The sequence below is a fragment of the Pelobates fuscus genome, chromosome 13, assembly GCF_036172605.1.
Source record: "Pelobates fuscus isolate aPelFus1 chromosome 13, aPelFus1.pri, whole genome shotgun sequence".
Lineage (NCBI taxonomy): Eukaryota > Metazoa > Chordata > Amphibia > Anura > Pelobatidae > Pelobates > Pelobates fuscus.
In genome coordinates, this window is record NC_086329.1 from 33,434,625 (window position 1) to 33,697,946 (window position 263,322).

At 40.2% G+C, this 263,322-nt stretch overlaps 1 protein-coding gene across 2 annotated transcripts; it reads right to left on the bottom strand.

Annotated features, from left to right (window-relative positions):
• Positions 1–97,827: 97,827 nt before the first annotated feature.
• Positions 97,828–238,783, bottom strand: DLK1 (delta like non-canonical Notch ligand 1). Of its 2 annotated transcripts, none has more exons than XM_063439154.1 (6): positions 238,697–238,783; positions 110,381–110,471; positions 104,573–104,636; positions 103,991–104,121; positions 101,993–102,134; positions 97,828–98,913 (listed from the first exon to the last, which is right to left on the bottom strand). In XM_063439154.1, the coding sequence occupies exons 1-6, from the start codon at positions 238,766–238,768 to the stop codon at positions 98,199–98,201; spliced, it is 1,215 nt and encodes a 404-aa protein (XP_063295224.1). In that variant the 5' UTR covers positions 238,769–238,783; the 3' UTR covers positions 97,828–98,198. The 2 variants fall into 2 exon arrangements, with proteins under 2 accessions (XP_063295224.1, XP_063295225.1); XM_063439155.1 differs by lacking the exon at positions 238,697–238,783 and adding an exon at positions 110,685–111,058.
• Positions 238,784–263,322: the final 24,539 nt, after the last annotated feature.

The window sequence follows — 263,322 nt, forward strand, 5'->3', positions numbered from 1 at the left end:
TCAGGGTTTTTTTGGGCAAAGTTTATCATCTGAAATAGTTTCCAAGTCACAAAACATAAGTAGTTGTTAATCTATAAAACTCAAAGGTTTTAGTGTCACAGCTACAAACTGTGTAGAAAACATTCTGAGAAAATCGCATGGTAAATTCCTAGAAGTTAAACCTTTTTCCAGGAACCTAGGTTCTCAAGAGATTTCAAACTGTACTTTTACTTAAAATCTGTAGCCGGTCACTTAATGCAAAATCCTTGAAATCCATGATCGGATTTTTTTTATATAAGAATTATAGGTTCAGATATTTCAATATTCACATAAACACATCGATATGAAAAAGTTTGGGCACCCCTAACCAAATAACACATTTGGACAAAGTTCTTAGTGGAAAGAAGTTATAACCTTTGCAATGCAAAAATTTAAACACAACCTATTTCTATAAATTTTAGTACACAGTTATAATTTATTTGATAACTTTAATTCATTAAAAAATTCCAAACTAATAAACTAGTAAATGCGGCACGTGCAAATGTTTGGGTATCCTTCCAGTTGACCCATGAGTGATCTCTGTGTGAGATCTCCGAACATCAATGTCCATCAATTTTCTTGTTGGGCCTTGGTCTACTGTCCTAAAGGCATGTAGCTGCCTTACCGGGTGCCTTGGAGTGCAACTTTCAAACCCTTAGTTTCACTAACCAGACACCAAAAGCACATAACTCATAAAAAAAAAAAAAAAAAAAAAAAAATGATAAAGGAAAAACACTTGGGAAAGCAAAGAGTCTGAGATATTGCAAAACATTTCTGTCTTAGTTTTATGTGATGAGAAATGCAGATATAGTGTATTTTCTCCCAGTGACTCCCAGTGATTCAGTGGAAGATTTGATAATTCTTTTAGCTTACATTTCTGGAACACGAATGCCTATCAACTGAACAGTGATGTGGTGTGCGAGGGTTTATGCACTTAACTATGAAATGAGAAGTAAATTTGAAAACTGCACTTACTGTATTATCATTATACATGATAACTCACTAAAGTGAGAATTACCGCAATTACCGCAATTTCAAAAGGGGATTTCAAAATTTAGGACAAAATAGCTTATTTAAAAATATTCTCCAAGGCAATTCTGTATTCAGTATGCTTATCTTGGCTTTACATCTACAATTCAATTGAACTCCTAAAAATTCTCACTTTAGTAAATAACCCTGATAGTGTAATTTGCTGTATATGATAAATTATGCATGACTTGCCAGTTTTATGTAGCTAGTGTGAAATTGTTCATTAATAAATTAATATTGCTTATCAGTAAAGAAAATTCTGTAGGTCTCTTGTAGAGAATTGTAATAATGTACAATAAAGATGTTAGTTGGATACTGCACCTTCAAATGGACACGCTAAAGACCAAGACAACTTTAGCTGAATAAATCAGCTTTGATGTATATATAATTCCCCCGCAGTCTCACTGCTCAATTGTCTGCTATTTATGACTTTAAACACTTTATTTGCACAACCCTAGCCACACCTCCCCGTCTGTGCCTTACCCAGTCTCCATGAAAAAAAGTAAAATTTTTAAAGCACAGTGTGTTTAGTTTAGAAGTTCCAATTTTCTTCTATTAGTTGAACATTATCACACACAGTAGTCTCTCTCCTGTAGGCTTTAGCAACCAATTTACAGAGCAATAAGGGAGGCTAATTATTGTCATCTCTTTTCAGAAATGTCACATTTTAGGCAAAAATAAACAAATTGGAGAAATTCTACAGGTTTTCTATATTTTTAATTTAGCCTACATTTAAATTCATTTTCAATTAATTTTGAACTATATACAATTTTCACTTCAGTGTGTTTCTATTTTTATTAATAGCATATATCTCAAATATCTCTAAAACTCTCATGTTGTAATTAATGAAGTTCATCAAAAAGGAGAAGAAATGTGCTACCTCATTGGCCTGGGACACATTCAGTTTAATCTGACCGCACCAGACGAGGAGCGTGAACAGCGTCAGCGGAAATCCAACTGCGTTCCTCAGGCCCATAGCCATTCCAATGTACCGGATATTGGAGGCGACCCCGAAGAAAACGAGAGTCGAGTACAGCGGCCACTTCAAATTCCTCATGGCCCTCCACAGAAACTGGAGGGGGAGGAGGAATATGCCGGGTATAACGGTTGCACAGGAGGGGTTTTAACAAGGAGTTATGAAATACATTAGGAATGCGTAGATTCCTAGGAAGATCCAAGGCATACGAAACAGGATTAACCACATGCAAGATACGAAAAGGACCAATAAAACGAGGAGCCAACTTCATAGAAGGCACACGAAGGCGAATATTGCGAGTAGAAAGCCAAACCCGGTCCCCCACGGCATAGGATGGAGCCGCCCTGCGATGCTTGTCTGCCTGAACCTTCTGGCGAGCAGCGGAATCCACCAAAGAACACTGAACCTGCTCCCAAGTATTACGTAAACCAGCCAAATGTTCATCCAGAGCTGGCATGCCCTGTAAGGAGAATGCAGCTGGAAGAACCACGGGATGCCGGCCATAAATAACGTAAAAAGGGCTTTTACCGGAGGATTCATGAGCAGCGTTATTACGAGCAAACTCAGCCCAAGGAAGAAGGCCAGCCCAATTGTTCTGATGGTGGGATACGAAACAACGAAGATAGTGCTCTAGAGATTGGTTAGCACGTTCAGCCGCTCCATTAGACTGGGGGTGGTAAGCGGAAGAAAACGAGAGAGAAATACCCATCTCTGAACAAAATACTTTCCAGAATCTGGAAATAAACTGGCTACCCCTATCGGACACGATCGAAGTGGGAATACCATGCAACCGAAACACCTCCCTGGCGAAGATAGAGGCAAGTTCCTTGGATGATGGCAACTTGACAAGAGACACAAAATGAGCCATCCTAGAAAAACGATCCACTATCATCAGGATGACAGTTTTACCATTCAAAGGGGGCAATTCAACAATAAAATCCATGGATAGATTGGACCAAGGCCTCTCGGGTATGGGCAACGGATGCAACAACCCACAAGGAACTCTGTGGGAGGACTTCATACTGGCACAAGTAGTACAAGCATTTACGTAATCGGTGACGTCCTTGTGTAAGGAAGCCCACCAGAAATATCTAGAAACTGCTGATAACGTTTTAGAAATACCAGGGTGTCCAGCAGTTTTTGTGTCATGATACAATGACAGAATGTCCCGTCTCTCGGGGATATCAACGAACAGTTTATCAGCAGGCCTCTCTCCAGGTGCCATGTTTTGTTTAGCCTGTATAGCTTGTAAGAGGGAAGAAGAAATTGATAGAACAGTAGTAGCTATTATTCTGTCGGGAGGAATGACAGGGGTAACATCAATTTCTAGTTTGTCAGCAGTTTCGAATTGTCTGGACAGAGCGTCTGCTTTAATGTTACGATCACCTGGTCTGTATGTGATTATGTAATTGAAACGAGACAAAAACAGAGACCACCTGGCCTGCCTAGAAGACAATCTTTTTGCTTCACTAAGGTAGGAGAGGTTTTTGTGATCCGTAAAAATGAGGATGGGATCCCTAGTACCTTCTAGTAGATGTCTCCATTCCTTGAGTGCCAAAATGATAGCAAGGAGTTCGCGATTGCCTATATCATAATTCTTTTCTGCTTTGGACATCTGTCTGGAAAAGAAGCCACAAGGGTGCAACGGCTTTTCAGGTGAATCTCTTTGAGACAAGACAGCACCTACCCCAATATCAGAAGCATCAACTTCAAGAATAAAGGGTAGGGAAGGGACAGGATGCTGTAAAATAGGGGCAGAAGCGAATGAAGCTTTCAGGAATTCAAAGGCCTCAAGTGCTTCTGGTTTCCAGACATGAGTATTACCATCCTTTCTGGTCATTCCGGTTATAGGTGCTACAATGGCAGAAAACCCTTTAATAAAGCGCCTATAATAATTTGAAAAACCCAGAAAACGCTGAATGGCTTTCAAACCCTGAGGTAGAGGCCATTCCATGATGGCAGAAAGTTTCTTGGGATCCATACGAAAACCCTTTGCAGAGATTATATAACCCAAGAATTGGACTTCTGATTGATCAAATGAACATTTTTCGAGTTTAAAATATAGACCATTTACAAGAAGAGTCCTCCACACTAATTTAACATGCATGTGATGAGTCTGTAAATCAGTTGAATAAATTAATATGTCCAAGCATACTATTACGAATGTGTGTATGTACTGACGTAGGACATCATTAATAAATTCTTGAAAAACTGCTGGGGCGTTACAAAGACCAAAGGGCATCACAGTATATTCGTAATGACCACTCCTGGTATTGAATGCGGTCTTCCATTCGTGATCCTTTTTGATACGTATGAGATTGTAAGCACCCCTAAGGTCCAATTTAGTAAAAACCGTGGCATGTTTAAGCCTATCAAATAGTTCCAAGATCAAAGGTATGGGGTACGCATTTTTGACTGTGATTTTATTTAGGCCCCTATAGTCAATACAAGGCCTTAATTCACCATCTTTCTTGGATACAAAGAAGAAACCAGCCCCTGCCGGGGAAGAGGATCTTCTTATAAATCCCTTTTGTAAAGATTCCTTAATATATTCCTCCATAACAAGATTCTCCTGAGGAGACAAAGGATATATTCTCCCTTTGGGAGGCATAGTACAAGGTAGTAAATTAATAGCGCAGTCGTAAGGTCTGTGAGGTGGCAACTTTTCAGCCTCTCTTTTATCAAAAACAGATTTAAGAGACAAGTACTGAGGGGGTATAACAGTAGACACGGGAGGAATATTAGTAGAATTCAAAGGGGTGATTTTAATAATACAAGACTCTTGGCAAGCATCACTCCAAGATACTATTTGTCCTGACTCCCAGTCAATAGTGGGATTATGAGTACGCAACCAAGGATACGCTAACACAAGGTGAGAGGAAGGAGAAGTAATGATCTGAAACCGAATGGTTTCAGAGTGTAACACCCCTGTAGACATATGTAGTGGTACAGTTTCATGTGTGATAACTGGAGAGCATAATGGTCTACCATCTATGGCCTCAACGGCCAAGGGTGTCTTCTTCTCTCTAGTGGGTATGTTATTCTCCTTAACAAAACCGGAATCTATAAAGTTTGCGGCCGCTCCGAAATCAACCAGGGCTAGTATATTCCCTGCTATGCAGTTTCCACCAAGGTGCAGGGAAACAGGGAGAAGCAATTTATTAAGAGGCAAATGTGAGGACTCTGATGTCAAACCCAAGGCCTGTCCTCTATACGGTCTTAGGTGCGATAGTTTTCCGGGCGCACGGGACATTCTTGTCTCATATGGCCCCTCCTACCACAATAAAGACAAAGTCCCTCCTTTCTCCTATAAAGTTTTTCGGCGTCAGTAAGTTTAGCAACCCCTAACTGCATGGGTTCCTCCTCTGACCCTTTAGATCCCTTGGGAGTCTCAGCTCTAGGATAATTAACGGGGACAAAGCGTTTATTTCTGGACTTGGTATATAACCTGTCACGGATCCTGTTATCTATATCGATGAGATCGTCAATAAGGTCCTCTAGGGGTACAGGAAGGTCCTTAGCTGCTACCTCATCCAACATAGTTTCTGATAGGCCTTCCATGAACGCAGTAGTAAGCCCATTGTTAGTCCAATCTACCTGTGAAGCAAGGGTACGGAACTGAATAGCATAATCGGCTACAGATTTAGATCCTTGCTTAATTCCCATTAACGCCCTGGCGGCATTCTTTGACCTTTTAGTCGTTTCAAATGTTCTACGAAAAGCCGTGAGGAAGCTATTAAAATCATGTACCATAGGTCCATTAGCCTCCCAAATAGGATTTGCCCATTCAAGTGCCTTATCAGTAAGCTGGTGCATAAGAAAACCCACCTTAGATCTATCAGTGGGAAATGAACGTGCTGAAGCATTAGGCATATTAGCTGTGTCTGGTACAGGAGTTACAGGAGGCGCAGGTACAGGTACTGAAGCTGTTCTGGATAAAAGTGTCTGGATGGCTTGAGCCATTTGATCCATACGGTGATCCTGTTCTGCAAATCTAGCCTCATGAGTGGCCATCTGTTGTCCTAAACCTGCGGGGTCCAGGGCCCTATCGTAATGTCACGGTAATATACCCCAACACGCAGGAATAGTCCAGATAGTCAAGAGAGAAAAAAACAGGATTCGTCTTACCGGACCTTAGAATGGATGGACTTACGGCGGATAGACATCAAGGATAAAGAGAGAACGGAGTCAGGAACAAAGCCAAGGTCAAGCACCAAAAAAACAACTGAACGATACAAGCACTAAAGGGAACTGAACAGAAACCACGATAGGGCAAGGTACAAAGGAAACAGGTGAGTATAAATACCCTAGTGTTCACTTTGATTGGCCCCTGTCATATCCACGCCCCCAAAACGTGAGTGTATGGGGAACGTGGCATGACAGGGGCCAATGGGAGACTGATTCTAATTTTGTCTCCCACTGTCCCTTTAAGAGCGCGCCCGAGACACGCGGCGCGCTCTTAGTGTCAGGTTGGACACGTGACCGCTTCTCGCGGTCACTGCCCGCCTTCCTGATCACGTCGTCGGCCGAGCCGCGTGCGGCTCGTGCAGGAGCAGGACCGCGCGCGGCGAGAAGAGGGTAAGTACTGCTACAGACTACAGCCTGGTTTCAAGCAATTAAACAAAAACAAAGGTCCCCCCAGTGTCCACTCCTAGCCCCTTGCTTGATTGATTGCCAAAATGGACGTTCCACTATTGCATTAGCAGTGTCAGCTTTATTCAGATGTGGACAGCATTGATAGGGACACTTTGCTAATGACATCACTAATATTTGAAACAATATTTCTGATTTAACAGATCACATAACCACAAGAAAACATTGTAGAACTACATGACTGCATGTTCTGACAATAGAAAACGGCATACTTGCCAGTTTATAATTCTGAAAATAATGTCTTGAAAAATAATGTTATTATAAAATTAATATTCATAATAATAATTTGGAGAGAATTAAATAAAGATGCTTTCAAATATCAGGAAATGATTCAATGCCTCAATGTATACACCATGAAGAACATGAAAGTAAGTCAAAATGTATATATATATTTTTTCGGTGGTTCTTCATGTTTGTTTTACCTTCATTCCAGTACATTTAGGAGTTAAATACATTTTATGAAAGGAGATTTATCTTCTATGAATGAATCTGAGAGAATTAGTCATATGGTATTTAATTTGAGGTCTGTTGTCAAGTGATTTGTCATAATTAGGGCAAGATAACCAACCACGAAAAAAAAAACTTGATTGATAAATCGTGACTTGCTGTTTTGTAAGTTAACCTTATATCTTGCCGGTATCCTGAAATATAAATATAGATATTATTATACATTTGATTTTAATATTGGTTTATTTTTCTATATAATAGATTTGAAGACCATTAACATATTTAATATACATTATTGGAAAATGGAATCTTCGAATAGCTGTATCTACACTTTACTAAGTCTAACGAAAGATCTTGTTTTTATACAACGACCTTAACATTACCCACATTAATTCTATTTTCTAGAATTCCTGGAAAGACTAAAAGGTTGCTGACTTTGCACTTTCTCAGGATGTAGAGAATATTAAAAGCATATGGTAAGACAGCTGTGTTAAAAAAAAATATATATCTTAATGTTGCCTAATCTATAATGTTAGCGATAAATTGGAGGGCAGATATAAAATTGAAGCTTACAAAACATTTTCTCTGTGGGTTTTCATTCGTTATGACGTATAATTAATATATTTCTATATTACATTCTCTGCTTTTTATTTCTGATTTTTAAACAAAACCAAAGACACACATGTCTATCATGTAATTTAATTACAGCAAAGCAATCTTCACATAAGATATATGGTTTTTTTTTATGTTTATATTATTCCATACTACACGGTGAAAAAAATTGGTTCGTCCAAAACTACTTGTTAGGGAAAGAAACATATTTTTTTCGATCGGTTCAAAATTTGCCCATGTGTCCATGTGGCGTTTCAGTTCTAATGAATTTTATCCATGCAGTCATTTTAGGAAAAATAAGTTAGACACACCAAAAGGGATTGAAATATTAGGCACATTTTCAAATCCTTTGGAGGAGCAGTAAAAAGATCTATATTTATATATTGTATATTTTTAAAATATATAATACAGTATATAAATATATAAGTATATTTTCCCCTGTGTTGGTCACTTCCTGCTTGATCTGTGAGTACAATCAAAGGCTATCCCCTAACCATCAATCATCTTTCTTCCCATCAATTATCTTTTTTAATTTTTTGGAGCCGTGCACAGAACTCTGAATCATGAATCAAGCCAACCTGTTTATCCATGACCGCTTAATTTGTTTAGTGATTCGTCCATATGCTGTTTCAGAGTTTAGAATTTTCAGACGAATCACAATTTAGGAGAAACAAAATGCACAAGTCTACTTCCCAATATCAGGACTTGGTGTACAGACCTAAATGGTGTGGACCAGTGATGCAATTTGTGTCACTGGCACCACACAAAGTGGCACGAGCAGACCCACCAATTTCTGCAAGTGGCATTTCAGTCTGGAGTTAATGCATGGATTAACTGATGCAACAATCAGGATACAGCTGTATACCTAAAACAATACAATTAACATAATATAGTGTGATACTGTTAACAAGCATTCATATTGTTGCGAATTGATTGCACTCACAGACATGTATACTTTGAGCCTTTCAATATGACTCACCTGTCCAAGACAGGGACCTGGACCTCTTGCGTCCTTCTCTTCAAATTAAAATTTGAAAGCCAGCAGATCAGTAGGTAGTGAAAATGGTTTATTGCAATAATATTTCAAGATAAAATAGTAAAATACTAAGAAATCCCAGGTCCTACGCGTTTCGTTTCCTGTGGAGTTAACGCATGCCAAATTAATAACAGACACATTTTGTCTTCCTCCTCAGATCCTCTTGGTTTTTAGAATGCATTATTATAGTTTTTAATTCAAACTTGCTTACTGTATGATTGGAAGGAAGAAGGATCTGACATTTCTAGTTCCCTTGTATATATTTATATAGACAAAATGCAGGCTTGCTAGAGAAATTTGCTTCTCTAAACTGTGAACTTCAACTATTGATAAAAAATTAAAGTAGATGAGGTTACATTTGATTTTGCTATTTATTTTGCTTATGGACTTTGAAAGGATAAACATTAACTCTGCCAGCCATCTAACCTGGCACCGCGTTACCAAAAGAAACATATATGATAATATAGGCAATTGTGATACTTTTATTAAAGAACTAGTTAGATTTAGTGATGTCGCGAACATAAAATTTTCGGTTCGCGAACGGCGAACGCGAACTTCCGCAAACGTTGGCGAACCGGGCGAACCGCCATAGACTTCAATGGGCAGGCGAATTTTAAAACCCACAGGGACTCTTTCTGGCCACAATAGTGATGGAAAAGTTGTTTCAAGGGGAATAACACCTGGACTGTGGCATGCCGGAGGGGGATCCATGGCAAAACTCCCATGGAAAATTACACAGTTGATGCAGAGTCTGGTTTTAATCCATAAATGGCATAAATCACCTAACATTCCTAAATCACAATGGATATGGATTGACACCTGACATATGACATATTGACACCTTGACATATGGATTGACACCTGTCCTCAGAGACCCTGATACACACTGACACAGAGCAGAGTAGGGACTGTTCCCCCTACATAGGGTCACTTGGCAGATATGGATTGACACCTGTCCTCAGGGACCCTGATACACACTGACACAGAGCAGAATAGGGACTGTTCCCCCTACATAGGGTCACTTGGCAGATATGGATTGACACCTGTCCTCAGGAACCCTGATACACACTGACACAGAGCAGAATAGGGACTGTTCCTCCTACATAGGGTCACTTGGCAGATATGGATTGACACCTGTCCTCAGGGACCCTGATACACACTGACACAGAGCAGAATAGGGACTGTTCCCCCTACATAGGGTCACTTGGCAGATATAGATTGACACCTGTCTTCAGGGACCCTGATACACACTGACAAAGAGCAGAATAGGGACTGTTCCTCCTACATAGGGTCACCATTTTTAGCCCAAGGCAGCTCATCTCATCAGGCCTTTTTTAGTCGAATGTATTGCCCACTGTCAGTCACTTCGGGATCCATCCCTCATTCATCTTAATAAAGGTGAGGTAATCTAGACTTTTTTGACCTAGGCGACTTCTCTTCTCAGTGACAATACCTCCTGCTGCACTGAAGGTCCTTTCTGACAGGACACTTGAAGCGGGACAGGCCAGAAGTTCTATCGCAAATTGGGATAGCTCAGGCCACAGGTCAAGCCTGCACACCCAGTAGTCAAAGGGTTCATCGCTCCTCAGAGTGTCGATATCTGCAGTTAAGGCGAGGTAGTCTGCTTCCTGTCGGTCGAGTCGTTCTCTGAGGGTGGATCCCGAAGGGCTGTGGCGATGCGTAGGACTTAAAAAGCTCTGCATGTCCTCCATCAACAACACGTCTTTAAAGCGTCCTGTCCTTGCCAGCGTGGTCGTGGGAGGAGGCGGATTACTTTCACCTCTTCCCCTGTTAGATTCCCGTTGTGCTGTGACATCACCCTTATACGCTGTGTAAAGTATACTTTTTAATTTATTTTGCAAATGCTGCATCCTTTCCGACTTGTTGTAATTTGTTAACATTTCAGCCACTTTCTGCTTATACCGGGTGGACACCCAGTACAGGTCATTCTCCTTCAGCCTTTTTATACGAGGGTCCCTCAATAGGCACGACTGCATGAAAGACCCCATTTGCACAAGGTTGGATGCCGAGCTACTCATTTCCCGTTCCTCCTCCTCAGTGATCTCAATGAAGATATGTTCTTCCCCCCAGCCATGTACAACACCATGGGTACCAGATAGGTGACAACGAGCACCCTGGGATGCCTGTTGTAGTTGGTCTTCCTCCTCCTCCTCAAAGCCACATTCCTCCTCTGACTCCTCTTCCTCACAATTCTCTTCCAGCGTTGCCACAGGTCCAGCAAGTGATGCTGATAAGGCTGTTTCTGGTGGTGATGGTGACCACAACTCTTCCTCTTCCTTTTCACGCTCATCTACGGCCTGATCCAGCACTCTTCGCAGGGCACGCTCCAGGAAGAAAACAAATGGTATGATGTTGCTGATGGTGCCTTCGGTGCGACTGACTAGGTTTGTCACCTCCTCAAAAGGACGCATGAGCCTACAGGCATTGCGCATGAGCGTCCAGTAACGTTGCAAAGAATTTCCCAGCTCCCCAGAGGCTGTCCTAGCACCCCGGTCATACAAATATTCATTAAAGGCTTTTTCTTGTTGGAGCAGGCGATCGAACATTACGGGTGTTGAATTCCAATGTGTCGGGCTGTCGCAAATCAAGCGCCTCACTGGCATGTTGTTTCGCCGCTGGATATCTGCAAAGTGCGCCATGGCCGTGTAGGAACGCCTGAAATGGCCACACACCCTCCTGGCCTGCTTCAGAACATCCTGTAAGCCTGTGTACTTATGCACAAAGCGTTGTACGATCAGATTACACACATGTGCCATGCACGGCACATGTGTCAACTTGCCCAACTTCAATGCCGCCAACAAATTTTGTTCCCTTGTCACAAATCACTTTGCCGATATCCAGTTGCTGCGGAGTCAGCCACTTTTCCACCTGTGCGTTCAGGGCGGACAGGAGAGCTTGTCCGGTGTGACTCTCAGCTTTCGAGCAAGTCAAACCCAAGATGGCGTGACATTGCCGTATCCAGGATGTGGAATAGTACCTGGGGAGCTGGGGGGGGGGGTGCTGTTGATGTGGAGCAAGACGCAGCAGCAGAAGAGGACTCAGCCGAGGAGGTTATGGAAGAGGATGGAGTAGGAGGAGTAGAGGAGGTGGCAGCAGGCCTGCCTGCAAGTCGTGGCGGTGTCACCAACTCCTCTGCAGAGCCACGCATTCCATGCTTGGCAGCCATCAGCAGGTTTACCCAATGCGCAGTGTAGGTGATATACCTGCCCTGACCATGCTTTGCAGACCAGGTATCAGTTGTCATATGGACCCTTGCCCCAACACTGTGTGCCAGACATGCCATTACTTCCTTTTGCACAATCGAGTACAGGTTGGGGATTGCCTTTTGTGAAAATAAATTTCGTCCGGGTACCTTCCACTGCGGTGTCCCAATAGCCACAAATTTTTTGAACGCCTCAGACTCCACCAGCTTGTATGGTAAAAGCTGGCGGGCTAATAGTTCAGACAAGCCAGCTGTCAGACACTGGGCAAGGGGGTGACTTTCTGCTGACATTGGCTTCTTACGTTCAAACATGTCCTTGACAGACACCTGACTGTGGGCAGATGAGCGGGAACTGCTCAAGGCGAGAGACGGAGTGGCGGATGGTTGAGAGGGGGCAAGGAGGACAGCAGTGGTTGACGTGGCTGAAGATGCTGGACCAGGAGGAGGATGGCGGCTTTGAGTTTGTGTGCTGCTTGTACTCATGTGTTGATCCCATAGGTGTTTGTGATGTGCGATCATGTGCCTACGCAAAGCAGTTGTACCTAGGTGGGTGTTGGACTTCCCACGACTCAGTTTCTTTTGGCACAGGTTGCAAATGGCATCACTGTTGTCAGAGGCAGGCACACAAAAAAATGCCACACTGCTGAGCTCTGCAATGACGGCATTCTGGTGGTGGACACAGCATGCGTTGATTGGCGTGCTGTCGGGCTGACCCCGGGTGCCGATGCATGCTGTCTGACTGTGCCACTAGCTCCTTGCAACGACCTCCCCCTGCTTCCAACTCGTTTCCTCCTCCTCTCTGTCTCCCCATCTGAACTTTCGCCCTGTTCTTCTTCTTGCCGAGCGGGCACCCACGTGACATCCATGGACGCATCGTCATCATCAACCGCTTCACTTGTATCTGACAACTCAGCAAAGGAAGCAGCAGCGGGTACAACATCATCATCATCACACCGTACGTCCATGTGTGTAATGCTGCCTGACTGAGACATATCCCTGTTATCTACATCCTCTGGCAATAATGGTTGCGCATCACTCATTTCTTCAAACGGATGTGTAAATAACTCCTCTGACATATAAAGTGAAGCGGCTGTGGTGCTAGTGTTGGTGGTGGTGGCAGGCGGGTGAGTGGTATCTTGAGAGGTGCCCGAAGTTAAGCTGGAGGAGGATGGTGCGTCAAGGTTCCGAGCGTAAGCTGTAGAAGATTGGGTGTCCTGTGTTAGCCAGTCAACTATGTCCTCAGAACTTTTCAAGTTCAGGGTACGTGGCCTCTGAAAATTGGGCATTATTCTAGGGCAAAAGGGAATCACAGCACCACGACCACGACGGCCCCTGCAGGGTGGCCTGCCTCTGCCTGTCATTTTTTTTTTGGATTAGTGGTACTATGTGTGCAAGCTACTGTGAGACCAGATAGGAGTGGCAATGTGCACTTGCAGAGGTTGACAGAGTACACGCTGTAGGCCTGACACACCCGCTTGAAGACAAGTAACTGCTATTCAATCTATAACAGTGAAAAAAGTTTTTGGGTTTTAAATGCACGCTATTGTGACACCAGATATGAGTGGTACTGTGCACTGGCAGAGTACACGCTGTAGGCCTGACACACACGCTTGAAGACAACTAACTGCTATTCAATCTATAACAGTGAAAAAAGTTTTTGGGTTTTAAATGCACGCTATTGTGACACCAGATATGAGTGGCACTGTGCACTGGCAGAGGTTGGCAGAGTACACGCTGTTGGCCTGACACCCGCTTGCAGACAACTAACTGATATTCAATCTATAACAGTGAAAACATTTTTTTTGTTTTTAAATGCACGCTATTGTTACAGCAGATATGAGTGGCACTGTGCACTGGCAGAGGTTGGCAGAGTAGACGCTGTAGGCCTGACACACACGCTTGAAAACAACTGCTATTCAATCTATAACAGTGATTTTTTTTTTTTAAATGCACGCTATTGTGACACCAGATATGAGTGGCACTGTGCACTGGCAGAGGTTGGCAGAGTACACGCTGTAGGCCTGACACACAGACGCTTGCAGACAACTAACTGCTATTCAATCTATTACAGTGAAAAAAGTGTTTTTGTTTTTAAATGCAAGCTATTGTGACACCAGATATGAGTGGTGGCACTGGGCAAGTGGGCACAGTATACACTGTGAGCCTGACACAGAAGCTGGCAGACAACTAACTGCTATTCAATCTATATTAGTGAAAAAGTGCACGCTATTGTGACACCAGATATGAGTGGCAATGTGCACTTGCAGAGGTTGGCAGAGTACACGCTGTAGGCCTGACACCCGCTTGCAGACAAGTAACTGCTATTCAATCTATAACAGTGAAAAAAGTGTTTTGGTTTTAAATGCACGCTATTGTGACACCAGATATGAGTGGCATTGCGCACTTGCAGAGGTTGGCAGAGTACACGCTGTAGGCCTGACACCCGCTTGCAGACAAGTAACTGCTATTCAATCTATAACAGTGAAAAAAGTTTTTTGGTTTTAAATGCACGCTATTGTAACACCAGGTATGAGTGGCAATGTGCACTTGCAGAGGTTGGCAGAGTACACGCTGTAGGCCTGACACACCCGCTTGAAGACAACTAACTGCTATTCAATCTATAACAGTGAAAAAAGTTTTTTGTTTTAAATGCACGCTATTGTGACACCAGATATGAGTGGCAATGTGCACTTGCAGAGGTTGGCAGAGTACACTCTGTAGGCCTGACATACAGACGCTTGCAGACAAGTAACTGCTATTCAATCTATAACAGTGAAAAAAGTGTTTTGGTTTTAAATGCACGCTATTGTGACACCAGATATGAGTGGCATTGCGCACTTGCAGAGGTTGGCAGAGTACACGCTGTAGGCCTGACACCCGCTTGCAGACAAGTAACTGCTATTCAATCTATAACAGTGAAAAAAGTTTTTTGGTTTTAAATGCACGCTATTGTAACACCAGGTATGAGTGGCAATGTGCACTTGCAGAGGTTGGCAGAGTACACGCTGTAGGCCTGACACACCCGCTTGAAGACAACTAACTGCTATTCAATCTATAACAGTGAAAAAAAATTTTTGGTTTTTAAATGCACGCTATTGTGCCACCAGATATGAGTGGCACTGTGCACTGGCAGAGGTTGGCAGAGTACACGCTGTAGGCCTGACATACAGACGCTTGCAGACAACTAACTGCTATTCAATCTATTACAGTGAAAAAAATGTTTTTGTTTTTAAATGCAAGCTATTGTGACACCAGATATGAGTGGTGGCACTGGGCAAGTGGGCACAGTATCCACTGTGAGCTGACACAGAAGCTGGCAGGCAGGCAACTGCAATTAGATTACACACAAAAAAGCAGAGTTATGTTCTAGCCCTAAAAGGGCTTTTTGGGGTGCTGTCCTTACAGCAGAGATCAGATGAGTCCTTCAGGACTGTAGTGGACACTGAATACACTAGCCTAGCTAGATTCCCTATCAAATGAGCAGCAGCTACACTTTCTCTCCTCTATCTAAGAATGCAGCTTCATAATGAATCTAAAATGGATGCTGTACAGGAGGTGGGAGGGCCTGGAAGGGAGGGTCTGCTGCTGTTGGCTGGAATGTGTCTGCTGACTGTGAGGCACAGGGTCAAAGTTTAGGCAATGATGATGAATAGGGGCGGATCGAACCGCGCATGTGTTCGCCCGCCGTGGCGAACACGAACATGCTATGCTCGCCAGGAACTATTCGCCAGCGAACAGTTCGGTACATCACTAGTTAGATTATATTGCACACTTTAAAGAAGACTTGAAAAAAAAGGCATTACTCCTATTCTCACATACTAATCTGGTCTGTGTTTGAGTAAGTATTGCAGTAAGTGGATTAAGTACCTGAGCTGTCTCAACATCATGATTAGATTAAATTACAAGGGTCATTAAGTCGTTGTCAAATAATTGATTCTTATTGGGATGAAAATGCTGTAGGACCTTTTAGGACTGGTGCATTTCATCAAGGTTGTGTGATAAAGTAAATGTACTACAGACTTGGTGGGAGGTGGAGGTTAGAGTGTCTTGGAAAAGGTAAGGTAGCTTGGGCACTCCACATTTTGAAGTCTACATGTCCCTTGATGCTTTGCCAGGCTGTAAGAGTATTATGGGAGATATAATCCACAGCATTTGACTGTGGCATTTGACTTCTGCATACTACAAGGCAACATTGTTTAAGTTGGCAATCAATTTGTATAAATAATGTGTCCTGGAAAACATGGTGGCAATGGCATCCTACGACAAGACGCGCAGCACAGAGATTGTAAAAAAAATATTGGATCTTTATTAGAAATGCAAGTTTATTCAATAAACTTTGAATTTAAACGAAATAAATCTGAATTACGAAGACAAAAATTGCTTCCCTGAAAGAAAATCTCTAATCAAGCTCTTGTCAAAGCATTTTTATTTTAGATTAAAGTTTGCCATTCAGATTTCATTTGCTTTAATTTGGAGATTCGTGAATAACTTTGATCGTGGTGAACGTTGGTTGTGCCTGTTTTCTTTGCTTCCTATTCTGTCACTTTGATTGTGTAATACCGATAATGGGGTACTTTGAAAGTAGTGGTGGGCTTAACAACATATGGCCATATGGTGGAACCAAATCCCCATATTTATACTTAGTTAGGCATTTTAGTAGCCTTCTTTGTTTTTTGTATTTTTGTAGTCTGAGTGCGCTGCACTATTTTCTCATTCATGAAATTTTGGTCACAGCGGCAGCACCTTTCATGCAAAATTCAGGTCTCGGGAGTGCCCCCTATCCTTTCTCTGTTTGATTGTGTAATAGGCACAAATTGCATATAATAACTCCCTGTGGCATCTCAGAAGAAGACACACATTGTTTTCCGTTTTTGAGAGTAACATAGTAATGACATAAAAGTTGCAAATATAAAATATGGTTGGTCAGTTTGCAAAATATCTGCAAGTGGTACACCTAACCTTCAAAGGTGAACCGTGAAACTCTTAATCTGATATATAGGTAAAACGTTTGGTGGGGTAAAGATTTTGGCACAGGAATGAATGCAAGGCTACTCAGCTGTAGACCCCCTTGAGGTGATGGTTACTCGTGAGAAGGAGAAGGTTATTTAGGCTTTGGAACGTCTTACTTGAATCTTTCATTCTACATCAAACTTGCTGGGACACCACTTTATCTTTACCTGGGAGGAAATGCCTGTGGGGAGGCCAGACAATGCTATGAGGGATGCTTAATGGGTTAAATACTATGCCATTCGTCTGTTCTCTGCATATGTATTTCTTAAATGGGGAGAGGCTCAGCTCCCTCTTCATTTAGCAAAGTAAAGAATTTCACATTTTAATTTTGGGCCCATTTCCAACCAGACATATGAGGAGACAAGGGTCATGGTCCTCTCTTTAATTCCAGGGTAATTGTTTGAAGAAAAAAAAAAAAAAATAATAATAATAATAAATAAATAAATAATATAATAATATATTTAGGGATGTAGTAAGATTGCTGGGGCATAATCTGTACTTCAAAGTTATTAAGTTAAAGCTGTTTTGGTGCTCAGCGTATCCCTCTAAACCAAGTGCCATACACAAATTAAAAGCTATAAATGAATGAAAATATGGTGAATATAATTTTAATCACTTAAGTCAGTATTAATATGAAATTGATGTGTGCACACTACGAGTTAGGTAAAAGCCCATTATGAAAATGTATTTTAAAATATTTTTTATGGAAGATAATTATTATTTGAACATTTGTGATGGAAAACAAATACTTTTAGGGTTTGTAATGTGTTTAGGCATTAATCAAGGGTATAAGCATCCCTAAATCAATTTTAGTTTAGAATTACACATTGACACATTGTTTATAAGTGGAAATTTGTGAGTTTAATTCCTCAAAAATGGGCGAAAATTTGAGACACGTATGATCTTGGCCTAAAGCTAATGGGCAAGCTTTCAAGGGAATTGTTTGCCAAACCTTTGACACAATAAACACAAAACCTATTGGCAGTTATTGACGCACTCCCACTTGAAATTAATTTCATTCCAGACCAATATCCATCTATGCTGACATCTGGTTGGAATGTATTTAGCAACAATGTCACTGGCGCTACAAAACTGTAACAGGCACTGAGTCATATATGCTTAGCAACATTTCATGTGTTTTTTGTGGTACGAGAAATCTTATGCTTGAAGAGAATACTTAACATTTGAGACACAATTTGGACAAGCACCGAGAAAAGTGACAATGTGTTCATACCAATGTTTTAATCTGAATGTTAAAAGATATCCCCCCCTCCCCTAGTTTTTATGCCACTATGATATTCTTTAAAACCAATACTTTTTTTTTAAATTAATTCCATATGACCGTATTTTGAAAGTATTATTATTATTATTATTATTATTATTATTATTATTTTGCCAGAATCCTATTTTAATGTCTGCTGTCGCTGCTCCTGATTGTAAAGTAAATCACAATTTGTATTATCGGATTTTAAATCTGTGACATCTCTTATCATTATTGGAGCAGTTGGGGGGAGAGGGTGGAGGGAAGGTATTTGTGTAGAATTTGCATTCAGAGTGCTGACATTTAAACAAGAACTATTCTCCCGCAAGATTAAATGATAGTCGTAGAGTTTTGTGAAGCTTTTCTTTTCGTTGTACTGGCTTTGCAGATTCTGTCCTTAAATAACCTTAACATTTCGGCAGCAGATAGCAAATGGAAATGCATTTTTCACTATGTCTCTACGCTTTCATTGCAATAATGATTTGAACAATGCTACTTGCCTTTCATTTGACATTACAATGATTTTTGACAGGTGTTAAGCAGAAAATTAATTTAGCATTTCATTATTATAAATTTTTGTCTTTGATAATTGAACCAGACCAAGACACTAGATAATTTTTATTATGGCAAGTTTTAAAATATGTTGAAAAATAGTTATATAACGTCGATGACAGTTGCATATGATCTGTCAAGTTTTTTTTTCCTTTTCTTTCTCAATTCTATCGAGGCTTCTGCTGTACCCAAAATAAAATATGTTGAGATGCCTGATGGTTCCCGCTAATGCTGAATATTTTTATATATATCGAAGAGCTGAGGACAGGAGTAGATGCCTAGATTATTATGTAAAGCATTATTTAAATATTTTTATTTATTGTTTTGTTACAAAAACATTTCTGAAATTTACGTACTGAATTATACTGCAGTCGAATAAATTAACGACTGTCTAGAATTTTCTTTGCTTTAATCAAAATATTACCACAGTATTTAAAAAAAAACAAAAAAAAACTTGAAATGCATATCTTGCACCTAAATGTATGAACATTTTTCTTTATACATTTTGTATTCAGATGTACTTAAAATTAAAATTGTGTACGGTTACATCATTTTCATTTTTAATTCATCCTTCACAGAAAATAAATAAAAATAGTTAAAAATTCCTGCTTATGGTCAGTAGTACAGAACGGTTGTAATTATGTGACTTAGTAAACATAACCGTAGAATGTAAATATAATATCTGAATGGGAGTGTAATGTTGACATACCATGGTATACTTACACTAAATTACTGTACTTTATAGGTGCTTGCAAGATGAAATAACACCTTATAAATGTTCTGTACTGAATGTTATTAGGACCTTATACTCTGCACCCCACCCTTTTCCCTGATTGTTAAGAATGACAATAAATAAAAACACTTTATAATCAAAGTTGCTTATTGTGTTTGAGGAGGGAAGAGAACATGTCACTTCCAAAGCCCTTACAGCCATTTATTGGAACAGAATGAAGCTGTGCTAGAAAAATTAATTTATATAGTGTCTGATTCTTCAGTTAAAGTTGAAAAGAATGTGTTTCAATGTTTAAATAGGTAATGCTTTTGAAAGGGTTGATATACAATTGCAATACTGAACAAATTAATCTCAGAGCAAACACTTGTGGTGGCATCAAGTCATGGGGAAATTCGACTTAAGGGACAGGATCTAGGTTTACAAACTTCACATGGCACACTTCATGAATGTAACATGGGGGCATCAGTGTGGCCCAAATGTGCACGTCATGACCTTATCCACTTTGACCACATAATATAATTGTAGGTCCAAGTGAAAATAGGAGGGTCTCTAATTTTGCTCATGATTTCTTGAGAACATCTACCTTGATATTTGTGTATTTCTCCATGGTAATTTGCATGATCCCAACAAAAATACCATACCAAACAAAACAAACAGTAAAACGTATGTGTCTTCAATTCAGTAGGGTAGGGAAATCCTTTGCTTCATACTAGTGAATATACTGTACAACTATTTGATTCAAATGTATTTATTCGATACCTCATTGCTTTATTTATTATGTAAACTGTGGACAACTGTAGACATTTTCACAAACTAGTGCCCACCCCTTCCTTGCCCACCCTTTCCCATGCAGAATCATCCCACTTAAGTCCATGCACAATTGTATGATTATTCTGCAAAGAGCTATTAGCTAGGGATTTGCATGGGCAACAACATTTCTGAATGTGCAAACTGCCGAAATTAATCCGAATTTTCATTCGGAACGAAAACTAATTGCACATGTTAGGAAAGCACTGTGCGTGAATGCATGTTTCTTATGGAATTACTTTGAAATTGTAACACATTAAAGATATCACAATAGAAATTTGAGACTATTTTTTATTAACCAATTTTGGCAAAATGTATCAAAAGACTAAGATACAAACAGCTTCTGCCCAGCACTCTCCATCGCAACAGCGTATGGGAATATGTGTCTTCCCATGTAAAATAGTCCTATGACTTCTCATTTCATATGGTTGATGATATCTATGGAGGATCCCTAGTTATGATTTTTCCATAGACCCCCATTTGTACACTTTGTGCATGTGGAAAAAGTATACCAGTCATGTGGCTCGTGGTAGCTAAATCTGCTAGTGTTAAAAGCTGAGCAGGAAGATGATAGCATTGAGGTGGGAGAACTTTAGGTAAGAACATTTCCCGCCACTTATTTCCACCTGGAAATGTCAATAATAGAGAAGAAGTCCAGACACTCCAGTAGCTTCAGCCGCATTTATTAGGACACAAGGAACACTGCAACGTTTCAACCCACAATTGGGTCTTTGTCAAGCCTGGAGTCACCATTCAAGCAGGTATCTCACCTTTGGAGGGTATTTGCAAACAACGTGCAAATGTGCAAACAACATATAAATTACAGTGCCGCACTGGCACTTGTAGAATTACATCAAGTAACGAGTACACTTTTATAAATATTCAGGTGTAAAAAATTATTCCGAATACGAATGACTTCCAAAATCGGTTTCTAATTATGGTTAAATTTTTTAATGTGAGATATAAGTAAAGACGCACGCAAACTCCTTTGAACTTGCAACTCAACACTCCAAATACAGCATATTTATTCTAAAACTGGAACAAATTAGCACTAATGAAAAGAAAGGTGGATCCTATTTCTTCATCTGAAGCCTATGCCAATATCTGGACCAAATAAAACATTCGGACAAAAGAAGGGGTTGAATGAACAGTGAGCTCAGATGCGTGTAAGTTGTGTTTTTTTCCACCTGAAGAATAGGACAACATCATAATAAAATAAACAGCGTTTATAACAAAACAAAAGAACTTATCGGGCAGGAGGGGGCAACGAGAAGCAGCCTGGTAACTCAGTGACTGAATCCTTGCTCGGCAACAGTACAAAGCTTATGTTGATCGGATCATAGAATACAAGATTCCTGCTGCACAGAAACGAGCACGTAGCTTTAAATTCTCACAGGTATTTGACTGAATAATCCCTCGGGGCTGTGATACTTGGTAGTTTAACTCAACAGAAATGCTAATTATGTTTTAATACATTCCATGGGAAAAAGATATGGGTAGAGCTGAAATTTAAAAAATAAACATAAATAGTAGAAATAACCCAGCACAACAGACAGTTTTTAAGGATAGATATACATCATCCAAGGATGGAGCAACATTTAGGTTTAAAAACATTTATCTGAGTCTGGTTTTAACAATATGACTCTAACCATATATGGCTCACCTACAAAGGAATCATCTTGTCTGCAATCTGTTACACTAGAGCTTTCTTTTATGGCTGACTCTATAGGGCTCAGGAAGCTTTTCAGAGAAAGAGATAATAGACCTGAAACACGTTGTTACCTTAACCCCTTAAGGACACATGACATGTCTGACATTTCATGATTCCCTTTTATTCCAGAAGTTTGGTCCTTAAGGGGCTAAAGGAACACTATAGGGTCAGGAACAGAAACATGTATTCCTGACCCTATAGTGTTAAAACCACCATCTAGCAGCCCTAGCCCTTCCTAAATGTAGTACAATCTTACTTTTGTTCAAGTCTGCAGCTTGTGGCTCTGTCCCTGATCTGCCTGCTTGGCTGACATCATCAGATGTAATTCTCTGAGCCAATCACAATGCTTCCCCATAGGATTGGCTGAGACTGTCAAGGAGGCAGATCAGGGGCAGAGCCAGTACAAGCCAAACACAGCCCTGGCCATCAGCCATCAGCATTTCCTCATAGAGATGCATCAGATCAATGCATCTCTATGAGGAAAGTTCAGTGTCTCCAGGCAGAGGGTGGAGACACTGAATGTCAGTACTGCATAGTGTGCAGCATTGCCCCAGGAAGCACCTCTAGTAGGCATCTGAGGAGTGGCCAGGGGAGTTATCACTAGGCCAGGGGTAGACAACCTTTGGCACTCCAGATGCTGTGGCCCACATCTCTCACAATTATCTTACAGCCATAATGCTGGCAAAGCATTATGGGAGGTGTAGGCCAAAACATATGCAGTGCCGAACGTTGTCTACCCCTGAACTAGGCTGCAATGTAACCACTGCATTATCTTTCATACAACAGTGTTTATTGAAAAAAGCCTGAAAGGAAAGATTCTTCTCATCCAGAACGAATACAAACTGTAGTTGTTCTGGTGACTATAGTGTCCCTTTAAGAAGAAAGTAAAAAGTTACCCCACGGAATCTCTTCAAGAGAAGCGACAACAAATGCAATGTAAATTAACTGTGAAATCAAACTTCACACCAGCAATACATTAGCAATAATTCTACACGTGTCATGTTTTTGCTACACTGTATGGCGAGAACCTCGTTTAAGCAGGGACCTCATCAACCTATTGTTCCTGTAACATTTTGCAATTGTCTCATCTATTGTTAAATTTCCCTATTTTATAATATTGTAAAGTGCTATGGATTAAGATGGCACTATATAAATACCAATAATCATATAATAATAATAATAATAATATATGTGTCAAGTGTGGGGAAATTAAAAGCAGGGTATCACAAAAAACCCGAAGCAGAGACTTTGATCTCCTGCAGCCTCTTCTTTTGTGTTTGTTATTTTTTAAGTATAATAATATGTTTGCCAATGCCAACGGTCGGAACTCATATGTGTATATTACTCTTCGTTGGGTATTGAACCTGTGCTCTTAAATGCCAGCAAACACATTACTGCACAGTCAATGACAGAAAACTGAAACCGAGGCTGGGGGAATTAGCAGTCTCCATCCATCCCTGTCTGTTTTTAACTTGATATCACGTACTTAATATGTACTTAAACCCATAAAGAAACATGCAACGTACCTACAGGTCTTACAGGTAATTGTGTAGCAATGTTCTAAAAAAAAGAGCACTTACAACATTTTACGTGTAGTTTACCTTTAAATAAGTACGTGCAAGGAAGGTGCTAACTAAAGATGATCAAACCAGTTTGCGCACATCCGTATTTCAGACTTGTAGACCAAAGTATATTTCACAAACCATAAGGAAAGTGTTTATAGCTGTCAAACAGTTGAATTGCAGACATGGATACAAAATTAACTAAACACTAAGACACTCACTTTCTCCTTGGACTTTTAAAATGTGCTTCATTGGTAAGAAATTCCCATTCACCGTTCCATCTCAGACCGGAATATTTCTGTTTATTTTGGTACCCCTACTGAAACTGCACGTCTTTGGGGTAGCTCAGCAAACCATATTTGCCAAGATCAAACGTTTTTTCCTCTTTTCTTGTGGACTCGTGATTTTCTGTCATCTGAAACAGTAACTCTATCAGGTGCTTGGAAGATGGAGGAGACAGATGAGTTTTAGGAATGCCAAAAAAATAAGAGGGTGATGTCAGCCTAATAAATGTAGAAATTAGTGTACACTGGCGGGTTAGGTGTCATTTATATGTTATGAAATATGGGTGTGCTAACCTTGCATAACAAATACTTAAAAAGCACTTCCACAGTATACTTTTATTGATGTGCTTCTGAGAGGACATGAAGATATGCCCAGTAATTAAATCACCTCCATATCTAGTTAGTTATGCTGGGTATTTTTTTATTTTTTTTTATAATTGCCTTTTTTTTCTTTTAGTAATACTTTGAGTGTTATTTATTTAAGTGAGAATTCCAAGTGGTTTCAAAGTAAATTTCAAATTCAAGAATTATAGCTAACTAAGATAATTTTTTTACAGCTTAACCGTATTGACCTTAAATTTGAAATTTACTTGGAATTATTTAGTAAGTAACCCTGTTAGTCTTCGTACAATTCTTCCATGAGCCATCCATCAACTCCCCTAGCGTCATCCCTCCTTCCCGCTAGTGTTTCTCTTTTTTTTTTGAAAGACAACGTATAATGTCATGATGGATATTTGGCAAGTTCCAATTATACTATGATATTATTATTATTATTATTTTATTATGTTATTTATATAGCGCCATCAAATTCCGCAGAGCTTTACAATGGGTGGACGAACAGACATGTAGTTGTAACCAGACAAGTTGGACACACAGGAACAGAGGGGTTGAGGGCCCTGCTCAATGAGCTTACATGCTAGAGGGAGTGGGGGTAAAATGACACAAAAAGGTAAGGATAGTATTAGACTAAAGACAGTTGCAGAAGAGGAATCAGTCAGGAGCTATTAACAGTTTAATTGACACGCTTTTATGAAGAAGTGGGTTTCTAACGATTTTTTGAAGGAGTGGAGACTGGGTGAGCATCTAACGGAGGAGGGAAGTGAGTTCCACAGGAATAGTGCAGCCCTTGAGAAATCTTGAAGGCGAGCATCAGAGGTGGGAGTACAGACAGAAGATAGACGTAAGTCTTCAGCAGATCGTAAGGGCCTAGACAGGACATACTAGTGTATAAGGGAGGATAGATAGGTGGGAGCAGCATTATGTAGAGATTTGAAATGTGAGTATAAGATTTCTAAAAATACATATAAAAAACAAACAAAACAAAAAAAGCAATAAACAGCAGTGATACATTAATAGAGGCAATACAGGAAATATTAATTAAATTTTAGGCAAGAAGCCATACTGAAATACAGTTCTAGAAAATTACTATAGTTTTCCTTTACGATTTTCTTTTCAATTTGATTTGTGATTACGTAGTAGCACTGGTAACTTTTCTGGTTATTCACAAAATCTGTAATTGTACAGAATTTAGAAGGAAAATGCAACAGTCATGCCTAAAATACCCATTCTGGGAAAATGTCTGAGCTGAGTTGTTCCAGTTCAGTATTAGGGCAGCAAATGATCAATTTCTTTGTCAATTCTCCACAATTCACAATTCCTGCATGAACACAATCACAGAAAATAGTGTTTCTTTAAATAGTATATATATATATATATATTATATCTCAATGCTTCATGTGAAAGTCATAAAAAACAAATATTATTTTAAAAAACCTGGTGAGATATCTATCCACAATTTGTTTGTAATGGAATTTGATCTGTAACATCCTGTTCCCAAGAGAATTGTCTTTCAAATATATGATAACACAAAAAAAATGTATATACACATCTGTGTGGCTATATATTTTATATGTCATAAATTCTTTCAATACCCCTTTTAATTACAATTCATGATTTGTATGCAAGAGTTCAAAGGGAGACTTTTTTGGACGCAGCATGTAGCCAGATCCTTGTAAGATGGCATCTAATTAGAAAAAAAATATTTGGGTTCCTTCGGATTCTTGAATATTTAGGGTTAATACATCATCGTGTGAAGTTCTTAATCTCTTAGCTACCAAGTTCTTTATGTTAAAAAATAAATTAGCAGAAGATTAATATGAAAGCTAGGATGGGTTGCTAGAACAGCCATGTACGAAAAAACATTGCGTTTTAGTGTATCGATTGTTATTCAGAGATAGATAAGAATAATGTTTTCGCAAAGTATATGGTATATCTCATCTTAGTCCAAATATTTTTTTTCACGTACCAAATATATGAGCAGAACATCTGACCATTTCAAAGTTCGCAATGAACATCATGGCAAAAGCACATTATCCCATTGTAGATGACGTTTAAGTAATTTTTATTTGCTGGCTTGTGATGTTATATGCAGTTATAAAAAAAAAAAAAATCACTCATGAGTTGAAACCCTTTTGTTTTATTTTTAATACTCAGTGAAAAAAACATTATGACTAAAAATGCTGCTTTACCCCTCTGACCATCTAAATTATTTCTACAGTATAACGTGAGCTGCGATCACCCTTGCCCAACATGTTCTAGCCTGTTGAATCTCCAAAGATCACGTCAAAAAAAATAAAATGAGCAATTCGCGGCTTTCAATTGTCCAGAAAAGCAAAACATCTCAGGAGTACTTAACAACTATTGGAGCATAACTTATTATAAATAAATATTTTTTGATATTTTCTGGCCTGCTCTACATTACTTCTTGGCAGTTAACACTTTATGTGTATCAAATGTCCACCACCCCCTTACATTATTGGCTCTGCATAATGTTTAATGTGTTTCCGAATTTAATAGTATTGAGTAATGTGTCCTCAGCGGAGATTATATGAATAGGGTCTTTACATAGCTTATAAACAGTAGAGTGAAAATCAATATTGACTAATGCATTAATGTATTTAACTTGATGTCTCATTACAAAAATAGCTTGTAAAAACAGAAGGTTTAATATGTAACAATTTTGTACGGTACATATTCAATGCAGCAATAGAAACATATGCTTGGCTGGTATGAGAGGCATGCCCAGATTTTTTTTTGTAAAGTTAACTAACAGTTGTATTACAGTTAGTCTATACTTCGCAATGTATCAGGCTCAGTTTGACTATGTCCCTTAAAAAAGGAGATTTCCAGGTTCTATCTTTCCATGTTTTGTATTGTCTCAGTTTTCACACAGTCCACTAGACTTAGAGATATGTTTTGTTACGAGCTGCAATTTATCTGAATTTGGGCCGATCGGGTGATCATTGGAATTACTGAACTCTGAGTCGAAATGTTGCCGAATCACAAACCAGGTGAAGCATGCAAAATCAGGGCATGTTCACTTTGGTTCTGAATTCCGTCCTTGGTTGATTAGAGGATTAGTGGCTTAATAAGACAGATGGTTAAGGGACAGTCACTAAATGTTTATTTTATTCATAGGTCAAGGGAGAAGACCAATAGATGGAAAAGTAGGAACAGTAATAAAGAAAAATCTATATCTATATATTATATATGTAATAAAAAATATATAAATATAGATTTTTTACTGCTATCAGGGTACTGAAAAAATATATACATTATATTTTTGTAATGTTTATATTTTGCACTACACTGGTTGGTACATTGCCACCCCGTTTTGTGTGTGTGATTTTCCAAAATCTTTCTTTGCTTACGAAATTTGACCATGCCAAACCGCCATATGGTCGAAATTTGACCATCCCTAAATCTTTTGTATTTTCAGAAGAAGTGATTCTACCATCCACAATCAGTCAATGTCCAAACCAGAATAGACATCATGAATGTTAGGAAATGTTAGGAAAAGTTTGGATTAACTGAAATCTGACTATATTTCTCTTTGTTCCATGAATCTTAACAAACATGATTGGTGCCATGGTTAACACTGTGAAAAATACCTGATACCATATAATTGTTCATTCTCTTCTGAAGGAGGAGGAAGTTTAATGCTATTTGATGGTTGAGTCATACACGTGTATACAAAGAATCTTTATCACAACTTGTTTTTAGGTGAATGGTGTTAATAACTTTGCATCTGTTAAAATAAACAATTTAAAGAAGGGAAGGCAAAAAAAAAAAATCGAACTTACAAAAATAGGAGAGAACTTTCAGAGTAGTACCTTCCTGCATTAGACACATGTTCTTTACAAATTCCATCTGCCTTGAATAGAAATCGTCTTGTGCCTCTGCAGCAATACATTTGCTTGTGGTGTAGCCCACAAAGGCAGTGTTTGACTAAAATAACATTCGAGTGTCCTGGTCGTGGTGAAAAAAAAATGTACTGTGGAGCACATTCCAATGGTTGGAAAAGCTAAAGTACAAAAAAGAGAAATATTGACATGCCACAAAAGAAAAACATGTTTTTAAACAGGAGAATGTAATTTATTGGAAATTTATACTTGACTGTAAAGAATCATCTCAAAATGAAGGATAACAAAAAATACTTACTTTTATTGGACCACTAAAAAAACTGAGGTAATGCAGAGAGTCCCATTTATGTCATATGATGGATAATTAAATATCTGAAGGGCAATAGTGTATAATTATTTATATTTGTCTTGCATTCCTTGTGCTCTTTCTTAGTTACTCTGGTTCTCCCTCTTTAGCCTCCATTGAGTTCTTCAATGGCGATCATTCTCTTTACCCATGCGTTTAATTCTCACATCCAGTGGGTCTCTTAAAACATGCCACTGTATATATATTAATTCAGTGTAACTCAAGATTGCCCCTTCCTGTCTTATAAAAATGTTCGAGTCATAGATAATAGGGAAAAGGTTAAGAAAAATAGAATATAATCCAATTACAAGTAGTCAACAAATTGAATTATGATAGCACATAAAGAACATGTATGACAATTATATTAACATGGAAAAAAAAGGCTTGAAACACAAGATAAAATTAGTATATTGTGATTTAAATATTTGCACTTTAAGAAAGGTCAAAAACTGTAAATTATTTTATATTAATAGATGAAAGCGTGATGATATTGACATGAGCTCTAAAAATGGGCACATCAATGTTAAATCAAGAGAGGATCTCCATCTGTATGTGCGTATTTGCATCTACAGTAGTATATTTCCGTTGCTTGAAAAGTTTCTCCGACCCTAAACCCACTCAAACCCTTGGGAACATCTGCCTATATATAGAACTCTGTTCACCTGAAAGGCTTGGTGGAACACTTGAATAAGTAAACATTGCAGCATGCAGAATATGAAACTTTATGTGAATATAGATACTTGTGGTCTGTACAGGAAAACATAAGTGTACTTCCAAGTGCGCTCTGGAGCTTGGACTTTGCAAAAAATTAGGACACCATCTATGCATAGTCATAAACACTTAGGCCGCAATTTAAAATTTTTGGATAAGCTTTTAAAATGATTTCATATTTTTGGATACATTTTGAAGACAATTTAAGATTTTGAAACATATTTAAATATATATTTTTTAAATATTTGATAAACTGATATATATATATATATATATATATATATATATATATATATATTTATAGATTATACATTTTTTTTTACATTTTTATATATTAAAAAAAAATAATACTAAACTAAATCCCAAAAATATGTAATCGATTAAAAAGCTTATCCAAAGTTAATCGAGGCTTAAGTCAAGAATGTGTGCCAATATACAAAAGGAACAAAAGCTTGATATTAACTTTTTCCAAAACTTATATATTTTTGTGATAGCAAAATTTGTATTTCTCAGTGTTGTTTTTCCCAGGGCAGTCATAATACAACAGAATCCACCAATAGGCTGTGTAAGGGCTTGGGCAAAAATAAGGAGAGTACTGAATATAAAGGAATGTTCTAAATATTTTCCCAACATGCCACCAGCAACATTTTTGGATCCTTCGATGTTTCAATCTCTTGTTTTCATCTTTTCTTTTTTTTTTTAAGATACAAAAGATATGTCCATTAACTTTGGAACTCTGGATTCCAAACTTTATCTGTCATAAATGCATGAAGTATATTTGTATTTTATTCTAAAAATGAAAAACATTTTGTAGCCTATAATATTCCGAGAACTTATCCTCCATTCCAACGTCTGCTCATAGTACTTTTATTTCTACTCATCTATTATCAGATTATCGCAACAGCCCTTCCTTCTCGTATCTAATATACCACTTACAAATGCTCCTTAAAATAATGTTTGTTGACTTCCTTTCAGGCAATCCATTCCAACATTCTAAAATAGAACATGATGTCCAGCCAATAGGAGACAAACAGTTTCCGAGCTCTCATCTCCCAATCACGACACACACATTTGCCAGTTGTAAAAACCTTTACCTGACCCCACACATTGCGGTCACACAGAATCCTTCCCAGATCTTTTATCCTTTCTTTCCATGCTGCTAGAACCATGTACACCACAAGACACTGGCAGAAAACCTGTACTTTTGCTGGTTTAAAATAAGAGATTATTCATGTGTTATGACTAGGTCACTGTTAAAACCTTCAATATTATTCATGTTTTCATACATACAATGGACAGTACTGTCTTTCTATATTTGACTCCTATAGAAAAGAATAGACAAAAGATGACATTTGAAATGTGTGCTTAAATACTGTATAAATTACTTCTATTACTTTTTTCGTCTAACGTGCATACGTTTTAAAAGGTCTTGATAACTACCACAACTATTGTCTCAAAGAATGCACAAAATACATTTTAAAAGGTGGACTGGGAATTATTTTAAAAATATCGGGACTAATCGTCTAAGACTTCTCTTCCTAGTTGCAATCAAAATGTTAATCAGCTTTACCAGTTGTAAAACCTGATGGATTAAAGTGAGGGTCTGAAAAAAGGAGTTCTTCAGCAACATAACATTTTTAATACATGAGATGAGCTTTATTTAGTCTTCACGTGTGGCAAAATAGTGCTTACAAGAAACCCGTTGCAAAAAAGTTAAGTTTGAAAAAAAATATTATGAGAAAAAAAAAATATCAGGATACACTTTAAAGAGATTGTAATGAAATATACCCAAAAATAGCACTGATGAATGTAATTGGGATTGGCTCTGCATATTTGATGATTTTAAGGGGTTCCTTTTCTTAAGGGGTCCTATGTTTTGTATTTTACTGCTTTGTTGCTCATATTCTTTTTTGGGTTGTTAGCATTATAATGTTTGTATTTCCCACACCGTTTTGGATTAATTTAAACATACTCGTATGTAAATTTCAGGAACAAGACAAACCTCAACTTAATCCTCCACCTGGGTCAACAGCCAGGTAGGTATGAACCTAGGTCTAGTGCTGAGCATCATTGGGTCGTAGCTATTCCTACAGTCCTTCTTATTCCAGTGGGTCTTTCCTCGGTCATGACTGCAAATATGTCAGTGGTGAGATACAAAGACAGATTAATGATAATCCATGTAGGATTCTGGGACTCATTCTCATGTCTGCTGTCCCCCAATAAGGTGTAAAGAAGCATGCATGGATGTTAGTAAGGACGTACATACCTGCATGGCAGCTGCTTGATTTGGCTTTATCCACTGTGAAAAGCCATGTAGATCCTCTACATTGCCCTTGTAGAGCCATCCATGGTTAGCAAATGGTCACACAGGCCTGTCACTCTGTCCATGTTGCAGTAATCATCTTCTTGAGAATTCTTGCTCTCAAGTTATTCTATTGCCAGCTGCAGTGTCTCTGAATATGTATTAATACTTCTCATTGTGAAATGACATAATCCCAAAATGGCAAGGTGTGCAGAGTGCAAATATCTAGAATAGAAGGAAACAAAAAAAATTAAGCCCCTGACGAAGGTGCACATGCTAGTGCACCGAAACGCACGTCGGGTGTTATGTTCTGAGTGGGTGTTGAGTACCTATCACCTATGCACTTGGGATGTCTATTTAATATAGACATGCAGCGTTTTCATTAATTTAATTATTCTCTCACTCTTTTTATTCTGTCTCTACTAACTATCTAGCTAGCTTACCAGGGAGAGAGGCTTTTTATCTTACTGTCCTACAAACTTTCTAATTAACCTTTGTTAGGACTGTATATTACTCCTTAGATATTGTGTCTATTGGTCCTGGACACCTCCACCAATAAGGTATTTACTCTCACCCTCGTATATTTATGTTAATCTAGATTGGGGACAAGGCAATTCATATATTATAGGGTTAAGCCCTGCAGACACAGCTTGAGTGTCTTTACTGGTGCATAGATCCTAAGTGGTGTTCCCTTTGGTATCTGATTATTTGTTTGGCTTATCAAATATCTAGAATGCTTTGACTCCATGATGGCATCTGTTTAGGCTTCAGGGATCAGTCAGATTCTTAAGGTTGCAAATTAATTCACAACCATCGGTCTAGTTCTTTCTCTTCATGGTTCAAAATGTTGCAATTTTTTTTTCAATTCTTTCGTAAAGAAAATTGGTATGGGGTTAATCAGACTTGAAATTGTGCCTTGATCAGAGTCAATAGTATGGAACACAATGTAGCATGCTTGTTCACAGTGATGGTCATGTTCTGCCCTCCCCCATTTGAAAGCTTTAAGTGTAGCTAGTTAAATTTGGATCGAATGCATATTTGATTATTGCTTTATGACCTTAAAGGGATACTCCAGACACCCAGACCACTTCTGCCCATTGGAGTGGTCTGGGTGCCAACTCCCACTATCCTTAACCCTGCAAGTCTAAGTATTGCAGTTTTCATAAACTGCAATAATTACCTTGCAGGGTTAAGTCCTCCTCTAGTGACTGTCTATCAGACAGCCACTAGAGGGACTTCCGTGTTCTTAGAACATGAAAAGTGTGTCATAAGACGCTGGACGTCCATACGCTATGTGAGGACCTCCAGCGTCGCCGAAATCCCCATTGGAAAGCATTGAATAATGCTTTCCTATGGGGAGGTCTAATACGCATGTGGGGGAGGAGAGTAGATGGAGAGTAGGCAGAGCCTGACCAGTGCCGAGGGACATCGGCGCTGGACTCCAGTAAGTCACTGAAGGGGCTTTAACCCCTTCAGCAACTTGGGATGTGGGGTGGTTCAAAATGGGTCCTGCAGTGCCAGGAAAACTAATATGTTTTCCTTGCACTGGAGAATCCCTTTAACCCATTAAGGACACATGACATGTGTGACATGTCATGATTCCCTTTTTTTCCAGAAGTTTGGTCCTTAAGGGGTTAAAGGGACTCTAAAGTCACCAAAACAACTTTAGCTTAATGAAGCAGTTTTGGTATATAGATTATGCCCCTGCAGTCCAAGTGCTCAATTATCTGCCATTTAGGAGTTAAATCACTTTGTTTATGAACCCTAGTCACACCTCCCTGCATGTGACTTGCAGAGCCTTCCTAAACACTTCCTGTAAAGAGCCATCTAATGTTTATCCTTCCTTTGTTGCAAGTTCTGTTTAACTTAGATTTTCTTATCCCTTGCTATGTTAATAGCTTGCTAGACCATGCAAGAGCCTCCTGTATGTGATTAAAGTTATATTTACAGAGCAAGAGATAAAAATGTTAAGGTAAATTACATCTGATTGAAAGTGAAACCAGTTTTTGTAGTCCACGACATATGGAATGCTGAACGTTGCCTACTCATGGTTAATATATCTTAACACATTGTATGGTTGAAATTCAATTTATTTTACATGTACTTCAAACCTTGGGCCTTTCTCTTTGGATTTGCGCCTGGGGGTGTGGTGAAATCAATTCCCATCTGAAGGCACTGTTTGTTGAACAGTGAACGCCATCTGTAATTCCTTGGAAAATGACTGTGTATTATTGCAAAATATGTGATATTTCCTTTTTTTTTATTCTCTCAGTACAAAACTTGTGCAAAATTTTGAAACTTTCCCTCCATTTTCATTATTTGATTTATAACCTTGTGCTTCCTTTTTACAGAACCTTGCACGATATAAAGCAAATGAAAAACAGCTGGAGCTCAAATGTACAGCAAATTGCCAGATGACTTTTTATCCTGAGCTGCAAACTTGTAGTCATTTGGTCTGTTCATGTGTTGTTTTTGTTGGCTTTGAATCCTAAGGACTTTTTTACAGCAAGCAGTAGTAAAACAACAAATTATGCAATTCCTTTTTTTTCCATCAAAAGAGGAACATGCTGAAATTAAGGGCTTATTGAGGATCATTTTAGAGATTCCGAATTTAAACCTTTGTTACAAAGTATGGTAAAAGCTATTATTTGCTCCTGTTATTTGGCAGTATATTATTTAGGTTGGATAAAGTGTGAGTATACCCATCTATAAAACTACTTGTTTTTATAATTTATACTTCTCTCTTCTTGTTTTGATTTAGGCCTACAGGCAACGAAGGAGCATAAATAGAGATAAGGAAAATTAGCATTATACTAAAACAGGGGTGATGTGTAAGTCCGAGTTATTTGGCAAATTTCCAAAAGTACAGCAATCAGCAGCAGCAACATTCTATTGGGTTCCATGGTGGTACTTGTATTTTTAAAGAGCCACCAATATGAAAGTAGAATACCTGTGGGCCATACTACACAAAGACTAGAAAAGGTTGACATCCACCCGATCGTTTAGTAATCACGTAAATTAAGATAATACTTTTTGGTGAAAAAAATTGTTTTGGCCAAATCAGTTTTGCTGCAAAAAAAATAAATTAATAATTACAGAAATGGGTGAAAATGGCTATTTGGCTTGGCTGCATTTCAGTAACAAAAAAAGACAAATTAGACAAACCAAAAATGGAGCAATCAGTGTACTGCAGTAAGGCATTTTCCCACAATTTGGTTCACAGATCACGTTAGAAAAAGTAACCAATAGAGGAAAAATGAGGAGGAGCAGTAAGGAAATTTATCTTGAGTCATATATTATAGATTTTTTTTATATTCTTTATTTTTGTGTGCAAAAAGTTAGACATTTGTGTATCGTCACAACAGCGTTTGCAATCATCACATCGGTATATAGTTTCAGACTGTGTCATGGCAATTGTGAGTGTTGCACATTTTTATTTATGACATAGAACTATTAAGTGAACAGGTGTTGTTGGTAACATGTGGGTCGAGGTGTGCAGACCATTGTATCCGGGGCGATCTATGTATTATAGCAGTAGTAGCGTAGTGTGTAGCCTACGTGTATTAGTAGTTTGTTACTTATGGTGCTCTGGTTTTCTTGTGTAACCAAACCGGTTTTAGAATGGTCCACGTTGAGAAGGTGGAGATGCCCAATAGGCCTGTGCCTATATGGCTTCCTATGTACAGAGTGGGTTTTAGTTTTGGGGGGGTCTCTTATCTGTGGGTGACGTCAGACCCCTGTGGCCCTTTGTGCTAGATGTGGGAGTCGGAGTAGTGTGTGGTAATGCAGGGTTTAACCACGTGGTCTGGAGCCTGGTGTTTTTCATTTGTGCTATCGAGGCTTCCCTGAGCTACAGTATGTATGTGCGCATGTGAATGTGTTGTGGAATCTTGCTTATTTGTCGGATAAGAATACTTTGTCCTCATCATTTGGTAATATGACATCACATCGTGTATAATAGAACCTGTCTTAGATGAGAGATCTACGGGTAGGGGCACAGCTGCCGGTAAAGGAGGGCTCTGCTCTCATCTGTGTTACCGTGAACTCATACATGCATCCCGTCTTGTGCATTCATTCTCGTGAACACCGGTCACACACTCCTTCACCCTCTGCCAGTGGAAGCACTCAGTCTGCGTCAGCCCGTCTAGGTGCTCGGCCCAGACTCTAAAAACTAGTCGTTCCCTCATTAAGACTCGACTGGGCTGCTGCTTAGTCCCCGCCCTGTGCGGAAGAGACTACGCGCATAGTCTCCACCTTAGTCTGGGTCTCCTGTCCCGCTGCTCCTATGTCTTCTAAGTAACATACAGCCCCAGGCATCCGTGCCTCACACATCGACCCGCATGTGTCCATGCTCTCTGCCATCCTTCCCAGAGCGTGGGAGGAGAATTTGTCAGCGTGGGAGGAGAATTTGTCAGTGTGCTGTCACGTATTAACTAGCTAGCACTGGAATAAACATACAGTAAAGCGTAAAAGTATATAAACAGAAATTATAGTAACAGAAAAAAATATAGATTGTTCTTTGTGAAGATCTCAGTTCTCCCCCTGTGGGGCTCACTGTTTGTTGGCTTTCCTCCAGGCCTAGAGATATATTATAGATTTTTGAAGTATATAATATATAAATATAGAATTTTTAATGCTCTTTTTTACCCCTTACTTCTCACTTTTTCTGAGCATAAAATCAACTCCTAATGACTGTCTCCTAGTCATTAATCATCCTCATCCTCATCCGCCCTCCTCCCCCCCCCCCCCTCCCCTCCCCTTCAGTCATCTCTTTTTGTTTGGTGCCAAATGTGGAATTTAAAATCTCAAATCAAAACGAATAATGACCTAATCAGCCAAAAGTTGGATGAATTGCTGTTCATAACAAAGCAAATCTCCAAGTCTACTAAACAGTGTGGCAGCAGACGAGCTGTAGAATTCTGTGAACTCCTCATCTCTTCTTGTCACATAAAAATAATGGCCCACCTCAAGAATGAAACTCTCTCTTGGTGATGCCTAGATGTGGTACTACTTGGAGAAGAGTGATTCACAAAGAATAACTATGTGGGAAGTTTTGCCTTTGTACTGCAAATGTTTGATTTCTTTCTTGTCGATAATTACAGTGATACCTCCATATATCCAGTGAAGTGACTGTAATGGATGCCAAAAATACTCTTTGTTTGTGAGAAATGACTCACTTCATGTTTCGCTAAAATTTATGAGAGATGAAAGGTAAACATTATCATATGTATCCAAATACAGAAGATTACATTGATTTTGTTTTAACGAAAATAAGGAACTCAAGGGACCGGAAGATGGGGAGGGAAGAAAAAACACCCCCGTACCTCACTCCCGTGCCTCAAGAGGACAAAGGTCACCTAGACTGGGTTAGAGGGGATAACCCTAGAAATTGTAAATAAAGAAGGAAAAACCCCAAAAAGGATATCTTACGTAAAGACAGCCAAAAGGGTAAAATAACAAAACTTTATTGAACTCTATTTAAAAACCTGGGAGAAGCAGTGATAGACAGAATCACATAAGGAGGAACATGTATGGTAGAAAAACAGCTCATCATAAGCTCAATAGCAAAAGGAGCCCTCACAGGAGAAAGAGAGGGGAGGGGAGACAGTATATTGATTTTGTTTTGTTTTGTTTAGTTTTTTCTACTGTCTTTGGGTGAAAAATTTACAGACATAAAAATATGTCGGTGATGTTTTTTCTTTTTTTTTTTTGTACAGGCATTCCTATGGGAAAACAAAACATTAAACCTTTTTATTTGCTTCACCAGGGAGGGTGGAAAAGTTAGTCTTTCCTAAAAACCCTAACCCTTCCATTACTTAGGACTCACTTCCAATGTGTACCACAAAAAAAATAAAAAATACAGTATAAATGACAAAATAAAATATAATATAAAAATATATAGACAAGTGCAAAAGATGCAAATACTGCATACACTTAAAAAATACTTCTGCCAAGTAGAACAAACAGGATAGCAACACAAATGTAGTGCTAGTAAAATCGCCAAAAAGCAAGTGTTAAACTTGTGAAAAAACACATATGCTAAAAATATGAAAGAATATATATAAAGGACATAGAAAATTATCAATCCACAAGGCAACACTGTCATCATCACCACTACTCATCATAGAGGCTATGGAGCCATCCTCAATTTTTTGTAAAAGTGTTGGAGAAAATAAACATATTATCAGGTATCGAACTAATAAACATAAAACCACAATGGTTTACGATAAGATAATAAAGGTAAAATCCCTATTGTTCCCAGTTTGAGCGGCTTAGTGTTAGTCTGACTCCCTCTCCCCTGTGTGTTACAATAGGTACACCAGAACGTCTCTTCTCAATAAAAGTAAAATACCTGCTCGATGTTTAGCATATACTAGTAATATGTAGTGTGTACCACAATAATAGTGTGATAATTAAGTACTTATCATAAGTCTGGACACGTGTTTTTTTTTTTTTTTTGCATACCTCACAATTGAACAATTGAATAACTGGAAAAAGTAATATAATTTCCAAAATGGCAAAGCATCGAAACACGATACACTGAGGAGTGAGTATTACAAAACAAATGAGAAGCTTTTGGCACTGCTAAAAACATTACTGAAAACGTTGAGGCATATCCTTGACTCAAGATTTAACACAATTACACAATAAGAATTGTTGCAGCAACTCCAAATCAGACATTCTGGGAAATAGTTAAGAAAGGTCCAACAATATAAGCTGCGAAGTTTAGAGTTTCATTTCAGATTTATTTTGGCAACATTTCACCTACCTTAACCACTATAGTGCAAAATTAACCTAATAAATTATGCAAAAAAAGTGCCTCAATTCTAGTCGCACAACCCAATCATTGCGAGCAAGCCTGCATTTCCTGTTTATTGCCACATTATTTCAAATTGAGGTAGCCGAAAAAATGGTCAAAATAATGATGCATTTTAATGACGAACGTCAAGTTTTCTTTTTTTACTGAACCCTTTATTATATATAATCAAAAAACTATTTTCAGAAGGACTTGATTTCAATACAACTATAATTTGATAAAGTGATAATCTAAGAAAATTAAACTATAGTGATATTTTAAATATACAAGTGTATGTGAACGTAGGTCAATTGAAGTAGATTACCCATTAAATATAAGGCCTATCAATAAGTACAAACCACATACACCACTTAAACAAACATAGCATTTGTGAAGCAGATTAAAACACACAAACCCTCACATTCTTTATAGACTATTACAACACGTATAACAGACCACAAATTGACTGTAAAGCTAAGCCACGAACTGACAGCTCAATGCTACAAATGTGTATAACTAGAACTAACCATTATTTGGTGACTTTAAAAATGGATACTTTATACTGTAGCTAGTTAAATCGAGACAGAATTTTTTTTGTCTTCGGCATGTGGACAGTCGTAAAATGTGTTATTTGCTAAACGGAACATCAATGGGGGCTGACAGAAAAAGCAAGGAAAAATAAGAGGGAAGTGCTCATGCCATCATACAGAACACTGGTGAGACCTCACTTGGAGTATTGTACGCAGTACTGGAGACCGTATCTTCAGAAGGATATTGATACTTGAGAGAGAGTTCAGAGAAGGGCTACTAAACTGGTTCATGGATTGCAGGATAAAACTTACCAGGAAAGGTTAAAGGATCTTAATATGTATAGCTTGGAGGAAAGACGAGACAGGGGGGATATGATAGAAACATTTAAATACATAAAGGGAATCAACACAGTAAAGGAGGAGACTATATATAAAAGAAGAAAAACTACCACAACAAGAGGACATAGTCTTAAATTGGAGGGGCAAAGGCTTAAAAAAAATATCAGTAAGTATTACTTTACTGAGAGGGTAGTAGGTGCATGGAATAGCCTTCCAGCTGAAGTGGCAGAGGTTAACACAGTGAAGGAGTTTAAGCATTTGTGGGATACGCATTAGACTATCCCAACAATAAGATAAGGCCAGGGACTAATGAAAGTATTTAGAAAATTAGGCAGACTAGATGGGCCGAATGGTTCTTATCTGCCGTCCGACTCTATGTTTCTAAATACTTACTCCCACCTTCTCTTCCCTTCCATCCTACTGCTCCTGGCAGCTGGTGATGACTTGACAAACCTTGGTCCCTCCTCTACTAAGCCACCTGGTGCTAACACCAGAAACCACAACAATTTCATATCCATTCCATGTAACTCTCACTATACTTCCTCCTTTAAAGCTGCCCTCTGGAATGTACGCTCTGTGTCCAGCACTGTTAAATCAACTTCCACCCATGGCCTATTTATCTCACACTCCCTAAACCTACTTGCACTAACAGAAACATGTCTCTCTCCCTCTGATACTGCTACCTCTGCCTCACTATACTTTGGTGGTCTTCATTTTACACAACTCAAGACAAGCTGAGATTAAAGGTGGCAGTGTAGAATTTCTGCTTTCACCCCACTTCTCCTTTAAAACTCTGCCCATCCCCCCTTCCCTCTCTTTCCCATCATTTGATGCCTTTTTTGATGCCTTTTCAAACCATTCTCTGTTAACATTTCTGTTATTTATCGTCCCCCTGGTTCCCCTCTTCTCTTCCTTGACCACTTTGCTGCCTGGCTACCCAACTTCCTCTCTTCTAATATTCCATCAATAATTCTTAGGGACTTCAATATTTCCATTAACCCACCTTTGACCTCAGCAGCCTCTAAACTACTTTCAATTACTTCCTCCATTGGGCTATTGCAGTGGGCTAATTCTCCCATTCATATAGCTGGCAATACCCGCGACCTAATTTTCTCTTATGCATGTACAGTATCTAATATCTGCAACACTCCAAATCCTCTCTCCTATCACCACCTCTTATCATTTGCTCTCAAGTACCCCCTCATCCAACAACCTCAGCTTAACCCTCCTCAACTCAGGAGGAACCTTAATTCTATTGACCTCCAGCAGCTGTCAGCTGATATTGATTCACAACTGCTATCCATCCCATCTCCACATATAACACTACCCTCACCTTGGCCTTGAACGCTGCAGTCCTGCTCCAAACATGCACCTCGAAGAGGACACCCCGCCAACTGTGGCATACTAAATCAACACACTACCTGCAAAGTTGGACCAAGGCAGACTTTCTCCATTATAGATTCATATTGTGTTCAAACATGCCACTGTAGTACCTATCCTGAAAAAAACATTTTTTGACCCGTCCTCCCCCTCTAACTATCGTCCCATATCTCTGCTGTCTTTATCCTCAAAGCTTCTGGAAAGACTTTTCTTTACCCGTCTGTCTAATTTCCTCAATTCCAACGCTCTCCTTGACCCTCCTCAATCTGGCTTCCGCCCTCTCCACTCTACTGACACTGCTCTAATCAAAGTTACTACCGACCTAATCGCAGCTAAATCCACAGGCCACTACTCCATACTAATTCTTCTTGACCTCTCTGCTGCCTTTGACACCGTTGATCATGCTCTCCTTCTTCAAACTCTTCAATCATTCGGTCTCTGGGTCTCTGCCCTTTCGTGGTTTTCCTCTTATCTCTCCCAACGCTCATTCAGTGTCTCCTTTTTTAATGATACCTCATCCCTTCATCCTGTCGGTTGGAGTCCCCCAAGGCTCTGTCTTTGGTCCCCTTCTATTTTCTCTTTATACTGCCTCTCTTGGCAAACTTATTTCCTCTTTTAGATTCCACTGTACGCTGATGACACCCAGATATATCTCTCCTCCCCGGACCTCTCCTTTGCCATCCTTTAACGTGTCACTGTCCTGTAGATTCCATCTTAAAAACATAGCCCGCAACTGCCATTTGTTACGCAAGATGCTCTAGTAATTTCCTGCATGGATTATTGTAACCTTCTCCTGATTGGTCTTCCCAAAAGCCATTTGCCCATCTACAGTCTGTAATGAATGCTGCCGCCAGACTGATTTTCCTCTCTAGTCGGTCCTCTCACACGTCACACCTCTGTCAGTCCTTACAGATTCATAGGTATGCCCCTTCTCGGTCTCTCTGCTCTGACCGTGACCTTCTCCTGTCCGCTGCTCGCACCCATACGGCCAATTCAAGCTAGCAGGACTTCTCGCGGGCGGCTCCGTTCCTTTGGAATAGCCTGCCTACCGCCATCAGACTCTCCCCTAGTCTTCAATCCTTTAAGAAGTGCCTTAAAACCCATCTCTTTAGGAAAGCTTATGGCCTCCCAGAGTAACTTCTACCTCACATACCCATCTCTTGCTCTCTCCTAGAGGGCAGCACTCTACTATTGCTATTGCTATTTCCTGTCCTAATGTGTTTTATACCCCACCTCCTATAGACTGTAAGATTGTTTGAGCAGGGTCCTCTTCAACCTATTGTTCTTGTAAGTTTTCTTGTAATTGTTCTATTTATAGTTAAATCCCCCCTCTAATAATATTGTAAAGCGCTACGGAATCTGTTGGTGCTATATAAATGGCGATAATAATAATAATAATAATAATAATAATAATAATAATAATAATAAATAAGATGGCAAGGAATATAAAACAAAGTAAATAATCTAAACACGGTTGTTAGCAAGTTGGTTCTTATTTCCCATCTCAATCTATACTGAACATAACTTCTAAAATTAATAACTTAAGGTCAATATGTCATATTCACAGTTTGTGAGATCAACATGTGTAGTTTCCAATTCAGCATTCTATTTCATTCAATTGTGCAGCTCATTATCTGTACAAATGGATGCCATTATCGATTAATACTTGTTTCTACTTGCTAATATTAGAAAATAAATATTGAGTGACTTGCCAGTGGAAAAGAAAAATGTGACAAGAATCCTAGATATCATAAATGATTCAGAGGATCACACTGGAAATTCTATCTGTAGCATTGCCGATGTTAAACATACAGAAGCAATTTATTTTGAAGCTGAAAGAGAAGATCATTGACTTTGTGGGAGAAAAATAAGCAAAATAAGATAGCAAACATACAAGACACTAGTTTATACATTTTGCATGTTATAATTTAAATAAATAGGCATATTAGTGTTAATTAACAGTGGTATTTGCCTACAGGTTCTGCAAGGGTCAACATTTGTTTTTCGAGAGAACAAAAACCTGTGATTGACAATCGAACGTTGCAGATACATTAATGCATGATTTTGACATAGCAGGATATTCTGGCAAATGCTGTAGGGCTAAAATTAATAAATGTCCCACTGATGTACCTTGCTATAAAATATAATGTCTGGATGGAAAGAACAGATTTGGGATTTAATTTTATACAACGAGAGAGAAAAACTTTTCAAAAATTGAATTGTGTACTTTACGGTACTCTCGCTAGTCAATGTCACCGGATAGCAGATAGCAATACATGAAAAAAAAAACACTGGTAGCAAGTTTTCTTCCATCAAGCAATATGGTAGAGGTTAAAGAGTGTCTCAAGTGTGGTCAAAGGCCCCCAGTCAGCCAGTCCTGTACCCCATTGTGAATAACATGCTTGTTTATCTAATGGCCAACCCATCACTCCCTGTCATATAATCTGATTAACCAATTAATTCTGTCAATAAGCATTTGGAAGGGTGCAATCTAATAAAAAAAAAAAGTAACTTAAATAAAAATCATTTTACCTTACCTTTTGAATATTGAAGTCATCAGCTAATTAAAAAAGGTAGGAAAAAAAACAACAACAACCAACAAGTACATTGCAACTAATATAAAATATAAAAAATAATACAGCAAAAACTAATAGGTAAAAAAAATTGGATAACATAATAATTCTGACTATGGCTGTTCTAAAGTTCTAAAACTGAACAACATTCTAAAATTCTAACTAGGTCTCCTCATCAAAGCCAACAAATCAGAGTACATCCTCAGAGACTTGCCCGGTGACATCGACATAAGCGTAAATACCGATTTTCATAAACCAGAGACAATTCACCCATATCCTCCTAAAACCTTCACCACTGCAATAAGTTGTAGTGAAGATAGTGCTTAGCGTATCCCTTCAGTCAATTTGTACCAGATTTCATTAGAAATAAATTTTAAAAATGTTTTTTTTTAATTAAAAACAAAAATATATATTTTTTGTATCTTTAATTTAAAAAAAAAACCCTAAACATATTCACCTGTGTGTTAAGCAACCCTTAACTGCTTCCTACATTCAGAAATGTGTACTTTAAAGAATGCAGTAAATATAATACTTTGAAATAGATTAATAGGCGCTTTCAATAATGGATAGTATCTATAAACCTATTTTAGCATTCGTCCTTAAATAACACCGACTACTAGAATATCACTACTTCCCATTTTACATCAGGGGAATGATTATATCATGAGTCAGGAAAGTATTACTCAATGCACATATTAATATCAAATGGCAATCACATTTATAGCATAATGGATCAAAAATATTAAAATGTCCAGAAAGCATTTTAAGAACTAATCTGAGAACCTACAGTGAATCATGTCTGTGAATCAATAGAGGGAGGAAATGAAATCTGAGGACCCCAACAAAGCTATTATAGCTAACCTTCATTAGAACATTTCATTTAAATGTCTTAGAAACTGTAAAAAAATATTTTGCAACCACTCACTTTTGTATACTCTAATCCTAAGGTAATGTCAGAAAAATAAACCATAGCACAACCTAGTGTTGAAATGTAGAATCTTTTTCTTTATTTAAAATGATCAGATTTTTTAAAATGTTAAATGCTACAGAAAAAAGTTGTTGATAAAAAAAAAACAAAATTTAAAAAATGCACATTTTAATCATAGGTGTTATATTACATAATTTATAAAGTGAATAATAGCGTCATAAATCGCTATTCTTAAAATGATATCTCTTTGCGCGCAAAATGCCTTTCTGGGTACAGGCAACATTGTTTCTAATTTAGGATATGGACTCAGTTTAATTATGTTTAATGTTTGCTGTTTAAGTTTTGGAAAATAAACTGCTGCATTGACAGAGATACATGGGGGGGTACATAGAGTACCTACATTGAAGTAGTTTGAAAAAGCCATTCAAAAAAAGATAATGGATGTTCAATATATGCCTTGCAACTGGACTTTTCCACGAATGTGTTTCAGCTGGTTCAAACAAATCAAATGCATTTTATTCTACACCTGAACTAAAGGATCAGTCTGGGTTTTACCTGCGGAGTCTTATTCAATGGACAAGGCGCTACATATAAATCCCAGATGGATCTTTTTGTGGATAGGAAGTTACGGGTGTCTTCGTTTTGAAGCTTTTAACAGCATTCCCCTGGCCCTTTAGCCCACATTTACATGTGTCCATCAATCATTGCCTACAGCCATGAATCGTGGTTGGGTAATGGACGTGTCCATCACCCTAGTTAAAAGCAGGGATGGAGGGCACAGGTGGGATTCTATAATGCAGCCGCAGTGGGTAGTTTGATCTGTTTAGATAATATTTGTGTTGCTGCAACAGTTAAGAAAAACCTTTTCATTAGACTTGCGCATGAAACAACTAGTTTTGTCTGAACCACTTTATCTTTCGATGATATGGTGGTTCAGCTCACCTGAAATTCGTTAACAAAAAAAAAAGAGTCGGGAAAACTAATCAAGCGAAACAAAAGGGTGCAAAAATGGGCCATTCAGTGTACTGGAAAATATATACATAGTACAAATATTATGTATATATTGATAAGCGCAACTTCACACCATTTGGTTCACAGATCATGGGAGAAACAAAATTACCAATAGAGTGAAAAAGAAGGAGCAAGTAAATAAATATCTATATTTTAATCTGTACATATTATATATATTAAATATATTATAGATTTTGTTTTTACTGCTCCTCTTTTTTCCCCCTTTATTGGTAACTTTCACTTGATCTGTGAATAAAATCAACATTTAATGGCTGTCCTTCACCCATCAATCGTCTTTTTTTTCCCGTTCAATCATCTCCTTTTTTGGCATCACTGTTGAAATTTCCGAATCACAAATCAAAATTAACATGCGCAATTTGTATGGTTTGTGATTCGGCTACATTTTGGCTTGGAGTTTGGGAATTTGTGAGATCACCCAATTGGCAGAAATATGGATGAATTGCAGTACATTGTCAAATGAACTGCAATTCAAGTATACTTTTTATTTGTTTCTTAATTTCTGCATTTCTGTCTTAATTTGATGTAATTTGTTTCTTAACACGTTATACCCCTCCGTATTAATTTCCTTTTCTCCTATTCTTACCCTTTAACAGCTTTGCGAGACTCTCCCTTATTTGTCTTTTCTAATCTAATGTCTGTCGATATAAGCCTACCTTCTTAAGGTCCAACAAGGACTACCGTATATACTCGAGTATAAGCCGACCCGAATATAAGCCGAGGCCCCTAATTTTACCCCCAAAAATTGGGGAAACGTATTGACTCGAGTATAAGACTAGGGTGGGAAATGAAGCAGCTACTGGTAAATTTCTAAATAAAATTAGATCCTAAAAAAATTATATTAACTGAATATTTATTTACAGCGTGTGTATATAATGAATGCAGTGTGTATATGAATGCAGTGTGTGTGTATGCAGTGTGTATATAATGAATGGAGTGCAGTGTGTGTATAATGAATGCAGTGCAGTGTGTGTATGAGTGCAGTGTGTGTATGAATGCAGTGTGTGTATATGAGTGCAGTGTGTGTATATGAGTGCAGTGTGTGTGTGTGTATGAATGCAGTGTGTGTATGAATGCAGTGTGTATATAATGAATGCAGTGCAGTGTGTGTATGAGTGCAGTGTGTGTATGAGTGTAGTGTGTGTATATGAGTGCAGTGTGTATATGAGTGTGTATAATGAATGCAGTGCAGTGTGTGTATATGAGTGCAGTGTGTATATGAGTGCAGTGTGTATATGAGTGCAGTGTGTATATAATGAATGATGAATGCAGTGTCTATGTGTGAGTGCAGTGTGTGTGTATGAGTGCAGTGTGTATGCAGTGTGTGTATAATGAATGCAGTGCAGTGTGTGTGTATGAGTGCAGTGTGTATGAATGCAGTGTGTATATAATGAATGCAGTGCAGTGTGTGTATGAATGCAGTGTGTGTATGTGTGAGTGCAGTGTGTGTGTGTGTGTGTGTGTGTGTGTGTGTGTGCAGAGCATTGGTGGGGGTTGGGCATTTTATTAATTATTATTTAATTATTATCTTAATTTTTTTTTGTTATTTTTTTTTAGGTAATTTTTTTTATTTTATTATTAATTGTATTATTTTTTTTGTTATTATTATTTTAATATTTTTTTTATTATTATTTGTTTTATTAATATTTTTATTTTTTCGTCCCCCCTCCCTGCCTGTTAGCTGGCCAGGGAGGGGGGCTCTCACTCCCTGGTGGTCCAGTGGATGGGCTGTAGGAGGGGGGATGGCAGGAAGCTGTAACTTACCTTCACCGCAGCTCCTGTCAGCTCCCTTCTCTCTCCTCCGTCCGTGCAGCTCCCAGGTCAGCTTCCTCTGCAACTCTCGCGGCCGCGCGGAGCGTTGCCACGGTAACCCGTGGCAATGCTCTGACCCCGCGGCTCTCGCGAGAGATGCAGAGGAAGCCGACCTGGGAGCTGCACGGACGGAGGAGAGAGAAGGGAGCTGACAGGAGCTGCGGTGAAGGTAAGTTACAGCTTCCTGCCAGCCCCCCTCTCCCCCCAGTCTGTATTATGGCAATGAAAATTGCCATAATACAGACACTCACTCGAGTATAAGACGAGTGGGAGTTTTTCAGCACAAAAAATGTGCTGAAAAACTCGTCTTATACTCGAGTATATACGGTATATTATAATGGGATCTTTTCAGTAAACAGACGCATATTATATAGACATTGGTAACTTGAGAGACTACACGCTTTAATAGATTACTAGGATAATAAGCAATAGACTTTTTCTATGCTTTTATAAATGGCACTAGGCATGGGTAATACACTTTGGTAAAATCAATAAAGCCGGTTGGTTTACCCATCACATACATACCTACTACCCATTTCTAGTGTTTACATAGTTATCCTCCTCCTCGTCTATGGTTATATGTTGTAAGTTTAATTTTTCAACCAATTATCCTTTTATACCTAAAAGGGATTTCTCAAGAGAGATTTTCCCTACGTTTTGTTTCTTAATAGTTTATTAAATGTTGTCTTACCTCTTTTACTTATTATAATTTTAATTATAATTAAATACTAGGGGAGGGGGGCGGGGTTGTGCCTATAATACCAATCAATGCTTTTCAATACTTTAGGTCACAATCTCATTACAGTCACGAAGCCAGAAGTATAAAATATTGATACATTTGTGAGCTCAAAAAAAAAAAGTAATCGATAGAAATGATAATCTAGGAAGGCTGATTAAAATAAAACATGATAAAAAAATTTTTTACAAAAATTCTACAAAAGAGCAGCTATATAAAATGTAAGGCGTCTGTGATCTGATAATATGCTCAAAAAAATAATGCTAACTTTTTGAGTCCTGCTTTCGCAAGTGCATACGCAGGAAAAAGATGTAATTCGATTTCAAGAAGATCAATACTAACACAGATCTACAAAAATAGACATCAAGCGACCAAGTGTCGGTCTAAGGTGCAGTGCACAGCAAACAACAACAAGGTGCAAGTGTGACATAGCAATACTGAAAGAACACACATGGGACTCTGTATCCATCTTAGATTTCAGTTGAAGACACCTTGCCACAGTATTCTGTTTGATAAACATCAACTTTACTGCAAAATTAAAAAAAATATATAGCAATAAATATTTGTGTTATTTTTCTTTCTTTCTTTTTAAAAAAAAAATATTTAGTTAATATAAGCAGTCATATAGATTACAGTAATAAGACATTAAATATAATAAATAAATAGTACATCATGGACAAAGGAAACAAATTAAGATTCATGTAAACAATGAAATATGTATTATATATTTTGCATTTGAGTTTAGAGTAGCTGGGATATAAAGTAAATTCCCTCTCTTTATTATGTGCATTGGTGAAATAATACATTTTATATTACATAGAAACATATAGAAATATTGAATGTGACGGCATATAAGAACCATTCTGCCCAGTTTTCTAAATACTTTCATTAGTCCCCGGCCTTATCTTATAGTTAGGATAGCCTTATGCCTATCCCACGCATGCTTAAACTCCTTCACTGTGTTAACCTCTGCCACTTCAGCTGGAAGGCTATTCCATGCATCCACTACCCTCTCAGTAAAGTAATACTTCCTGATATTATTTTTAAACCTTTGCCCCTCTAATTTAAGACTATGTCCTCTTGTTGTGGTAATTTTTCTTCTTTTAAATATAGTCTCCTCCTTTACTGTGTTGATTCCCTTTATGTATTTAAATGTTTCTATCATATCCCCCCTGTCTCGTCTTTCCTCCAAGCTATACATGTTAAGATCCTTTAACCTTTCCTGGTAAGTTTTATCCTGCAATCCATGAACCAGTTTAGTAGCCCTTCTCTGAACTCTCTCTAAGGTATCAATATCCTTCTGAAGATACGGTGTCCAGTACTGTGTACAGTACTCCAAGTGAGGTCTCACCAGTGTTCTGTACAATGGCATGAGCACTTCCCTCTTTCTACTGCTTATACCTCTCCCTATACAACCAAGCATTCTGCTAGCATTTCCTGCTGCTCTATTACATTGTCTGTGTTCTGCTCTTATTATTTTAAAGAATAATTTTAAAGAATAATAACATAAATAATTAAAGAAAAAGAAAGGGAAGAAGAAGATGGTGGGGGGGATGAAGGGAGGGGGCAGAGAGGATATACCACTGTGCATTTCCCATCAAAATTGTCAGTCATAAAAAAAGTTAGACCTTTGGATGTAAACTATCTCCAGGTGTTTCAGACTTTTGAAAATGTATCCTGCGAATGTCTGACTTTAGAGGTCAATTCGTCCACAACTGCATTATCTTCAATTATTTTAATAACATTTTGTAATCTTGGGGGATCTATTTTAAGCCAACGTGCTGCAATGACTCTACGAGCTGCTAATGTGATTACATTGAAAAGTTGTTGATTATGTCTGGGAAGTCCCTCAATCATGCGAGATAAAAGGAAGGTCCGGGGAGACGAAACAATTGGTCTCTGCAAAAACATACTTAATATGTCCCTTATGCATATCCAAAAGTGATGTAGTTTTGGGCAATCCCATCACATGTGTATGTATCTACCTCTATGACTACATAGTCGCCGACAAAGGTCATTTGGATTTCTACCTATTTTATGTTACCAGACTGGGGTTACATGCCATCTGAATAACATTTTATACATTTGCTGCTGAGACAAGACACACCGAAATGTTTGCATCTGCCTCCCAAAACTTCCTCCCACTCGCCTCCCTCAAGAGTTTCACCCAAATCCGATTCCCATTCATTAATGTATCTTAGTTTTCCCCATATTGTGGATTCTTCACTCAGATGCAGAAGAAAGCGATTACATAATAATGTAAAAGATGTAAGAGATAAAATTACTATTTCTTTGATTCCTGCAGAAAGTGCTAAATCTTTTAATTGAAGGTAACAGAAGAAGTCATGAGTGTCCAAATGTGTGTCTCGCCTCCGGTCTTCAAAATCTAAAACCGTTCCCTCTGGCCAAAAGTGCAAATACCACAAGACACCTGCCTCCCTAATACCTCCAAAATCATGTGTTCTCATGCCCGGGGGTATAGCGTTTATTGCAGAAAATTGGAGTCACTGGAGATGGGGAATGTGCAGCTCAATTATAGTTCTTAATTTATCCCAAATATATAAAGAATTTAAAATTCATTGGCAGACTGTACGTAAAGACGTTCTTGTGGGTTTTTCTAACCCCATATAATAGGAAGGTAAATCAAATCAAAAAAGATCTACTTCCAGATCTACCCATCTTTTTGTTTTTTTTATTTTAGTTTTTTCCATGAAGCGTAGTCAAGAAAGGGGCTTGACATAAGTATTACATGTATAAACAATCAAGCAGAGTTATTTTTTTTTCATTAGATTATAAAATTATTTGTATAATACTGTTTATATTTTTGTAATGTGACCTATTTTCAGACTATTGGTTGCTATATGTAAGAACTACTAAATCTTATTGGGGTACTATTTACATAGGCACACACAAAAGGATAATTAGATTTTAGCACATTTACCCTCCCATTTTCAGTATTTTATTTTATCCAGGGTGACCCTAGCCTTTACGTTAAAAAGTAGGACCTGCTGGTCAGTTCCAAGGGTTAGGTGCTCACGTAATAGGAGGGAAGAGTCCGCTCTGGCAGGGATTGGAGGAGTTTAGGGGACTATGAGACCCATGAGTTCATAATTTGTACTCTTAAACCCATCTGACCCCACTGTAATACAGAGAGCCCACATGAGATATTTGTTTTATCACAGATCTGGCAGGGAAGATTCTTGGTATCTTTGGCAGGGCAAATAGACACCATAAATAAGAAAAATAACAGAACAATGACAAAGATGAACATTTGCATTCAGGCTCCAATGTTCCACCCTTCCTTTTCTGAGGATGTGACCCAGACACTTTCTATTGCTATTCCAGGGCAATATAAATATGGATATGAACTTCTATTGTGACTACAATGAACGACCGGTAAAATAAAGAAAGGATCTGCATTCTATTTAATTGTAGGAATGAGCTCATCCAGATCACGAAGCCCACCCGCAGTCCTCCCCCTGAAAGTGCCCAGCTGTGAACATGACAGGGTTATTGTATGACTGCCTACTGAAACAATACAAATGGCAGAAATGACCTAACGCAACTTCCCAAAATTAACCAAAGACTTACTTCCCATAATCTCTGGCACAGAGATGGAATATGCTATTGTGAAATATTCATTTAAATTCCTTCTCCTCATTAGTCACCAGCTATTCTTTGGTTTATTTATTTATTTGTCTTCTGGCATGATTTCTAAGTCTGATTATGCACCTTCTCACCAGTGAATGTGCATTCTGAGGTCACAGGGACAATCTAATTTTAGAAACCTATACTCGTTATAATCAAGAAATATATTCTAGATGTATAAAGTAGACCTTTTAAATTTATAACACATAATATTAAACACTGTTCTAAAGAGAATCTTTATTGAAGATGCACACCAAACATTGTCTCACAATTCGAAAGGCAACAGCAATGTATCTCAAAGAATATCTCTACTATACAATTGCATAGAATGCATAAAATTGCAATAGTGTGATAAAAAAATAAACTAAAAATCAACGAAACAGTCAAAACACTGTGTGTTATGAAACCTCTAGATAAGGACTGCATACCTTTAAAATAGCAATGCATTATGGAAGCTGTAGTTTTAAAACATCTTGGGATCTACCTTTTGTGCACCCCTGCTCTAGATTATGGTCATAAAAAGAAATTGAATAGGGTTAGAAGAAAGAAAAGGAGGGCGAAGGAGAGAGTGGGCAAGGACATATGTAAATGTAGGTTGGTTACATTAATTTGCCCCAATATATGATTACTCATGATGTAGTTTATATATTTTTCTCTCTCCCTTTTCTTTGTCTGTTTGATTGTCTATCGGATCCTTATGGGATCTTGGAAAAATATTCATAGCACTCATACAAAAGACTGACAATAGTGAATTCCATATGATATAACAGAGTACTTGTTTTGATCCTTTTAAATATAACTTTTTTTAAGGAACGAAAAAAAGAAAAATGTGCTTGCACAGGTAACCAAACTGTGCTATGGAGACCCAGTTAACACATAGGAAAGTAATTGCACTGTTAACTCGGTAAGTTGCTGACATATTGTCAGGATAAAATTGCTGAAGGATCATTAATAAGGCTGGTGCTCAGAAAGAAAATGTAAAGCCAAGATCATACTAGAATAAGAAAAGCTTAGCAATACCAATTCATATATTAGGTGCAATCGTGTTTGTATATATCAAGTGTCACGATTACTGCGTGACCCAACATGCAAAACTATATTAACACAAACAACGTATACCGGGCCTTAGAATGGCCAGACTTAACATAAAAGAGAGTGGTCAAATAACAAGCCAAGGTCGGGGATACAGAATGAGACAATACGAATAAACTACCAGATACCAGAAGTAGCGAAAGTCAAAAACATAAGCCAAAGTCAAAAACCAGAAAATATACCAAAAACACGCTCTCTGACAACCAGCAAGTGGAAATCATGACAGGGCACTGAGAAAAGGCATTACAGAGGTTTAAATATGCCTCTCAGTGCTGTTATCGGTTAGTACATGGTCTTTGAACCCAAAATGTACGTGTGTGTCAACATCGTAATGTCACACGCACGCCGGCGCCATCTTTAATGTGGGCATTGTGTCCTTTATCAGTAAGAACGGGACCGGAGTGGCCGGCATCCCTTAGAACCCCACACCAGCCTGGACCCGTCTTCTTCTTATTTCCCTGTTCTGCGAGACCGCCCTGCTCATGTGCGACTGCGCCGATCGGGGACTTAACAGTTTTGATAGTATCGTCGTGACCACACTGATCAGGCGCGGTCACGCCGATACCATCACCCTGCGCCGTGACACCAGCGACCCCAGCTGGATAAATGGATAAGGGGTAGATGCTGCATAATAGTCACCCAAACACTGTCAAAAACTATCTCTCAAAGCTATGGAACTTGGAGAAAAATTTTTGCGTAAGTGACAAAGAAGCCACCAATCAGTTTGTAGTGGTAGAGCAGTGGGGCACTGGTCCTAAATATAAAGATTTTTGGAGAATACTGAGGGATATGGAAGGACATTAAAAAAATATACTCTTATTCAAAATGTACTATCTGAAAGCAGTGGTCATGTTTCAAGATGCACAGTCCCCATAGTAAGGTATGAATGTATCCAAATTATATTGCGTGAGTGATTTTTATTAGAAGGAAATTGGCATACTGTTACCATTAAAGAAATAGTAGGTTGACGGATGGACAGATGAATAGACAGACAAGTAGGTAGATAAATGTGATGTGAGAAATTTTAAGGGAGAGGTTGGTTTGTTGTTAATACTGAATGGAGATTGAAGAAAAAAAATGTAAAAACAGATATAGAGATAAATGGATAGATAGACAGACAGACAAGATGGATGGATCGGCAGACATTTTAACCAACATAGAAATAGATAGATAGAGATAGATAGATAGATAGATAGATAGATACTATAAAATGCAAAGAATAATATATACTGAAGAACAAATGGACTAAAGTTCAGAGATGTGGATTTATGTCCCTCTACAATAAATAAAAAATGATTAACATGTCCACCGATTCACAAAGGCTTGCTTAATCAATCTGGCAAGTCTGTTGTACAAATTGAGATTATAAACTTGGGTTTTAGACAGCCTTAAAGGCTTACTTTAGAATCTTATTTAAAATTCTAAAAATAGAATTTTGACTCAATGTTATAAATAAGTCTCACAGCAGTTTCTATTGCCTACCTGTTGGTAGACTAAATCACGATTACCAAAAATACCCTCATGAATGGCGCTCAGAACAAAAAAATAAAAGTTCTTTGATAAGATTATCCTCGGTTCTTTTGTATCTAGGGGGCAATGGAGCTTAAAGTAGCTTTTTCCAAAATAGCTAATTAATTGTGGAATTTTTTTTTCTAAACAAGAACTTTTTTTTACATTTTTAACTGTCCCACTAATACAAGGTTTCAGTATTGTATAGCATTTTTCCTTTTCATGTTTAGGGCAGACAATTAGTCTGATTTAATGGCTATTTAGTTGAAGTTTTATGCTAATGTTTAAAGTAGATAAACAGTCTTGGGAACAGAACAGCTTGCTAGTTTAATTAAATCTGGCAACGTCACTAGTTCTTTTTCAACAACAGTAAAAAAAACAAGGTTAATAATTATGGACTTTTGACATGCAGGAGTCTGCATGAAAAAAGGAACCAGGAACCCTTACACATCAGCCGTCTTTAGAAATAATGAAATAAAATAGGTATTTATTGAGTATACTTTCTAGTTAATTATAACTGCTTTCAGAAGTTTCATGCATTATGTATCCCTTTTCAAAAGTTTAGTCATTGCATTAAAGGGACACTCCATGCACCATAAAAACTTGATCAAAATGACGTTATCATAGGGTGAGGAAGTTCCAGGCGCCGGCTTATCTTCAGGGGATAACACGTTATTGAATGGTTTAACCCCAAGGTCTTCAGTCCGCTGATTGGCTGAGAGTGTCAGCTTATACTCTTAGCCTATCATTTGCTTCTTATTTACAAAACAAGAGTGTCTTTTTACACTCCCAGTCTGAGATTTCATGATTGAAGCCATAGACTGAAAGGGGCAGAGTGAAGGGGTAGAGTGATCTGACTTTCGAGTTAAATGGTTTGTCAATGGCTTGACTTCTAAAGGTAAGCCAGCACCTGGGACCTCTTTAGACCATGGCAACTTAAATATGGTGAAGTTGTTATGGTGCCCCGAGTGTCATATTAAGGTAATATAATAATTTTGCCAAGAACAACTATTTGTGACCTATGAACTAACTCTACTGCCAACAAGGCCGTATCAAGGCTTTCCTGCTGTTTCTTTCTGACTTAAGGAGGAACTAAGAGTCTAGTTAAATTCAACACATACAAAATCATTCAGTAAAGTCAGAATTCAAAGTGAATTTCAACTTATAGACTAAGTAACTGAACTGGAAACATAGCTATTCAGCTATTTTACCCTTAAATTTGAAATTCAGTTTGAGTTAACTTCAAATTTCTGACAATTCACAGCTTAATAAATCATACTGCTAGATTATGTCTTTAAATCCCCAGTTTGATTTAGAGAATATAAAGTTTTATTCCAAAGGGGACAGCATTAAAATCTGCACTATTCATTTTCTCCAAGGACCGGTTTGATGAGCGCAGGTCTTGCCCTCCTTTTTTCCATGTTTATTTATTTTATTAGTCGCGATTTTAATTGAAATAAATATCGCAACAAGTATATGCTTGAACAGACTCCACTTTTCTTTTGTTTGACATACGTAGTTATAACTATATCAAGCAACACAAAAATAAACGTACATTCATTTGCTCAATCATTTACCAGGCAGCAAAGAATCACATTCCAAATTGTTTCAGTAGATATTTTTTTTTTGTTTCGTTTCCTCTGCTTGATAAATGTAATCCATTATGTAATAAGTCACTGTATTTTCTGTTTATACAAATATATCTTACTAGGCAATTAAAGCCATATTTGCCTACAATCATTTGAATGTGCCCTGAATTGCAGGATAATGAATGTGGGATATAATATATGAGTGTAATTCGAAAGAAAAGTAAGAGAGACATTTCCCAGAAACATGATTACAAAAGATTATGTAGGGTCACGCCAGTGTAATTCTTGGCACTGTATTAAAGAACATGCGGAAAGAGTTAAATGTGCGCAGTAGATAAGGAGTGTAGGATTTCGCCACACCAATAAAGGCATGTTTAAGGAAGTTGCTTTTGGCACCTTGGATCCAAACCTTCCAGAACATCTGTTTTAGGAAGAACTTTCGGCTATTTAATTAACGCAATATATATACAGTACTACGCAAGTACGTCAGCAGCAGAGAGGGCACATTTCTTATCCTTCGAAAAATGTACAGTTTCATCATAACAATCCACTGGAGAAAATTAAGTTTCTGTGTTTTTTACTCCGTGGAATTCACAACAGATTTTTGAAACTGGAAACATTTATTGTTTTTGCTGGAGTATATGATCAGGTATTATTAAATGTGACAAAAAAATGCATCAAAGTTGGATGTGAGCTGACTTAGGTGCAACATACTTCGCACCTTAGCTCCCAAGTCAGCCACCTATCACTGGCATTGAATGATGAGTACAGACCAGCAGTGGTTTTAGTTGAGCGCTTTCTGACTTTTTTTTTATTGCTGCTGCCCAGTGTTAATCAGCCAGGGAAATAAATGGCTTCTGTGAACTGGTAGGAAAGCACGCAACTGGTTTAACACACAGCCACTGTAGCAATTTCTCCCACCCTTTCATCTGTTTCTGATTGGCTTTTGAACCAGTGCGAAACCATGGAACCTCATAGTGAAGCCACTAACACTCTGGCTGTCATAATACTGCTGACGGAGAGAGCAAGCTACCATCATAATCTCTTTCCTATAATTTAAATGCCACAGATAGCCATTGTTTATACTCTCGATTCTGTTCCTGAATCAGTTTCCGGTACCGAAATTCTGCCGAGCCGAATAAACATATATCCAAAAATTAAAGCTTCACGAAAATAAAGTTCTGTTTTCTGGACAAATGGATTGGCAGAACCAAAATTTCTTGCTACACACAAGTCTACTTACTTGATAAATGTTTTTTTGTAGTTAAGATACATTTTTCTAAAGTTGAAAGTGGATCCAAAGGGAATTTAAAATTGTAATCCACAAGACAAATTGAAAACAATCTCAATAATAACACGCAGGAGTCCGGACATTTGAAATAAGAAAACAGTTAGCAAAAATATACAAAAAAGAGTGAAATGGTGAATGAAGTATGGTACCTTGCCCAGTGGTTAGAGGTCCTCTGACATAATAGCGACCTTGAACCGAAGTCCGAGAAGAATCATTGGGGAGAAACAGAATTGGCCTCATTTTAATAAGTTGATTCTTCAGCACAGACATTCCTTTATTAATTTAATTGCAATTTGTTGGGCATTCAAAATTTAAATTGTTAGTCCAGAAATAGCAAAATTAGAGAAATCGGCTACGTTTCCAGTTTAGACATTTCTGCTTAAAATTAGCAATTGAGTTTGAATTCCAAACAATTCAGACTTTTGTGCATAACCCCCCCCCAAACATATTTAGATGGATTGATGTAACATGGGTGAAGACCATGGGAAGTTAGAAAGGGATAGAGATGCCCTTCATAAAAAGAGGGTGTATAAGAATGTCATAAAGGATTAGAGACCTGGGAAAAAAATATGATGGGACAAGAAAGGACATTCAGCAAGAATGGGGGCAGTTCTAGATAAAACCTACAGTTAAGAGGAGGAAGCATGAGTTTCGGAGCTGAGAAGGAGGTTGTTAGAAGAATGAGGAGGCAGGGCTGGATATGCTAATTGAAGATATATAAATTGAGGTGCAGTTGTGAGAACTTTGACTAGAGCAAACTAATTGAGAGGTTGACAAAAGGACAATAAATGAGAAAAGCGGTAGGTCAAGAAGATGAGCTTGGAAGAAATATAGATTATATTTTTTTAAAAAAAACATGATCAGAAAATGGACAAGATTGTTGAGGAATGGGCTGGTATGAATCAAAACCACAAATAATTGAGTGAACAGTTGAGCCTGGGCTTTAAAAGGAGCACATTAATATGATGCTTCTACGACAAGTGGGGCTTCATTAGGAAAAGGTCAAAAAGTAGCAAAACTCTGCACTATACCGCACACACATTAACAAACCCTCTCCCAAATGTGAAAGAATAATTCGTCTGCCCTGGTATTCAAGTAAAATTACATACATATTATCTCTACATAATTTTCTCTTATAAAACATCAACAACCCAATGCAAGAATTGTTGCAATTGTTATTTCAGGCCATCGTGGCAGAATGTTATGAAAATGCCATATACATAATACATATAGATAGATAAGGGGTACTTACTGAAGAGAAGGTTGTTCTCATACAAAGATCTACATGACTGTGAAAATTACACTTTAAAAGTGAAAAGTACAGCAATCTGGGTTTCAAGCAAGCTAATAGTACAAATTAAAAAAATAAGGAAAGAAAACGTTTCATTAAAATGAGACCCTTGGCTTGTCTCACCACTCCTGAACCTTGCTGCCTAGATTTCTGACCTTTGGACAGTCTTGACCTTGCCTTTACATAGCCTCTTTCTAAACTGTTAAACTTGGACTTTATTCATGATTTATTAACCTCACCTCAGTGAATACTGCATTTCGGGTTTCATACATCAAGCCTGACACCTGATGTAAAAAGGTTAAGAACTGTTGCTATGAGGTATATAAACACATAGAGGGATATTTATCATTGTGTTCTGATCTGCTAAATGCAGTCATTAATTTTGTGGTATAGGCTAAAGTAATCTAAAACGTGACGGTTACCTTCATAGTAAATTCTGCCAGATTTTGCAGTAATTTTCATTTCAGAAGACCACCAAATTTAGAGTAGCCTTTCTGTTGGAAAAGTGGCGGAAAGATAGACAAATCTGTTGCACTGATAAAAAAAATAAAAAATGGTGGATATTAAAAAATTATGGTTAGCGTGCAAAATAAACAACCGATTAAATAACCTAACAGGTCTAATAAATTGCCCCAAAACTTTTCCAAAAATGAGATATAGAAGTGTCAGTGATACTTTGACAAATCTCCACTAGAAGTACATTAGGGTTAATTACCCACATAGTTACATCATGTTTATTGTCTTATTACTTGGTAAGATCGGTGGACAATCATAGTAAAGTAATCATGACATCATCAGAGTTGGAGACACCAACCCAGAACAAAAAAAAGAAAAAGAAAATACAAAAAACACCAAATCTGTCATACTAACCTTGTCAATGCATTTGACAAATACCATTATTATAGTGATTAAATCAGTTTTCTTAGCTTACAAGTCTTTGAACAATTCAGCAATCCTTACTAATGAGGATGATGTGAGCCCACACCTGAACATATAACGGATGCAGTCTCTGGACAGATGCTACCCTGCAAAAGCCCCTAAGACCGCTGCTTCAAGTCTGTGGAAAAAGTTATCCTTTTTACTCCAGACTATGAGCAGCAGGAAAACCGCAGAAGTAAGAAATGCAGGAATTAGCTTTAGCTCACTTACAAGGAAAACACATGTTTTCTTGTCTCAGAGCAATCACTTTAGCCAAGAGCAAAATTGAGACTCATTAGCTGTCAAAGGATATACTGCTTGATCACAAATGCATAACAATCTAGGCAAATATTAAGCTTGCAGAACAGATTGCTAGTAAATTCAGTCATTTTACTGATCGTGTCAGAGCTCTTAATGTATTTTTAAACTTTACCCACAGGTGAGATTCTGATCCCTGTTATTACCTAGGGACGTCACTTCCGTCCCTGGTCGTCAAACCCTATTAAATATAAGAAATTCACATGGAGAACCACTTTACATCATAGATAGAAATGTATGCATGCACTTTCCATGAGTATACACAAATGGGTGGCAGTAGGACAATACTAACCAACACAGATGATCCTCACTTACCGATTGGGTTCCGTTTCCACGATTCGGTTGTAACACGCATTGGTCGGTAAGTGAGGATGCGCTAGAATTCCCCTAAATCTATGTTTGGGGGAAATTATACAAACATAGACCAGCTCTCTAACGTGGGGAATCCCTTGAATACCCACGGTAGAGAGCTTGTCGTAAGTCCGAGCAGTTGTTGTGCAAGTAAGTCGCTAGGTGAGGACTACCTGTAGTAGAATTATTACCTAGCAGATCTAAATAAGGAAAACACTGAAGAAAAAAAAAAAAAAATACTTAATATATTTTTGCTTTTCTTTAATTAAATATCACATAGAATGACCTTTACAGGAGTACCTGTGGGATCTTGGAAGCTTATGTGACTCATGTGTTAGAGTAAAATATGAGTAATGAACAGCTCGGTCTGCCGATTATTCTGTCTGTTTAGATGCCACAAAGATGTTACTGTACTCATGCAGAGGTACTGTAAAAGGGATAGTTAGCCCCTCCATAGGGAAATGGATACATAAAAGTTGTAGCTTACAGTTCATCGTACATGATTCATGGAGGGGGGGAGATGTGTTGCACATAGTGTCCAGTTTTCCCATTGGAAACCAGATCTCCCTCTGGACTGAAAGAAAAATTACACATCTTTTAGTAGACATTTAACTGTTAGAGGTTTTGTTTCTTCTAATTTTTTGGAATAAGTAACTGTATTACTGTTATAGTAAACTGGCATCCGAGATTGTACTTTGCCTGATTTGTGTAATGAACTATTATTTTTTTCAGCTATTTGCTTATATGTAATGTTTTTATGTCCAAATGATTTTTGGATTATCTGGGTTTTTCTATTTATTTTTTTTAGGGTATGGTCCATCTGCATATGAACTATGACTTGTGAGTGTTCTAGGAGTGAGATGTTAGGATTCATTAGGTTTGAGTTTAAACATGATTGATGTCTGCATAAGCTGATCCGTACTTTATGAATTTATTTTATGAAGTACGGATCTGTCCATATTTGTTTTTAGATTGTGCCGTCTACAAATAATTTATATACCTTCATAATTAAGATCTGTCGAAACTGATTAAGTATTACATCAGTACCACTTTTGTATATAATTAAACTGAAAGGTTAAGTGTGATGGATGGTTTTTATTTACATTGGTATTGCAGGAGTTGCCCTAACTAAGGTACAGTGTTGGAATATTTGCATTTGATTTTCATAAAATATTCCTCTGAATATGAAACCCGTTGGTAGCATGTGACAAGGATGCTTGGACTGTAAACTACTGGGGAAACTCGTGGAGGGGATTTTGAAAGTTGGATATTAATGCTGTAGTAGGGCAATCAATTGTATTTAGTCAAGCATAGAAGCCAGCATTAATCATTTACGGTGGATTAGAAGTTAAAACCTTTAAATTTTGTTTTTCCAATGTGACCCATACTAAAAATATCAATATGGCTCTCATTTTGACCATCAACAGCAATGCTGGTAGTGTACACGCACATGGTGGCTTACTTTATCATGGAATTCAATCAACGCATAATGACCACTACTGCAAGCAAGATGGCAAAGAGTTATTCAGAATGGCTGACTTCAACAGAATACTTCACCATAAAAGCCTGCTTTAGCCTCAAAAAATTAAACTCTTGTGGTTTCTGATCCTATGATGTGTACCTTGAGACCAGTGTATTTAGTGGTTTCGGTATTTATTATTTCATTTTCCTCCTGGAAATGTATCCCCGAACTTGTCCGTTATATCCCCAATCTGGTTTGTCTTTCTGTTACAGTGTGTCTATGGCTTCCCCGACCCTGGTTAAGTCTGGCCACTCTAAGGCTCGGCAGTATGCTGTTTTGGTCCCTTGCCTTTTTTCATATTTCTGATATATTCTTAGTATCTGGAACTTTGCCTTGTCCTAACAGAAATGTAACCATGTAGAAATATTTGCTTTACTTAATGACACCATGACTCTTTTACATTTATAACCAGACTGCTGGGACTGGTTATTCCCACTCAATTAAAATGTTCTACTAAGGTGTTCCTCTGGTACCAGAACTAACCTCTTTCCTTTGCATAACCCATGAATGGTTTAAATGCTTCAGTTTTGCATTAATGTGTTTTTCAAATTTTTTTATGTCAGTGTATTCCAGTTAAACTTCAGATTCCATCTAGATTTTCTGTGAACGAGTAGGAGGAAACACAGGTTCAGTACAGAGAAACAGAAATAAAGCACTTTTGTAAAAATATCATAACCATGGGCGTCCACCCGCATTTTTCAGCTTGTTCTGCTAATTTTCGTGTGAGAATGAAAATACAATGCAATAACGGTGCTGGCCAGTAGGTGGCGCTGTGTATGGAGAGAGACAGGGATAAGAAGCTACAGCTTATCCCTGCTTCTCTCTGACTGAATCCGCAGGGGAGCAACACATGCAGCCAGAGACAGCCTACAGATCAGGTAAGTGAGGCATAGGGGGCAGAGATAGCCTACAGATCAGGTAAGTGAGGCATAGGGGGCAGAGATAGCCTACAGATCAGGTAAGTGAGGCATGGGGGGGGGCAGAGATAGCCTACAGATCAGTGAAGTGAGGCAGGGGGGGGGCAGAGATAGCCTACAGATCAGTGAAGTGAGGCATGGGGGGGGGCAGAGATAGCCTACAGATCAGTGAAGTGAGGCATGGGGGGGGGCAGAGATAGCCTACAAATCAGGGAAGTGAGGCATGGGGGGGAAGCAGAGATAGCCTACAAATCAGGGAAGTGAGGCATGGGGGGGAAGCAGAGATAGCCTACAAATCAGGGAAGTGAGGCATGGGGGGGAAGCAGAGATAGCCTACAAATCAGGGAAGTGAGGCATGGGGGGGAAGCAGAGATAGCCTACAAATCAGGGAAGTGAGGCATGGGGGGGAAGCAGAGATAGCCTACAAATCAGGGAAGTGAGGCATGGGGGGGAAGCAGAGATAGCCTACAAATCAGGGAAGTGAGGCATGGGGGGAAGCAGAGATAGCCTATAAATCAGGGAAGTGAGGCATGGGGGGAAGCAGAGATAGCCTACAAATCAGGGAAGTGAGGCATGGGGGGGAAGTAGAGATAGCCTACAAATCAGGGAAGTGAGGCATGGGGGGGAAGCAGCGATAGCCTACAAATCAGGGAAGTGAGGTAAAGTAGAAGGAGCAGAAAGGGTCCGCAAGGAGCTGAAAATGGCAGCAAGGAGCAGGAAGGGACAGAAGATCACAAAGGTGAAGTAGGAGAATTAACATAAATTTGCAGGAAGGGTCTGCAAGGAGCAGGAAGGGTCTGCAAAGAGCAGAAAGGGACAGAAGGAGCACAAAGGTGAAGGTGCAGAAAGAATCAGAAGGAGCCCAAAGGTAAAGTAGGAGAAGGAGCAGAAAAGGGTAGCAAGGAGCAGAAAGGGACCGCAAGGAGCACAAAGGTAAAATAGGAGAAGGAGCAGAAAGGGATCAGAAAGAGAAAGGAGCAGAAGGGGTGAGCACAATAAGCAGCAAGTAGCAGAAAGGTAAAGGAGCAGAAGGAGCCAAGGAGGAGAGAAGACAGTGTCAGAAGAAAAAGAAGACTGTGTCAAATGAAGGAGAAGAAAAGGAGATTGGAGCAGGAAGGACAAGTGAAGTGAACCCTCCACTTTATTCTGGACAACACATAATAAGGCGTTTGTACCTGGGCCTGGCAGGGAAACTTTAGACCTTCTCATCTCCCCAGGTAAAAAAAATATCAGTGTTAATGTGTTCACTTTTATTTACTGAGTGTCAGTAAGCACAGAGGGCCGCTGGGGAGGGGTGTCGCTGATTGGCTAGAGCGGTCAGCTGGCACTCTAAGCCAATTAGTAGCTCCCCATTCATAAAAAAGTAAAACATTTTTATGAACCAGGAACTAGCGATTGGCTTAGAGCGTCAACTGACCACTCTAGCCAATCTGTACAACCCATGCCTGATGTCAATCTGCACTTCCTGACACTCCATTTCAGAAGTCGAATACCACTGAGCGACCTGGAAATCTGGAGCTGGAGGAAGCCTTTGGGGTTAAACTATTTGAGAGCGATTTAACCCCTTAAAGGAAAGAGAGCACCCAGGGGCTTCCTGGCATCATAGCATTTTCATTTAGATGAAGTTGTTATGGTGACCAGAATGTTCCTTTAATTTGCTTACAAACATGTATTCCTGACACCATTGTTGTGAAAATGCTATTCACCCTGGCTTTATGTGATAATGACTATGCTCCTCCCCTTCGTGACACTGTCAAAAAGGGACCAAGCATGGCTGTCATTTCCCCTGGAAAGATTCCTGCGGACGCCCATGATCATAACCACAAATGTAGTTCTTCTCATCTCCATGGGAATAAAAATAGTCTCTTTCAGTCAAAGTTTTGGAAAACTGGCTAATGTCAACATTATCTGACTAATGTCAAACTAAAAAAAAAAACAGTATTAGGACATATTATCTGTACTATGAGGTTAATATGTATTAATATATAATATATATATATATATATATATATATATATATATTATACACCCGATCCAGCGCACTCACTCATTCTTTAACAGCATTTTCAAAGTTTACAGAATGTAATAGATGTTTTTTTTTTTTTTTTAAACACCTCACCTAGGCAAACATAATGGGGTTTAGTTACAGTATAAGATCATACATTGCGTAAGCCTGCCACATCGCCAATGTACCCCATTATTGGCAGATCCTATCCTAGCAACCTAATGCCTGCTTTTATGAGATTAATCCACTTATTTTGATGCTTCCTCTTGATACTATCTGCAGTGCAACGTTAAAGTTATATACTTTATATACATATTTTTTTAATTAGTTTTCTTGAGGCCTCTCCCAGAGGCCTGGGAGTCTGAGGGTTCTGTACAGTATTTTAGCTCCTCCGAGAACTGCTGAAGTCACTCCCTCAAATTGGGGATCACATGCCCGAGTGCCTCTATCCCAACTGGGACTACCACTGACTTCACTTTTCACATCCATTTTACCTTATCTTTCAGTCAACTGGCATTGGTCCACCTTCTCATTTTCCTTCTTTCTGGTGTTATAGGTAATGGGTATTGCCACATCTACCACCACTGCAGATTTCTGTTCCTTGTCTTCCAACACAATTTCAGGTTGGTTGGCCAGTACTTGCTTGTCTGTCTGGATCTGAAAGATTCACATCATCTAAGCCCCGTCATTCTCAACTACACTAAGTGGTATCTCCTATCTGGACTTAGGCAGGTACAGACAATATTCTGTCTCTCAGTATATGCTGTTCCTACTAACATCTTGCACCTGGCTTCTATGTGCTGAAATGTTTCAGAGTCTGTACTTTAAGTCCTATCTGGTGTGGTAGACCCCTGCTCTATTGCTCTGGTGCTGAATACTTGTTCCCAGGCTGCTAAGATTAGTGCCTCAGTCCTATCTTTTCCAACCACAGGTAGGATTTTGTAATATGTGAGCCACATCCACTGTCGTCTCCATGTGGTACTTACCATGGAAAGGTGTTTCTTACCATGGAACCTCCTCCTCTTCTGAATTCTCCCCCCCCCCTTCTTTCTCTCTCTCTAAATAAACAAGGTCTGTCCAGAAAAAGTCCAGCCATTATTAATATGAGAACGGTATGTGCGACATCAATGTAACCTGGCAGCCAAGGAGAGTGGACTGAAATGTGCATGCATGAACAATGACAACTTCACTGTACTTGTCAGCGGGGGCGCTTGACACCATTGAGTGAGCATGGGTACTGTGTGGTTGTTGCATTCGAAATGACTGAGCAAGTTGAGCAATGAATCTGCGTCAAATGTTCTGTTAAGCTTGAACATTCCTCCATGAAACTATTTAAATGATTCAGAAGTATTTCAAAATTTGGCTCCCTGCGACTTCTGGCTTTTCCCAAAACTAAAATCACTAAAATAAGAGATTTCAGACTATTAAAGAGATTCAGGTAAATACAACAAGGTAGCTGAGGGCTATTCCAACACAGTGGTAGAGATGCTGGGAGAACTGTGTGAGGTCCCAAGGTGCCTACTTTGAAGAGGACTGAGGCATCATTGTCCCATGTACAATGTTTGTTGTATCTTCTTCTATAAATGTCTATGTTTTTGCACATCATCATCAACTTGCACATCATCTGACCATTTTTGGTGTGGGTGGGCACACTGGGTCTCGCCTGTGTCAGAAAGAAATAAAAATTTACGTTTTTCAGCAAAAAGTTGCAGCTATGCATTTGCACGCAATTAGGCTAAAGCTCAATTACAGATAGAATCGTAATCATGTAATGCATGACTTGAAAGTTAATCATGTTTTAGTTAGAGACCAATGCGTTATTAAAGGGACACTGTAGGCACTATAATCATTTTGTCTCATTGAAGGGGTAAAAGTGCCCGGTGTCCCCTAAACACAAAAAAAGGGATCTATGGACACCCACAACCTAGCCCCAACTGGAGGTGTAATTAAGGCTAAAGCTACACACTTCCTTCTAGCGGTATCTCTTCATACCAGCAATGGGCACCGTGATAGGCTGAAAGCGGTCAGATTATACTCTTAGCCAATCACAGCCACCCATTGATACTCAGGCTAATGCTTCCTCATTAGCCCAAACAGTACATGGGGGATGGGTTTCTAAGTTCTCTTGTTTAGCATCAAAACATTTGAAACTGCTTCATGGTCGATGGAACGCCAGATACTACAACTACTTCAATTAGTTGAAGCAGTTATGGTGCTTATAGTGTCTCTTTAACTCACTGTAACTAACACTTCATTTTTGAACTGTTGCTGCAAATATATATATGAGGAATAAGAACTTACTTGTAAACTCTCTTCCCGTGTCCGGTCGATATGTAGGCTATACATTACAGCATTTGAAACACTCCCTGCAAGGTGCTAAGCTTGTAGGACTGATGGCCGGTGGGCATATTTCTCATACTACTACTTTAAACTCACTGTGCCTTACTCTATGGTCTCACGCCAATCCTGATGGCCTGAGGTCTTAGTCAATGCAGCCACTTCTACAAAAAGTTGCTGCTGGCCAATTCAAATTTTCAGCCCCATACATTGCACTCAGAGCTGTTTTTTACATACCCAATGCATAGTTCAAAAGTGATACAAACAACAAAAAGAAAGGCATTCAGCACTTAAAACAACTTCGGGAGTGTTTTATTGAAAACATTTACACCAATTCTTGAGGTTGATAGTCTTATTAGGACAGTGTTCTAAACATATGTCGATATTCGTAATTAGGCTTAGTATGATAAGAAATCTCTTGTTAATATTTTTATCCCTCAAACAAATTTGAGACAGGGTTATCACGAAAGTGAGCATTCAAGGTGAATTCAAGGTCAATTTAAAATTTAAGATCAAAATATCCAAACTGGAAACTTTGCTCTCAGCTATGCTTTCAGTTCGTCAACTCTGGCCTTAAATCTGAATGTCACTTTGAATTAATCTTGAATTCTCACCTTAAATAGTAAATAACCCTGTTAAAGTGACAGTCTCACAGCTATTGGAGTTGTGGTGTGTTGGCCAAAGCAATGAGTAATAACTGGTGTTCTCTCATCAGCTATATAATCAGTACATATGTCTTCAAGGGACTTTGTCTTCCTTTTGTTTTGACCCCATCAAAACAATGTAGTTTTTCTACTGAGTAATAATAATCAAGAAAAGTTATATAAAAACGTTAAAAAAAATCAAATATGCATTTAGTACACACACATCCCAAGTGATGTTCCTGTGGAACTCGCTTCTCTCCTCCGTTAGATGCTCACCCAATCTCCACTCCTTCAAAAAATCGTTACAAACCCAGTTCATAAAAGCGTATCACTTAAACTGTTAATAGCTCCCGACTGATTCCTCTTCTACAACTGTCACTAGTCTAATACTATCCTTACCTTTCGTGTCATTTTACCCCACTCCCTCTAGCATGTAAGCTCATTGAGCAGGGCCCTCACCCTCTCTGATCCTGTGTGTCCAACTTGTCTGGTTTCAACTACATGTCTGTTCGTCCACCCATTGTAAAGCGCTGCGGAATTTGATGGCGCTATATACATAACATAATAATAATAATAATAATAATAATAATAATGTTCCCTCTGTCCCTGCTCCATAGCAACAATTTTCTATTATACGAATTGGTAAGCAAATACATTTTAAATTCGGTAAATAAACAAACATGAAATAAATCGCAGCATGTAATACTAGGCTGCATCAAAAAAATAGATTTTTTTTAAGCCAAAACACCTAGTCTCTTACACCCAGAGCTGGCTGAAAAAATATGTTTACTGAATCTCCAGGAATGTAAAACTTAAATGAATGACTTTCTTTTCTAAACAATGCATTACGCAACAAGAGCATAATTTATATTACAACAATGTTAAAGTGGCAAATGATATTCCTTCCTGAAGGCTGTGGGAAAAATAAAACCTACTTGTGCCTCACAAGAGTCGCAAGAGCTGGATTCTCCAGAATGAAAATTGGCCTATCCAGAATGAAATAGTTTATGAATATTTTTGTAATTTTTCTATTTAATTATTTTTTTTACAGTTTGGTTTACATTTTCTTTTTTTTTTACTTATTTAACTTATTTACCCTCTAGAACTTGGCTTTCAGTGTGACTGCAAGAGAGACCTTTTTTGCTGTGCTATAGAAGATTCCATAGAGTCCTTTAACCTCAGTATTGCACTCTAATGCATGCGCGAGAGTTTAGCAGTAACAAAGAGAGAGATGATGGCAGCATATCCCTATGCTTCACCTCTGGGCCACAGCACACTGAGCGGGAATGCAAAATATACAAGGACTTTAAACAATGTCCTGTACATGCACACTGCCATTAAAAAGCAAGTGTACACATTACTTTCCAGAGTATACAGCTTGTGTTGCATTTATATATACAGGGAGTGCAGAATTATTAGGCAAATGAGTATTTTGACCACATCATCCTCTTTATGCATGTTGTCTTACTCCAAGCTGTATAGGCTCGAAAGCCTACTACCAATTAAGCATATTAGGTGATGTGCATCTCTGTAATGAGAAGGGGTGTGGTCTAATGACATCAACACCCTATATCAGGTGTGCATAATTATTAGGCAACTTCCTTTCCTTTGGCAAAATGGGTCAAAAGAAGGACTTGACAGGCTCAGAAAAGTCAAAAATAGGGAGATATCTTGCAGAGGGATGCAGCACTCTTAAAATTGCAAAGCTTCTGAAGCGTGATCATCGAACAATCAAGCGTTTCATTCAAAATAGTCAACAGGGTCGCAAGAAGCGTGTGGAGAAACCAAGGCGCAAAATAACTGCCCATGAACTGAGAAAAGTCAAGCGTGCAGCTGCCAAGATGCCATTTGCCACCAGTTTGGCCATATTTCAGAGCTGCAACATCACTGGAGTGCCCAAAAGCACAAGGTGTGCAATACTCAGAGACATGGCCAAGGTAAGAAAGGCTGAAAGACGACCACCACTGAACAAGACACACAAGCTGAAACGTCAAGACTGGGCTAAGAAATATCTCAAGACTGATTTTTCTAAGGTTTTATGGACTGATGAAATGAGAGTGAGTCTTGATGGGCCAGATGGATGGGCCCGTGGCTGGATTGGTAAAGGGCAGAGAGCTCCAGTCCGACTCAGACGCCAGCAAGGTGGAGGTGGAGTACTGGTTTGGGCTGGTATCATCAAAGATGAGCTTGTGGGGCCTTTTCGGGTTGAGGATGGAGTCAAGCTCAACTCCCAGTCCTACTGCCAGTTTCTGGAAGACACCTTCTTCAAGCAGTGGTACAGGAAGAAGTCTGCATCCTTCAAGAACAACATGATTTTCATGCAGGACAATGCTCCATCACACGCGTCCAAGTACTCCACAGCGTGGCTGGCAAGAAAGGGTATAAAAGAAGAAAATCTAATGACATGGCCTCCTTGTTCACCTGATCTGAACCCCATTGAGAACCTGTGGTCCATCATCAAATGTGAGATTTACAAGGAGGGAAAACAGTACACCTCTCTGAACAGTGTCTGGGAGGCTGTGGTTGCTGCTGCACGCAATGTTGATGGTGAACAGATCAAAACACTGACAGAATCCATGGATGGCAGGCTTTTGAGTGTCCTTGCAAAGAAAGGTGGCTATATTGGTCACTGATTTGTTTTGGTTTTGTTTTTGAATGTCAGCAATGTATATTTGTGAATGTTGAGATGTTATATTGGTTTCACTGGTAAAAATAAATAATTGAAATGGGTATATATTTGTTTTTTGTTAAGTTGCCTAATAATTATGCACAGTAATAGTCACCTGCACACATAGATATCCCCCTAAAATAGCTATAACTAAAAACAAACTAAAAACTACTTCCAAAAATATTCAGCTTTGATATTAATGAGTTTTTTGGGTTCATTGAGAACATGGTTGTTGTTCAATAATAAAATGTATCCTCAAAAATACAACTTGCCTAATAATTCTGCACTCCCTGTACATAATTTGGTATTGGAAGGGTTAAGCTCCTCTATGATATTTGCATTAACTATATATCAAAGTATCTTTATTTAATTTTTGTTTTACTAGTTTATAATGTTGTGTCTTTATTCTGGTATGTAAACTGTACATTCTGTAATTCGAAGAGTTTGAATTAGTAACAGACATCTGGTTTAGCGATAAGACCACCAATTCTGTCTGCTTTCACATGTACAGTAAATGAGCTGATTCATTCTGTGCCTGAGTCACTCTGGGATACCGTAAATTGAACTATTAAGGTTCAATTCCAATTAATTGTTCATGTGTGTATTTCTGGTTTTTTTTTTTTTTTGTCTTTTGATCATTTAATCCTGATATGTACCAGTAACATTTAGTTTCGGGAAACTAGGGATTTTTTTTTTTTACTGTAATAATAAAATCTTTGTACTTTAAACCCTGCTTTATTTCTTAGTTTTTACGTTTTCTAATATGTCTCAGTGGCTACAAAAAGTAGTTTATTTTTTTATTCTTCAAACACATTTGAGATTTAAAGGCACATCCTGACAATTGTTGCAGAAAAATGTCTTGTTTTGTTGCATGTGTAGCTTAATGAATGAAAGGACTCTCGTGGATCGAAGATCAAGCTATAATGCAGAGGTTAATACAAAATTTAGTATAAGAATGATTGTACCAGTGGTTGAAAATGTATTTCAGGTGTATGCTTTGAAAATGTAAAAAACAAAACAACACTTTTAGACTTGTTCACTAAATTGGGGACTGTCAAGAATCGACCCAGGAACTTTAAATTGCATGCCAAAATAGCAAAACTGGGAACACTCTCCAATTCTCCAGTCATTATTTGACTCCGTACTTCCAGCTCTCCCGCTTTTTTTTTTTATTGTGCAGGATGTTAAAGGGACACTATAGTCACCAAGTCTAGCTTAATGAAACAGTTTGGTGTATAGATCATGCCTCTGAATTTTTCGCTGCTCAATTCTCTGCCATTTAGGAGTTAAAACACTTTTGTTTCTTTTTAAGCAGCCCTATCAACACCTCCAATGGCTGTGACTGACACAGCCTGCATGAAAGCAAAATAGTTTCATTTTCAATCAGATGTTAACTTACTTTAAACGTTTTTATCTCCTGCTCTGTAAATTGAACTTGAATTACATAGGGGAGGCTCCTGCAGGGTTTAGCAAGCTATTACCAGAGCAGGAGATAAGATATTCTAAATTAAACATACTTTGCAATAAAGGAAGTATAAACATTAGATGACCCTTTACAGGAAGTGTTTAGGAAGGTTGTGTAAGTCATAGGGAGGTGTGACTAGGGCTGCACAAACAACATGATTTAACTCCTAAATGGCAGATGATTGAGCAGTAAGCCTGCAGGCGCATGATCTATACACCAAAACTGCTTCAGTAAGCCAAAGTTTATTTTGGTAACTATATTGTCCCTTAAATAACTGTTTTACCAGTTGGGTAATAATATTGTACCACCAGCAAATTGTTATATTGACAAAGACACAGAATTTAAAAAGGCTGGTACACAAATTGTGATGTCTACATAGAAAATGACACAGTTTAACAATATTCTGTTCAGGTTGCTAAAGGGTTCAGGACCTTTTGCAATGTACCACATGGCAGTTTGTGTTTACCTTGTTGTATAATAGATATTTGTGTTTGCATTTGTAGTAGATAACTTTACACTTGAATAAGTTATAGCATTGCATGTCACGCAATCGGTGAATAAAAGAAACAGCATATCAAGTGATGACAAGATTGTGGTTAATGTATTTGATAGTCAAGGTCAAATACAAATTTTCCACTGGTTCAGTTAGAGAAACCGGGGCACCTGTGTGGTCAGGGGTTTATTTACTAAACAGCAAATTGTTGTGAATCGACAAATTACATTCAACAATTTATAACACCAAAAGGTAGGAAAAATTTGTAATTTTGCAGATTTTATTTTATTTTTTAATTTGCACTGAAATTGCCTATACTAAAGTTATATGTATTCTTCCATATTATTATTTCTTATTCATGCAGAGGGTGATACATGTAAACTACATAGTATTGCTTCTAAAACAGAGGTTCCAGTTTCAAAAATATTGAACATTTATTGTAATGTTGGACTTTAAAGGGACCACTGGAGGCACTGTTACTACTTCATTTTACTGAAGTGGTTAAAGTGTCTGGAGTTTCCTGGTGCCTTCCTTCTGCTCAGTGTGAAACTAACTTTAAAATGTGGGACACTCTAGGCACCCAGACCACTTCTGCCCATTGGAGTGGTCTGGGTGGCAACTCCCACTGCCCTTAACCCTGCATGTGTAATTATTGCAGTTTTCATAAACTGCAATATTTACTTTGAGGGTTAACTCCTCCTCTAGTGGCTGTCTACTAGACAGCCACTAGAGGGCACTTCCTCATTTATTACACACGAAAAGTGTGCTATAGCGTCGCTGGGCATCCTCACGCTATGTTTTCATGGCACTGGAGAATCCCTTTAATGCTAAATGAGAGTCCTCAGTAGCCAATACCCACTGTGCTGCCGTGATTGGCTGAGAGTGCCAGCTAACTGCTTTCAGCCTATCAGGCCTGCAATTGCTGGTATGAATTGGTATGTCTAGAAAGAAGTGTGTAATCTCTGCCTTAGCCACACCACCAGAGGAAGCCACAGACCCTCATTCAGTGTAAAACAGCTCAAAAATGGTTTAACATTCAATTGAGGGATATCACCAAAGGACTCAAAGCACTATAGCTAACTCAATGTTCTAAGTCAAGGGGTTAGTAACAACCAGTCCAACACTTTGGGACTTGTTAAAACCTTATTAATATCATTCCTGATAAATCATTTTGTTCTTTCATAATTCTCTATGAAGAATGCTGACACGTTATATATTAACATTGCCATTGTTAGTGACTTGTTAATGTCACAGGTGAGTTAAGCTTAACAATAAACTATAATAAAAAATAATCGGTTGAATCACGACTCAATAGTAAACATAGAACTCAATGTATTTTTGCAATTTAATAGTTTAAGTTGTAAACAGTGTATCTTCTGACCTGTGATGGTATATGGTTGTAGTTGTGGATACATGTTTTAGCTGTGAATAAAGCAGTTGGTAAACATTTTATCGTCTAACCCATGATAGTATATTGATTGTAGTTGTGAACATGTGCTTTAGCTGTGAATAAGGCAGTTGGTAAATTCTGTCCTCATGGTCAGTGAATGAAGTTGTAAGTATGACAGTTGGTAAATACTGTGCCCTTATTACACAATGAAATATAGGTTATAGCTTTAAATAGTTGTTAAAATAATAAGCCCTGGCATGAGTCAAGGGTCAGTGACATGATGCCTCATGAAGGCTAAATTAGCCTCAGCCTCTCCACAATAACCCTTGCAATCAAAAGATGCATAAGTGTAGCCCCAGGTTTTAGGTAGCAGGGAAACCGATTACGGGGATCAGAGGGCAGTAAGGCTTGTTATTGAAGGAAACCCAGATTAGGGGTAATGGGAGTAACCCATAAATCATCAAATACAGTATTATAGAGTGTTTAAGCTCTCTGGATAATGAGTACAGGCCGGCACTGTGTGCAATGTGTGTGGTGGCTGCCACTAATGGTCCACTGGGGGTAAAATGGGATTGTTGGTTGTCCACCTAGTGAAAGATGAAAGATTATGGGTAGAGCTTGTTATCTGAACTTTCACTGGTCTTACAAACCCCACAAAAGCTCCTTTCAGTCCAATGTTTCCCAATGATTCATTAATTCACTCAGCACTGGAGCATAAAAGAACACCACTAGTGGCTCCGCAACACTGGAGATATGGCCTGGTCAAAAATGGTTTGATATTGAACAGTGGGACAGTGCCGGAAAACAATAGTCACCGTAACCACTTCAATGATTTGAAATGATTATGTTGACTAGAGTGCCCCCTTAGTACACAGGAAGCAGAGCAATTGGTAATTACGTACATACTGTTATTTGCAATTAGTTGTCAGTGATAGACTGAGAATGCCAGCGAATGAGGGAAAACAGAGGAGGCAGCGTTATGGGCACCCAAGGACACAATGCGGGGTTAAATTATTCATGAATGCTGGTTTAACTCCATAAGGTAAGAGGGTGCCCAGGGACTCCAGTCCTCATAACAACTTCATAACAAGTGTGGCCCTTTAACATGTAGGGATTGTATGAAACAAGTCATGGTAATGTCCAATTTGCAATCATTAACCAAAGACTGTAAGGAATGAAATATTGCAGCATATATTTAATTACTGCTCACATGTCCAGCACTGAAATAGTTAGTGTCTTGACTTTCTTCAACATACAAACTTGCCATAGGCTATTATTCCAAAACACAAAACTTAATTCTTTTTGCCAGCCGAAGCTTTGATTTGTGTTGAAATGGTGCCATCAAGTGGAATATTTATATTATGACAGTTTAAATGTTGTTAAATTTTGTTTCTCTATGGGTCAATTTTGTGCTATTTTTTTTTTTAAAAAGCAGACTTTGATATTTATGAGAGGCTGCAATAGTACAGACATTAGAGCTCAATACATTAGTATTTGTGTTAATATTTTGTGTTGAAAGTTAGAATGTGTACCTAATCATTTTTCCAACTATCATTAGTGAATGAAATGTCTGCTTGCTTAATAGAATATAGCTGGTTCATTAGTTAGTTCAGGGGTGGGCAATCTTCGGCCCTCCAGATGTTATGGACTACATCTCCCTTGATGCTTTGCTAGCATTATAATCCTAAGAGCATTATGGGAGATGTAGTCCAAAACATCTGGAGGGCCGCAGATTGCCCACCCTGAGTTAGTTTGATGGTTTTGTTTTTTTAACGATAATCTGTACCTACAATTCCTGCAATATTGTTTAGAGATAACTATTTACTAGTGTTGAAATCTTGAAAGAGGAACATTAGTAAATATTTGTCCTGATTTTAAAGAATTATGTAGCAGGTATTTTGTACAATATTGTTACGTTTATCTTTGTCGTACATTTTAGAATGCAGACAAACATTACATACACTGCTTGTATACTGTATTTATTTATATAACATTGTATGCGGGCACTTTAAATATAACAAATTTGTAAAATTATTTCACATTGTTATAGCACCCTTGTTCTGCGTGTGATAGCAATAATATGATCAATACTGAGTAATAACGTGATAAGTGAATGTGGATTCATAAAACACTGGAACATTATATAAATCATCAAATAAATTAGGATCAGGGGAGACAGACTTAATGTTATTATAATGTAATTGGCGAGCAATTTAAGTATGGAGCCATTAACTTAACTCCTTAAAGACCGCCGACGTACTAGATACATCTGACAAAAACGTACCTAGTCGATTGGTGTTGCTCCAGGACTGCCTGACAGTCAGGAAAGTCCCTCCCCCCCCACCCCCCCCCCCCCCTTGGCAAATTAGGCACCCTCAGGCCATGTGATTGCTCTGAAAGAGCGGTCACATGGCCGCAATAGGCATCCATAGTGCTGCCTGCAGGGGGACTGCCTGAACTGACAAGCAGTCTCTCTGTATCTGTAAAATAAAAAAAAAATAAAAAAAGTTATTAAATAAAAAATTAATAATATTATATGTTGATATATATATACAGGGGGTGCAGAATTATTAGGCAAGTTGTATTTTTGAGGATTAATTTTATTATTGAACAACAACCATGTTCTCAATGAACCCAAAAAACTAATTAATATCAAAGCTGAATATTTTTGCAAGTAGTTTTTAGTTTGTTTTTAGTTATAGCTATTTTAGGGGGATATCTGTGTGTGCAGGTGACTATTACTGTGCATAATTATTAGGCAACTTAACAAAAAACAAATATATACCCATTTCAATTATTTATTTTTACCAGTGAAACCAAAATAACATCTCAACATTCACAAATATACATTTCTGACATTCAAAAACATAACAAAAACAAATCAGTGACCAATATAGCCACCTTTCTTTGCAAGGACACTCAAAAGCCTGCCATCCATGGATTCTGTCAGTGTTTTGATCTGTTCACCATCAACATTGCGTGCAGCAGCAACCACAGCCTCCCAGACACTGTTCAGAGAGGTGTACTGTTTTCCCTCCTTGTAATTCTCACATTTGATGATGGACCACAGGTTCTCAATGGGGTTCAGATCAGGTGAACAAGGAGGCCATGTCATTCGATTTTCTTCTTTTATACCCTTTCTTGCCAGCCACGCTGTGGAGTACTTGGACGCGTGTGATGGAGCATTGTCCTGCACGCTGTGGAGTACTTGGACGCGTGTGATGGAGCATTGTCCTGCATGAAAATCATGTTTTTCTTGAAGGATGCAGACTTCTTCCTGTACCACTGCTTAAAGAAGGTGTCTTCCAGAAACTGGCAGTAGGACTGGGAGTTGAGCTTGACTCCATCCTCAACCCGAAAAGGCCCCACAAGCTCATCTTTGATGATACCAGCCCAAACCAGTACTCCACCTCCACCTTGCTGGTGTCTGAGTCGGACTGGAGCTCTCTGCCCTTTACCAATCCAGCCACGGGCCCATCCATCTGGCCCATCAAGACTCACTCTCATTTCATCAGTCCATAAAACCTTAGAAAAATCAGTCTTGAGATATTTCTTGGCCCAGTCTTGACGTTTCAGCTTGTGTGTCTTGTTCAGTGGTGGTCGTCTTTCAGCCTTTCTTACCTTGGCCATGTCTCTGAGTATTGCACACCTTGTGCTTTTGGGCACTCCAGTGATGTTGCAGCTCTGAAATATGGCCAAACTGGTGGCAAGTGGCATCTTGGCAGCTGCACGCTTGACTTTTCTCAGTTCATGGGCAGTTATTTTGCGCCTTGGTTTCTCCACACGCCTCTTGCGACCCTGTTGACTATTTTGAATGAAACGCTTGATTGTTCGATGATCATGCTTCAGAAGCTTTGCAATTTTAAGAGTGCTGCATCCCTCTGCAAGATATCTCACTATTTTTGACTTTTCTGGGCCTGTCAAGTCCTTCTTTTGACCCATTTTGCCAAAGGAAAGGAAGTTGACTAATAATTATGCACACCTGATATAGGGTGTTGATGTCATTAGACCACACCCCTTCTCATTACAGAGATGCATATCACCTAATATGCTTAATTGGTAGTAGGCTTTCGAGCCTATACAGCTTGGAGTAAGACAACATGCATAAAGAGGATGATGTGGTCAAAATACTCATTTGCCTAATAATTCTGCACTCCCTGTATATATATATATATATATATATATATATATATATATATCATACATTATTTTAAAAATAAATAATTAAAAATAAAAGAAAAAATTTAAAAATAAATATATATTTTGAAAAATTACATATATATGTAATTTTATTCTAACAATTTTTATATTAATATATACATATTTATATCAAAATACACTTAGAATTAAATTATATATATCTATGTATATATAACTAAACCCAGGACAAAATAATTTAATTTGCTAGCACTATATTGAACCCTGTAACTTTCCATGACACTCTAAAACCTGTACATGGAGGGTACTGTTTTTCTCGGGAGACTTAGCTGAACACAAATATAGTGCTTCATAACATTAAAACAGTAAAACATATCACAGCGATGATATTGTCAGTGAAAGTGAAGTTTTTTTGCATATTTCACAGACAAACGGCACTTTCACGGATTATATCATTGTTGTGATACATTTTACTGTTTTGAAACACTAATATTTGTGTTCAACAAAGTCCCCCATGTACAGTTTTTATAGTGTTTTTGAGAGTTACAGGGTGAAATGAAAGGCTTGATTGTTTACATTGAATTTTGCCAGATTGGTTATGTTACCTTTGGGAGCGTATAGTAGCCCAGGAATGAGAATTACCCCGATGATACCATTTGCAAAAAAAGACAACTCAAGGTATTGCAAATGGGATATGTTCAGTGTTTTTAGTATCCAATTAGTCACAAACACTGGCCAAAGTTAGCGTTCATAATTTTGCATTTTTAACACACAAACAAATATAAATGCTATCTTTGGCCAGTGTTTGTGACTAAGTGGCTACTAAAAAAGACTGGACATACCCCATATTGAATACCCTGGGTTGTCCATTTTAAAAAAAATATGTACATGTGAGGTGTGATTTAGAGATTTATGACAGATAACAGTGTTACAATGTCACATTTTAAAAATATATATTTTGGAACAGCAATGTCCTACTTGTACTTACAGCCCCTTAACTTGCAAAAAAAAAAAAAAAAGGTAAGAACATGTTAACATTGGGTATTTCTAAACTCAGGACAACATTTAGAAATTATTTAGCACGGGTGTTTTTTGGCAGTTGTAGATGTGTAACAGATTTGGGGGGGTCAAAGTTAGGAAAAGTTTGTTTTTGTAAAATGTTTTCATCATATTTCATAATTTTTTATAGTAAATCATATAATATGATGAAAATAATGGTATCTTTAGAAAGACCATTTAATGGCGAGAAAAACTGTATGTAATATGTGTGGGTACAGTAAATGAGTAAGAGGAAATTTACAGCTAAACACCGCAGAAATGTAAAAACAGCCCTGGTCCTTAACAGTAAGAAAATAAAAAAACAGTCTCGTCACTAAGGGGTTAAAAGGACATGCTAAGCACCATAACCACTACATATTATGGTAGTGGTTATGGTGCTTAGCATGTCCTTTTAACCCCTTAGTTGTCAGACCATATCAAGTTAATCTTATGAAAGTTGTTATGATGCAAAGATCCTGTACTTATGTTTTATTCTGGAGATAAATACTTTTTTGTGTGTGTGTGTGTGTTTGCGGACCGCCTCCTTGACTGTCAATCAGCCAGCTGGAATGCTGTCTTCCTGGGTGGCCGTATCAATTGTGTGTAGTTTGGCCTGGTATCAGTACTCACACCTCACAAACCCCAGACACCTTAAACAGGCTGCCTAAAGCTGGGTAAGTTTCGTGCACAATGTCGCAGCTACTTCAGCTCAGCTCTCAGAAAATATAACTCTCGTATCCCATAGTAAATTTAAAAAAAAACATAAATTGGTTCTGGAAATAAAAAAACACAAGGTACTCAACTGGGAATTGCTGTCCTGTCAAATTAAGTGCACAAAGTTGCCTGCACATGCTGGACTACAATTCTTTTTTTTTTTTAATTCTTTTTTTTTCGGTATGCAGGTGAGTACAACAGTGCCTGTGTCGCCACAACAGCGTTAGCAGGCTCATTTCGCATAATGATATTAGTACAAGAATGTGGCACATTAGTCATGCATACATTTTTATATTTCTGCGCTTTTCCATTTTGACATAGGTGGCATGTAATAAGTATGCTATTACGGCATACGCAAAGCCCAATATGTTACCTCATAGATGAATGTAGAGATACAGTTACCCAAACCATACACATAACTCCAGGCGCATCTAGTGTTAGAACTGAAAAAATAAACAACAGGCTGGAAAAACCAGACTAGTTGAATATGTTACTGGAAATAATGATAATCGCTATACAAACTGAAACAGTAGTAACGTAGAAAACAAATAGAGTAGATAGAATCACATCTAATTCAAAGTGCAGTCTTGCCTTAGTGGCTCACCTCCAAATGTGTCTCTCTAATGGATACCGCTATCCCACTAGACCCAACGCTAGCTACTGTCTAATGACTTTATTGAAAGCTAAGTGCAGTGTCAAGACTAGTGGCTTGTGGGTCTATTAGTAGGTCAAACGTCATGCAACTGACGTGGGTATTTAGCATAAGGTTACACTCGGTCCTATAAAACTTACTCCGAGCTATAGCTGGTTAGAGTATTGAATAATCTGTAAAAATTGCAGATTGAACCGTCCTAAGTTCAAGCTAGCGACTAAGTGGAACGGCATATACAGGATAGCTAGGATAAATGCATATATCCCTCTCAATTTGTCGCTGTGGAGGTTAATGATATGCTTATCAGAGCTAAAGCCAGACAGTTATAACTTAAGGCATAGAAATTGTGCCCATTTAGCGAGGGCAAAAAAGATATGCAAGTACGCTGGGTATCTTTATATACCCCCTAACAGATAAGTTGGGGATAATATATAGGTAATATCCAGAGTGAGGTATTTAGCCACTATAGAGGGCAAACAGGTACCTCTGGAAATATACCTCTCTCTATACTTGGACTTCCACAAAATATAGGGAATAAACTGCGAGTTAGCAGCTAATTTACATATATACAAAGTTATTCAAATAGGCATATCAAGTGTAACCAACAAGAGAGAAGGTGGAGGTGAAAAAATAAATAAATAAAGTTTAGAGTGCCTCTATGTGCAGAACCATACTTAGAATGTTGGTTGCCTGCACATAGTGATAGATAACCTAGTGAGGAAAGCACACAGTGAAAAGAAAAATGAGCCCAAAAGAGCCCGACGCGCGTTTCGGTGCTGGGATGCACCTTCGTCAGGGGCTAACTGGAGACTGCGTCTCGATCTCCTTTTAAGAGGGTTTAGGTCCCAGTGTCTCAAATTCTGTCCAATCAGAGGGTTGCTGTCATGCGCACTACGGGTCCCGGCCATCACGTGGTTATTATGCAAATAATGGTATTGAATGGGCTTGTATGAGCCGTTTTAACCGGCTCGGCGCTGGCAAACTTCGAGCACGTCCTTAAACCTCCGTAAACTAAGGGGGTAAGGACTGTTTGCGTACCGCCAGGGTACAAAGTATCGTGAGGATACGCCGTGGTAACGGCTTTAGTTAACTCATTACGTGCTGGGAAGAAGACTGAGCGGCTAATGTACACATTTTGGGGCTTAGCGTAGGTAGCGATCATGCCCTGTATTTGGCTCATGTCTATCCACAAATTGGGATATCCCTAGTTTGGTAGTAAGTTTAGGTATCCTGACCACGGAGAATTGGTAATTTAGGATAGTAGTAGGTTTGGGTATCCTGACCACGGAGAATTAATATTAGGGATGGAATCGAACATGGATGTTGGATAATAGGACAGAGGATCCATATACCCATAGAGACTTAATGTAGGAAAAAGGATCAATAAATAAATCGAAAAGGGAAAAAGAGAACTAAAAAAAGATACAGATTCTATATATACATATTAACATATTTACAAAAATGTACAGTTTGCATATAATGCTTAATGCAAAAATGAGGTAACGCTTGCTCGAATGTGTATGGCATTAATCAATTGTATTCTTGAGGGGAAAACCATCCCCAAATCATAATAATTGTGACTAGAGGGATGTGGTACACGCTATAAATCATAGAGACAGGTTATAGCTCTTTAATGAATAAAGAAACTAATGTTGTTTAGGTTGGTTTATATGAACGAAGTATAGGAGAATCCTTCATTAAGGCCAGAAGGGGAAAGGGTTTTTAATGTAAAAATCCAATAACTCTCTCTTTGGAGTAGTTTAGTATCTATATCACCCTTCCTCGGGCCTAATTTCATTTTTTCGATCCCATTAAACCTTATACCCTGGGCTGTGCCTCCATGTTTAAGTTTAAGATGTCTCGAAATGACAGTGTCTAAGTGTCTAGAGGGATTTACCGAATTTACGTGTTCAAGAATTCTTTTCTTGAACGGCCTAAAGGTCTTACCCACATACATGAGGCCACAGCTGCAGGTTAGGAGATAAATAAGACCTGTTGTTTGGCAATTAAAGAAGGTATTGACTTCATGTGTCTGTGTATTGGTGGAATTTGAAAATATTTTGGATTTCCTCCGAATATACCTGCATGCCTTACAGCGGCCACATTGAAATGTGCCTACTGCTGGTGTTCTTAGCCACGTGTTGTCTACTTTGGGTGATGAAAGATGACTAGGTACCAGTAGATCTTTTAGATTACGGCCTCTCCTGGCTGTGAGTGATACGCTTGGTGACAGGACTTCCCTAAGGTGCTGATCTTGGTAGATCAGTGGCCAGTATCTATTCAGAATGCCCTTGACTGGGTCCCAGCCTGCATCGAACGTGCCAATGCATCTAATCAGGTTTGGGGTCTTGTCCCTGAGAGGGTTGTCTTCTAGTAGGTCTTTACGCTCGGTCGTAAGTGCTCTTGAGTATGCCGCTTTAAGACATCTATTTGAGTATCCCTTGACCTTGAACTGCGATCTTAATAGCTTGGCTTTAATTTTAAATTCCTCAATGGTGGAACAATTTCTTCTAACGCGGAGATATTGTCCCACCGGGATTCCATATTTTAATGGTGTTGGATGGTGGCTTTGCCAGTTTAATAAATTGTTGGTCGCTGTGGGCTTCCTGAAAAGAGTGGTGGAGATATGTTTATTGTCACTTTCCATGATTTGTAAAGTCAAATCCAAAAAGTTAATTTTGTTATCTCCCACCTCATGAGTCAATTTCAGGTTTTGGTCATTCAAATTAAGAGCCTTGACGAAATCTTCAAACACCTCAGTTGGTCCTGTCCACACAATCAGTACGTCATCTATATAACGTTTCCAGAGACTGATATAGTCCTGATAGGCGGCAAATTTGGAACTAAATACTACATTCTGTTCCCACCACCCCAGGTGGAGGTTGGCGTATGATGGGGCACAAGTCGTCCCCATCGCAGTCCCTCTCACCTGGTGGTAGTGGGTGCCCTCAAAGAGGAAATAGTTATGTGTTAAAACGAATTGTAGTAATTGCAGCACAAACTGATTATGGTCATGGAGGGATATGTCCCGTGTTTGAAGGAACCATCTAATATTGTTGAGACCTATCTCGTGGGGTATAGAGCTGTATAAACCCTCTACGTCGAGACTACATAGTTTAGCCCCAATGGGTATTGTCAGGTCGTCCAGTATTTTCAAAATTTGCTTTGTATCCCTGACGTACGAGGGAAGTGCCCTAACCAGGCCATTCAAGATTTGTTCCACATACATACTGCAATTTTGGGTAAGATTGTTGTTCCCTGATACTATAGGCCTCCCTGTTAGTATTTTCTGTTGCTTATGTATCTTGGGCAGCGAGTAGAAGGTAGCGATGGTGGGTCTCTTGTTGAACATATACTTATATTCATCAATGCTAATCAGGTTGGTTTGGAATGCCTGATCCAGAATCTTTTTGAGCTCAAGTAGGAATCTGTTAGTGGGATCTGAGAGGAGTGCCACATAGGTGTCCTTATCTTCAAGTGTGATGTTCACCATTTGGACATACTTGTCCCTATCTAGTATTACTAGGTTCCCCCCTTTGTCCGAAGGCTTTATGATAATTGTCTCATTGGCCCTCAATTTAGACAGTGCTCTGTTCTCTTGTGCCTTCAAGTTATTTGGATGGAACCCAGGCTCTGAGTTAATATCCATTGCTTCAATTTCTTTGCACGATAATTCGACAAATAGGTCAATGTATTTGTATTCAGGTATGTGTGGAGTGAACTTGCTTTTAGGTTTTAACTTGGTGAATGGAGCTACTTGAGTGTTAGATGGATCATTACAGCCAAGTAGTTCCACCAAATTGTCAAGTAGATTCATGTCCCTGGCTTCTAGACCCAATCTAAGTGCTTGCTTAGTTTTTTGAATGCAATGGTATTTGTGCAGAGCCAGCTTCCTGGCGAATAGGTGAATGTCCTTTGTCCACCCAAACTTGTCAAATTTGGGTGTAGGGACAAAGGACAAGCCCCTCCTGAGAAGCTGAGTTTCTGAAGTGGTGAGTTGATAGGAGGAAAGATTAATAATTTGACTCTCTGTAGTTAGTATGCTTTCCTCCGTTGGAAACCTCTTGTGGATTTGCTCCTCGTATTTCTCTGGGGTCTTGCTTCTTGGTTCGCCTTGGCTAAAAAATTGATTCCCTTTTTTAAGATACTTCTGGGATTCGGTTCAGGTAGGGTGGAGGCGTTATCTGAACCAAGTTCTGGGTCAGAGCCACTCGTATCGTATTCCGATGTGGAGAACTGATCGAATTCTACCCTCCTGCTCTGTTTGGACCTCTGGTATATATTGCCTGTTTGGAAGTCCTTTGTGTCTCGTAGAAATTTAGAGTGTTTCCTAGATTTAATTGAGGATTGAAATCTCTCTAATTGACTTTTTAATTTTATTTCAAGTTGTGCGAAATTACTCTCTGTCTTGAAAACCTCAATTTTCTCTATTTCGTCATCGACTTCTTTATTAATTTTGTCGAGTCTCTGTTTCTCGGATCTAGTTAAGATGTTCATAAACTTCCGGGAACAAGTGCTTGCTGCCTCTTCCCACTCCTTTATGAATTCTGTTCCTTCAATGTGGGGACCCGGGATATTCTGAACTCTAAGGCCCCTTGGTATTAGTTCTTTGCTCAAATATTTTTCGAGTGAAGCAACTTCCCAACCTGCTTTAATCTGTTGTTTGAACAGGTATGTAAGGTGGTTAAATGCAGCGTTAATGTTAGTGTATGTTACGCTCTCATTGAGGTGACCCTCTGAGAACACTGAGTCAATGTCCGTATACCAAGCATCCCTAGTAGCTTTATCGGATAGAAAACCGGCCATATCCGAGCAATGTTTAAAGGTGATGGGTACTAAAACCCGGATTAGACAGACAAAACGGAAGAATTGCCACTTATGAAAATAGGCCCAAAAAGATGGGACTATCTCACTGGTGGAAATACACCTTAATGGACACTCCAGACGATGTCCTGGGGCTTAACCCCTAAATATTGAAAGAACTGAAAAAATAAACAACAGGCTGGAAAAACCAGACTAGTTGAATATGTTACTGGAAATAATGATAATCGCTATACAAACTGAAACAGTAGTAACGTAGAAAACAAATAGAGTAGATAGAATCACATCTAATTCAAAGTGCAGTCTTGCCTTAGTGGCTCACCTCCAAATGTGTCTCTCTAATGGATACCGCTATCCCACTAGACCCAACGCTAGCTACTGTCTAATGACTTTATTGAAAGCTAAGTGCAGTGTCAAGACTAGTGGCTTGTGGGTCTATTAGTAGGTCAAACGTCATGCAACTGACGTGGGTATTTAGCATAAGGTTACACTCGGTCCTATAAAACTTACTCCGAGCTATAGCTGGTTAGAGTATTGAATAATCTGTAAAAATTGCAGATTGAACCGTCCTAAGTTCAAGCTAGCGACTAAGTGGAACGGCATATACAGGATAGCTAGGATAAATGCATATATCCCTCTCAATTTGTCGCTGTGGAGGTTAATGATATGCTTATCAGAGCTAAAGCCAGACAGTTATAACTTAAGGCATAGAAATTGTGCCCATTTAGCGAGGGCAAAAAAGATATGCAAGTACGCTGGGTATCTTTATATACCCCCTAACAGATAAGTTGGGGATAATATATAGGTAATATCCAGAGTGAGGTATTTAGCCACTATAGAGGGCAAACAGGTACCTCTGGAAATATACCTCTCTCTATACTTGGACTTCCACAAAATATAGGGAATAAACTGCGAGTTAGCAGCTAATTTACATATATACAAAGTTATTCAAATAGGCATATCAAGTGTAACCAACAAGAGAGAAGGTGGAGGTGAAAAAATAAATAAATAAAGTTTAGAGTGCCTCTATGTGCAGAACCATACTTAGAATGTTGGTTGCCTGCACATAGTGATAGATAACCTAGTGAGGAAAGCACACAGTGAAAAGAAAAATGAGCCCAAAAGAGCCCGACGCGCGTTTCGGTGCTGGGATGCACCTTCGTCAGGGGCTAACTGGAGACTGCGTCTCGATCTCCTTTTAAGAGGGTTTAGGTCCCAGTGTCTCAAATTCTACGCAAATCCTACGCTAAGCCCCAAAATGTGTACATTAGCCGCTCAGTCTTCTTCCCAGCACGTAATGAGTTAACTAAAGCCGTTACCACGGCGTATCCTCACGATACTTTGTACCCTGGCGGTACGCAAACAGTCCTTACCCCCTTAGTTTACGGAGGTTTAAGGACGTGCTCGAAGTTTGCCAGCGCCGAGCCGGTTAAAACGGCTCATACAAGCCCATTCAATACCATTATTTGCATAATAACCACGTGATGGCCGGGACCCGTAGTGCGCATGACAGCAACCCTCTGATTGGACAGAATTTGAGACACTGGGACCTAAACCCTCTTAAAAGGAGATCGAGACGCAGTCTCCAGTTAGCCCCTGACGAAGGTGCATCCCAGCACCGAAACGCGCGTCGGGCTCTTTTGGGCTCATTTTTCTTTTCACTGTGTGCTTTCCTCACTAGGTTATCTATCACTATGTGCAGGCAACCAACATTCTAAGTATGGTTCTGCACATAGAGGCACTCTAAACTTTATTTATTTATTTTTTCACCTCCACCTTCTCTCTTGTTGGTTACACTTGATATGCCTATTTGAATAACTTTGTATATATGTAAATTAGCTGCTAACTCGCAGTTTATTCCCTATATTTTGTGGAAGTCCAAGTATAGAGAGAGGTATATTTCCAGAGGTACCTGTTTGCCCTCTATAGTGGCTAAATACCTCACTCTGGATATTACCTATATATTATCCCCAACTTATCTGTTAGGGGGTATATAAAGATACCCAGCGTACTTGCATATCTTTTTTGCCCTCGCTAAATGGGCACAATTTCTATGCCTTAAGTTATAACTGTCTGGCTTTAGCTCTGATAAGCATATCATTAACCTCCACAGCGACAAATTGAGAGGGATATATGCATTTATCCTAGCTATCCTGTATATGCCGTTCCACTTAGTCGCTAGCTTGAACTTAGGACGGTTCAATCTGCAATTTTTACAGATTATTCAATACTCTAACCAGCTATAGCTCGGAGTAAGTTTTATAGGACCGAGTGTAACCTTATGCTAAATACCCACGTCAGTTGCATGACGTTTGACCTACTAATAGACCCACAAGCCACTAGTCTTGACACTGCACTTAGCTTTCAATAAAGTCATTAGACAGTAGCTAGCGTTGGGTCTAGTGGGATAGCGGTATCCATTAGAGAGACACATTTGGAGGTGAGCCACTAAGGCAAGACTGCACTTTGAATTAGATGTGATTCTATCTACTCTATTTGTTTTCTACGTTACTACTGTTTCAGTTTGTATAGCGATTATCATTATTTCCAGTAACATATTCAACTAGTCTGGTTTTTCCAGCCTGTTGTTTATTTTTTCAGTTCTTTCAATATTTAGGGGTTAAGCCCCAGGACATCGTCTGGAGTGTCCATTAAGGTGTATTTCCACCAGTGAGATAGTCCCATCTTTTTGGGCCTATTTTCATAAGTGGCAATTCTTCCGTTTTGCATCTAGTGTTAGGCCTATTCAGCTATGCACCACTGATTTTTGTTACACGAAACTCGTGTTTTTCAGTGCGACCCAGACTGCGGAATCATTAGACCTAACATTATAGCAATCCAGATTAAGCAGAAGCCTGTGATAGAAGTCGGTCAATGAAACGTCTGCATATGGTGGGTGGGTTATTACCAAGCTATGTTTACGCGTCTCTTCTCTACAATCAACCAGAGGAGATACACGCTAAGTGGCAACGACCGTCTACCTATTCGCTATACCGTCATTGTGTCTCCCCTGATTCTCTATGTCGGCAGAGCTTTCGCCACACAGTCTCGTATCGTGTTGTGTGCTACACACGCTCGCTCCCATGTAAAGCATGAGGAGAGAATAAGAAGAAAAAGAAAAGGAAAATATAGACATATAAAAGGAAAAGAGGGGTCCCTGCGGTGCGCGGAGGGAGGCACGGGCGGCCCGGGCCGCATCATTAGTGGCCTTGTTGCCTTTCCACCGGCACTCTCTACAGCGACTGCAACTCCTGCCATTTAGCTTCCCGTAGGGCTCCTCTCAACCACCTCCCTGTCCCATTGGGCTGTTATCCCAGAGTTCCCAAATTTTTTGGAATGCTGTTGTAGTGCCATTCACCCTGGCTGTAAGATCATCCATTAATCTACTATCCCTGACCTTAGAACATACCTCAGTAAATCTTGGACCCTCAGGCGCCAGCCATGCTGTCGCTATCGTTCGACGTGCACTTAGGGTGATTTTGTGCAGTAATTTTTGCTCCCTCCTAGTCCACCCCTCCACCGATCTATTCAAGAGGTATACCCACAGGTCCATAGCCGGCGTTCTAGAGAAGACCTGTCGTACTAAGTTCTCAACCGATTTCCAAAATCCCTGCACGGTCGGGCATTCCCACCACATGTGGATGTACGTTCCTCTATTCCCGCACCCCCTCCAGCAGTCATCCATGGCGATTTTTCGCATCCTTAATAAGTGCACTGGGGTGGTATACCACCGGAGCATGGTTTTCCACGCCTGTTCCTGAAGCGTCACGCATATTGATGTATTTTTGGTGGCTTCCCAGATCTCCTGCCATTCTATCCCCTCCAGGGTCTCGCCCAGGTCCCTCTCCCATCGTTCAGTGTAAGTCAGTCTGCCCCACTCCGTATTTTCGGAGCAAAGGTGGGCATACAGCAGCGATATTAGACCCTTCGGTGCTCTCCCTGCTGCACACAGCCTCTCAAAGGAGGTCAGCCATCTACAGGCTGCCGTTTTTACGTGGGGGCGGTTAACAAAATCTCTAAGTTGAACGTATCTGAAAAAGTCGGACGGTGTTAAGTGATGATGTTGCTGAAGGTCTGTAAACTGCACTATTTCTCCCCCCTGGAACATGTTGCCAATTCTCTGTAGGCCAGCCCTTTCTATGTTCCGGAAGACCCTCGCTGCCATACCCGGGGGGAATGCTCTATTTCGGAGCAACGGCGTGAGTGGGGACGGGAACGACGCCAGACCGTATTTGACATTAGTCGCATCCCAGATACGTAATGCATTCAGGATTGCTGGGCACGTTGCTCTTATTATAGGTCTGTGTTCCTTCGGAACCCACATCGTGAACTGCGGAAGGTCCAATCCCGTCATGAGTCTATGTCAACCCATTTCCGTTCGTCCGGCGGGGAATGCCACATCACCTGCGTCAGTTGGGCCGCTAGGTAGTAAAAATAAAGGTTTGGCAAACCCAGTCCCCCTCTATCCTTTCTCCTGTATAAGACCTGCCTGGCGATCCTGTGTCTCCTGTTCTGCCAGACGAAATTGCAGATCGCGCGTTGCAGGGGAACGAGTTGTGTTTTTGCGATGCGTATGGGCAGCGTCTGAAACAAGAAGAGAATTTGTGGGATAATATTCATTTTAACAGAATGAATTCTACCTATCCACGAGATTGGCTTGTCCACCCACTTTTCCAAGTCCCCTATCAGAGTTCTGAGCATCGGCGTATAGTTTGCAGCATATAGCGTGCTAGGGTCCGCAGTCAGGTTAATTCCTAGATATTTTAGGGAGTCAGATTCCATTCGCACCTGATGTGATTCCCTCAGCCTGGCCACTGCGTCCGGGGACATCCCTAGTCAGTCACTGGACTTAGTGATGTTAGCCTTATACCCGGAAATCGACCCATATTCCTTTACCACTTCCCGTAGGCCCTCCATCGATTCCAATGGGTCCGTTAGGGTCAAGAGGACGTCGTCTGCGTAGGCGGAGACCTTAAACTTGCTACCGCCCAGCATCACACCCCGAATATTCGGTTGTCTACGTATCGCTTGCAGAAAGGGCTCCAAGGCCAGGACGAATAGCAGGGGGGAGAGCGGGCACCCCTGCCTGGTGCCATTGTGCAATTGAAAAGGGCGTAATCGAGCCCCCGTGATCCGTACCTGAGCCCTAACGTTGCTGTACATCGCCTTGGTAAGCGCAATATATTCTGCCGGGAATCCCAGGTGCGTAAGCAGGGTAAAAAGGTACGCCCACCTGACCCGATCAAAAGCCTTCTCGGCATCTATGGAAAAGACCAGTGTGGGTGTACTTGTGACTGTTTGCTTACAGATCAGATCTATATTCCTCCTGGTGTTTTCAAAAAGTTGTCTACCAGGTATGAATCCCACCTGATCTGCGTTGATGATCGAGTCCAGAATCGGGTTCGGCCTGTCTGCTTGTATTTTGGCTAGTATTTTCATGTCATGGTTGATGAGGGAGATCGGTCTGTAATTTTCTGGCTGAAGCGGGTCCTTGCCGGGTTTCGGGAACAGTACTATAGTGGCCAGCGACATTTCCCGTTCGGGTGCGGACGCCCCTCTCCACTCCGCGAACAGCTTCACCAATCTCGGCGTGAGGTCTTCCCGAAAAGCCTTGTAATAAGCTCCATCAAAGCCGTCAGGTCCGGGCGCCTTATTCCCACTCAAACCCGAGATGGCTCTATCCACATCTTCCTCCGTTATGTCTGCAGCGAGACTGTGCATAGCGTCTACCGACAGTTTAGTCAACTCCAGGCCTTCCAGGAATCTCAATATGTGTTCTTCTTCGCGTCCGTCCTGTGGATCATCTCCCGGGGTATGGTTATACAATCGTTTATAAAAGTCTTCGAACACAGCCGCGATATCCTGTGGGCTTGTTTTTATGGAGCCGTCCGGATGCTTTATGGCCATCACATGGGGTCTGTCCTGTCTAGGCCTGAGCGCTCTGGCCAGGAGAGTGTCCATTTTGTTGGCCTTCTCATAATATGTCCTCCTGCCCCAAAGCATTGATTTAGCCGTGTCGTCCAGCAGTGTCGTGCGAATGGACCGCCGCACAGATTCTAATTGGCGGTATGTATCACCTTCCAGAGTCATTTGGTGCCTCTGTTCAAGATGTCTGAGTCGGGTCATGAGAGCTTCTAGCTGCTGGAATTTCAATTTCTTTTTCCAGGTGGCAACTTTGATGAGGGCCCCCCTAATCACTGATTTATGGGCTGCCCATACTGTACTCATCGGCATGTCAGGGGTATCGTTGAACTTGAAATATTCTCGTATCTCTGCCCTTATTTGTTCCGCTATCCGTTCATCTCTAAGCAGTGAGTTGTTAAGTCTCCACGTCCAAGGGGTCGCCGCGCACAGGTTGCCCAGAGTGATGTATACCTCAGCGTGGTCAGACCATGAGATATTCCCCACCGCCGTCCCCGTTACCCGAGCCATGCTGATTGTATTTACAAGGAAAAGATCTAACCTAGAATACGTCCCATGGGGTGCGGAATAGTAAGTATAGTCCCTTTCCCCCGGGTGTTGAGCACGCCACACGTCTATTAGGCCTGTTGCTGCTATAAAGTCCCTGAGCAGCTTATCCTGCCCTCCCCTTCCCTGAGATCTAGGGCCTCCTCCCCTCCTGGTCCTGTCGACCGCCGGGCATGGCACCGCGTTGAAATCCCCTCCCGTTATCATTCCGTGTGGCAAAACCGCTATTTTGTCCCTCAGCCTGGTCCAGAACTCCGGGTCCGGCTGATTCGGCGCATAGACATTTACAAGATGAATAGTGTGGGAGAAGAGTGTGCCTGTCACTATAACGAACCTTCCATCTGGGTCGGCCTCCCAGGAGACCACCCCAAATGGGCAGCTGTGACGTATTAAAATGGCAGCACCGTTCCTTTTACGGTGCGATCTAGCCTCGAATGAGTCCCTGTACGTGCGGTCCCTCAAGCTAAACTTCGCTTGTTTTGGTAGATGAGTCTCCTGCACAAAAGCTATGTCTGAGTTCAACCTATTTAATTCTCTAAACATCATTCTACGTTTCCTAGGTGCGTTTAGGCCCTTAACATTTAACAAGATTATTTTTACCGCCATGAACTTTCACGAAGATCTACGCTTAAAACCACAGCTGTCCCCGCACCTGCTGCTCCCTTCTGGAGTCTCCAATCGCCGGCCCATCCACCATACCTCCCTGGCCACCCGCACCCCCGCACGCCCCCCTTGCCCCTCGAAAATACTGACATAGAAAAAAGAAGAAGAAGAAAGAAGGAAAAGAAAAAGCAAAAGGATGAAATAAGTAAGCCTGTGTACACCCTTACGGGCGTAAATAGTCTGGTCTTATCCATCGCCAGACTCTGTTGGGGTACATGGTCCTGCCCCTCCCCTGCGGTCAACGCCATGAGGAGTAGCGGGAGCATGATGCCTGACTCGCTCGCGCCGTATTGCATCACTGTGACCTATTACATAAAGCGTACAAAACTGGGGGCAACAGGAATCCAGGCAACAGCCCGGTAATGACCCTTAAAAAGGGGAGGGTGAGGCGTGCTTAATTGCGTTCATACACCCTGTGCTACTCCTGGGGCGGGTGTAAACGAAGTACAAATCCTTGATTATAGTTGTAATGGAATATTTGGAGTTTTTTTTTTTTTTTTAAACTCTTTATAATATGAATTGTCTGGGGTGGGGAGGCTCTCACGGATACCAGAGTGCCGTTATAGGCTCCTCCGCCATCTGGGACATGGCTAAACGTACAATACCCTGCACTGGTCCCTCCGCCGTCTAAAGTCTTGAGTAAACTGTAGTTTAAACAGGACCCGTGGCCACGAGACCATCGACCCTTCGTCACCCACTTCCCACGAGGCGTATGCAAGTTTAATCTCTATAATTCTCCTGTTTATCAATGTTGCATTAATTTGCACCCTGTCACGGGTTTCAAAAGGATATTGGGAGGTAAAGATCCAGACTACCTTCGTCACTCCTTCCACACCCCCGTCTCCTGTCGGCACTCCCCCTTCGGACAAAATCTCATAGCCTCCGTCATCCCCGGGCTGCACCAAAATAGGGCACCGGACCCACCCGGAGGGAAGAATTTCCCAAGAGCGCCCTCAATCTGTATCTTGACCGACAAAATCCGTCCGGGGGGTAACCCACCCTTCCTCCGTGGGTAAAATCAACAGTGCATAGAAGAACCTAGAAAACTTTTGCTCCACTGACTAATGCATTTCCTACAAATATACTGACACATATGTATGTCTATCCCCGAGGTGCCAGTGCAGTATACTATTCCCTTCCCCCCCCCTAGGTGCTCGGATAACACATGGAACAGCACATGCCTGTATAGACCTTTGTAATTTTCGAATTCTAAATATAAATTTTTATACACAATTTTCTAAATTTTATACAAACCATCACTCAACCATTACGTGACCTTTACCCCTAAGCTAACCCCCACCCACCCCCTAACAGCCCCCAAAGCTGGGACATCCACTGTGGCCATGAGCCGATCCCCGAAAAAAAAAAAAAAAGAAAAAAAAGGTGGGGCAGCGCCCAGCCCCCCCCCTCCACCCTCGCCCTCCATAATCCGGTCGGAGGATAGCCCCCCCTCCCCCCTGCGCGGGCCAAGAAAAATGTGGGGCCTACGTGGCAACTTATCAACAAAAAACATCAGGGGTACAGCCAATTAGACAGCCATACGCGCTACAGGGCTAATGGACCCATCTTTTTTTTTTTTTTTTTTTTTTCGTTGTTTTTGGGCTGGGGGATCTCAACTACTTACAATTGGGAATATCATGATCCTAAAATTGTACAATATATACTATCAGTTTTTATATTGCATATATTGTTATATACTCAATTAATAATTTTTATTTTTTAATTTATTTATTTATTTATTTATTAATTGTTGGTTTTTTTTGTTTTTTTTTTTGTTAAAGGGTTGGCCCAACGTTTTAAAAGTTCTTTTAAGCGACCCCCGGTAGAGCAAGTAATCAACAGTGTAACACGTCATGGCATTCAATATATAAGCACACTATTGTAATAGTAATATAAACAGCAGTTTAGGTTCGCGGTTGGATTTGCATGTGTTAGCCTAGTACTCGTGCCTTGGATAAGTTTAAAATAATAGTAGACTGAAACAAAACAGCAGACAGAAGCAAGTAGTAACAGCGATACCTACAGGTTGTGATCTAGGGCAGTGCCACATAGGATGGAGATAGCGACAATTTAACCTAATACATCTAATTACCATTTTGTAGTATCCTACCAGTATATGGCATCTATAAAGCCACCCTGGTTGACACTGGACCATAAAGGTGCCCCTGGACGCCTTCAACATGCATTGGTAAGTTATCACTGGTTAAACGAACACGTGGGAGATAAACCTGTTGCTAGGATTGTGCACGCAAAAACTGTCACTTTTAGCCAGCATGAAACCTAGGCAGGATACCATGGCATGATATGGTCCCAGTTCCCCGTGGCTGAAAGGCTGCGTTGCGGTGACATGTCATCCCTCCTCTCTTTGATATATGATTTTAACATTTTACTTTTTCCTTTTTTGTTTTTTTTAAATTATAATCAATTAATTATGTTTTGTCTTGGTGTCCATTACTATTATTTTTTTTGTTTTTTATTATATATTTTTTTTTTTTTTTTTTTTTTTTGGGGGGTTGCGTGCATAATCCCACTACTTGTAAACGATGCAATAAAACATAAATAACAAAATTCGACACACGGTGCAACTTGTTACCGGGGAAACTGGGGACCCGGCAACTCATACAATTAGCGCTTCACCTAACCCACTTGCCTATGAAGGCCAAGACTCGTGAGTCTGTCGTCCCCCATTGCCAGGGAACACTCCACTGCACCGGGTACTTGGAACAATGTCCTCCGAAGTATAGAATTCTGCGATGGGAACGGGCCTCTCGCACCCCTCTCCCCCCCCAAACCCTCGTTCCCTCCCTGCCACAGTAGCTGAAGAGGAGGCCCCGTTCGGCAAGCCCCCAAATCTTCGGCCTGCTTCTAAGCCTCCCAGGCCCCAGAAAACGCTCTGTCAACAGGAACTCACCCCCCATAAAGGACGGACCATACCCCTGTCCCCAGAAGGCCGATCCCCCCCAGACCCCGCCATCCCTGCCAATTAGGCCACCCTTACCCCACCCGCATCAAGACAAGGAAGACCCCGTACCATGGCAGGCCCGCGCACCCTCAGCTCCGTCAGCGCTGGCCTCTCGCTCCTACCTCCTGCCATTCCGTCTGCAGCCGCAGCAATACAGGTGGGCGCATCTCCACACTAGGAAGGTCGGGAGGGGGTTGGATACCGAGGTCCCAGAGAAGCCTCTGCGGGTCACCACCCGGCGTCAGGACGTGTGTCTGGTCCCCCTTGAACACTAGAAGCTTAAAGAGGAAGCCCCAAGCATACCGGACTCCGGCGTCTTTCAGAGCCGCTGTAATCGGCCTCCACTCCCTTCTCCTTTGCAGGGTGGAGGGGGCCAGATCTTGGTAGAGCGATATCAGCGCGCCCTCAAACCGGATGGGCCGTCTCTGCCTCTCCTCATGAGGGCTTCTTTAGTGCCGAAATGCAGGAATCTAATCACCACATCCCTGGGGGAATTTGCCTCTGCCCTCCGAGCTCGCAGGGCCCTATGGACCCTCTCGACGTGCCACTGGTCGTTGGGGATGTCCGGCAGGAGAGGCCGCAGTATCCTGAGCACCAGCTCCTGTAAATCTCTATCATCTCCTGCGGGCAGGCCCTGCAGCCGCATGTTATTACGCCTAGACCTGTTTGCCATGTCTTCGAGAGCGAGGTCGGTTTCAGCCATGTGAGCGGCCATCGAGTTTACTTGATCCACCAGGCCATTATGAGACTGGGCATGGGTCTCCACGCGCTCTTCCAGCCGCGCGGTCCGGGTCCCCAACGACTGGATTTCCGCCTGGAGCACCGTGGTAGCCCGTGCAATTTCGCCCGCCAGGTAGGACCGAAGCTCAGTCAGCCTAGACAGAACCTGTTCCTGGTCCTTTAGAGGGGTTTCCTTGGCAGGTGAAGCTCGTGGTGTCACAGCGCCGCCATCTTGACCCTCGGGCTGTCCGTGTTTCTGGGCCGACATGAGGTCCAGTACCGTGCTCCCGACCTCGGAACCCTTCTTGGGCAGCTTTTTGGATGTCCGTTTGTCCATTACGGCAAAAATCAGGCAATTAGGTCGCTTTTGTAGGCTGTTTATAGGCGCTTGGAGAGCGGAGCTCTAACAAGATGCGTCCAGCTCGTCCAGCGTTCAGGCCACACCCTTGGACTACAATTCTTATCATGCTCAGTAAGACCTTGGCTGAGACTGCTGGATCTGATTAATGGCAAATATACTTAAGATATAACAAAGAAGGAACTACTGGGCAAAAGCAGCTAGTGAAGATTAAGGGCTTAGGAAATATTTGTGTACATTTTAGTAAAAGCTTATTGTTTTGCAAATATTCATTTTTTGTATTGAAAAAATGCATGTGATTTTTAAACCGAGATTCCCTTTAACTTTATTTTTCAGTCCTCCAAAACAATTTTTTTTTTATTAGTGAACCATTTTAAATGATGTTACATAAAATGAATGCTAAAAGTATCGAGATTTGTTTGGCATCTTTTAAATGAGCTCAATTTGCCTCGCAAAGTCGGTCTCTATCGATTTCATTGTTCATAATATTGGTTAGTGTTTGAGGCTCTAATGCTTTAATTTCTGCATAGGTATTCTCCTTGAGCTGCTCAAGTGTATGCGGTTTGATTACGTACACCCACTCCTTTAGCTATCCCCACAGGAAGTAATTGTGGACTGAAAGGTCAAGCAAACATGGCGGACAATAATTCTGGGAGTCTCTTGACATTATTTGTTCACAGAACAGCTGTCTCAGTTTTTAAAATAAAATGTCACTATTTTTACTCATTATGAATCTCCTACGACTCAGTTATGATATGCACTTGCAACAAATAAGTGATTTACCTGTCAAATCCTATTTTTTGCCCAACCTATATATACACTGTGTGCAATATATACAGGCATGCACTCGGTGCAATTTAGCCATTATACTGCACTGCAACAGTTAACTAATCTAATAGTTTGCTGGGCATTATATAGTAAGTCCACATGTTACGTTCTGTGTCAATTACTGTCTGGTATTCCGGTTTACAATTAATTCTGGTATACTAGAATAATGTTTAAAACATGCAACATAATTTGTAGCATAAAACAATGAGTAGTAGAACAGAGACAAATGATTTTGGACCACTGTTTAATTAAAAATAAATGATCACACATTCACTTTATTACATTAAAACTTTTTTTTTGTTTCTACACAAAAAAGCAGCAGTTTGGCATATTTAGCTCTTTAAATACTTTGCTCCTCTGACATTTTAAAATGAACCTTCCATTCACGAACGATATAGTATTATAGCATTTTAAAATTAACCTTCCATTCACGAACGATATAGTATTATAGCATTTTAAAATTAACCTTCCATTCACGAACGATATAGTATTATAGCATTTTAAAATTAACCTTCCATTCACGAACGATATAGTATTATAGCATTTTAAAATGAGCCTTCCATTCACGAACGATATACGGTGCTGTAGACAATAAGATACATTTTATTATAAAATTGCTTCTGCAATACAATATAATACAACACAAACATGCAAAGGGTAATACACACAACATATATATTTTAAGAGATATCCTTGCAAACTATTTCAACATGATCCAGCCACAGAGGTCACTCTAGGTTTGGGGTGGGCAAACTGTTGTTCAGTTGTACCCTGCAAGTCAACGTCCTTACAACTGCTGTAAAGAAGGAGTCCACCCATGATAAAGACAAAATAAAGCAGCGGTGCTTCAAAATTAAAATAATTTATAAATATATATTCCGCTTTGCTCCCACCTTTTTGTTGCTGCAGTTGCCAATTCAACTTTTTGTTTCTTTAAAATTGTAAAAATATATACATATATATTAATTTCGACTCTTGGTTGATATGTTTTGACCACAGTATTTCATGTGCATATTGGTTCCAAATCCCTCCTTTTTATTTCAGTGGAAACAAATAGTATATTTTATGGATTGTTAATATAGTCTTCCTTAGCACAGATTGTATATTTAGACTGTATATATATATATATATATATATATATATATATATATATATATATCATAACCCACAGTTTAAAGCATAGTGTTTTCAATTTGTCTTTGTGTATGTGCTTTTGTATGCACTCACTTGTAATATGTCTATTATATTATTTGTGAAGTGACAATATAATATAAAATATTTGAAAAAAATATTCAAATCTGAACTTATTATTATTGAAAATTATTGAAATTATTAGAACAAAGTATAAGCATGCTTGGAACATGAAAACTGAACTAAAAGTTCTGAAATAAAAGTTGGGTTCTCCATGAAATTGTTAGAGCTATATGCCATTTCATTAGAAAAGAGAGCTGGACCCAGGGGCTTGGCGTATAGGATGCCATTTTTAAGTAAGCCTCAGGGTTGTGATGTTTTATAATTGACCTAAATGTTTTTTATAAGCGCATATGTTTTCTATATCTAGATATAGATATTTATCTATGTGCTGCCAATACATTTTTATAAAAGTGACATCATTGGCTGCCTTAGTCATACATTGCAAGCTGAAACTTGTCACACGTCACATTCTATGGAATTCGGTGGCATACGTAAGCAAAGTGAAAATACAAATTCTGTTTAGTCTTATGGTCCACCTGGTAATTACATCATATTTAAAAGCTGTATAGAAAATGTTCAAATGAAAGTGTAAACCCTGCTAGAATTTGCAATCTTGACTTTTTCTGGAAATATTATTTTGACATCATGGTCCCCGTCTCTGCTTGACTTCATGTAGAAATCTTTTTTCCTGCGTAGTAAATGTCTGTATTTAGCATTGGCAAACCATGTTTCACATCGGGAGAAGAATATGATCCCCGTGGTGATCAGAACTATGAGGCAAGTAAGTAAGCCCAGGACAATGAAACATATGACTTGACTTCTGTTGAGAAGCGGGTTGATGTTGTGGATGGTTTCTTTAACAGTGATCTTGAGTACTTCATGTCCCTGGTGTTTGAAGGACTTGTGATACGGAGACAAATTGTTTCTTTGTGTATCTACTTGCTTGAAGTTTTGACTTACATCGGCACATGTATATCCTACATACCCAGGAGGACATGCACATTGAAATCCTTCTAGCTTATTATAACAAGTTCCACCATTCGCACAAGGGTTGCTATTGCAGAGAGGAACAGGATCACTACAAGAAGGGCCAATGAACCCCATAGGGCAGTGGCACTGAAAACCTGACCCAATATTTGTGCAATTCCCTCCATTTAAGCATGGATTAGGATTGCAGTTGTCTGTAGCAACTTCACAGTAATTGCCTCGAAAGCTGGGGAGGCACTGGCAAGAGGCACGTGATGCAAAACCGTTGTTATCTATGCAGGTTCCACCATTTTGACAGGGAGACCTGGGGAAATATACAGATTGATAAATTAACAGAACATATGAGATAAAACCAAATTGAACTACTAAACTAAGTAGAAAAACAACATGAATTTCAGAGTTATCAGGTAGCGTAAACAATAAAGAGATCCATCTAATCAGCATCCATACCACCTGGACCCTGGCTTTCTGTTCTACTGGCTTTGCAGATCAGATCCTCTGCTCCCTCGGACTAGACCTCTCTAGTTCTACTCCCTCACTAATCCAAGCAACTAGAGATGGGGCATGGTGGGGAAATGTCCTGAGCCACTAATGCCACAGAGTTGATCCGATGACCCAAAGAATATAGTTCTGCATCAAAGAAACCACAAATCTCTCTGCATCCTTAAAGAATACAGAATGGTTGTGACTCCACCTAACCTCCTATTGATGAATGTTTGTGGTTCTATAATATTAATCGCATACCATACATGCAGGGCTGGTCTGAACTTTGACGTGTGTATAAACACGTATGTACCTCTCCTACACTGTCTGCAATAAGGATACATTTATACAGTCATCATAAATCAAAATAGGACCATAACCCAGCAATACTTCTATCCCTAACAAGGTATTTGTCATGTCTGGCTTGGCAAATACCCTGTCTTGGTTCGAAATGTTGCCTCTCTAACAAAAGGGAGTTCCAGTATCCTTAGTTTATGAGGCTGACCGGGTTTGCAATGAGGTTAAGTGAATATTCATTATATCAGATTAATCCTATACCAATGAGAAACATGTGTACTTCTTATAGAACATGGTTAGAAAACGTATAACAATGCAATTTACGAGCATCATGCTGCTTTTGAACTGAAGTCACGGAAATGATGGAGAAAAACATTCAGAAAGCCATTAGGCATCCAAACTAGATTTAACCGGCAAGGATAATAGAACCACCAAACAAGGTAATTTTAAATGTAAAGTGTATTAATATAACCACAATAATAATGCGTTTAAGCATGAAGAGTCGATTTAGCTTTTGTTAGTTTAAAACCCTCTCCTGGGTTCATGTTCATATTTCTGTTATTAATTGAGATATTAACCGTGAAAGTACTGGCAGGCGCAACGTGGTTATGGTTCCATTTTGACGACAGACTGGCTACTCCTGTGTTTAACATCTGCACACAACTCCTGGTCACTTGCAATCATACGGCATGCTGATTATTTTACCGGTTTGCGACTTGGACATACATCAAGGAAAACGCACGTTTTCTATTTCATCATGACAGCAGCTTTGCCAAGACACTATAAAATGTTCAACCATCACTTAGCTGTGATCGAGGCCTACAACTATAAGTGGAGCGCTCAAACACATATAAAGCTTACCAAGCGTGACTTGATTCAATAGTACAATATGAAGTACATGCCAAAAAAAATACAAAAAGACACAATATAGTGCAGATGGTATTTAAAATTACAATACAGAAATGATAATATCGTAGTGAACTGTACACTCACATTTCAAGGAGCCTGTATATAAAAAAAGTGGCTCCGTATTGAGGCTTGTGTGCTTTTTATCGTAGCACCACCCTTCCACTTCGGCTTGGAGTAGTTCTCATGAATAAAACATAAAAGTAGAACAAACCAATGTGTAGACTGTAGCGATAAAAACACGGATGTAGAATAATAAATGTGGTGCTCACCTGGTCCTGAGCCTATGGGTCCCGGCTCTAACAAATAATAAATCTATTGACATACAATAATAAAAAATAAATGGTAAAAAAGTCCTTAATATGTTTTATTCATGAGAACTACTCCAAGCCGAAGTGGAAGGGTGGTGCTACCATAAAAAGCACACAAGCCCCAATACGGAGCCAGTTTTTTTATATACAGGCTCCTTGAAATGTGAGTGTACAGTTCACTACGATATTATCATTTCTGTATTGTAATTTTAAATACCATCTGCACTATATTGTATCTTTTTGGCATGTACTTCATATTATACTATTGAATCAAGTCACACTTGGTAAGCTTTATATGTGTTTGAGCGCTCCACTTATAGGTGTAGATCTTTGTCACTTACACCGCACTGTATTTTATATGATTGTTTAGTGGAAAAGAGGATATTTCCACATAAGTTTATAGAGCTGCTTGCTAATCACTCTTATTTTTGTTTAAGCACTTTGTTACACACATTCCTCCATAAAAGGAGGTGAAATTGGATTGGTATACTTAGCTGTGATCATCTATGCAAGTTGCACGTTACTTTCACAAGTATTTATTGAAAACGTGTGTGTGTATATATATATATATATATATATATATATATATATACACACACACACACACATTTATATATATAAATATATATATATATATATATATATAGAGAGAGAGAGAGAGAGAGAGAGAGAGAGAGATGTACACCCGCACACTTACATACACACATGGTTTTTAACTACCATGTATATGAGTTTGCAGTCAAACTTGTTTCTTTATCGTTACACCTGCTGTCTATCGCAGTGGTAAGCAACATTTAGCACTCATGTTGTAGATTACATCTCCCTTAAGGCTTTCCCAGCACTATATCTGTAAGAGTATTGTGGGAGATGTGGTCCACAACATCTGCAGTGCCGAAGGGTGCTTATAGGGGTATGCTGCTTTCTGCAATGTAGCCCTGAGAGAAGAGAGCACACTGTATTTATAGTTATCTTTTTATTATTTTTGTAAACTGTGTAGTCTATTTATTTCAATAAATTAAAAAAAAAAAAAATATTTTATTTTGTGGTTCCCTCCACTTCTCTCCTTTAACTGGAGACATTGTTCTAAAATATACACAATACAGCATTTTATAGACCTCTCTGTCTCTTAACCCCTTAAGGACCAAACTTCTGGAATAAAAGGGAATCATGACGTGTCACACATGTCATGTGTCCTTAAGGGGTTAAATACAACATGTAGAATGGTCGAGGATAAATACAGGATGGGGAAAAAAAATCAGGGGTTTGAATAATTTGCCCAATTTATGCAGGATGGACAAATACTCAAATTACTTTGGATACTAGAGTATGAAATGATAGGAAGTCATCACGTTACAAAGTAAAGTCCCATTAAATAGGATTAGTTACCCATTTATAAGGCATGGTCCTTTTTTGAGAAGGCAGTTTCTCCCTGTATATCCAGGAGCACACAGGCAAATGTATCCTCCATCCCCAGTTTCAATACAAGTGGAGTTGGTGGAGCAAGGCTTAGCCGCACAAGGATGAATATCTGTAAATATATAAATGCATACACACAGTTTGTGTGAGAGGTAAATGTGAATAACTGTAGTTCATTCAATAGGTCTAAAATCTACAGTTTTTTTGAATAGTTCTCTCTCTCCGAGAATAAAAGTCAAGTGGTTTATTATCAATGTCTTTAATATTCCAAAATAGAATTATTATCCCTAGTACATTCTTAACTGTTATGTATCTTTCAGTATTTGCTTTTTGTTAGAGTTCCTTTAAACCTAGGACAGCACCTGGAGATACATTTCCTGGTCTGCCCAAACTGAGTGGTAGTTATACTCCTGCACCACTAATAGTCTCTGCAATCCAGAAACATAACTCCATAACTCATCAATTAATATACTGTATGGGTGCTGATGTAATCCGTGAAATGATGTAAAAAATGGGAAATTATGCAAGGTTCATCTCTGTGTGGTTCATCTGCCCGTAATCTGGAGCAGAACCAGCACCATCACATTCATGGCCTGGTCCGCCCAAGATTTGTTGAACATCAGAATGTTCAGCTGCTAACATTTTATTTCAGCTCTTCTCCAACAATAAATCCAACCCTAACACACTAACACAAACCTAAAAATTCGAAAAATATAAAAGATTCATAACCGCAAAGGAAAACAATGCCACCGCGGGGGTTCTGGAGACATTTATGAATACATGTCTCCAAAGCTCCTCGATGGTATCATTTTCTCACAATACATGGCTCATTGATGTATTTCCACTCTTTCTGTAAATATCTCATGATCTACCACTTATTTTCATTTCAGATCATGTTTCAGATCCCGTACGGCACAGTTTGACTTGATTCTGCCTTGCATGGAGTATAGCATGGTGTGACTAGATACTGTTCGGCATGACAACCATCAATCTTAAGGCTGCAGTGGAATATAAAAGAGACATATTCTTAAAGCCTATATTTTTTAGACATTCAGGTTTATAATGTCTCCAAGACTCCAAAAGTCCTTAATTGAATTGTTCTTGCGTTTTACACGGTTCCTTGTTAAGTCTAAAGTTAAACAATGTATCGTCGGTTATAAGTAATTACCTAAAAAGAAGTTGCAACATTTTAGGAATTTAAATTGCCTAGTGTCAGAATACTACTGCTTGTTAGTAGAGTATTTCCGTTGCGTACCTCTGGGTGGCGCTGTTACATTTCTTTCTCGCAGCCATTACACTATATAGAAGTTAAATTATATCACAAAGGTTACATTTTAATTATATTAAACAGAATTAAATGCATTATTTAGGGAATAATCCATACATTCATTTTAAACCCAGCAGCAGCAGGAATGTATAAAAGGATTACATTTGTACTTGAACCTAAATTATTACATTACCGTTCACGTATATATATATATTTTTATTTGCATGCATTAACGTTCTTTCCAGACCTATATATTAAGTATTTAATATTTCAAGGCATTCAAGTAAATGGGGACATGGTCTTTGTAGGAGACTTAGTTGAACAAAACACGGTTAGAGATATTCATTAAAGCAGATGTAGTTACTAATTGAAGGTTGCCTATCCCTGCACTACGCCTATCTGTGCAACAAAATGGAATTTGTTGGGATTTCAAAGTGAATTTAAGGCCAAGGTGACTGGACACATACTTGGAGAATTTTTCCATTTTGGATAATTTGGCTCTAAATTTGAAATTCACGCTGAATTCCTGACAATTCTCACTTTTAGTGAATGACTCTGATTATTTTTTACTGCTTGAGAAAACAGTTTATTGTCTGTGTTTTAGTTTGCGTGATCTATGGGTAGCTTTTTTTTAACACCACGCAGGTGAGCCATACAATTCCCTCTGGAACATCACATGTTCATAAAATGTATCCACATACCAATGTCGCATAGACTGCCGATCCATCCTTCTTCACAAACACATTGCCACGGTTTAGTGCAGCTGCCGCGTAGACAACCAGGAAATGGAACACACTGATTGCAAAGCTGCCCTTTCCAACCAGTATGACATCTGCAAAGACACAAAAAAGAAATCACAAACGAATATTATGCATCACGATATACTATGCAGCCTACAACACCAATGCGGTAGAGGTGTATCGGGGTTAGATACCACTTATTTGCAGAATACATTATATGTATCTGAAAATATATCCATGAAGACCAATAGTTATAGTAAGAGGTTTATACTATAAATTATTAGGAAATAAGACAAGAGGCAGAAAAAAAAAGTAAGACAATTAGAGGCAGGGTAGACGGAGCAAGGGGTATGTGGTGGTAGAAACCAATAGACAGGTTGAAGAAACAGGACAGAGATGTAAGAATAGAAGGGGGAGATTAATAGGGGAGATGGGTCGGAAATTAAAGGATAAATTAAGAACTGAAATAAAAAAAAATAATTAAAAAAAGCAGTGCATTGTGAAAATATATTTTATTACCAATGTTGACTTTTTACATTGTACCTGCATTCTCCAGGACTTTCACAAAACCCATTTTTTGGGTGACAGCCAGGTTTACACACCACACCTAAAATGAGGACATTGTATTCATTAGATACTATACGAAATTAATTTTGAATATTTATCATTGTACTTTTGAGAGAAGTAGTGACTGATTAAAAAATTATTACTTGTTTTATATGTTTTGTATATTTTTTTCCATTTAAATAAACTCTGAACAACCTGACCATAGTTTAATTTTCACCAATATGATATACGGACTATTTGCATCTGTCGTGGTATGCTGACCATTAACATGTTTATGAGGAATGTGTTCTGGATCTCCAAGATCTACAGTCTAACACTCTGCTCTTCGGGAACTGATTGCAGGAAACACAGATTGGGAGTATGGAGAGACGAGGAGTGGGTCAGAGTTGTAAGTAGACATTAGGAGTCTTAGTGGATGAGCAGAGGGTTCACATGTATGAGGGAAAACAGCTGAGTGTGAAGGTGGATACAATAATTATATACGTCCATCCAAAACTGACTTCATACCCACTTATAGTAGCTTATAAGCTTATGGTGGAATACAGACAAATGTCATTTTTTCTTGCCTGTCTATATCCCCAAGCTTAGGAGAGATAGAGAATAGATTGCTTTCACCACCATTTTCTCCTGTATAATCTACCAAGATATAACATCCTTCCACGTTCATTAATATGTCTTCACCCTGACACTAGTGGGTGAAAAAATGTAACAACAGTCGTAGTTCACAGAAACTGGAAGAAAATTCCATTCATTCTTTAATGATCAAACAATATTGTTGAGCTTGTTAAAATTACATCAACATATCCATATGGTATTTTACTTGGTACAATTGTAACTTTTTATGGAGGTGGGAAAAAAAGTGTCCTAAAATTCATTGATGCCACTACTAAGTTCATATGAAGTAGTAAAACACCAGAACTCATGTACTACAATATCGGATCCTTTTTAATGCACACACCGCATGGTTGTAAAAAAAAAAAAAATAGAAAAGAATCCCAATATTGCGATATCGGAATGCTGGTGTTTTTACTGTATAAGGACAGGATTTCAGTCGTCACCGAGCACTACTGAGTGCCGTTTTTCCTATTCTACTTATCTGGAATCTTTGAAATATGCCAGAGTTATGACATTTAAAGGGTAATTTTTTATAATATAATAATCCTTTAATAAAAAAATTCTAAGAAAACAGATTTTTGTTAACGGAAGTATAGGGAAAAAATAAAATGAGAAAAATTCATCCATACCTTAAGTATGTGACAGAATCCTTTAACACCTTGGGTCAGATACGATAGTTAGTGGGTCTAATGATGTCACTGCACTGTGCAGGAAAGACCAAAGAGCCTAACTGTCGGTTCTCAAACACTGTTTGACCCAAGTGCATGCATGGCTGAAGTATCCTGTCATACACAAAGGTAGGGATGAGTTGTCTCATTTTTTATATATTCTTCATTTAACATAAATTCCCTTTCAAAACTTGATAAAAGGATCATTATATTAAAAATAGTATAATAATAGCATTGAGGTAACAGTTGTAGTTTAAAAAAACTTTCAAGTACTATTGCTAAAAAACTTCCTCCAGAAGTTTAACACCTTATTTGCAAAATGTTTAAAGGACCACTATAGTGCCAGGAAAACAAACTTGTTTTTCTGGCACTATATAGTCCTTAGGTCCCCCCACCCTCAGGGTCCCAATCCCGCTGGGCTGAAGGGGGAGGAAGGGGGTTAAACACTCAGCTTTCTCCAGTGCCAGGCTCCCTCGGCGCTGGGGACTCTCCTCCTCCTTCCGACGTCATCGGCTGAATGCGCATGCGTGGCAAAAGCTGCGGGCGCATTCAGCCAGTCTCATAGGAAAGCATTCTCAATGCTTTCCTATGGACGCTGGTGTCTTCTCACTGTGAAAATCACAGTGAGAAGCGCGGAAGCGCCTCTAGCGGCTGTCAATGAGACAGCCACTAGAGGATGGATTAACCCATATGTAAACATAGCAGTTTCTCTGAAACTGCTATGTTTACAACAGGCAGGGTTAATCCTAGAGGGACCTGGCACCCAGACCACTTCATTGAGCTGAAGTGGTCTGGGTGCCTATAGTGGTCCTTTAAACTACCAGTGGCATCTGTTGATGCTTAATCACATGAGATTACAGATGCAGATATAATTGTGTCAGAGACGTGCTTATTTCTAACATACTCTTATCAGTAGTTCTTACAATGTCAATATTTTTTTTCTGATAAAAAAAGAAAAAAAAAAGAACTGAGGAGATTGCCACCATCTCCTACTGTGGTCCAACTTCCAGTGACGTGAACATCAACTTCATCTTAAACATCAAAAGCTTATGTTTGGGAATGCAACATGCATTTTTTTTTCTACCATGCAGTCATATGTAATAAGCCGAACTTGATTTTAGAAGGAAATATGTATATTTTAGGAGCAACACCTTTTGGTGTTGTTCGCCACCTATGTGATAACCAGGATCTACTGCCTCTAATATCATAACAACCTTGAGCATACTGACCTTATTTTACGACATGACTAAAAAAATATCAATAGCTCACGCAGCTACTCATTCATCTCTCGTTCCCTCTAATCATCTCATACACTTTGATTTTCCTTTCAATTTAAAGTGCTGAGAGGTTTCTAGTAAAATGAAATCCCACAGATGGATATAGCAATTAGCAAAATCCAATAAAATAACACAATTCCCCGACAACCACAATCTACTACCTTTTTTCCCCATCCGACTTTATGATTTAGTTAACTTAACTTGTGAATATTTATCACTTAATTTCTGTTTCTATTTTACAGGCTGATTTTTTTTTTTTTTTGTTCAATCAATTATATATATGTATGGAGTTTAAAAAACAGTTGTTTGTGTTTTCATGTAAATTTTTGTTTTTAAACTTCATATATGCATTAAATATTTCCAATGCTTTAAAATAACATTTTTATATATTGAATTACCGAGTAGAATAAAATGTGCAAGCTTAATTTTTTTTTTTTATGTACAAGAAAAAAATGATCGGAAATATATAATAAACATATATGTTTTAATCAGCATCTGTTGTTAAAAGATTACTCGGAGTACCATGACCACTTCAGTTTGAATAGTGGTACATAGAGAGACTAGTTCAATGTCATATTAGGTGTCTGAATGTATATTCCTTTATGCCACCTAAGTTCTCTTTTCAGCATGTTCTCTGAGAACCCCCACCCCCCATCTCTCCTTCTCCACTGAGGAAGCTAATTGGGCTGCATGGAGACCTTGACCTCAGCATGGGATAACAGTTCAGTTTTAGGTTCATTTCTTTAATTTTATTATCTTTTTTGGGGGTGAGGAGGTCATGCCGTTAAGGATCACTCTAACCAAAAACAGTATTTCATAAAAATACATTTTGTTTGGTTATAGTAGCCCTTTAAACAGTTGCACAAGCAATACAACCTATTTACAGCTATAGGAAGAGATTATAACCATTAAAGGAACACTCCAGACCCCTAAAGCACTTTAGCTTGCTGAAGAGCTTTATGTGTGAAGAGCGTGTCCTCTTTTTTTCATTAAGCAAATATGCAGATTTCAGTAGAAGTTGGCAGTGTTATAAATTCACCTGGTGACTCCCCCTTGGCTTTCAATAAAGAAACTGTTACTGTACTTCCTGGTTTTGTTCCCTCAATGGAACAAAGCACAAGAGACAGCATTTGCCCAGAGCACCTGGCTTGCAAAGTCTTCTCATTAAATTGTATTGGAAAGTCTGTGATTGGACAGCTACAGAAAGTCTGGGCGGGGTAAGAAGGGGAGGGTTTGCAAAGGCTGCAGACAAGAGACGTACAGGTTTTGCAAGATGTTTTTGGATAAACCCCAAGTCTGGCTTGTGACACATGTCTGGCTTGTGTTCCAGACTTAAAAGAAATATATAGATAAAAAATGTAAAAGATAAGAAAGTCATCTGGTACATATTTATCCTCGAAGGCTTAAAACATTGTCTTGTTTACAATGTGTTTAATACATTAGAATTTTCATTTTTTGATGGAGAGATACTTTTATTCTATAACGTGAGCGCAGCTTTTATTTATTCTGCAAAGATAATATTCCTTCTTCAAGATAGATTAGCAATATCCTGTAATCAGAATGATGTGCTCACACAGTGGGAATATGTTTTTACAAGTTCTGAATGAAACGCTTGCAGGTATACGATTCAAAGAAAAATGTGGTGTCATGTCTAATGTGATATGTTCATTATGCAGAGTTTTAGTGAGTGCCAACTTCTAAGACCAAAATAGCAGATTTAATTTTAAATCTATAACACATTCAATTTTAGTCACTTGGCCTGATTACTTAGTCACATCTGCAACTAATTACGTGACTTGCGCACCAGCAGAGGAGATGTATACACGAGTGACGTACACATTTAATGACATACTTCGTATTTATGGTGTACACAATTCTTTCATTTTCTTTAACACTGACTAAATTTGCAGCATCAAGGTACATTTTATTTTGTCAGGTACAAAAAGCACACATTTTCCTTCACTTTTTTTATTCTCGACACTGCAGGAAAATCTTTTAGGATTGCAGGAAAAATAAATACCTGTCGCCTGTACAAATAAGCCCTTATGGACCAGACTTGTTGAAATTATAACAATCTGTTCCAAGCATACCCTATGCCAGTGTGGAATGTCCTGCTTATCTTGCATTGGCAGCTTGCCTATCAAAAAGAACATTCTAGATAGATAGATAGATAAAAGCTAGACAGACAGACAGACAGATAGATAGATAGAGATCGAGATAGATAGATAGATAGATAGATAGACAGAGATCTAGACAGAGATCTAGATAGATAGATAGATAGATATACATAGATCTAGACAGATAGATAGATAGATAGACATAGATCTAGATCTAGATAGATAGATAGATATACATATATAGATCTAGATAGATATATAGATAGATAGACATATATAGATCTAGATAGATAGATAGATAGATAGACATAGATAGATAGATAGATAGATAGACATAGATAGATCTAGATAGACAGACAGACAGACAGACAGACAGACAGACAGACAGACAGACAGATAGACAGATAGACAGATAGATAGAAAATTGTTTAAACAACATGCACGTAAGATTCAGCAGAACAGTATTAATATTACAAGAGCTGGTTTATTAACCTGTGAGTGCTATGTAAGGGTTAAAAGAAGACTTTTTATACTCTGTCAATTGTCTCTGAAAATATTGAGAGCCTAACTAGGTAGAAAACAAAAACAAAAACAGACAAAAGAATAAAAAGGTAAAGTGCATAACATAAAGAAGCTTTATTTCTGTATATAATAAATACATAAGCAGATTTTGCCTAGTGCTTGAGCTTCTGTTATCTGATCAGGCATTACTCTTTACACTTCTTTTTGACTACCGTAAATCTCTCTCACCCTGGTTTTTGCTCTACCTTAGGGTTAATAATCTAGCTACTAGTAACAATGTGTTTTTTTCACTCCCAGAGTAAATTGCATTCATAATTTTTTTGTAAATGACAGAACAAAATTTATTTTTTCAAAAATGTAAAACTAAATAGCCCTTTCAATTGCTTTCCTTACAAACAGCTCTTGATTCTGAAAAGGATTGCACAACCTTTACCCTCCGACTGTTGTTACTGAAGGCTTTGAAGAGAATTCTGGGAGTCGTAGTCCAAACACAGCTAGAAGGTCAAAGGTTAGACACGCCAGAACATAAATCAGCCAGATTATTTTTTGATGATAGAATAGACCAGATCGTCTCCCAATGCTTACCTTGAGTCGCTGCAGCAATCAGACGACAGAAGATGAAACACACTATATATGCGGTTTGCAGATCCATCACTCGTTTTACCCTAGAGGGTGCCTAAACCAGAAAACACGTGTTACCATAATGCAATCAGACAAAAAATTGTCCAGTTCAAAATTTTAAGCTTCTGTGATATATACCATATACAAACAGTATCTAAGGCATGTCTTCCAGGTCTCCCCCTTCTTTGCACAATGAATTTCCACGCACAGGCTCTTCGTGCAGAATTATACCGTGCAGAGAATTAAGCAAGCACAGCGCTGTACTAACCTTTGGCTGCAGTTCCTACGGTGTTAAAAGATTTGTCAGTTTGCCATTATTTATCTTCTCGATGACAAATGATTGTGGTGGAAGTGACCAATATATCAGCCACGCAAGACAACATCCCCATTCAACTTGTACTTTTTTTTTTCTTCCAAAATAAATCACTTGCAAAATAAGATCACTTTAAAAGCTACAAGCGTTTCATTAAAATCTTTTGCAGAGGATCAATGGCTATGTTTTTGAAGTTTCCCGTCCAAGGGGGTTTATCACGCTGAGTATAAAGAGCCTGTGGTCCCACTGTACTGCAATATTAGTATCAACATGTCATTTACTGAAATACACAGCATCCAGCCCCCCACCCCAACACATAACTCGCCATCTCTACACTGCAACAACCGAACTCTCCTCGTTCAGAAATAAAAGCACGCCTACTAAAGCACAGTTAGTCATTCTGTAAGCATTACTGAAAACATGAAGTGGATTTCTAAATATTCTTTAAACATATACAGCTTTTGTAAATGATTGAACACCCATTGTACAGCGCTACGGAATCTGATGGCGCTATATAAATAATAAAATAATAATAAAACGTGTACAATGCTTTGTGGGTTTTTTTTTTATATATATAGGCATATTTTTTTTAAACTATCATTTTAATCAAAATATACATCATTATAGGCAGAAAGGTCACGGTAACATGATTCTCATTACATTTACATTATCCAAAGAACGAGCGTTAAAACGGCAACTTTGATAAGCTCAGTTTGAAATGGAGAATGTTATACCTGCAAAGTATATTTCAGCGATAGCACAGATTATATTAACTGATTCGACCCCGGGTATAATTGGACTGCAAGCTTGCATGATGTACTGCTGGAATGGTATTGCTTTTTTTTGCTATGGGAGTTGTAGTCCATTAAAATTGTGGTTTGCAGGTTAGGAGTTTGGAAACATACGATCGTGTTATTTACTAAGCTGGAAAATTGTGGATAATCGGCAAGTGTATTTTAACATTTTAGGCTCAGATAGCAGAATTGGAATGTTTTAAAGGGACACTATAGTCACCTGAACAACTTTAGCTTAATGAAGCAGTTTTGGTGTATAGAACATGCCCCTGCAGCCTCACTGCTCAGTCCTCTGCCATTTAGGAGTTAAATCCCTTTGTTTATGAACCCTAGTCACACCTCCCTGCATGTGACTTGCACAGCCTTCCATAAACACTTCCTGTAAAGAGAGCCCTATTGAGGCTTTATTTATTGCAAGTTCTGTTTAATTAAGATTTTATTATCCCCTGCTATGTTAATAGCTTGCTAGACCCTGCAAGAGCCTCCTGTATGTGATTAAAGTTCAATTTAGAGATTGAGATACAATTATTTAAGGTAAATTACATCTGTTTGAAAGTGAAACCAGTTTTTTTTTCATGCAGGCTCTGTCAATCATAGCCAGGGGAGGTGTGGCTAGGGCTGCATAAACAGAAACAAAGTGATTTAACTCCTAAATGACAGTGAATTAAGCAGTGAAATTGCAAGGGAATGATCTATACACTAAGACTGCTTCATTTAGCTAAAGTCATTTAGGTGACTATAGTGTTCCTTTAAAATAACATTTGCAGTTTTCTTGTTGATTCTTCATAGTTTAGGGAAAAGCATGGGGGTTCTTTACTAAGCACCTGTTTTCTGTGAATTGCAAACTTGAGGTTAAAAGAGCCAGTCAGCAACTATAACTGAGTTAGGAAAAGTAAATCATTAAGTGCAAAAATGACAAGAGGAATAACAGTCTTGCAGGCATGAATACAAAGATGATAGTTTTGTTTGTCTTTTTCAAACCTTCTTTAGATCCTCATGTAGTCAGTTTTTTTTATAAACAATTGGACAATATAAAGTGATTGTGGTTCTACTACCTAAACACACAGTAACAATCATCATACCTGGGGGGACTGCTTGCCCAGAAATCTTGCCAATTGGTGCTGACTGGTCCCTCCCACAAAGAAACCGGCAACAACCAAATATTGGATAAACCCACCTGCAAGAGGGAGGGAACATCTAAAAATGAGTAGCATTGTCCTATAGTCATCACCTCGAAGGGAGTAGGTAAGACTAATTACAACATTCTCTTTCTGATTCGTGCACTGGTCCAAGAGCCTACCGTTCATCTGTCTTACCTGTATGTAACTGTAGGATACTGTAACGGTGTAATTAATGAGTTGATTTTTTAATTAGTACAATTTAAAGCTGAATCCCATAATACAGGTTACTTTTATTTTTGAAATATTGAAAGCTTTTTTTTTTTCATCTGTGCTACATAAAACAGTCACATTTTCATTTTTGCTTTACGGCAAATAACCAATAAGCATAAAAAAGGGGCCAGGTGCCAAGGTTCCTACGTCTAAAACATATTAGGGCTAATAATAAGTGCTGATTTCATTACAAAATAAATGTATTATGATGAAATTAATGAAAAACAACCATTGAAAAGATACAAAACTGTATCGAAACTAGAACCATTATGGCTGTTGCTGTAGGATATGACAGAAAAATGACCACCAAACATCACTGAGTTTATATAGTCATTGCCTGATCGTGACAAGGCAATGTACATAATATAATAGTATTTTCTTCATTGGTTTTCACAACTAATAAAAAAGTATGCATACATATGGCTTACGCTAAACAGCGCGCTACAATGTTAAATAAAATAAAGAACGAAGGAAACAAAAAAGTAAAAGAATAGATCAAATGTATGAAATAGCAATATATCAAATCTAAGACATACAAAGATTGGTGAAAATACCCCCCCCCCCCTCCCTTGCCATATAGACCGTATATGACCCAAAGAATAGTGCAAGGACAGTGTGGCATTAATTACAGTCAGTGTTGATTAATTGTATAGTTACTGAATGTTAACAGGGAGATTTATCAAAGTGTTATTTTTTTTAAAATGTGATCTAAAATACTAAAAGTAGGGTGGTCACCATGGAAACCAGCGGGCACATTCCATTGGTGGCTCCTTGAACCACTTTTTAGAACAGAACATTTTGAAAAATCTCCCCCACTATCTCACCAAAAAAAAAAGCTATAAGATCATTGCAAACCAATGTATAAACACATAATCATAGTAATCTTGTACATAAAGATTGAATGTTGGAATCCAAAGCATAAATAATGACACAGCAACAAAAAAATTCTATAAATGCTACAGATGGCGTCTGGAAGCTAAACTCCCCCTCGAGGGTAGAATAGAATATATACTGTCATTTCGGTTTGCTCTGCGATTTACTGTATTATTACAACAGGTGGCTGATGTAAGGTTTTATATTTAAATTCCGATATGTAGTTATTACTGAGCAATCTCATATTAATATTTTCATTCGATAGCTGCAGCAAAAAAAATAATAATTAGAAATATTTGTTTCTCGAGATGCTTCAGCCTACTCATAATAATACAAATAAAATCATAATGAAGTTTAGGTTTGATTTTATAATGTTGCTAATGGAAACAAGTGAAGAATGTAATATTTCTAATTCATTATATAACTATTAACACGCAGTCCCATAAATGCTGAATTGCTGCGGTCTTAATATGTTAATGTCTACTTAAAAAAACACATTTATGTATTAATTCGCTTATTTATATCTTCTGTTCAAATCACTTGGGTAACCTTCAGATGATTATTATTATTATGATATTTATATAGCGCTATCAAATTCCGCAGCGCTTTACAATGGGTGGACGAACAGACATGGAGTTGTAACCAGACAAGTTTGACGCACCAGAACAGAGGGGTTGAGGGCCCTGCTCAATGAGCTTACATGCTAGAGGGAGTGACACAGAGGGTAAAGTGACACAGAGAGTCAGGATAGTATTAGACTAGTGACAGTTGCAGAAGAGGAATCAGTTGGGAGCTATTAACAGTTTAATTGAAACGCTTTTATGAAGAAGTGGGTTTTTAACAATTTTTTTAAGGAGTGGAGCCTGGGTGAGCATCTAACGGAGGAGATGATATGTAAAAGTGCCTATTGCCAAACAATACTTTTCAGTAATGCTAAGGATAACACCAAAACATCTGATCTTTTAGCAAGCTAACTTATAAATTGGGCATTCTTAAAGGAACACTATAGCTTTAGGAATACAAACCTGTATTCCTAACACTATAGTGTCCATATTACTCTAGGTACCTTTTAATATTTAATGCTTTCATCGGCCCTGGCTCGATCTCCTCCTCTCGCAACGTCACGGTGATGTGGGAACTTAACGTGCACGTGAGTTCGAGCTCCGCACACGCATTAGAGCTTCCTCATGGGAATTGATGCTCTTCTATGGGGAATTTGAAGATGTTAAATGTTTTCATGCAAAGCACGCGGACATCCAACGGTGTTTCGTGGAGGAAACCTCCGTTAAAATCCAGCCACTAGAGGTTGTCTTAACCCTGCTATGTTTTCACTTGCAGGGTTAAGGGGACATGGACAATGCACCCAGTCCACTTCAATGAGATGAAGTTGTCTGATTGTCAATTTAACCCCTTAAGGACCCATGACAAAGCCCTTTTATTCCATAAGTTTGGTCCTTAAGGAGTTAAAGGTTTATATAGTGTCCTTGAAGGTGATCGAGCAGGCAGCGCCAACTCTTCAAACTCTTCAATAAACCGTTAAAGATATATTCGCTTTAACAGTCCCCTTAGTACAAATAAATGGTTCTCCATTGGATCACATGGGGGTTATTTCAATCAGCGTATAGATAAATATTTAATGAGGCCAGACAGTGTTTCCAGAAACAATAAAAGTGTCTTTAGGTAATGAAAGTAGGATTAATTTCACCGGTCAATCTAAGATGGCATTTATACATTATTGTCCATTATCTGCTCTCCGACATGAAGTAAGCATGGTGTGGATTTTTAATAGGATTTGGTAAGTATAATTGGGTTCGATACATGTATAACCTTTAGATAATCAGATCAGATATATATATAACAATGTATCAATAGTAAATCTAGCATTTTGTTTTCCCATGTATAACTATTATTTAGAAATTGAATGCACAAACAAGATATAACATTAAGTGTGGAGTCTGGTGATGTTTTAACATGGTGGGGTGGTAGACTCCTCAACAGAATTTGACTCTGCCCCTTAACTATGTAACCTTGCTATGTGTTCATAGCTTGTTGGGTTTAAACGTCTCATGTTCTTAAGCCTTATTGGTAGTCACCCTACTTCAATGCCTATACAAAACTCACTAGGTTTCTAAATACTTTCATTAGTCCCTGGCCTTATCTTAGAACAAGGATAGCCTTATGCCTATCCCACGCATGCTTAAACTCCGTCACTGTGTTAACCTCTACCACTTCAGCTGGAAGGCTATTCCATGCATCCACTACCCTCTCAGAAAAGTAATATTTCCTGAAATTATTTTTAAACCTTTGCCCCTCTAATTTAAGACTATGTCCTCTTGTTGTGGTAGTTTTTCTTCTTTTAAATATGGTCCCCTCCTTTACTGTGTCGATTCCCTTTATGTATTTAAATGTTTCTATCATATCCCCCCTGTCTCGTCTTTCCTCCAAGCTATACATGTTAAGTTCCTTTAACCTTTCCTTCGAATTCTTACTTTAGTAATTAACTCTGTTAATAGTTTGACTTAAGTTACATTTTATTTTACTGATAAAACTCATGACTCAAAACTCTAGGGATCCAGAGCACCTCAATTAAGTTGATATTCTATCTTTCGGCCTCCTTGGGAGAGTTTTCAAGAAACTTGACCATTCTAAGGATCAGTAGTATTCCTTGCTATATCACTCCTCCTTTATTCTCGTTCTTTCATCTGTTAGATCTATGATCTTTACGTACACGTAGTGAAGAGGGTTATTATTATTATTATGTTATTTATATAGCGCCATCAAATTCTGCAGAGCTTTACAATGGGTGGACGAACAGACATGTAGTTGTAACCAGACAAGTTGGACACACAGGAACAGAGGGGTTGAGGGCCCTGCTTAATGAGCTTACATGCTAGAGGGAGTGGGGTAAAATAACACAAAAAGGTAAGGATAGTATTAGACTAGTGACAGTTGCAGAAGAGGAATCAGTTGGGAGCAATTTACAGTTTAATTGATACGCTTTTATGAAGAAGTGGGTTTTTAATGATTTTTTGAAGGAGTGGAGACTGGGTGAGCATCTAATAGAGGAGGGAAGCAAGTTCCACAGGAACGGTGCAGCCCTCGAGAAATCTTGAAGGCGAGCATCAGAGGTGGGAGCACGGACAAAAGATAGTCTATAAGTCAGCAGATCGTAAGGGCCTAGACGGGACATACTTGTGTATAAGGGAGGATAGATAGGTGGGAGCAGCATTATGTATAGATTTGAAAGCAAGAACCAGAATTTTAAAGTGCGCTCTATATTTTATAGGAAGCCAATGTAGGGACTGACAGAAGGGTGAGGCATGGGAGGTGCGGGCGGACAGGAAGATGAGCCTCGCCGCCGCATTCAATTTGACCTCACTCACCAAAAGAATACAACACAGTTACGAGGGTTTTTTTTTTTTTTTTTTTTTTAAATACACACAAGCCTTTTAATATTCAGTTTTTGGTTTTCGAATTATATATTAAGAGTAAATAATTATAATTATATATTAACAGCATACACCTACAAAACTCACTAGGTGTAATATAAAGATGCCCATACACCAGGCAGAGTTAAATACAGAGATGCAATACACCAAGCTGGGCACAATAAAAAAGATAGCAGAACTATCTCACACAGCCAGGATCACTGTGATGCATTAGATAGATCTGTAATACATAGATCCCCACATAGAACAAAGTCGGTGTATATTGCTGAAGCTCTCTCTAACTCCAGCTATGCAGCTCGCATTAGCACTCCTTTTTCTGATCTCATCTTCAGTAGTGCTAGTACTATGAAGGAGTTGGGTTTAACAATTTTAGCTGTTTAGTAAGTGTAGCTGCTGCTATGAAACAGCTACTCTTGACTCACCAATGCAGATTAACCCCTTAAGTTCTGAACCAAATCAAGACCTAGAATTTGAGCTATATGTCTGTTCAACTTTAATTTACCTCTTTAATATTAAAGGGACACAATAGGCGCCCAGCTCATTGACATGGTCTGGGTACAGTGTCCCTATTGCCATTAGTCCTGCTACGTAAAACATGGCAGTTTTTTGAGAAAGGGCAATGTTTAAATTGCAGCACTAAGACAGCCTCTACTGGCGCGTTCACAGGATTTCACTGGTCTTCAGGTCACCTAACGAATGCTGGACGTACTCACACTCTGCATAAGGACATCCCGCGTCGGTGGATGTAGATTTGTATTCCTAACACAATACCATCCCTTGAAGTGCACACCACACTCTCTATATATTATTTTGTTCAGGAAAAATAGGACTTTCATTTTACATCAAATATTCATATATGAAACATAATTTAAATATTGAATAAATTCTAAAATGTATTCTCTCTACTTATTCCTTGCCCTTAGATGTTTTTCTACAGCTGTTATCTTGTCACTCATATTGCTACGGGTATAAATACAGCATGTTTGACTACAGTAACTGTTAAGATAGTATCCTACTGGATGCAAAAGTGATTTTTTATTTAGTTTTTCACTCCCTCCGCCCTTTGTGTAGGTAAATACCTGCATTGGGATTTTTTTTTTCTTTTGCCATGTATTTCTACCACTTACGGGGTTATTTGCTAAAGTCAAAAATTCAAAGTAAATATTATATTTTAGGCCAGAGCTGACTTAGAGAATCTTTCTATTACTGCTATTTTAACTTTCAATGTGAAATTCACTTTGAAACATAGAAACATAGAATGTGACAGCAGATAAGAACCATTCGGCCCATCTAGTCTGCCCAATTTTCTGAATACTTTCATTAGTCCCCGGCCTTATCTTATAGTTAGGATAGACTTATGCCTATCCCATGCATGCTTAAACTCCTTTACTGTGTTAACCTCTACCACTTCAGCTGGAAGGCTATTCCATGCATCCACTACCCTCTCAGTAAAGTAATACTTCCTGATATTATTTTTAAACCTTTGTCCCTCTAATTTAAGACTATGTCCTCTTGTTGTGGCAGTTTTTCTTCTTTTAAATATAGTCTCCTCCTTTACTGTGTTGATTCCCTTTATGTATTTAAATGTTTCGATCATATCCCCCCTGTCTTGTCTTTCCTCCAAGCTATACATGTTAAGATCCTTTAACCGTTCCTTTAAATTCTTACTTTAGTAATTAACTCTGTTAATACTTTGATTAAAGTTAGATTTTATGTTACTGATAAAACTCATGAGTTCTCAGTGTCTCTAGGGATCCAGAGCACCTCAAATAGGTCGACAGTCTATATTTCAGCCTCCTTGGGAGAGTTTTCAAGAAACTTGTCTATTCTAAGGATCAGTAGTATGTCTTGTTATATCACTCCTCCTTTATTCTTGTCCTTTCATCTGTTAGATATATGATCTTTACGTACACGTAGTGAAGAGGGTTATTCTCGAGTCCTCACTCACCAAAAGAATAAAACACAGTTACCAGCGTTTGTTTTTTTTTTGTTTGTTTTTTTAAACACACACAACCCTTTTAATATTCAGTTTTTGGTTTTATAATTATATATTAACAGTTGATAGTTAAGGATGGGAACTAGGCAGTAATCATCGTGTCACATTAACAAGAAATGTAATTGCAAATGTGCAGAAAAGAAAAACTCTTTACAAATAATTTCCATAATAAATCAAGCATGAAATAAATATACGCAAGTCTATATTGAATAATATGTTTTGAAAAACATATAAAATGAGAGAAAAAAATACATCTGGAAATGCAATAAAAGATTTCTACCAGGGCTTTCCTAATTGAATTTCATAGCAATTAAGTCACAAATACAAGAAATTATCAGCTAAAAACAGCACGATTCTTGTTCAAAGTGTTAAATTTGTAGTAATCAACTATAGAAGTTTATTTGCATTTTATACAAACCAATCCATCACCAAAACAGTTTTTGAAGTGGGTTCCACAGGCTGATAAAAAGTAACAATGAGTTATAAACAACAATTTAACTAGTATTAGAACGTGGCTCTTGCATGTCTCCACTGCTGTTTAGTTTATATTTATTTTTATGTTATGCTGTTCAGCGTGATTAAATATGTTTGGACTACCAAATGGGTCATTATCCTGCATTTTATTGTGTGGATTCCAAAATGAAGAATGTCATAGGAATATGTCTGCCAGAATCGAAATGGTTTTCTATTCTGTGCTCGTAAAAAAATTGAGCGTCAGGGAAAATAAAATCACAATCCAGTCATATCTAACCTTTGCCAAATTGCCTTTCTGTTGATGTAAAGAAAGGTAAACAAGTAATCAGTTGGACCATTTTCAATTCTGCAAAGCAGAAAGGAACAAAAAATTCTTCCTTCAAAAGGTCAACTGATGTTTTTTTTTTCCTTTGGGAAAGTCCCTGGGGCGAGAGTAGGACAATGGTGACTGTTGTTAGTATCTCAGATGCCTGTGACTACATTGCCCACCAGAAAGAAAATGAACTTGTTTTTATAATTTAGGTTGATGAAGTACCATAGGAAACGTATACATTTTAAGCTTTCGTTTCAAAACATATTGACAAGTTGATGACTGTCAATGAGAAATTAATTATATCAACACAATCACAATCTCACTGGTCAGGTACTTTTTTAACCGTACTTTTAGAATATTTGGTTCAGTAAAAACCAAAAGGCTCTATCTATTACATTAAACAGTAATGCTTAAAGGGAAACTCCAGTGCCAGGAAAATAATCCATTTTCCTGGCACTGCAGGTACCCTCCCACCTCCCATCCCAGGTAGCTGAAGGGGTGAAAACCCCTTCATGTCACTTACCTGAGACCCCTCGGCAGTGGTTTCTAGTAGACAGCCACTAGAGGTGGAGTTAACCCTGCAATTTAATTATTGCAGTTTATAGAAAAATGCAATAATTACACTTGCAGGGTTAAGGGTAGTGGGAGTTGGCACCCAGACCAATCCAATGAGCAGAAGTGGTCTGAGTGTCCCTTTAAGCTATCACCAGCCTTCTAAAGAAAATATATCCACATAGTAATAGAACCACTTTTACAGAATATCTAATCACAAGAAGGAAATAAAACCAATTTTTGAAGAATTAACCAATGTTCAGAAATGTTTTAAAATGTTTAATCCTGAAAATAACATCACAAGGACCTTCTCTGAGTTGAGGATGTTTGCAAGAAATGCCACCACATTTTGACTAACAATTCCTCATTAAATTTTTACCAATGAGGTTGATTGCTTGAGATCCTGGTAGGCATTGACTGTACCCATGTGGCGATCATAACTCCTCATGAGTAAAACCACTGTATCAGATATTTCTGATCACACAGTTTGCACACATTAAGTCAATGTAGTCTTTTCTGGAACCATGTATCCTACATCACAAGGGTAACAGCTTCATGATCCTTGGAGAGTTCTGGCATCAAGAAGGATTTTTTTTCTAGTTTATTGCAAAAGTGAAAACACTTATTTTTTGCCTTCTTATGGATCAACAGCAAAAAGGCTATGAGAAAAGCTAATCTTGATGGATACAAGTCTTTGTTCCTCTCGCATATAACCTACAATTTAATATCATATGTTGCATATAACCTACCATTGAATATCTATAAGTACACCAAGTGCCATGTGTATCTTCTCAACCTAGCACTTGAAAACTCACATCCTCTGCTTCCTCATTGCTACTTACACTTGACATTGCTGACTACATTTCTTCAAAAATGAGGATCGTTTTCTGACTTAATACCTCTCGGAGATCCCCAGAAACTAAAACAAACATTTGTCCACAAAGCTTGTTTAAGTGGTTCTGGTCAAGGAAATACAATTGACCCATTTCAATAACACTTTTAGAGTGATGGATCCTGTGCAACACCTGGTTCTGCTTTGCCTATCCACATGTTCCTTTTTACCTATAAAAGGAGAAAAAGGCTGCGCCAAAAATGCAGTGAAATAAGTCCCAATAAAAGTGAAAAAATAAAAAGAAGGATAAATGTCAATGTTTGTTGCACTGGTTGCACTGGTAGAGTGTTCTCTCTTCTTATGATGCTTTGGATCCTCCCGTGATATGTAAAATATAAAAGGGAAAAGGACCAATTGTGCAGGTTGTGGGGTACGTAGTAGGTGAAAAATAAAATGTAAAGAAATCACATTTGCATGAGCTATAACCAGCTCAAGGGGAATAGACGTTCTGCAGTATAATCCCTGCTAGTAGGATATCACGGAATTCTGGTCCACTTTGGGTCTGGTGAGTATAAAGTGCAGATGACACTGCACTTGAGATATGGCGTGGGTGGTATAATCCCCACCTTAGGATATATAAAATAGCCAGGAAAGGAAAATATAAAATAGGAGTAATAAAAAATATATTAAAAAATATGAATGGCACAAATGTAAAGCCAAACGTAATTTATTATTAAAAGTATATAATAAAATCCATTAACGCGTTTCACCACTAGGGTTTTTTCAAAATGGAATAACATTAAAACCTGGCAAGAATAAAATATATATAGGTGCACTGTTACTTTAAAAACGTCGCCAAACATAACATCAATTAACATAAGCCAATCACAATTAGGCATAAAACATATGAGAGATAAAACTTATAATACTGTTAGGAATAAGTATATTTTTAAGTGGAGTGAGGTCTGGTATGTACCAGACATAATAGGCAAAAGAAAAATTGAAAACGAAGCTACATAGCTTGAGAAATCTTATATTGTTTTAATGTATTGGCGCGTCACGTGACCCGCGTGGGGTTATGGGGAATGTAGTGCGCGGGCCACGTGATCGCACTCGACAACATCCAATGGGCATCCTGGGAGGGCGGTGCTCGTGCGCATCACATGGTCCGCGTCACACAAGAGCAGTGTGACAACGGACTCCTGTGATCGGCGCTCAGGAGCTTGGGGGATGTAGTTTAAAAACCCGAAATGGGTTTTAAATAGAAATGACTCGCACCAACATATAAAATATCAGAGAAAGAATTAGTGTGCATATTAGAATGCTTGATAGCAATAGGTAGCCATATATATAATGAAATAACATATAAAGATTAACTTGTTTTTGGCAGGCACAAACATTATATATAGTGGTAATCATATTTATGTTGAATATGTACCAACATGGATAGTATTCATCACATTTAGTGCAGGATAAACTAGCAGCATAATGTTCTATTTTTAAATTTTAAGAACTAAAATAGATATGAGATGTCTTAAAGGGCCACACTTGCTCTATAAAACCATATGTAAAAACATATATATATACAGACACATATAAGAATATCAAGATAAAAATATTGCAATGATGGTAACATAAGGATAAAAATATCTGACTGGTAAATAGATATGAAATGTCTTAAAGGGCCACACTTGCTCTATAAAACCATATGTAAAAACATATATATATACAGACACATATAAGAATATCAAGATAAAAAATATTGCAATGATGGTAACATAAGGATAAGAATATCTGACTGGTAAGTGGTCATATTGGGGGTATCCTAGACCATAATGCCGTAGGTGACAACTATGGATGGGATAACTCCCAAATGACCACAGTAGGTAAATAAAACCACATATTGATTAAAAGTTATAAAAGATTATAAAAAATTAAATAAATCAAAGTCTGCATTTAAACCTTTGGGGGCTAAGGTCTGTAGATTGAATACCCATTCCATCTCGTTTCTGCCTAAGATATTTTTAAGATTACCCCCTCTCCAGGGAACTTTACATTTTTTTATACCTATGCAATTAAGAAATTTAGGGTCCCGATTATGTTTTTCAAAATGTTTTGATACGGAATGGTTAGCATATCCATTTTTTATATTGCGGCAGTGTTCTGCTAATCTTGTCTTCAGGCATCTAGTTCTATGCTAACCATTCCATATCAAAACATTTTGAAAAACATAATCGGGACCCTAAATTTCTTAATTGCATAGGTATAAAAAAATGTAAAGTTCCCTGGAGAGGGGGTAATCTTAAAAATATCTTAGGCAGAAACGAGATGGAATGGGTATTCAATCTACAGACCTTAGCCCCCAAAAGTTTAAATGCAGACTTTGATTTATTTAATTTTTTATAATCTTTTATAACTTTTAATCAATATGTGGTTTTATTTACCTACTGTGGTCATTTGGGAGTTATCCCATCCATAGTTGTCACCTACGGCATTATGGTCTAGGATACCCCCAATATGACCACTTACCAGTCAGATATTCTTATCCTTATGTTACCATCATTGCAATATTTTTTATCTTGATATTCTTATATGTGTCTGTATATATATATGTTTTTACATATGGTTTTATAGAGCAAGTGTGGCCCTTTAAGACATTTCATATCTATTTACCAGTCAGATATTTTTATCCTTATGTTACCATCATTGCAATATTTTTATCTTGATATTCTTATATGTGTCTGTATATATATATGTTTTTACATATGGTTTTATAGAGCAAGTGTGGCCCTTTAAGACATCTCATATCTATTTTAGTTCTTAAAATTTAAAAATAGAACATTATGCTGCTAGTTTATCCTGCACTAAATGTGATGAATACTATCCATGTTGGTACATATTCAACATAAATATGATTACCACTATATATAATGTTTGTGCCTGCCAAAAACAAGTTAATCTTTATATGTTATTTCATTATATATATGGCTACCTATTGCTATCAAGCATTCTAATATGCACACTAATTCTTTCTCTGATATTTTATATGTTGGTGCGAGTCATTTCTATTTAAAACCCATTTCGGGTTTTTAAACTACATCCCCCAAGCTCCTGAGCGCCGATCACAGGAGTCCGTTGTCACACTGCTCTTGTGTGACGCGGACCATGTGACGCGCACGAGCACCGCCCTCCCAGGATGCCCATTGGATGTTGTCGAGTGCGATCACGTGGCCCGCGCACTACATTCCCCATAACCCCACGCGGGTCATGTGACGCGCCAATACATTAAAACAATATAAGATTTCTCAAGCTATGTAGCTTCGTTTTCTATTTTTCTTTTGCCTATTATGTCTGGTACATACCAGACCTCACTCCACTTAAAAATATACTTATTCCTAACAGTATTATAAGTTTTATCTCTCATATGTTTTATGCCTAATTGTGATTGGCTTATGTTAATTGATGTTATGTTTGGCGACGTTTTTAAAGTAACAGTGCACCTATATATATTTTATTCTTGCCAGGTTTTAATGTTATTCCATTTTGAAAAAACCCTAGTGGTGAAACGCGTTAATGGATTTTATTATATACTTTTAATAATAAATTACGTTTGGCTTTACATTTGTGCCATTCATATTTTTTAATATATTTTTTATTACTCCTATTTTATATTTTCCTTTCCTGGCTATTTTATATATCCTAAGGTGGGGATTATACCACCCACGCCATATCTCAAGTGCAGTGTCATCTGCACTTTATACTCACCAGACCCAAAGTGGACCAGAATTCCGTGATATCCTACTAGCAGGGATTATACTGCAGAACGTCTATTCCCCTTGAGCTGGTTATAGCTCATGCAAATGTGAGTTCTTTACATTTTATTTTTCACCTACTACGTACCCCACAACCTGCACAATTGGTCCTTTTCCCTTTTATATTTTACATATCACGGGAGGATCCAAAGCATCATAAGAAGAGAGAACACTCTACCAGTGCAACCAGTGCAACAAACATTGACATTTATCCTTCTTTTTATTTTTTCACTTTTATTGGGACTTATTTCACTGCATTTTTGGCGCAGCCTTTTTCTCCTTTTACCTGTACATCCTTATCCCAGAGGGTTAGAGGGTGACCCTCTGTAAGGTTGCTGCCTTTTATATATTATTAGCGCTAACCTACTCCCCACTTTTTTCCTTTTTACCTATGTTTGCAAGTCTCATATGGACATGAAATTTCACTATCCTAAAAAGAGGAGGGGTGCAAGCCATCAATCATCTTATTTTCCATCAATCATATTTTCTTTGGCGCCATGGATGGAACACTAAATCACAAAACAAACAACACAGTGTCCATCCATTGTCGATTTTGTTTGTTTTGTTTTTTGTTTCCCAACTTGCTAAGACCCATTCCAACAATCGTTTCCAAATTGCAAACATTCAGACGTATCTGAAATCCTGATATATGCTGGCCCACACGTACAGGAAAGGTAAAGACACCGCAAAAATATTAAAAAAAAATTCTTGGAATTCTTGGAAGAGAGTAGTTCCTCTACACACTGGTAATATTTTTTGGAGTATAAATGTAGCTAAATCAGTCTTTAAGGATGTCTAAATTTCACATTGCAAACCAAATGAAAGTTTAAAAAAACAAAATTGTATATACCCGATTTTGGTAGTAAGTGCTCTGGCAAATGTAAATGATTTATATTTAAAATAATTTATATTTAAAAGAATTTCTACACCATAATATATTGTGTCTTTCTTCTCTTTTAGAATATGTATAGGTCCAGTTGAGTTTGTAACAGTTTCTTGTAAAAGTTGTGAACTTTCACAAAATATAGAAAGTGCTCATTTTTTCTGTATTTTTTCATAGTTAAGCTTTTGTGTATGTTGCACAAACCCTCCTTCTCTTCTTTTCTATAGTGTTTGTAAGGAATCTACAGCTATACAATGTATACCTATGTGTTTGCAACACGTCTCTTGTACATAATGAGAAAAGGAATTGAGCTAAGATACATGGAGTGTCCCTTTTGTTTGTATCGTTGTAGATGCATAATGATTCTTTGCCCTTGCACGGATTTTCTATACTATACAGAACATTAACTGCATTTTTTCTTTATCCTTTCTATATGTTTCAAGTTTTTATTTTTTAAGTTTTAGACTTGCTTGTCAAAGACATTGTCAGTGATCAAACTAAAGAGTGTGATTCATTCACACCCTTTGTGTGTCTTCAGATGTCCAATAAACTGGAATGAGCCCCAAGATTTCGCTGGGTGAATCACTGAAGCAGTTTCTTCTGTCTGTCACTGCTGTTCATTAGCTGGAATTGAGGCTTATTCTTTTTGCCCCAGAAACAAATATGATGAGATTCACAAAAGAAGTGTCATATATGTGAGATTACACATATCAGATGTGTTGCATTATTGTCAAGTGTTTATTAGACCCACTTAAAGTACTGAACCTTTTCATGTAGAATACATGTCTCAATTATATTTTTGGTAAATAAGACACAAATTGTATTCCTCACTACTTAATTCTATGAAATTGGATGTTTTTTTTGACATTTTATTGTATAAACAAATATTGCATTATGAGCCAGTGAGTATTTTAAAATGCCCAGTGACTGCACTGCAATTCAGCCGTGAGCAGGGGAGAATTTTGTAAATTATGGAACAGAGAATTAACAACTGCTGCGTTAAAAAATGTGATACGCGCAATACAACTTTCACATACGGTTGTTTCTTTAATGACAATCGTTGTGAATCCAGTTTGAAAGTTGGGCTTTAAAAATTGGAATATTGATATTCAACCCTTCAGTTTCAAGATTTTTTTTATTTTAAAAATATTGGACTAACAATTACTTATAGCATGGAATGTGTAACTTGCATATAAATGTTGGATACAAACGCAATTTCAATAGAGATTGCTGCCGGATATAAATAAGAAATAAAATAATAATACATTTAGATCATAATTGTTGTATGTACAAAAAAAGCTTCCACACCCCCACCACCTGGTGAATAGTGTGATTTGGAACATATTCAATACACAGCGTCCTCTAGGGATATCCCAGATATTATCCCTTGAACGCAAAACTAAAGTACAAAATATAGAGGATCAGCTATAGATCTACAAGAGAAACACCGTGATAGCTTTATACAGTACGGAACGCACTAATATGAGCTGACAGAAATGCACTCACAGAATTTGTGATAAATAATAATGTCGCCTTAGGGTGCTTCCCCTTAGAAATCTGGGGGGCTGATCCGAATCTCCTCCAATGTGTATGTTGATATAATAATTATTATATATATATATACATACATATTTTTAATTGTAATATAGCTTCCAAAATATGGCAACAAAGTGTATACAAATACAAGTTTGTTTTAGAATATGATGCTCATATACATTATCATTATACATTTCATATTAATTTGAAAGATGAAACCTGCATTAATGTATGCATTGTTCTGAGTCACATCAGAACTCTCCCAAACTCCTCCTCCATGATTGTTAATATGTAGCAATAATGTTTTATTTTTTTGAAACTCCTCTTACTAAGAGGGTATTTTCAGCCCATTTGCAGACATTCGAAGGGTTAGAATGGAACTCATGGCTGGAGTATCTTTCTTATACCCTTGAGCAGATGGGTCACGTAAGGACTCATGAAGAATGCCTTATCAAGCTGTTCTGTTCTAAAAAATGGTCTAAAGTACTAAAAGCGGGCAATCACCATGGAAACCAGTGGATCCAGCAGCCACACTTCATTGGGGACTTATCCCCTTTTACATTATTGTACCACTTCATAGAACAGAACACTTAAAATTAAAAAAATCTCCCCATGCCATCAAACTCTAAAGCTGTTTGTAAGCATATCTGTGTGAATGTTTGCATATCTGTGTGTGCCCACACATGAATACTGTAAAATTGACATCATACAAGTGTTTGAGCACACAGTAGTGTGTATGCATACATACATAATCATTTTTCCTATACAAGGGATAGAGAAATAGAGCGGACGTACAAACTCTGCAATGACTTCTTTTAAATTAATTTTTGTATATGAAACATTGATTTCTTACCTGTTTTGAAGAATTGAATGGGAGGTAGATTACTGTATGCAATGTGATATTATTATTAATATTATATAATATAAGCTTTTATTATGCATGTGCTTTAAATCATTATTGCAAATGTAATCATCAGGCGATGAAATTGAGACGAGAGCAGTACAGACAACACAATTCCAACGTATTTAAATATATAAAGACTTCTTTGAATTGAACAAATATATAGTAGCTGAACCCGCAATTATTAAATGTGTACACTATTTTTGTGTATGTGAGTTTGTAGATAAAGACAAAAGAGGCCAAATGTGGTCGACAATTACTGAATATGAACCGAGTAAAAGAGAATATCTTGTTAGAATAAAGAGAATTGTATAGGGAGTAATAGTTTGATAAGAGAGAACTGAATAGGGATGCAAGGTTAATGTTCTATCCTAAGAAAATATCACACTCTGAAATTGGATCTTTGGATTGAAAATGATAGAGACTTATAAATCAGCATTGAAACCGAAGAGAGGGTTTTTCAGCACCTTGGACAGCAATTCCTTTCCACAGTTATATAACCATAGGGAATGCATTTCTGATTAACTGGATGAGCCCATAAATACAGACACAATGGGGATTTTGTACAGTGTATAGAACAACTCTGGAACAAGATTCTAAATGTGGAACAATTGCTATGGAAACCAAAGGAATGCCTGCTGATTGCTCCGTTTTTACAAGTTTGCCCTAGAATTGATCTTTATATAGCATTCCCTTTGTGCTTTAACACATATTTTAAACAGTTACATTCTTACATGGATTTTTATTTTTAAATTGTACTTGGTGTTCTATTAGAGATTGTCCATATGCATGAGAACTATATTGGGTGAGCCACATTTAGAAACATCAAAGGATTAAAACATTACAGTTTTGATTATTTTAATGAAGAAAAAAAGGCTTTCAAAAATACAAAAAATAATATATATATATAATATGTATTCTATTTAAAGCCTCAAAAATAAACAAATAATTATTGTTCCAGTAATTTCATTTCTAGGCTTTCTTCTCAATTTTTCATGTGGTGAAAATTAGAGAAGATAAAAATAAAAATGTATATTCGGCATTATGCAGATTGTTTAAATAATCAGCAGTTGAGCATGAGTTATAATTGGTGGTGATGTACTCCTGCTATGTAAGAAAAAGGCACGAGAGTGCAAGCGTTCCCAATGAATGGGAACTAGAGTGTGTCTGCAGACCTAAGATGGCATAACCCTTGTATATATACAATGAAAAACGAGAAAAACGTGAACCCAAGCTGAAACAGCTTCAGGAGCACTAGGGAAAGGTACTGCAGTGACGATTCTGCCTGATGTAGCAAACTTAAAAAATTAACTTTATTGCGGGCATCATAAAAAGTGTATGATCCCAATAAAAATATATAGAGAGAAAAAAAGGAAACTTAATACACCATAACCACTATGAACCAAATGGGGAAAAGAGCTTGAAATAGGCTAGACCTATATAAAAATATAGAAAGCCTATACATAGAGCTAGTGGAACCTATAGATACCAGCCCTGCTGAACAGTACCTCTCAATAGAGTCACTCTATGTGGAGAGGCTGAAAATGTATACGCTTGGACTGAGAATCAGGCACTGAGCGGTGTAGAAAGATGCTCTCTGTGGCAACTGTCTGTATAACAGGAATAAGTGAGTGTGTAGGGAAGGAGAGAACAAGGTATCTCTTCCACTCTTAAAAAATTGTAACAAAATAAACTTAATCCAATTAGACAAACTTGGCAAATGCTGCAGAGCTTAATTGGAAACAAAATATGCTTGGTCTAATTTGTGGATCTCTGTAGATCGACAATAGAGAACACTCTAACCTGTGTATGGAGGAGCTAGTAGTTGCCATAAAAAGAGAGAAAAAACTCTGCACTGAAATGGCTCAGTAGCTAAAAGCCTCACTGATGAGTCTCTGTACTTGCTGCAGAGCTTCCAATCAACAGCTGGCGATAACTCACTCTTCCGTATAGAGAGAGGAGTTAATGGTTTCAGGCTGTAAGGAGAAAAAGAATTCTACACTGTAATAAGTAGAATCGCTACTGACTGGTACAGATATCAGAAAAACCCTCCCACCTTGCTGCAGAGCTTCCAATCAACAGCTGGAGAGAACTCATTCTCCTGTATAGAGAGAGGAGCTAATGGTTTAGGGCTGTAGGGAGAGAAAGAATTCTACACTGCAATAAGTAGAATCGCTACTGACTAGTACAATTGTCAAAAGCTTCCTCCCCACTTGCTGCAGAGCTTCCAATCAACAGCTGGAGAGAACACACTCTCCTGTATAGAGAGAGGAGCTAATGGTTTCAGGCTGTAAGGAGAAAAATAATTCTACACTGCAATAAATAGAGTAGCTACTAGCTACTGACTAGCTCAAATGTCAAATAACTTCTTCCCCTGGTGATCACATCAATCTGTGTAATTAAAATAAAAAGCATAAGACCTAACGCACGTTTCGGCGCTGCTGAAGCGCCTTTGTCAAAGGTAAACCATGTACTCGAGCATACAGCGTTTAAAAGCCGAGTCCTACGGCTCAAACAGCCAATCAGGGCACTGGGTGTGTGATGCCTCTTGGCGCCAAGCTGTGGATTGCTGTATTTGTTGTCACTCATCATAGGATCCGCCCACGTGGGTGTGAGCGGGGAGGAGCTGCCACACTGTCTCTTTTCGCCGGCTAGAGCCTGACTGGCCGTAATCAGTCAGATTCTATTAGTGTCCAACGTGGGGGAATGTAAATAGACGGCTCATTTGCCTATTAGCCATGTTAGCAATACCCAGCAAGATCGTGAGTGAATAGACAGCTCACTGATCGCACTTAGTCGTGGGGTGAATGGACAGTCCAATTGTAAGATACACATATACACATGATGAATGGGTATCAGGCAATGTGTATGTGGGCATAATCCTGTCAATGGGATGCTTCAACATTGAACCTCACGATAGAGGGTATCAGAGGATCCTGAGCCCGTGTATTAAGTGAAGAAAGCCAGATTGAGCAGCTGTATTAAGTGGCCAGATGGGTTTATATAGCAAGGGGCCACCATATGAATGCATGAAAAGGTGGTCATCTATACTTGGGGGTAGTGTTGTCGCGAACATAAAATTTTCGGTTCGCGAACGTCCGCAAATGTTCGCGAACCGGCGAACCGTGCAAACCGCCATAGCCTTCAATAGGCAGGCGAATTTTAAAACCCACAATAGTGGTTGAAGGGGGGGGGAGGAGACCTACTCTCCTCCCCCCCCGGCCCCCACCCCTGGGTTCGGGTGGGGGCCATAATGATAATGAGGGGGGGGGACCTACTGTCCTCCGCCCCCCGGCCCCCACCCCTGGGCGGCGGGTGGGGGCCATAAAGATAATGAGGGGGGGGACCTACTGTCCTCCCCCTCTCCGGCCCCCACCCCTGTGCGGCAGGTGGGGGCCCTAAAATTAACAATAGGGGGGGACCTATTGTCCCCCCCCGGCCCCCACCCCTGAGCGGTGGGTGGGGGCCCTAAAATTAACAATAAGGGGGGACCTATTGTCCCCCCCGGCCCCCACCCCTGAGCGGTGGGTGGGGGCCCTAAATTAACAATAGGGGGGGACCTATTGTCCCCCCCCGGCCCCCACCCCTGAGCGGTGGGTGGTGGCCCTAAAATTAACAATAAGGGGGGGACCTATTGTCCCCCCCGGCCCCCACCCCTGAGCGGTGGGTGGGGGCCCTAAAATTAACAATAAGGGGGGTCCTATTGTCCCCCCCGGCCCCCACCCCTGAGCGGTGGGTGGGGGCCCTAAAATTAACAATAGGGCGGGACCTATTGTCCCCCCCCCGGCCCCCACCCCTGAGCGGTGGGTGGGGGCCCTAAAATTAACAATAAGGGGGGGACCTATTGTCCCCACCCGCCCCCACCCCTGAGCGGTGGGTGGGGGCCCTAAAATTAACAATAAGGGGGGGACCTATTGGACCCCCCCAGCCCCCACCCCTGAGCGGTGGGTGGGGGCCCTAAAATTAACAATAAGGGGGACCTATTGTCCCCCCCCCGGCCCCCACCCCTGAGCGGTGGGTGGGGGCCCTAAAATTAACCTATTGTGGGGGCCCTAAATACAAAGGGAGGGGGGTGCCCTTGTTAACCCTCCCCCCACCAAAAAAAATGATCTACCTACCTACCCCCCTCACCCTAAAAATAATGAGGGGGGACCTTTAACTAAAACCCTGTAAAAAAAAAATAGATAAAAACAACTTACCATTTGATGTTTTCTTTCTTCTACAATCTTCTTTTTTCAGCCCCAAAAAAGGCCAAAAAAAACCCATAATAACCGAAGCAATAAAAAAAAAAAAAAACGACCTCACAAAAAAATAATCCATCTTCACCCATGGAGGGCTCCGCGCAGACTGAGCTCTGCAAGGCGGGGGAAGGCTTATAAAGCCTTGCCACGCCCTGCAATTAGGCTAAGATTGGCTGGTTTAAGCCAATCAGAGTGCTCTTTGTCATTTTACACAGTGTGGGAAAATCCCAAAGAACTTTCCCACGCGTGTAAAATGACACAGAGCACTGTTATTGGATGGCTTGAAATCCATCCAATCACAGTGCTCTGTGTCATTTTACACAGCGTGGGAAAATTGATATTTTCCACGCTGTGTAAAATGACACAGAGCACTGTGATTGGATGGATTTCAAGCCATCCAATCACAGTGCTCTGTGTCATTTTACACGCGTGGGAAAGTTCTTTGGAGTTTTCCCACGCTGTGTAAAATGACAAAGAGCACTCTGATTGGCTTAAACCAGCCAATCAGAGTGTTCTTAGCCTAATTGCAGGGCGTGGCAAGGCTTTATAAGCCTTCCCCCGCCCTGCAGAGCTCAGTCTGCGCGGAGCCCTCCATGGGTGAAGATGGATTATTTTTTTGTGCAGTCGGTTTTTTTTGTTTTGTTTTTTTTATTGCGTCGGTTATTATGGTTTTTTTTTTGGCCTTTTTTGGGGCTGAAAAAAGAAGATTGTAGAAGAAAGAAAACATCAAATGGTAAGTTGTTTTTATCTATTTTTTTACAGGGTTTTAGTTAAAGGTCCCCCCCTCATTATTTTTAGGGTGAGGGGGGTAGGTAGGTAGATCATTTTTTTGGGGGGGGGGAAGGGTTAACAAGGGCACCCCCCCCCCTTTGTATTTAGGGCCCCCACCCACCGCTCAGGGGTGGGGGCTGGGGGGGGACAATAGGTCCCCCCTTATTGTTAATTTTAGGGCCCCCACCCACCGCTCAGGGGTGGGGGCCGGGGGGGGACAATAGGTCCCCCCCCTTATTATTAATTTTAGGGCCCCCACCCACCGCTCAGGGGTGGGGGCGGGGGGGACAATAGGTCCCCCCCCTTATTATTAATTTTAGGGCCCCCACCCACCGCTCAGGGGTGGGGGCCGGGGGGGGACAATAGGTCCCCCCCTTATTGTTAATTTTAGGGCCCCCACCTGCCGCTCAGGGGTGGGGGCCGGGGGGGGAGAATAGGTCCCCCCTAATTGTTATTTTTAGGGCCCCCACCCGCCGCTCAGGGGTGGGGGCCAGGGGGGGACAATAGGTCCCCCTCTTATTGTGATTTTTAGGACCCCCCCCCCTTTTATTTATTTTTTTTAACAGTGAGCAGCCACAGGCTGCTCACTGTTTAATAGACATGCCCCTACTCGCGGTATTGCGAGTAGGGGCACAATTTACTAATACTAAGTAATTTTTACTTAGTATTAGTAAATTAATAGGGGGCGGACCGAACATCGCATATGTTCGCCCGCCGTGGCGAACGCGAACACGCTAAGTTCACCGGGAACTATTCGCCGGCGAACAGTTCGGTACATCACTACTTGGGAGTCGATCACAGGGAAGTATATATGCAGAGATAAGGTACCTCTTAGTGTAGAAGGGGAACTATAAAGATGTCATTAGGCTTAAAGGGGTATGCCTTCTAACACAATGTTGTGCATACATTCCCATGAGAGACTATTGTATCAATAGACTAGATGAATAACCGGGTTTAAACGTATATTGCTCAGAAGGGTAAAAAGACTCTTGTACCAATGGGATCACATCCAGACCCTCCACTCCCTGCGCTATGTTAGAGCTAGACCTGGCCAGTAAGGCTTGTCCACTGATGGGAAAACATACTGTGCATGAATAGCCATATAGTGAAGGTGTATGGAAGGAGACCAGTACGGCATATATGGTTGTGCCATGTGTGATGTGGCTGATGGTCGTAAAGATAAACCACCCCATGTGCATAGTCCAGGATAGTCATGCGGATAAGTAAGAAAGAAGAGAAGATACTATTCTTTCTTATATATATTATTATTATTATTATTATTTATATAGCGCCAACAAATTCCGTAGCGCTGTACAATGGGTGGACTAACAGACACATAATTGAGATCAGACCACTGGACGTACAGGAACAGAGGGGGTTGAGGGCCTCAAAGAGGCTTTTTGTATGTGAATACACTCGATCAACTTCACAGTATGGGCACTGGTACCCAGGGAGATAGGTGACCCTTAAATCAGCAGGGTCACCTTTGGAGAGTCCTGGTGACATACTTCATCCTTGGGCTATAGGAAAAGAGGACTAATTAAGTCTATAACAGTGCTTGTGAATTCAGTGTGACAAGATGGAAACGGTGAGTACATGGTGATGTGACACTCTATTTGAATTAAGAGAAAGAAAATCTTGAAAAGAAAAACAACAGTATGAATCTAAACGACATATCTATATACATATATACACATGGGTGCAGAGCATCAGGAGTCAATAAAAGGAGTGAAGGTGAAACCTTCATTTAAGCCTTTGGGCGATAGTGTATCCAATTTATATATCCAATAGCATTCCCTCCTTTTGAGGGTCTGATCAAGGTCTCCCCCTCTTTTTCCTAGCTGGATTCTCTCAATGCCAGCGAATTGGATGCATTTGGGGGTATCCATGTGATGGATTCTAATGTGTCTGGCTACTGGTGTATCTTTGTTTGAGGTTACAGAGTGGACATGTTCCATGATGCGTCTTTTGAATGGGTGTATGGTTTTTCCCACATATTTCATGCCACACTTACACATCAGTAGGTATACCATCCCTGAGGTATTGCAGTTGAAGAATTGCTTTATGGGAATTTCGATGGTATTGGTCGAATCCGTTATGGTTTTGGATCCTTTGGCTATGTGTACGCATGCAACGCATTTGCCACACTGATACGTGCCGTGTACATTCAACCAGGTGATGTTTTTCTTTTTGGGTGTGGCAAAATGACTTGGTACGAGTATCTCCTTCATATTCTTGCCTCTCCTGGCTGTAACTCACACTTTAGTGGAGATGATGTCCTTTAAGTGCGGGTCCTGAGTTAGTAATGGCCAAAAGCGGCCCATAACCTTCTTAACCTCATCCCATCCGGCGTCATAACTTGCTATGCACCTAATTCGTTTCTGAGAGTCCTGATTAGGCTTGTCTTTGAGTAGATCATCGCGTGTGCAGCTCAGTGCCCTCTGGTAGGCCTGTTTGAGGCATCTATTCGGATAGCCTTTTTGTTTGAATCTAGATCTCAGCTCCATGGCCTTGAGTTTGAAGTCTTCGATGGATGAACAGTTCCTCCTTAGTCTAAGGTACTGGCCCACTGGTATCCCTCTTTTGAGGGGGGTGGGATGATAACTTTCCCAGCGTAACATGCTGTTTGTTGATGTGGGCTTTCGGTATAGGGTGGTCTCAATCCCTAGATCCTCAGTTATCCTGAGTGTGCAGTCTAAGAAGTTTAATGTCTGATCTCCAAACTCCATGGTGAACCTGAGATTAAGGTCATTCTTGTTGAGTGTCTCTACAAAGTTTTCGAAGTGTGTTAAGGTACCTGTCCAAATGATAAGGACATCATCAATGTACCTTTTCCATAGGAAGACACAATCAGTGAATTCCGTGAGGGGCCCAAAGAAGACCATCTCGCTCTCCCACCATCCCAGATGCAGGTTGGCATATGATGGGGCACAAGACGTCCCCATCGCAGTCCCCTGCACCTGGTGATAGTATTTACTCTGGAAGAGAAAGAAGTTGTGCGTGAGAATAAACCTTAATAGGTTTAATACAAAAGTGGTATGGGTACTATGTTCGGTGCCTCTTTTCTTTAGGAAGTACTCTACGTGATCCAGACCACTTGAATGTGGTATGGAGGAGTACAGGGCCTCCACATCTAGACTGCAAAGTGCTGATCCCTCCGGTACTTTAAGTAGTGCTAGACATTTGATAGTGTCCTTTGTATCTTTCAGGTATGATGGTAATTTTTCTACGAAGGGGCATAGAATCCTATCCACATATATGCTGCCTTTGCTCGTGAAATTATTAGAGCCTGAGACTATTGGTCTTGCTGTCAGGATTTTTTGTTGTTTATGTATTTTGGGGAGGGAGTAGAAAGTGGATATTGTTGGGTTCGAAAGTACACCCTGATCAAAGGCTTGATCCAAAAGGATCTTATATTCACTTTGATATTTCGTAGAGGGATCAGTGGTCAGTGGTTTGTAAGTCTTGTCGTCATGTAGTATGGCATCGACCATTCGTACATAATGCACTCTATTGAGTAGGATGATGTTACCACCCTTATCTGCAGGCTTGATTATGATTTCCTCATTGTCCCTAAGTTCACACAAGGCTCTCCACTCCTTCCCCGACAGGTTCCCCCTTGATTTGACTGTCAGCATATCAGTATTTATTGTTTTGATCATATTCGTGATTGAGTCTATAAACGTCTCGATGTTTTTAAACTCTCTGAAATTAGGTGTGAACTTACTTCGTTGACAGAGATCAGTGTAGGGAGCTGTGGGATTGGTATCATTGTCCTCGGGGAGGGACACTAGCTCCTGTAGGCATTGATACTCCCTGGGGTTAAAGCCAAGTTCTTTGGCCCTTTTTTCATCTTTCAGTTTAAAGAACTTGTGTAAGGCTAGTTTCCTCCCAAAAAGGTTAATGTCCTTTATCCATTCAAAGTGATTGAACGGAGGAGTTGGGACAAAGGATAACCCTCTCATAAGTACCTTAACCTGCGTGGGAATAAGGGTGACATCTGACAGGTTGACAACTCTCAATTCATCAGTTAATAGCGCCTGCGTGCTCTCCCTCTGTAACGGGTCTGTCTTTGGTTTTGAGCCTCCCCCTCTCGGGGGGGCTGCCCTAAAAAAGCCACCCCTTTTTTCAGAATCCCTTTATTAGATTGTGGATTGGTGTTGCCCGTTGGAGCAGCGGTTAGTTCGTTGTCCGTGTCGGATGTCTCATATTCAGAGGTCATGTACTGATCGGAATCTGCCCTTGTGGTTTTCCTGAAACGTCTATATACCTTTCCTTTTTTGTAATCATCATTATCTCTGATGAACTTGCTATGTTTGCGACTTTTTACATTGTTCTGATATTTATTAAGTTTTTTCTGTAGCCTTTGTTCCTGTACATTAAAGGAGGGATCATCTTTGTAACTCTGTATCCCTTCTACTGCTGCATTGACTTTCTCGTTGACTGTTTTAAGCCTTTCTGATTCAAACCTAAGCAGGATATCCATGAATTTATTGGAACAGGTGTCAGCTGCCTCTTCCCATTCCTTCAGAAGCTCAGGATTATCTAGTTCTAGGTTAGGAATAGTTTGGATTCTCAATCCCCTGGGTATCATTGCCTTGCTTGTGTATTTTTGCAATGAAGTGACCTCCCATCCTAATCGGATTTGTTGTTTACACAAGTTGGATAAAGTTCTAAATTTGGCGTTTATATTGTCCTGCTCAGGTAAGTATGTTACATCTTTATCAGAGAACACAGAGTCGATATCTGTGCACCACTGATTTGACTCCCTTAATTGGGATAAAAAATTACTCATGATTTACTGCACCCCGTGATAGTTGTGAATAATAGATATGATAGCACACTCTATAGGTATTGAAACCTCTAGAAAAAGATAAATATAAGAAAAAGGCACGAAAGTCCTGCTATGTACTAATTGAAATCCAGTAAAAATCATAACATCACTATAATAGTTCTTGTTCACCAAATATAATTATTTGGGGATTTTTTTTTCACAAACATGAGTTTACAATATTTAGGCCATAGTTGGCTCAGCAGCTTTCAAAGTTTCTATTTCAACGTGGTAGTCGTGTCCTATATTTAGTAATTCGGTTGGCAATTTACTGTTTAGTGAATAAAATCATATATAGTCATTCTATAATGGTACATATGGATTAGCTAGGCATACCTATTGCCAGAACTATGCTAAACATAGGTCAGTAAGACTGCAAAACCAAATACTCATACATAAATAATTTTACCTAAATAAATGCAGGTTCTACAAATAATTACTATTAAATACATTAACATTAATAACTTAATACGTTCATCGACAGTGCGTGCAAGGGTGAAATGCAAGCCAATTTTATAACGGATTAGATTTACATGTAAGACTGTTTTTAACTAATAAAAAATAATAGTGGAAAGGAGCACTCTAACCTCTATTGCTCAACATTTCCCGAAAAGGAATAGAATGTATTTTGTAATTATTATTACAAATATAGCACCATCTAGTGGTCATATGTTAGTAAATCAAATATTGTGTTTTCTAGCCATATTATTATGAGCACAATTCTTATACGGAGTAGTATTATTAAAGTGTCATTATATTCTGCTGCATTGTACGTATATGATTTAAACAAGTAATTGCAACAATATAAGCTGAGCATAGAAGAACATGAGGTGAAAGGTTCCATACGAAACATGGCAAGGAATTGGAGTATAAATCCACCACAAATGAAAAAAAAATGCAATTTGTTTAGAAGAGAAGAGAGTTTGCTAAATGTGCTAACAATATTCAGTAGTTATTTAAACACATGTTCTATTGCAGTTCTTGAAGAATATAAAGACTTAAAATTGATTAGCTGCTTGTCTAATTTTATAATTTAAAGGGTTACTCCAAACATCATAACCACTACAACCTGCTGTTGGCACTGTTCCCCGGTTCCCCTTACTTGAGTCCTGTTGGGTGCCAAGCCTCAACTAGGTGACATGTATCTGGCTTCTGCAGAGTTGCAGAAGTTGAATGCTGACCTTTCCCCTCATTTATTGGCCGAGAGTATCAGCTTAATGCTCTCAGCAAACGAATGAACTCTGTGCAAAGAATATGCACAGAATTGACATTAGTCAGCCTTGAATTCTCACTCTGGGCTGTCTGATGACACGGCTGGAGGTGGAGTTAACACCGCCGGCACCAATCTAAAATGTCCCTCTATGTGCCGATGAACTGTTTCAAACTGAAATGAAATGAAATGTTCATACAGAATCCAAGCACCATGACCTTTTCAAAACACTAAGGGGTATTAGTGCTTTCAGTAGTATATTAGTTAAAATAGGGTGCAAATATTTTAGCCTTGTGGTCAATGAACAGAGGTAACAGTAGGGATATGTAATGGGTTACACGAACTAGAGAGAAACGTTGCAGGTTATGATGAGTGAAGTGAAGCACACTAATTTCTCTAATAAATAATTTGGCAAGCATTTGGTTATTACAATTGGTCTTATACCAAAGCCATCTAGCTACTAGGTACTGAACATCAAATAAAGTAATGTCATGGATACTTAGAGCAACTGTTATGAAAAGACCCACGGGGCCTAGGCTAAAATCACTGGAAAGATTGACCCCCTTTTCCCCCTATATTCTTGAATGAATTCCTTCAAAGAAATAATTCACTCGCCCCCACTACCCTGAACCCTCCCCTTCCCCCACATTCATTCTTTTTTTCCCCTTCATTCTGTCCTTTAAAATAGCATGTGCTCAGTTTTGGCAGGGTTACAAGTATATGGTCATCCTCCTCTACAAAATGGAATTTTTTTTATGCATTTACCTAAAATTGCTTTTATTCAATAGATTTACTTGTATACAATGCTGTTATTTCCTTTGACAACCACTAATTTTGTTTCCTTTTGTTGAGTTGTATTTGCAAAACGCAAATCAATAAAAAAAATTGATTTGCTGGGGGAAAAAAATGGATGGTCAATCCCCCTCAGCCCCTTTAATTCCTGGGGCCAGCTTTCTTCCTCAGTGAATTCAATATATAACATAATCATCTCTAAAGATACATTGTTTGAAATCCCAACAGAGACATCTGCAGGACAGCAACAAACAGAAACGAATTAGATAGCGACATTAAAAGCACTGCCTTTCACTTAATGGATGAAAATATAATGAGACCTGTCCAATAACGGCTCTTTAATTATTATTTTTTTTTAATATATGATACGGTTTAGGGGAATCGATCATAAAAAAAGTCTATTTTCTATTATCATTGTGAACGAACACAGTAGTTCTTAGCAATAAGCTGGTTATACTTATATGATATAATGTCCTACTGAGGTCTGGAGGGTTTCCATAGAATTTAATTATTTTTTTTTGACAGTCAAGAAACTTCATGATCCTTCTGGAGATTCAAGTAATTGGTGATAAAAGGAGGTGAACACACAATGATACAATGTGTTGTGTATGTCCCTACCTATCCAAGTTAAGGGGAACACATTATTAGATCTTTACACTCACAGTAAATTATGATATAACCCTTTAAGCACCAAATGCAGTTTTAGTCAACATTGCAATCTGGCCCCCAAAGACCAATATGAATTGTCCATCAGATCTAGCATTGCTAGCTCTTTGCTTCCCTATTTTCATTAAAAAGCCATTCAGTTTATCAATACAACCCTTAAAAACAAGATTACAGTGAAAACGACTGGCATATTGTGGTGGGTGTATGAAAAGCAAATTAGTTGGTGGGCACATGCCGTAACCCTTATTTAACAGTAGATGATCTAAAGCAAGTACCTTTCTTAAACACTGCCTTTGGTAGGTGAACAAAGTCAAATTTGATGCCATGTATCTAAGTTAGAAAATTATTCTATACTTCCAAAACACCAATAACATCAAAACATCAATTAATCATTTACCTGACAGTGAAATGCATCAACTAATAATCAGTCTAAGTAGACACAAATAAATCTTACTAGATAGTAGGCTCTTATGAACATGGTCCTCTATTCCTTCACGGCTTTGTTTGTTTTGTTATGATCTGCAATTCGTCCAATTTTGAGCAGGCCGGGTGATCTTACAAAATTAGACTTTCCAAGCCGCCATATTGACAAACTTCTCGCACAATGAATGAACATGTTCATTTTGATTTGTAAGTTGAAATTCCAATCATGTTGCCACAAAAGAGATGGTGTATGGGAAAAAAAGATTAGAGATGGCTGTGATACAGCCACTAACTATTGATTTAATTCACAGAAGTGACCAGAAGAGGGAACAAAGGGGGATAGGGGTGTCAGTAAAGAAAAAAAGTCTATATTTATATATTTTCACACCCTTTTGGTTCATCTGTTCTGGTTTTCAAATTTGAAATTCGAAAGAGCTGACCCATTAAATGCCAAATTTCCGCGGTCCTCAAATTTTTTTTTTCTGATTAAGTGTTTTGGTCCACAAAAATTATAAAAAGTAAATTAAAAAAAAATGCATACACATGTCTAATTCGTTCTACGTCAGTTATGTTATATATGCATATCAATTTACTGTTATTGACAATAAGTTAAGAGCATATTATTTTGCTGTAGAAGACTAGTCAACAGAAGGGTTAAATCTTCTCTTATAAAAGCAGTGTTTTTTTTCAAATCTTGGTAGATGGTAGGTATTGGTAAGAGACAAAAAAAACATGCATTTCACTTTCTCGTGATGCATTTTGCTCCATTGTACTGAACATGTAGTTATGGCAAATCAAAGTATAATGGAGTTCTAATAACAATAATAAAAATATTGAATAAAAAAAAAATTATACTTTTATCCAGGCAGCAGCTTCCCAGAGGAATATGAATACATTGATGAAATTGGAGACTTGTAGCTGAATTGTTTTGTTAAATAAACAGGATTGAGTAGAGAGCATCCCTGACCTTAGCCTTAGCCTTACTTCTATTGCCCTCCCTGAACTTTGAATCCATTCTGTGAGCAGCTCTATAATCTTGGAGCTGGGAGACAATTTGTGTAATTTCTCTGGGAGTTCAGCACCTGTCGTGGGTGTGATCTATATTTCACACACCATTTTCACTGCTTTGTATTATTAGGTGAGTTTCTGGCAACTCTGTAGCAGTTGCAAAAACTGTTATTTGTGGACCAAAGCAATGGCACCAAAACCACCAGGAACCAAAGTCCCTCTTCTAGTGATAAAGGTAGGGAGATGTAGAAGGAAAGGTGATATAGCCATGTTTTATATGATCGAGTGCACAGATATTGGTTCACCAAAACAATGGCACCAAATCCACCAGGATCCATGGTTTCGTCTTCTAGTGAAAAAGATAGGGAGATGAAGAAGGAAAGGGGGTATAGCCATGTTTTATATGATTGAGCGCACAGATATTTGTTGACCAAAGCAATGGCACCAAAACCACCAGGAACCATGGTTCCTCTTCTAGTGAAAATGATAGGGAGATGAAGAAGGAAGGGGGAAATAGCCATGTTTTATATGATGGAGCGCACAAATATTTGTTCACCAAAACATTGGCACCAAAGCCACCAGGAACCATGGTTCCTTTTCTAGTGTAAAAGATAGGGAGATGAAGAAAGAAGGGGGAAATAGCCATGTTTTATATGATCGAGCGCACAAATGTTTGTGGACCAAAGCATTGGCACTGCCCTAGTAAAAAGTAAAGCGTTCTCATTTCAGGAACACCTACAAATGAGACACCATATTGTACTGGAATTCCTACAATAAATAGTATATCTGTGGCATAAATAGAGAAGTACCTTTTAAGTGTAAGTGAAGCCATCATGAAAAAGGCTTTGCCGAACACGCGCAGTCCTATATAAAAGACTATAATGCTAGATTACCCGAGCCAAAACACTAAGTAATTCTGAAAATAAATAAATAATATAACTATGTTTTATATAATGCTACAGTTTTAATATATGAATATAGTCAGTCACCCAGCTAGGAATGTGTGACAATAGAGACTATGATGTGCCACGTGGCACAATAGGCAGAGCCTCTCCCCTCCTGCTGATACCAAAAAGAGATTGTGATACAAACTGTCATGCTGAGATATCTGCCTGGCCAATCTAGATAGATCTTTGTCAGGGTGGACATGCACAAAGGGAGAAGGGTACTATAACAAATAACATAGTTGTATTTTGTGTGCTGAGTGTTTAATAACCCTAGATCCTCTAAAACAAAGCTAGTTGCTGTTGTTTGCACCAATAAGAAGCTTGTTTTGTTTCTTTCTTGAGGTCTCACATGTATATTGCTATCTATTGTCATTTATAGAGTAGTTACTCATAGAGTATTGACATGGGACTAGATTGATAGAATATCCTGTAGTAAATGGAGATATCAAGGCAGTATACATTTTTGTCAGGAACGTTCAGGGATCCTACATGCAGAATGCAAATACTAGTAATGTATACCGGACCTTATGGTGGCCGGATGTAGCGTTACTCACCTTTTCCAGGGGCCGGCCGCGGTCCTCTCTTCAAGCCGCGCGCGGTCATGCTGCTGCACGAGCCGCATGTGGCTCATCCGACTGCTCACACAGGAAGGCGGGCAGTGACCGCGAGAAGCGGTCACGTGTCCCGCCTGAATCTAAGAGCGCGCCGCGAGACTCGGGCGCGCTCTTAAAGAGACAGTGGGAGCCTAAATTGCCAAAAGGCTCCCATTGGCCCCTGTCATGCCACACACCCCATACACTTACCTTTTGGGGGTGTGGATATGACAGGAGCCAAATCACATTAGTTCTGATGCTACATATACTTACCCTTTTCCCTTAGTTCCTTGCCCTATCGTGGTTTCTGTTTCAGTTCCCTTTAGCGCTTGTTGTGTTCAGTTGTGTTCCTCCGTATTTGACCTTGGCTTTGTATTCTGACTTTGTTTTCGCTTTATCCTTGTCTGTTCTGTTTGCCGGCTTGCTGTTTCCTGTGTACCAGACCCCGGCTAGTTCTCGTTTACGCTGTCTCTTTGTGCCCTTGACCTCGGATCGTTCCTGACTCTGTACTTCTCCTATATATGTCGAGTCCGGCCATTCTAAGGTCCGGTAGACGTATCTCTCCTCTGTGCTGTCTTCTGTTTGGCTGAATCCTGCGTGTAGGGGTATATTCTCGTTACACCGGACTAACACTACACACACAAAAAATAGTCAAATAGCGAGCCGAGGTCAGGGGTACCAGAATTCAGGATTAATGACAATGCAATAGCCGAGGTCAAAGGAACACAGAAGGAAAAATAGACAAACTAAGCCAAAGTTAGAATTCAAGAATACCAATACAGAATACGCGCTCTTGGGTCAAACAAGAACCACAACAGGGCAATGAGTCTCTCCCTGGTTTCTCCTTAAATACCGTGTTTCACTTGGGTAGGCAACCATGCCCCAAAAATGTTCTTATTCAAACACCTTGTTCTTCGCGTCATGACGTCGGCGCTCATTAGCCGCGTCATAAAAGGATGCGGGTTTATCGCGGCTGGCGTGAAAATTGCCAGGGACAAGCTGAAAGTTATTAGGAGTGTCCTCAGTACCCTGCAATGAGATGCCAGCCTGTGACATGCTCCTGACTGATACACAAAGTAACCTGACAATTTTACTGCTCTAAACCACTGATATTTGTGTGCAGCAATGTCTCATGAGTACAACAGTCCCTCCCAGTTACAGGGTTAATTTAGGGCTTGCCCATTTCAGTTTATACACATTGCAATTTGCCAGATTGCTTATGTTGCATTTGAGACCGTATAGCAGCCCAAGAATGAAAATGGCCCCCATCATGGCATATCATTTGCAAACATAGACAACCCAAGGTGTTCAAAATGGGGTATATGTCAAGTATTTTTCTCTTTTCTAGTAGCCACTGGCCAAAGTTAGCTTTTTTTAAAAAAAATTCACAAGAAAATGCATTTGTACTGATGATATCATCATGATGATACAATTTACTGCTCTAAAACACTGATATTTATGCAATTTCTCACAAGTACAACAGTACCTTCTCATGTACAGATTTTATGGTGTTTTTGAAAGTCACAGGGTTACATGTAGGGCTTTCAAATTAAACTCTGAATTCAGGTCCCTCAAATTGTAACTAATAAAATCACATAATTATGTAAAAATAATACATAAATATACACATAGAATTGAAAACAAATACATTATATATATATATATATATATATATATATATATATACAGGCAAGTAAATAGCCTAGTAGTCAAATAACCAGCTACTATGGTAATGCAAAGCCCTGCTATTCATATAAGGTAAGTCTCTATATCCCCACCTGCCTATTCACAATGGTATATTCAAAACAGGTATAGGATAGGTATGTGAATAGCTAGATGCTAATAACCCTTAATGCTGGTAGATGCTAACTTGCTAAATATCGTTAAAAAAAAAAATAATAATATTGCAAATAACCTGTTGAGGGATCATACTGTGTAATAACTCCAAATCTGATATACAAGATATACACATGCACACGTCTGTGCCAGGGTATATATCAGTATAAATTGGCCAAAAAAAACTGTCTAAGCAATAGGAATATAAATTCCGGAAAAAAAAAAGGGAAAACTGTCTAAGCAATAGGAATATAAATTCCGGGGAAAAAAAAGGGGAACGAAACTAAACCGTTAGCCAGAGCGAAGGTAAGTACTAGACCATATATGGAAACAGAGTAGCTATCTGACTATGTAGGAGGGAGAATCACAGTGCCTCCATAGGTATATACTTGTAATCCTTGCAGTTAGCGTGCTATGGCAAGATCGGTAAAATATGACATTCAAGTGATACTATGAAACCAGGAAGAATAGTTCTGGAGTGAATCAAATTCAATCAACACTACTGGTGTGGTCACTCTGTGTGCCTTTACGGGCACCTCTTCCTAATCCCACACTCGATGCCAGGCATTCTGTAATAATCCTCCCTGGCTTCAAGGGCACCTATTGCTATTCCCACACTCGATCACAGGGAGTAGTTAAAAAATCCGTACTACGTAGCTGTATGGATAGCTCTGCAACTTCCCTCCCGTGCCTTCAAGGTCACCTATTGCTAATCCCCCTCTCGGCTAATAACATATGATCCCTGTAGAAAAGAGCATGATCGCTCCGTGAGTGAGTGCATGAATGAAACATGTACGCGGTGGCAAGTCTGTGTGCTATCATAGGATCAAACAGGACAGCACTGACAGGACCCCTGACGCGCGCATTTCGCCTAACCTGGCTCATCAGATTAGATCACACAGAAGAAAAGAAGCTCAACAAACAAAGTATCTTTCATTTCAAAGGCAAAAATATGAATTTAATTGTGCATAATGCAAGAATAGGTTACAGATTATCCTGGCTTGTTACATTATATGTTTACATCTTATATCTACCTTATTTGTCTGTTTTATGTTTTATGTTTTCATTTGTTTCATCATGTTGAGACTCCCTGGAGACCTTTGAGTATCTTTTGCTTTGACAGTTATAATAAATTGTATTCCCTGAGCGGAATTATGAGCTGTAGGAAGCCAACAAATGTTCTGCAGCCCAATATTTAATTTAAAGAAAATATTGAACTAATGGTGGGCATTTAAAAAAAAGTAATAAGTTTGTTTTTCAGGTCGTTTCATTGTTTTAACTTATTCACTTATTCACAAGCTAATCATGTTTTCATTAGCAGAAAATACAAGCTACCGATTTGTATTCAATCCAAACAGATTATGTTTAAATATCTAATGTATAAATTATCAATTAAAATGGTAAATAAGTGCGGGAAAAGCAGCATTAAAACAAATTTGACCACAGGTGAATCACAAAAGATTAGGACAGGTAATAACAAGCACCTGCACTTAATTATTATAATATACAGTAAAAACATAGGTAGCGATGTTTAAGAAATTACTAAAGAAGCAATGGACCTTTTGTTTTTTGTTTTATATAGGAAATTACTGTAGATATAGAGGACTGACGGCACTTTATTTGTAAAACAAATGTTCAGTCAAACCTTTTTAAATACTAAAACTTTATTGTTTCCACTTCACATTAATAGAATTTACAGTTGACCAAACAAACAAAACCAGCAGTGCAGATTTTTTTACAGACTTGCGGAAAATGTGGCATCCTATGACTATGTCACGTTTAAAGTCACTGAGTCCTTCTGTACGACCAATTTCCCTGCCAATGGATATTATACACCTGTTAGCAATCAGGCTGAAACACCTGCACTCAATTATTAGTAGAGGCGACCACATGTCTTTGGCCATATAGCGTATATGCCGACACGATTAGCCAAGAAATAGTTATTAGGATAATAGGTGGGGGACACTGTATATTACTAGTAGTATTTATTTATATACAATTGAAAACCACTGCGATAAGCAACTGAAAATTGCATCATCTAGACTCAATATTTCAATAAACGCTACAATACATTTTAATAAAAGCAAAACATTTTCTTTCCTGCTAAACTTAGGAAAGGGATAAATCTGGTCGTCTCTCATTTATCATTATGTTCTTCTCCTTTCATTTAAAAATTCAATACGTGAAGATGAAAGACTAGTCTCAGTTATAAATATCTTCTGTACATCCACCTCCACACAACTAATGAATAGATGGATCAGGAGAGCTGGAATAGTGTACAGCCTCTGGCTTCCAAGTGTTCAAAATACTGTATTCAAAGGCACATTTATCTAAAGATCCCAACAGAATGTGGCAAACAGTGCTCAATTAACAGACACTGCATTGAGAAAAGTATACTTATTTTGCATTTGATGCTGTGGTTTACTGGTGTTGGCTTGCAATCTAATTTGCAAATATTTCTATTCACTTCAGCCCTATTTTAAATAATGACGTTTACACAAATATGAGAGTATTTGGGTGTGTATACAATTCATTTTATTCAACAAAATAAATATCTTAATTAGAGATGAGCACCGTTAAAAAAAAAATCCCCACTTAAATCTAAATGTGAATCTCAAAAAGTAAATTTTTATTCTTCGTTTTTGTTTTCTAATACTTTTTTTTATTTTGTGTCTGTATATTATCATAAATGATAAAAGGGAGGAAAGATTTCTTGAAAATTCTCTTTAGAATCCTATGTGCAGTGCTTTAATAATATATAGTTATTTTTTGTTGCTTCTGTTATGTGTGTTTTGTCATTGGCTGATATAGCACCTTTATTTTAACATTTTACTTGGCTAAGTCAATTCACTGTGACATGCAAGAATACTCCTTAAAAGGAATGAATTGATTATCTGAATGTCCAGTAACAATCTGTGATAAGTGGAGATCTGATACTTGTATGATAATCTAATCCTCTGGGGTATTTAGGAATTATGGACTGTGAGCTTGCAATTACCAATACAGAGAATGGCATTTATCTGTTACTACCCTATGAGATGTTTTTTTTTTAAATGTATTTTTAAAGGAATAAAATGTACTTTCTATAATAGTAACCATGTTGTTGGAATATTATTAGAGTGATTTAGCACAAAGTATATTCAGCTTTTCTCTGTGTTTAAGCTCTTAAAGGAACACTCCACCATAAACACTACAGCCCACTGGGATGTGTACTTAAACTGGGGTGGGCTGTAGTGGTTATTAGACTTATATATGATTTCAAACGAAGTGGGATTTGTCAAAATGTTGGGCAACGAGCAGGATATCTTAATTCTGTAACTCTAAAGCATGTTTACTTGTTTTGTGATTCAAAGATCCATCTGTGTCGTAAATTCCCTCCTCCCCTTCAACCCCACAAAAAAATTAATAAAATAAAAAAACACACATGGCTAGAGGATATTTAGATAATAGATAGAATAATAATAATGTAATATAATGTATTAATATATATTATAATAATTGAATAACAATTGAATAACAATTCTTTTTTTTACCGTTCCTTTTATTTTTCTCTCTCTGTTGGGTACTTTTCCACATTGGATCTGTGCAACATATGCGGCAAAAATGCCCTGATTAGTGTCCTGCAAAATAGATACAGAATATTCACATTATGCATATATTTTGCAGAAAACTGATTGGCCCATTGTTGCACCCTTCCAGTTCATCAAAATAATATTCCAAATCATTTGCATGGAAAATAATCTAGTGGTTATGGTGCTCGGATTGAATGATATTTAACCCCTTAAGGACACATGACATGTGTGGCATGTCATTATTCCCTTTTATTCCAGAAGTTTGGTCCTTAAGGGGTTAATGTGATCATTATCATCATCTGATCCCTTTGACAGTACAGAAGAGTCTGCTTATTTAGCAACAGCATTTGCAAACAGACTTGTTAACGTTAAATAAGTGAAGTTTTACTTTTAAATAAAGGATCTTACAAAAAAAAAAGAAATGTTCATTAATTTAAATTATTCTGCCAGTGGTCTCTAAGGGGTTAAAGTAAAATGCATATTTTTAACATCAGAAGGTCTCTTTAGCAAAATAACCTGCCTTTGTGTTGTCTATCCAACGTTATTGGCTAATACTCTCTTTTGGAAAACCTTCCGAAAGAAAAGTGGTTATTGAGACTGACAGAGAGACTGCATCTAAAAAAAAAATACATAAAAAAATAATGATGGTTACTCGGAAGGCATGCAGATCAGCTTTGATTGAAAAAGAGAAAAAACTCCAGCCTGTTATGTCTGAAGGATTGAATCTGACATTGTAGAGACAGCACGTTTCCAAATATAACAAAATTGCGTCTTCTAAATAATCAAATGACTGTCTTGACAAGAGATATTTTGTCATATGGCATTGTTAAGACCATTTTCGATTTATGGATCTAGAAAAGACTTTTGTTCATATTTTAAAATTAAGATATCATCCAAATATTGCTAAATTTCAGCAAAAACTATCAGCAATAGCCTTGACTCCTAGAGGGCTTAAAGGGACACTATAGTCACAAGAACAACTACAGCTTACAGGGAGTGCAGAATTATTAGGCAAGTTGTATTTTTGAGGATTAATTTTATTATTGAACAACAACCATGTTCTCAATGAACCCAAAAAACTATTAAAATTACTATCAAAGCTGAATATTTTTGGAAGTAGTTTTTAGTTTGTTTTTAGTTTTAGCTATTTTAGGGGGATATCTGTGTGTGCAGGTGACTATTACTGTGCATAATTATTAGGCAACTTAACAAAAAACAAATATATACCCATTTCAATTATTTATTTTTACCAGTGAAACCAATATAACATCTCAACATTCACAAATATACATTTCTGACATTCAAAAACATAACAAAAACAAATCAGTGACCAATATAGCCACCTTTCTTTGCAAGGACACTCAAAAGCCTGCCATCCATGGATTCTGTCAGTGTTTTGATCTGTTCATCATCAACATTGCGTGCAGCAGCAACCACAGCCTCCCAGACACTGTTCAGAGAGGTGTACTGTTTTCCCTCCTTGTAAATCTCACATTTGATGATGGACCACAGGTTCTCAATGGGGTTCAGATCAGGTGAACAAGGAGGCCATGTCATTAGATTTTCTTCTTTTATACCCTTTCTTGCCAGCCACGCTGTGGAGTACTTGGACGCGTGTGATGGAGCATTGTCCTGCATGAAAATCATGTTTTTCTTGAAGGATGCAGACTTCTTCCTGTACCACTGCTTGAAGAAGGTGTCTTCCAGAAACTGGGAGTTGAGCTTGACTCCATCCTCAACCCGAAAAGGCCCCACAAGCTCATCTTTGATGATACCAGCCCAAACCAGTACTCCACCTCCACCTTGCTGGCGTCTGAGTCGGACTGGAGCTCTCTGCCCTTTACCAATCCATCCATCTGGCCCATCAAGACTCACTCTCATTTCATCAGTCCATAAAACCTTAGAAAAATCAGTCTTGAGATATTTCTTGGCCCAGTCTTGACGTTTCAGCTTGTGTGTCTTGTTCAGTGGTGGTCGTCTTTCAGCCTTTCTTACCTTGGCCATGTCTCTGAGTATTGCACACCTTGTGCTTTTGGGCACTCCAGTGATGTTGCAGCTCTGAAATATGGCCAAACTGGTGGCAAGTGGCATCTTGGCAGCTGCACGCTTGACTTTTCTCAGTGGGCAGTTATTTTGCGCCTTGGTTTCTCCACACGCTTCTTGCGACCCTGTTGACTATTTTGAATGAAACGCTTGATTGTTCAATGATCACGCTTCAGAAGCTTTGCAATTTTAAGAGTGCTGCATCCCTCTGCAAGATATCTCACTATTTTTGACTTTTCTGAGCCTGTCAAGTCCTTCTTTTGACCCATTTTGCCAAAGGAAAGGAAGTTGCCTAATAATTATGCACACCTGATATAGGGTGTTGATGTCATTAGACCACACCCCTTCTCATTACAGAGATGCACATCACCTAATATGCTTAATTGGTAGTAGGCTTTCGAGCCTATACAGCTTGGAGTAAGACAACATGCATAAAGAGGATGATGTGGTCAAAATACTCATTTGCCTAATAATTCTGCACACAGTGTAATGTAGTTGTTCTGGTGAGTATAATCATTCCCTGCAGAATTTTTGCAGTCAAAACTGTCTTTTCAGAGAAAAGGCAGTGTTTACATTACAGCCTAGGGACACCTCCAGTGGCAGTCACTCAGACGGCCACTAGAGATGCTTCCTGGGTGCAGCACTGATGTATTGCTGGAGACATTGAACTTTCCCATAGAGATGCAATGATTCAATGCATCTCTGTGAGGAGATGCTGATTGGCCATCGGGGGAATTTGGCTCCGCTCACTGCCCTGCCTCCTTGGCTGAGATCATCATCCTTTGGGAAAGCATTGGCTTAGTTGAGATTGTCAATTCTGATAATGTCAGCAAAGGAGGCAGATCAGGGCCAGAGCCAGCACTGGCAGACCCATGCAGTGCTGGAATAAAAGTTGTATTACTTTTTGGGGGGCTAAGGGAGGGGGACAACCACCTATATAGTTATACCTATATAGTTAGCCACCTATATAGTTAGTTTAACACTACAGAGTAAGGAATAAACATTTTTGACCCTATAGTGTTCCTTTAACTTTGAAGTTGTATGCTAGTAGCCACTGCAAGCCATAGCATACCCATCTAGGGGTGACTTTCTACTTGCCAGAGCTGAATTTTCACTTGTCTAGTGAATGGCTAGTCTGGCAGACTCTGGACAAATAAACAAAAATATTTTAAGATAAAAATTAATAACTAAAAAAAACAAAAACAAAAAAACCCACTTCTCTAAGTTGAGAAAATGTTTCAAGGCATCCTTGATATACTAATACTGCACATTACTGGATACTCAATGATGCACGTGATGTAGATTAATTTAGAAATAAACAAATATGTTTAAATGTCTATCTGTTCCTGTCCAAATCTGAGATGATTAAATTGCGTATACGCAGAAGTAAGTTCACACTGACACACGGAGTTCAGGTTAAAAGCACTTTGAGAAAATTTAATGGCATCTGGTAAAAAACAGGCTTGCAAGCCCTTATAAGAGCAAAATTACATCATCATTGAATATCAAGATAACAACAAATAAACATCATTAATTGGTCTATGTATTAAGTGGTAAGTTAAATGCCCTCCCATCTGTATTAGTAATTGGCTTAGGGATTTGAGTGGCTAGTGGGGCATCCTCCCATCATGGGATGTCGTAATTTCTGACAAGGATTCAGTCGCCATTGCTCTTTAGCACGAGGCTCTCTCGATGGGAGGGGGAATCTGGCAGCTAGCCATTTTGAGTACTTGGCACCGTTTTGGGTAGTTAGTGATGTCAGACTCGGGGTCAGGTTCAGGGTCTTTTTTATGAAAGAACATTTCATTAGTGCAGCTTTCTCATGGCCTAGCTATAAAATACATTGTTTCATATTACAGGAATTTGATAATTCCGGTGTTAGTCATATTCTTCTAGAAAATACATTCTCTATTCAGTATTCTAAATGCTGTTAGGAAATCTTGTCATGTAATGAAGTTAAAATGGAGTTAGTACAAAAATTCAATACAGGTTTAATAAAACAGGTTTAATAAAGGTTTTTAATAATTCTACATCAGTCCCCCCTATGAAATGTTAGATTCTAAAAAAGATAAACTTTATTGGTTACTTCCAGAAGACATGTTAGCCCAAAGGCACAAAACCCTATGAAGTAACGGTTCTTAAAGTCTTCTTAGTTCTTCAGAGGGACATCATAAAATAGATAAGCTTACATTACCATATGGACCTGTGTTATCTGGAGTATAGGCACAACAAGTCATGGTGACAGGTAAACGTTGTTGGTTGCAATAGATATAATAAATGCAAGTCAAAATATTATTATTAGCAGTGACGGTTGGGAAAATGGACTCAAACTTTTCTTTAACTGCAAAATCATCTGGTACCCCCCTTGGCACACCTATGGCATCAATATATATGTATATATATGTCAAACTTCCCTTTAGAGGGGTGCTCCTCTTTGTGTTCTGAAGCATGAATGTGGTGTGTCAAGAGTACCTTGTCATGTATTATGTGTATGGACATAATAACCTTGGCTAGGGCACATTTGCTTATTCATCATAGTATTAAACCTGTCCCACGCTACATCAGTGTAGGTGGACTCGGATCATTTAGTCAATATTAATATCACCACAAACTCAGGATGGGCAAATAATCCTGAGGAAGCTTGTCGTTTGGATCTCTTTAGCTTCACGAGGTCTCCTTTTGGGGTCCTCGGCTTTCCATCGATGGCAGGTGGTCAGGCATTATTATGGCCATCAACCACCTACTTGTTGATATCTTTTTGTCTTCTAACAAGTAATTTTTCCTTTAGAGTCAAAGGTTTGTCAAAATCAACAAATGTTACTTCCCATGTTGCAGAGAGAGTCTTGAATCTGGAACAGTGAATCCACTGAGTGATCTCTGCAACTTTCACAATGCACTATTGGGTATATGGTCTTGGTTGTCACATTGATGACCGGCTAGGCTTCTGGCCATCCTGACAAAATGTCTATTATAACTAGTGCATATTTGACCCGGCAGCTCTTTGGCACCTGGATATAGTCACTTGGATTCTTGAAAGGGATAGTGAGAGTTAGCTAGGTGCTTAGGATTCTCCTCCTCTTCTGCCTGAGCTGTCCTTGGCACAAATGACACAGGATCGGCAGTAACTGATGATTAGAGGAGTAATTCTAGGCGCTTCAGAGTATTTAGAGATCAAAGAGTTCATGAGGGTCTTGGATAGGTATAAAAATCCATGGGCCCACTGTCCAGTACATGTTTTTGGGTAAACAGAACTTGAGAGTGTTGGAGTACAGCCCGTCTTCAAGGGTTGCCCCTTTCTGTTTTCCAGCTTTGTATTTCTTCAGGGTCAGCAGCTGCTTGTCATTCTTTCAGAAGCTTGAGATCTGTGGATAGGATCTACATGGTGAGTATAGAAGTTTCTTCAGCGGACACCCTTCTGTCCACTTCCCTTGGTGCACTTGTGGCTTGGTTGGCAGCTTAGTCAGCTGAGTGGTGCTTCTTATCTTCCAGATTGATCCAAAATCATGTGCCGCACCCAGGGCATATCTTGAGTGTAGGTATTGGCATGTCTTTCTTTAGGCATTTTGTATGCCACTGAGAAGGCTGTCAATTCAGCGTCTTGAGCAGATGTGGGTGAGGAAAGTGAAGATGCTTGACATACCTGATCTTCTGTATCAACAGCAAATCCAGTATGGTACCTTTCCTCTTTATCCGCAAACAGAGTGGAGTCAGGATCTGGTAAAGCTACTGCATGCTCTGTTGAGAGGTGTCTTGTTTCTTCTTTCATCTGTTCAAAGCAACCATGAGGAGCAGTAGAAGAGGTTTCCTCACCTATTTCTGTGTGAGATTGGGGGTATTTGTCTTTCTATTTACAGTTCTCTTGCTGACCCCCCTCTGTAGAGAGCTGATATTGATCTTTAGTGTTTCATGTTTTTGTTCTAATGAGTCAGGTTCCTTTCATGAGATTTTTGGGGACTTAGTGAAGAAAACATGAGGGACAGCCACCTCCCAGTGATGATACAGGTGTCTTACTTCCATGGGAATCTGGGTCAGGACCGCACTATTTCCTTGAGAGTGCCCAAAACAGGTCTTTCATGATGAAGTGCACCTCCACCAGTCTGAATAATTTTTAGTTAGTGTGGTATTCCCCCCTGGGAAGTGGCGGAAGAGTGGCCAGATCAACTTTTCTTCAAAATATAATGTTGTCAGGTAAAGGCAGAATTGTCTATGGGCGGAGGAAATTGGTAAGGAATAAGAAGGGAGGAAGCATATAAAGGATATAGATATGGTGGTGGGGAGATGGAGGAATGAGTAGTGGATAGAGCGAGAGGGGAAGAAGGTGGAGTAGGAAGGACAGGGGAAGTAGGAAGAGGAGAAGGTGGAGTAGGAGGAGGAGAAGGTGGAGTAGAGGGAGGAGTAGGAGGAGGAGGGAGGAGTAGAAAGAGGAGAAGGTGGAGTAGGAGGAGGAGTAGGAGGAGTAGAGGGAGGAGTAGGAGGAGAAGGTGGAGTAGAGGGAGGAGTAGAAAGAGGAGGGAGGAGTAAGAGCAGGAGGAAGTAGTAGGAGGAGGAGAAGGTGGAGTAGAGGGAGGAGTAGGAGGAGGAGGGAGGAGTAGAAAGAGGAGAAGGTGGAGTAGGAGGAGTAGAGGGAGGAGTAGGAGGAGAAGGTGGAGTAGAGGGAGGAGTAGGAGGTGAAAGTGGAGTAGAGGGAGGAGTAGAAAGAGGAGGGAGGAGTAAGAGCAGGAAGAAGGAGTAGGAGGAGGAGAAGGTGGAGTAGAGGGAGGAGGAGGAGGAGGGAGGAGTAGAAAGAGGAGAAGGTGGAGTAGGAGGAGTAGAGGGAGGAGTAGGAGGAGAAGGTGGAGTAGAGGGAGGAGTAGAAAGAGGAGGGAGGAGTAAGAGCAGGAGGAAGGAGTAGGAGAAGGAGAAGGTGGAGTAGAGGGAGGAGTAGGAGGAGGAGTAGAGGAGAAGTAGGAGGAGAGAGGAGAAGGTGGAGTAGAGGGAGGAGTAGGAGGAGTAGAGGGAGGAGTAGGAGGAGAAGGTGGAGTAGAGGGAGGAGTAGGAGGAGGAGGAGGAGTAGAGGAGAAGTAGGAGGAGAGAAGAAAAGGTGGAGTAGAGGGAGGAGTAGGAGGAGTAGAGGGAGTAGGAGGAGGAGAAGGTGGAGTAGAGGGAGGAGTAGGAGGAGGAGTAGAGGAGAAGTAGGAGTAGGAGGAGAAGGTGGAGTAGAGGGAGGAGTAGAAAGAGGAGGGAGGAGTAAGAGCAGGAGGAAGGAGTAGGAGAAGGAGAAGGTGGAGTAGAGGGAGGAGTAGGAGGAGGAGTAGAGGAGAAGTAGGAGGAGAGAGGAGAAGGTGGAGTAGAGGGAGGAGTAGGAGGAGTAGAGGGAGGAGTAGGAGGAGAAGGTGGAGTAGAGGGAGGAGTAGGAGGAGGAGGAGTAGAGGAGAAGTAGGAGGAGAGAAGAGAAGGTGGAGTAGAGGGAGGAGTAGGAGGAGTAGAGGGAGTAGGAGGAGGAGAAGGTGGAGTAGAGGGAGGAGTAGGAGGAGGAGTAGAGGAGAAGTAGGAGGAGAGAGGAGAAGGTGGAGTAGAGGGAGGAGTAGGAGGAGAAAGTGGAGTAGAGGGGACTGTAGATGAAGGGGAGGGATCGGTGGAAGGAGTAAGCGGGGGTGGGCAGGTAAGGGAGCAGACAGGTGATGTAGCAGTGGAGGATACATCAGAAATCAAGACTAGGTAGAAATTAGGAGGCAGGTAGGATTCTCTTCCGCTATGGAGGCTGCAAATAGCCCATGTACAATAACTATTAACTGGCCCTATGCTTTCCCTAGAGAAAAATAATAAAAGGCTAACATGCTCATCTTGTCTGCACAGGCCTCGAAGGCTTCACTCCGTGGGTGCCCCGCAGTGGCTAACCCACTACATCTCCCACACCAGACTTCTTACTTATATCACAAATATACATTATCACAATTTTATGTCTCGCAAATGGGATAAAACTTATTCTACTCTTCACTGTCAATGTATTTTTTTTTAAAACATACAAAATACAAATAACATTGTCTTCTGTGAAATAAATGAAAAAGATAATGGAGATTTTGTTAGGCTTATAAATAGCTATACATTAATTCACCTTTCTTGTTTTCCAGTTTCTGGCTGTTAATGACAATGTACAATGTAATAGAGCAGCAGGAAATGCTAGCAGAGTGCTTGGTTGCATAGGGAGAGGTATTAGCAGTAGAAAGAGGGAAATGCTCATGCCATTGTACAGAACACTGGTGAGACCTCACTTAGAGTACTGTATACAGTACTGGAGACCATATCTTCAGAAGGATATGGATACCTTAGAGAGAGTTCAAAGAAGGGCTACTAAACTGGTTCACGGATTGTAGGATAAAACTTACCAGGAAAGGTTAAAGGATCTTAACAGGTATAGCTTGGTGGAAAGACGAGACAGGGGAAATATGATAAAAGCATTTTAAATACATAAAGGGAAACAACACAGTAAAAGTGGAGACTATATTTAAAAGAAGGAAAACTACCACAACAAGAGGACATAGTCTTAAATTAGAGGAACAAAGGTTTAAAAATAATATCAGGAAGTATTACTTTACTGAGAGGGTAGTGGATGCATGGAATAGCCTTCCAACTGGAGTGGTAGAGGTTAACACAGTAAAAGTGTTTAAGCATGCGTGGGATAGGCATAAGGCCAAGCACTTGCTGCTAGTAACAGATCTAGAATCAATACACTATAATGCCCAAAGTCTCAACTTCTATGCATATGCAATAATAAAATATCTGGGCTTACAACAAAAAAAAATTATGTTAGTCAGTCTTTAATCTTGGAGGCAATCATTATCCAATAAAGACAGATTGGAGCACACTCCCCCCTTATCCATTTGTTAATAGTTATGCTTATAATGTTTACTGGTTCTTTTTCAATTAGATCAAAACATTTTGAGACCAATCCTTAATTGTATCACCATTTGTTCAAGAAATCTTTGTTTATTAGAAATTTCTTTTAGTAAATATTCTTTAAGATAACCCTTCTTCCAGCATGTTATCAATTTTTGTACACAAAGTTAAAACACATTTGTTACTTACACGTGAATCGATATATATATATATATATATATATATATTCTATCTACATATTAACCATCACTTGTCACAGACACTTTTCTGATATAGGGAAACTAATAGCAGGATTATTATAGTAATTGTAACTTTCTTGTTCATAATATGCGGGAATTTAAGGAAAACAGCATGTCTTAAGACAGGATGAGCATGATAGGAGTCAGCCATGGCCAGAAGTGACACGATATATGGGCAGGAGCCAGGACTGACTTAAGGACAACCTTCTTTTGTTCTAGGGGCCATTTTCTTTTAGGGCGCTTCAGCTTTACACTAAGTTATAGCCTAATAAAACAAATCAGAGAAGCAACATTCTGTTCAGCAAAATGAAATACCAAACTATGGACAGACTTGACGGATTAAATAAGACAAATTCCATTGCTAACACTGAAGAGACAAAAAAAAAAAAACTGAATCGCAAGAATGCCACCCCCCTCACCCCCTTCGCGTCTCACAGAAGGCAAGGAGGGAGAGGCGGGGGAAGTGGGAGAGAGGAACAAGAGAGAGAGACTGTAAGCATGAATCTCTTTAACCATGTCAATGCTGGAAGGACAGTAACAAAACAGAAGGATAGATACATTACAATTATTGCAAAAGCAAAGAGACACAACAACACAACATTTAGTAATACTCTCAGTGAAACTGGGCTTTTACCATCTAATGGCTAACACAAAATACAAAAACCCCACAGCATTTAAGATTGGATGGGGATGGTGACCGTGGTCAGCTACATTTTTGTCATTACTGACGGGATGATGGGAGTGGTCACCTCCTGGACGCCATGACAGGGCTCTGGCTGGGAGAGCCTTCCAATAACACAATTATTATGATATACATACATTCTTAACCCTTTGTGATCTAGTTCTTCCTCAAAAAAGACCAAGTATCTAAATATAAAAAGCTCCTCTGGTCTAATACAAAGCTAGTACAGAGAGAGCTTAAAAACAAAAAAACCCTTTAATAAACCCTCATGAGGGATAAACTCATAACAAAACAGACATAAATAGGTAGAAAGGATTTGATCAATGGTTGTAGCAAATCTAAGATAGTGAGTCACTGCAGTAAATACAAAGTAACATGCAAAGTTGCTGGATATTGTTACACTGCTAGTGATCGAACCAAATTAAATACTATAATAATGGGGTACTAGATAGTCCATAGATACATAATCTCTAGATATAACAGGACAAAAAAAAACCCAAACACAGAGAGTAGAGAAAAAACCTAGAGAACTATACAATAAATCAAAAGGTGCAATAATGAAAAAATAAGTGCACCTAATCAAACCTATACAGCTATAGGAGATTTGGGGGAAAGGAGTCCCTAGTATAGTGGTCGTAATAGGCTAGTATCAAAACTTCTGTCTGGTATAAACGCCAACAAATCCTGAATGGAATTATCCACTAAAGATGAACGCTCAACGCGCGTTTCGGCGAAACAAGTCGCCTTTCTCAAGAGCAGTTTGCCCCGTGGATCGGCGCCTCTTTTTAAATGTGCTGAAGCTCCACCTCTAGCCGTGACATAGATGAGTCTCGGCGAATCATCAGGCTCCCTGAGAGAAATGGGCGGGGGAGCTAATACACCTCCGTGAGTGTTGAGGGGATTTAACCCTCACACGCCCGGGATTTTACAGAGTAAATTGCACTCACATGTAAGATAAATCGGGCTGTGAACAAACACAAATATTCACCGGGTATACGCTCAAAGTCTAGCGAGAAATATAATTCGCACAGATCAAATAGGCATGTTAGTGCTGTGAAATTGGTCATATGTATATTAGTACCAGCACCAAAGTGGCCAAATATAAATTAAATAGTTAATGCAAGGATAAGTGTTAGTACATTCTAGTCGGTAATATATATAGTATAGTGATACACCTACCGTTAACCAGTACCACTTATTATCGAATTATAGCCAGACAGGGATAAAATTAACCCTAAGCACGCCAGTCAACAAAATCTGGGTAGTGTATTAAGCACATTTAGGGAGGCAGCATATAATGAAGAAAAATAAAAGTGAGTATAAACAGATAAATGGAAAATATATAAATAAAAAGTATGCCCCATCCTGCTAATCCGAACAAGGAGGGGAATTAAATATTAATTCTACGAGGATTTTTTTTGTAGAGAATTGTGATGACAGAGCCAGGAATTGGAGGAGTACTCCATTACATGTAACATGGCACACAGATAAAATGAGGTGACAGTGGGCAATAAATATTGCCATGTGATGAGGACTAGTAGTAGTCGTAAGCGGACAGCAGGCTACTAGTGCCAGATTGCTAGTAAACAGGCAAAGAGAAGAAATAGTAAGATTGAATAAATAAATCAAACTAAATAAAGGGGGCAAAGGAAAAGCCTTCATTGAGGCCCTTAGGTTGCAGCGTTTTTAATTGGTAGATCCATGAGCTTTCCCTTTGTCTCAGGAATTTATCGTAGTTACCCCTACGTTTGTCCCTTCTCACCAGTTCCAGTCCACAGAATCGGAGACCCTGTGGATTACCCGCATGGTATTCTTTTAGGTGGCGGCCAATGGGGGTATCAGTGGGTAGTTTAGGAGATCTTACATGCTCCTTGATGCGTTCCTTAAAGGGTCTAAAGGTTTTCCCCACGTACAGTAGGTTGCAGGAGCATGTGAGGAGGTAAACTATGCCAGCGGTGTTACAGTTAAAGAAGGATTTTATCCTGAAGGTCTTTTTTCCTGCACTGTCCAAGACAGTCTTGGAATCCCGTCTGATGAATTTACATGCCACACAGCGGCCACATTGGTACGAACCCACCGTGGGAGTATGGAGCCAGGTTCGTGTAGGTTGGAGATGAAAGTGGCTAGGAACTAATAAGTTCCTAAGGTTTTTGCCTCTGCGTGCGGTCATATCTACCCGTGGACCTAGAACCTTTTTAAGATGAGTGTCCTCCAGTAGGAAAGGCCAGAATTTCTGAATCTCAGACTTAACAGCCTCCCAGCCTGAGTCGTATGTGGCAATCATACGTGGAGCCTGAGTTTTGGTAGTGGTATCTAGTTGTTTTGGGGATAAAAGAATACCCCTATCTACCTCCAGGGCTCTCCTATAGGCTTTTTTCAAACATTTGTTGGGATAGCCCTTTAATTTAAACTGTTGTCGGAGTAAATCAGCTTGAGATTTAAAATCTTCGATATCACTGCAGTTCCTCCGGGCTCTAAGATATTGCCCGGTCGGAATGCCACGTTTCACTACTACTACTACTAGTCCTCATCACATGGCAATATTTATTGCCCACTGTCACCTCATTTTATCTGTGTGCCATGTTACATGTAATGGAGTACTCCTCCAATTCCTGGCTCTGTCATCACAATTCTCTACAAAAAAATCCTCGTAGAATTAATATTTAATTCCCCTCCTTGTTCGGATTAGCAGGATGGGGCATACTTTTTATTTATATATGTTCCATTTATCTGTTTATACTCACTTTTATTTTTCTTCATTATATGCTGCCTCCCTAAATGTGCTTAATACACTACCCAGATTTTGTTGACTGGCGTGCTTAGGGTTAATTTTATCCCTGTCTGGCTATAATTCGATAATAAGTGGTACTGGTTAACGGTAGGTGTTTCACTATACTATATATATTACCGACTAGAATGTACTAACACTTATCCTTGCATTAACTATTTAATTTATATTTGGCCACTTTGGTGCTGGTACTAATATACATATGACCAATTTCACAGCACTAACATGCCTATTTGATCTGTGCGAATTATATTTCTCGCTAGACTGAGCGTATACCCGGTGAATATTTGTGTTTGTTCACAGCCCGATTTATCTTACATGCGAGTGCAATTTACTCTGTAAAATCCCGGGCGTGTGAGGGTTAAATCCCCTCAACACTCATGGAGGTGTATTAGCTCCCCCGCCCATTTCTCTCAGGGAGCCTGATGATTCGCCGAGACTCATCTATGTCACGGCTAGAGGTGGAGCTTCAGCACATTTAAAAAGAGGCGCCGATCCACGGGGCAAACTGCTCTTGAGAAAGGCGACTTGTTTCGCCGAAACGCGCGTTGAGCGTTCATCTTTAGTGGATAATTCCATTCAGGATTTGTTGGCGTTTATACCAGACAGAAGTTTTGATACTAGCCTATTACGACCACTATACTAGGGACTCCTTTCCCCCAAATCTCCTATAGCTGTATAGGTTTGATTAGGTGCACTTATTTTTTCATTATTGCACCTTTTGATTTATTGTATAGTTCTCTAGGTTTTTTCTCTACTCTCTGTGTTTGGGGTTTTTTTTGTCCTGTTATATCTAGAGATTATGTATCTATGGACTATCTAGTACCCCATTATTATAGTATCTAATTTGGTTCGATCACTAGCAGTGTAACAATATCCAGCAACTTTGCATGTTACTTTGTATTTACTGCAGTGACTCACTATCTTAGATTTGCTACAACCATTGATCAAATCCTTTTTACCTATTTATGTCTGTTTTGTTATGAGTTTATACCTCATGAGGTTTTATTAAAGGGTTTTTTTGTTTTTTATGCTCTCTCTGTACTAGCTTTGTATTAGACCAGAGGAGCTTTTTATATTTAGATACTTGGTCTTTTTTGGTAGGCAGTTTGGTTCCCACATCTGCCACCTATAAGTCCATTTTGTTTCTTCATTCGCTTAGGGGTTAAGCCCCACAGTATCTACCAACCACTACATCTCTGGTGGATGGACTTGGTTCCATTTTCAGCCAGCGTTGTCCTTTTCTAGTTCTTCCTCAACCCAACCTTCCTGCTGAATAGCTTTTGCTACTTTGTACCAGGCTTCTGCTTGTATGAAGCAAATCATTATCTGTAAGCTTGCTTTCTTCTCTGTCAGTAATCTACGCCAGCTTTCTGGCTGCAATCTACCACATGCAATCTACCACACAGCAATTTTACACACTTTAGCAATCTTTTCAACTCCCTTAACCATCTCTTCACCCTCTCTATCTTCAACTAGATCACACGCTAGCCAGCCCTTATTGGGCTTTTCTAATCCCTGTCCCATTCCCCCTATAAAAGGCGTCCCAGATATAGAGGAAAGACGGTTTTAAACAGAGTGTCTACAATGCTGGACTGCCACTTGAGAGGGTGGGTCCCCCCAAGTGCGTCTTCCCAAAACGTAGACTAGTCACTAATTCCGCCTACCCGAGGTAGCCACGGATTGGAGCGAGGTGAGAAGTGTGTGACCAATCACTTCTCTCACAAGAGAAATAGGAGTGTAAAGTGTAAATAACACAGGAAGTAGAGTAAAAAGTAAAAGTAAAGTGAAAGTAGAGACAGACACAGGAGTTTGAATGACTCCCAATTAAAAACAACAATTCAATTGAAATACAGTGCATGCATCACAGTTCAAATAAATTCAACAGTAATCCCTTTCCTTTACTCATGTGACCAAAGCCACCTCCCTCAACCTCGTAGTGTCCCCACTCGGAGAACAACTTTCGTAAGTTTCACTACCAGCGGCCACAGGAAACAGCAACCATCTCCGACCCGAATCCTGTATAGCCTCCCTTGTTACAGCAGTCCACTAAGTGTGGCCACCACTATCCTCACCCCCGTAGCGCCCCTACGGACCCACACGTAAGTCTCACTACCACGTGGTGCTGGAGACAGCAATGCCTGCTTGAATCCACCCGCCACAAATAAAATTGGAATTCCACCAGCCTCAGCGCTCGAAGCTGGAGGGTACCACCTCTCTGCAAGCAGAGCTATGTGCACAATGAGGCTAGCTAGGCTATCAAAGTGACACCATGGGGAATCCCCAGGAAGCAATGAGTCTACACCTCTCCACAGATTCCCCCCTCCTCTTTTTCCTTACTGCTGCAGCTACCCAGCACCTAAAAGAGGTAAACAGGCAAAGAAGACCCCCAGGAAAACTTCCACAGGTCCAACCCCTTTATCCCAAAAGGGGTAAACAGACAAACAGAGGACCCCCAGGCAAACTACCACAGGTCCACCCCCCCTTTATCCCAAAAAGGGGTAAACAGACAAACACTCTACCCGGGCACTTAAGCTAAAGACACACCAATACAAACACACCCAGGCAACAGATAGACTAAATGCAGGTAAACAAGTGGGTAACAACAAGACACCGGGCAAGATATTACCTGTCTTTGATGTCCTCCCGGTAGCAGTCACAGACACTTGGACGGGTCAATCAAAGGGGCTGGAACACATAGGCGTGCGCACGGGGTGTGCCGGGTGTGCCTGGGCACACCCTAATCCCCGCGGCACGCCTATGGATTGAGTCCTGCAGGAACGGAGTTGCTGCACTTTTTTTGTGCAGGAACGCCGTTCCTGCAGGCACTCAGGCACTCAGCACCCCCAATGCCCCCCTTCCTCCCCCCATGTCCCCCCTGTCATGGATGGGAGGGGGGGGGCAAGAGGGGATGGACCCCCCCCCGGTCGGGCGGCTCTCTCCATTTCAGCCGCGGCGAGGGAGCTGTGTGCTGTCTGCTCCCTCTCGCCGCGCGCCGCTTGCTGATGCTGGGAGCCGGAATATGACGTCATATTCCGGCTCCCAGCTACAGCGGACAGCCCGCGCGGCGAGAGGGAGCAGACAGCACACAGCTCCCTCGCCGCGGCTGATATTGAGAGAGCCGCCCGATCCACTGGACCCCAGGGACAAGTCCACGCCAGCACTCCCTGTAGGGAGGCTGGGTGGACATTTTTTTAATTAAAAAAATTATAATTTGTGTGTGTGTGTGAATGTGTGTGTGTGTGTCTGTGACTGTGTGTGTGTGTGTGTGTCTGTGACTGTGTGTGTGTGTGTGTCTGACTGTGTGTGTGTGTGTGTGTGTGTGTCTGTGACTGTGTGTGTGTGTGTGTCTGTGACTGTGTGTGTGTGTGTGTGTCTGTGACTGTGTGTGTGTCTGTGACTGTGTGTGTGTGTCTGTGACTGTGTGTATGTGAATATGTGTGTGTCTGAATGTGTGTGTGTGTGTCTATGAATGTGTGTGTGTGAGTGTGTCTGTGAATGTGTATGTGTGTCAGTGTATGTGAATATGTGTGTCTGTGAATGTATGAGTGTGTCTGTGAATGTGTGTGTCTATGAATGTATGAGTGTGTGTGTGTGTGTGTGTGTATATATATATATATATATATATATATATATATATATATATACACACACACACACACATATACATACACACACTGGAGTGTATATTATTTTTTTGGGGGGGTGGGAATCTTGGTTCCCACACTTTATTCCCCAGGACTTTATTCTCCCCTGTCGGCTCACGCAGAACCGGCGCTGAGTGTCGGCTCTGCTCTAAGCCTCCATGGGCCGGCGGGGAGATCAAAGATCTACCTCACCGGCCCACAGCAGCATGAAGGGAGGCAGGAGAGGACCCGGGGAGCTCTAGACAGCAGCTCCGCCAGGTTCCTCTCGCGAGATCTGAGCGTTGCCGCGGCAACGCTCAGATCTCACGAGAGTTAACTCTAGCTCCGCAGGCTAGAGTTCACTCTCCACTGGACCACCAGGGATGGCACATGGCAGCAAGGATCCCCCCTCCCTACATAAGGTAAGAAGGGAGGGGGGATATTTACTAATCTGCCCCACCTCCACAATCTGTCCAAACATACAGCACCCACACACAAAAAGCACCTACAGACATACAGCACTCTCACACAAACAGCACACACACAGCACCCTCACACACACAGCACCCAAACAGCACCCACACACATACAGTACACATACAGCACCCTCACACACACAGTACACTAACCGCACCCTCACAAACACACACAGCACCTTTACAAACACACAACACCCTCACACACAGCACACTAACAACACCCTCGCAAACACACACACACAAACAGCACCCTCAGAAATACACGACACCCACACACATCACACAAACAGCACCCTCACACACACATCACACAAACAGCACCCTCACACAGCACACTAACAGGACCCTAACACACACACACAAACACCCTCACACACTACCAGCACCCTCACACATACACACACAGCAGCACCCTTACACACACCACCCTCACAGCACACACACAGCAGTGTATGTATATGTGTGTGTGTATATATATATATATATATATATATATACATGCGGCGTGTGTTTGTGCTTTATAAGATCAAAATTACATCATCATTGAATATCAAGATAACAACAAATAAACATCATTAATTGGTCTATGTATTAAGTGGTAAGTTAAATGCCCTCCCATCTGTATTAGTAATTGGCTTAGGGATTTGAGTGGCTAGTGGGGCATCCTCCCATCATGGGATGCCGTAATTTCTGACAAGGATTCAGTCGCCATTGCTCTTTAGCACGAGGATCTCTCGATGGGAGGGGGAATCTGGCAGCTAGCCATTTTGAGTACTTGGCACCGTTTTGGGTAGTTAGTGATGTCAGACTCGGGGTCAGGTTCTGGGTCTTTTTTATGAAAGAACATTTCATTAGTGCAGCTTTCTCATGGCCTAGCTATAAAATACATTGTTTCATATTACAATTTGATAATTCCGGTGTTAGTCATATTCTTCTAGAAAATACATTCTCTATTCAGTATTCTAAATGCTGTTAGGAAATCTTGTCATGTAATGAAGTTAAAATGGAGTTAGTACAAAAATTCAATACAGGTTTAATAAAACAGGTTTAATAAAGGTTTTTAATAATTCTACATCACACGCATACACTGCACTTGGATGAAAATAGTGCAGAATATTGCAAGGCTTTGCTGTACAATCATGCATCCTTAAATAAGTGTGCTGTTTATTGCTGTGGAGAGCCACTCACATAGTTTTATTACTTTTACTATGTTTATCTGTTATACTGTTATACTATATTGCACAATGTACATTGTTGTATTTTTTTGCTGTGGACCTCTGTGATACACAGTTACATTACTATAATGCAACATTTGCTGTTGAGCTCTTTGCTTTTACTCATCACTTTCCTCCATAATCCCTTTTTTACATATCCCTTCCCTTCCTTCCCATTAAACCTGTCTAATCCAACACACAGTACCCATATTAAAAGTTACTTTCCACAACTCTTGAATTTGTTTGAATAACCAAGAGTTGGAGCTGAAGCTTTTAAACCAGACCCACTATTTGTTCCTCTGAAGCTTGAAGCCTGTTAAAGCACCACTATAGTCACCCAGACCACTTCATGTCAATGAAGTGGCCTGGGGTGTAGTGGCCCTGTCCTTTTAACCCTGCAATGTAAAACACTGAATTTCTTTCTAGATACAGCAATGTTTACATTGTAGAGCTGAAAACACGTGTAATGGTCTTCCTGACAGCCATTAGAGGGGGCTTCCGCTCCTACAACTGAGTCAGGCTCAGTTCTCTAATGTTCAATGTCATCACACATTGCATGAGGATATTGAACATCCTCAAATGTTTCTCATACAAAAGCATTGGATAAGAAGACAAAGAGGAGACATCCTGCAGGAAGATGACAATAGGTAAAGTAGGCGGCTGCACTCCTCCAACAGACTCCGCTTACAGCATTAGAAGGATCACAAATAACAGAACTCTTCAAACTTGCATGAGTATGTTGCCAAGTCATATGCTGTAGCCACAGTTGTTACAACCCTCATTCATCTTGCTATGAAGCAATCTCAAACAGATTTCCATGGCTATTATACTTTAGTGGAGCTCCTATGTCAGGATCGGGACAGGGATCCAACACGCAGAGTACAAACAGGTGGTAGGTACGTATACCAGACCTTAGAATGGCCGGACTTAACGTAAGGAGTAAGTAGAGAATGGTCTAGGAATAAGCCGAGGTCGAGGGAACGAGAGGACAGGGAAGCGAGAGACAAGCCGAGTCAAAGGGTAACAGAGATAAACAGGGTAGTACAAACAAGCCGGGTCAGAACCAAAGAGACAACTAGAATACAAGAGCACTGAGTGACTAGACAGGCTAGAACCACGACAGGGCAATGAGCAGATGCCGAAAGCCTTACTTTATACCTTGATTCTAGAGGGTAATCACGCCCCCGACGAGTCCTGATTAGTGCTCGGGACTTGACTGACAGGTCGACCCGGGTTGGCGTCATGACGTCGACTACTGAGCGTCGCGTCATATAAGGAAGTGGATCCCTCGCGGTCGGCTTGTAAATGGCCGAGAGAACCGCGAGGAACGGAAGAAACAACCCCTCTGGGAGGATAAACGTCTAAGTCTCTTACCTCCTCTGAGGTAGAGACTACAGGTACCCTGACAGTACCCCCCCTCTCAGAAACGCCCACCGGGCGGAAGGAACCGGGACGAGATGGAAAACGGGAGTGAAAAGCCCTGCGGAGGCGAGGAGCATGTACATCCTCCTGAGGTACCCAAGTCCTCTCCTCAGGACCATATCCCTTCCAGTCAATAAGATATTGTAACTTCCCCCGGGAGATTCGAGAATCGATGATGGAGTTGATTTCATACTCCTCCTGACCCTCAACCTGAACAGAGCGAGGAGAGGATATAGTGGAGGAAAATCTGTTACAGACTAGCGGTTTCAGTAAAGAAACATGAAAGGAGTTAGGAATGCGTAAGGCAGCTGGGAGAGCTAGGCGATACGCAACTGGGTTAATTCGAGTCAGAACCCTGTAAGGGCCAATGTAACGAGGAGCGAATTTCATAGAAGGAACCTTCAAACGAATGTTTCTAGTACTCAACCATACCCTATCACCTGGAACAAAAACCGGAGCCGCCCTTCTGTGCTTATCAGCGTGTTTCTTGAACAACATGGAATTATGTAGGAGAATTTGTCGAGTCTGATCCCACAACTTCCTCAAATTGGCAACATGAACATCAACCGACGGTACCCCTTGGGAAGGAGAAACCGAGGGAAGAATGGAAGGATGAAAGCCATAATTCATGAAGAAGGGACTGGAACGAGTAGAATCACAAACGAGATTATTGTGTGCAAACTCCGCCCAAGGAATCAAACCGACCCAATCGTCCTGGTGTTCAGAAACAAAACAACGCAAATATTGTTCAATCTTTTGATTGGTACGTTCAGCAGCTCCGTTAGACTGAGGGTGATAGGCAGAAGAAAAATTCAATTTGATGCCTAGTTGAGAACAGAAGGATCTCCAAAAACGTGAAACAAATTGGGAACCTCTATCGGAGACAATTTCGGAAGGTATCCCATGTAAGCGAAAAATCTCTCTCGCGAATATCTCCGCCAATTCAGGAGAAGTCGGGAGTTTAGTTAAGGGCACGAAATGAGCCATCTTAGTAAACCTATCAACCACCGTGAGGATCACAGTCTGTTTTTTAGAAACAGGCAAATCCACAATGAAGTCCATAGCCAAACAGGACCATGGTCTCTCTGGAATGTTCAAGGGATGTAACAACCCACATGGAAGCGTATGAGGTTGCTTAGTCTTCATACAGACCTCACATGCTCCGATGAAATCCCTAATATCCTTCCGTAAAGAAGGCCACCAGAAATCTTTAGAGATCAAGGAACATGTCTTGCAAATACCCGGATGCCCAGCCGCCTTACTGTTGTGAAAACACTGTAAGAGTTCCAGTTGGAGTTCAGGAGGAACGAAATGCCTTGCCCCAGGAGTCTGTCTAGGCGCCAGATGCTGCAACTTCATGATCTGACCAAGCAACGGAGAGTGAATCTTAAGACTCGTGTTGGCGATAATATTGCACCTGGGTACTATAGAAGACAAAACCGGCTCAGATATCGCAGAAGGTTCATATTGTCGAGACAAAGCATCGGCTTTAGAATTCTTAGAACCAGGTCTATAAGTGAGCACGTAATTGAAATGCGTGAGGAATAAAGACCAACGAGCTTGCCTAGAGGACAAGCGCTTGGCCTCCCCAATATAGGACAGGTTCTTGTGGTCTGTCAAAATAGTAACAGGATGTAAGGTGCCCTCCAATAAATGTCTCCACTCCTTTAAAGCCATGATAACTGCTAGTAGTTCCCTGTCACCAATGTCATATCTGCTCTCAGGGCCTGATAGTTTCTTGGCAAAAAAAACACATGGATGTAAGGGCTTATCCACACCTAACCTTTGGGACAGGATAGCACCTATACCTGTCTCTGAGGCGTCTACCTCGAGTAGGAAAGGCAGAGTCGTATCAGGGTGAACTAAAATTGGTGCAGAAGCAAACAGTTCCTTGAGTGTATAAGTATATCATCCAGATATACAATAACGCAGTCATGTTGAAATTCCCTAAGAACTTCATTGATCAGGTCCTGAAATACTGCCGGTGCATTACAGAGGCCAAAAGGCATTACTGTGTATTCATAGTGCCCATAACGGGTATTGAACGCCGTCATCCACTCGTGTCCCTGCTGAATTCTCACCAAGTTATACGCCCCTCTGAGATCTAACTTGGTGAAAATCTTGGAGCCTTTTAGACGATCAAAGAGCTCGGTAATCAAAGGAATTGGGTAGGCATTTCTAATGGTTATTTTGTTCAAACCTCGATAATCAATGCAAGGTCTTAGTGTACCATCCTTCTTTTTAACAAAAAAAACCCCAGCCCCGGCAGGAGAGGAGGATCTCCTAATGAATCCTTTTTCAAGGTTCTCACGAATATACTCCTCTAAGACTAAGTTCTCTTTAGTGGACAAAGGATATACATTACCCCTGGGGGGCATAGTACCAGGTAGTAGATTAATCTTGCAATCAAAAGACCTGTGTGGAGGTAAAGTATCAGCATTCTTTTTGTCAAATACTGCCTTTAAATCCAGGTACAGGGGCGGTATTTGTACCTCTGTAGAGTAGGTAGAATTAATCGGTGTGTTAACTGCGCAAAGCGGTGACACTGTCCGTAAGCACCTGTCCTGACAACCCTGACCCCATGAGATTATCTCCCCTAATTCCCAATCAATAATAGGGTTATGTTTTTTTAACCAAGGGTACCCCAGGACTATGGGAACAGAAGGAGAAGAAATAAGCAATAAAGATATGTCTTCCTCGTGTAAGATACCAACAGTTAATTTAACGGGTATGGTTTCACGGAAAATAACAGGCTCAACTAAAGGTCTACCATCTATGGCCTCAACGGCCAAGGGTGTCTCCCTTAACTGGGATGGGATAGCGTGTTTGGTAACAAAAACTTGGTCGATAAAGCTCTCAGCAGCTCCGGAATCTATCAATGCCATAGTTTCTAGTACTCCCTTCTCCCAAGTTAAAGAAACGGGTAGCAGAAGCCTGTGATCTTTATAATTAAGATTAGAGGACAAAATAGAAACACCCAAGGCCTGTCCTCTAGAGAAACTTAGGTGCGAGCGTTTCCCGAGCGATTAGGACAATTTAGGCGTAAATGACCTCTGACTCCACAGTACATACACAACCCCTCCCTTCTCCTGTACTGTCTCTCCTCTTCTGAGAGGCGAGTATTGCCTATCTGCATAGGTTCTGTAAAAAGTGAGGTTGTGGATTCAGAACTTTGAAATGAAGGAGCTAGTTTAAAGGAAGGTCTACGGTTTCTCTCTCGAGTGTTCTGCCTCTCTCTTAAACGTTCGTCAATGTGAGAAATAAAAGAAATTAAATCCTCCAAATTTTCAGGAAGCTCTCTAGTAGCAACCTCGTCAAGGATTATGTCTGATAACCCGTTTAAAAATACATCTATATAAGCCTGTTCATTCCACTTAACCTCTGCCGCCAAGGACCTGAACTCTAGTGCATAATCCACAAGTGTTCGGTTTTCTTGTCTAAGGCGCAACAGTAATCTAGCTGCATTGACCTTTCTACCTGGAGGGTCAAAAGTTCTTCTGAAAGCAGCTACAAAGGCATTATAATTATATACTAACGGATTATCATTTTCCCACAATGGATTGGCCCATCTCAAAGCTTTCTCAACAAGTAATGTGATAATAAATCCAACCTTCGCCCTATCTGTAGGATAGGAGCGGGGTTGTAATTCGAAATGGATACCTATTTGGTTTAAGAAACCACGACACTTCTCTGGAGAACCACCATAACGTACAGGTGGAGTGATACGGGAAGAAGCACCTACAGTGGCTACCTCTAGACCTGAACTCACAGGAGAGATAGAAGTATTACGCATCTCCTCTGGTTGATTACTAGAACGAGATAGTAACGCCTGTAGTGCTAGAGCCATCTGGTCCATTCTGTGATCCATGGCGTCGAACCTAGAGTCAGAAGGACCAACCTGAGTGTTTGTACCTGCAGGATCCATTGGCCCTGTCGTAATGTCAGGATCGGGACAGGGATCCAACACGCAGAGTACAAACAGGTGGTAGGTACGTATACCGGACCTTAGAATGGCCGGACTTAACGTAAGGAGTAAGTAGAGAATGGTCTAGGAACAAGCCGAGGTCGAGGGAACGAGAGGACAGGTAAGCGAGAGACAAGCCGAGTCAAAGGGTAACAGAGATAAACAGGGTAGTACAAACAAGCCGGGTCAGAACCAAAGAGACAACTAGAATACAAGAGCACTGAGTGACTAGACAGGCTAGAACCACGACAGGGCAATGAGCAGATGCCGAAAGCCTTACTTTATACCTTGATTCTAGAGGGTAATCACGCCCCCGACGAGTCCTGATTAGTGCTCGGGACTTGACTGACAGGTCGACCCGGGTTGGCGTCATGACGTCGACTACTGAGCGTCGCGTCATATAAGGAAGTGGATCCCTCGCGGTCGGCTTGTAAATGGCCGAGAGAACCGCGAGGAACGGAAGAAACAACCCCTCTGGGAGGATAAACGTCTAAGTCTCTTACCTCCTCTGAGGTAGAGACTACAGGTACCCTGACATATACTCAGCCTGAGTATCTCCACCAAGTTTTCCCTTTGCATAACGATGTCTAAAGTGACTATAGCAGTGTCCACAATCAAAAATTGGAGATGTACAGTCTGAACAATCATTATGGAAATTTTGACAAGGCCATGATCACTCTCCAACCCGGCGTTGAGTTCCAGGCCACTGCATGGAAAGTTCCGTTCATAGATGCTGGCTTCTTGTAGCTCCCCCTAGTCCTTGGTGTCCTTGAATGCCTTGTTACCTCCCCAATTTCTCTTCAAAATAGAGCCCTGTTTGATAATCCTGGGACCAAGCGCCACCCAAATTAAGTTTTACCAGATCGAGGCAGCTCGTAATTCGATACAGAATTCCATGTTTCTGGGTAGCTCCTGGTTGGGCACACTGTGCCTGAAAATGCCTCTTACTAGTCCCTGATGATAACTGGTCCATTGAATTGGCTTTACAATGTCTGATAGGGTAAAGCTTTACCTATAGTTCTTTTAGGGAGGTGTTGGCTGGGAGTCCTGTGCCAGTTGTCATCTTGACTGGGCCACATATACATTTTGCAGAGGCACAGAAAATAATTGGCAAAAGTCTGGATCCAAGGGTATTAGGCTGTTGCTCAAGGCCACAGGTCGATTGTTCTCTTGCCACAATTTGGATGGATAATGGCAAAATGATTGAATAACATTTTCATGTCATGCTTTTAAACCTCTGGCAAGACACTTGTACGCAGCATGCAGGGTCTAGCAATAGACATTTCGGGGGTCATGTAGGTACCTGAATATCATAATGACATAAACAAATGCAGCTGTCACTATCCAGCTGGTAATAAGGAAAATCTGTTTTACAAAATGACATTGATTCAACCTTATCAAACACAGAAATATGCTACAATAGTCCTTAGGCAATCCATCTCATTTACCACGTTGCCCATGTATCTTTTTTTTTTGTTTTTCAAATACAATAATATGCAGCATCAGTTGAAGCATAATTTACCTTTAACTAGCCCACATTATTTAAATTTTGAAATGTACCACCCGTATCTAATGTAGCTCATTTTTAAAAATTTACAACAAACTTCAATATGAACAATATAGTAATCTTGCAACACCTGTTGTATGGATTGAGCTATTTTGATAGAATTTTCAAGAAATTGAAATACACATAATTACTATTAATAACATTTCAATCAACACTCTATGGGAAATATACTGCGGGGATCAGATCCGCAGTGGCAACCTGATGTGGCATAAATATAAACTGCTAATTGTTTATTATATTTAACATCTCTAAATAACACTCTTATATTTTCCAGCAAATGTAGACTACGTACTTTGACTCAGTAATGGAAAATAAATGCTAGATGCCATTTGTGAACTATACCATTTAACATGAAAAGTAGTTCTGGGGGAAAGGTAAAGATGTAACTGAATATCGGTTCCGTTAAAAAATTGGAATCAGCCACCCTTGAAATTCAGTAGATCAATAGTTACCAGAATTGGCAGAATTTAGAATTCCATGCATATATTCAATATACATAGCAAAAGAAGTAATATACAAAGTGCTGTAGGAGTGCTTATATGCAAGTGTGTGTCTGAGTGACTGTGACTGAGTTTGAGCATTTGTGTGTGCGAGCGCCTGTATGTATGTGTGGGCATCTTTGGGTGCGTGTTTGCACCGCATTGCGGGGTAAGGGGTTGCTACAAGGTTGAGTTAGGGGGAGTTTGTAAATGGTTCTTTCCTGGGTTCCTACACATTGTAAGAATGGTGGTGGGAGATATAGTATCTAATTACAAGAGCTGACCATGTAACTGCGTGGTACAGACTAACATAATTCTGGACCTCTAGAACAAATGTATGTCTCGGTCCCTTGAAAACCTATATAAATGATTCATTAAATACAGTTGCAAGAAAAAGTATGTGAACCCTTTGGAATGGTATGGATTTCTGCAGAAATTGGTCATAAAATGTGATCTGATCATCATCTAAGTCACAACAATAGACAATCACGGTCTGCTTAAACTAATAACACACAAAGAATGAAATGTTGCCATGTTGTTATTGAACACACCATGTAAACATTCACAGTGCAGGTGGAAAAAGTATATAGTATATATACTTATATATATATAGGTATATATATATAAAGTATACCTTCAACCAAACGTTTCCTGTAGTTGCAGATCAGACGTGCACAACGGTCAGGAGTAATTCTTGACCATTCCTCTTTACAGAACTGTTTCAGTTCAGCAATATTCTTGGGATGTCTGGTGTGAATCGCTTTCTTGAGGTCATGCCACAGCATCTCAATCGGGTTGAGGTCAGGACTCTGACTGGACCACTTCAGAAGGCGTATTTTCTTCTATTTAAGCCATTCTGTTGTTGATTTACTTCTATTCTTTGGGTCATTGTCCTGTTGCAACACCCATCTTCTGTTGAGATTCAGCTGGTAGACAGATGGCCTTAAGTTCTCCTGCAAAATGTCTTGATTTTGGGAATTAATTTTTCCTTCGATTATAGCAATCCGTCCAGGCCCTGACGCAGCAAAGCAGCCCCAAACCATGATGCCCCCACCACCATACTTCACAGTTGGGATGAGGTTTTGATGTTGGTGTGCTGTGCCTCTTTCTCGCCACACATAGTGTTGTGTGTTTCTTCCAAATAACTCAACTTTGGTTTCATCTGTCCCCAGAATATTTTGCCAGTACTGCTGTGGAACATCCAGGTGCTCTTGTGCAAACTGTAAACGTGCAGCAATGTTTTGTTTGGACAGCAGTGGCTTCCTCTGTGGTATCCTCCCATGAAATCCATTCTTGTTCAGTGTTTTATGTATTGTAGATTCGCTAACAGGGATGTTAGCATTTGCCAGTGACTTTTGTAAGTCTTTAGCTGACACTCTAGGATTCTTCTTCACCTCATTGAGCAGTCTGCGCTGTGCTCTTGCAGTTATTTTTACAGGACGGCCACTCCTAGGGAGAGTAGCAACAGTGCTGAACTTTCTCCATCTATAGACAATTTGTCTTACCGTGGACTGATGAGCAGCAAGGCTTTTGGAGATACTTTTATAACCCTTTCCAGCTTTATGCAAGTCAACAATTCTTAATCGTAGGTCTTCTGAGAGCTCTTTTGTGCGAGGCATCATTCACATCAGGCAATGCTTCTTGTGAAAAGCAAACGCAGAACTGGTGTGTGTTTTTATAGGGCAGGGCAGCTGTAACCAACACCTCCAATCTCATCTCATTGATTGGACTCCAGTTGGCTGACATCTCACTCCAATTAGCTCTTGGAGATGTCATTAGTCTAGGGGTTCACATACTTTTTCCACCTACCCTGTGAATGTTTACATGGTGTGTTCAATAAAAACATGGCAACATTTCATTCTTTGTGTGTTATTAGTTTAAGCAGACTGTGTTTGTCTATTGTTGTGACTTAGATGATGATCAGATCACATTTTATGACCAATTTCTGCAGAAATCCATATCATTCCAAAGGGTTCACATACTTTTTCTTGCACCTGTAAGGATAAAATAGAATACTACAGTCCAAAGTTGACTGCTATTTATTTATTCTACAGGTGACACATTGAAAACACAAACATTTTTAAATCTTAAAAATCAGCACTTGTATTTTAAGTTCACGTATTCCTGTCTCCTTGTTTAATGCAGATCTCCTGGAATTGGAACTATTGCAATGAGGTCTCACCGTACAAAAAAAAAACAACAAAAAAAAAACATCTAAAACCCCCTAACACATTTTATCCTTTCAGTATTTTCACTGTGATATTGGTGAACTACTGTCTTGTCTAATCTCATGTGAAGGAGGACTCTGAAATACACATTCATATCTACAAATACCTTGAAATGTGTTAAATAATTGCAAGATACAGTTTTGAGTTGACCCCATTTCGTCTCCTTTACTTCATAATGGCGAGTATATACATGCATAGACATCTTATCTTAACCAAAGTCCTTCCATACATCCATCTAGACAGTTAAGGGCAGATTATACTGGGCCGTTCCATAGAGCACCATGTACAGTCACATACCGACAATAAAAATGAATTAACAGCAAACGTGCTATTGCACTGAAAATCCGTGGTAGGGATACACTAACTGCAAATTAGCAGTAGTATGAGAAACATACAATATATGTATCTGTGGTGCCTTAGTCTTAGTTTTGCGATGCCTGAATTTTATCTCCGATCAACAGTTTCCAGTTAGTATAATATCAATGACCTTTCCAGATCACCTTGAATCCTGAAAGAATAAAAAAATCCCTTGTTTTGATTGCTTGATGTGCAAAAAAACAGTTTTAAATTCAAAATTATTTTTCCCAAATTGTTAACCATTGTGTATAATATCTTTAGAACACACAGGAGTAAAAACAGAACAGTTGTCATTCTGCGCGATTTTGTCTTTAAAAAAAAAGCTATATTTTTTTTTACTAGAATGCTAAACTGCCTTTCTTAGTTTAGTTTATACGAAATCCCAGAATTCACCCACTTCGACTGCGAATAGTATACAGCTACACCCTCACCCCATCCTAATAAATACTGAACTGCTGGCTGTCTGCTTCATGATTAATGTTATGAGCTAAAAATAAATCACTCCTATATTCTTTGTAGTCTTCATCACCTTGAAATTCGAAAATCCGATGGCGGTCTACTGACTATCATTCTTCTGGTAGAAAATGCATTGTTTCTACTCACTCTGTATCAATTTGTAAAGAAGGCTTCTACAAATTAAAAAATGATTTTAGGAACTAGAAGCACATGTTAGTTTTAGATTTCCTTTGAAAACTTTCCATATGTAAACAGGTGAACTGTGTGACTACGAGGTGTCGATATATTCATCAATGGGGTGAATATTCAAAGTTTCTCTGGAACAATATCAGTTAAGATAGACAGGGCAATTTTCAGTACTCAGTGTTAAAGGATTAGAGTCCCAATCAGATCCGTTCCACTTTGGTCATGCTAACTCATATCAGCGATGGGCAGCTGTGATTGGCTGGGATGAGCCCTTTAACACTCTTAGCCTATCATTGCTTCCTATCGCTACACAAGTTAATGTAAAAGCATTGGTATGAGCAGCAAAGAAGAGGTGGCTGTGGATGACTGGGAACCCTTAGTGTCAAACACTTAAAAACAGTCTAAGAGGGAACCATGAACTGGCACTAAGGGGCTCCAGTTACCATAACAGATAAAGTAGTTATGGTGTCTAGAGTGTCCCTTTAATAATGTTCTTATGTCTGTATCGAATTTCAAGATCAGTTTTCAAGTAGAATAAAATCCCTGTCTTGATTTCTATCACCACATTTTTTCTTTTACTTATGCAAATTAGTGGGGGGGAAAACGCCATTGCACGTCAGGCTAACATGTTCTGCACATGGTGTTACCCAATCTATTTTAGTACTTACATAAGCTAAAAATAGTCATGTGCTAAAATAGGGTTATGTTATTTTTGTTAAAATAAACCACTTCCATACAAGCTTCCTGTACTTCATCAAAAGAGACTTGTCACCTTATAAATTCTACGTTAAAATAAAAATGATCAATAAAGCCATTTTAATAAACGGGTTGAGCATTTTTGATATTTTAACAGACTGCAATTTGGAAAATACTTAGTTTTTTCCCACCACAGTTACGAAGGATGTGCTTTTCTCGGACGTCTTCATTAAAAAAAAAAAATAGCAGTAAGGTTATGCCGACCTCGCTGCTTTTCAGATACTGTAACATTTTCTAGTGTCTATGTTTTTTCTTATATTGTAGCTATGGCATAATGATTGATTTATTCTGCAGTATTCCTATGTAATCTTACTGTACAATATATACCAAATGTGGAGGGGTAGGTAAACGTTTAGCAACAGCAACCCAAAGTAAATGTTGAAGTCCCTTGGCATGTGGTCCTATTTTTTTTTTTTTTTTTATTACTTTGTTTGTATATGTTGCTATATTCTGCTTGTATTATGTACTATAAAGCAGCTGCTTTATAGTGTATTTGTGAGTATTTGGGCTAAGTTTTATTGTGCATGTGCATGAGCAGTGTGTGGCATTGTGTGTGTTGCATATGTATGTGGGCTGTGTATCATGTTATGTGTGTGAATGTGGGCTGTGTATGGGGGCTGCTTGTGGGATTGTGTGTGTGTCTGATATGTTGTATTGTCTGTGTGGTTTTGCATGTATGTGTGGAGGCTGCTTGGGATATTGCATATAGGAGACTGCTTATGGGGTTGTGTGTGTGTGTGGGTTGCCAGTGGTGTTGTGGTGTCAGTGGGTCAAGTGGGGCCCAGACTGGCTAGGTACGGGTCAATGATAGGGGCTGCAGTGACTGCAGCAGGCTGCTCACCACTAGTGTGGATTTCCCTTCACAATAACTGGGGGGGTATGTAATCTAAGATTACATCATCAGAGGGCTACCATGAGTGAATTAAGTACTACCCCTCACCACTGGTGCAGAATGTTCAGTAGATTACTGGGACGCTTGTTAGACCATCTGGCTATTTTCTGTGCCATAGTTTGCTGACCCCGGACCAATTTTGGAGGCATCAAAAGCATTTTTCCTTATTCTTTCATAGGACCTTTGACCCACATTAATATAAATAGTTCTATATAGTAATATATTCCCATACATAACTTATTAATACATATAAACAAATCTAAAATAAGCCTCAAGCTAAAAACACACTTTCGTTCAATTAGGAAAAATTAACCTAATCTGCTGCCGACAAGTGTATTCCAGGATATAGACTTGATTAATGTGATAACACTTGAGAAAAAATACAAATCAGAAATTTCTCCACTTCATCTGCTGTCAGGAATAATTTATCACTTACTATATAAAGTGCATCCTGAACCCTCTCAGCATGACTTAAGTATTAACAAATTCATCTCCCATGGAGTAAGGAATTGCTGTAACTAGTCTATGGAACATTTGATGCCCATGACGTCCTTGAAGCAGCGGGTTTAATTAAATATTGAGATTTGCTGAAGAGGTTGATGCATTGGACCTAGAATTGTGGCGAGTTGACAATTAAGTAAAAAAATTTTACCAATGTGACTACTTTGACCTTAACTTTACTAGTTAGTGAAAAAGTCCCATTCGAGAAATCTCATTATATAAAATGCATTATATATTATATATTGGGCTTGACACAGCTACGGCGGGATTTATAAATAGGCACAATAGGCATGTCTCTACAGAAGCAATCTAGAGAGGGACTCCCGTCTGTGATTATCATTTTTCTTCTATTATTATTATTATAGAATGCTACTGTGGTCAATGGCATGGACTTGTGAGGCTGTGTTGCATGTGTCTGCTACTTCTTGGCTAAGCTTACACTCTATTTAAGCAATAATGGTGTAAGGTCCTATCACAAATCAACAGACTACACTGCAGGCAAGCATGTGGTTCTTCAAAGGACACCACGGAGCAGCTTGGTACTTCTAGTTTAAGTTGACATTGCCACTTGGCAGTCTTCACCAAAATAAATTGAAGAAAGGGTCACACCAATCAGCAAAAGCAGCATGCTGCACCTAACACTTTTGCTAGTAGAACAATGCATGAAAATGGTGTAAATCCTGCTATTCAAAAGGGCCCTTTATTGTAGCTCTCAAACTGAATGTAACCAGACAGGTTATCTAGTGTAGGTTTGTTGGGCATGCAAGCGAGCAAAAAAAACGATTTCATCGTTACAGTGGAGAACAAATACCTTGATAACAGGTGGAAAAAAAGGTGCTAAAAATATTATTAATGATGCTGTGCAAAATTCACTTTAAAAAGTTTACATATCTTTAAACAAAACAAGTAGCACCAATAAAGTGCAACAGCCCCTTAAAACACTTAAAAAAATTATACATACAAAAAGACGCAATATATCTATAAGAGAACTCTGTAAAGGTTCACAAATTAATAGTAACACTAACATGCAATATAAGAGAATAGAATGTTAAAATATTATATATATATATATATATATATATATATATATATATCTCGTGCTGCTGTAAAATTATTCTGAAGATGAGGTATTTTCATCCTACATACGTGCTGACGTCACTTAATGTCTCTAAATGAAGCAGTGAAACGGCAAAACGCGTCATCACGTATAGTGTGTAAATGAAATGTAGTTTACAAAGCAGAAGATAAAAACTTATAAAGTAAATTAATATCTTCCATGTGGGCTGTGTCAGTCACAGTCAAGGGAGGTGTATAAACAGAAACAAGTGATATAACTAAAAAATGGCAGATAACTGAATTGTAAAACTGCAGGGCATGAGCTATACACCAAAACTGCTTTAATAAGCTAAAGTTGATGCCTATAGTATTACTGTAAGAATACTAAATGAACATGTCAAGAGAAAGCCATTCAGAAAAACACCCAGTGGCCAGTTAAGAATGTCTCTAGTGAGAGAAGAAAGAAACCAGTAACTCTGATAAATAAAAAGACAATACAATTCACTTTAATCCCAAGTTATCAACTTAACTTACTTAACTGAATTCACTACTTACAGTAGAAGACCCGTCAGGAAGAGCTTGTTTTATAACGTCAGTACAGGGTCTCACTGTTAGATACATATATATATTCTTTGAAGAAAGAATATTCTTGATATCTCTGATTGCTAGTTCTTTGAACATCGAAGACCATTTAGAGCAGGGGTTCACAACCTTGTCCTCAAGAACCCCCTACCAGTCCAGGGTTTAGGGATTACCTGGGTGTGTCTAAGGTGTTTAGAAAAAAAAAATACACCTTAGAGTCTAAGGTGTTTTATTTCCATTTTCTAAACACCTTAGACACACACAGGTAATCCCCAAATCCTGGACTGTTAGGGGGTCCTGAGGACTGGGTTGAGAACCCCTGATTTAGAGTATGATATGTCCATGAGCATATTTTGCAAATATATGACTACAAAATGGTGAATGTTAAAATCAATAAAACCTATATAAGATCTAGATATCTCCAGCAATTACTGACAAATATAAAAACATTGCATAAACACTTCATATATACGTAAGCAAAACAAATTAAATCCAAAGAATCAGACACTTGAACTACGACTATCAGAGTGTGAATTGTTATAATTTCAAAGAAGATTTAATGTGAGTTTCAAACTGAAAGCATAGGTAGCTTAAAGATTTTTTCCCAGTTTAGCAATTTTAGCTTAACATTTTAAATTCTTTCCCAACAATTAACATTTTTTAATAGGCCTGAGTGTGATGTAGATAAACCAGAGTAACATGAAATGTATGATGTATCCAAAAACCCTACAAATGGACTAGAGAACATGTAATGCCATCAAACGCGTTGTTATTGTCCGATAATGAATGATAATATAACTGTTAGAAGCAGAGCACACATATTTCTGTATATTAACAACATTGTTTCAGATAAGGCATAGCACAATCAGCGACAGGTAGGAAACATATTAAGTTGAACAAATGTGGACACATCACATAAAGACATCATTTTAAGGTCGCGGCTGGCTGACTAAATGTGGAGGTTAGCAAGCTGGGTCACTGCCGACAGAAAGCAAGAGAGTGAATATATTTAAACAGTCCCAGGAGCCTGAAAACCAAAATACATTCGGAAATGAAAGCAAATAGTCATGAGGCTTGAAGGCTGGATACCTAGATGTTTAAGCATAGAGAATACATTGTGACAGACTAAAGAGTGATTGCTTGAAGGAGAGAATGTTGAACGAAAAGTAGCAGTAATAATACGGAGGGCAAACAACAATGACACAATATGAGCGTGAATGGAGATGTGATAAATATCAGGATGAAGATTTGGAAAGACATGAACAAAACCCAAAAAAATAAACCCCTTTAAAGAAAATAGATGAACCAATAAAGACAAGCGCTGTGATATTGATAGGTCTATGACAGATCAGGAGTACAGTTATATATACATTTTCTGTTGTAGTTTAAAATTATAAAATGGGGTTATATACAACAACAATTATTGACAGACAGAAATAATTCTGACGGACTTAAGAGGTAAAGAAGCCCTGCTCAAATAAGTGTACAATCCAAGAGGAAGATGTAAAAGGATACAAGAGGAACAACAATGTGTCAGAGAGTAGGAGAGGCTATGCACGTGTATAGATAAACTCGTGAAAGTGAAATACAATGCCTGTGTCTAGCCAAACAGGGGAAAGCGGTGTGCGGAGGAACCGTTTAATAGAAAGAGAGATGGTGAAATGGACAACACCACAGGTTAAGTGTGGTGGAAGAGGAGGTCTATTTTAATGAGAGAAGAATATCCCAGGAAGCTGGTAAACTTTTCTAAAGAGGTGGGGTTTTAACAACTTCTTAAAGAACTAAATGCTAGAGGGAACATCTAATAAGATGAGTGAGGGCATTCCATAGGAATGATGATGCCCTTGATACATATTATTGATGCGAATTAGCACTATGGGAGTAGACAGAGCACAAGGATGGTCACTAGCAGGGTAACAGTAACAGGAAGGGGTGTATTTTCGAACTAAGCAGAAGGCGTAATTAAAATTGGAATAGCAGAGGGCTGTGTTTTTCAGTAGTTTTCATTTAATCAGATTCTGGAGATTACAGGAAGCCAGTGTAACAACAGGCAAAGGAGTGAGGTGTGAGAGTTGGTGAGTCAGGAAGATAAGCCTGTCAGTAGCACGGATTACTGCAGTAAATATAATAGAGAAACAAGCCGTCATTGCCCTCATGAAGACTTCATAAAAAAATAAAGAATAAAACATATACCTTAGAGTGCGAGTGCTGAATTATTCCTTCAAAATAGGCATACAGTGCAGTGTTGCAACTACATAACAGATAAAAGGAAAAAGTGTAAATGTAAAAACAACAGAAAATGGGGGACAACAGAAAACGCAAAACAATTTTAAAAAGGTGCATGCTTCCCCTCAGCCAAGAAATAATTTTTTTCCCCTCCTTGTTTGTTGTAGTCCCACTGACGAGGGACATAATATATTCTCGTTTGACAAAGGACACTGCAGAGCTATGAGAACAAAGCATGTAATTACAGTGGAGGAAATCTAGTAGGGTGCTAGACTTCAATCATGTTCTAGGGCAGGCTTCGCCAAACTCCGGCCCTCCAGATATTGCTGAACTACAACTCCCATGATTCTCAGCCTATTTCATTCATAGAATCATGGGAGTTGTAGTTCTGCAACATCATGAGTGCCGGAGTTTGGGGAAGCCTGTTCTACGGTAAAAGAAAAAGCATTTGTTTCAGTTGATTCCCCGTGCTCACTAAAAATATTTTAAGGCAGAAGACGATCCACCGTTGAGGTCCTCTTTCATTCCATTTGGCTTGCTGAAATGATGTGGTTTTCTCATGGATTATACTGAAAAAAACTCCTTGACTATTCAAGATACCCTAACCTGCTTGCACTGAGTTTGTGATTTACAGTCAGATTGTGTATTAAATGTGTGGCACAGATGAACACGAAACAGGACGAATTTGAAGAAATTTCCTAGAAAAAGAATAGCTAATATACAGTATATCAACTTATTCTTTAACAAGCGGTCTCTTGGAAATAAGACTAAAATGGAGGTTACGTGTCCTCTTCTTGGGAGAAATATTTGGTCGCACTTGACGAAACACCTAACCGCAAAACTCATCTATAATGAGGATAAAATGCCTGCTACAAAAGGTGATTTGAAGAACTTTTTTTTTTTATCTACATCGGATCATTGCTTTGGATCACTTCATAATTACAGAGAGAGACAGCGACGTGACAAGTAGATTAAAGGCTACTGAAGAGAAGATAGGGGTGCATCAATGATGACACACTATCCTTGAAGAATCATTCAATGAACAGAAAGATTACGTAGCTAAATGGACTTTGTATCCGATGGTAGACAGATTTTACTGGAAGAATATCTGCATAGTATCTTACCCTTTGTGCCTGCAGCCACCAATTCAAATTTAAAGGTCTATAGAATAAAAATATCTTGGCTGTTTGTTTAGTGTAGGATAATTATATAAAAAAAAATAATAATAATTTGGTGTTGATATGTAGTTTAGTCTAAAGTATTTGATTTTATACAATGTCTCGGAATCCCTCTCTTATCATATTTGATAAACTGGTAGTATTATACAAGAATAAATATAGCTTCCATCAGCTTAGATTTTTTTTTTTTGTCTAAATATACCTAAATATATATATAAAAAAAATCGAAATCTGCAGTTTAATGCAAATCGTTTTTGAAATGTGTCTATATCACTTTGTCATGTTTTCAATGTCATATGCCCGAGAAAAAAATATAAAATTTCAGAAGTGAAGAAAGTTCCACCATTTATTTGTAAAATAGCTGCATTTCTTGGTATTAACAAAAATCTATTACAGTCCATGCTAGTATTGGGCAAGTTTTATTAGCACAATTTGTAACAATGGGTAGACAGTAAGTTCACTAATACAGTGGTACCTCGGTTTACAAACGCCTCGGTTGACATGATTTTTCGGGTTTACAAATGAAAATCCATTGAAAATAATGCCTCGGTTTACAATTTTTTTTTTCGCAATACAAAGGAAGTTTCCCCAGGATGCATTGCGCCTAAGAGTTTTATAGCGCCTCCCCCGTGCATGCTGGAGTCTGTGGGTAGCACATGGCGTTGAGTGTGGAGGTGTTGGAGCGGCTTTTGCATTGAGTTTTGGAGCCATTCCGGAATTTGTTTGCAGTTGTTTTGGTACTTTTTGGAACTTTTTTTATTTCTCAAGTGGTGGAAAGGTAGAGAGCTGAGCTTCGTTATTTGCATGCCTCTTACTGTGTGTTCTGCATTGTGGGTTGGTTTCCATGCCAGCTCATTTTGACTTTTTTTCTGACCTCAAGAACGGATTAATTGGTTTTCAATGCATTCCTATGGGAAATCGCGTTTCAGTTTACAAATTTTTCACAATAAGAAACGTTCAGAGAACGCATTAAGTTCGTAAACCGAGGTCCCACTGTATATTCAAAATATACACAGACTTAAATATTGATCACTCAAGTTAGAATAAACAAAGTACATGTTTTGGATTTGTCCATTATCGGAATACTAACTGTTACAATAAAATATATTAGAGATGGCCTGTTTAGGATATAACCTGGAACACACAGGAAGAAACGATGGGAAATTAAAGAGATGTGTTTTGTTGGTAGGCGGTTTTCCAGCATTCATTGATCTGTCTTCAGATCAATAATAACCCTGTGTTTCTGACTTATAATAGAAAATAATTAGTCATTTTTTTTAGTGATCTGATGCAGTAATAGTAATAGTTGCTCACCAATAGTATACATTCTAATGCACTGGAGGTTATGTGGAAAGAGTAATTCTAGGGGCAAAGTTCTAAAACTGGGTCAATCAGCAAGGACGTTGCCATAGATACTGCTTCACTTTCAGAACTTGGTTGCACAGTTACTCGTTCTGCCTCAACTCCATTGTATCGTAAAAATAATATAATGTACATTGTTCTGAGTGACACTGAACCATACATCATTTTTTCATATTGAACTGTAAAAAAAACCAAAGAGAATAGACTACCAGTCCTGAGAATTCAACTCTGTATTATTTAGGTGATTTTTTAAATGACAATGCCTTTAGCTTTTGACCCTTCACCTATGTATTTGTGTTCAAACACCAGTACTAGTTTGTAATAATGAAATTATATAAATTATACAATAATTCCTAATGATGATTATGGGCTACCCCTGATGAAGTCCATGTGTAAAATATCTACATTTTGTGCATTAATACACTTTAAATGTTTTATACGTACAGTATATTTTGTACTTATTAGAATATGAATTTCTACATTTTGTTTACCTATTACTTCTGTTGTTAATATAGGATTATAGAGGTAAAAAAAACAAAAATACAGTCACTGAAATTAATACGCAAGTATTAATCCACTCCCATGATCCTTAGCATGGTATCCCATAATTCCTAGGGCAGCAACGCTCAAGAATTCTGTCTTTAGATTATATTTTTGAGCAAAGTCTTTGCTTTTTCCATCTAGATATTGCAATATCTTGTATTGAAACCGGCAAAATATATCAGTACTATACAAATACTTTACGATGATGACAATCTGAATAATAATAAACTCAACTCAATGCATACTGAATAAATCAGCATCAAAGATTTTAATTTAAGAGCTGTTTTTTCTCCCACTTATGGCTTTTAGTTGCCATTTTTGGGGTTCCAACTGTGACTACATAAAATAGAATAATTTGATTCACTAAATTCCGCTGTTCCACCTTTTACAGATACATAAATTTAATGGTCAGATTCCGAAATGGTGGATTTCTTGAGCTTATTTCTCTGTTATTTTGTGCTGTCTGCATGATTCTACCTAATGGATTGTTTCAATAAAACAACATGACACCTCTCTATTGGCTTCTGTGCATCCTAATAAATATGCCTAGTGAGCAGCTGTTGCTCAGTGTGTGAAGATGTCACAGTAGTTGTAGTGCGTGCAGTTTTTTCCTGTGCATTTCAAATGCTTGGCAAAACGTTTCACAAATGGAACAAAACTACTGCTAATGAGCCTTATGAGACTGGCGAAATTGGGAGCCCTTTCATAGCCTTTTCAATTACTCAAAACAAGATAAATACAAAGAAAAAAAGAAACATCTCAGTGTGGAATTAGCTTCTTCTCAAAACAAATTAAGTTTGTGAAGGAAAATTGGTAAAAAAATAAAAAAAAATAAAAATAAAAATATATATATATATATATATATATATATATATATATATATATCAACAGAGCTACATTGTTAACAAGATGTATAAAATTATTAACTCTGCAAACTTGGAAGTTTCTAATGTCATCTTGCCCATTATGTCTTTCTGCTCTTTTAAAGACAATGCCCAGTCATTGTGCACATCGGAAAAATTCCGTTTGTCCCAATCACTTTGTCCGAAAAAGAAATTTAGCTCCAATAATCAGATGCTTGTCCATGTGGTGGTTCGGGTCTTCCAAATATCGGCCATGAAAAAAATGTTTAGGAAAATTATTCATATGAACCGAAAAGGTGCGAAAAATGGACCATTCAGTGTACTGCAAAATATAAACATGTATACAGATATACACATATGAATTATGGGCAGTGAGTAAAAATAACCAATGAAGGGAAAAGGGGGAGAGGAAGAAAAAATATATGTATATTTATTAAATATCTCATTTTTAACTAGTTTTTTTTTTCCTGCTCCTACTTTTCCCCCTCTTTTGATCACCTCTCGCTTGATCTGTGAATAAATTAATATTTAGTGCCTGTTCCCCATTAGTCATATTTTTTCCAACCAATCACCTCTTTTTTTGACGCCATTGACGGAACTCTGAATCCCAAAACAAGCAAAGAAACCAATACACTGCACAAGTCGTTTATTTGGTTATACGTCCATTTTAATATATTATTATGTAGAACTGTTTTTAATACAGCGAAAAACATGCATACAAATATAGAATGTATGGGAAGCTATATTGTTAATATTTTCTGAAAGAAGGGGGAATTTGGAGGGAGAGGGAAATGGGCTATGTATATAATGATTGAAATAAAGCTTGACGGCGCATGTTTCTTAGGCCTATACTATTGTTAACATATGCAGAGTGTTTTTCTTCTTCTATTACATACTTGCCATATACAGGTGATACTCGAAAAATTTGAATATCGTGCAAAAGTTCATTTACTTCAGTAATGCAATGTAAAAGGGGAAACTAATATGAGATAGACGCATTACATGCAAAGCAAAATTGTTCAAGCCGTGATTTGTCATAAGTGCGATGATTATGGCTTACAGCTCATGAAAACCCCTAATCTACAATCTCAGTAAATTAGAATATTGTGAAAAGGTGCAATATTCTAGGCTCACAGTGTCCCACTCTAATCCGCTAAGTAAGCCATAACACCTGCAAAGGGTTCCTGAGCCTTTAAATGGTCTCTCAGTCTGGTTCAGTAGAAATCACAATCATGAGGAAGACTGCTGACCTGACAGTTGTGCAGTAAAACCATCATTGACACCCTCCATAAGGAGGGAAAGCCTCAAAAGGTAATTGCGAAGGAAGTTGGATGTTCCCAAAGTGCTGTATCAAAGCACATTAATAGAAAGTTATGTGGAAGGGAAAAGTGTGGAAGAAAAAGGTGCACAAGCAGCAGTGATGACCGCAGCCTGGAGAGGATTGTCAGGAAAAGGCCATTCACATGTATTGGGGACTTTCACAAGGAGTGGACTGAGGCTGGAGTCAGTGCATCAAGAGCCACCACACACAGACATATCCTGGACATGGGCTTCAGATGTCATATTCCTCTTGTCAAGCCGCTCCTGAACAACAAACAATGTCAGAAACGTCTTACCTGAGCTAAACAAAAACAGACCTGGTCTGTTGCTCAGTGGTCCAAAGTCCTCTTTTCTGATGAGAGCAACTTTTGCATCTCATTTGGAAACCAAGGACCCAGAGTCTGGAGGGAGAATGGAGAGGCACACACTGCAAGAGGCTTGAAGTCCAGTGTGAAGTTTCTACAGTCTGTGTTGATTTGTGGAGCCATGTCATCTGCTGGTGTTGGTCCACTGTGCTTCATTAAGTCCAGGGTCAACACAGCCATCTACCAGGAGATTTTGGAGCACTTCATGCTTCCTTCCGCAGACGAGCTTTCCTGCTCACACTGCCAAAAGCACCAAAGCCTAGTTCAATGACCATGGGGTTACTGTGCTTGATTGGCCAGCAAACTCGCCTGACCTGAACCCCATGGAGAATCTATGGGGCATTGCTAAGAGAAAGATGAGAGACATGAGACCGAACAATGCAGAAGAGCTGAAGGTCGCTATTGAAGAATCCTGGTCTTCCATAACACCTCAGCAGTGCCACAGGCTGATAGCTTCCATCCCAAACCGCATTAAGGCAGTAATTGCTGCAAAAGGGGCCCAAACCAAGTACTGAGTCAATATGCATGCTTATACTTTTCAGAGGTCCGATATTGTTCTATGTACACTCCTTGTTTTATTGATTGCATGTAATATTCTAATTTACTGAGATTGTGGATTTGGGGTTATTATGAGCTGTAAGCCATAATCATCGCACGTATGACAATTCACGGCTTGAACTATCTTGCTTTGCATGTAATGCGTCTATCTCATATATTAGTTTCCCCTTTTACGTTGCATTACTGAAATAAATGAACTTTTGCATGATATTCTAATTTTTCGAGTATCACCTGTATATTGCAATACAAATAAATGCATTTATTTAAAATAGACAAAAGTACACTCACAAGCTAAGTCATAGGACATTTTGAGTCTTTTAATATATTCCTTATAACCAATTTCTCCCAAGATTGCAATAATATTCTAATGCATTTTTAAATGCACTTATTTTTCCATCAAAGCTCTAAGCTTTATAGGCAAAAAGTATACAAGATATTTTGTTTTAGAAACAAAATACAGCACATGCACCTTCCACCCTGTTAAATTTAATTCCCAAAAGGAGGTAGTGAGACAAATAAAAAATATACAGCTGTATACATAGCGAGCAACTGTCCCTATATAAACACCAGGTGGGGCTAAGGTCCTGGCCCATGCAGTTGTCCTCTTTTGCCTTGACTACTATGATTCTCAAAAAAACAACTAGAACAGTATCTGGAAAACTAATCAATGGATGTGGCTGAGGTTCTTCAATTTTGAGGCATCTAGGAACAGTATAGCAGGCACCAAAAATGGTTTCATTTATAATTTATAGGGTGAAGTATATAATTGCTATAAATGGCAAGCACAGAGCAACTGCATACATGGGGAAGCTTCCACATGGGTATTTCTGGACCGCTTTGCTTGTGAGGCTTCCAGTAACAGGGCAAAAGGATACCTTGTAGCGCCTTACACATAGACATGAAATGGACCAGAGGACTGGTACTGGGATGCTTCATTCATTGCTCGTTCTTGGATCAGAGTGTCCTACGGCTTCCTGTCACTTGGAGAATATGACAACAGTCACAAATGTACTTATGGTATGTCAATAATGGATATACTAGGTAAAAATCTGTATACTCCATACATGTCTTAACCTGCAATGACTTAAGCATTGTGTAAAATTTATGAAAAAAGATGTCCTGAAGGCCTAATGTAATGGGACTGAGTTTACATAATTTGTTGACTCTACAGATTCAATTTGTTTCTATGAGCCTCTTCTACCCTATCCTATGGCAGGTAAAAAAAAAGTTACAAACTGTTTGACTCCTTATTAATATCTTTTTATATCCACATATCACCCAATATTGGGTGGTATTCAAGAGGGAGGTGTGGGATAGTAATGGGCACCAGGTATTGGGGGGCATGTCCGTTTTATGTACATATATGATTGATGTAGTGGTAGCTATGGTTGTATGGGCAAACAAGCCCAGAGTTTATTTTACTTTTGAGGACTCTGCTCCCCATTTATGGGGACACCAGAGAACAAACCCATGAAGATGGGGTAAAGACCCCCAAAAATACACCATCCTACTGAATTGCAGATAGTTAATGGGTATGTATTTATAGTAGTCTTGTGTAAACTTTTACATTAGGCTTGGAAATACTTATCTGAAAGAGCTGTCCAGCATCACATGTACCTAACTCTGCAAATGTACACATCGCATTACACAGTGAAATGTTATAAAACCAGAGCAGAAAGTCGATAAATTCCTGTTGATTTGTCAGTGACCTTATTTTCATGTATTACAATAATACAGCAAAACACTAACTGCTTAAAACTATTTTTATTAAAAGCGCCGTTACAATTTTTTTTGTTATCTGGGCCGTGCGGATAATACAGTAACATTTTCATCAATAGAATTCTGAGCAGGACTTTTAATGAAAACAAAATGTATGAGCTATTATGCTGGCAAAACAGAACTAGTGAGCCCTCATTATGGATTCCTGTTTTGGAACATTGAACACTGAAATGCTGTTATCTTTTGGTACTTCTGCTTCGAAGTCCAGGCTGGATGCTCACCAAGCCAAATGTTTGCTATTATCCCCGATGTATAAAGAATAATACATGCGCCTCTCAATAAGAAGATTACCAGAAGATGTTAAACACCAGTTGCAGGAGATTAGCCAAGCAAGCTTGAAAATATAAAGCTATGATGTATCTTTTTCCCCACTTAAAAAGCCAGTACAGAAGATGCTTGCATGATCTTGAAAACCACTCCTTATAGGTATAGTAAACTTTATTTTTGGATAGTCAAGTGACACAAAGGGTCAGTAATGACCGAACATCAGGATATTTGATATGAAATAACACACTAAGACAAGTTCATACATGTGTTTAAAAATAGTTTTTTTTTTTTTGTTTTTTTCTTTAGGAGAGGTTGCATATGTGCAACTTACCTAAGCACCTCCTCTTTTTATTCCAGTCCCAAGAAGAAAGGAAGTGACGATTAACGAAAGATTCACAAACTGTACCTTTCCTAACATTCTACTATAGCTTTCCATTAGAATTCAGTACAGCAAACACACTTACATCTGCCATATAGAAAACGTGTCTACTTGTTTTCACAATGTACATAGCCGCTCATGCTTAAATGGCCATAAAAGGGCAACCTTAAATAAAGGGGCACTCTAAGCACCATAACAACTAAAGTTTAGAATTCCAAAGCCATGAGTCTTTGCGAGATGTCCTACTGTTTGTTATATTCATCCAAAGCCACCAAACCTTAAATAGTAATGAAGGGTCCTAACCTACCCCAATACTCCTAGTTAAGTTGTAACGAATCTGGAATGGTAATACAGTGAATCTTCTGGATTGTCCAACTGGCTGCAGGGGGTGCTGTAGAGTGCACCGTTTTTTTGCCAAATCACTTTAAAATGGTTTGACAAAACCAGGTAAATTGATGTCAAAAGAGTCATAGCACCATAAGCACTACAATGAGCTAAAGCGGTTATAGCTATTAGAGCGGACAATTAAAGAACTTCAAAAAATGCCTCAGAATTTAACCAAAATGTTACCAAAGAGTCAGTGTTTTTGCCACATAAATGCATTATTTTAGTGATTGCTTCTATATGCTCATAGCCTTTTATAAATTGATGGGTAATATGGTAAGATAGTTAATATAGTGGTGTCAATAAGATGATAAAAACCAAATATGTTCTTCAGTTTGCTGAATTCTGGCCTGTGTTATTCAGAGATGGTGCTCAGATTTTTAAGGAAGCAGTTCAGACAGCTATTTCTATTTATTAAGATACCACTGCTTTGCTAATTTAAGAAAGCCATTATTTATTCACTTAATTGGCAAATAAGCAAGGTGCAAAATAAACGAATGGGGGCACAGAGGACAACAAGCTCACGTTGTCTGGTGCCCCAGTGCATTAAACTACTCCACAAGGGCTTCATTTCATTAATTATACATCGTCAAACACCATTGGCATCCTCTAGCATTTGTCATTCAGACAGCATGTCACGGGCTCTGCTCTGTATTTTGTTTGTGTGCGCAGAGCACTGATAATGTCACTTTTTTATGCTCAGACTTCAAAGTGGTAACAGCGTGCAATTTAATTCATAAATAAAAAAATCAGACACTTTCACTGTACAAGAACATATTTGGACCCACTGTACAAACGTATGTTGCCCTGATTGTAAAGTCCCTTGTGTGTGTCACAATTTAATCTTGTTGATTAAGTATATTTGATGCATATTCTATACCCCTCCTCTCTCCTACCCCTTTTTTATCATCTGTACCCTCTTCCCAAATGGACAGAATTATAGCAAGAACATAAATTCTGTAAACATCCATCCATTCAATCCTACCGCAAATAAGTAATAGGACTTTGAGAAAGCATTTACCATATATACGTAATCATCTCCCCAACTCTTCCTAAGCCTTCCTTCACTGAAATAGATTGCACATTTTATTTTATGGACCACAATAAAAACGTGACTTTATTCTATAGAGCAGCATCCCCATCTGTCACACTCCTGGGCAGTGATAAGCAAATAGTATAAAGTTTTTCCTTTAGTCGACCTTTAGGCAAAACGTGGAACAAGAACCGTTAGATAATGAGAAGCCGCCCTATTGGTACTGAAAAAAAATGACAGTCAATAACAGATGATGAAGAGGTATATTGTATGAGATTTCTCTGTACCTCAAATTTGTCTCCCCCCCTAAAAAAAATAGTCGAAGAGTATTTACGTTACAGGATAATTTGCTAAAGTGAACATTCAAAGTGAATTTTAATTTGAGGCCAAGTAGCCCAACTGGTAGACTAACTGATAATTTTTCAATTTCACCTATTTTGACCTTAAATTAGTAATTCACCTTGAATGCTCACTTTAGTAATAACCCTGCCAGACTCTTAGACTCTTTACAGTGAATCCAATTAGATGAGCCAACACAGACAAAATGAAAATGTTATCTTATTATCATATTTATTATAGCATATATTGTAGTTAAAGGACCACTATAGTGCCAGGAAAGCCAACTCGTTTTCTTGGCATTATATGGTCATTAGGTCCCCCAGACCCTCAGAGCCCCCCTCCCACTGGACTGAAGGGGTTAAAACCCCTTCAGCCACTTACCTTAATCCAGTGCCGGCTCCCTCGGCGCTGGTGACCTCTCCTCCCCCTGCCGACGTTGGTTCCCGAGTGGACCCGAACGCGCATGGACGACCGCATCTTCTTACTGTGATTTTCACAGTGAGAAGCGCGGAAGTGCCTCTAGTGGCTCTCGGTGAGACAGCCACTAGAGGCTGGATTAACCCTCAGTGAAACATAGCAGTGTCTCTGAAATTGCTATGTTTTCAGCTGCAGTGTTAAAACTAGAGGGACCTGGCACCCAGGCCACTTTATTGAGCTGAAGTGGTCTGGGTGCCTATAGTGGTCCTTTAAAATTTTTAATGCACATCCGCACCTAGCACACACAAACAATAGAAACTTAATTAGTCTAGCAGAAGGAGCATATATATTTTATTCTTATTAAACATGGTGCATGCTATACAGTGTATCAATGGGTCTCCAAGTTGGAATTTTTAAAATAATGTCCAGGACAAGGGGTAAAAGATGGCATGCTATCAAGCTTTCAATCAAGGCATTTCTAATTATATCAAGTAGATCCCAAGTGAGCTGAACAATCAAATATGAAACAATTAAACTTACAATTCTAGATTTAAAAACAACAAACTGCATCTCTGCAGAGGGACTCGAATAGTGATCCATGACCTTTCTTCCCTTACAGCTCAGATGACCTCATAGGTCAAACTTTGTGGTTGCATTAACTATTGGATACGATGCTCATGCTGAGTAATTAGGCCCAATAGATAGTTATCTAATTTTTGCCTATTTCTTTTGTCAATCTTTCTTTTTTTGAGGCTATAAAAAAATGGTACAGAATAAAGAAAGGGTAGTTATAGCAGGTAATTGTACGTCATATTATGCAGCAATAATGCTGTATAAAATGGGCTCCAAAGTTATTCAGCCTCATTTTTTTAAATTAAGTCAAGCTAGTCAGACTTAACATATGCATACCAAATACAATTTAGACAGACAAAACAGAACTCAGCCTCTATATAACTGGAGTCCAGCCAGATTAATCAGGTTGCCCCATTGGGCACTATCCCCACGGTGTTCCGGGGAGCTGCTCCCCGAGATCTGACCGCGTCCGGCCACTAGGTCCATAGGAATATGATGGCACTCAGACTGCGAGTTCATACAACTAATGTGGCACATTAACAGTAAAGATTTACCCACTGTGCAATATACCTTGACAAGTAAGTGCACAAGGATGAAATCCACTCAGCGGAAGGGGCTGGGACACGTCGCTGAATATAAGCTCAGGAGTGCTATAGAAAGTTAAATGAGCATCTGGACAGGGGGTCACTGCAGAAGCTGCCAGAATTGAGTTTTGCAGCAAATGCAAGAACTTCAAATGCTAATATCTTGCTATATTATTTGAATGGATTGCTTTGCAAGCGTTCTCTACATAGCAAATGAAAACATATAGCACCACAAATCAAGCCTTTAAACAGAGCCTATAAATGTACGCATTCTGATTACCTGTTTATTTATTCCGAAACAGCAAATGTTATATTCCAGTACAAGTCACATCTGAATTAGTCCTCATATGTATTGCCTTAATAAATGTTCCCATAAGGATCTTTAAAGATCGCTTATTTACTTTAGATTAATTATGCATAGCGGTTATTGATTTCATAGCATATATTGCACGGATCATTTCAGAAAGGGTTGCATTTATTAAAAGTCTGTAAAGCACTGTTTATATCTAGAATGATTTCTTTCTGCCAAAAAAGCAGCTGCAGACCATTTGTTGCCAATTACTTCATGTACATAAATATGGAGGCAAGACGGATCATGAACTGTGGGCAAGGACCGTGATATCAAGCTTCTGGTCACTGAGATCGCTATTTTAAGCCTTGCAGCTGATGGTTAGGTTGGTGAGTAGGAGAGAGGCAAAGATAAAATAACTAAAGCAATAGGCCTGGCACTGGGAAAATGTAACAGTGAATGGAATTCTCTACGAAGTCTGAATTCAGCGCTCTTACAATTTGCAAGTTTTAGATACAGCCACCTGCAGAACCCGCATGATCGCTACATAGTGCTATAGTTGTCACCATAACAATGTATTTCCAGCAAAAAGAAGGGTGACTTTAAGATAGGGGGGCAGGTGGGGGCTGTGAGGCCTTTAAAAAGATGTCAAATAAAAGACAAGATTGAAAGACGGAATCTAGAATAATCAGTTATGTACTTATGAGAGATAGAACAAAAGATAGAAATTAAATGGAAAAGGGCTGATCTCCGGACATATCTCATCAAATTTGTCAGTACATGGGTTAAGTAACACCTTTTGTAAGCACTTATCATATTCAGTCTAAAGGGTGAGTCTAGGCACCATAACCACCATGCATCAATATAGTGTCAATAGTGTCATTAGCCTGTGTGCACTGTCCTACAGTTCCTGTTCACACACTTTGAGCGGTTAGACCATGGGTCGTCAACCTGGTCCCTACCGCCCACTAGTGGGCGTTTCAGGATTCCAGGTGGGCGGTAGGGATTTTCAATTTTTTTTTTTATAAATTGGGCAGGCGGGCGGGCGGGCGAGAGCCGGCGGTACCACTGTGACTGGGTACCGCCATCACCACTTGCGGCCCCGGCGGCAAACCGCCGGGGCCGCATATGGAGGGGTCCATCGGGTGGCCCATGCTGTCAGGGCCACCCGATGGATGTGGATTGTGAGGGGGCCCGGTCAGCGCTGGGCGCTTTAACAGCGCGACCGGGCCCCCTGTGATGACATCAAATCTGCTGGGAGGAAGTGATTCACCGGTCACTCCTCCCAGCATACAGAGAGCCGCGCGGGAGGAAGGAGGAGGAGGGAGTCAGAGTGGGAACTCTGACTCCCATGCACCTGAGCCACCACTGGACCCCAGGGAAAGTCACCCTCCTGCACCTTAAAGGTAGGAAACAGGAGGGTGACTTAAATATAATGTGTGTTTGTTTGTGTATGTGTCTTTGTATGTATGTCTTGTGTGTGTCTGTATGTATGTCTTGTGTGTGTCTTATGTAAGTGTCTTGTGTGTGTATGTCTGTATACATGTGTCTTGTCGTTGTATGTATGTCTTGTGTGTGTCTTATGTGTGTGTGTCTTGTCTTTGTATGTATGTCTTGTGTGTGTCTTATGTATGTGTCTTGTGTGTATGTCTGTATACATGTGTCTTGTGTTTGTATGTATGTCTTGTATGTGTCTTGTGTGTATGTCTGTATACATGTGTCTTGTGTTTGTATGTATGTCTTGTGTGTGTGTCTGTATGTGTGTCTTATGTATGTGTCTTGTGTGTGTGTGTATGTCTGTATATATGTGTGTCTTGTCTTTGTATGTATGTCCTGTGTGTGTCTTATGTATGTGTCTTGTGTGTGTGTATGTCTGTATACATGTGTCTTGTCTTTGTATGTATGTCTTGTTTGTGTCTGTGTGTATGTCTGTATATATGTGTGTCTTGTCTTTGTATGTATGTTGTGTGTGTGTCTTTGTATGCATGTCTTGTGTGTGTGTGTTTGTATGTATGTTTTGTGTGTGTGTGTGTCTTTGTATGTATGTCTTGTGTGTGTGTCTTTGTATGTATGTCTTTGTATGTATGTCTTTGTATGTGTCGTGTGTGTGTGTCTGTCTGTATATATGTGTGTATGTATGTGTCGTGTGTGTGTATGTATGTGTGTCTTGTGTCTATCTGTATGTGTATGTGTCTTTGTGTGTGTGTGTGTGCCTGTCTGTCTGTATGTCTGTATGTGTGTCTGTATGTCTGTATGTATGTGTGCCAGTCTGTTATAGTGGGATACCTAGCTCAGCCTTCCTACTGGGCATTGCTATAAGGAAGGTTAAAAAAAAGGGGGAAAAAAGGTGGGGAGGGGAATTGAGGAGGGAGAAGAGGGGAGCTGACGCACAGATGAGAAATCATATTATGCGCAAACAGAGAAGTCGTCTGAATATCACCGAAAGAGGAGACCTTCGTTTGTTCCTTACAACCTCAAGGATCTCATTAATCACTAGTAAAGGTAATTTCAATTTACTTTATTGTTTTCTCATTAAACTTTTTATAAAGTTAAAAACATTATAAACATGCATTAATTGCAAATAAAAAGATAAATGTACGTACATTTATTTTTTTTAAAACACCCTCCTTTCGAAAAAAATATTCCGCACTTGCGCGAAAACTGGTGGGCGGTAAGGAAATTTTTTCAACCAAAAAGATGCATTAGTGGGCGGTAGTTAGAAAAAGGTTGACTACCACTGGGTTAGACCAAAACTAGGCGTCCTCGATTACAAGAATTTTGACCCCTGAGAAGGCACATCAGCACAGCTACACCTGAGGCCTACCCGAGCAGTGAGTGGGGTGGACGGCCGCCATCTTGTTATCCTGCCCTGCAGTTTCCCTTCGGAACTCCGATGCCACGCGGTAAGGGCCCCGTATCCCCCCCCTTTGGACCGGTGGGGGTCATCCCGGTCCTAGGAGACTGTCTCCGCGGCCTGTAATTCCAGGGTCTGAGGGGGCTCCCAGCAACTAAAATGGCAGAAGCAGCGAGAAACCCTGAAATGGCGGCGCAACCAGGGACCACCAGAACACAGTAAATCTGATTCCTTGAGGCTGTCCAGACGGCGGAAAAGCAAAGGGGGCCCTCATTACAGCATAATCATCTAAGTCATCAACTTACCGACACACAGATGGGGACTCCCGGCTCCCGCGGCAATGAGCAGTCGGGACCTGGCACCCGGTCCATCCCTAAACAACGCTGCTATCCCTGCCGACCTACACGACACCCCCGCATTTCAGCTACACCCAGCAGAGGATCGAGCAGAAAAAAAAGGGATCTCACACTGGGAGAACACCCACTCCTCATGCCATTAAACGCTGGACTCACTCCTACCATGCCACACATTTTGCAGATCGGGAGCTGGATGAGCATGAACTGCCAGTGGGACTCTCTCAAGGTCTGGGCTGCACCTGTCCTCAGTGGGGATGGCTCATGTTACTCATGCCAGCTATGCAACCTGTTGCTCTCTTTTAATAACCTACACAGTTAATATCACTTGCCTAGCTTAAGCCTGGTCTATCATTTGTTTTTATTTTATTTTTTTATATATACAGCTCTGCATTGAGTCATATACACACATCCAGCAAAGCAACTGTTTTAGCATATCTTGAACCTTGATATTCACTCATATGATTGTAGCTTGTAAACACTTAACTATATGCCGTGCCGTGCACAATTCAGTGAAGCAATGTGTAATTCCAAGTTATGCCTGTTTTTATGCTCCAAATACACAAACTGACAATGCTAGCGGTGAATATAGCGGGAGCACCACATGCCTAATACTTTAACATTATCATTATACAAAAATTGTGCAGACCTTATATGTGCCATATGTGAAACGTATGTTGAAACTGTGCACGTGACTGCTATTGTGGCACCACGGCTCGTTTGGGAAATCTTGCACACAAAAAATAAAGAATGATAAAAAAAAAATTTAATAATAATAAATATATATTTATTTTTTTAAATTTATATATTTTCTTTACATTTTTGTCATAGAGTTTCTTTTGTGCATAACCTCCACATTGTGTAAAATTAAATTTTAAACTATAGAACATCTATAAAAAATATTAGTTACACAGTAGTTCATACTACTAATTACTCTTCCAACATAACCACCTATTACAGGCAATAAAAATCCACAGAAATTACATCCCATATAATCCACCACACTATAGAAATAACATAATGTAAAAAAAAAAAAAAAAAAAAGTAAAAGTACTTCCAAGTAGTCAAATAATTATAATTTCCTCTACCCCAGAACACTTAGGGTTAACACTTCCACGGGTTTTGCTTGCGTTGGCAGTAAAGATTCCCAGGTATGTGCCTAACTAGTGCATTATTTACATGGCCGTCCCCGAAGAGGAACAGATTGCTTCACAGGATGAAGCATATGATCCGAAAATTAGTTTGCAACGCGCGTCATATGATTTATGTAGGACCAAGCCTCCTGTGAGCTGCAGCGTCGGAAATTGGAATTTTAATGCCATTAAAAACATCCCTATAGAGTGACAGAAGGAGAAAATCTTTCTCTGCTTTTCTCCTGGGTACGTGGAGGTATTGCTCAACCTCTCTGAGCCACAGGCATAGCATTACCAAGGTTTATTCCAGGCTTGGCTTGCTCAATCTGTCACCAAGGACGCACTTGGCATTTAAACTTTTGTCACAGCTGGGTTTAACCATTTCAGACCCAGTTTAACAGTTTACCTATTACGCTGATGTTCAGAATTAAGTAACAAGGTAATCTTATTTTGCCATCTAAATCAAATTTCTATTCAAAAATCCCATTTCCAATTATATCCCTTTTCTGGGTGGATTAAAATAATAATGCAGGGCGCTGAGCCTGACAGCCATGCTAAACAGACATGCTTTATCACCCAGTTACTCCTAATTTTTAGTATATTAGAAGCAAACTTATGACCCATCCAGAGTCAGAGGACCTTGGTATTACTGAGGCACCTTACAAGCTACTGATCTTCAGCAACCTACCTTTATTTTTGCAGCCTATTTTGGCAGGGGGAAGTGGCCGATCTCCAGCCTCGAGCCGAGCTGATTGACATAGCATAGTTCCACCAAAACCCATCCACTTCTTTGGGTTAGTAGGAATTATCCCAATCCTCACTAAACCGACTACATAACTATTTGCGATTTTGGGCTTAAAGCCCATCTCCACTAAAAAGGATCTTAAACTATTATTTTACATAATCCTACATACATGAATTATAGCTAATCCCTAAATTGGAAATAACCAGTCAGTTATTCTGGCCTAGAATTTGCAGTTATCATGTCAATTTTCTCCAATTCCTGGTTTAGTAAATGACCCTGAACTTTAACCCCTTAAGGACCAAACTTCTGGAATAAAAGGGAATCATGACATGTCACACGTGTCATGTGTCCTTAAGGGGTTAAACAATATTGAATCAAAGTGGACACTTTAGGAGTCAATTCATCCAAGAATATTTTGAATTATTATCCTCTGAGCTGAATTCAGACAATCTGAAACATATCTCTTGTTCCTTGTAAATCTTTAACCAAAAAACAACAACAACGCCGCTCAGAAATTTTGTTTTTGAGATCCAGGATTTAATTAGCTCTCATACGGAGGAGTTTTTCCCACAGCCTTTTTAACCTTAGATGGAGAGACTTCCTTTGATAATATCCGTGTTCTCCAAATAACCTGAGAACATTTTGAGTTCAGTTATATAAGGATACAGTCAGCAATTCATAGACGTGACTAATGCATCAACATCATCATGGACAAGAAATCTGGTTGATCTCACGTATACGGAACATTTCTACTAAGGCAAGATGTGTAAGACCTGTGCCTAGTGACCTAAAGTCTTATGTCAAGCGATAATGGCGACTCTACATCACATACTAAAGCAGAACGGATCTTGGATTCATTAATAGGTAAAAATCTGGCCGCACATGTCAGCTCATGATTATAACTCACTAATATTGTTTTCAATATCCTTGACCACAAACTCACATGTATTAATCATAACAGCGGAATACATTGGCACTTGTTTATGTTTCCCTGTAATCTGCAGAAAATCTATAGAGGATTAACCCCTTAATTTCTGGAATAAAAGGGAATCATGACGGAAATATTCCGTCATGTATCCTTAAGGGGTTAATAATGATAAATTATTATCATAAAACTGTTTTTATATCGCGCTCTTACAGAGAGTGCTTTACAATTAATGCAAAAGGAGCATTGGTAACTATGCAAACAGAAGATAGATAATTAATTAGATACAAACAAAAGGAGATAAAAAGTGGCAACTAAAACAACTACTTGTGGTTCGCGTTTATTTTGTACCCAAACAAGGAAAAGTGAAGTATGCTGCTTTAAAAGGGTGGCATGATACAGTTTTTAAATTCATTGTGGTATCTCCAAATAAAAAATAAATAAAATCACAGCATTTTGGATATATCTCAGTCAGTATAGTAGATATGCAAACTTTAAGCCTCGTTAGAACAAAAAGGTTAGGAACATACTATAACAGTTGAGCAAGTCCTCTTTGCCATGAAGGGGTTAATTTATATCTTTTTTTTTTCTAAAATAACAAATGGATGCTTACATCGAGAGAATTTAAATGGCGGATCTCTTCTAGTATGTTCCCTAGGCAACTAAAACATGGGGAAACAGTGGAGTTTCATGAGTATGTGTACCATTAACCCTTTATTGGCTGCATGGTGGCTGCTATGCCCTGTAAAGGAAGACTTTAAAAGTAACGTCTGTCAGTCTTGGCGAAACTGGTGAAACTAGGCCTTTTCATGATGAGTTTTGGAATTGAAGGGATACTGTAGTATTAGGAATACAAACCTACAGCTCCCTCTGCGCCTCCTCTCTCCCCCCTCACTGCACCGCCAGCCAATAAAGGGATAAAAACCCTTTATTTACTTACCCTATCCCAGAGCCGGTTCCCTCAGTGCTGGGTCGGTGCTCCCCATTAGGCCCTCCCCATAGGAAAACATTGAACCAAATGTCGCCTAGCAAGCAGGAAGCGTTCTTAGTGCTGCAATGTAAACATTGCAGTTTCTCTAAAAGTGCAATGTTTTACGTTGCAGTACTAAGTGTAATGGGACACTGCACTCAGACCACTTCAATGAGCTAAAGTGGTCTGGGTGCCTGTAGTGTCCCTTTATTAGTGTCTGTTTTTCATCCACTCAATAAAGTTAATTGATCAAACTCTTAATGTGATGTACTTTCGTACTACCTGAAGGAGGAAGCAGAACAGTCAGGGGAGTGTTCCCACAATATATTTGATTGACGGCCAGGGAGTGTTCCACAATTTATTTATAAAAGTGCTGATTTCTCATAGAAATCACACTTTTATAAACTAGGGTTAAAATAGGCTATTTCTAACCTTGGAAAAGCAATTGGCAGCCAGCAATCAATATAGAAATACTATCCACTGCACATCACTTTGTCTCAAATACTCATCATTATCTCTTTTAGCTGTAAGTTGTTACAATCAATTCATTGGCATCAATAGAACTGTTTTGCTCCTCAATCTTCTTACTATGTTTCTGAACACTGTCATGTCTGTTATACCCACTACATCTTCATTGCTGTGCTAACTAGGCTGGCTGATTATAATTAAAGGGGAATATTTATAATCAGATATCTGCAGATTGAGGTTATGCCACTGTCAATTTATTACCTGCTGGTTTATCTATCAGGGTAGCATGGTGCCATAGCTTGCGATTTACAGTCGTTTTAGATATAGAAGCCAGTATAAATAAAACAACTGGGAATTCAAGTTCCATCGCGTCTTAGCAGAAGACACAAATATCCTCCATTACCAGAGATGGCAGGTAAGCAATGTATTATTCTGAAAACACCATATGGTCGCTACCATGCTTGGCTGGAGATTGACAACCTTGAAATGCAAGTTCTTCAAAGATGGCCGTGATTGGTATGCAAAAGTAAACACTTTTGTGTATGCACAGGGCTACAAGTCCATCATACACACATTGCACTTAGTTCTAGTATTTAAAGGGACACTTCAAACACCCAAAGCACTTTAGCTTTATATGTGAAGAGTGTGTCCTATTCTTTTAATTTTACAAAAAGTGCAGATTTTGATAGATAAACACAAAACCACTATTTAATAGATATAACCAAAATAAAAACATGCACGCATTTAATTACACGTGTTTTCATTGGGGGTCTATCTACAACAGCTTGCAAAAGCTGTAGATCGCTTGTCTGCTGCCTTTGCAAGCCCTCCTCTTCTAACCCCGCCCAGATTTTCTGTGGCTGCCCAATCACAGACTTTCCAGTGTGACTCAATGAGAAGTCTTTGCAAGGCAGGAGCTCTGGGCAATTGCTGCCACTTGTGCTTAGTTCCACTGAGCTAACCAAACCAGGAAGTAACTGCCAGCCAGGAGGTGTAACAAGGTTAAATTCTGTGGAAATCTGCAATTTTTTGTAAAATGAAAATGAGGACACACTTATCACACACAAAGCAATTCAGCAAGCTAGTGCGTTAGGTGTTCCTTTAAGTCTATATAAAAAGCTATTTACTAAATTGAATTGTCAGGAATTCACCAGAGAAAATCTAAATCACAGGGCAAAATAGCTGAACCAAAAGAGCTTTTCAAGTCTGCTATGTTTCCATTCCAACTGTTTTGACCTTAAATTTGTAGTTCCCAGACAAACTCTCAATAATTCACGGTTTAGTGGGTAACCCTGATGGTTTGTACAATCTTATATCTATATACAAGCTGACATTTAGAAGACAGGCACTTGTTATGGTTGCTATGATACACATACAAATCCATTGCTAAGAGTTAATTACTACTTGGAATAATCTTTCAAAATGAAAACGAAGGCTAAAGTTCTCCATCTCGCAGAAGGCCACTAATGCTCTTTATATAACACAATGCAATTAAAATGCAAAAAATGTTTAATTAGAGGGCATTCTAAAAACACTTAGTCAGGCTGCATTACTTTATCACTGATGCATCACTTCGAAGTTGTCCTGGTTACAGTAACCATGTACATAATCAGATTCAATTATTGTTTTTATGGAGTTTATAGAGCCAAAAACAGAAGGTAACAGGCACATGTGTAATCCAGGTTAAAGCGCAATGATGAGTTTTGCCATTTTAGAGGGTAACAGGAACAGGTCCAAAGCACACTTTCAGAAGGGGTGTTACAAGATTACTTAATTGTGTTTTGAATGGGGAAAAAAAAAAAAAAAACCACTCTTAAAAAAGGCATTCACAAACAATGCACATTTTTGTCCACAATAAAAATAATATAAAAAAATAACCAAAACCAAATCAGAACATAACAAGGGGCACAAACCGGACACTGTGTAGTAAAACACACATAATACACTCGACCTGTGAATTAAATCAATGATTAGGGACTGCCCTTTACCCACCAATTTTCTTTTTTCCCCATTCATCATCTCTTTTTTGGTGCCATGAATGGAGTTCAGAATCACAATCCCGCACCGAACATGTTTGCCATTGCTCTGTTCGGTTGGCCTGTAATTTGGCAACATTTTGCCTCGGAGTTCAACAATTCAGAAAATTACACAATTGGCCCAAATTTAGACAAATGAAAATCTTCCAGTGTACTAGCTATCTCCCAACCCAAAACCCTGCACACCCCATGTCCTATCTCTAGCCATTTACTTGACATTATTATTCATTAACCCTCATAATTTTCTCTAGAAATACATCTCGCAAAGGCATTCCTGAATGTGATGCCATAAATGGATTACTTGTCCCAACCACCACTTTGCAATACAACATGCATTCCACGTGCACTTTTTATCTATTTCTCCTGGTGGTGCAGAGGAGTGGTGGCACAAATGCTTTTTTGGGGCAATGTTTACTTCAAAGGCTGCTTGTAAGGTACAAAGTCACACTAAACACTAGAACCACTTCAACATACTGATGTGGTTATGGTGTAAACACCCTGCCCATGTAGTCTTTCCTTTTTTTTTCTTTTAAAAGATGTTTCATTCTGAGGATACATCACTTTATTCTTCAGTAAGACATCATTCCTGTGCTGTCAATCTAAACGTAAACAAAATTTCAAATTTGCGCTGTATGTCTGTTGAACCAGATCACCTCTTTCATATTAAATGCACACTTATACGTCATTTTGTTCAAGAGAAACAGGGCTTTTATTTAATATCAAATATTAATATATGACACAATTTAATATGAATATATATATTTTTTTTTAATGAAAAATTAAGATTTTTCATTTTTTTTAGTTCTGCATGGAATTTTAACTGTGAATGTCATAATACTGTTAGCTGTTACTGCAATAGAGTACACATATTTGTATTCAGTGATGTCTCACAAGTAAAATAGTACCCCCTATGGTTTTATGGTGTTTTTGGAAGTTACAGGGTCAAATATAGCATGTTACATTTTTCAGTTTATACACATTGAAATTTGCCAGATTGGTTATGTTGCCTTTGAGACCATATAGTAGCCCTAGAATGAGTATTACCCCCATGATGGCATACCATTTGCAAAAGTAGACAACCCAAGGTATTACAAATGGGGTATGTCCAGTCTTTTTTAGTAGCCACTTAGTCACAAACACTGGCCAAAGTTAGCGTTCATATTTGTTTGTGTGTGAAAAATGCAAAAAAACGAATTAGAACACAATCAGATGTAATTTATCTTAAACAATTGTATCTCTTGCTCTGTAAATTTTACTTGAATCACATACAGGAGGCTCTTGCAGGGTCTAGCAAGCTATTAACATAGCAGGGGATAAGACAATCTAAAATAAACAGAACTTGCAATTAAGGGGACACTCCAGGCACCCAGACCACTTCTGCCCAGTGGAGTGGTCTGGGTGCCAACTCCCACTACTCCTAACCCTGCAACTGTAATTATTACAGTTTTTTATAAACTGCAATAATTACATTGGAGGGTTAACTCCACCTCTAGTGGCTGTCTACTAGACAGCCACTAGAGGTCACTTCCTGATTTCTAGCAAGGATTTTCCTTGCTCCAGCGTCGCTCATTTCCCCATAGGAAAGCATTGAAATTCGTTTTCAATGCTTTCCTATAGGGAGACCTAATGCGCATTCCGCGCATGCGCATTAGGTCTCCTCGGTCGGTGGGCGGGATCAGTCTCGCCCACCGGAATCAGAAGGAGGAGCGGCGCGGAGGAGTAGACAGCGAGGAGGGACATCGTTGCTGCCTCAGGTAAGTGACTGAAGGGGTTTTCACCCATTCAGTAACCGGGGATTGGGGGGTGGGAGGGAGAGGGTACCTCCAGTGCCAGGAAAACGGATGGTTTTCCTGGCACTGGAGTTTCCCTTTAAGGAAGGATAAACATTAGATGACTCTTTACACAACGTGTTTGTGAAGGCTGTGCAAGTCACATGCAGGGAGGTGTGACTAGGCTGCATAAACAAAGTGATTTAACTCCTAAATGGCAGAGGATTGAGCAGTGAGACTGCAGGGGCATGTTCTATACACCAAAACTGCTTCATTAAACTAAAGTTGTTTTGGTGACTATAGTGTCCCTTTAAGGCCAGAGAACTTAAGTGCATAATTCTGCAAGAGTCTCTCCTTAACAAATCATAAGGCAAAAATCTATTTTCAATTAAAAAAGTCTTAAAAGGCAGGTAGTTTTTTAAGAAATGCAAGTACAGGATATTTCAACTTCTGATTTATGTCCATTTACTTGTTTGACATAGGGTGTCATAACATTTACAGGGTTATTCACTAAAGTAGAGTAAAAATTGTCAAGAATTCTAATAGGGATCGACCGATTATCGGTTTTACCGATATAATCGGCCGATATTCGGTATTTTCGGCAATATCGGTATCGGCCAATAGGGATACCGATATTGCCGATAATACCTCCCAGGACCGCCAGGCTCATTACAAGCCCGGCGGTCCTGGGGGGGCGGGCAGCAGCTCTGACGGCCGCGGGTCTCGCGAGATTTACACTGGGGAGCTGGAGGAGCTGCTGGGAGGTGAGTAAACGCTTGCTGCCCACCCCCCCCCTCCCCTTGCTAAACTAATGCCACTGGACCACCAGGGATTAACATATCCCCCCTCCCTGGCAAGGAAACAAGCAGGGAGGGGGGACAACAAAAAAGAAATAATAATTAAATATATATATAAAAAAAATATATAAAAAAAAAAAAAAAAAATTATTAAAAAATGCCCCCTCACACATACACTATTATTATACACATACACTACACAAACACACTGTGTATATAATTCAGTGTGTTTGTATAGTGTGTGTGTATATATAATGCAGTGTGTTTGTATAGTGTGTATATAATGCACACTACACAAACACACTGTATTATATACACACACACACAGCATTATATACACACTATACAAACACTGCATTATATACACACACACTATATAAACACTACACAAACACACTGCATTATATAAACATTACACAAACACACTGCATTATATACACAGTGTGTTTGTGTAGTGTATTTATATAATGCAGTGTGTTTGTGTAGTGTGTTTATATAATTCAGTGTGTGTGTGTAGTGTGTTTATATAATGCACACTACACACACACTCTGCATTATATACACATACTATACAAACACACACACTCTGCATTATATAAACACACTACATTCACTATACACACACACACAACACAAATACACACACTCTGCATTCCTTATATGCACACACTACACAAACACACACACTTTGCATTTAGTATATACAGCATTCACTTTACACACACTGCATTCACTTTACGCACACTACCCAGACACGCTGCTTTCATTATATACACACTAGACAAATACACATTGCATCCACACCACTCACACTACACAAACACACACTGCATCCACACCACTCACACTACACAAACACACACTGCATCCACACCACTCACACTACACAAACACACACTGCATCCACACCACTCACACTACACAAACACACACTGCATCCACACCACTCACACTACACAAACACACACTGCATCCACACCACTCACACTACACAAACACACACTGCATCCACACCACTCACACTACACAAACACACACTGCATCCACACCACTCACACTACACAAACACACACTGCATCCACACCACTCACACTACACAAACACACACTGCATCCACACCACTCACACTACACAAACACACACTGCATCCACACCACTCACACTACACAAACACACACTGCATCCACACCACTCACACTACACAAACACACACTGCATCCACACCACTCACACTACACAAACACACACTGCATCCACACCACTCACACTACACAAACACACACTGCATCCACACCACTCACACTACACAAACACACACTGCATCCACACCACTCACACTACACAAACACACACTGCATCCACACCACTCACACTACACAAACACACACTGCATCCACACCACTCACACTACACAAACACACACTGCATCCACACCACTCACACTACACAAACACACACTGCATCCACACCACTCACACTACACAAACACACACTGCATCCACACCACTCACACTACACAAACACACACTGCATCCACACCACTCACACTACACAAACACACACTGCACCCGCTACACACACACTGCACCCGCTACACACACACTGCACCCGCTACACACACACACTGCACCCGCTACACACACACTGCACCCGCTACACACACACACTGCACCCGCTACACACACACTGCACCCGCTACACACACACTGCACCCACTACACACACACACTGCACCCACTACACACACACACTGCACCCACTACACACACACACTGCACCCACTACACACACACACTGCACCCACTACACACACTGCACCCACTACACACACACACTGCACCCACTACACACACACACTGCACCCACTACACACACACACTGCACCCACTACACACACACACTGCACCCACTACACACACACACTGCATCCACTACACACACACACTGCATCCACTACACACACACTGCATCCACTACACACACATACACAGCTCCCCTGTCTAAACACACTGCATCCACTACACGTGGCATGTATATTTTGTGCATTTACCTTTAGAAATAGTTTTTTATTTTCCAAAATGGTAAATGTACAGAATATCGGCAAATTATATCGGCTATCGGCCTGAAAGTTCACAGAATATCGGTATCGGTATCGGCTCTAAAAAATCAATATCGGTCGATCCCTAAATTCTAAGCAAAATAGCCAAACAAAGTAGACACGACGTGTAGAAGTTTCCCAATTTAGCCATTTTTGCCTTAAAATTTGAATTTGGGGTTATACAACTTGAATTTCAAATTTAAGGCCAAAGTAGTCATAATAAAAGCATAACTGGCTTAGATAATTGTTCCAGTTTGGCTAATTTGTACTTAAATTTAGCATTTACTATTAATTCTTACTTTAGTGCATAGCCCAGTGTATATTCAATCACATGCCAAACGTAATTGTCTCTGTCTAGAGATGGACATAAACATTTGCAACATCAAATGCAGGTCAGTCAGCAGTCACATTTCAAAATTGCAGGACAGCTCAGCTATGGGGAGATACTAGGCTAGACCAGGCTTTGCTGAGTGAGCCCAGGTGTGCTGCGATTTGTGACACCTGTGGAACCTCCCCAGTGTAATGCAAGTTCTGGCCTGGACTAGATTAAACAACTACTATAACATAGTTTATCCTAAGACATTTCAACATGGATCTACCAAACAATGAGGCATTTAAAATCCTCTATAAGAAAACATGTTACAGATACCTTGCAATAATTACTACCCCACTGCCTTTATCAAACAGATTACATTTAGATAAGACTTTGAGCCTATGATTGAAATCTATGTCAATTATTTGGAAACTAAAATATTCCCTATACAAAGAAGCATGGATTCGATGGATTATTTATTATTTTGTCATCAATTTATACCGGCCACATTTTTTTTATTTCCAAAGGACAGTATTGGACAAATTGGTAAGTAACATTATTTTTATATTTCTTTGCCTAGAGGTGAATGTCTTTAATTCTAATTATTTGAAGGTAGGCTACCAATACTTGTGTTTTATAGCTGTATTGTTCATGCAGTTTTGTTTAATTGTTTGTTTCAACTTTGAGAAACAACAAATGTAAGCAATATTCAGTAAATGGTAAAATAAGAACCAATTTTCCAAACAGGAAAAAGAGTTAAATTAGTTTTCGTTTTTTGTTTATTTTTGCAGTTCAGCTAAATCGACCTACATTTAGCTTTTAATTCACCACAACTCACTGTTTAGTGAATACACCAAATTGTTTAGTCTAAACAGATCCATTTATAGAGCAATTCAGTTTGGTAGTGTTTTGTGAATATATTTCAGTTGGTTATAAATTTAGTATATGCAAGCTTTGTTTCTGTGCAATATTTACTTTAAATGAAAGCTAACACAGTAAAACATACCACCATACATTAAAACAAACGTTTTGTCTCTGAAAAATTCAAATACTGTTGGAAATTATGTAATTTGCTTTTTTTTTTTAAAACAGCTAAGCATCTTATTTAACCACAAACATGTATTCTCTGACACAATAGTGGTAAAATCACTGTTTAGGTACCTGACCCCATTGTGTCACTTTGAAAAGGTGATTTTTACTTGCTTTTTTTCCCCAAGCCAGTCTCGCCGAGGGTGGCCCCCACCGCCGTGGCTGAGATCATCAATCCTGATCTCAGTAAATCCAAAGCTTACCCATAGGAAAACACTGTACTTCGCCAATCAGCATCTACTCATAGAGATGCATTAAATTAATGAATCTCTATGGGCAACTTTCGGCCAGTGGCAGAACTACTACCGGTATTGCTGAACAGGTGCTGCAGCCCTCTAGGTGCACCCTGTAGCATGAGAGAGACAGACAGACGTGGGGGGAGGAAGGAGACTACCAGTCAATCTGACCCCTCCTCCCCCGCAGCAGCACCCCAAGCAAGTCACCCTCCTGTAAACAAAAGCGGTAAAAGTGTACTTTAGCATATTTTATTATTTTTCAATTTTACTAAAAGTAAATGGCGTATTTTAACAGTCATTATTAAAGTAAAATTGTATCTGAGATACTAGGCAAGAGGTCTGGACCTCTGTGGGTGCTGTGTGTCTATTGGGAGCCCTGCATTGGGTGCTGTATGTGCATAGTACACTGAGCTCTGTGTGTTCAAAGGAATTCCTTGCATTGGGTGCTCTGTGTGCCCATCAGGGTGCCTGTAACGAATGCTGCTCTGCCAGGGAATACCCTTAATTGGGTGCTGTCCTGTACCAAGTACTGTCTGTGCCAATGAGGGTGACCTGCAATGGGTGCCCCTGCAATGTCTGTGCACAGGAATACCTTGTACTGGGTGATGTCTGTGCCCATCAGGGTGCCCTGCACTCTGTGCTGTCTGTACCAGTGAGGGTGCTCTGCAATGGTTGCCAGTGAGGGTGCTCTGCAATGATTGCTGTCTGTGCCAGTGAGGGTGCTTTGCAATGGGTGCTGTCTGTGCCAGTGAGGTAGCTTTGCAATGGGGTTAGGGTGTTCTGCAAATGGGGGCTGTCTGGGCCAGTGAGATAGCTCTGCAATGAGTGCTGTCTGTGCCAGTGAGGTAACTCTGCAATGGGGTGAGGAAGTTCTGCAAATGGGTGCTGTTTGGGCCAGTGAGGGTGCTCTGCAATGGGTTCTGTTTGGGCCAGTGAGGGTGCTCTGCAATGGGTGCTGTTTGGGCCAGTGAGGGTCCTCTGCAATGGGTGCTGTCTGGGCCAGTGAGGTAGCTCTGCAATGGGGTGAGGGTGCTGTCTGGGCCAGTGATGGTGCTCAGCTATGGGTGTGCGCCATAATAGCAATGCAAAAAAAATAATACACTATAATACACGGTAAATATTAAAATACGCTAAGATACACTTTTACCACAAAAGCTATGCTTATAGGAGAATGGCTGCAAATATAAAAAATTAAAATGTGCCACTGTGTGTATCTCGATGTCAGTGTGTGTGCGCATGTGCCATGTGTGTATCTGTGTGTTAATTTGTATGTATGTGCACACATCCTAGCAATCAAACACCAACACAACATACAGATATTACATACATACACACCCCTGAACTCAAACTCCAAAATAATAAACACACCCCTTCACTCAAACAGAAATATACATGCACATTTAAAAACCAAATCTATTAAAATGCTAAAATGATGTACAAACTCTAAACACAATAGCATACCTGCATTTAAAAGCCAACACTACCTACAAGCATACCCCTGTATTCAATGCAAATCCTACACGCATATACATCACTGCATTCACATAGCAATAGTACATACAAATACACCTCTACATGCACACACATACTCTATGCGAAAACATTCTTACATTCAAAAGCACACGTACAACCTACACCCTTGCATCCCTGCGACAGATGGGGATGATTATTATTATTATTGGTGTTTATTTAGCGCCAACTAATTCCGCAGAGCTTTACAATATTATGAAAGGTGGACATTTTACAATAAATGAGACAATTACACAGGAACAATTGGTATATGAGGACCCTGCTCAAATGAGCATACAGTCTAGGGGAAGTAAACTATCCTTTTGCCACTCATACGCTAGAGGATGGTGGGGGAAACATTTCTTGCACCTGGACTCGCTCTACATTCATTCCAACACTGCGCTCAGTATCTCCATACAGAGCATGGAGACTCTGAATGCTACAGCTGCACACCCAGGAAGCACCTCTAGTGGCCATCTGAGTGACTGCATCTAGAGGTGTTACTAGGCAGCAATGTAAACATTGAATTTTCTATGAAAAGGGACAAACTATAGACACCAGAAGCACTATATTGAGCGGTATTTGTGTCACTTTAAAGGCAAAATAGCAGACCTGGAAACAATTCTGTCACTTTGCTGACAATTCGGCTATTCTGGCCTTAAATTTGAAATTCACTTTGAATTCTCACTTTTTTTTAATAACCCAGCTGGTATTTTTGCCTAAATGTTGCCATTCAGCTTTCTATTCAATACAATTCCCTGTTTAGTGCAAAGACCATCAATTTATCTATTATCCCCTCTTAACCCCTTAAGGACACATGACGTGTGAGACACGTCGTGATTCCCTTTTATTCCAGAAGTTTGGTCCTTAAGGGGTTAAAGGTGCACTTTACATAAACAAAAGTTGCCCAACCCACCATTGTTGTTCCCCTAACACACATCACTTGTCAATGCTGAAAGGAAGCATTGGAAAACGATTCCCCTGTGTTACATAGCTTGCACTGGTTGATCTGGAAAAATTGTCCACTTTGTTTTTTTTTCCCCTCAGTCTCGCCATTCGGAATTAAATTAGTGAAAAACCTTGTCAAATGTTGGTTGCTCAGTTCAATAGAAACATAGAATGTGACGGCAGATAAGAACCATTCGGCCCATCTAGTCTGCCCAATTTTCTAAATACTTTCATTAGTCTCTGGTAGTGATGTCCCGGACGGTTCGCCGGCGAATAGTTCCCGGCGAACATGGCGTGTTCGCGGCGGCGGGCGAACATATGCGATGTTCGGTCCGCCCCCTATTCGTCATCATTGAGTAAACTTTGACCCTGTACCTCACATTCAACAGACACATTCCAGCCAATCAGCAGCAGACCCTCCATTCCAGACCCTCCCACCTCCTGGACAGCATCCATTTAAGATTCATTCGGAAGCTGCATTTATTTATTCATTTATTTATTTCAATTTATTATTATTTTTTTTTCAGTGCATATAAATGTTACAAGCAGATACTCCCACCAGACACCCTGTATTACTGCAGATACTCCCACCAGACACTCTGTGTTACTGCAGATACTCCCACCAGACACTCTGTGTTACTGCAGATACTCCCACCAGACACTCTGTGTTACTGCAGATACTCCCACCAGACACTCTGTGTTACTGCAGATACTCCCACCAGACACTCTGTGTTACTGCAGATACTCCCTCCAGACACTGTTACTGCAGATACTCCCTCCAGACACTGTTACTGCAGATACTCCCTCCAGACACTGTTACTGCAGATACTCCCTCCAGACACTGTTACTGCAGATACTCCCTCCAGACACTGTTACTGCAGATACTCCCTCCAGACACTGTTACTGCAGATACTCCCTCCAGACACTGTTACTGCAGATACTCCCTCCAGACACTGTTACTGCAGATACTCCCTCCAGACACTGTTACTGCAGATACTCCCTCCAGACACTGTTACTGCAGATACTCCCTCCAGACACTGTTACTGCAGATACTCCCTCCAGACACCCTGTGTTACTGCAGATACTCCCTCCAGACACCCTGTGTTACTGCAGGTACTCCCTCCAGACACCCTGTGGTACTGCAGGTACTCCCCCCAGACACCCTGTGGTACTGCAGGTACTCCCCCCAGACACCCTGTGGTACTGCAGGTACTCCCCCCAGACACCCTGTGGTACTGCAGGTACTCCCCCCAGACACCCTGTGGTACTGCAGGTACTCCCCCCAGACACCCTGTGGTACTGCAGGTACTCCCCCCAGACACCCTGTGGTACTGCAGGTACTCCCCCCAGACACCCTGTGGTACTGCAGGTACTCCCCCCAGACACCCTGTGGTACTGCAGGTACTCCCCCCAGACACCCTGTGGTACTGCAGGTACTCCCCCCAGACACCCTGTGGTACTGCAGGTACTCCCCCCAGACACCCTGTGGTACTGCAGGTACTCCCCCCAGACACCCTGTGGTACTGCAGGTACTCCCCCCAGACACCCTGTGGTACTGCAGGTACTCCCCCCAGACACCCTGTGGTACTGCAGGTACTCCCCCCAGACACCCTGTGGTACTGCAGGTACTCCCCCCAGACACCCTGTGGTACTGCAGGTACTCCCCCCAGACACCCTGTGGTACTGCAGGTACTCCCCCCAGACACCCTGTGGTACTGCAGGTACTCCCCCCAGACACCCTGTGGTACTGCAGGTACTCCCCCCAGACACCCTGTGGTACTGCAGGTACTCCCCCCAGACACCCTGTGGTACTGCAGGTACTCCCCCCAGACACCCTGTGGTACTGCAGGTACTCCCCCCAGACACCCTGTGGTACTGCAGGTACTCCCCCCAGACACCCTGTGGTACTGCAGGTACTCCCCCCAGACACCCTGTGGTACTGCAGGTACTCCCCCCAGACACCCTGTGGTACTGCAGGTACTCCCCCCAGACACCCTGTGGTACTGCAGGTACTCCCCCCAGACACCCTGTGGTACTGCAGGTACTCCCCCCAGACACCCTGTGGTACTGCAGGTACTCCCCCCAGACACCCTGTGGTACTGCAGGTACTCCCCCCAGACACCCTGTGGTACTGCAGGTACTCCCCCCAGACACCCTGTGGTACTGCAGGTACTCCCCCCAGACACCCTGTGGTACTGCAGGTACTCCCCCCAGACACCCTGTGTTACTGCAGATACTCCCTCCAGACACTGTTACTGCAGATACTCCCTCCAGACACTGTTACTGCAGATACTCCCTCCAGACACTGTTACTGCAGATACTCCCTCCAGACACTGTTACTGCAGATACTCCCTCCAGACACTGTTACTGCAGATACTCCCTCCAGACACTGTTACTGCAGATACTCCCTCCAGACACTGTTACTGCAGATACTCCCTCCAGACACTGTTACTGCAGATACTCCCTCCAGACACCCTGTGTTACTGCAGATACTCCCTCCAGACACCCTGTGTTACTGCAGGTACTCCCTCCAGACACCCTGTGGTACTGCAGGTACTCCCCCCAGACACCCTGTGGTACTGCAGGTACTCCCCCCAGACACCCTGTGGTACTGCAGGTACTCCCCCCAGACACCCTGTGGTACTGCAGGTACTCCCCCCAGACACCCTGTGGTACTGCAGGTACTCCCCCCAGACACCCTGTGGTACTGCAGGTACTCCCCCCAGACACCCTGTGGTACTGCAGGTACTCCCCCCAGACACCCTGTGGTACTGCAGGTACTCCCCCCAGACACCCTGTGGTACTGCAGGTACTCCCCCCAGACACCCTGTGGTACTGCAGGTACTCCCCCCAGACACCCTGTGGTACTGCAGGTACTCCCCCCAGACACCCTGTGGTACTGCAGGTACTCCCCCCAGACACCCTGTGGTACTGCAGGTACTCCCCCCAGACACCCTGTGGTACTGCAGGTACTCCCCCCAGACACCCTGTGGTACTGCAGGTACTCCCCCCAGACACCCTGTGGTACTGCAGGTACTCCCCCCAGACACCCTGTGGTACTGCAGGTACTCCCCCCAGACACCCTGTGGTACTGCAGGTACTCCCCCCAGACACCCTGTGGTACTGCAGGTACTCCCCCCAGACACCCTGTGGTACTGCAGGTACTCCCCCCAGACACCCTGTGGTACTGCAGGTACTCCCCCCAGACACCCTGTGGTACTGCAGGTACTCCCCCCAGACACCCTGTGGTACTGCAGGTACTCCCCCCAGACACCCTGTGGTACTGCAGGTACTCCCCCCAGACACCCTGTGGTACTGCAGGTACTCCCCCCAGACACCCTGTGGTACTGCAGGTACTCCCCCCAGACACCCTGTGGTACTGCAGGTACTCCCCCCAGACACCCTGTGGTACTGCAGGTACTCCCCCCAGACACCCTGTGGTACTGCAGGTACTCCCCCCAGACACCCTGTGGTACTGCAGGTACTCCCCCCAGACACCCTGTGGTACTGCAGGTACTCCCCCCAGACACCCTGTGGTACTGCAGGTACTCCCCCCAGACACCCTGTGGTACTGCAGGTACTCCCCCCAGACACCCTGTGGTACTGCAGGTACTCCCCCCAGACACCCTGTGGTACTGCAGGTACTCCCCCCAGACACCCTGTGGTACTGCAGGTACTCCCCCCAGACACCCTGTGGTACTGCAGGTACTCCCCCCAGACACCCTGTGGTACTGCAGGTACGCCCCCCAGACACCCTGTGGTACTGCAGGTACGCCCCCCAGACACCCCGTGTTACTGCAGGTACGCCCTCCAGACACCCCGTGTTACTGCAGGTACGCCCTCCAGACACCCCGTGTTACTGCAGGTACGCCCTCCAGACACCCTGTGTTACTGCAGGTACGCCCTCCAGACACCCTGTGTTACTGCAGGTACTCTCCCCAGACACTGACACAGAGCAGAATAGGGACTGTTCCTCCTACATAGGGTCACTTGGCAGATATGGATTGACACCAATCCTAAGGATCCCTGACACACACTGACACAGAGCAGAATAGGGACTGTTCCCCCTACATATGTCACTTGGCAGATATGGATTGACACCTATCCTAAGGATCTCTGACACACACTGACACAGAGCAGAATAGGGACTGTTTCCCCTACATAGGGTCACTTGGCAGATATGGATTGACACCTATCCTGAAGGATCCCTGATACACACTGACACAGAGCAGAATAGGGACTGTTCCCCCTACATAGGGTCACTTGGCAGATGTGGATTGACACCTGTCCTCAGGGACCCTGATACACACTGGGGGGGGGGGACCTACTGTCCTCCCCCCCCCACCCACACCCCTGCGCGGTGGGTGGAGCCATAAAAATAATGAGGGGGGACCCTACTGTCCTCCCCACCAGCCCCCACCCCTGCGCTGTGGGTGGAGGCCATAAATCACAATGGGGGGGAACCTACTGTCCTCCCCCCGCCCCCACCCCTGCACGGTGGGTGGGGGCCATAAAAATAATGAGGGGGGGACCTACTGTCCGCCCCCACCCCTGCGCGGTGGGTGGGGGCCATAAAAATAATGAGGTGGGACCTACTGTCCTCCCCCCGGCCCCCACCCCTGCGGGGTTGGTGGGGGCCATAAAAATAATGAGGGGGGGAACTACTGTCCTCCCACCCTGGGCCCCACCCCTGCGCTGTGGGTGGGGGCCATGAAAATAATGAGGGGGGGGACCTACTGACCTCCCCCCGGCCCCCACCCCTGCACGGTGGGTGGGTGCCATAAAAATAATGAGGGGGGACCAACTGTCCTCTCCCCCTGGCCCTCACCCCTGAGCGGTGGGTGGGGGCCCTAAAAAAAACCATAAGGGGGACCTACTGTCCCCCCCAGCCCCTACCCCTGAGTGGTGGGTGGGGGCCCTAAATAAAAATCCCCCCCCACCCCAAAAGAAGTTACCCCCTACCTATCCCCCTCACCCTAAAAAATAGTGAGGGGGGAATAAAATAACTAACCTGTAAAGAAAAATTCAACTTACCATTTGACGTCTTCTTTTTTCAGCCCCAAAAAAGGGCAAATAAAAAGCCATAAGAACCGAGGAAATGTAAAAAAAAAAAAAAAAAAAGAGCGCAAATAAAAAAAAAAATCCATCTTCACCCATGGATTGCTCCGCGCAGACTGAGCTCTGCAGGGCGTGGGAAGGCTTATAAAGCCTTGCCACGCCCTGCAATTAGGCTAAGAACACTCTGATTGGCTGGTTTAAGCCAATCAGAGTGCTCTTTGTGATTTTACACAGCGTGGGAAAATTCCAAAGAACTGTCCCACGCTGTGTAAAATGACACAGAGCACTGTGGGGGCCGGGGTGGGGAGGACAGTAGGTCCCCCCCTCATTATTTTTATGGCCCCCACCCAACGCTCACGGGTGGGGGCGGGGGGGAGGACAGTAGGTCCCCCCAACCCATTGTGATTTATGGCCCCCACCCATCGCGCAGGGGTTGGGGCCGGGGGAGGACAGTAGGTCCCCCCTCATTATTTTTATGGCCCCCACCCACCACGTAGGGGTGGGGGCAGGGGGAGGACAGTAGGTCCCCCCCAGTTTGTATCAGGGTCCCTGAGGACAGGTGTCAATCCATATCTGCCAAGTGACGCTATGTAGGGGGAACAGTCCCTATTCTACTCTGTGTCAGTGTGTATCAGGGATCCTTAGGATAGGTGTCAATCCATATCTGCCAAGTGACCCTATGTAGGAGGAACAGTCCCTATTCTGCTCTGTGTCAGTGTGTATCAGGGTCGCTGAGGACAGGTGTCAATCCATATCTGCCAAGTGACCGTATGTAGGGGGAACAGCCCCTATTCTGCTCTGTGTCAGTGTGTATCAGTGTCCCTGATGACAGGTGTCAATCCATATCTGCCAAGTGACCCTATGTAGGGGGAACAGTCCCTATTCTACTCTATGTCAGTGTGTATCAGGGATCCTTATGATAGGTGTCAATCCATATCTGCCAAGTGACCCTATGTAGGAGGAACAGTCCCTATTCTGCTCTGTGTCAGTGTGTATCAGGGTCCATGAGGACAGGTGTCAATCCATTTCTGCCAAGTGACCCTATGTAGGGGGAACAGTCCCTATTCTGCTCTGTGTCAGTGTGTATCAGGGTCTCTGAGGACAGGTGTCAATCCATATGTCAGGTGTCAATCCATATCCATTGTGATTTAGGAATATTAGGTGCTTTTATGCCCTTTATGGATTAAAACCAGACTCTGCATCAACTGTGTAATTTTCCATGGGAGTTTTGCCATGGATCCCCCTCCGGCATGCCACAGTCCAGGTGTTAGTCCCCTTGAAACAACTTTTCCATCACTATTGTGGCCAGAAAGAGTTCCTGTGGGTTTTAAAATTCGCCTGCTCATTGAAGTCTATGGCGGTTCGCGAACGTTTGCGGAAGTTTGCGTTCACCGTTCGCGAACTGAAAATTTTATGTTCGCAACATCACTAGTCTCTGGCAATAACGCAGTTCTTTCAAGAGTCCTACTTACCAATAAATTTAAAAGTATTTCTTCCAAAAGTATGCTAAAAAAAAAAAAAAACATTATTTCTGGTAACATTAGTTATTTCGAAAATAAAACCACTTGTTTAGAGATTGTGGGCAATATTTACTTAAAATTCATGGGTTCTTGCCTTAAATAGCAAATTGCAGGTTGAATTCTAAAATAGAATCTATGAAATGTAATCAGTCTCACAATAAAATAACACAAAAGGCTTCATTAAAGAATGCTAGACTGCAGTGTTAACACACATAATTATCCACAGTCTACTGATGAGTACATTTTACATTAAGACATTTTCTTAATGGCTGGTTACATATTTTATAGAGAAGCTTGCATGACTGTTTTATTCTAACATGTCATGAAAAATCTGCTCACACAGTTAGAACAAGCATGGTAAAATTAGATGTGAAGGCATTCGTGATATCCGTATGGTTACAGGTGTACTAGCAAGAATATATATTCATTTGCTTGTTGTCCATACTGAAATTTCTTGCATACAGAGGCAGATCCTGGGGATTTTATAAGAGACTGGTCTTCTTTGAATTGCATTTTAAGCATGTTTCAGAAAAAAGTTAATTAAAAAACAAGACAAAGTTGATTGAAAATATGTACCAATTTCTGGCTCCTGCACTGCCACCCCGGCTTCTCGTCCTAGTGTCCTGTGTCTGGAGACACCAGGGACATGGAACTGTCCCCAACAAGTACAACATGATTGCATCTTCAGATGTGCTCACTGTCTGCTGAACGAAGTCAACACTAGAACCATGTACAGAGCATTTCAGTACTGTTTTTCTGTACAGTCTGCCTTTAGTGGAGCCGGCCTAAGAAGGCTACCAGTCAATCTTTCATGCATTCATGCTCTTCTCTGGGTGGCTCTGCCCTAGTTCCAGACAGAACCACTGATTGGTGTCACCAGTGATTGAAGTGGCGTCACTGACACACCACCAAATCCTGTTCACCTTTTCTCCTAGTTATCTACCTCCTACTGTTAGAAAGTATAAATTCTCTCCTAGTCTCTGGTCCTCTGAAAGTGATCAACCCCTCACTCAAAAATATGCGTGCATGTTTGAGTGTCTTCTCTAAACCATTACATAAAAACATTAAAATACAAGTTTAAGGGGCAGGGCCTGGCCAGCATGGCGGACAGACATGCATAAACTGAGCTCCTCGCATACTTACCTGTACACTTCAACCCATTGATAGGACTATACATGTGAAGGCTGCTTAAATGAGCACTCACATATTCCTGGACATCGGGGAGCACACCTGAGCAAGCTTTCAGTCCTTCACAGCCTTTAACAAGGATTTGATCTGCAGCCTATACATATGGTGGGATCTGAGGGAGGGAGAAATGGCTGATCTCCGACCTTAAACTATCGACATTTGTGTATTTTACAGCTGCAACCCCGTTTCTTCACCCTCTGGACTGGTGGGGGTTATCATGGTCCCCACGAGGGAAGAGCTACTGGTACTCACAAGGCAAAACAACCACTTCTCTGACACAACTCACTTATGAACTCAAAGTTTCTGTTCTTAGGCTTATCTTTCCGGCAAAAGAATTGGCTCACAATTACGACAAATGCCTCAAAATGTATGCACTAAAGGCATTTAAACCAAGGCATTTAATACAAAGATCTATCAAGATCCAACAGACAATATCATGACCGTCAGCTACCTAAACCTACCTAAGGTGGAACAAATGTCAAATCTCTTCATCTGCTCTGGATACAGATCATGTCCTGGACAGAAAGAATAAAATTGTAGCCCATCACCACTACATATATAAGGGGAATTGCCAACATGGTAGAACATGACTTAAGCAGAGCTAAGAGGACCTAATAAGAATGGTCACTAGGCCAGAAAATATTCACCACACTGGTAAAGAAGAAGAAATAGATCTCATGGCAACAAGATAAAAATGGGCATGTACTATTTTTCACTTTCCTCTTCCAGAAAGACTACCCTCTCTTTTTTGACAAACGTGCAGTAGAATGGGATATGTATTTCTTCCCATTGCTCCAATACCACGTATTCTACGAATGATCAGAAGAGACAGAGCTAAAGTGTTTGCCATCATCCTATATTGGCCAAACCACAATTGTTTTTTTGGAATTGAAACAGATAACCCTAGCATATTGAGAACTTTGTTTGTTGAATCAACTTCTGGAAAGCTGAGCACTTCCGAACAACACTCTCTAATGTTCAAGTTGACGGCTCGGCTACTAATAATCAGCCCCGAGAGCTCCTATCACAACTGGGGCTACTATTGCATTCACCACTGGCTAAATATAAAATATGTAGATCCACATGTTTGATGGAGACATCCATTACAAAGTACCTGCAATGGTAGCTGAGCAGAGCAGGAGGGAGATGATTCGCAAGGAGCAAAATAAAGGGAAGTGTTTAGTAAATATATGTGAATGCAATAATGACAGGGCTAAGAAACTAGATTTTTATGCCACTGAGTGAGTTGGGTGTTTTTGCGTTTATATGGCAAGATATAGTCAGGCTTATCTGGGCACTAGGCCTAGCAAGAGGACATATTTCATCCAGATTACACATAGATTTCTCAGACAACCATTTAAAAAAAATAAAAAAAAATTGTCAACAAAAGGAATTTATGTTTTATTTATTTATTTTTGTTTCTCCATTAAGTCTGTTAAGATGTTACATAATATAGAAAATTTTCTTTTCCTGGCTATAATTCATGGCAGCATCACTAATGGGTTAGCTCCGCCCCTAACAGGAACAGGACAGGAAACAATTAATCAATTATAACCAGACTATAGGTATAAAAGGTCCCTCCTCCCTCTAACCCACAGTCTAGTATAAAGCTAAAAAAATTATTTGGGAGGGTGGCTGATGCTGCCATGAATTATAGCCAGGAAAAGAAAATTACGGTAAGTATGGAGAAAATTTTCTATATTCCTGGCCATTCATGGCAGCATCACTAATGGGTAATACCCAAGCTCCGTAATCAAGGGAGGGTGAATAAAAACGAGACTCCAATATTATGCTGCAAAGGAGATTTATTCATGAGAGATTCACTGAGGACAAAACCCCTCTACCGAAGGATGATGAGGAAGAGACCACATCCAGTTTGTAATGTTTGATGAAGGTTATAGGTGACGACCAGGTGGCTGCCCTGCATATGTCATCAGAAGGAACCTCTGCCCAATTAACCCAGGAGGTGGCCAATGCTCTCGTAAAATGGGTCTTTATCTCTTCCGGAGGAGATAGATTTTTGAGTTTATATGCCATTTTTATGGTGTTTGAAACCCAACGCCTTAAAGTAGCTGTAGAGGCCGCCTCCCCTTGTCTGTATCCTGGTGGGATAATAAATAACTGCTGCGATTTTCTAAATCTGTTTGAGACCACTATATATCTCATTACACATTCTCTTACATCCAACTGATGGAGTTTAATTTCTTCTGCAGAAGAGGGGTTTTGGTAAAAAGATGGTAGAACCACTTCTTGAGCCAAGTGAAAACTAGAAACCACCTTAGGTAGGAATTCCATTCTAGGTTTTAGGATAATTCCATCATGGAAAACCTGAATGTGATTTGGATCACTGGAGAAGGCTTGAATTTCAGATATTTTTTTGCTGTAGTGATTGCCACCAAGAACAAGGTCTTGTATGTCAGATTAATAATACCCAACTCATCCAACGGAGCAAAGGGGGTTTCTGACAAAACATCCAGTACCAAAGGAAGATCCCAAGGAGGAGCATAGTTTTCTAGATGGAGATCTCATGCGTATAGCTGCCTTAAAGAACCTCGCAATGATAGGGTCTAACGCCCAGGAGGTGTTACACAGGGCCGATAGAGCTGATGACTGCACTTTCAGAGTGCTCAAGCTTAGGCCTTTCTCTAGACCTTCGTTTAGAAATTCCAGAATATCTATATTCGAAGGCTGTAGGAAATTCTTGGATTTCTTTTCTGCCCATAATCGAAACAAATCCCATATCCTGTGGTAACATGCAGAGGTGGAATTTTTCCTGGATTTCAGCAGTGTATTCACCACCAGCTCTGGTACTCCTTGCTCTAAAAGTCTCTGCTTTTCAAGAGCCAAGCTGCTAATTTCCATTGGTTTGGATTGGGATGCATCGCTGGACCTTGTATTAACAGATCCATTCTCGGAGGAAGAGGCCATGGAGGACCCAAGCACATTTTGTTCAGGAGTGGGAACCACGGTCTTCTCGGCCAACTCGGAAATATAGCAATCACCGTCTTCCTTTCCCTCCGAATTTTCCTCAACAATCTGTGAATCATTGGCAGGGGAGGGAATGCATACCCCAGATCGAAGTCCCAAGGACGGGAAAAGGCATCTTGTCCTGCTGATTGATATTCTGCCTTTAGAGAAAAAACTTCGGGACTTGAGCATTCCGATACGAAGCCATCAAATCGACCTGAGGTGTGCCCCACCTTGACACTATCTGCTGAAATACCTCTGGGTTTAATTGCCATTCTCCTGATAGAACTTTTGTTCTGCTCAGATAATCTGCCAGAACATTTTCTTTCCCTGGAAGATATACTGCTTTCAGGCCCTGTAGCTTGTCTTGAGCAAATTTCATCAACGGAAATATTTCTCGTAATAGAGCCTTGCTTTTGGTTCCGCCTTGTCTGTTTACATATGAGGCCACTGCCCTGTTGTCTGTTTGGATCCTCACCCAAGAATTCGTAATTGCTTGTCGAAAGCCTTGCAGGGCATATAATATTGCTCTCAGTTCTCTTCGGTTTGAGTGCAACTTGCTCTCTCTCTGTGTCCATGAGCCTTGAATCCAATCCTTTTCCAAATGCGCACCCCAACCTTGAAGACTTGCGTCTGTAGTAACTGTTATCCATGTTGGATCCTCCAGGGGAAACCCCATGGATAAGTTCTTGGTTTTCTCCCATCAAGTCATGCTCGTCTATTGTTTTTTGAGAGATAGGAATATTTTGATCCCAGTCGCCCTCTTGTGTCTTGAATTCTTTTAGAAACTGCAACTGGATGGGATGCATCTTCCACTGGGCCCATTTCACCAAGCCTATAGTCAATGTAAGAGAACCTATAAGGCTCGTGAATTCCCGTGCTGTAATGCATCTCTTGTAGTGAAGATTCCTGATCTTCATCTGAATCCTCTCCATTCTTTCCGTAGACAAATTCACTTGACCGATTACCGTATCTATGGCAGCCTCCAGGAATACTTTTTCTCCATGTTCAGTTTCCAACCATGGCTCATGACGATATTCACAACCGACTGGGTGTGGAGTGCTACCGTCTGGCTGGATGGACCTATGATCAGAAAATCGTCCATATCTCTATCCCTTTCTTTCTGATTACTGCTACTAATGCGATGAGAACCTTTAAGAATGTTCTCGGAGCCAGGCTTAATCCAAATGGGAGTCCCCGGAACTGGTAGTGACTTCCAAATACACAAAATCTGAGGAACTTTCGGTGCCCTATGTTGATTGGGATCTGGTGGTATGCATCTTTTAAATCGATTGACATCATCCAATCCCCCACACTGATGTTTGGAATAATAGTTCCTGTTTGTCCTGCTAAGGACAGAAAAAAAGACTGTGGGTTAGAGGGAGGAGGGACCTTTTATACCTATAGTCTGGTTATAATTGATTGTTTCCTGTCCTGTTCCTGTTAGGGGCGGAGCTAACCCCTTAGTGATGCTGCCATGAATGGCCAGGAAAAGTATTTTTTTTTTCTTCTGTTTTTGTCCCGGTGACCTTGCACATTAAATGATAACTCCAGATACCATTCCAAATTTCATCTAAATTAAGTTGTTGGTGCCAGGAGGCCCCTGGGCACACACTTCCCTTTAGGTGGAGTGCCGTTGGGCAGAGGCACCACCTCAGTCTGCTGAGGTTTTCAGCGAGTCCCCATTCACAAAATTGGCTTGGAAAAGGTACGCCAGATGCTGCCTGGGGAAAGCTGAGATCGGCACTGGAGGAAATTTTGAGGTTAAACCATTCAAGAACAGCTTAACCCCTTGAGGTTAGACTGCCGCCAGGGGCCTCCTGGCACCATAACAACTTAATTTAGAAGAAGTTGTTATGGTGCCTAAACTGTCCCTTTTTAAGTTTAGTTCCACAATTTCAGTACAGAACAGAGAAATAAATTATATGTATCTATTAAAAAATATATTCACTTTTTCCATTCCTGTTAATGCTGCTTTTTTAAAGCAAAATTTAGAGCTTAATTGCAATGCAATAATAAAATATTTCCATCAGACTATTAGGACACTATGAAGTTGGTTATAAACAAGTGATACTGATTTAAAATATTGCTGATTTTACAAATTGACATTTAATATTACAATATATCCAATTTAATATATATATGAGGCCAATATCCTAATGCCAACTGTCGGCTTGCTTTTGTAAATCAAATTTGTTTTCTGGCAGAGCTTGGACTTGAATGCAATTGCTGATCAGGCCACAAGGGGGCTTCTATGATGTTTCTAAAAAAGAATATGTCTGTGTCTGTGTTAATTCAGTTCAAAGAAAAAAACTTTCCCTGGATACAGTTTCCGAGGTCCTGAAAACTTATTAAAAAAAAAAATAATGATAATAATGATGGCAGGGTGAATGCAAAGGAAACAATTGTGCTCACATTTATTTTGTGCATTCTTCATTCAGTCCTCCTTCACAGTAGTTACAAAAACCAGTTACATTGCAATAGTAACCGATCTACCGAGCACAGTAATATTAGAAATGTGTTCATAATTCATGTTGAGTTTGTTTTTGCTTTCTTTCCTTATTAACCCCCTTTAGGACGGAGGCAATTGTACACGTTCTGACTAATAAAATAATTGAGCTATATATCTGTTCAGACATAATTTACCTCTTTCATATTAAGTGCACCCACACTTATTCTATATCATTTTGTTCAAAAGAAACGGGGCTTTAATTCTACATCAAATAGGTATTTATGGAACATAATTTAATATGAATAAAAAAAGTGTGAGAAATTAAGAAATGTTATTTTCCAAGTTCTTTGAGGCATTTTAACTTTTAATGTCATAATACTGTTGGCTTTTGCTGCAATAAAACACACACATTTGTATGCTATGATTTGTGCTAAAAATGAATCTTATTTGATTAAAACATGGCATTGATTGTCTGTCTTGTTCAGTAATTGTTCCCCAATGTAGTGTCCATCATTAAAGATAGATCTATCTTAAAGGTCTCAATTGTGGATCTTGTGTAGTGTGCGTTGTTGGTTTGTGTGTTGTGTTTTTAGTGAGTCCCTCCCCCCCCACCCTCCCCACAGTAAAGGAGCACGTTTATGGGATCTGTACAATTCAGTTCTCCAGTAAATATGTCCGTTTGTTTTTTCTCACCGATTTATAACTCCTGTTAATACTGCTATACCCACTTTCTCTTATTCCACAGGGAGTTTGTTCTTTTTTAATTTTTTTGTTAATGATGCTAAAATCATATGAGGGAACCATTGTTACAAGATCCCTATTCAACTGTAACATTTTAAAAATTGAATGCTCGCACAAACAGATTATGTGTCAAAATAGTGGTTTAAAAAAACTGGCATCAAAAGAACTGAAAATAATACAAATCTCATTTTTACATTTTCTATGGATATTTGAGTAAAATAGGTTTACAAAGCACTAAACACCCTGACATTGTTTAGTGCTGGGTTTTCAGTCTAGCAGTGTTTTTAGTACGTTAACCTGAAATGCAGCTAAATGGAGGTCCTTCACAAAAGCCCTATAGAAAAATAAAACTCAGAATTTAGCCAATGAGTATACCAAAGGATGTATTTTTAAAATAACATTCTGAAGATGAACGAAAGAGCTGATCAGAAAGAGACTATAGTTTTCAACACATAGAATTATGATAAATGAAGTTGGAAAAAAGAAAGAAATGGCATCATTTATCGGAAGTGTTTCAAATGGGCACTTTGAAAATTCGACAGTACAGAAAAGATATTATGCAAAAATAAATTTGCCGGAGTTGCTTATGTGAAATGCATTGTGATAAGTACAAAGAAACGAAGTTGTCATAACAACCTTCTCAGGTTTGTACTGTGCACTATGACATTCAATCCATTTTTAAATGATGCCATAGAATTGTGTCATTAGGTTTAGAAGACTGAAAGGCAACCACTTGACTTTTTTTGCTAATGCTTTTGTTAGATTATTTGTTTTGTGGCTTTGGATTAAGCAATAAATTGCCAATCGTGTGTGCAGCTTCGAACTGGCCAGAAATGTTAATTTTGTCACTTAAAGATAAACCAAGAGAAATAGCAAGTGGAAAATATTCTATTGCTTTGTTTCTCTTTCAATTTAAATGTATGTAATCAACGTCACAGTTCAGTTGGAGCACACTGTGCATTAAAGGAGGAGATACGGATACATTGATTTCATCACTTGTGTATACTACATTTGACTACAGAAATGTAGCCCATGGAACAGCGCAGCTAAGAGGTGTGGGCCTCGACAGAGTTAGGAGGCGAGCATATGTAGAGGTGGGATTTAGTGGTTAGGGACCATTTTAATAAGCCATACTTACCTGTTGTCCCACCCTCCCTCCCTTTAATTTTGGGTTATGGTGCTCTTCGTTTATCCCGTTGGCTGGGGCGTACCTAGAGCATATGGCACCCGGGGCGGGTCCTAGTTTTGGCACCCCACCCCCCTCTCCCCCCTGCACTTTAAAATGTACAAAACACCCACTATTTTTTTAATGTATGTAGCATTGAGCAGTGCTTGCATGTTTTAAGCATGCTTTTGTATGGAGTAAGTGTGAGTGAATGAATGGGTCTGTTTGTATGTAGTGTTGGCATTTTAATGCAGGCATGCTTTTGTGTGTAGTGTTGGCGAGATGCAGTGGTGTGGTTATATATAATGGTGATGTTTTAATACAGAGGTGTGTTTGTATGTAGTGTTTGCACCGGAATGCAGGGATGTGTTTGTGTGTAGTGTTGGCAAGATGCTGAGATGTATGCAGATATATTCACACACTGACACACATGCAGATACAGACACACATTTACACACATGCAACTACACAGACACAATGCCATCCTCCTGTTTAGTACCTGCTGGCTGAGGCTGTTGGGAGTTGGGCTCTAGTTCTCTCCCAATCAGTGCCGCCCTCCATCCTGCGTGTCTCAGTGTTAGCTGGGAGGAAGTGACTGAATTTCACTTCCCCCAGGGCTGCCATTATATTATTACAGAAGCCTGGTCGCACCATTAAAGCACCACCGCGCACAACTGGGTCCCTGAAGCAGTGGTGACTCTAGGAACAATATATAGGGGAGGCACATAAACAGTGGAGGCTGGAAGCATGAATAATTTTCACTAGGTAATGGGGGAATGTAATGCCATTGGCTGTCTGACGACAGCATGTTGTGCATGCTGGCATCAGACAACACATTTGCATAGAATTCACATTAGCGACCTAGATTTCAGGGATGGCTGACACCTCTTAACTTTGATCTTTGTTTAGCGGATAACTCCCCTATTTCTTATCCTTATGTGGGATTGCCATATTTAAGGACACCAAATAAGGGAGCTATCTGCTAAACAGCACCCTAATTTGGTATCTTTACCTATGGAATCTCACATAAGGGCACCAATTTAGGGAATTCTCTACTAAACAGCTAAAAGATCAAAATTTAAAAAGCCTTTTTCTTAATTTTAATCTTTAGGTTGTTTAGTAGATAACTCACTTATTTGTTATCCTTATGTGGGATTGACATATTTAAGGACATTTAAGGGAGGGGGTGACTGGGTGACAGGGTGACTGAGGGAGGGGGTGACTGGTGACAGGGTGACTGAGGAAGGGGGTGACAGGGTGACTGAGGGAGGGGGTGACAGGGTGACTGAGGGAGGGGTTGACTGGTGACTGAGGGAGGGGGTGACAGGGTGACTGAGGGAGGGGTTGACTGGTGACTGAGGGAGGGGGTGACAGGATGACTGAGGGAGGGGGTGACAGGATGACTGAGGGAGGGGGTGACTGGTGACAGAGTGACTGAGGGGGGGTGACTGAGGGAGGGGTGACTGGTGACTGGGGGGGTGACTGGTGACAGAGTGACAGGCTGACTGAGGGAGGGGGTGACTGGTGACAGGGTGACTGGGGAGGGGGTGACTGGTGACAGAGTGACTGAGGGGGTGACTGAGTGGCTGAGGGGGGATGACAGGGTGACTGAGGGAGGGGGTGACAGAGTGACTGGGGGGTGACTGGTGACAGGGTGACAGGGTGACTGAGGGGGGTGACAGGGTGACTGTGGAGTTGACTGGTGACAGGGTGACTGAGGGGGGTGACAGGGTGACTGGTGACAGGGTGACTGGGGGGGGTGACTGGTGACAGGGTGACTGAGGGAGGGGTTGAGAGGGTGACTAGGGGGGGTGACAGGGTGACTGGGTGACTGAGGGAGGGGGTGAGAGGGTGACTGAGGGAGGGGGTGAGAGGGTGACTGAGGGAGGGGGTGACAGGGTGACTGAGGGAGGGGGTGACAGGGTGACTGAGGGGGTGACTGGTGACAGGGTGACTGAGGGGGGTGACTGAGGGAGGGGGTGAGAGAGTGACTCAGGGGTGGTGACAGGGTGAGGGGGGGTGACTGGTGACAGGGTGACTGAGGGGGGGTTACAGGGTAACTGAGGGAGGGGGTGAGAGGGTGACTGAGGGGGGTGACAGGGTGACTGAGGGAGGAGGTGAGAGGGTGACTGAGGGAGGGGGTGAGATGGTGACTGAGGGGGAGTGACAGGGTGACTGAGGGAGGGGGTGACAGGGTGACTGAGGGGGGTGACAGGGTGACAGGGTGAGGGGGGTGACAGGGTGAGGGGGGGTGACTGGTGACAGGGTGACTGAGGGGGGGTGACTGGTGACAGGGTGACTGAGGGAGGGGTTGAGAGGGTGACTGAGGGGGGGTGACAGGGTGACTGTGTGGGGGGTGAGAGGGTGACTGAGGGAGGGGGTGAGAGGGTGACTGAGGGAGGGGGTGAGAGGGTGGCTGAGGGAGGGGGTGAGAGGGTGATTGAGGGGGGAGACAGGGTGACTGAGGGAGGGGGTGACAGGGTGATTGAGAGGGGTGACAGGGTGACTGAGGGAGGGGGTGAGAGGGTGACTGAGGGAGGGGGTGACAGGGTGATTGAGGGGTTGACAGGGTGACTGAGGGAGGGGGTGACAGGGTGAGGGAGGGTGACAGGGTGACTGAGGGAGGGGGTGACAGGGTGAGGGAGGGTGACTGAGGGAGGGGGTGAGGGGGTGACAGGGTGAGGGGGGTGACAGGGTGACTGAGGGAGGGGGTGACAGGGTGAGGGGGGGTGACAGGGTGACTGAGGGAGGGAGTGAGGGTGAATTTACAATAATATTTTCTTACCATGATTCAATGGCTGACTCTCTCCATCCCAGGCAGTGCAGGAGGTGCAGGCAGAGTGTCCGCAGGGGAGAAACCTTGCAGAATGCACGCTCTGCGCCCCCTGCTGGTACACTCCATAACAGCATCCCTGGTGCTCAGTGATGACTCAGAACACAGGCTGGGAATCCCCTCCCTGTGCTCTGACTCACTCACTGAGCGCCTGAGCCGCGAGGGAGAGGACGACCAGCAGGAGGGACAGAGTGTGGCACCCCCCTACTGGATGGCACCCGGGGCGGACCGCCCCCCCCGCCCCCCCCTTAGTACGCCACTGCCCGTTGGGTCGTGGCGGCGGTGGCTGGATTAGATATTGGGGGGTAGGTAGATTTTGGTAGCTGTGATGTTTGGATGTTTGGTAACAAAATATTCACGTGGTTGAATTTGTTAATTGATAGGTTGAAGCCCGTAGGTGGTTCTCAACCTGGTGGTGTAGGGGTGTCTCGGTATGCTCCTGCAATGTTAAATCACTTGGTGTATAAGGCCTGTTATGGCCGTGTTTGGTTATGTTATTCTTATCTGGTTATATGGATTATTTTTAGCTTATGTTATGGGTCATTGCCGGTGGGTATAGTACTGTTAAAGTTGGGGTGAATTATGTGTCTATGTAAAATTGGGAATGTTTGGCAATGACCCATATTGTTCTTTATATATTTATAATTTATTAAAACCGTGACAATTTTATCCACTTTAAATTGGTGTCTGTGTCTTTTTGGGTGGGATCCAAGGTTATGTTTTAGGAAAAGGACGACTATGCACATGTCAAGTGTAGCGCTTATTACAGTGATTGACAAGCAGGCCCGGACTGGCCATCGGGCACATCGGGCAAATGCCCGGTGGGCCGCGGTGGCCATGGGCCGAGGCCGGCAGGTGAGGTCACAGGATCTCCCCTGCCGGTCTATGCAGGGCCGGCACTATCCTAGCCCTGGCCCTGCTGCATTCCATGGCGGGCCGGTGGGAAGATCAAAGATCTCCCTTACCGGCCCACATGCTGTCAAATGCGGCCGCCGGCGGGGAGAGAGGGAGGGAGTCAGCCTGCCTGGAGAGAGGACCTGGCGGAGCTCTAACTTGCAGCTCCGCCGGGTTCCTCTCGCGAGATCCGGAGCGTTGCCATGGCAACGACCGGATCTCGCGAGAGTGAACTCTAGCCCGCAGACTAGAGTTCACTCACCTCGAGGACCACCAGGGAACACTGCCACTCTGCCTCCCAGTCCCAGGTACCAGTCCCCCCCTCCCAGGCTAAAGGTAAGAAGGGAGGGGGGGACATAATGCCTGTTATTTTATTTGTTTATTTACCCCCCCCCCCTTTACACACAATCCATTCTAACATTTATACACCGCAGCACTCTCACATCTCACCCATCACACTCGGCACTCTCACACACAGCACTCTCACACACAGCAGTCACACACAGCAGTCACACACAGCATACACAGCACTCTCACACACAGCAGTCACACACATCATACACAGCACTCTCACACCCATCGCACTCACACACAGCAGTCACACACATCCCACTCAGCACTCTCACACTCAGCACTCTCACACACAGCAGTCACACACATCCCACTCAGCACTCTCACACACAGCACTCTCACACACAGCAGTCACACACACATCATACACAGCACTCTCACACACATCATACACAGCACTCTCACACACATCATACACAGCACTCTCACACACATCATACACAGCACTCTCACACACATCATACACAGCACTCTCACACACATAATACACAGCACTCTCACACACATCATACACAGCACTGTCACACACATTACACACAGCACTCTCACACACATCACACACACATACTGCACCCCTTACATACACACAGAACCCCCCCAACACACTGTACCACACACAATACTTCCAAATAGATATATATATATATACACACACACACTCTGGATCCCCTATACACACACTAGATTCCTTGTAAGCAAACACATACTACACCCCTAAACACACACTTTCTACAAACACTAGATCACCTGTACACACACACACACACACACACACACTATAGCCTGTATGCACACACTTGCTATATCCCCTATACACACAGTCTCTACAGCCCCTAGCCACATATGCATCACATAACACCACAAACACAACATGACTAAAACCAACCTTATTACACAATACCACACCACAATCAGCTCACTCTACACACACGCAATGCCACAAGCAGGCTCCAAACACATGCACAATACTCTTTCCTGGCATTTTTGTCTCCTGATATCCATTTATAGAGACACCAGAGACAAATTGCAAGGAAAGACAGTTCAAGCATGTTATTAAATTTGCTTGCGCTGTGCAGAACAAATACAGGGCTTTTTTTCTCATGCTAGAGCTCTTCAGCAGAGCTCTGTGCATGGTCTGCCCTGGAAGAGCATTGAACCAACATGCTCACTTTGAGAGGGGGCGCGCTTGTCATTGGTGATGACAAAACACTCCTACTCTGCCCCGCCCCCTTAGTAGGCCGCTGTGTTAAAAAATGCCCGGGCCGAATTTTTCTCCCTTGTCAACAGGGCCGGACAGGAGGCAAGATAGAGGCACTCCGTACCAAAATAGGACTAAATTGTCTTCTTGAATGAAATAGCTCACAACACGAATATTCCTAACAACAAATCAAAGCTTTATTGAAATACTGTATATAAAATTAAATTTAGTTTTGGTTATTCATTTTTAATGTTAGCCTCCAAATGTACTTATCACCTACACCATAGACACATTGAAATCTATTCTATACATTGTGGAAAGAGGTGGCTTAGGCTTTTTGTTTACCTTTATTTTTAACCCCTTAAGGACCAAACTTCTGGAATAAAAGGGGATCATGACATGTCACACATGTCATGTGTCCTTAAGGGGTTAAAGGGACTCTCCAGGCAGCTGAATTTACTCACCTGGTTCCAGCCCCGGGAGCCTCGTGACGCCGCGCCCCCTATTTCGTCAAAATGACGAAATAGGCGGGCGCGAGCAGGGAGCAATCAGACGCTTCCATTTGGAAGCGTCATTGCTCCCATTGCTCAAACTGACTAAATAGGCGGGCGCGAGCAGGGAGCAATCAGACGCTTCCATTTGGAAGCGTCATTGCTCCCTTGTGCGCATACGCGGCTTCGCTGCACATGCGCACATACTTCAGAGGGCGGCATTCATGCCGCCCTCTGATGTCCTGAATGCACTACCACGCATGCGCGCGTTGTGCGCGACCGCGAGCTGAGCTGACTGACAGCTCAGCTCGCGGTGTTTGCCCGCCCCCCTCCTCTGCTGACAGGCTGGAGAGAGAAGGCGCGCACACAGTGCCTTCTCTCTCCTGCACACGTCAGACGTATTTTAATACGTCTGACGTGTACAGGGCCTTTTTAGGGCCCTGCATGATAGGAAGTCCCTCTGGTGGCCGTCTGAGTGACGGCCACTGGAGGTATTCCTATCAATCAATGTAAACACTGTATTTTCTCTGAAAATACAGTGTTTACATTAGATTGCCTGCAGGGAGCTATAGATCTCACCTGAACAAATACATTTAGCTGTAGTTGTTCAGGTGACTATAGTGTCCCTTTAATGAAATCGACAACAAAGGAGAAATACCTTTTCTCTTTTTTTTTTCTCTCTGTTATACTCCATAAGAATATGGCTAAAAAGGCAAGATGTCACATTACCTCACACAGAATAACCAGCAACTGATTAGAAAAAACTTCCCAATAGAAGAAAACAAAGTGGAGGATAGCAGATCCAATTTTAGCTAAAGCCTTTGCAAATTTTTGCGTTCTTGAATTTGGGCCCAAAATAGGGATTGTCCCTCCTAAATATGGACACTTGGGAGGTGCATATTTTTCATTTTGATTTGGTGAGATAGCAAAATTATGCATGTTTCTAGCTCTGATTATCTTATTTCAGATAGGAGATGCATCATCATTATCATTTTCTTACAAACAAAAATATTTAAATGATCATCTCCTACACAGATGATTTCAGGACAAACTTCATCGGACTTAGCCAATCCACCATGCACATTTCACTATTATTTATAAAGCACCAACAAAGTGCTGTACAATGGGTGGACTAAGAGCAGGGCTGGACTGGCCCACCGGGATAGCAGGAAATTTCCCGGTGGGCCACGGTACCTGGGGCCGGACAGACAGCTGGGGAGCAGAGCAGAGACCACAGAGCTCCCTATTCACGCCACCAGCCGCCTGCCCTGCGCGGCCACCCAGCATGCTGGCTGGTCACCCACTGGACCCCACAGGTAGCAATAATGTGTGAGTTGTGTGTGTCTGTCATGATGTGTGTGTGTCTGTCTGTCTTGGCGTGTCTGTGTGTGGATGTGTGTCTTTCTGTCCTGGTGTGTGTCTGTCTCGGTGTGTCTATGTGTGTCTTGAAGGTGACTATCAGAGGTGGGCACACAAACACATTATAGATATAGGTCTTCGGCAGAGCATGGCACCTAGAGGGGACATACTTGTGTATTAAGGAGGATCGGTAGGTCAGAGCAGAATTATGTAGAGATTTGTAAATAAAAAGCAGAATTTCAACTTGAGCCCTAAATCCTTCAAGAAGCCAATGCAGGGACTGACAGAGGGGGAGGTGTGGGAGGTGCAAGCGGACAGGAAGATTTGCCTAACTGCCACATTCATTATAGATTGTAATGGGGCAAGTTGGAAGCACATAAGACCACTGAGAAGCGGATTGCAGAAGACCATGTGAGAGAGGAGAGCGGCATTGACCAGCATCTTAGCTGGGTCATCCCGGGTGATAGGTAGCAAAATATGACATCATATTCTGACATGCAATTCTTTATTGCATATGTTTTTATATCATGTGGGAGTCCTGACTGAGGTCTCTGAAGGGTTTTCAATACCCTCATTGGCAAGCTGCTGGTGTAAATTAATTTAATCGCTACTCTCCACAATTTTTTAAGTCTCAATGTCAACAATTTACGATTCTTTCAGTAATTCCTAGTCTGTGAAGTGGGAATGGCAGGAATAGGTAGGTATGTTAAATAATGTTGTGTGATATCAAAACAAAATCCAATATAATTTATCAGCCATGTCATTAACTTGAGAGATGAGAAAAATTTAAATAAACTTCAGAATGAATTTGCCGTGAGTCTATCACAGCGAGCATGCATTAATGATTCAATCTGTCCGTGGAGAAATGAGTTGTATTAATTTTCAATCTATAAAAATTTGACCTTTCTTGCAGTGCAACACATTATCCCGAACAGTGTCCATTTAAAGATCTTGTTCACATTAAGTACTTTTTAACTGCTAAGTGGAAAACTATCTTTAGCACCAGATATATTTTATAATCTTTTTTTTTTTTTCAAGTCAACAATTTATTTTAGATTTTTTTTTTCTTTCTTTTCTTCATTCTCTTGCTAATCGAAGAAAAATGTCACCTTTTCGAGTGACTAGTTATTTGTATTTTAACTTTGCAAATACTCTTAGCATATTTAATCAAATGAGCAGAGGTCATATATAAAACCGTGACTGGGTAGCATTGTCTTTTGAGTTCCCCATGATGTCTTGTGCACAGTCGACATGTTTTATGCAGTGGTGGCGTAAAGGAAGATCCCAAACTGTTGATGTGCTAATACTCCCATGTTTTTTTTACCTGCCGTATGCAGCAGTTAGGACTTACTACACCCCTGTTGTAATGATACCCTGCATATGCATGCAAACTGTTAAGCTGTGCCCTTGGAATTATTGGACAACCAGAGGTTTTGCGTTAAATGTCAGAATGTTACATTCTTGCAGGCAATAAATGCACATGTTAAAAAAACTGTATTACAGTTTTTTTTTTTTTTTTTTTCTGTATTTATTTAGCAGGTACATTTGACTTTTAACTACAGTAGGCAGTCCTTTTTATAAAAAAAAAAAAAAAAAGTTCCTCTATAAATTGATCTTTAGCAGTGACTATCCAGAGCTACTATTGATTAGCCAGCACACGCTGTTAATTGCATTGAGTCATTGGAACTAATTAAAACATGACCTTTTCGGTTGTCTGAAGCCAAGTGACAATCTCCTTAAATATGCTAAACAATTGATTCATATTTAGTGTTGGATATTGGCTTATTGCTCAACACACTGCACAAAAAGGCTGACTTTGTGAATCAAACAGGCATGCATATCTTTGGTCACAACGATGCATGGTTTTAGATCCCTATTCGTATTGCTTGGTACAGTAGGTTGAAATGGTGGTCATTTATTTTATGAAATCTAGCAAGATAATTGAATTGAATTGTTTACCTTTCTGCGGAGCCTAATTTGAATAACACGTGCAGCTGTCCATTGAAGATTTTTGAGAAACCACTCCAACATAAACTCCTCAATCCGGTGATGAAAACTTTCGAAGCATTTGCCAGTGAAGTTCAATTTCCAAAATTGATGGCGGCTTTCGTTTTCATGCTCGTGGCTGACACACAAAAAAATAATATATAAATATAGATTTATAATTTATAAGTGAATGAACCTACTATTGTCTTCTCTTGGTCAAAATACTCCGGATTCAAAAATAGATTTGGTCAACTTAATAAGTCCAGTTATTGGAAGTGACATTTTGTATCACTTTGATTGAAATTCAGTTTAACTTTGAAATTTAGACATTAAAGCATTCTATTTTTTTTTTTTTAAAGTTCTGACAAAATGTATTTTAGGAACCAAAGAAGTAAAATCAAATATAGACTTAGCTCATCTTCTTCAGACATCAGTCAACAGAGTCAAGACACCTCGTTATTTTCTGACCGTGGAGAAAGTCGTTCCAAACTTCAATTTTCTAAATTTCTTGATGCAGTTACAGCCAGTGTTCTTAATCCGAAAAGCAATAAGGCATCCAGCCCTAAGAAAATCAAGGATGGATTTCCGTGTAGTGCGAAAAGTCTAGATGATGTACACTCAACCAAAAATAGTACCAACTGGAAAGGAGAAGCAGTTTGTAAAAGCTGTCTTGAAACCGATACAGACCATGTGAGGATTGATGATTCCTTTCAGGCGATATCTATGTCTCAGTCTAAAAAGGTATTAGACATTGACCCAACGTGTTTTCAAGACACCTTACCTTCAAAGCATGTATTGCCACGAAACCAGCAAATACCAGATGTGACGTCTGACAGCAATGACTCTCCCAGTTACCGTTCAACATTTTTAACTGAAAGTCCAAATATGGTAAGTGATTTCAATTTCCTTATTTTCATTTGGTGTTTTTTTTTTTTTGTGTATGGTACAGAGCATTGCAAAAAAGACAAACAAGATGAAATAGAACTGAAATGCATAGGGTAGACAACTTTTATGGGGATGCAACCATTTTGAATTTATAAGACATCAATTCCAATTGAATGAAGTAGTAGCCGAGTGTGAGTATACCCTTTGGCTGATATCACATAGGGCAAATCGGTAAACAGCACGAAAGTCATATTGCAGAAGCTGCCCATGGTAAACAAAGAGGTAGCTCCAAGAAGGGGTCAATGGAGGCAGGTGAGGAAGATGAAGACGAGGGAGACGTATAACTATTTATCTAAGTAAGCTGGCATGCATTCTAGCATGAGCACATACACCATAAAAACCACTGAGCTGTGCCACGGTGCAAGAGACAGAAGCATGAGTGATTAAAACTATAAACTGAACAAGAACAGTCTGAGCTAGTTGGCAAAAGAAAGTATGTCCCCCTTGAGTACGTGCTTTATCAATCTGTGTGTGTGTGTGTGTGTGTGTGTGTGTATGTACATACAATATACACAATCCAGCACACTCACTTTTTTACTAAACAATGATTTCAAATCTCACAGATTGTAATAGTTTAAAAAAAATAAATAATAATATATATATATAATGCCAAGATACCAGAGTCTTGCCGTATTGAATGATACTTTTTTTATTTTTTTATTGGACTAACATAATATTTAAAAAGGCAAGTAATAGAAAGTCAGCAATTTTATTTTAGGCTTATTAGATGAACCAAAGTTGAAACGTATCTGCCATCAATATCTAGGTTTTATAATATTTATGAAGAATGAAAACTCAAACAAAGTTGATAAGAAGTTTGCGTCTTCGGTTGGATGACCAAATATGTGAATGCTTTTCTAGAATTGAGCAATAAACATAAAACATTTTCCATCATGACTACCAAGAGGTGAGCACATGTACAAACAAAAATACACCCTGGGAATTTTTTTATTTTTTTTTTAGGTTTTTATAAATTGCTTATGCATACATTAAATTAATTGTTAATCAAACAAGTAAACTTTACTTAAATATATACTGCCAACTAAAGTTTCATTACAACTTTGAAAAAAATCAGGCTTAAAACAATATTGACTGAGGTAGCCAGATTTATCCAAATATTGGTTCATATTACCCATTTTCTCTTTTGACCAGATCAGACGCCAATAAAATGAATGCAATCATTCAGAGAGCGGATTAACCATTACAGCTTACTGGTGCCCTGGACTGCACTCTCTATCATTTTTAATAAAATTTCTGTTCGTCAATATACATTGCAAAATGTTATGCATACTACCTTGTAAAATCATATTGCTACATTAGTATCTTTGCCTTGTTGTTTCTAATCAGCACTACATTAGTGATTTGATATTGACCTTTAGAATTCCCCTCCCCCATTTTTCGATGATTGAGCAAGGCACGGATATTTTAAAGGGGGGTCCATCATTCCGCTGAATGGGTTTTTGAATCAGCTATCTTTGATTGATTTTACAAAATTGATGCTTCCTATCAATTTTCACAAGTTATTTGGTAGACCATTCTAAATTCTGTCAACTGCAGGATAGATTAGTACCCAGTAGGTTATGTAACCTACCTTGCGCTTACTCTGCCTTATGAAACAAGCAGGACATTAACATGCAAGATGACATGTGGTAAACCTATGGGGAACATGTCTTTAGCAGACTTGGTGGAGTACTTGCAAAAAGTACAAAGTTCGTCCGTACACCTTTATCAGAAGTAATAAAAAGTGCACAAAAGTAGTGTGTTTATCATTACGCACTATCCTTCTGCATTGAGCCGTAAAACTTGAGGCCTTAGCATATTCAAAAAATGTATCAAGGTCAACTTAACCAAAGGCAACTTTTACCACTGTTGCTTGCGCTTGTTTTCTTATATTATGATAAAATTAAGTACACACTGTAGATACTTTTAGAACTGGATTATGGTCTAGAACAGTGGCAAGACCTCTGCGCACTTACTTTTTTTGTCAGTTGGGAGAGTTTAAAATGTAAAATTGTATGGAAAACACACCGCAATTAATATGGCATGATATATAAAAAACAAATGTTTGCAATTAACCCCTTAAGGACCAAACTTTTGGAATAAAAGGGAATCATGACATGTCACACATGTCATGTGTCCTTAAGGGGTTAAGCAACACATATAATATTACACACAAATGATGACATATAAAATGCTTAAGACGTGAACTTTTAAGGCAGACAAAAACCCATTGTAGAACCATATTTTTAATTGTCTGTGTATATGTGTTCTATAGTTAATCACAAAGTGAAATATGATGAATCTGAATGAATTTATTTTTTTCTTTTCTGTACACCATATGGCTATGTGTAGTCAGACTTATTATAATGCTTCATACCAAGAAACTGAGATATTTAGTGCTGGCATTGGACTTTTGCAAATGTCATCTCTGTTCTGTTCTGCTGTAGTTCTGTTCTGCTGTAGTATGAGTTCAGCAACACTTTCCACAATATTCAATTTACTGAGATGCCCAAGACATGAAACTAAAGGTCACACATTGACAACATGCCTAAAGGTACATCATACACAGATGTATTCACATCTCAACATATAGATCTTATTACTAAACACTTCCATTGGGGAAATAGATATAAATCATATCTTAACAAACTGTTTTTTTCTGGTGGTTGACTGCAACTCTCATTAGTTTCACTCAAATTGGCAATTCCCAAAACCTCTTGCAGACTTTTAAAATAAAATATAATTCCTGAGCATTACTTAAATTTTGGATTTTTTTTTAAATTTACTGATTGTTGCAAAACACTGATACTTTCTCATGTACCTTAGGCTAAAGGGTAATTTTTTTTTTTGTCCTGTCGCATGAACCACTATACAAACATTGGTCATTTTTAATCAACCATATGTTTTGCAGTCCATGACTTGCCACTGGGCAAGTCAAATTAAGGTTGGATGAGTCTTTGACCAGGGCTTACTCATACAGTGTTATTTGTCATGCTCAGTTGGAACTCACTCCTGTTATGATACATGTCATGTGTGGGCAGTAATTTGTGTCATCCGTTTGTTTAGAATGCATGTAGAGGACCTAAATGGACCACTTTCACTTGATGTCATTTATTGTGTGTACCAGGTGTAGGTTCGTGGCCAATCCTGGGCCTCTGGCTGATAGTCCATCTCTGGTTTGTGGAATTGTCTCTGTTTTGCCCCATTTATTTTTTTATTATTCCAGTAGTATGCAACCCTATATGCTTTTTACTCTGTTCCAGACACAACCTGAACTCAATACTCCGGCTTTCCTTGATGTACATTATGACTAAAATGACATGATGCACAGCAGTTTGCAGCCTGAATGAGGCCGGCTACGTTAGCATAGTCACTTTCAGAAAATGGGTAGTATGCATGTCTACAGATGGTAACCGTGGAAATACAATGTGAAATAACCAGCATTATTAGAAGTAACTGCTTCTGATACTGAGACTCTCTAGTAGTTTCACATCTGGAACTAGAACATACTTTTTTATATTTATTAAAGGCCCTCTAAAACCACCAGGGTGGCTTCTTCTTCTTCTCACTGAAGTGGTCTGGGTGCAGTGCCGTGTCCTTTTAACCCTGCAATGTTTACAACCATCTCTAGTGTTTGTCATAAGTCCAGACAACCACTCGATGCCTTTCTGTGACACCGATAGAGTAAAAATGTAGAATTCTCTTAACATTCGATTGTTAAATTATTGTAGTGCTATATAGCTTAGCATTCTGTTAGCTGACATTATGGTGATGCACTAACTGGGAGTAATGCTGAGTGTTGCAGGAGTAAAACAAACCAACAAATCTACACCTTTGATCCCCTTCCCCTAACCGAAATATACCCCTGGTCCCTTCTACTTTGGGGACAAGGATGTGGAAGCAACTCTTACCAATCTCCCCCTGTTTGACCATCTACAGTAGGCAAAAAAGACAACAGAATACATTGCTACATGTTTGCTACTACATGAAACAACATTGTTTGTTCATCAGGCTGTCCACCAATTACTTAATTCACCTTTTGAGTAATCTGTTAAAATACCATTATACCCCATGAGTCACTTAAACATGTATTAATATGTTGGGAGAGTATAAATGCTTTAATTGTTTTCACTTGGTTTTTACCAATTCACTTTAGACTTGGAGCTTCGGGCCATTGAGTTATACTCTTGATCTGTTTTAGATATTTAGCTTGACGGACTGATAGTCCTTGAATCCACAATACACATAGCTTGTTAATTAGCTTACATGGTGGCCATAGCTAATCATATAAAGCATGCAGCAAACTCTGTGCATCCACAATATTAAACCCTCGGGTATACAGAGCTTTGATTCATCACTAAGCAATTCTGAGCTGATGTGTCCTGTCATTTCAAATAAACAATGTAGCTTACATTATGTTGATATATTAATGCATTTTAGAGCATTACACCAAGCACCATAACCACTTCAGTGATTTGAAAAGCTGATGGTGTTGGAGTCTGTATGTGCAGCGTTTAACCATGAGACGCTTCACATACAGAGTTTAACCCCTTTGCTCCGGGCGGTGTAACTCCACCATCATCCACATCATTGTGGCATAATTAGCATTTAGGGCTGACTAACGTTAATTCTGTGCATATTCGGTGCCTGTCATCAGCATGCTAGCGACAGGCTGCACTGCCCCCCTCCGTGCCTCGCATGCCCTCTCCTCGGTCCACCCTGTGCAGGATCAGGCTGAGTGGAGAACTTGGCCTCCCTCTGTATTAAATTGAGATGAGATTCGGCTATTTATTTACTGGGGGGATCGGGGGATGGACCAGGATAGGAAGGGTTACCCTGACCAAAAACAGTCTTTTCTTAAGTCACTCTTTTTGGTTGGAGTAAACCATGTAAGCAAAACAAATGGCTCTGTTTTGTGTCATATGTCTATGCCGTCTCTATCATTTTTAATAAAATTTCTGTTCGTCAATATACATTGCAAACTGTTATGCATACTACTTTTTGAATCGGCTATCTTTGATTGATTTTACAAAATTGATGCTTCCTATCAATTTTCACCAGTTATTTGGTAGACCATTCTAAATTCTGTCAACTGCAGGATAGATTAGTACCCAGTAGGTTATGTAACCTACCTTGCGCTTACTCTGCCTTATGAAACAAGCAGGACATTAACATGCAAGATGACATATGGTAAACCTATGGGGAACATGTCTTTAGCAGACTTGGTGGAGTACTTGCAAAAAGTACACAGTTCGTCCGTACACCTTTATCAGAAGTAATAAAAAGTGCACAAAAGTAGTGTGTTTATCATTACGCACTATCCTTCTGCATTGAGCCGTAAAACTTGAGGCCTTAGCATATTCTAAAAATTGATCAAGGTCAACTTAACCAAAGGCAACTTTTACCACTGTTGCTTGTGCTTGTTTTCTTATATTATGATAAAATTAAGTACACACTGTAGATACTTTTAGAACTGGATTATAGTCTAGAACAGTTCTGCTTTGGCAAAATAATGGCATCAAACCATAATTATTGACAGGTGCATCATTAACTATAGTACTGTATTGATGCAGTCCCCAAAAATATAAAAAAATATTTTTAAAAAATATAACATTGGAGGGGGGCGTGGCTAACTGCCGAGCTTAATGGTCGCTTGATCCTGAGCTCCGGCTACCAAGGCCTATAATCCGTTGCAATCTGCAAATTTCGGACCTGCAAATCAATAAAATACAGGATGGCACAGACTAAGCAGAGGAAAGGCTCGGCAAAAACCGAAAAATTTAATTTCTTCGGCAACAAGCAACCTGCAGAAACCTCGGAGCACCTCCGGCCTTCCCAAGATGGCGCTGGAAGCCCTGAACGTCAATACCCCCAAGACTCACAGCAGGACACAGATCACGCTATAGCGACTGACCAACTCACTAAAAGTCACTTACATGCGGCGCTAGATACTCTCTCCCAGAAGCTCATCATGTCCTGGCAACACTCCATGGACTCCCTGAGGAGCGATGTACAAGAAATTAGTAAAAGAACATCGCAAGTGGAATCAAAAATGGACGAGTTCGCAACGGCACATAATGATCTATCATCCCATGTGGAACAACTTGAACAGAAGCTGATAGTGACTGAATCAAAGCTAGCGGATCTCAAAGACCGCTCAAGGAGAAACAACCTGCGGCTGCGGGGGATCCCTGAAGCGATTCCACAGGAGGAGTTGCAAATGTTTGTCAGAGGCCTACTGAGGGCCTACGCGCCAGATATACCAGAAGAAATGCTACTCTTAGACCGAGTACACAGACTCCCAAAACCGCGGCACCTCTCAGGGGATATCCCACGAGATGTACTTACAAAAGTGCACTACTTCTACATAAAAGATATGGTCCTCCGCACTTGTAGGAATAAACCTACCCCACACCAAGACTTCACGACGGTGAAAATATTTGCCGACCTGTCCGCATCTACGCTGCGGAGAAGGAAGGAGTTTTCCCCTGTTGCGGATAGACTGCGGGCAGGCGGCCTACGATTCCGCTGGGTATTCCCCACAAAAATGCTCGTTACAAGGGAAGGAGCAATGCACGTGATATCTTCCCCAGAAGATGGTGCGAAACTGCTCCAAACCTGGGGCATGATGGAACAAACGGCAGAAAAAGCTTGACTTCCTACCCGAAGAATGCAGGTAGAATGGAGCACAACCCCAGCCCGCCGTGAGGATCGCTAGCTGCGTAGAGCAGGCAACCCGACAGACCGGTAACATCATGCAAACAAGCAGCCGCACTGCTTCTTACCTCTGGAGACATCTTCCTGACCGAAACCCGTGCCATGCCAGGCCTAACTCCTAGACGACAGACCCACACAGCCCAGAAGAAGAGGGTCTCGAACTGGGCCCTATGCGCGAATCTGGACTCTAATGTGTTTCTGAGAAGAAGCGCCTATGATACAGTCCAATGAAGAACTCTGAGCACAGATAAAGAAAAGACTATCGAAATGAGACTTGCACGCCATGAACTCTCAAACTCAAAAGTGGTCTGACATCTGGCATGTATATAGTTATACTCCGTTCCTCTTTTCCAGACCACTCTTTATGAATGAAGCTCAGGTATGCACTCATAGGGGCACACTACTATTATGGTAGTCATTCTTATATGTTTATATTGTTTTCCCTTTTTATATATATGAGAGAAAAAAAGAAATTGGGTATACATATTATATGCAGAAATGACTAGGAGAGAATAGATATAGACAGGAATTCAAAACGGAATTGTTAAACTAGGTCCTTAGGTATCAAACCTGTGTTTATTAGAGTAATCTCTGTCTTAAATAGAGTGTTATCTATCTACTGAATGTTGTTATATAATCACCAGGCATGTGTACAAGGGCATCTAGGGGCACCGAAGAGTAGCTAAAAGCATGGGCAGCCGGTTAGTGGGGATGTCTCTCGAATCTCATAGCTGCACACACGGGTTGCCACTCGCAGGAAAAATCCTATAAGCAGGTCCAAATCTTCATAAATAAACCGTAGGGCCGTTAGCCACACATAGAGATATTTTGATATCTACCCCCATGGCTCCACCGCCAGGTGCCATGACCCCGCTAGGGGCAATTTGTATATATCCCAGTTATACCTACCCCGGTCTCCCGCTACCCCCTCCCACTCCCAGAGTATACAAAATGAAGGCAAGATCCATATCTACAGCAGCCAATGACAACAATAGAAAACTTAGGTCCCAACAGCGCACACGAACAGCGAAATTAATGGAACCCCCCAATACACATAGACGAGGTAGACAAACCGCACACGACCACAGCATCACTCTTTACCTACCAAATGAGCATGAAAATACAAACTCACAATGTGAGAGGTCTTAATACCCCGCACAAAAGAAGGGTACTATTGGAAACTATGAAAAAGGAACGCATTGATATCATGTGGAGACACATTTTAAACATAATAAAACCCCAGAATTTGGAACCAGGGACTACCCTATTCAGTACCACGCGACCCACTCATCTAAATCTAGGGGGGTAACCTTCCTCTTCCATAAATCCCTAACCTTTGAATTAAAACAAATCCAAAAAGACACACAGGGTAGATACCTCATACTCTATTGCAACATTAATATGGTAGATTATACTTTAGTGGGGATATATCGGCCGAACACGAACCAAAGGAATTTTTTACTTAAGGTTTAAAATAAAATTCCACCTATGCAAAAAAAATCAATGATCCTATGTGGAGACATCAATCATATCATGCAAGCAACAGCAGATACCTCACTTAGCCCTGACACACCCAGAATTAAGCAATTAACACAACAATGCAAAACACTAACCAAACTTATGTTGGAACACAATCTGTATGATGTGTGGAGGGTACATCACCCAAATGAAAAAGGGTATATTTACTTCTCCCAAGTCCACAAGTCTTATTCCAGGATCGATATGATCCTGGTCTCCACAGACATACTACCAAAAACCACCACCAGTGAAATTGGTGACATATACTGGTCCGACCACGCCCCAGTCACAGTAACACTACAAGCCAATTACGATCATAGGGGAAGAGCTGCTTGGAGGCTCAATGACACTCTACTTAATAATACTGAATTTTGCACACAGACCACACAAGATATCACTGAATATTTTAACATTAATACACTCCCTGAATTACAACCGACAACGACATGGCAGGCCCATAAAGCGGTAGTCAGGGGACTTTTTATAAGTAGGGCCGCTCACATAAAAAAGACGAAGGAAAGACGATATCTCGAACTATTAAAAACTCTTCGAGACCTTCAAAGTACCCAATACATAAACCCTTCATCAGAAAAGGAGAGGGAAATAACAAAGATTACGGAACAGATAAATGAGCTGCTCTTGGATAACACGGCATACATACATACATACATACTTCAACAATTAAAAATACGCAACTACACACAGAGCATCAGAGCTGGGAAAGCATTAGCGTCCCTATTGAGACAGAAGCTTGCTCAATCAAAAATTCCCTACCTAAACAGCCCAACGGGAGGGAGAATATACCACCCACAGGAAATCCTTATGGAAATGGCCAACTTTTATACTACCTTATATAACTTACGAACTGACCCGCAGTCCCATCAACCAACCCCAACAGAAACACAAAACTTTCTCTCCAAGGTACAGTTACCTAGCCTCACACTAGCACAGCAAGAGGTAATTAGCGCGCCTATAACCCTGCACAAAATCACACAAACTATTAAATCACTACCCCAAGGTAAATCACCTGGCCCAGACGGCCTCACCAATACCTACTACAAAACGTTTTGCCACACCATAGGACCGCATCTCGTAAAAACATTCAACCACATAATATCCACAGGCATTATGCCACAAGAAATGCTGATAGCACATATAGTAACCTTACCGAAACCAGGAAAACCACCAAACAAACCCCAAAATTTGAGACCTATCTCTTTGCTAAATACAGACACCAAAATCCTAGCTAAATTATATGCCACAAGAGTCGCAGATATAATACCTACCATCATCCAACAAGATCAAGTGGGGTTTGTAAAAGGTAGGCAGGGAGCGGATGGTACTAGGAAACTATATAACATACTGTACTCCAAGCAACAACGGGGGGAGCCCAGTGTATTCCTGTCACTGGACGCTGAGAAAGCGTTTGACAGGTTGCACTGGGGCTTCTTACGAGAAATATTGCGGAAATGTAACTTTCCTAACCAATTTTTAAGCCTAATCACAGCATTGTACTCCAGACCCTCTGCCAAAGTCACGAATAGTGGTTTTACCTCGACACCCTTTAACATATCTAACGGAACGCGACAAGGCTGCCCGCTGTCGCCGCTCCTATACATTTTGGCATTGGAGCCGCTGCTCCAAAAAATTAGGGACGATACCAGAATCACAGGCATAATAAAAGGAGGGAAAGAATACAAACTCACTGCATTCGCGGATGACTTAATGCTATCCCTAACTAACCTGCTCACATCTATTCCAGCTTTCACCGAGATTTTAACCGAATACAGTGCTTGCTCGTATTATAAATTGAATATTACAAAAACGCAGGCCATGCACCTCCATGCAACACCAGCTCTGGCCAAAACACTACAACAATCCAATGCCTTTGAATGGAGACACGATCATCTCACCTTTCTGGGTGTTAAATTCACAAGGCACACACATAAACTGCTCAAAAACAATTACTATGCACTTCTCCATACTATCAAAAACCAGCTATTCGACTGGAAAAATAAATATATCTCATGGACTGGCAGAATAGCGGCCGTCAAAATGATGATACTCCCCAAACTCCAATATTTGTTCCGCACACTGCCCATACAACTGCCAGCGTCATATATCAACGAGGCACAGAAAACACTTAACTCCTTTGCATGGATATATAAGAGACCTAGAGTCGCAGCGAATATACTCTATCTACCGCGAACGAGAGGGGGCATGGGATTCCCAAACCTAGACTTGTACTATAAATCAGCACTTATTAGTCCGCTAATAACAGCGTTTCGCCTTCATACCTCGCCACCCTCTTGGGTGCGAATAGAGGCGACATACACAGAGGGACATGACATTACGATATTAGCCGGGATCCCTAAACAACATAGGAGAAAGTTTTAGAATATGCTCCCCATAACTTCCTTGACATTAAAGACATGGGACAAATACACTAGCACCCTAAATCCCAACATGGCAATCCTGCCAATGATGAGGCTCCGCTCCTTTGAATTACTTATCCCACACTTGAACATTAATAGATGGGATAGCCTGGGTCTAACACATGTGCATCAACTTATGGACAATAATGAACCCCTCTCCTTTTACGCCTTACAAAAAACCTATCGTCTACCACCCACAGCTGCGTTCGCGCACCAGCAAATCAGCCCGTGGATAGGGAAACCTAAAGAGCCAAACATGCCACAGACTACAAAAAGAAATATGTTAGCTTTGGGAAAACTATGCGGGTCGTCTTACCGGCCGCAGGGCATTATCTCTACGTTATACGATAGCTCTCAACCCACCAGCGACATCAGACAGATGCATTTCATTAGAAAATGGGAAAAAGACATAGGCAAACAGTTGCCGGATGATGAGTGGAGGAGGAGCTTTGTTGCTAATCACCAACTTACACTTTGCACATCTCACATAGAAATGGCTAGGAAAATGCTTTATAGATGGCACATGGTGCCAACCAAGCTGAAACATATAGACCCGAAACAAACGGGAGCATGCTGGAGATGCGGACACGCTAAAGGCGATACTATGCATATTTGGTGGACATTTCCTGCTATTACCAAATTATGGGAAGATGCCAAAGCCCTCATACAGAAAATAGGGAATATAGCTATCCCTCTAGAGCCAGAAATCTTTCTCCTACAACACATCCCACAGAACCTCCCTAAGCCCCACAAATACCTCATTTTCCATATTGCTATAGTAACACTTTCAACCATAGCCAAGGCCTGGCTACAAAAAAACACCACCAACTATAGAAATGAGTAGACAAGGTCAAACTATATGAGAGCGTAACTAGAGCCTACAGGGCTCCTAAAACATTCTGGGTAGAGGCATGGAGACTGTGGGATGAGCATAGCACCCCCAGAGACAGGACGCAAAGTCAAGGGCAACTACAGGGAGTCAAGGAGTGTAATAATGGAATGGATCACTAAGTTAACTAAGATTCACATACATGACATAAGGCACTATAGCAGCGAGATCATAAGACCTGAACGGGATCGCAAAAGAGTCTACATTTAACAAACTCTGGGACACCATGTTTTTACCCCCCCCCCCCCTTTCCCTACCCATTATTCCCCAGTTGGAAGTTGATAAGCTAATTGTCTACAATACTTACATCAAATTCGGAATACACAGAGGTAAACTCGCAATAGCTAGCATGTAGAATGCTAGCTCGAGCCACAGATCAGCAGAGTCGCTAACGTAGAGGGTAAATAGTCAAGAGACAACGCAAGAGATTTGAGGTATTGTTGCGGTCACCGGCCCGCCGAGCCTCACGGTCGTGCCCGACCGGCACGACCGCTCCGACTACACGAGCTTACCTGCTCGTCGGCGAGCCGGGAACCGCGTGTGTAGTTCTTCCGGGCATCACGCCCGAATCCAATATGGCGCCGACCACGTGGTCGCGTCTATGGATAGCCCCGCCCCCGAGAATTATACTAACGTGTGCGTGACGTCACGACGTCAACGCACACGCACGTTCTGGGGTCAGAGGTCGCCCTCTGACCAATCATAGCTTAGAGAGGGGTATTTAAACCCCTAATTCACCCTAGTACTTTGCCATGTCGTGGTTTCAGTTCCCTGGTTTCCTGAAAGTGCTATTTTCGTGTTTCTGATTTCCTGGTATCCTGATCCTTGGCGTTTCCCTGGTTATTCTGATCTCTGGTATCCCTGACTTGGCTTGTTGTATCGGTATTGAGTATTTTCTGGCTTCCTTGACCTCGGCTTTCCCTTTGACCATTCTCTGTCTCTAGCGTATTAGTCCGGCCATTCTAAGGTCCGGTTTACGCTCTGTCCTGTTATTTTTCCTTTTCTGACTTATGTATATGTTTACATAGTTTCTGCGTGCTGGACCACATTACTAGTCGTGACATTACGACATGGCCATGGATCCTGCAGAACTATGCAAACATATGATCGCCTGTGAAAATAGGGTGGAGGATATGGACCACAGGTTAGACCAATTTGCTCAGGCATTTCAGACCTTGCTCCAGAGGACTGCCTATTTAGAGGTCCCTCCTGTACCACCTGTGGTTCCGCCACCTGTAGTGGTTCCCGTACCACATAAACCACCGTCCATAACTTTGTCACCGCCCCCTCGTTATGGAGGTGATTCTAAGGAATTTAGAGGTTTTTTAAACCAAATAGAATACCACTTTGAGGCCTCCCCAGGTTCATTCCCAACAGATAGATCTAAAATAGGCTATCTGATGAACCAATTAACTGGAAAAGCCTTGACTTGGGCTAACCCCTTATGGGAAAGTGGTGACGCAATAGCCCGTGATTACAGTACCTTTCTTACGGCCTTTAAGGCTACATTTGAACCTAAAGGCAGGGAGAAGAACGCTGCCAAAGCCCTTATGAGAATCAGGCAAGGTAATCGTTCTGTAGCCGATTATGCAATAGAGTTCAGGACATTAGCGTCTGAGGTTGATTGGACCAATAGCGGTCTGGTGGCTGCTTTCTCTGAAGGTTTAGCTGAGAATATACAAGATGAAACTGCAGCTAGAGACCTTCCGGTTAGTCTTAATGAGTTTATTGCCTACATGATAAACATTGATAACCGGCTCAGAGAGAGAGAGAAAAACAAACAACGTAACAGACGTTCTAATTTGTCCATAGCTCCTCGTTTCTCTAACCCAGTGGTGAGTAGCCAAACGCCTCTTCCAGAACCTGAACCCATGCAATTGGGTAGTGCTAAACTCACTGAGGCAGAGAGACAACACAGACGTAACGAGGGGTTATGTATGTATTGTGGCAAGAAGGGACATCTAAGATCGTCATGCCCGGTTCGGCCGGAAAACTTGCACACCTAAGGCACGTATGGGGACCGACCTTAGGTGTGATGTATATGTCCCCTAAATTGACTAAGAACCGTTTCCTGGTCAAAGTAACCTTATCTTTCGAGAACACTACTGTTCAGTGTGAGGCTATGATTGACTCTGGGGCAGCGGAGAATTTCCTAGACAAAGAGTTCTCTGCTAAACATCTCCTGCCCTTAAGACATAAAGAGAAACCTATAGCAGTCGAGGCCATTGATGGAAGGCCTCTTACCCAGCCTTTCATCACACACGAAACTCTGCCAATCACTGGTTCAGTGGGTATTCTCCACTCTGAAGAAATTACCTTTCAAATCATATCTTCACCTACAGTTCCGATAATACTCGGTTTCCCTTGGCTCCTGAAACACAATCCACGTTTAGATTGGATTGAAGGAGAGATTGTGAGTTGGGGTGAGAGATGCAAAGGTGTTTGCTTTAAGCAAATCCCACAACCTATTGGCACCATTAATGTTCCTGTTACACCTCCCTTGACCACACAAATTCCACAGCAGTATATGGATTTAAAAGAGGTATTTAACAAGGTCCAGTCAGAAGGGTTACCTCCTCATAGACCTTATGACTGTACTATAAACTTATTACCAGGGACTATGCCTCCCAAGGGAGGAGTCTATGCCTTGTCCCCCCAGGAAAATCTTTGTTTGGAGGAATATATTAAGGATGCTCTCAGAAAGGGTCATATCCGTAGGTCCTCCTCACCAGCCGGGGCTGGATTCTTCTTTGTCTCTAAAAAAGAAGGAGACCTACGCCCTTGTATTGATTATAGGGGTTTGAATAGGATTACCATAAAAAATGCCTACCCTATTCCCCTTATATCAGAGCTATTCGACAGATTAAAGGGAGCTCGAGTCTTTACCAAGCTCGATCTCCGAAGTGCCTACAATCTAGTCAGAATTAAGGACGGTCACGAATGGAAGACCGCATTTAACACCAGAATGGGACATTACGAATACCTGGTTATGCCGTTTGGATTATGTAACGCTCCAGCGGTATTCCAGGATTTTATCAACGATGTCCTAAGAGAGTACCTTCACATGTTCGTTCTAGTGTATTTGGACGACATTCTCATCTATTCCCCAGACCTAGAGACACATCACGAACATGTGAGAATTGTACTGAAAACCCTGTTACAGAACGGCCTTTACTGTAAACTGGAGAAATGCCAGTTTGACCAAACGGAGATACAATTCCTTGGATACGTTATATCTCCGTCTGGTTTCCAGATGGATCCTCGTAAACTGGAGGCAGTCTTACAGTGGCCATTACCCAAGGGCCTTAAAGCTACTCAACGCTTTATAGGTTTTGCGAATTACTACCGCAAATTCATAAGGGGATTTTCCTCCGTGATTTCCCCTATAACCAATTTAACAAAAAAAGGAGCAAATTGTATATCTTGGCCCAAAGAAGCAAGAGAGGCATTTGAACGATTAAAATCTTTATTTTCCTCAGCACCTGTCCTGACCCATCCTGATCCATCCAAACCATTTATCCTAGAGGTGGATGCATCAGAGACAGGAGTTGGAGCCATTCTGTCTCAAAGAGAGAGTCCTGATACGCCTTTACATCCCTATGGATTTTACTCTCGCAAACTCACACCTGCAGAGAGGAATTACGACATAGGGAATAGGGAACTTTTGGCCATTGTACTTGCCCTTAAGGAATGGAGGCATCTCTTGGAAGGTTCCAAAGAGCCACTTTTGATCTTTACTGATCATGAGAATTTGGCTTATATTGGGGACGCTAAGAGACTGTCCTCTCGTCAGGCTAGGTGGTCATTGTTTCTCTCCCGATTCAATTTCGTAATTACATACAGACCTGGTACTAAAAACACCAAGGCAGATGCACTTTCTCGGCAGTTTGAGACAGATGAAGTTCCGGAACAGGTGATATATCCTATTGTACCTCCTGAATGCCTCATTGCCACTACAGTTTCCGAAGTGTCTTCTCCACTCTTCTGTGCCATAATAGCAGATCAAACTCAGGCACCTGTGGGAAAACCTCCGGACAAACTGTATGTGTCACCTCAGTTTCAAAAGAAGGTACTAGATTTGTTCCATGACAGCCTCACAGCGGGCCATCCTGGAGTCCATAAAACTCTCTCTGCCATCTCCAGGAGATTTTGGTGGCCTGCTCTTAGAAACGATGTCAAAGATTATGTTGGGGCATGTCAAATATGTGCTGTTTCTAAAGTTCCTCCCAGGTCACCTCCTGGACTATTACAACCACTGCCCATACCTAGTGCTCCATGGACCCACTTGACCATGGATTTCATTGTGGATCTACCCAGTTCAAACGGGTTTAATACAGTCCTTATGGTCATTGATAGATTCACGAAGATGGCACATTTCGTCCCACTTAAAAAATTACCATCTGCTCAAGATCTAGTTCAAATATTCTTGAGAGAGATCTTTCGGTTGCACGGTGTACCCAAAAGCATAGTATCTGACAGAGGTACCCAGTTTGTTTCTAGGTTTTGGCGTTCCTTTTGCAAACAATTGGGCGTCGAACTCTCCTTTTCGTCAGCATATCACCCTCAAACAAATGGAGCAGCAGAGAGGGCGAATCAGTCTTTAGAAGCCTATTTACGTTGCTTTATAAATGCCAATCAATCTAACTGGTACGAGCTCTTACCCATGGCTGAGTTCGCCAGAAACAACGCCACTCATGAATCTTCTAATCACAGTCCATTCTTTGTTAATCAGGGTTATCACCCCACTGTTTTTCCTTCTGCATTCTCAGACACAGAAATCCCCGCTTTGAACACCCGTTTAGATTCGATTCATGATACTTGGGATTCCGTCCATTCAGCTCTGCAAAAAGCCTCATTACGAGCGAAGGTCCAAGCTGACAAGAAACGGGGCGCTAATCCTGTCTATATTCCAGGTGACAGGGTGTGGCTCTCCACAAGACATATCAAGCTTAAGGTCCCGTCCATGAAATTTGCCCCTCGGTACATTGGTCCCTTTCGAGTTACCCAACGTATTAATCCAGTGACCTATACTTTGGCACTACCGGCTCATATGAGAATAGCAAATACTTTCCATGTGTCTCTGCTCAAGCCCCTTACTTGCAATCGCTACACAAGGGTATCCACTCCTCCTCCGCCCTTGGTAGTGGGTGATCAAGAGGAATACGAAGTCCGTTCTATCATGGACTCCAAATTATCCAGAGGTGTCTTGTCCTATCTCGTTGACTGGAAGGGTTATGGTCCCGAGGAACGTTGTTGGGTTCCTGCTGACCGGGTCCATGCGCCCCGTCTTATCCGGTCATTTCACAACCGCTTTCCTCTTAAGCCGGGTCCTTCCCGCTCGGTGCGCGGTCTTCGAGTGGGGGGTACTGTTGCGGTCACCGGCCCGCCGAGCCTCACGGTCGTGCCTGACCGGCACGACCGCTCCGACTACACGAGCTTACCTGCTCGTCGGCAGGCCGGGAACCGCGCGTGTAGTTCTTCCGGGCATCACGCCCGAATCCAATATGGCGCCGACCACGTGGTCGCGTCTATGGATAGCCCCGCCCCCGAGAATTATACTAACGTGTGCGTGACGTCACGACGTCAACGCACACGCACGTTCTGGGGTCAGAGGTCGCCCTCTGACCAATCATAGCTTAGAGAGGGGTATTTAAACCCCTAATTCACCCTAGTACTTTGCCATGTCGTGGTTTCAGTTCCCTGGTTTCCTGAAAGTGCTATTTTCGTGTTTCTGATTTCCTGGTATCCTGATCCTTGGCGTTTCCCTGGTTATTCTGATCTCTGGTTTCCCTGACTTGGCTTGTTGTATCGGTATTGAGTATTTTCTGGCTTCCTTGACCTCGGCTTTCCCTTTGACCATTCTCTGTCTCTAGCGTATTAGTCTGGCCATTCTAAGGTCCGGTTTACGCTCTGTCCTGTTATTTTTCCTTTTCTGACTTATGTATATGTTTACATAGTTTCTGCGTGCTGGACCACATTACTAGTCGTGACAGGTATATGTCCACTATGCATGTTAATATCTCGATATGTCCTCAGAAAGCTTTAGATGTGACCAATGTCTCTACCAGAAAGGTATATTGAGTATGAGGATACTGGGTTACTGGGGCTATGGGAGCAGGCATGGATGACTTTAGTTGGTCTCTGAGATATGTGACCACACATTGGACTACCTCTCATATCATGTGCGTATCTTCAAGTATCTTAACGCAAACAAGGACATGGATGAAACTGTACACAGTGCGCCTCATGTACTGAGTTTATCCCAACGTATCATCTGGAACAGACAAAATCTGTATAAGTGGCTACTTGTATTATTGTGTATTACTACTTGTATCATCTCCCGTATTACTACCTATATATTGCTTGTAGACCTATGAAGTATAATACTGTATGACGATGAAAACTTTTAATAAAAAGAAAGTTTAAAAAAAAAAAAAATATAACATTAACCCTTTTTTTTTTTTTTTTAGAATTTTATTGCAACCCCCCAGCCCCCCCCACCCCCAACTCATATATTCATTTAACCTAAATACAACCATAAACACAACACTTAATAAATAAACATCCCATCTCTTATTGCAGTTCTGAAACCTAAACTTTAACAAAGTTAATTTACTAAAGTGAGAACTGTCTGGAAAGTGAATTTAAAATGTAGGGCTAAAGTCGCTAAATTGTCACAATTTTTCAGTCTTATTATTTGTAGATTAAATTTGAAATTTGCTTGAATTCTTGACAATTTTCACTGTAGTAAATAACCCTGCTAGTATTATACCGTATGATCCTAAAGAAAGTCACCTACTAGATGTAAACCATTTTCCATCACATCACATTATTTCCTAATTATATATACATATTTCTTTAAATCTGAATTTTAGAACCTCATTATATAATTCTGTGTATACAATATTATTGGGATTTTTTCCAAGTTCAGATAAGCTTGAAACAGATATTATTATGAGATCGTATAAATACACTTGAATCTGAAATCTAAATTGTATTAAAACAATACATTTTACAATAAAGATTAATTGTTATAAAGAATGTAATATTAATGGGGTAGTCATGGCGTATTGGCATGAAAAAAGGTTGATAATTTCAACTGATGTTAATTTTAAAATAAGCTAAATTGCACTGAGATAGCAAGTGGATTTGTGTTTAAGATAGTTTAATTAAAAGCACCTGTATTATATTTCACATAACATTGTGTGGTAAGTGATTAAGCCTTAATCAGAGATTGAAACCTGCACTACACAGTTACATATTACATAGTTATATATGCTGAAAAGAGACATGCGTCCAAGTTCAGCTGCTTGTGCCATCTGCAAACACTGAAACATTAATTTAAATGCCTATTCGCTTAAAGATAGAGAACAGAGAGTTGTCATTAATGGTACATTTTCAATCTGGACAAAAGTGGCAAGTGATGTCCCTCAGGGTTCTGTTGTGTTGAATTGAAACAGTCCCAGAACAAATCCCAGAGGGACACCACTTACCACTTTTGTCCAGATTGAAAATGTACCATTAATGACAACTCTCTGTTCTCTATCTTAAAGCCAATGTTCTACCCAAGAATAAGGATTTTCATCTAAACCAATTTGTTTTAGTTTGTACACTAAATCTATTCTATGGAACCATATCAAATGCCTTGGCAAAATCCAAGTAGATCACATCCACTTCAACAATTTCTGCTTATTTATTTGTAGAATGCAATTAAGTTAGTTTGACATGACCTATGTTTCATAAAACCATGCAGATGTCCCCAAATGAATTCCTGAACATTATCCCTTAATAACCTTTCAAATACTTTCCCAACCACAGAAGTTAAGCTCACATGACTACAAATTGCAGGCACCGATTTTGAGCCCTTTTTGAATACAGGAACCACATCCTCCTTTACAATTCCTGAAACATTAAAAACAGAGGTTCACTTATTTTCACACTTGGCTCCTTAAGTACTCATGGGTGAATACTGACAGGCAACAGTGCTTTGTTTACATTAACTTTCCTTAGTTGCTGCAGCATATTGTCTTGAGCCATCCACTCACAGTATACAGTTGCAAGAAAAAGTATGTGAACCGTTTGGAATGATATGGATTTCTGCACAAATTGATCATAAAATGTGATCTGATCATCATCTAAGTCACAACAATAGACAATCACAGCCTGCTTAAACTAATAACACACAAAGAATGAAATGTTGCCATGTTTTTATTGAACACACCATGTTTTGGTAACGTTGCCTTTGAGACATTGAAATTTTGGTAACGTTGCCTTGGTAACGTTGCCTTTGAGACCGTATGGTAGCCCAGGAATGAGAATTACACCCATGATGGCATACCATTTGCAAAAGTAGACAACCAAAGGTATTGCAAATAGGGTAGGTCCAGTCTTTTTTAGTAGCCACTTAGTCACAAACACTGGCCAAAATTGGCATTCAAATTAGTTTTTCGCATTTTACACACACAAAAAACAATATTAACGCTAACTTTGGCCACTGTTTATGACTAAGTGGCTACTAAAAAAGACTGGACATACCCCATTTGCAATACCTTGGGTCTACTATTGCAAATGGTATGCCATCATGGGGATAATTCTCATTCCTGGGCTACCATACGGTCTCAAAGGCAACGTAACCAATCTGGCGAATTTCAATGTGAAAAAAATGAAAAATTTAACATGCTGTATTTTACCCGGTAACTTCACAAAATACCATAAAACCTGTACGTGGGTACTGTTTTTCACATTAAACATCGCTGAATACAAATATTGCAGTAAAAGCAAACAGTATTATGACGTTCACAGTTAAAATGTTATGCAGAACAAAAAAATAACAACATTTCCTAATTTCTCCCATTTTTTTTTATATTTTATTCATATTAAATTATGTTTCATAGCTAAATATTTGATGTTAAATTAAAACCCTATTTCTCCTGAATAGAATTATATATAATAAATGTGGGTGCACTTATTATGAAAGCGGTGAATTAAGGTTGAACAGACACATTAGTCAAATTCCAAGTTTTATTTTGATCAAAGCGTGTACATTTGGCCCTACTCAACAGAAAAAGGGGATCCCAATTGGCCAATACCTGCGCCTGAGACGCAATTGCTCGAATATAGATGACTTCAAGATAAAAGCAAAAGAATTGCGTCAGATGTTCAGGTCAAAGGGATACCCCAACAAATGCCTAAAGAAGGCTTACCACAGGGCATTAATCACAGAACAGGAGAGTCTCCTTAGGGAACAAACAATCTCACCCTCGAGGTCTAAGGAAACAGAGCAAAAACAACTAAGATGCATAGGCACTTTTGATGCCGGTTGGGATCAGGTCAAGACAATTATGAACCGCTTTTGGCCTTTGTTGAAACAGGATGCACAGTTGAAAGATGTCCTCCCGATATATGCCTCCTTAACAGCTAGAAGAGGCAGGAACTTAAAAGACATGTTGGTACATAGCCATTTTCAAGCAAAAAAAGTTCCAACACATTGGCTGTCGAATAAGATCAAGGGCACTTATAAATGTGGAAGGTGTAAAGCCTGTAACCATATAAATACAAACTCCAAAACTTTCAGTGACCGCACCCGTACAGAAAATTTTGAATCCTCATCCTTCTTCAATTGTAACTCTAAAGGAGTAATCTACCTCATTACATGCCAATGTCAACTCATGTATGTAGGGAAGACTTTTAGACCCCTCAAGAAGAGGATCCTCGAACATATTAATTCAGTAAAGACCACGAGGAATATCGAAACTCCTGTCTCCAGACACGTCAAAACAGCCCACAATGGGGACCCTAATGTCCTCAAATTTCTGGGCATTGAATTGATCAAACCAGACCAGAGAAAAGGCAACTGGGATCAACGTCTGAGAAGACGCGAATGCTATTGGATATACCGCCTAAAAACATTGTCCCCTAGAGGACTCAACGAAGGGTTTTCATATACCCCCTTTATTTAATAAGTCTCTACAAATAACATCTCTGAATCAAGAGCAATATAGTTATTGCCAGATCTTAGCGAGTCCAATTACTTATGAACATGTATACTCTTTAACGTATAGGTATACAATTTTTTAATCACCACAAGCACTAATCTAAAAGGATTTTCTGTGCCCTCCCCCCTCCGCCCCCCCCCTCTCTCTTCACTACTCCCCCTGTCTTTACCTTGACAGACAGAGTCACCATCTGGGCCGATTCCATCTCCTTTGAACCTTGCCCACCGCTAGATGAAGGACTAAATATCAATAAGAACACACATTGGTGTACTTAACCCCATATTCTTTTTCTTATGTTGAGACATAGGAGTTAATACTCTGTTTTCGTCTCTACAGAAAGTAAAAGGCAATAAGTACTCGTCCTCACAAAAGGTGAGCCCATACCTTGAAAAGGATAAAAAGTTTCTGCACCCCTTAAAAGATACCAAATAATAGGATATATACCTCTTTAAATAATGGAGACAACATAGTGGCGAATAATAAACCCAATCAAAACTCTCATCGTATATATCTACAACTACTAACTAAGTATACTTTAAATGGTGTGCAGATTTGTAGCATATATCTACACAAAATTGGAATCAGTAGTAAGACAGATAATTCACACTGTCCTGATAGTTAAGAGAGATTCTCTATGTCCCACTGTCCACTATGGAACTTATACCTAACTCTCCAATGTCCTTTGTTAACAGAAGAGTCAGGTAATTGAATGGCACATTTAGCTGCCAGCCAGCCTGATTATGCTCCATTGTCCACCATGGAGCTTATACCTAACTTTCAAACGTTCTTCGTTAACAGGAGAGTTAAGTAATTCAATGGGACATTTGGCTGCCAATCATTCTGACGTAGCGGTTCACTCCGCCCACCCTTCTCACACGTGATCGCACTAGCGACACGTCATCAATGACGTCATTGACGTTCACTTCAGGGATTGGCCAGCCTACATTTAAATACCGAGGGGAGACCGGGCGGCAAATTCTATCCCCTGACGAAGGAGTATCATACTCCGAAACGCGCGTCGGGTTTCGTTGCAGGTGGATTCCTCACTCACTGAGCACTCACTGAGCACTATGCACGTGGGAATCCCCTTCTGATCACTTTTATTATTTTTTCCTTTTTTCGTTAATTTGATGTTTGTTCATTTGAACTTACAAGCTGGACTAGTGTAACGGCAGCTCAAGGGGACAGTCTGCAGGGCTTACTAGCGATAGAACACCCACGAAGGTGTTGGGGGGAGTTTATAGGAGATGAGATTTAGAGGATTACTGGGTATTGTAACCTAACTCTAACATATAAACCATCATACATCCGATTAACCTCTTACACCCCACAACTATCCTGTTAAGCCTTTGTACAATGGACACTTTATGTCCTTTTTATCACTGTGCAACTCTGTCCCTCTTTACCTAACCGTCCAACCTCTGGAAGATTCAAAGGTATCTAATCTACTACGTTTTTCCCTTCGTTTCTCCTATGTGGACACTGAACAGGGATATTTACACAGTATAGCATTTTTTTATGCTCTAATTCCTACCCTCTGGTGTTCAAACATATCCACTGGGAATTTCGCAGTTGTTTTCACCAACATTTATTGGACACTGCCCAATGTATCCTTTCTCTAGTCTGCTCAAATAAAGTTACAGTTTTTACTGTTTATGCCAGGATACATATCTTGCTAGTGTTTCCAATATTGTTGTGTGTAACCTTTAGATACCTAGTTACTTGGACTTAACTGTAGGCATATCTCTATATTTAACATTGCTTTATTTTTTCTCTAACATACCAGGTGGATTGATAGCTCTTTCTCTCCCTTTGCTTGGCTCTGCAAGCGAGAGTGGGGGGAGCTGTCTAATCTGTTCTATCTTTTGTAAATTGTTTATACATTTGGCTCAGTCCTTAAGGGATTAAACACCTGTTTTTGAACACCTAAATAAAATAGCCTATTTAAAAGAGACTACTTTTAAGAAAATTTAAGAGAGTTACGATAACTTTACAATAACTACTCAAACATCTTGCAACTTTCTGAAAATATATATTTTTGTTAAGTGGTTTTGGATATTGTGACCGATATTAACATAAGTCTCAGCAGACCATATATTA

Bases quoted from the DNA above. Each gene is read 5' to 3' on its own strand.
- DLK1 (XM_063439154.1), bottom strand. From the start codon at position 238,768: ATGTTGGAGTGGTTTCTCAAAAATCTTCAATGGACAGCTGCACGTGTT. The intron at 104,637-110,380 runs GTAAGCATTGGG...TCCTCATTTTAG, and splicing joins GATTGCTGCAGCGACTCAAG to GTGTGGTGTGTAAACCTGGC. The intron at 104,122-104,572 runs GTACAATGTAAA...GTGTCTTTGCAG, and splicing joins GAAAGTCCTGGAGAATGCAG to ATGTCATACTGGTTGGAAAG.